This window comes from Cygnus atratus, chromosome 8 (assembly GCF_013377495.2).
Source record: "Cygnus atratus isolate AKBS03 ecotype Queensland, Australia chromosome 8, CAtr_DNAZoo_HiC_assembly, whole genome shotgun sequence".
NCBI classification, from domain to species: domain Eukaryota; kingdom Metazoa; phylum Chordata; class Aves; order Anseriformes; family Anatidae; genus Cygnus; species Cygnus atratus.
Window position 1 is genome coordinate 11,775,098 of NC_066369.1, and position 287,761 is coordinate 12,062,858.

Here is a 287,761-nt window from a genome sequence, read left to right on the forward strand (position 1 = left end):
CAACCCACTCCCTCCCCTGTCACTTGCCCCTCCCCTACCTTTCAGGAGCTTCCAGGCTCTTGGTACCCAGGAAGGAGGGACGTTATGTCTTTAGGAGTTGCTGATCCCCAGCTTTCATATATTATGAACAGAAAGCTATGATCTGGCCTGCTGATTTACAGAAGAGATGTCAGACTACTGTCCTCTCAGTTTCCCATTAAGTAATGCACATCCTTCTTCTTCTTGTCCAGTGGAAAATCCCACAAAGTAGGAAAAAACATTCTGGAGCTTGCATTGATAAATTACTGAAAAGTGCCTCTCCAGTTTGGGTCTGCAAGGCATGTAGAAGGGTCAGAGCCTTCAAATCCTCAGCCTCTCAGGTCTTGGGGGAATTCTGCATCACTTCCATTAAGAGTCAGTGGAGTCCTCTCCCCTCCTCCACCATTTCCTGCTCCCTCCGCTGTCTTTACCACTCCTGCAGCATGGCTCAGTAAGAAACTGTACTGCTGTTAGCTCCCTCCCATATGGCTATGCACTAATCCCCCCTCCTACACATTCATGCAAAGTGGGGAGAAACTATAGATGTAGAAGAAATCCTTCACTGAGCAGCCGCCTGCTATCTAGGTTACATCTGGCAATTAAAAGGTGCAAAAGAATCATGCTAAGCAGCATTACTGCTTTCCTCCCTCTTCCTTGCAACATCTGCAGAGCTTCCAAGTATCCTGAATTTGCAAAGCGAGATTTTGAGGGGAGTATTAAAAATGGGAGAGAGCTTGTAACCACCTTTCTTCTCCATTTACAATCTCAAAGTATTTTCCACAGGATTTTTAATTATTATTTTTGCTCCCTTTGTCTGTTTGGTCAAAGACGAATCAACCCTGGAATTTACTGAAAGATGAAGGGATGGGAAAAAGAAAAAACAGTGAAATTGTATCAGGCAGTAACTTTCTGGAAAAAACCCTCTGCCCCTGTCTATTTACATGGATGCTTTTTTTGCATCCTAAGAAAGCATGTCAAGAAACACGCCATTTGTCAGGAGCTTGCGATAGCAGGCTGTCAGCTCACTGCCTAGCAACTCACACTGCATCGGGATATCCTGGCATTACATACGCTGCCACGTCGCATTGCTTAGTGCTCACTGCCTTGAACCGTCTCACTTGCTGCTCTGTTACATCAGGGTCCTCGCCTGGGAGACACTGAGCTGCCTTTCTGTGTTGGCTGGCCCAATGAACTCAGGTAATGGCATCAGTAGGAAAAACAATATAAGGGTTTATCTAGGTATCAGATTTACTAAACCACCAAAGTCACAATGGGTTTACACAGGATTTCACATTAAATAGAAACTCAGCATCGGCGTAGCATGGACATCAGGCTCCTTGAAATGTCAGCAAGAATTTTGAAACTTACTTCTAACAGACAGTTAGGAAAATAAAGCTATGATCTTCAAAGTAGAAAAAAAAACAAAAAACATATAAATAAAACTTTTTTTACTTTACCCACACAACAGCAGCTTGGTTGTGTGATTTGGTGATTAAGTGAGGTGAATAACATTTAGACTGAAGTGCCTGGGTAGAAAATCTGAGCTTCTAGCCTCAACAGTCAAGTCACATGGGATTTAGGCTGATGGGATGACTGTCTGTCATCTTGCAGGTGATGGCTTCCCCTCCCAGGGCATTCTGTCCTCCAAAACTTCTGTTGTAATACAGAGGAACAGGAGGGACAAAACTGAGGATCACAATCCTATATTATTTAAAAACCTTTAAGAACACATAAAAAACGCCTTGACTTCAACTCACTAAATAACAGCCAGACCTCAGAGGTCACAAGAATGCTGATTTTGCAAGTGAAGGTCTTTGAAAAACTCACTGTGCTGTTTTCAACACAGCTGTGTTAGGGCCTTGGATTCCCACAATACAAGCATTTCAATGAGATTTTTAACTGTGACAAACAGCTAACGCTTTTTTTTTTTTGTGTGTGTGTGTAGGTCAGGGGTTCTGAACCACGGTTTTTAATATAATACCGAAGATATGACAAGTAAAAAGCATAATACGTGATACTACAGAGGTCTTCTCTCAATTGCCTCTTTCACAAGACATGAAAATCAAGAAATACACTCTAAGCTTTTGGCTTTTATGTATGTATACAACTCAGAATTGTCTCAGCTCATGTACCTTTTCAATTGCTTGCACATTCCTATACAAATATACAGAATGTTTCAAAAATGCAAGTCTTAATGCAATCATTGTAGCTAAGGACGTTATTGCGTACCAAAACTGGAAAACAAATCTCCAGTTAGAGGAGTCTGACAGAGGAAAAAACAAAACAAAACAAAAAACCATAGTTAAAACCAATAAATGATTATGGTGTAGAGCAGTCCCAATGCACAGGAGGTGAGTGTTTAGAGCAGAAGAGCCAAGCAGTCACTGAAACCACTCTGCTGATCACCTCAGTCACAAACAGGGATTTTGCTGTTACAGCACAACTGGCTCCACGTACATACTAGACAACCAGATAGAAGAGGCAAACTGATCTAGTTAATGCCCACAAAGGTCTATAAATGACCCTCAGATGTGATCAGTAATTTTTCATCACTAAAAAATTAAAGCTCCTCCCAAAGAACACATGAAATCATTCTCAGTGAGTCTCATTCATGTTTCTGCTAGTGTGTGCATCTGGAGCAGTATCAGTAGTGATCAAGGCATAAAATATCTGAACATGTGGCAAATCCTGTGCATCAGAGCAGAAGATTGTCTGAAATACATTTCTCCGTTGTACCTAACATAGTATACACTGCAATAGGACATGGAAAGCTAGATGATTTTTTTAGGAGCCCAAAGCCCATAGAATCTAAATTAGAAGGAATTCTATTCCCCATTAGTCCTTTTGGGATTACCCAAATATATACAGAAACTCTTACTTATTTTCTCAATAAGCATTTGATATTCTTGGAACATTACCAGCTCTGTAAATTCTACATTTTGCATTACTTTCCTGAAGCCTACTTATCCTAGAGTATGCTAAAAGCATTTGCACAGATGCAGGAAATTATTACTGTAAGTGTGATTCTTATGCTTAACCTTGACTGGAAAATATTGCAAATGTAGTAGTGCATGTTCTTTAGTCTTTGGAGCATGCCACATTTAACACTCCATTACTTACCTGATTTTTTTATTGCAATACTTCTAGACAAAAACTAATGTTAATCGTTGCATTCTCCTCTCAGTACATCGCAAGTACATTCATATAAGCAGCACTTGTATGGTATGTGCTGTGGCACTTCTGGAAGACACACACGGACGTAAACACACACCACCACTTGCAGTTCACTCTATAAGCTGTCACCAACATGTTATTTTTATCAGCTTTATTTGCATCTAGGGATGGCGTGGTACAAATAAGGGAGGCAGATATACTTGAAACACTCAAATAAAAAACAAAGGATTATCCAGGACAATGCATAATCATTTGCCAGAAAATAAATGCAGAGAGTACTTGGACTCTAAACAAAACCGTCTCACAGATCACTCATAATCATTGTGCTGACCCAATTAATTTTCCAGTTCCATAAAAGTTGCTAGTTTTTGAGCTTGTTCGTTAAACGGGTCAACCCAAATTGGTACATCTCAAATTTGACGCAGCATTTCCATGGGCAGCCCATCATGCTGTCCCTCCCTCCAGCCTCCCCCTCCCTGCTCAGAGGAGCAGGCTGGGCACTGAGGAGGGATTTTCTGCCTCAGAACACCTGGGCATCGCAGCGCCTTGCTGCTAAGACCCAAGCACAGCAAAGTCCAGTGGCTGCTTGGTGTGCCTGTTTGGACGCCCCCAGGCTCACCCCACAGGACTGCCACGGTGCCCGGTCCATCCCCCCAGAGGGCGGAGAGGCCTGCCAGCATAACTTGATTCCCTGTGCAGCAGACAGCAGATTGGACCCCAGGAGCAAATCACAGCTGTTTTAGCTGCAGCGGGCCCAGGGGATCTGCAGCAGCACGCCAGCCATGCCCTTTTCTCTGCCTGCCCTTTCCTGTGTTGGGGCAGAAGTAAGGTAATTCCCAGCTTTCTGCACGTCTGTACCCTTTCCAGGGCTCTCTGACACCTGGGAAATCCTTTTACAGCCACACGGCTTTTGAACCGCTTGGTGTTGTCCTGCAGTGCTGGGGGTCTCAGGGCAGGGTTACCCCTGCCAAGCTCCAGTTCCCATCGCTCACCTTTCCAGGTGGCTAGCTGCCAGCCTGGCTGCAAACAGGAAACATCTACACACGATGACAAAGAACCAAGGCTGGGATATCTGCTGCGGTCTGGAAAGCAATGTGACTCTACTTGTGACTGGCACAGGAATGACAGCACCAGCCTGTGCTAAAGTGCTGTGCTAGTGTTTAAGAGATCAGACAAAGCTTTATTCCTGAGCACAGGCTCATGTGTAAACACCAAGCTTTGGAGGCGAGCCTGGGCTTAAATGCATGCCCAGACCTGTGCTTAACAGAGTGCAAGCCCAGCTATGTGACTCCAGCAGGGTCAGGACGCGGCTATTAAGACTACCAAACCTCCCTGTAAAAACAGCCGACAACCTCTGGCTTCTTATTTTAGTGTTACCGAACAGAAAAAGGCAGCATACGCCTTTGACAGCCCCTGCAGCTTTTGTTTTGTGAAGCTACAAAATTTTCCAGGATTGCCACAAAATGTCATCAGGGAAAAGGAATACAAATATCCTTAAGTCATGCAACAGTAAGGACCCATACTCCTTGCTGTTTTACCAAGCAAGCGCACATCTGAAATCTTGTGCCCTTGCTTACTCCAACTGTTAACATGGCTAACAGCTCACATTTAGAAGGAATTCCCTACATTTTTTTCTTCCCGTCTCTGAGTGCTTCATCTAGCTCAGGTTTCAGAGGTAACTGACTCTTAGAGATTTCCCAGGATCTATTCAGTTCTTGAAGAATCCAGACAACTGGGACAACACCACGTTTAACCTAGCGAGAAGGGAACAGAGTGGATTTTATACTATGTGGGTCACTCCTGTGAGTTTCCCAGTTTGGATTAACCCAGATTTCAATGATTGCTTTCTTATTACAGAGAAAAGTAAGTGCAATTCATGAATAATAGTAACAAAAAGTTGCTCTATCTAATTTCTCCTGTATATTTAAATCAAATAAAAGCTTCACAAAGTTTAGGTTCAAATAGTTGGGATCCATAAAGACAGAAAAACAACAAAGCATCACTAAGCCTGATCCAGAAGTAGTCTTCCCTGGAGTTTTGTCCATCATTGCTTGGCTCAAAATCATGGCAGGTGGTGGGTCTGACAGCTTCTGACAGGGGATAATCACTGTTAGAAGCACAAGGATTTCTTAATTGCATAAGTCTTTTCTGAAAAATAAACTATAAATGTTTTAAACAAAAAGTAGATAAAAAAAATTGAAGATGGAAATACAGAATCATAACACAGCAAGATTAGCCCTTAACCCACAGGATCCTATTGGTCCCTTTTTAACTCTGCTATGCAAGTGCAATTACAAATAGCCTCAGAAGATGTGCAGAGGCTCAAGGAACAAAATGGATTTTTGATTTGCAAAAATGGATTTTTGTTTGGCTAGTTCTGTATTTGCTATGCATTCTAATCTGGGCCCATTGCTTATAGGAGATAAATGTAATTTCATATAAAAGCTGCATAAACTAAATAATGTCTGTGTTTGTACAGAGGAATTATCTGTTCACTGATGTGAAGTGAAATGAACAATTTGTCATTAACTACTTGCTGATTTTTTACATTTTTGAACACGTAAACAAAGCGCACTTGTTTATCCAACCTGAGATAATGCCTCAAGTCACCTCCCTCATGTTCGAGGCCTAAACTGCTGGCTGCATGCCCTTTATGTGAGAAAGAGAACAACCCAAAAAATATCGTAGAAGAGATGAGAGAGGAATTTGATGAGATGGGTTATCTAGAAGTGATGAGGCTGTAAGACGGATAATACTTCAGTACTATTTTCTTGTTTACTGGGCATTTCTTAGTATCACTATTTTAAAAGCATAATTTATGTTCCTTACACATTAATATCTTATAACTATTCACTTTTTCACCTTTCTTAACATAAATTAAAGTTGCTAGAGGTGCTTAAAGTACCATGTGTCCTGAAAGACATCATACAATGCTATATTTCTTTTTGACACAGATCCTGCCACACAGACTTGAGGACAAACTGTGACTGCAACTGAGGCAAGGAACACAGGCAAGCTGGGCACTGCTATGAACAGTGCACATTCGGTGGCTGCAGCAATTTCATACAGCAGTATTTAACAAGAACGAAGGGAGCTACGGTGTTTCTAGGTAAAAACACATACCAAGATATGAAGGCAGAATGTATGGGTAGCTAAATAGAGGGAAAAGTTTAACTTGCAGCAGATGTAAAAAAGATCGTAGCACAAGGAGAGGGATCAGGACAAGGGACTCAGTGTCATGCCTGCCAAAAGCAAGCAATTTGCAGTAATGCATTGCACTCACAACAAATTGGAAAGGAATTTAAGACCAAAACAAATGCATGAGCATACAGTCAGAAAATGCTCTATTTATGGTACATAACATTTTTGTAGGGTATTTAAAATGTTTACAAAGTAGAAGAGAAAAAAAAAATTGCTTTTTAGCTATGTAAATAAATGAACAGAAACGAACTGAAATATAGCTACTGAAATGGAATGCGGAGTAATTACATCAAGGATATAAAAATATTACTGGGGGGCCTACTTTAAAATTAAAAAAAAAGGCCTAACGCTCTTTCAAATGTGAGCATGTGGCAAGGCACACTCCTAAGAGCAGATGTACCTCCACAGGATTTGTAACAGCAGAACAAAAAGTCCCATATGTGCTTGGGTTAAAAAGCATTCCCCAGATAAAAACGATCAAACTGGTATACAAACCTGTCTACAAAAGAGGATGCAAGAAGATAATCCTAAGGAATTTGATTAAGTGCTTAATAGTCTGCAATGCATTCAGAAGGTAATTAACACAGGTACCAGTGTATTTATGCAAACCCTGTTAGCACAGAAAATTAATCTAAGGGATGAAGTTGATCAAATGCTAAAATGAGATGTCATTGAGACAATATTGATATTTACTGGATGAATAAACTGTACAGTTCCTGTAATAAAATGTAGTAAAAATGTTCACAGTACCACTACAATAAAGCCACCCAGTACTGAGTGCTAATTCATGGGGCCAATAAAGAATACTGGTGAGAAACTAAAATTTGCACCCCACAACTCCCTTTCTAGAAACTTAAAAAAGGCATTTCAGAAGAATGCTTCCTACTGTTCAGAAAAACTATCAAGAAGCTGCAAAAGCACATGTCAGCCGTGAAATACAGGAGCTTCTAATGGCTTATACTTCCCCATAGTAAAATCCAAAAGCTGCAGGAAAAAGATTTTTTTTTTTTTTTTAGCAATATGACTCAATACTATTGTATCTTTCCAGAACACAAAACAGTATGACAAACTCAAGAATGAAATATAAAATGGCTGAAGCTTATTGGAGTATGGAAAAATAACTCCTGATGGAGCTGTGGATTGTACTGTTATAGGTAATGGAGCAAAGGTAAAAAAAGAACCCTCTGTGATGCGCTCATCTACCCCAGGAAAGATGTCTCCTCCTCTACAAGGAAGAGATGGAACAATAGGAGTTGGCCTACCTGCTTAACATGGTCTGTCTCCACACTCCATTTGTATTTGAGATCTAACTAGTCACAGTCATTGTGCCATCCCCTTTTTATTTAAAGAATAAAAGCTTACTACACTGGTACCACTCCCAACGCCAGGCTTTGTTTGGCTAATTATTCACTCAGTATACATACAAACTTCATATGACTGGGATGTTTTGGAATGAAAAATGTGACTTGTCAACCCCTGATCTCTGTAAAACTGATGCAGATCATCAGAATATGAGTCTACCGTGTCCTGTGAGGTGCTCCCAACTACTTTGCCAGAGATGGATGTGCTGCTCTTGTAGATATGGATGCAGAGTGAGGAAGGCATGCAGCTTCTATTTTGTTAATAAGTGGTTTGGTAATATGTAATTTGATGGCTTATTTTTCAGACCACAACAGTCCCACTGTCCACAAAGCTCAAAAGGAACAGTAACAAAGATCCTCTGGAAAAATCAGGAAAATAAATACCACATAAGGCAGACCAATTAATTTGCCTGCTATACACACATTCTACTGCTATACGCTGAAGAGCATACAGCATACAGCTGAATTGAGCATTTTAAGAACATAGGTGTTCAACTTTAAAAGCAGTCTTTCTTTGGCTAGAATATTAATGACATGTTTTTATAAACAGAAGTTTTGCTTTTTAATGTTATTACTGTCACGAGACACCAAACACATGCACCTGACATCGCAACTCTTCTTTTCAACTTGGCCTCAGGTTTTAAAACAGTATTCTTAAATATAAACAATAATAACGCTCCATCGAAAGCAATTTTTAAGACCTACGGTCCACACGGTCAGCCTAAAGGGAGAGGAGGGAATTAAGAACTGAAAGAGAGAAATATTCCAGTAATAAAAGCTACAGCAGAATAGATGGCAAAGCAAGTGCTGCACTCCAACTCTTTAAAGCTGTGTGTGTCACGATCTATTCAATTGTATATCAGCACAAACTTTCTGTAGAGCTAACAGGCCCTTTGTGTCTCACAAAGTATGAGTATGTATGGGAGTATATGCCTCAAGAAGTTTCTTTTTCTTCAGTACTGAAAGCACAGAAAAATAAATTTTGAGGAAGTGTTTTAGGATGCTTGCTCTGGAAAATTACTATCAGAAACTAAGCAAATCCATGCCAGAACACAGCCCTGAGGAATTACAATATCCCTCGAGCAAATGGAGAAGACAAAGATGACCCTGCATGTCACTGCAGACTACCAACACCAGTACACAGACCAGCGGACACCTCAGCAGCGTGTTTGTGGAAAGTGTCGGCGATCGGTCAGGCCCTGAGCAGTCATGTGTAATAAAGCTCATCTGTTATGGGTACCTACCTGTGTGGCACAGCTAGACACAGACAGCGTTTTCTTCTTGCTAAAAATACTTTCTTCCCCTCTCTAAAATGACAAAAGTATAACTTTGCCTGACCTATTTTTCGTCCTTATTCATTCCGTGGAAATCTTGCAAAGCTGACATCTAATTTCCAGGTGCTGTTGCTTAGCTTCCTAAATTATTAATATGAGTGTAATAATTATCCCTTTTCATCATCACATAGGACAGGCAATAGATGCAAAGACTACAATCACATCACCACCCTCCTATCTGAGGCATGTTTATGATATCAGAAGATCCCTCTACCACTGTCAATCAATAAGCTGTACTACACAGATGCATTTTATGTCATGAGCTAATCAGATGTTATACTGGTCTAGTGTAATTGTACTTGCAGAGACCCAGGGTAGAGCACAAAAATTACAGGGAAAATATGGACCAAAATCCAGAGTGTCTGATAGGGTAGCCACCATAGCTAATTGGTCTCCTTTCTCGAGTGACAAGTGATAGGATGTGAGGAAATGGCCTCAGGGTGTGCCAGGGGAGGTGCAGATCGAACATTAGGAAGAATTTCTTCACACAGAGAGTGGACAAGCACTGGAACAGGCTGCCCAGGGCAGTGGGGGAGCCCCCATCACTGGAAGTATTTAAGAGATGTGTGGACGTGGCAATCAGGGATCTGGCTTAGTGATGGGACTCTACAGGTCAGGTTGATGGTTGGGCTTGATGATCTGGAAGGTCTTTTCCAGCCTAGGTGATTCTATGATGATTCTCTGTTTTGGTTAGTGCATTCAAGAGTGGTGCCAGGTAGAGATAGAAGTCTTCAATGAATGGGGTGCACCATGGGTGCTGGTCCTGACAAGGGTTTAGAAAGAAGGAAGGAATGAGATGAGCACAGATGTAAGACTGGTGATGGAGAGTGCCAGGGAACTACTGAGTAACAGGAAAATTTCAAGCATCTTGTAAATGTTCTGGATGATTTCAAACGAGAAAACAAGGGTTATTTCCATGCCACAGTATCTTCACAGCTATACTTGTACTAGCAAAGCTATGTCAGCAAGGTTTCCTATTAGCAACACAACCAACAGAAAGAGCTTTTCTGCTGACTGAACTGTCCCATCTCTCAAGTCCAATGAAAGACATCCTCATCTAGCTTTTTTGGCTGAGTGGACTGAAGATTTTCTGACTCACCATTGTCCATCAGCGTTTGCCAGCTGTGAGTTACCCAGCTGGGCCCACAAAGGAAATTCTGTGAGTGTTTTCATGTTCTTTGACCAAAGCTGCTAAACATTTTCATCATCACTTTAAATCACTCCACTGGACATTGCCTAAAGTGGGCCAGGGCGCAGTACCTTCTGCTTGCAAATGAAAGGGGCTGCAGCCTCCATGTGAAGAGCAATAACAAGCCTCAAGTGGGCAGTATGTTCTTCCATAGTCATAGCTGTTTGCAATGTAATTGTCTTTTTGTGGCCTGAACAACATGAATAGAGGTAACAAGAGCATGTGCTGGTCAACAGTGGTACATCTACACCTGTAACTTCTTCTGACACAGTTATGCCATCAGACCTTTGTAGTACCAAAGCTTGAAGCCATGGCCCCTGCTGGATTTGGCTGTATCTGCTGAAGAGGTTTTTGCTCTCAGAGCTGTGAGGCATAGAGATGTTCAGCCACCATAAATAAATCCAATAGGGATCATTAAATGGAGCTCCTCACTAGGGGAATTCACATCTCAGGAAGCTCAGCTCACTGGTGTTATAAGCTGCTTGCCCAGGGGGTGATCTGTGGCAGCCACAGGACAGAAAACCCACCAGGCTGCTTTGGCTGTACATCAGCCACCCATGAGAGGGGCAATGAGGGCAAGTGGGGCCAGAAACCTCTTAAATTACCATTGTACACATGGCCAGATTTCAAGAGACTAGGCTCTAGTCCGATCCAGCTGTGGGAAAAGCAGGCGTTTAGCAAAACACTGAGAAGATAAATCAGAATGAGATACAGGGAGCCTGGCTGCAGGTGGAAAACAGGGCGCTGGAGCCCAGCTAAGCGGGACAGGACAAAGACCAACTAATGAGCACCAAGTGATCTGGACAACTGCTTTCACCCTCCTGCTGCTCTGTCCATCTGCTGGGAACTTGGTTTCAAAACAAGTCCTATTTCCCTTATGTCTGATCCAAACTCCCATCTTGTGGATCTGCTGCTGTCACTCAGAATCATTTACAACAGAAAAGCTGAACTGAGAAACAAGGAAAACTTATTATTTAACACACACATTCTTCATCCTGATACATTTCTTTCAGCTATTTTCCCTTCACTCCTTCAGGTTTGAGTTTTATGGCTGGTTTACTGTAGCCATTTAAAGACAACGAAGATTTTATATGACTGCCTAACCACAAATTCATTCCAAGTCCTGGTGGTGTCTGACATTTCAGCCCAAACAACCGCACGCTGTTGGAGAACCCCCACCCCAGCCCCCGTGAAGCACACTCACTGACCTCCCCTTCCAGCAGAACGAGGTCAGCAGGATAACGAGCTCTCCAGATCGATCTGTAAACAGCCTGATTCACAATTTTTCTCTACGAAAGAGGAGGAAGTTATGAAAGGAGCAGCTTGGACAAAAAGGGCTTCAGCTCCACCCAGTGGTAATGAAAAGCTTTTCAAGCCATCCCTCTGGGTACCTGCTCTGGCCTCCCTGAGCTAATGTACTGGAGGGAGAGCTCTGCTCAACCGCCGCTACTACGGCGTCAGCTGCTACAGGCCTGAGCGGTGATCTTGCCTTGCTTGTCTGGCCCTTCAACGATTAACCTCGGGGTTAATCGTTGCTCTGATTCTCTATGTCAGCCATCGCTGTCCTCTTTGGTATCCGCAAATTTTGAACGTTTCACCAGCCATCTCCCAAATCGCCAGCTGGCTGGGCAAGCACCATGACCCCATGTGGGCCTCTTCTCTCACAGCAGTGATTTTAGGAGTGACTATGGCATGAAACTGTTCTTTTCTATCATCTATGCATGCATTTTTACTTCCCCCCCCCCCCCCCCCCCCCCCCCCCCCCCCCCCCCCGATGAGGCACCACCTTCTGACATTAACTCTTGAAACTACTTTCAGAACTGGGGATACTTTTAAGGCAGGTTTTTCTCGTCTGAGTTTTCAAGAACAGAATGGCTTTCTAAAAGAACGCTACATTTCGAATGACAGGGACCTTGAGAAATTTAAAGCCAGCAGCAGCTCTGTTAGTTGGCCAATAATTAAATAGTTTGCATCTGACCTAATTAATGCTCAAATACACATCAGCAACTCTCAGGCACTAGGGCATAAATTTCTGACAATGTGAAGGTCAGGCAGACACCTTCACCTCATCCACCCCCAAAAACCTCAGTACTTCCATCAGTTAGATGCATTATGCTTTTTGGCCAGCATTGAAGCATTAATTTGTGACCTTAGGGAGGAGGTTCTAGACTAGATGGACTATGTATAGTTGTCAAATGTTGAAAATCTTTATCCTATTTCTAATCACTTTTCTTGTTCTTCCTACCTGCCCCAGGTATTCTTTCTGAATCTTTTGAATGGTGCGTGTATTGTGTATTTACCATTTTATTACCCCCATGTAAGTATCATTACTGTGGCTACATTTACATTTCAAAGTATTGAGCCTGTAGCATTTGTCCGTGTGGTTTGAGATCATAATTAGACGCAGTGCCTAATTTTCAGCTAAATAGCTCAAAACGTATGCAAAGTCAGAAATATATTTTAAACCAATGTGCTGTATGTAAGCAAAATTGTCCTTTTTTCCTGTCTGAAAAGCTTCTATTCACATCATATATTCTCTCGTGCTAGTTGTCTCTTACCTATGTACAGGTGCCCATACTTATTTTCATGTTAATAACGTTTTCCACCACAAAACTGGTGTGATATTTTTAGCTATCAAACTATATCACATTCAGCAACTAAGGTTTGAAAATGATATATGAACAACATAAAAAAACAGCCAGCCTTTTTTCTCCCACACAAAATCTAATTCATAAAACCTGTATTTCACATGGCTTTATAGCAGCTATTTTATTTTTCAGCTCATCAGTGACTAAACCAGATAAAGCTAGTTTTATACGCAGTAGCAACTTGTACAATGCATCGAGGAAGGCATTATTATGGTTTTAATTACAGGAGAAAGGGAAGTGGCCAATTCACAGAGGCTGTAGCGCACAGATATGAATGGCAGTCTACCAAGGGGCAGGAACCTGGAGAACAGGGGGGTTGTGCAGCACAGGTGAAATGAGGCTTCCTGAGGAAACCTGGAAGAGAAGGTTGTGCTCTGGCTGCAGCCAAGGAGCCCCTGACTCCACATTGCTTCTGCTACCGGGAACACAACAGGGAAGAGGCAGAATTTCCTTGCTTTGAATTCAGCAGGCATTTTGTCATCAAAATACCTCAAAATTTGACCCCTCGTTAGCACACGTCTGTAACACCAAGGGAGTCTGGGAACCCTGTGCTTTGAAATAACACTCAATCCTCAAAGAAATCTGTCTTCATTGCCTATGCAGCCTGATTTTTTCAGCTCACACTTGAAATCTGAGGCCCTGCTATGCGACACCATGCTGTCAATAGCGTCTTCCACCCTCGCGCAGACAGGACATACTGCTAGGCAAGCGTCTCTCATTTCTCACAGCTACAGTCGTGTATGCATCAAGGCTGAGAGAGTCAGCTTAAAAGTACTGAAAGTACCTTTCGGGGGCAATTCCATACGTCGTCCTTGGAGCCCCTGCCCCTGCTGAATCTGGTCACCACCTGGTGGGGTGCGACGCCCTGCACCTGACGGAGCTGGAGTGGCCAGGCAAGCAGCAACTGGAATATTGCCGGGGGGAATTGGACAGGTTCCTTCTCACCCATCCCTCCCCTCTTCTGCATAATTTAGAGGCAGCATATTTTGAAACAGCCCTAACCCTAACCTTTCTGTGCAGATATAATCAATTGCCCATCAATCTTGGGAGAAAGAAAACCCAAGACCGCGTTCTGCATGTTAATTGAATGTCTGGAGCGTACTGTGAGCAAAGCCAGCAGCATCTCTGATGAAATGTAACCCCATCCTCCTTCAGTCTGTGCTTGTCTCCCTACTTTTTGAGTAGTGGTATTGGCGCGTTAGGAGATTCTCATCAGTTTAGAGTATTTTTATAATGTAGGAATTTTATTTTATTTTATTTTTAAATGAAAGGTGGCTTTTTCCACATTACATAGGGAAAGCAAAAGCCATCAGAGATATGGCATGCAAATTTCTAACAAAAAGGATTCTCTTTACAGCCAGATTTTTTTTTTGCTTGTTTGTTTTTTTCAGTCTTCCTTTTCTATGTCATATAGCAAAGCCAGAAGATAAATATTATCTTTTCTGCTCTTCTGGCACTAGCCCAGGCTCCTTCTTTCTGGCCTTTGATTAGGTCTTTGGCCTAATACAGCCTGATGACACAGCTCCAAATATTCCTTTAAGTCTCAAGAGAGTTTTCAGGGAGAAAAAGAAATTTGTCGCCCCTCACCTCTCAAAGACTACCAAAACCACAGGTCATATATCACTTCAGTTCTTCCAGGTAGATCAAGCCTTGGATAGAAACAAGTGTCAGGCTGCCAAACAGATTACTATTAGACCACAACAAACAAACAAGAAAGAAAACCAGGCTTTTACCAAAGTCAGCAGTAAAGCTGAGGGGCAGAAATGCTTTGATATTTTCATGAAACATTAACCTTCAAATATAATTACTACAGTGCACTGAAATTGCACCTGAAGGCTGCTCTGTTGGGGAGCACTGCGGTAGAACTGGCCTGCAGGGCAAGAACGTGGCAGGTAAACAAAAGTAGTATCTGTGCAGAGATAATGGGATATGGGTCAAAGCATAAAAAGTGTAGCTTTAGGGGATGGAAGTGCTGTTACTGACAGGAGATTTTTGCCACTTTCTACATACCAGCAGAGGTGATGATGACTTGTTTGACATTGCATGAACAGTGATCTTTGAAGACAGACAATACCAAAACATAAGCTGAGCATAAAAACAATGCTGTCCCCATTAAAATCGTTGTAAAGTTGAAATCATTGTAGTGTCTGAAAAAGTAATTAAGCTAGATTTACTCTGGACAGTTGAACGTCTACATTTGGCCTTGGGATCTGAGGTAAAAGGAGAAGATGTCTCAGTCTTTTCAAGATATCCAGCGCTATTTTGCAGATTCATGACTTAGGAGGAGACAAAAGATGATCATCCAAGATCTTCCATGGTTACAGGCTCCCTATATCCTGCCTGAACTATCTGGTACCTGCAGAATACAGAGGCTGAGACGGTGTGCTTTTCTTCTGAACATACGACGGGGAGGAGAAAACAGGACAATGGCGGTGGTTTCTGGACCACGACGTCATTCAGTGTGATACTCATCACAACCAGAGCATCACCTCTGCAAATGAACCTTGGACCAGGCCACTGCTTCTATCACAGAGGGACTTCAGCTTGTAGCTGGGATGTTTGAGGACGTGGATGCAGCACAGGACAAATGAAGGAGTCATGAAATACTGACAGTGTGCAACCTCGAGCAGGTCACATTGCCTCCTGGACTCAGTTTCTCCCACTGCAAAGCAAAAGCAATGAGGCTTGCTAAAGCTCCTTCCCAGATTACCCAGTGAATACTTTGCTGTGGAAACAGGAAGGCCACACAAATACACAGAACTGCTTTCAGTGTTTTAAACAGAACAAGAACAGCTTTCTCCAATGCTCCATTGAACTAAACATAAAAAAACCAAACAACTGTGGCTGAAGCCCTGAGCAAGGCAGTGAGGACAGCGTAGCATCCCTTTGGATTTATCCACATCATCTCAGAAATCTTCGTGCTCTGATGACTGTGATAATTTTATGCTTTAAGGACACTAATGCTTTAGTGAGAACTCAGCTCAGGGGATTTTATAGCACTGTTGCTGTCTGCTTTCAGCTCTGCAGGGGCTCTTCTCATGTCAGATATGTGCATGACAAGAGAGGGGTCAGCAGAAAAGGCTGGGACTCAGGAAAGTGCATGTCTTACCTAATTTCTCATTTCCACAGTTTGTAGAATACAATCATGAACAAAAATTTTGCTTCTGTGTTGATTTTCAGCTCCTGGCAAAGTGGGCACATCAGAAGGGAGGGAAATAATCTAGCAAATTCCTAAGTGGATGTCATTACATTGTAGTTTAGTATAAAGTAAAGGTAAGCCCCACAAATACTCTGCTGGGGACATACTATTACAATCATCAGAGGCAGATAAACTTCATTCAGGATTGTTTTTGACCTGCTTGCCTAGCGCACATTTTGTATGGAGCTGCAGAAGCCAACCTTCACAGGACGCTGCGCTCTGAGTAACTCACTGAAAGGAGCAGATGACTTCCCAGGGCAAGTAGCACCCTCCAGAACATTGCCTGAGGTGGCACAAAAGCAGTCTGCTTTCAAGCCTTGTTTCCAGTGAGCAAATGATCCAGTCCGTGCGACAATGTAGGTCCCATTTTCCTTAGCGGTTCTCTTGATTTTGAGCACATGGGAGAAACTGAAATAGCTGATATGGGTAACAAATTATTTCCATCCCTGCGAAGGAGATGCAAATCGCTGTGTTCCCATGGCTCCAGCATAGTTTGCATGGTTGCATGCAGAACAGCTCTGACTGCTGTTTCTACTGTTTGGCTAGCTGATAGGCCCAAGTGGGCTTCCATCATTTATTAACTCTAACATACAAATCCAACTACAGTTTTCTTTCTATATCTACTTCCAATAGTTCCCCCACCTGAAGCCCTGTTCTTTTCATTCCAGCCTGTAAAGTCATTCAGTTAATTTTGCAAGATGTTCTGGTCCTCCTGTGTTTGAAGATGGCTTCCAAAGTTGAGTCCTAAGCAGTCTCATTAGCACATTTGTGCTGTTCATGCCAAGGTTAAAATAAACGTTGAACAATCTCAGCACTGCAGTTCATGTTTCAGCACGATTTACTACTCTCCTTTTCAGACAGAATCTTACCTTCCAATCTGGTAGCAAACTTCTGATCTCCATTTTAAGCAACAGCATTCCACGTTATCCCATACTTGTCGAAGCTCTGCTAGATAGATCTACTGCATATCCCTTACGTGGAAAGAGCCCAAACCCCTAACGAGATGTTGTCACCCCGTTCACAGAAACTCACAGTTTTTACTCACAGTCTCGATGTTTGATCCCAGACTTGCTTGTTGCGTTATAAATGTGTCACAGAAAAGGAGGTTACATGGTAAAGAACACAGTAAACCTTCAGAAATATGGTGCATGGAGGCTACAGACAAACACTACCATTCCTTTTACCTCTCAATTCCTGAAATTTCTTTCCTGAGTTCCAGAGGAAATGCCCAGTAAAAGGAGGAAGGCTGCACCCCTGGGGACAAATGCTGTTACACTGGTTGGTCAGCTCTGCAGCCCAGCAAGCGTGCCTGGGAGTAGCTGATTCATCCAAGAGACCTTCTAAACAGAAATTTTCAAGCCCACTCAAAATTCCTCCTCAGTGATACGAAGCAGAGATTAAAGATTGCTGATGCTTTCCTTGCTGCCTGCAGCAGTGCAGTGTTTAATTTCACTTGCATTCTGAACTTCAGGACTGGGACTAAGATCTTCTGCGACCGTCACTTTCCCTCATCTCTGAAGAGCAAGAAAATTTTCCTTCTTCATAAGCTACTTACTCTGGCTAGCTCTGTGTACGAGCAGGGATTGAAATGCCCAGCATGGTTTGTCCAACTTAGGGCTCATCTGTGTTGAAATGAAGAAAGCTGGTTATTGTTGCTGTGCATGCACTCCTCATTTTAAGTTATTTACAACATCAATACACTACTGCATAGCTATTAATCACTAGCTAATTTTTCCTAATAAATATCAATTCTGTGAGAGATGAGCTTCTTAGACCAGTCTGAGGGTGGGAGATTTGTTATTTAGCTACTCAGCATCTGCTTTGTCTGCCTTCTGTGTTCCCAGTACTTCAGCAAGACATAAATTAGAGGACAGGTTGTGTGGGAAGTCTATGTGGACTTTATCACAGTGACATATCTTGATGTGGTCTCAGAGAGGATGTGAGTAAATTAGCAGGGATGAGGCTTTCAGGAAAGATGAGCATTACTGACAGCAGTTCGAAGTGTACCAAATTGCAAATGTTATCCCTGAACCAGTGTGCTGATAACACTTGTAATTCTGTAGCATCTACACAAGTGTATTTGCCCAAGATACTCAACGTACCTGTTTTTCATGCTGATAAGGGAGCAGTGGTTAAAGAAACACTTGTAGCAATGAGCATGTTCCTGTCATGCAGGCATAGGGTTTACTTATCAAATTCATTCCAAACTCATTCTAATAGGGGCCCTTCAGATAGTTGTGGCTCTTATGAGCCAAAACTATCTGCACTGGAAACCTGGAGAAATCAGAGAAGAATGGCCATACAGTCTGGTACCAGTGCAGTATATATTCAGATGCTCACTTACTAAACTATTAAGAGACCAAAACTAAATGAAAAACTGGAAGCTGTACGTGAAGTCTTGACAGTGATAACGCCAACCCTCAAGTGGAAGAATCACAGTTCGGCTGAAATCATAGCTCCAAGACTTCTGACTCACCAGATTTTTTCCCTCCAGCTGCTGGGGTGGCCCTTCCCATAAGAAAGGCAGCCAGCTTGCCACAAACTGGACTGGGACCAGTTTTAAGTTGAGCAGATTCAACACTGTTGGACTCCTCCGTGTTCACCATCAGCTGATGCAACACCTCCAGGCTGCCATTCGGACACGTCCACCACAACTGCCCTCATGACCACGCGCATCCTGTCTTTGACCACAGACAACTGCAACTATCTTATTGGAAGGTATAACAACTTCACCATCGATATAGATTTTCTAATGATTTAATTGCATCCTGCTTTGCGTTTGCGGAGTCAGAACCCAAAGTACTGATCTGCTGATACCCTGAAGACTGTGGGGCAACAAGCCCTTTTACCTTTATGCCAACTAGTGTAATGAACATAATTGAAGCAAAAGCCATTTTAATTGTTTAGGACCAGGAAAAGGCGAGGCTAGCATTTCCCCTAAGCAGAAAGGTATGGGAGCACGGTGTATATACCACAGGTTTGTCCCAGTGACAGAGAATAAATCTCTATCAGCAGAGCAACACAAACCTCAGTGTCTCCTATGGGCACAGCCTCATTTCTAAGCTTGTCTTTGAAAACCACGTTCATTACCCACAAGCCAAGCCAAGCCATGCGGGCTGGCTGCAGATGCCAGGGCGCAGGCTGGCAGCTGTGGCTGCCCAGCTTGTTCTCTCGTACATCGAGTCCCACGCTAGGAGGTTTCCAGTCACTTGGCTTTAGCACTGGTCAGGCCCAAGTTGAGGTGGGCTGCAGCCAGGACACACTACAAGCGCTGCACTACAAGAGCTGCTACCTCTCAGCGTGGGAGGCCGGCTCAGAACTGCTGGTGCAGGCAGTGGGAAGGTCTCCAGATGTTCCTGTCAGCTCATTTCTCTTTTAGGAAGCTCCCCTACTCCTCCTCTCAGCATCTCTTTGACTGACTGCAGCTTCTTCCTGCGCTAGGAGGTGGCTGAGGAGCGTGGCTGTGGGATGGGGGCAGCTGGTTGCCACCCGGCTCTGCCACCCAGCTCGTGCCTGACCTGGAACAGCAGCAGTGCCAGCCCCTGAAGCTGGGTGACACGACACAAACATCTATGTAAGGCAGATCTGCGTCTGTCACGAAGCCTCTCCTCGGATGACTGTAATTTACATGCAGGGTCCCAGCAATTACTGGCTAATAAGATAATTTTAGTAGTTTCTAATGACACTTGAAAAGCCACTGTCAGCACTGTAACTGTAAATGGCTTTTTTACCCGGGATTTCTGATCTCTGGGATAACTGATGCTTGCTCTCCACAGACTCCTCTAGTGCTGATACATTTTAGCAGCCAACACAGGAGCTCCTCTAACATTCAGCTTCTGTCCCTAACCAGAGCAGGAAATGCTTTGCATACAGGTGGGAGCATTGATGTTTGTGATATTATGCTAACCCTCTAGGGTACAGTCATCATTGAGGGAAAAAAAAAAAAAAAAAAAAAAAAAAAGTCTAGCCCTTCAGGAAAATTTCCTACCAGCTGTCAGACCACCAACGCATTAGCAGAAGTCTCGTAAAAACATGTCAGCCGTGACTGAACAGAGCATTACTGTGCACGCAATAGGGACCTGCAAGGGGGACCACGCATACTGCCTCCTAGGTCTCTCTCTCTTTCCATTTTAGGAACACAGCTTATTCCAACAGCACAGTTGTCAAGTCAGCAGTTGGGGCAGATGGACTTTCCTTTTTCAGCTCCATATTTTGCCAAAGCCACAATCTGGAATCTGCCTGCAGGGAACTTATTCTTTCAAGAAAAAGAAAAAAATAAAATAAAATTAAAAAAAAAATGAACACAACGCAACACTGACATTACTGAGGGAGTAGCAATTTCTCTGCCCTTCAATCAACCTCAGAGGAGATGCTGTGTACTTTATCAGCTTTTTTAGCTTTGCTGGTTGCTGTGGCAATGCCTTTCTGAATGCAGCCCTGTAAAGCACAGATCACAGAATGGTTTGGGTTGGAAGGGACCTTAAAGATCACCCAGTTCCAACCCCCTGCCATAGGCAGGGACGTCACCCACCACATCAGGTTGCTCAGGGCCTCGTCCAACCTGGGCTTGAACACCTCCAGGGATGGGGCATCCACAACCTCTCTGGGCAACCTGTGCCAATGCCTCACCACCCTCTGAGTGAAATCTCTGAATGAGATCTTAGCATAGCAGGGAGCTACCGCTGAGTTTCCTAATGATGGAGAAAAATCTGAAAGGCAGTCTTCCACTTAAACCCAATTATGAGAGTTTTGATCAGGTCTAGGTTCTTCAGCGATTACTTATCCTGAAAAATATCCAACGACATAAAATGTTTGCAGCGGTTTCTGGTACTAACAAGGAAAAGGAAGTCACTCCTCTTTCACTGCCTTCCCACTGGGGAAATCCTGAAAAGAGTCCTTTGAAAGTGCTAAAGGAACTAGCGCACACTGAGATATTACTGCAGAGCAAAGCTTTGAGCAGTGAAATGCAGACTGTTTAACCACACCTGAGGTAAAGGGAAAAAAGCACACGCATCCTTAGGTACAAGTCTATGGGCTCAGTCCTATGTGGCCAAAGGGGATGCCTGTCCCCGCATATTTCAGCGAAGTTGGAGGCAAAAGTTAATTCCCTGACTGATGAGAATGAAAGTACACCCAGCACCTTTTTAAGGCCTTCACAAAGCAGCTTTTTACTAGACATTCCTCGCTAGTGTCCCCTGTAAGGACAATTCCTCCTTACAGAGACAATGCTGGCTCTGCAAAATGATTTTCTGCACAGAAGTCAGCTGCTGAATGTGCACAGGGTGTCAGTCAGACTACCTGCCAGAGCAGGGGAGCGGTGCCTGTGGTCCTTACAGGGATGGCTTGGCCTCCAAGAAAGAAAGAAAGAAGAAAACAGCAGTCAGCAAATTTCACTTCCCCTCCTTCCCCAAACACTGTGTCGCAGAGTCAGGGGAGGCTCACCCAAACGCCCAGCCAGGCAGCTTCCACACAGACTTTTCCATGGAGACAACACCAGCTTCTCCTGGTGGAAGCTGCTTCTCTGGATGCTGCCCCCCAGGTGGTGAATAGTCAGTGAATAGCTCTCCCCCATCTTGCTGAGGGCTCACAGAAGTGTCTTAATGTTTTTTGAGCTCCTGCCCTTGTGTTATCCATGCCATGCTCTTGTATATGGCATCTTGTTCAACCTCTTCCTTTCTACACCTCCCAAAGAGAAGAACATTTCCTTCTACCTTGGCCGAGACACAGAACAGGTATAACATTCGAGTAGCACTAACATGGACCCTCCAGCTAGGAGCTCTGCACAGGTCGTAGGCTATTTTGAGGCAACCATCTCCCAGGCAGGGATCTACCATAGACTTACTTTCTTCAGCCTTCTGCCCCCAACAGGTTTACTTTGCTCCTATAAACGCAACGGCAACGCATTTGCACAGGCAGCATGCAGCCACCTCTGTGAGCCTTCCAGTGATGAACAGGTTACATGCCGGTATCAGATATACTCCCAGGAAGGACTGTCCCTACGTGACACTGCGTGCCGTGCGATACTCAGCACTTCTTTGGGCATTAGCATAATTTCCTTGTAAATATAGCGGGCCCATAATTCTGAAAACTGATTTTCTCTCATGTGACTCTAAAGACCGGGAGGATATAAAATAGTAGTTAATTTAGGGAGGCAAGATGCAGCTCCCATCAATAAATCAGCCACTCCTACAGTAATAATTCATAAAGTGAGTTTCAGGTGGGGTCCAGGATGGACTCTGCCTGTTGATTGACTTACGTGAGCTAATTGTAGGGAGAGAAGCAACAAAGGGTGAGGTGAATGAATGCAGCTACAACTTAGTTGTAACTCTTCCTCCTTCACTGCATGCAGGACTTCCTCCTTGCCAAGCAAAATAGGAACTGCCCTCAACATCTGTATCCTGCTGCAAACAGAAGCCTAGACAGGGGAGAAAAGGGACGAGAAGCATCATTCATCTCTATGCTGATTATATTTCATTCTGCATTAGCTTTTATCATCACTCTATCGTCCTTCACTTATAGCGTCAACACTAGGTATTTGTACCTCAAAGTCCCCTTCTCCTTATTATTAATGTAATTGCCCTGAGGGTCATATTATAAAGCTGGAATAACCTAAAGGGTGTGGGGAACCTCCATCCTGAGTGCCCTGCTCCTGCCAAGCTACACTGAAGCCTGCAGTATTGATAATAATTCCTCCCGACTTCAGCCAAAGCCGCTCTGCTACTGAGCTGGGCTGACTCAGTATAATGAAAAGTGGGTTCAGCTCCACAGAACTCACATTTCCAGTTTCATCAGCAGGATTGTGTGTTCCCATAGAGCTTAGTAAGGACAAGGACAAGAACTGAGGGGTAGCCACGCTTCACGTCTACAAGCAAGACATTTGATCCACCTCTACCAGCAAAAAGCAGGAATTTAATACATCTTCTGGAGACATGAGGATATTTAATCTGTGAAAGGAGAAAGGTGAAGGACAGCAATGTGAGATGGATTCTAGTATGAACAACGACTCTCTCCTCATGAGACTAATATCTCACTGTAAGCAAATTGGTATTCCACCTGCTAATGGATTTAAGCAGCAGCTGCTGATTACTTAAAGCAGCAGCACACATTCTTACATACAGGAAATCAAAGGCTTTACACTTGCATCCTTTATGCAGGAGGAGTCTTGGAGGGGAGCTTCTCCAAAACAATTTCCCGGCTTTAGCAGGTGAACTACAGGAGTGCTGAGGACAGGCTTCAGAACCCTCCACATTTTATCCAAATGTCTAAAAATGGGAGAAAAATTTACACATTCACATACAACTTCGTACAGTGAAAATAAGGAGCACGTCCAAGGTAAAGCAGAATTTAACATCCTCAGTAGGATACAACACTTCATTATCAGGTGCTTCGGACAGCCACAGAGAAGCCCAAAACACTGAATGTATTTTCCTAGTGCCATCCTAGCCCTCACTTGTGCAGAGCTCCTGCTCCTCTCCCTCAGTTTCCTCCCTGCCTCACTAAGACCACCCTCACGCTGCGCCTCCTTCCTCCCAGCCCTGCCTTTCCCTGCCCATCCCTCTTCCATTTAGATTTTTTGTCCCCTCCCCTCTCCCCATTCCAAAGCCAGGAGGGTAAACTTGATACTGAGACCTCTGTGCCCCACTAGGGCTCCATCATCCTACCCCTTGTCTCACCAACCTCTGCCTTGCCTGGTCACATCCTGGCAGCTGGGCCTGGCCTTCCCCACAGACACTGCCTAGAGCTACCCCAAAAGAGCAGGAAACTCTCCTGGGTGAGTGCTGGCGAAATGGACGGGACATGGGTGTGGGAATTTACAGCTGCATCCATCTTCTTCAGAGATGTTGTTTGTGCTGCCCTTGTGCCCAGAAGCATCAGGCTCCCGCTGTTTTGGGTTCTGTACAAACACGCAGGAAGACAATCCTGGCAAGGAAAACTTACAGCCTAAGCAAGAACAAGGCAGAACACGCAAGGGACTTGAACAGAACAAAGTAGAGGGCCAGGGTGGAGGTGCACAGTAACAACTAGAAGTTTGCTGTGTGTATTTTGCAGGCTTCAAAGCTGTGGAAAAAATAATAGCAGGTAAAATGAAAAAAAAAAATCTTAGCAAGACATCCCTTTTATAGATTTTACATTCAATAAGAAAGGTTTTTTTGACTCACTATATACAAGATTCATTACATATATGAAAGGATAAATAAAAATTACTTAGAATCCAGCATTTTATGTTTTATGAAATAAATATTCCTCTGCATGTCCATACTTCAAACACTGCAGCTTTGGGCTGCTGCGTGAGAACCTGTAAAATAGGAATTGACCGAGCAAGAAAACTGGTCACATTCACTGGTCCAAATATGAGAGGCATAAACACATTAATTAATACCAGGTAGGTTTTTTCCACCACTTACTATTACAAAAAAAAATCCCCTGCCCCAAAGCAGCACCCAGCAATTCTCCATGTCTCCACAGCTTGTCGCTCTCTCCCTCCACAACGCCAGACACCTCCCGGCACTTCAAGCTTCAGAAAGTGAGAGAGGTTGCTGGCACGGGGAGGCAGCGCTCAGGGCTGGCCACCCCATCAGAACATCCACGGAAACATGAGAAATGAATTATTCAGCCACGGACCCCCTCCGAGAACTCCAGGTGTCAAATGCAGTCTGTCCCAAAACATTAAGTTACACCGCGTTTCCCTCCTCCCTCTTAAGTTACACAAAACACAAGAACAACCTGAGAGCAGAAAGAAGAGAATTTTAAATCAGCATAGGTTTACTGAGTCCAAACTGTTTAAAGTTAAAGTTTATTTGTATTCTTTGTAGGAATATCAATAAAAGACCTCAAATGTATCTATATCTGTACATATTACAAGAACCTTCAAAAATTATTCACAGAACAAAAATAAATCTTCTTTAGAACAAACCCAGGCAATGAAATGCAGAAATGGATCTCAGAGACCAAACAGTCCAGTGCTACTAGCATAAAAATACGGCTTGAAAAACAAGTTTGTTACTTTTTAAGGTGTACTTTGTTGAAATAAAAAATAAATTATTTAGAGCTATCATTGCAAAACAGTTCTGTGTAGTAACACTCTTATTAAGGCCCTTGAGACAGAAAATCTATTTTTACAGGTAGGATTCCTGGCAGGCATGATCTGTAATGATATGCTCTTTCTCATGGGAGTTAACTTACTGTGGGGAAGGAAATACCTAAAAGCATTGGCCTAAATTTAACCTTTTTTGCTCTGTCACACTCGGCTGGATACCCCTGGCTGACCATGCTAATCACAGATTTTATTATTATTTACATTTAACGGTTCAACTCGGACAGGGATTGTTCTCCAGAAATGACACAGACATTTTCGCAGAACACAAACAGGATTCACACATACATGGTGACCTCAGCAGATATATATTGCTGGCACACTCCGCAGGTGCTGCTGTAAAATTGATTGACTTCAATCACTGAGTTTTCAGATGAAGTTAAAAGCTGGTGGGTTAAAGCAAGCATTAAAACATGAAATTAATATATGATGTAAAAAAGACAAACCAAAGCGATTGCAAGAACATAAATTAAAATCCATTTCTTTGATGATTTATTAGATGGGTACAGAATTTATTACTGGATACAGCTCAAATTCTCTAACTAGAAAACATACACATCCCTTTCTTTCCATGCTCTTCTGGATCCCCTGCTTAGAGTTATTCCCTTGGGGAGGAATGTTGCAAAATGTGTAGCTGTATGAATCTGTGCTTTTACACGTAGCATTTCCAACACACCAGGGATGTAACAGTTGGTACTTCCTGGATGTGAAATGTGCCTATTCCCCTTAAAAAACAGATGTGAATTCCTTGAGCTGCAAGGAGGGGCATTTACAAGACACCATTCAAGGCTGGGCTTCCTCAGTTACCTATCCCGCAGCACTCTGGTCACCTCTGTTGTGCACACTCCGCAGACACCACACACGACGTGGCAAAAGGCCACAGTGCTACAAAACGCCGCTGCTTCCCTGCCCTGACACACCAGCCCTGAGCTTTTATGGAGAACCTGGAAGGCCGGGTGGCTTTGAGGTCTGGGGAGAGTCATCCTGGAACAGCACTGAGTAACGTGGCCAGCAAGAGCTGAGATGCCAGGAAGGGACAACTTTTCTGTTTCGGACTTAGGAATATACGAGTATTACTCTGACAGGTTATTAATTTGTTTCCTGCACTACTTCAGCTGTTTCTAAATGATAGCAGCAGTTGCTTGCAATAGCATTAGCGCAGCCAGATGCTTTTGCTGAATGTATGAACCAAAACCTAAGGTCTATAATGCTTATCATCCAATTTTTTCCGCTGTTTTCTTTCATTGCTGCAGAAACCCACTGGCATTAGTCTTAATACAGACGAGATCCGGCCCACTTAGGGTTCTTGTTTGAAAACAGACAGACCTTTTGGCTGCCACGTGGCTTAGCACCACTTGAATTTTATCAGACTGGACAGAATAGAAGCTGGCATTTTCACATATTGTCGGCTTGAAGCAGCTTAAAATTTCTCTAGAAGGCTGCTTGGTGACAAACTAGGAGAGACAGCTGCCTGCTGAACTCAGGAGCATAATGTTTTGTACTGCAACTAATCAATTTTAGTCTTGCAGCATTTTCAGTCTGCAGTCTTCACCTCCTTTTGGGTCAACAGGCAGCTTCTCTTCTGCACAAGGAGACAGAGGAGTATATTTTGCACTTGAGGGTAGAAATTGAAATAGAAGAGAAACAACTGGCCTACCAACTAGCTGTGAGGATGATATCAATGGGTCAGACTCTTTCAGAACAGCAACTTTTCCCAGTCTAAATGCTTAAGAAATACATAGGAGTAGGTACATCATTCAGAATGATACAGCCCTGAAGAGCTCACTAAAACATATCAACCTTGGTTAAATTTCCCTCTAAAAAAATCTGCAGTGAAATGTTGCCCTGTTGCATTTCTCTGCAGAAATCAAAGAGGACTTCTTGTAGGCTTCAGCGTTGAGCCACACAGTGCAGCCAGTGGTCTCTGACAGACTACCAGGAAGCTGGGGAGCTCTGGTGAAATGTGTTTCCCAAATTAACGTTACACTAATGCTGCCAGCATGACATACCTGCACCTGCCTTGTTCTAGTCAATGTGTTCCTAGGACTGCTTGCTCTCATGTCTCAGCCGCAGAACACCCATACTATTTGCCCTGTGTACTTAATGACCAATACACGTGGCCATCTGCGAAGGCTACTTCGGGGAACAAATTGCCCAAGATGCAGCTGTGTAGTTAAGAACATAGCAAAGGGGAGATGCAAATCACACAAAAATGCTCAACTAAAAGGGGGGTCGCAAAGGTTTCTTATAAAAGAGAGAGCTACTCACAAGTCTGATTATTACACACCAAGAGTGCCTACGGCTGTGAAGCATGAAGGAGGAAGGAAAGGAGAAACTGAAAGGCACACTTTGAGGAAGAAAACAGAGGTCAGCAGTTACCCAGAGCTGGAAGACAATTTGGAAAGTATCGAGAAGAAACCACTACTGAGCAAATGCAGTGCACCACCCCGGGGGCGTCGAAGACAGTGCTGACCTGGCTACGACACGCCAAGAAGCAGAGCAGGATGCTGCTTGGCCTGTAGCACCAAGTCACGTTCGAGCAGCCAGAGAGAGGCTTTGATCTGAAAGAACCAAGCACTAAAGATAAATCCCAACTCACTGCAGACAAGTCTCTAGATGCAAATACCAGCCTTGTTAAGAGAGATTCATACACATTTTCCTCATCCATCCTACAGTGCAGGAGATGTGGTCTCTGTATTTATGCATAGTTAGTAATGTAACATACTTGTGTGACGATGTTTAACCAAAACATCTTAACTCACAATAATCAAGGTATAACAGTTAACGTAGTGTGCTCTGTCACAAACTGAAATTTGCCCACAGAGGCAAGATTAATTCATTTGCAAACAACAAACCAACTTGACAACTGACACTGAACTTGGGTCCTCAGTATTGCCAATTGTTCATGTTCAAGGCAACATGGGTCCGTTTCAAGCGGTCATGGAATTGGATTAGAAATTGCTACATTTTTAATGTAGTACAATTTTAGAGATTCATAAAAGAAGGCCAGAAAGGATAATGAGATATCAGCTCTGACCTTGTCCCTACCACAGGCTGCACAATTTCAGGCAGGTACCCCCATATTCATCTCATTAACTTGTTCCTAGTTGAAGCCTGAACTGTTTTTGCTAAACATATCCCACCTCAAGGCATCCTTTGGAGGTTTTGTCCCATTTTTGACGTCAACATTTCCGATTTCCAAAACTTGTCTGAACAGTTAACCACATTCACTGTTATTAGTATATTCCTGCAAATTAAAACTTGAATTGCTGTTGCAAAATTTTTATTTCATTTCAGAGTTCGGGGGCTAGAGATGTATACCAACAAGTGAAAGCCAAGAGTGGCACACTACTACTTGCCTCTAGAATCTGGGACTTTAAAAGAACCTCGAACTAAATATTGGGGGCATTTGATAAAATCATGAGAATTGGCAATACTGCGCAACTTATTGTTAATCTTTTACTATTTGTCAATGTCGCTACCTTCCATGAAAAGGGCACTTTGTAATTGCACTGACATACAGCCTGTAAATATGCTTCCGTGAAATGCAACTGAAAGTAATCACAGGTGAAAGTTCAGTCAAAACTCCTTAAGAAAAGATGGTGTGTACAAAACTTAAAAAAAAAAAATCACCCTTAAAAGTATCCAGATAAAAGCAAATTTCAGTGGAAATGGAAGATCTTTTAACAAAAATGTGCAGAAAGCATCTTTCGTTGGAACTCGACAGGTTAAGCTAGTGGCTGAAATAGTGAAATTGAACAAAACAGAGTTAAAATAAAGAAATCTGCTAGGAAAATTGAAATTTTGCATACAGAAGTCTACTTTGCATCGACAAAAAAAGGGGCATCGGCACCCTTTGGTTAGCTCTTTCCTCAGAGCATTAACCTGATTGTTCCTGATGGAGTGCAGAGAATGAATTCAGGATGCCGCTGCATGGTGCATAAAGTGAGGACTGGATAGAAATTAAAAATAATAAAAAAAAGGTATTTACAGGTTTGTAAATTCTCAAAACAGAAAATATAAACTGCATTAGAACTGGGGTAAAAAAAAGACAGAATCCTACCTTGAAAACTGCAGATTCCCTCTGTCTTTTTGATGGGGAGCCTGACTGTGTGCAAATGCAAGGAAACAAGCTCGCTGCTCCGAGTTTTTACCTTGTTTGGAAAGACTGACTTTTTTTTTTCTGGAATCCTACACAAGGTAGGTACAGGATCTGGCAAGAGTCAACTTCCTTGCTAAAATGTTTGCTATTGAGTTGGCATTCAGTTACAGAACAGCTAGAGAAGAGGGGAATAAAACCAGCAGATGAGTTTTCTTACAAAGTTCATTTCACTACTATTTCACTCCACTCATGTACTTGTATCGGTCAGCCTGATATATACAGCTGCTATCTAATGTAACCCACTGCTCAGCTCTCTCTCACCCACAACACGCATGCACTCACACTCCCCTCTTCCCCCTCCAAGGACTGCAGTGCTTTCAACAAGAGAAAAAAAATAATAAAAATAGCAATAATTAAAAAAATCTACAGTATTCACTTCCTTTTGGTATATTACATCGGCATTTTCTGTACATGACCCAAGAGCTCCAGCTATTTACACAGTGATATGGAAGGACTTGTTCTCGGGAGCCCGATTCTCCTGGCCTTGCGTGGGGAATTAAAGCCCACCGTTCAGAGTTCTTTCTCTTTTCCTTTTTATTAGCAGCATTATGTAAACCTGTAAGGGGAAGGAGGCTATTTGGGGAGTTTCTCGAGTCTGCTCCCTCTTGCCCTTCTCCTGGGGAGATGGCCGGCAGCATCTGCCCAGTTAGCAGCTGCTGTTTTTGAATTCACCATTCTCCGTGATGGAAAGCTTGGTGGGGTTGGTGGGGGAGATGCCATTGCGGACTTGCATGCTGTAGCGCTCCTTCACTTGCGTCAGGGCACTCATCAGCCGCGTGTTGGCAGAGTCCAGGGACACGATCCGCTTCTCCTGCAACAAACACCCCACAAAGTCAGAGCTCCTTCACAAATAAAACACCTTTGCCCCACAAGCTTGCTTTATGGGGATTTTCCAGGCCCCGGGGCTGTGACAGTATCTTCAGATGGTTTCTAGGCAGAGGCAGCTTTGCTAACATTCTCTGGTACAATGGGATGTCTGCCTCTTTCTGTTTTCTTGGGGTAACGTGGCCCTGTGCACCGCAGGCTTTCCACGTGCCCATCCAGCCCTCCTGGCCTTTTTGCATGATGGAAGGTGAGGGTGAGTCAAAGTTACATTGGTGAACTGGTGCAGTCACAGTGGCTTTATCCAGACAGCCTCCGACTGAGGCAGATGGGAATGTGATATTTTGCCATGGAAGGGGGAAGAGGGGGGCACGGGTGTTGGCATTAATAACAACAATAGCCAATATTTCTTTTTAATACGTTAGAAAAACAGAAACAGGCAGCAGAAAATAAAAGTGGTGGAGGTTTCATCCGGCAGAGAAAAGTGCAGGTGGTATCTAATGGCCATTGTCTCTCTATTTTGGATGGAAATGTGCTCAGAATAAACTCATGGTACGTCCGAAATTAAAAAATAATAATAAAAAAAGCAAATAATGGCAGCCTGCAGTCACCAGCAGGGGTGAGGGTGCAATAGCAACATAGAGAAGAAGCAGCCAAAAGCTAAAACTAAGGGGTTACTTGAGGTGAAGGAGAAAGAGGGCAGTGTGGGTGGAGGGGAGATGCCATCGACAGAACACAAAGAACAAACACTGAACACACTGCTCCTAGACCCATTCCAGCTCAGAGGGGCTCCCGGGCTCTGCCAAATCCTGGGTTCCCACATTTTGATACTTCCAGCCTCCACTTCTAGCAAAAGTAGTCAGAAAGCTAAAGGATATACACTGAATTTATTTAAAAATAAATAAAATTGAAAACCCACCAACACAACCCAGCCTACTAACAGATAGACCATCTGCATTGGGACTCAGTGCTGGAGGGTCAAGCTGAAGAGTTGGTGGCACAATTAGAAATGGCAATTTTTGTCTTCCCTTTAAAAAAAAATGCACACACTGGCAACAGAGATGGCAGCAGGTAAATACACCCTTCGTGCTGCCAGCTGATTGGCTTTTTTTTCTTTGTGAAGGAAAAACGCCTAATTACTCGACTGGAAAAAGCTGCATGCAGGAACTCTTCTTCCCAGTCCAGCCCACTGAGAAACAAAAGGGAAGAAAAACGATGTACAGAAGGCACAAACATTAAGGGACAGTTCAGGCAAACTGCTGAGGAGACAGAAGTGCTGCACCAGCCCCTTGAGGTTTTGATCCCAGCACATCAGCTGTGTGGTACAGCTGTAATCAAGTAATGCTGGCTTTTCTCAGTGGGCTTCCCCACAGGGGTAAATGTGAGGGTGCAAAAACAAAGCAGAATTTAAGTACTGCTTGTGCTGCAGCCCTGGAGAGACCAAGCTCTGTGTAGCAGAGCAAACGGAGGAGGAGGCAGAAGTCAACAAACAGCGAGGCAGGCTACGGCCTGCCCTAGCACCTTCCCTGATCCAGTCAACATGAGCAAGGAGAATCAACAAGGAAGGAGCTGAAGGCCTTCGCCTTTCCCCTCAAATAAATGGGGGGGGATAAGTGAAATGTGAAATAAATCCCACAAAAAAAAACAAAACAAAAAAAAAACCTGCCTTAGCAGAAATGCATTCTTCAGCAAGTTAAAGCTCCTCCTCCTCGGGCTAAATTTTACCTGGAATATGTATTTTAAAATTATTATTTTTTTCTAAATAATCTGTCTTTACAGCAAGTTAAAAATGAAAGGCTGGTTACGTTTGGGCACCGATGAGTGCTCGCTATACCAGCCTGCACAACAGCTGGGAATCTACACCTGGAAAGTCCATCTTAAAAAGCATAAGCTCAGCAATTAGAGGCATCTTCTCACTCAGAGGAAAATACCATCTGCCCAACACGTCTACCACACGGGAACTGGGCACAGGGAGTGGCAGGAGCTGGAATGGGTAGGAGGGCAGTGCTCTGGGCCAGGACTGGGTGCTGCTCAGCTAGAGAACTGATTGGGTTTACTTGCCTGTTTGAATTATCTCATCCCCATTTATGACCTGTAATTTAACACAGCGGAGATGTCACTTGCAATAGCAGCTGGGCTAATACTCTTTGCAGCTCCAAGGAGAGAGCTCTGCCAGACCTCCCCTGCTTGGCCGGGGACGCTCAGAGGCAGCTTGGAGGCAGCCTCCGGCACTGCTGCGCACACCGGGCACTGCCCAGAGCCAGTGCCAACGGCACATACCCTGAGGACGAGGCTGTGCATTGGTGTAACGTTGGATGCTGCACCTGGACACAAGGCTAAAGAGCAAATGCTGAAAAGCATCTCGTGGTGAGGTAACTAAGCAGAACCAGCCCGGGTTACTGCTGTTTCCTAGCAGCCACTCCTCTCAAACAGGTGTGATAAGCCAGGTTCCAACTCCACTCCATAAATCTCATGTGGAAAAGACCTTTTCTTATCCAGCCACTGCTATATTCCCTTGCTAAATGAATCACAGACTAAGAAAAAAATCTTTCAAGTGTGACTTAGAGGGATTGCTACATAACTCAGAAAACACTAGGGCTCCTCTGGTGTCTGTTCTGAATCTCACTGGTTTCCTCTTCTGTGCAGGTACCCATGAAAGGGCAAATAACTACCTTTCAGCCCTCCCCGTGAGCTGGTTGAGAGTGAAGCAGTCAAGGTTTGCTGACGACCTCACTTGCTCAAGAAACTAACAGCACTTCAGAAGAAAAAAAGCATCAGATTATAAGAGGAATCATTAATGCTACAGTTTCGCTATAGTCTTTGCAACGATTTTCACTGCAAGTGATAAATTAAGCAAGATTTCATCGAGTGGGATCAAGGGGCACACCCCTCCAACCCAGAGGGTTTGAAGCCTTCAGAAGTCAGCAGCTGTCCCTTCCGCCAGCTGGTGACGCTGACAGACCTGGCTGGGCCACCCTCCGGCTTGCTGGTCTGTGACCAAGGCTGAGAGCCCGCTGGCACAGAGACAGAACAAAGGGAAGGGCAAGTTTCTTATTCAAATCACAATCTCTCAAATCCTCCCCTCCAAAATAAATTTTCATGTGTTTGCTCAGCGTCCCTTTCACCTTCTTGAGGTGAATGAAAAAGGCATCGCCTCCTGCAAAAAAGAGGTGGCTGTTTGGATGAGCTGCCATCCATCAGTTCTAACAACGAGGTGTCCTGGCTGTGGGTTCTCCAAAAAGTGGCCTAACACGTTCGATTTCTACTCCAGCTTCCACCTGTGATACTGCCTGATCAGACTGGAGTGTGCTGTACTGTTCCCCTGCTGTGATTAAAAAATGAAGTGACCAGCTACATTCCTGTTCACTCCCCTGCACTGCACTCTCCCCTTTACATTTTGAGTGCAAGTCCTCACAGAAAGGATTTCATGTGGAGTGCATCTTAGGAAGGGCAATTACACCAGCGTCTTTGTGTACAACATCTTGCACAATAGCTAGGAAATATACGTGGTGTAATTCCAGTAGGATTTTCTTTGTATTCTATGAGGTCAGATAACAGAAGTGCAGTGCTATTGTACGCAAGTGACTTATTCAGATTAGATAGTATGGATCTAAAAATCCATCCCTCATCATTTCTGAAGAAAGGACTGTGGGAAAATGAGCAGGGGCAGCAGACAAAATGTAGAACTTTTCAGATTATCAAAAAGAAATCTGCTAAAAAATATGCTTCTAACATCTCCAGGCCTTTAAAAATACATCTTTTTTTTTTTTTTCCACATTGTATTTCCCCTGCAGTTCCATGCAAGCTCAAATGTTTCTATTACTGCTGTCCATTCAGCAGGAAAAAATGGCCAGGGAATGCCCTTCTGTGCTCACTTACTCCTATGTTCAAAAGACACCGGTAGCATCTTTAACAATATTCAGCTGAGGCTTTTATTTCCCCCACTGTACATAAAGGGAAAGAACTTTCTGAAACAACTGGGGTCATTCCTGAAACTGGTAATCTAAAAGATTATCTCTTACTAAAATTTACAGTTGGACCTATTGAAAAGCCCAGAAGCAGGAAAGATGTCCTCCAACTGCAAATATCCCAAATGTAATGTGGCAGGCAGACACCAAACCAGTCTCTGGTTCTGCTGTACAAGCTTTGCTCTCCGGGATCAGCACAGACACAGAAGAAAAGCTGAAATGATCCCACACAATACACCCACATGCATTGCCCACTGGGTCCCAATTCCCCAAGCTAACTTGTGTTGACTGAGACAAGCACCGCGGGTTTGTGGCAAAGGGGGCATTTCTCCAAGACTGACGTGGACAGTCAGATGGGGTGAAATGCCACATACGAGGTTACACTGGGCAATGCTCCACTGCAAGCATTCTCTTTTCTTGACTGGAACGTTCAAAGCCGTGCTTTTAGCTCGCATAGCTGAGATGCATGCACATGGCAATTAAACTATGCTGGTATGAAGCACAGCTTTTCCAGAGTTCCCAGGCCCACACTTGGAACAATGTCTACACAAAGCATCACTATTGACTTGCCCCCCTGGGATCTCATGAAGTAGAAGAAGTTTTGGAGAAGCAGTCAGTCCCGTGATCTGCTGCCAGGCCTTCTCAAAGCCTGGCGTTAGACAGCACAGTCTTTATTAACTAAAAACCCAATTCTCTCCTAGAAGGCAGTAAGTCACATGTGCAACACCACGGGCCAATACTGGCTTGGGAGCTAGATAACAATGCTGGGGCAGGAGGATAGGAGAACATAATGGGTTCTATGCACAGAACACTTGGTTCTTGGAGATCCTAAGGCTCCTTACCTGTGCATCAATAATTTTCTGCTTTGCATCGATGACAGCTTGCATCTCTGCGTGATCCTTCTTCAGCTCCTCTTCAACTGCCATGAGTCTGGTGCACAAAAAGAGGTACAAATTAGGACAGGTCAGTACTACTCCAGAGTGCTGAAGGTTCTCTGGCTTGCTGGATTTGGCTTCTCTGCTTGTCCTGGCTCTGCAGAAGAATTCTGCTGCACTCTGAAAGGCTTATTTCTCCATCTGACACTCCCAATTGGCTAGCCTTATTATTCTCAAAATGGACATTGCCAAAAATGCAACTGCTCTGGAGCATACTGCCTGAAGAACACATTCCAAACAAAGCAAAGAGACCAGTTGTAAGTACAACGAAGACCAGAGTCAAAAATTCCTAATTCTTTTCCTCCATTCTGTTGGCAATCTGAGGTCAGTTTCCACACCTGTATCTCAGTTTTTTCTTTTTCCAAGGAAGGATGATGTCATTCCAGAGACGTCGAGATGCTCACACAACTACCTTACCTTCTTCAGCGTCAAAGACAGCACATGCTTCTTGTCCTAAACAGTGCCAAACTTTCAGAGGCCTTACCTGCTGATAATACTTTTCATCTGGCTGTCCTTCTCCTCCTGTTGCCTGCGCAGTCTCTCCTCACTGTCTTCCAGCCTGGACTTGTACTCCATCAGCAGCTTCTGCATTTGCTGCTCTTGCACTAGAAGTCGCCGCTCATACTCCTCCAGCCGGCGACTCGACACCTTCAGGCGCTCCTTCAGCTTTGCTATCTCTTGTTCATACTGCAGGTGGGAAGGAAGAAGGAAAGAAGGAACAGATCACGTCATTATAATTTTCTGATGTTTAGAGGCAACACTTCTTTCATTAAAATACATTAACAGAAGTAAAGGAAATGACAATCAAGTAGCTGTGACAAAGGACTATGTAGAGCTCTCACTGAGCATTAGGCTGTTCCCACACTGTGAGATGTCATTCTGTAGCACAGTCTAAGCACTCTGATGGCTCTGACGTGGCTCCCCAGTCCTGGCTGGCAACATCCGCAGTTATTGCAGACTCAAGGAGCTCCCAGACAAAAGCTGCTAACAGTAGAAACGTCCTGGGGTGACCAAACATGGAAAAGGGGCCACTACAGCACCACTACAGCACCCAAATGTCTCATTCTTCAGGACCATGCCGTGAAACCACCACCTTCAGCTGGGACATCATTCACTGCACGTTTAGCTGGCTGAGGATTTGTTCTCCCACTTACTGTCTCCACAGACAATCGTTTTTGCAATAGTGGAACGCAACACCTTCCACTTCATTTTGGGTTCATTCACCTTTCCTAAATCCTATGTTCCCGTTTCTTGTCCACCACAGGTTCTCCTCCTCTCTTTCCCTTCCCTCTCAAAATACCAAACCTCTTACTAAATCTCATCACCGTAGCAGCACATACATGTGACTGTATTTGGAAAAATTCTAATTTTCCAAAATCCTGAAAATAAATATGTTTTTAAAAGTCATCTCTCAGATGATCAGGGACATTTCTGTGTAGTCCAGAAACACTGCACCATCTCGATGACTGGCATATGCCTCAGGTGAAGCCCAAGATAAAATCTGAACGCAACTACTGATGAAGACTGAATTGCACTTATAGAGCCATGCGCAATCACTTAGCATATCCTAAACTACACTCAGTTGGGTTTAACAACTGTGATTTTTTTTTTAATGGAGTTTCATCATGACTAAAAAAAACGCAAGCATTAAAAAAACAGCAGTATAATATAGCTATAATGTCATCGTAAAAAATAATGACTTGAGGAGGATCTCATACACTTAGGCAGTGTGACTCATGATGCAAGTAAATGCCAAATATCAGCCTGTCGTCTCTAAGCCCTCAGCTATGTCAGTTTGCATCCACCTGACATGCTACAGCCTGTAAGTGTGTCAATCTACAGTATGGCATGCTGTGCTCCAGCTACACGTGACGGCATGTACAGCAGAAAGCTGTGCCAATGCAACCTGTGTTTGAAAGCACGACTCTGGCACAGCAGCACCTGGAGGCCGTTCTGAACCCAGCCATGGGATGGACAGGACTCGCCAGCAGCCCTCGAGTCTGCTGTATACAGAATAAAATCTACCTTCTCAGCGTGCTTGACTTCATCTGGATTCTGCTCTGCATCCTCCTCGACTTCTTCATACTGCCCGTTGTTGAGAACCCACGCAGCTGTCCTCTCCACTGGTGACATTGTGGCAGAGTCCACAGGTGACTGAACCTGGAACAGAGACATTTATAAGCATTTTTCAAAGAAATTACACACAAATCAGCTCTGAAATAATTCATTTGGAGGAGAAAAATGCCCATGGAACTGTTGGTCTCCAGAGCCCCCCCAAACCTTTCTTGCAGAGAGGCTTCATCCTCCCTTGACTTTAGGCACACAGCACTTACGTGAGTCCCTCTAAAATCACTGCACTCGAGATTTCTTTTTTTCCTCCTTGTCTAAGTGAACATCTATCTGGAAAAAGAACGCTGTTTCCAAATCCCATTCACATCCACCTTCCCCCTTTGCCAGACTTTCAGTAAGGCTTCCTCAACCTGAGGTTTCTCCCTCAGAGAACAGAGCAACGAAGCTTTGCGTGCAGCCGGTTCAGGTGAGACAGATCAGTTGTGCTGGAGAGCTGGGGAGCTCGAGAGCAGCTTTCTCAGCCAGGCTGCAGACAGGAATTTGCCATGGAGCAGGAGGCTGCATGGCTTGGATAGGAGACAACACAGCAGTACTTAAAAAGTGCCAAGAGGTGTAATGTTATCACCATAATGCCTATCACATTGCCATGGTTTATTGTAGCATATGCACCCAGTCAAGGCTGTGAAAGGAAATCAGGGGCAGCAGTGCTTACCAGGAGAACTGTAAAACACAATGAGACGCTATCCTCCTTAAGGGAATCTGAAAAGGAAGCCAAGAAGAGAAACCCGAAACTCTCCACCCGGCTGGGGAAAACATGGCTTGGTACAAATTCCAAGCAGTTCTCATGGACAAAGACAAGTTTATAAGCACAGAAATTAGCATAACAACTCCTGAAAGAGCAATGCTGTCTAAAAGTTTTCAAGAAACGCAAAAGATCAATGTTTTCCTCATCCATGGCTTTGTTTTGCGCTCAGGCAGCTCTTCAGCAGACTGCTTTGTGTCAGCACTGCAGGCAAGTGAAAGGTGCTCCGTGGCAGTGATTTTGAAAGTCAAAGCCTCAGGGAGGGGCTCTTCATCAGGGAGTAACTGCTTCTGAAGAGGAGTCGGTGAGGGATGCTGTCATCCTCCATTTGGGGTGCTTTTGCACATCCTGCAGCAGCTGCAGCGGCTCCCCTGCCCTGAGGCCTCCAGCTCTGGGAAGAGCCTTAGCGAGGAGAGATATGAACGCAAAGGAAAGGAGGAGGAATTGGGGAAAAACGCATGGTTTTAGGCAGAGGCTTTAGCCTGGGAGGGAAGGCTCCACGGCAGCAATGCTAACAGCCCCTTCAGCTGCAGCGTGACAGCTTGGCCAGGCTTCTTTGGTGAGACTTCTCTCGGCAGCTGTGGGAAGGGACACCCCAAACAGTGCAGGGCTCTGCCACCGACAGGCTCTCCTCCGAGGCAAGGACTTCGGCGCTGGGAATTGCCCTGCAACAGACCGCTGGGCACCAGCGAACCTCCCCAAACCACCTTTGAGCTGCAGCACCGAGTGCTTTCAGCAGCCACGCTCAGAAAGCTCACGAAGACCAAGAGGATGGCAAGTACTTAAGATGCCAAAGGTTTATGATTTACTCTAATAGAGAAGAAAAAAGAAACGCCTGCTAGGAACATGTATTAATTCCCCTCTTTGCCTCCCTTCCAGAGGAACACACTGACATTTCTGTTCCCACCTACCTACTAAATGGAAATGGAAGGCAAAAGCTGACCTCTCCCAGCGAACAAAGGGCCTCACTCTACATTCAGAAACAAATGGGACTTGTGGAGAACAGAGTCTAATAATTATAACGCCCACAAAGCATGCCTAGAAAGAACATGCCCAACTTCTCTCTCCTCGCTTTCTTTTTTTTTTAAATAAGAGCAGAATTCCACAACACGATTTGCAATTAAAAGGACGCAATGGAATTTGCTTAAAAAAAAAATTTTTGGCCACTCAATTTGGCACAACTCAAGACATTCTCAAGGGTGTGGGGAAGGAAAGAACAAATTGATTTCTCTACAGTGGGAGCAAGCACTCTAATGAATCCAGTGAAAACAATTAGCATGGGAAGGAGAGTGGAAAAATAAGGAGACGCACGCTGCATACAAGAGAGGGGGAGGAGAGTGCCTTTGAGCCAGTCTCCGCAGGTACCTGATTTACTTGGGCAGCTGCGTAGTCAGCAGTGGAAGGACGAACAGACCGAGAGGGAGGCGTCAAGCAGGGGACGGAGAGTTTCTTGTAAATACGGAGGGCAGAAGCCACCCATGCAAGGTGTATGCGTGAAGGCTGGGGACGACAGCTGTATGTTCTTTCCTGCTCCTTCCTCATCCTGACACCCCCGAGGCAAAGCCTCTCCACGTATCTGTCCAGGCCCTTCCCTCTAACAAGCCCTGAGGAAAGGCCCCAGCTCCCCGGCGCTTTCGGCTAAGACACAGGGCCGTACCATAAACCACAGCAGATCAGCCAATCCAGATGCACGCAGGGGCCCTGAGAGCAGCAAAGGAGGCTGCCTTGTTACCTGCATCCAAAACTCCTACCATCTCTGCACTAGGTTTAGCTGTAATCCAATATGCTTTACCTATCAACCCTTCCATGCCCAAATGCAAAACACATGCTCAAAAGGAGGACGCAAACACACGCACTTCAAATAACATGCAATTACATTTTTGGTATTATTAACTTGGCATAACAGCCTTTGCTTTGTGATTCAGTGCTTCTGATCTCCTTGTGCTGTAATGAACGCCAGGTATCAAAGTAGTTTTGAAGCCCTGATTGCTCCTGGGTTCCTAGGCACCTTCTCGTTTAGACTGTAACATTCAGGAGGGTTTGCCAAGAAAGCTACAAGGATACCTGGAAAGCCTTCAGCAGAGCAGGACCTTATGCTGGCAATTAAGTCCTTCTGCCAGCTTTGCCTTATAAGCCAAATCCTTCCCCTGCGTAACCACATCTCCGGCAGCACCTTTGCCAGCAGGGCTACTCCAGCGAGGAGGATCACAACCTCCTGCTTCTTGCAGATGGAGCTGCACGGGCAGCACGGTGCAGCCTCAGGGGCTGCAACTTTTTGCTGCTGAAGCCCTCACTCATGCCTCTGTGCAGAGCAGCATCCTTCCTTGGTCTTGTGGAAAGCCGCAGCTTAAAAAACGTCCTTCTGAAGCTGTTAAGGTAAATCAAACAGTCCCGTGTTTACCCCTGCAGTGACCACAGAAGAAAACACTTAACCCCAAGGAACAGCACAGGTGTTGCCTTTGAGAGCCTCACCCTGCCCAGCTGTACACACGAACAGGAGATGTCTGAAAACAACCACCTTCCCTCTCACCTGCAGTCAAGACATTTTCTACCTTCGCTGCAGCATCAAGCATTTAAATACTTATTTTCCTCTTTAATAGTGAACATAGCAAATGCTTTTCATACACAGCAAATCACAACGAGATTTTTTTTCAAAGGTTAAGGAATGTTGGTTTTTTGATAGCGAAATCTTGATTTACAGTTGTCTATGAGCAGCTGATAAGGTGTATTAGGAACTGGTACATACAAACACTCCCTTCCAGAAAGTGTTTGCATTACTCATAGTTTGGGATGATTAATGAAAAAACAGTATTTATTTGGGGCCAGAATAGGTTGTTGCATCATGGTGAAATATAGGTCTCTCCATACTTAAGACAACTCTACTTATTTATTATTTTGGCAGCAGTTTAGTCCATGATATTTCATCTTTGTTTATTCTGTGTTTTTAGGTAGCTATGCTTTTAAATTAGCACCACAGGGCAATGCATTCTCCCGTGACAATCTTAACTACCCTTTGGAACAAAGCTGCTTCTACTTTTTTATTCGGGAAAATTTTCAAGTTTTGTTTCTTCTAAGGTGTGCTGCTACCTTAGTAAATATAAAAGTTTTTTATTTTTTTAACTTCAGTACAAAAGGGACCAGAAATAATAGGCACGCTAGGCTTGCCAGGCTTGTAATGGTAACAAGCATGACTACTCATTCACCCTTATTACTGGCCACTTGTTTAAGTGCCACCATCGGCTAGTACTGATTCAGCTCAATTTAGATCAAAAAACCTTGATGGTCAGCGCAGTAACCAGCTAAACATCAAAGCAGAAAATGCCTGGGAAAAGGCTTTCCTTACCTGCTGCGTTTGCTGCCTCTGAATCGCCCTCACCTTGGGGACAGGGCTCTCCCTGGAGGAGGAGGACTGCTGCCGGGACCGGCTCCCGTTCTGGATGGGCTCAGTCACCATGGCCCCCGACACCCCCGACATGCTGCCCGTGCTCCGCAAGGACGCGCTGTGCGGCAAGGACTGCGGTGCCTTGGCCCGGGCGCCCAGCCCTTGGTCCATTTTGCGGATCTGTGCTTGGCTGCTGCTGTTCTGGCGGGGCAAGGCGATGGGGACGTGTTTGTCCGTGACCGTGTGCCGCCTGGAGAAGTCCTCGCTCTGCGTGCTGCGCTTGGTGAAGTCCTCCATGCTGCTGTTACTGGGCCCGCTGAGTTTGAAGTCTTCGCTGTTGCTTCGGCTCCGGGAGCTGGCAGTGCTCAGGTTCTCCAGGCTGGAGTCCACAGAGGCCTTGGGCATCGGCGGAGGAGGGTTGTTGAGGTGGTAAACGGGGTTCTGGAAGGACAGCGGCTGGAGGCTGCCCTGTTGGTTCAAAGCTGGGTGCAGAGGCCTTCGCACCTGGGGCGCGCTCTGGGGTGTGCTCTGAGCTTCCCACAGCTGTTTGATGTTTGCCACCTGGGTGATAGAGAGCTGGCTGCCGGCCAAACGCAAAGGCACGTCGTGCATGATAGAAGCGTGGTCACTGTGAGCCGTGTGAGGATCCTGCAGGTCCATGAGGGAAATGCTACGTCCGTTGGGCAAGATGCTTTCCCTTTCATCTTTATCTGAGTAAGTCATGCTCTGGGTGGATGCCTGCTGAACCAGCAGTAAGGTCTTGCCCCTGAAATATCCATCCACATTTTCCTGGGTTGGAGACTTCAGCTTATGCAAGTCACTGTGGAGAGGAAAGAAATCCAGTTAATTTTTAAGCAGCCAAGACCCTGAGAGACCTGTCCCAGAGAAGCCTCTTTACCTCATTTAACCCTCCCTCCCCTGCTCCGAAAGCTTCAAGGAACTGGATTTCCTTTCATGAGCTCTCTGTGTTCAAGTCAGAACACACTCTTCCTTAATTACTGCTTATCTTTGAAAATTAAGTTTGATTCAAGCAGTGCTTCATCTTTATTTTTCACAGGTGAAATGCAAACCATCCCCACCAAATCCTTCCCCTTCAGACACTTCTATTTCCATCAAGACTTCAGAGCAGTTCAGTTTCCATGTAACCCTTCACCTACGTTTCAAAATTCAGCAGGAGTTGCCTGAAGGCTCCTGTGGGTCTAGAGGACAGACACTTCCACGTGTCAAAACTGGCCCTCGTACGTATCAGCGCAGAAACTGCACAGAGACCACAATATCCAAGCTCTTTGGCAGTTCTGCCACGTGCCAGCTTTTTGCTTCAAATTAACAGCTAGACTGCTTTTTAGCAGCTGAAGTTACTGACTTTCAGCAAGGTGTTTGAGCCCTGGGTAAGTAAAGAGCTTCAGATCTCAAGTTCCACCTTGTGCACCTCGTACTGGCAGCGAGTATTCCCAGGGCACAGAGGCCCAAATTCCCTGCTCCTGCAGCTGGGCTGGGCAGACAACTCAGGCGATGAAGTTCTCAACTCTTAAAGGCTGGTCCTTAACAGGTCCCTTCTCCCTGCACCTCCCCGTGGGCTCTGGCTGTTACATACCCATCAGTGGGGTCCTCAAATATCTTCTGAAGCCCTGAGGAGAGACTGCCACTGACGTTTGGACTAGAGCTGTGCTCAGTGAAACGCCTCAGCTGCTGCTGTATTGGCGTAGGGTTGGTCATTGATTTGGTGATGTCGGCAAGAATACGAGGAAGGGGTCCCAGTTTTGCCACGGTCGCCTGTAGGAAGGAATTTTCACCCTAATTGGACAACAAGCACCGCGACATCCGCCAGTTTTTTGATAACGATGCACAGAGGCGGAGGGGTGGAGGTGGAAGGAAGGAGGGTGGGTGGTTGTGTGCGGGTGTGCCAGGACCGTATGCAGTGTTACGGAGCAGCGTAACCACGGCGACGAGATGGATGGAGGAGACGAAACGGGGTGCAGCAGACATTGAGGAAAGAAAAGGAAATAGAAAAGAAATTAGGATTGACCCCCAAAAATAAAAATCATGCTCAACAAAACAGAACTATGGCCATTCCAATGCAAAACTATCATGCAAAGCAAACTAAGTCCAGGCTGGGTAAGGTCAAAGTGAAAACTACGGTATCTACTCGTGAAAGGGCATTCAAAGACTACAGATTCAGCTAGTGGGGGGAACTTTCCAGGCAAAAGGTGTCATGTGGTAAAGGAAATGCATGCCAACAGACAAGGGGATGCGGCATTCACGGGGATCATGAGAGAATTGCAGGGGTTGAGGGAGATGGGAAAAGGGGAAGATTTCATTTCATAAGCCTTTGTATTTTGGCATCCTGTGTTGATGCCATCTTCTGTAGCAACTTGTTATCAAAAATTAAGGCGTTCTTTCCTACCTAAAAAAAACTTCACGAGAACATCAGTGATCCTCATCCCAACATTATCACATCAGCCTGGGATTAAACACAGCTTTTTGTTCAATTACATATTTGCTCTGTGTTGCCTAGGCCCAGGAGAAGGGCAGCTGACACTCCAGCGAGCAAGGCTGCTCATACACACTCTTTATTTTTCTCCCCCTTTGGGTCACTGCTGGTTATATCATCTACAGGACACCCACAACCTCTTCGGTCTAAAGGAAGAGGGTGAAAGTGCTGGAGGTGTATCATAAGGTAAAACCTCGCTACAAAGACCACTGTCTTTTCAAAGATACCCTTATTTTTGCTGTAGGCAGATACTCAGTCAGTTCGACCCCAGAGAGAGGACTCTTTACATTCACTGTCTTACAGCACTTCTTCTGCACCTATTGAAATCTCTAAGGTTCTCTCATCATTTCCCAGTCATTACCTGCAGTAAAGCGGTATTGCAATGTAACTTTAGCCCTTAATTCTTCTTTTAGCAAGCTACTACACTAGCCCCCAAGGGCTGGTTAGGATAGATCCAAGCATCTAACCTACAGAAAGGGCAAAGCAGATCTGCTTTGATGGCTTAGCCAGGTGTGGCTCCTCCCCTTCCTCACTGCACAAGACATTTACGACTTTTGCACTCAGAAAGCAGCTCCCTAAATGCAAGGGCTAAGTGCAAAAATCCATTTGCAGTTCTAAAGATTGGAGCTGGGTTTCTCTTGACCTGACGCTTGAGCAGCTGGAAGGAGACGGCAGTGTTCCCTACACTGATGGGCTTACCCCGATTTATAGGAGTGGAGGAACTGGTCCTGAGTGCTCACTTTGCTTGTTTTCCTGAGGCTGCTGAACTGTCTCTATAGCAGACTTTACTGCCTGCGACATTTTGAATGTATGCAGTGTGCATGTGTGGGGGAAATGGACAAACAAGACCATAAATTGTTATCAAACAACAATTATCTAATATTAACATATGTTGTCTTTTTGAGTCAAGGACATTTCTATTTACTCTGATGCAGCAAGCTCAGTTTTTTGTTTTCTGCTTTAAATAATGTACAGTGAGAAAACAGAAACCAAACAAATCACTACTTTGGCAAACCTCAGTGCAATAAAAATATGAAGAATGCATTGCAAGTTGCCTCACCTCTTTAGTTTTAAAAGAAAGAGAATAATATAAATGGAATATGGACAAAATAATGCACCTCTAAAAATTATAATATGGAATAGTTCCAAGTACTTGCAAAAAAAATGATGATGCACGGCTCAGCTTTTCTGGGTCTTATCAAGTACCTTTGCTATCAAGGTTTTAATGATTTTGGATCCTGCAAAACCACACAGCTAAGGAAGAAACTAGCATCACTTCTCTTTCTATAGCTAAATGGAAATAATGCTTACTGTTTGCGATGAGCGTCTATTATGATCAACAGAATGGAGTCCGGAAAACGTATCTGACCCCAGCGGTGCAGAAAGCATCTTGCTTTTGTTACAGGATAAAATTGAGAGTGGAACCAGGTTTTTACAAGGCACCCTCTTATATATTAAAACCTAATCCAAAGACTGCAGAAATGAGAACATCTCAGCTGGCTTTGGATCAGGTGTTTAATGAGAACAGTTCTGCCTGGCCAATACATTACTCCACCAGAGGAGTAAGGTAGGGGCTGGTGTGCAGCAAAGTACCTCTATTAGCATCAAAAAGAGCCCTGTAAGATTTCAATTTTCCATCCAAACACCCTCCCTTTTTTCCAGATCACTTATGAGAAAACCGGCTGCACAGGGAATCCCAGGCCTACTTTTAAGTGTTGCCCTTTCCACCATTTAACACCCAACCTCACTTAAGGCTCTGCAAAGTGTTTGCACTACTGCTGAAGCCCAACCACTTCACATGCTCTGCTTTAAGCCTTGAACTGGAATCACAGAAAGAGCACTTGTGAAATACCATTATCAAACATTCCTCTCAAAAGCTGTTGAATAAGTTATCCCCAAAGCAGGCTTCAGCAGCTCCCTTGATGTTTCCTAGTGTTTACAGTTGCTACGATACAACCGCCCAGGCCTCCAGCCTGCTTTACCTTATCAAGTTGGGACACAACCTCCCATAAGAGGGAATGCAAAACTGAGAGCTCTCTGCCCAAGTCGATGTAGCCCTCAAATCCAGGCATGTTTGAGATGGTATCTGGATTAGAGATCTCCAGGAGGAAACGCTTCATTCCCCCCCACTCATGTTCCAAAAAGTCATTCATGAAGGCCATGTACTCTTCCTTATTCCCAAACCTGCAAGAAAGGGGAGTTGGGGAAACCCAGTCAATAACCTCCAGACAAAATACAGAGTATAAGTGCTTGCAGACAACTATGAAATGCTCAACTTTAGACCTCCCTTTCTGAAGAGGGGAGGAAAAAAGAAGAACCATTTAAGAGATTCACTGCTTTTAGACTTGTTTAAATACTAGTAACTCGTTGATTGTATTATGAACCAGGGGCTCAACACATCTTGCCTCCTCACCCTCCCCCCCAGTCATCCTTTCTCCCCTGTCTGCAAGAAACGTGCCCTTCGTATAATTCAGCTAGGAATTTTGGAGGAGGAAAGTGGGAAAGTCAAGTTCCTTGGTGGGAACAGTCTTTTTTTTTTTTTTTCTTTCTTTTGAAATAGCATAAACACTGACATGCTAGTGCACACCACTCTTCTTGGTTTCATATGGAGTCCCTCTACTGAATTCAACATAACCCAAATCTGCATGTGAAAAGGAGAATCTCTCTCTCTCCCAACACTGAGGTGTCCCAATGGGAACAAGGTTCACATCTAAGCAAGAAGTTTCTTCCTTTCTAAAGCTGTCTTCTATTTGCTGCAGACATGACTACAAGCAGGGCTCTCCTTGCTCCGTAGTAACCTACAGTGACCTGCAGCCCTAGCGGCACAGATTTCAGTTTTGTTGTCACCACCTACTTAGCAAAATTGGCGAGATTCTGAATGACTTTAGCAATGAGCGTGAGCGTGCGAGATGTCCGGTCATCAGGATACTCCTGCATGAGGCTAAAGAGGCTGGGGGACATGATAGCGGGGCACAGGAAGCGGAGGAAGAGGGAGGCACTGATCAGCCGTTCACTGATGTCCTGCTTGCCCCTGCTCAGGCACTGCTGCTTCCAAGATGCAAACACCTCCTTCAGCTCACGAGGGAACACGCTGCAAAAAAATAAACCAGGAAATAAAATTGCATGGGCAATGAGATGTAACAAGTTGAACTGATGATCAATCACCTGAAATAATTATCTGTGAGAAATCATAATCGGCTTTTTTTTTTTTCCCTCTAGGCTAGGAAATGTCATTAGGCATCTATTCTTGGATCCCCATTTAATCTGGTGATACTTAAGTACTCTTTAAAGCATCCCTTTTTATATATGTTAAGTGAAGCCTTTCTCAGACACACAGATTTACAAGCTAAGTACTACCTATCCATTGCTACTCAGGAGCAAACAGGGTGTTAGGATATTAAAAACAAACTGAACTCATCTCTATAACTACAATTATTATCCTGCTTGTTAAGCTCCCTCAATGCTTCACATTTGCTTCACCCTGAAGCAGGAAGACCCTTCTTTCAATGATACTCAGAAGCAGAGATTAATAGAAATCTTTCAGCCAATGATTCCTCCCTTTGTTTTCCTCTTCAGTTTTACAGATCTAAAGGGTCTGAACGTTTTCTATAAATATCAAAACTTTCGGCTTTTTATTCCAAGCTCAAACTAAGCTGTTATCTTCTCACTTGATTCCCTCCTTTCTTGTCACACTTCACTATTTGTTTCCTTGGCAGAGTACTTCAGCAGAAGCTCCTGTTGGGTCTGGTGCATTGGACTGCAACACCCTGTTTTGGGCACAAGTTCCACCTGCAATATTGTCTCCCCTGTATTGCTACTCCTAAGGTAGTGAGGGAAAGAAATGAAGGCAGTCTGGGAAGATAGATGGGTCTACGCTACTTCCCTGTACAACTGCTGTTTTCTCATCTGTAGACGAGTGGGCACCTTATAAGCAAATGACCTAATGGGGGAGAAGGGGAGGGGAGATGCCTCACCAGTAAGAATTGATAATCTTGCAGAAGGCCAGCTCACAACACATTTTCAGGTTGCTCTGATGATCTGTTAATTCACTGGATGAGCATTTGCTGGGATCCACTTCACAGTTTTCATCTGACTCATACAAAGCCTTGATAAACTCCCCTGGACAAAGGGAAGAGGATGACAAACCAGGGTAATTACATGAAAAGCCTCCTTGACACACCTTTAAATCCTGTTTATGCCTTCCCTTGGCAACTGCCTCCTCTCCTCTCTGTGTCTGCAGTACAGTCTCCAGACACCAGATGTTGGGGACATGACTCTTCCCAGCTCTTTCAGAACAGTGGTGCCAGATCAGACGACTAGTGCTCTAATGCTTCAGCCTCCGTGCCCTCGCTGCCCCCAGACAGAGGTACAATAACAAGATGGCTTTGCTTATAACCCCTGCGAACACTTCATTTATAGCCTAAAGAACAGGATTTGACTTTGTACTCAAACCGCATTATCAAACGTAAAATTATTCACAGCCTTAAAAATGAAGCTGTGATATTTGTCTTCATAATTTCTGCAGGAAATACACTTGACAATGGTATTTATTTTGCTTATTTTTAAATTTACTTTTTTTTTTAAATTATTTTATTCACCTTGCTTTTGAATAAGAATACCTGAGTACTAGATAAATACTACTAGTATGCTCAACCTCTTTTATCAGCATCTTACAACATTTTTGTTGCCTCTGTCATTCAGAATCCTTTGCATTTCTGTCATCCTCCTCTTACAGCATCACAACAGAAACTGGACACATACAAAACCAGATGAAGTTTCCTTTGTCTGATGAACTGGAATAAGCTACTTACTAGTTCTCCTATCTCTGCTAGCACACCAAGAGCTTTTTAAACCGCAGTTGTTCATTAGGCAAAAACCCTTTATTCGTTCATGATTCAATGTCTTTTAAGTTCATCTCCTCAGAAGATATAGCTGGCTCTGAGCTAATGCCAAAAGGCTTTTTTGTGCAAAGGGTTTTTTTTTTTTTTAATTTTGTTTTCATAAAAACCCTTAGTGGTCCCCCCCAGCCACTGCCATCTTAAGTCAGCAGTGTTCTTGCAAGCAAAGCAAGTGGCACTTTTTCTTAAGCATTTTTGTTGGGATCCAAAAAATTTCTGCTGAGGGCATCTAGATCACTTATTTGCTAAACTTTTGGCATCGTTTCGGTGTGAGCCAATTCTGTTTTGTCTGTTGTTTGCTGGCTGTATTTTCTTCCTTAAACACATTTGAAACATGCTCTCTGTGGTCCACAAGGCCCTGCCTTAATCGGACACCAAAATGCTCTTACAGATGTATTAAACAGCTAACACTAAGCGTAATGTTGTTAATCCTTTCAAAGGACATGGCATCTGAGCAAAATGACTAAAGACAATTTAAAACTTGACAAAGAATCAGACGAGTATATTGTCATGAACAACCTTGCCCTGGGCTACAGACAGGCTAGGTGACCTTAGGGGAATTTTTGATTTCTTACAGTCTTATCACTCAGCACCAATATTCTAAGTGATACATTATAAGTCATTAATTTTAAAATATTTTAACATAATTACTGCACTTTAAAGGGCTTGCAGTCAAATGTAATATACTGGTCTCAAAGCTGATCATTCAGTCTGCTGAAAAGCACAGCACAAAGCAACGTGCTACTTACTTATCCCCAAAGCAATATGCTGCTTACTTATCCCTACCAGCAAGAGCCTAGGTCTGTGACTTGTGCTCAGTGGTTCCACCCATGAGAATAAGACTACCAGAACAGGCTCATTATACTTAAAACATTGCCAAAATGCATATAATCACAGACCCGACTATACTGACCCTTGGAGCACTGACTAATTTAGCCAACTAACGCCTTGATGACTTGCCAGCATCTGAGATTGCTGAGAACAAGTGAGACTGCTGGGAAAGCAAGCTGGTGGTTTTTTTTTTTTTTTTTTTGTGAAAGGATGTGGTATGGCACTTGGCTTTGGCCTGATCTTGTTTCCCTTGTATCAGTTTCCAAGGCTTGCTTCATCCAAGAAGCAACAGGAGGATGGGTGGCTCACTGTGCAATCTTGGATAACAAAGACTATGTGGACTTGGTAAAAGCTAACCATAGAGGGGCAAACATGTTTTAATGCTCTTTATTGCAATATTAGTTGCATGTACAGTAATTCCAGGACAGGGGCTTATTGCTAGAGCAGAATCCTCTGGTGGGGAGAGGACAGTAAGTAGTACAGTCATCAGAACCCATCACAGTAAGTGGACAGTAAGACCCCGCTGGGGGGAATGGAGTAGGACATCGCAGGATGGCCAGGCAGTCTTCAGGATGTGGTGACCGAAGAGCACTCTGGACAAAGTCAGGAGGCTCCCTAGATAGTCTGTGTCTTGGTCTCCTGCTCTGTGCTACTCAGCAGCCCTGAGGCCTCATCCCCTCCTGCCATGTTTGTCTAAGGACTTTTGTTGGGACCACGTAGCAGTTTAGAGAGTTAACACAAACATTTATCAATTAATTGCTCTGTGGCAAAGTTAAGGGCTGAGCAAGTCCAATATTTGCTCTGGAATGTGTCAGCATTACCAACAGCTGCAGCTGAAGCATCTCAAAATGAGTTTTCCTGTTACGTACCCACTGAACCCAAACGCTAGGGTGGGCACCTCAAACCTAATGAATGTTAACACCATAGCTAACATTCTGTTAGCTATAGCTAACCCCCTAGGTGGTTCACTTTGTACTGAAGTGATTGCAGGAGCTTCTTTAACATAAAAGGAGATTAGTGAAATGTTTCATATTCTTAACTGTTCTGAAATCTCTACCTAATTTCATTGCACTCGATTCCATGTTCATTCCTGACGCCGCAATACAAAGTACTGGACTCCGTTTCCACTGTTAAATGAGGTGACAAAATTCCTTTTTTAAGCCTGTTCATAGAACAGATGGAACAATAACCGTTGCTCACTAAGCAATTGCAGTGTTATACCCCCCTCATCACAGCTAGAGACACGAAGGTTACCCAGAAAAACATAATGTGGTGATACAAACGTTCAGAGGGACTCAGCTGTATCAAATCAAGTTAGCTTTTCCTTGGGTGCTACACCCTCCTCTGTAGAGAGGAAAGGCATCAAGAGCAGATGTATGTTTTGCTATCTGGATAGCAGACATCTGGGCTTAGTGCTGAGGCAGTTTCTTCCCATCCCACATTCCTTAACGTACCTAGGTGCACAAGGCTTTAGTTAAGTTGTGGAACTAAAAATCCACGTTGCGACTCTGCCACTTCACCAACCCACGTGGAGAGGGTTCACCACATGCCTCTAGAAAGCACCAGACTCGTGGGGTAATACAGCATGGGTACAAGGGATAACATCTAACAGGAATGCTGGATGTGGAAGATCCATTCCAACTCCATTGCTAGAGTAACAGTTCTTGGATGGATCACCTCCCGCATCCCAGCACAAGTTCCAGCCAGTGACTTGACTGATTCTCTTCAGCAGGATCAGCCCTTTCGATGTGAGCAGCTGTGAGCAGTACTTTCTTACCTAGTGCATCGTGAAGGTACTTCTGCCCTACCAGCTTCAGGTACTCCTCAATAGCTTTGGTAGCAAGTGTGTTCTCCCTGAAGATCAAGACGTCGTGTTCCCCACAACGATCTACCTCAGACATCACCAAATCCGTCAAGAAGTCCTGAAGAAATAGGTCAAATGACAAGAGGTTAGTTTAACCAAGCCCAGTATACCAGGCTAACTGCAGAAGCCAAGAAGTAAAGACAAACGGAGGAGCCAAAAGATTACTGAAATAACTGCCCAGCCTGGGACAAGGGGTGCAGATGCAACCTTAGTATGGGCTGAGGAAATAGCTAGAGCTCCTCAAAAAAAATAAAATATAAATCACAAATGATAAAGGGAGAAGCAAAAGCCTCTAAGATAAAACCTTTATAGCCAAGCTTAGATCCTGAACAGAAACCCTCATTAGGTTGGTTATCGGTGGTTTTGTCTGCTGAAACAAACTGATAATGTACATTTATATTTTAATACCAAATATTACATATAAAATTGGATTTAAAAATTCAAGTTGGAAGTTCTACACAACTTCTCACCGCTTTGAGAAATTTAAGTATGAAGAATTGCTTACAACAGTTAAATTCACAAAAGAAAAGTGCACAACATGCTTGCTGTGGATCTATATGGCTTAACTTGTATTGTTTTCAAAGGCTCACGTAGGAGAGATCAGCAAGTCTTGATACAGTGAAAAATCTCTTGATACAGGGTCTAATTCTACATTAATACCTCTGATTCTACATTAATACTTCTATTACTCCTGAGGTAGTAACTTGAGTCAAGGACACCCAGCATTTCACAAGAAATGCTCAGAGTTTCACTACAGCCAATGGCAGCCACTGCCAAGTTCTCCAGGAGAGGAGCCATAAGCTCACCTCACCCTCACTCTCTTCTAAAACTTAAAACAAAAACCGAAATAAAACACCATCCTGTATTAGGGCTGAGTGACAACTACATGAGTGACAACTGTGACTTTCTGGTTCTGCTGGAAACAGCAGCAGCACAGTTTGAGGAGAGCTATAGCAAGGTTTCACAACCCCATTATGTACACAAACCATAATGCAGTGCTGGCATATGAATGTAAAATACCCAGAACAAATTATACATTATAAAAATACATCAAAAATACATTCAGTACTGTTGTTTTTCAAACCCTTACTACTGCTTCTTTTCAAGACTGGAGAAAAATTATTTTCACCTGGTGCAAACCATGGACACCCAGCTGCATCAGCACTACCACAGCGTGAGGTGGAAACATACCTTCTTTGCAGATTAAGGTTACAGCAGCCTAAGCCACTTAATGCTTCCAGTAAAAACAGACTCAAACACAAAGACACTTGGAGGGCAAAGATATAACAATAATTTATCTATCGAGCACTGCAGGAAAGCAGAGCATGCTTTCCAGGAGGTTTCAACACAGCTCTATAGGAGCTGTCCCAGCTATCAGCTTCCTGAGATCAGCTAAACAAGTTGGTAAGGAACAAACTCCTGTCATGCATTGCCACAGAGCGCCAGCCTTTTAGAAATGTCAAGCAAGGGAGGGAAAGCAGAGTGGCAAATAATGGAATTGTTTTTAGAGCAGTTAATTTTAAGCTGTTTTTTATGGTCATTCTTCAATATCTCCAACTCTCTAACTTGTGCTTGGTGGTGCTTGACTGGCTATAGCTGGCTTTACTGGAAGAAGCTGGCTACAGCTTGGTACTGCTCTCATACACCCACTTGGCAGGCAGCATTTGGATCAGTCAATGCTGATTAACGCTTCTCAAAATTTCTGGAGACCTGCGGGACATTCTCCCACAACCTATTCAAAGAACCCAGGGCTCACTACAATTGCTGCATCACAGAGAACGAGCAGCGCACACCCGAAAGTCCTAATAACATTCTTGGGGCAGACAGGATCACCATTAACTGAGTATGGATTCTCCAAATGGCTGTTCAAATGCTGACCAAATCAATGTTTGCACTGATTAGCTGACTTAGCACTGAATCAACAATGGCATGCTGCTGTTTGCTGTATTAGATATATTTATAGAAGCCATTCTCTGGTTTATTTAACTCTTACTTATCTCTTATCCTGTATCATGACTTTAGAAATACAGAAAACGTTCCTGAGCACAAAAGTGCAGGCCCTCATTTTTCAGAGTAACATGAAATTATACAGTCCTGCCACTTACACTTTATATGTGGTATCTTTAACCTTTTTATCAACTCAGGCACTTAATCTGTGCCAGTATGGTACCTATCTACGTGCCTTCTTGGTAGATGTAATTGACCAAACCTTTAAAAACACTCCCGAGGTCCTCTTCTCAGCCTTATCCCATCAGTTGCTGTGGTTGTGCCAGCCCAGACTGCCAGTCTTGTACAGTGCAGTAGCTGATAAGGTATCACCTATCATCAGCAAGAGGCATTTACGCAGAAGCCACCCATTCTTACCTTTGCTCTCCCAGTGCTCTGAAGAATGTGCACCAAGGCACAAGCCATCTCTTCCTTATTCCTTACGCTGATCACGGGTTCCAGCACAGAGCAGAGCATAGTATAGTTGCTGGTAACAAACTCTGCAAATTCTTTGTATTGCTCCATGGGCAAGATGGTGATGGTTTGGTAACGCGACTTGATCCGAATGGAAGGACCCCCTGATTTCCCTTTGTTGGGTGTAGGGGTGCTGACTGGGTACCATTTTTCCACAAATTGGCGACCAGTTACGCTGGCCATGGGAATGTTGACCAGGCCTACGTAGTTGTTCTTGTCCTTTTTCTTCTTCTTCTCCACATCCTTGTAGATGTGAACTGTGATGCTGTGAAGAGGTGGGAGACCATAGAACTCAAAGTGTTCTCCCCAGAAAATGTTATCTGCTTTTGTTTTGCTGGTGGTGCGGGCAAAGAGAGTGTCATCAAGGCACAGCTCACAGAAGTACTTCTTCTTGGGGGCCAGGTCCTTCGCCTCAATGATCCAGAGACGGAGCACATTTTCAGCTCGACGACAGTTGTCCTGTGCAGAAGAAAGAGCTCAGCTTTTATTCATAATCTCTAAAAAAAACAAACCCCTGAACATTTTGTCTTCTAGAGAAGTGGCAGAGGGCTGCCTTTGTGTCAAAGGTAGGGACAGAATCAGAATTCACATTCAGATTCTTTGATTCTCAGAATCAGAATCTCTAGAAAAGCAGACATTTTCTAAGGTAGAGACAAAGGACTGTTGTTTGCATGTCAAAGGTAGGGAGCAGAACATTCTTCTTCTCAAAAAGCTGTATTTGAAATGGTTTGGAAAACAAACACTCTGCACAGGAGCCACTCAAAAGCCGCTGGTCTGGTGGGGCATGCTGTGTTGTTTACTCTTGTGAATAATTTCAAGAGCACTGTTAGCAAGTCCCTCCCAAGTGGCTGCTAACTATGGAGGTGACTTATCAGATGTTTACCAGCTAATCAATAACTTGACTCCCATTCTCACTCTGGCTCAAATCCCTTTTTCCCCAAACTGTGCCTCCACATTAAACCTTGAAGATCAGTGTCCCTTCTTTCTGAGGTACATGGTATCAGAAAACAAGTCTGAAACATCATAAGTGGGCACCTGAGGATCAGGAAGCAAGGTGGCATGGTATTTATTCATTAAAGGTTTAACCTACCGCACTAAATCGAACAGTGCACAGTAACTTATGATACACTGATGAGTGGACTTCTCTCCAGACTAAATTAATTGAGCATGTATCTGTGGGAAAAACTGGACTAAAATCCAATCATATCACCTCCATTTCCCCGGTAATCTTATTTCCGCAGTTCCTATTACCTTATTCGGCTGTACTGTTCTGCGTAGGTTTTCCATCCACTTATCCCTCTCTGCTGCAGAGGAACAGCTGAAGCATTTACTGCCACTGGAGTAGGTTACCTGGAAGATATAAATGACAGGCTGAGTTCAGGCAAGCTTATAAGACATGTGAGGGGCTGCAAAAAACAAGGAAGAAGATAAGCAATGTTTGAGCAACAAAGTCAATATAATAAAAGATGGAAAACACTATGAGAGCCTAGAATGTGGAAAGGTTAAGAGACCCACAAAATGCAGAGAGAAAAAAAAAGTCAGTTCAAATTAATACGAAGCAGAAAGAAACATAAGGGGAGCACCAACAGCTCTTCTTAAAGACTTTTAAGCAAGGCTTAAATCAACCACTTATTTTTTTAAACACTTGCTAATTGATGTATAATTATTAAACACTTGCAGTTTTCCCTGGTAAATCTCAGAGACAGATGATTTGGTTACCAACAGTGCAAAGACAGAGCAATGTATTAATGTAAGGCAAAGCACAATGGAAATGGTGTCTTCAGGAAATACAAAATGTTTCTGAGGGTCCATATATACAGCAGCAGTCTAAAAGAAACCGAAGGAGTTGTGCTCTGATCCAGTTCCACCCCTTGATGCCATACACAACTCCGCTTTCACGCAGGAGTGATCCACCTTGGTTCTTTCACTTTTACTTGGCCTGACAAACTTCATTTGCTCTTCCCATTCATTTGTGCACACAATTAAAAAGCAGTTTGAGGCAACAGCCTCAGAGCTATGATGTTGCCAGTATTTTCACTGCACTCCCCAAACCTAAGCAAGCTGAAAGGTGCTTCCAAGCAAAAGAATACGAGATTGAAGCAAACAGGAACAGTTCCTGGACCTGTCTCGAGGGAGAAGAGCCTGATTTGCTGGTTTTCTGCCAGAGCAGTTTTCCAGGTTGTAAGCAGATCTTTGTCCCAGAATTTAGACACACCTGACTAACCTTGCTGAAGACAGAGCAGACTGACTGTTCACCGCCCCTGCCACAACGCATTACGATGGCCTTAGACACATCCAAACAGCACATGTGAACGTGCTGGAAGGTAAGGATTGTGCTCGCACCAACAGCCTGTTTCTCAAGCAAAGCTGTGCTGCAGCTTGTGTTGAAACAGCAAGAGGATCCAGCTCTACGGTGCAGCGGACATGTCCCCAGCTACTGAAGCCTCTCCTTTAGCAACCAGCAAATTGGCTGAGCTAAATGGGTTCAGACTGGAAATCACATTTCTCAGTTATGTTGTATTTTCTCAATTTAATTTTAGGTGAATTTGGGGAGAATGAACACACAGCTTAGGAACAATAGTACGTTTCAACCTTACATTTGCATGCAGGCTCCAAATGCTTAGATACTCATCAAATTAACAAGATTTTTCCAATTAGAATACGCAATAACTGAAGAAGATTTCCCTTCACTGAGTGATTGATGCCATTAGCCTCAAGGACTTCAAGACTGCACACTGGTTAGCCAGCCCCCACCCAAACCTCAGTACTGCTCTGGCAGCCGATCTCTTCTCCAATTACAAAGACACAGAACAGCGCACTGCACGGGCTCAGACCGACCCAACAGCATATAATCGGCTCCGTGTTTGGAGAACGTTCCTTACCTCAAAGCAGAAGTCTTGTCCAAGGATACTGCTGTGAAGTGGTTTGACAAAGACTTTTTCTTCTGACCCAAGATCCAGGGCCTCCACCGCGCTGCCGGGGCTCAGCAGGGACTCATGGGAACGGGACTCTTTCAGCTTCGGCAATCCACGTGACCTGCACAACAAGGGAGAAAGGAAATATTATTTTTCTCACCATTACTAACAGGCTTGGCAAGGTCCCAGAGTAAACTGCGAAGTGTTGTTTATTCCTAACTGCTTCTACAATTAGTTTGTGAGCCTCGTGAAAAGTAACATTAGTCAGTAATCCCGGCTCCTAAGGAAGTACCCAGCCAAACAAGGCCATGAAGTCCATTCCCACTGACCTACAAATTGTACCTCTTGAGCCACCAGTGAAAGAACAACAAAACGAGAAGTTCAGAACTTAACTGCTGACATTTAAAGAAAACCCAGAGATCTCCAGCTCTGGGTATATTACTGGGAATATCCGCTACCCGATTACTAGGTAAATGTTGTGTGTAACAGCAAAAAGTGCACAAATCTCTAAACCAATGCAGAGTACCAGTTTTTCTCATCAGAACACATTGCCCCTGCAATATACCTTCTTTTTTTTTTTTTTTTTTTTTTTTTTTAAGATCCGGAGCCTTTTAACTAAAGTCAAATATGCGAACTATTTACCACTTTACAATGCTTGGTTACCTACATTTAAATTTTTCATTTTCTTCTTCAGCTGCTTCTTCCACTTTTAACAGTTTCCATTTTTTTTTTCCCTCCCTTCCCCTCATCCTCTTTTCATTTCCCCTCCCACACACACTGCCGTTCTTTTTCAGTGGACTGGCCTGTAAATCCCTCAGCTTTGCAATACCAACAGGAACATCACAAGGCATGCTCTAAAATTTGTGCATCCTCCCAATTTAATTTAATGCAACGCTCACGTGTAGCAGGGAGCTCTGCAACGCTCCAAAATGTGCTCATTTATAGGTGACTGTAGCTTCACCTGTGCTTCTCCCCCCACACTGCCACCTGGAGCATCTCTTTCTGCAATAAAGTCATAGAATATTTTAGGCACAACTAGGATTTCTGCTTTTAAAGACAAACATGATGTGCATACACAGCTTTCCTCTAGCTGGGACTCAGACAAAGCAGACGATCAACAAAAAGGAGGAGCAGAGAGTCCCAGATCAGCAGAAGAGGAGCTGTTTACCTGGCAGGTCTCGGTTTTGTAAGATGTTCAAGCTTGTGCTGGTCCCTATGCCTGTTCAGTCACCTATGGAAGCATGTCCATAAGTACGGCTGCACAGCTACCAAGTGTGGCTGAGCACAAAGAACAGATGTGAATGTAGAATGGCATCAATTGTCTATAGATCATGCAGAGAAAAGCAATGCTCTGAAATGATGCTTTCTCAACTGTCTTTGTCCTCACAGTGTTTTTTTTCTCTTTTATTTGATTCTCAGTATCAAGGCACAGTAGGAAAAGGAAAATGTTCAAAAAATGTATTCACTGAGTTGGAAAGCACAGCTACCTCTAACAGCGTCCTTGTTTTTTGAAAAATAAGCAAGTACATTTTTTGTACTTTCTGAGTGCATCTTACAAGAGAAATCCTCAGTTTTTGTAACCTTAGCAGAATCAGATTCCTTATACCCTTAAGCAATCTTACAGAAAAACAGGAAGGGAAAAAAAAAACATTCGGAGAAGGTGCGTTCAGTACTTCTAAGACCATTTAACAAAAACTTGCGTATCATGGAGGATTCGTGTAAAGCAACAAGCAGAGTTCACCCGAATGCTCTTTTGTGCAAAATGAAACGCTCAAAGTATTCTAGCAGATTCACGTATGATAAGATTTATTAAACACTGTGGGAGAACTTTGTTCCCATTAAATATATTAAATGACCTAAATGCAGGCAGCAAAAACCTTTTATCAGAGGGATATTACAAAGAGACTGATTTCAAATGCAAAACAGCAGCGCTGGTATGAACGCTTTGGCTGCTCTGTGCATGCTTTGTTATAACAGGTTACAGCAGCAGCTGTACCAATGCAAACCTAAAACCTCAGCCATGTATAATTGAACACTTGCTGCAGTTAAGGTAGGGCAGGTCTAAAATAAACACACCACAATACACCACTTTAATATCATCTCTGCAAAATCCTCTCTAATTTCTCCTCTCAAGAAAGCGCTGCTGAGGTCACTTGGCTCCTGTCCCTATCCCAAACTCTCAGCAATTCCAGTCCTAACAGAGTGCTTTGGTGCGTGATGCAGGGGAGCTGGCTGGGAGCCTGTAGCTAACTCCAGCCAGAGCTCCTTATAACAGAAGAAAAGTGTGGAGCGGTCACAAAGAGGAGAAAAAGGGGAAAAAAATAAACGACCAAATAAAGGAGAAAGAAGAGATTTTACAAATCCCAGTTCAGCATAGGCTGCGCTTGGGAGTAAGACAAACCAAGCACACCTACATGAAACAACTGTACAGCCACTTAGCAGTGCATCCCCAAATCATAGCGGTGCCACATGTCAGAGCCCTTCTTTTCAAACTTCGTGCTCTGGGCTACATCTCAGGCACTAAATCCTGCCGGGAGAGAATGGGAGGCACCAAATCCAGGAGAGTTCTTCCTCAAGCCTTGGGTTACAAATTCCGGATGGGCATCGCACCAAGCAGATACGCTGGGGCCAGCAGAGAAGTCGGAGCTGCACGGGCACAGCAATCTCTCTGCTGGTCGGCTGTGCTCCTCTGCCTGGCCCCGGGGGGACTCGAGGAGGCTCCTGGTGTGTGTTGCCATGGCATGGCCTCCTGGAAGGGGATTAGGGGGAGGCAGCAAGTGCAGGGAGCCTGCTCCGCTGATGCAGAGAAAGTCACCTTTCCAGAAAGAAACAAGTCCCTCCTCTTCCCTTCCTATAAAGAGTTTATTGAGGCCCAGAGGGTCAAAGACGGTGGGAGAGAGCGAGGCATCTTCCAAGAATGCCTCCAAACAGCCTTCGGGGACGGGGTGTGGGCAAAGACACGACATGTACTGAGTACATGACAAATTGTACTCGGTGCCTCTGAATCTCACCTTGCAAAACAAACCTTCTAGCAGCATCTATTCTGCTTTACTGCTGTGTTAGCTTGTGAGCTGTGAATATTTCATTTTGTTGCAGATCAGCTGGAGAAGGTTAGTTTTGTTGTCTCAGGATCCACGACGGAGGAATGTCTATCTGTTCGAGCAATTCCTTGAAGTTACCATATTTAAAATAGCTCATTAAACTGATTAAGTGGCTTAGAATTGCCACTTTATCTTCCACAAACATCACAGCAATGCTGGAAAGTCGCTGGTTAGATGCAACCACATGCATTTACAAACACAAGGAGATGCACTTGTAAACACCATTCTGTATATTTCATCTATCGATAGATCTGCAACACAAGTCATTGACTTGTGCCTAAATCAACAGCATCCCGATCAATAAAGGCAATAATTACATGGAAGTAATAGTTCTCTGCTTCTTTAAAGCCGCATCTGATTTTCTGAGCCTGTAAGTAACAATGAAGAAAAATTGCTTGCTGGCTTCCCTTTCGCACAGAGGCAGAGTTAATAAGCCGAAGTCGCTAACTTATTTCCCAGTGTCTAGCAAAGGGAGAAGATTAACAGGGTCTTTCCTGTACTGGGTCGGAAGCTACTGGCAAGGCGAGTACTGCTTAGAGCCCCTGTTAAGAGAGAGGTAATCCCAGAGAAGCAGATTACTGTAAACAGGAAGATCACCATGCACAAGGCGGGGGAAGGGCTGTTTGCACAAATCTGTTTCTGTTAAACAGCCCCATTAACAAACCAAATCTCCATTTAAATTACAATTAACCTCAGATAACAAACTCTTTTCCTGCTGCTGTTTCTATCCACTGCTGGGTGCAACAAAGAGTTAGGGAGCTGATGTAGGAGTTGAGAGCAAACAGTTACAAGCAGCACCGAACATTTCTCACATAGCTGCTTCCCATAATTTCTTTCCAATAGGAAAAGCAGGTGGAGGAGGTGCCTGTCAGGGAACGTTTTAAACTTCTCACCTCTTTTCACGTGTTTTGGAGTAGTGATCTTCAGGGCTGCGTAACTTCCTCCTAAACCAGAGCCCAGCCAATGCCCCGAGGTCTGACCGGTGGCAGCATCCAGCCGATACGTAAAAGGTCTCTTCACCACCACCACCACCACCCTACAGCCCAGCCCCCAGCCACCCCTTCTCCTTGCACACCGTAATTCTGTAATTTGCTGCTGCAGGAAGGGCTTGCTTGCAAGGAGGGAACACCAGACCTGGAAACCTCTGGCTTCCAGCAGCAGCCCAAGGCGCACAGCAGCCTATTAGCTGACTTGTGTTAGGTTTTACTGTCTATAAGGCATGTAGGATAAAGGGTTAAAGTCCTAATTGCTATCTGGTTATGAAGCTCTCATGCTGATTTTGACCTATTTAAAAGCCAACCAAAATGCACATCGGACTTTCAATTACTGAGCTTACCAGGGAGAGCCGTGTATTGCTTCAAAAACAAGCCTGTGGACATCAACAATCCAAAAGGTAACAATTAAAAAAATATATATATATTTATATAAATGAGCTACCAAGTAACATAATCCCCTAAACTATGTTTCCTTTACCAACAAATTGGTGTGAAGGCAAGGAAATCAGAAAAGAGCTATTTGTTCAGCTCAAGCACCCGGCTAAAGCCTTGTCTCCACTGCTCTTACACAGAACTGGACGCCTGCATGATTCAAACCACTCCGGCACAATACCCGTGTGTTTAGAGACACTCCCCGAGATCAGAAAGCTGAATTCAATACTTAGCCACTCGCAAAGTCCCAGCAGAGAGCTTGGCCTCTAACGCAGTGAACTTTCTGCTCAGCGTTGCTATTCGGAACCCCAGCCCCGCTGGGCCGGACCCCAACGTCGGCAGCATCGTCTGCACCACCAGTGCCGCAGCACCAGCCTTCCCCATGCACGCGTTCGTTTTGTAGACACACCACACCCTGCTTCGTGTCCCAACTGCCTATTAGCAAAACATCCTATTACTTGGTCAACAATTTGGCAAGTCTAACCAGTTTTATTATTATTGGTTGTTTTATTTTTTGTTTTTAATCGGAAATTTAGGGTTGTTTATTTAGATGCAAGTTCCACCCAGTTGCAGCTGAACTCGGAGCTTTTTCCGAGCACCTCTCTTTTGCCTTCCTTTGAGTTTGTGATCCGCCTTCACAAGGCCCTACGCAAAGCCTCGCTGCATGAACCTCCCCTGCTTCCCTCCACAGCACCGCGTGTCCAGCAGGCACCTCTGGCAACACGGCTGCACCCGCTGTGAATTTCACAGGGGTAACATGCTCCCAACCCTCCTGTAACCACGTCTCTGCTGTTAATGTGTGAAATTCTTCTGTTTTGCTGGAGACAAGATGCTTAACCTGCTACGTTTCATGTCACTGCTAAGCGATTTATAGGTGGGTGCTACGTGGAGGAGCGTGGGCTTTGCAGAAAAGCACTGGCCATTAAGGAGCACGTTTTTAAAAGGGGGTCAAAGCAGCCTGCAGTGGGGCCAAGGCAGAGGTTTGCAACAATAGGCTTTACGTTGAGATTTTGTTCAGTTTTCATTGGAAAACAAACAGCTGCACGAGGACCAAGAAAAGTGGCTGAAAGAAATACGTTCACCTCCACCAAAACAGGAGTGAGACATCTCTCTGGAAACAAACCACTCCTCCCTTTTCTCCATACTCCAGTGTGCAGATAGAAACAGATATGCTGAATGAATGCAAGCTCTGACTGAGTCAAGCCTTACCAATGCATTGCATAATACAGATTTTTATCCTCAAGTCTCAAGCAGGATAAAAATCACCCACCTTTTTTTTTTGAAAACTGGGATTAAATTACGATGAACAAATACGAAAACACAGCAAGATCTAGTTCTATTATTTCTACGACGGGTGCTATTTTCACACTGCAAAGAAGCAAGGAGGGAGACGCAGGCACTTACCGAAAGTAGAAAAAGCTGTCGTTGGAGCAGCGATAGCGCTTCACCATGAAGCCCAGAGCCATGGCTACCCGCTTCCTCGCGACCTGCCTGAGCCCATCCTGAGCAAGCACAGAAGGGATCCTGCGCTCGACCACGACTATCTGATAATGCCATAAAATGACTTTTAGTAAATCAGGAGGGCTCCCACGTGGCAGTAAATCCCAACAGGGCAAAACCCTCCCAGCTGTCTGCAGAGCTTTGCTGCAGTCGCTGAGACTGTATGCAGCCAGTCTCAACAATCTTTGCTCCCTCTCCATACACAGAACCAAGGCGAGATCTCTTGGACCACTTGGAAATACTCTTAAATTCCCAGCCCCAAATGAAAATACTCATTTGGTCTCTCTTTACAATTTTAAAAAAATTATTTATTTTTATTTTTTTACATTCTATATGTTATTGAGAAAATGTTACGAGAGAAACGTGTGGGTTGGAGAGCTCAAAGAATGCAGTGGGAATCAGGCTAGGAAAGCTGTGGAAGGTGATTTGGTAACACAGTGCCAGAGAGCCTCATAGTCAGCGCCGCTGATAACCCAATGACATACCGTACTGGCCACAGATCTGAAGAGCTTCGTTCAAATCTGGCACGGGTCACAACCAAGCACAGTTTAAGCATTCCTACTCTGGTGTCTTGTGACGACAAACCACAAGTTTTCAAGTACAACTGACAGAACCTGTAGTGATAAAGGTGGTGTGAACTGCAGAGGCTGTGGATTCATGCAGGACACCTGGATACTGACCACGGTGGGCTCGTTTCCACAGGGGGGCCACAGTTTTCTCTCCTCCCCATCCACTAAGTCAGTTACACTGAAGCAAAGTTTAAAACCCAGAAAAACAAAGCAGGCTGGCCGTGGTTCTTCCTGATGAAACAGAAAATCTGATTACAAAAAATTCTGCAACAATCTCCAGCACTCCCTTCTGACAACATTCCTGAACCCTTTCTATTTTAAATCAACTCCGAACAGACAGCACCCCTCCTCTGTCACCATCCAGAATGGTATGCAGTGTGACAGTATCCCAAACCAGGATAATCAACCTTCCTTATTCCAGAATTTTATAGGTTTTTATCTATGAACATCTCCTTTTTCTTAATAGGACCTGAACACCACAAAAGCACAAGAGAAACAAACACGACAGCAGTCTCCATTCTTTCCCGTCTAACTTTTAAGGGTTTTAATTTATAAAGCTACATAATACTTTCTTTGAAGCTAGTGCTCTCTATTTGTCAGAGCAAGAAAAGGTAGATGCTATCGGTCAATCTGGCCCTGAAAACCAGTACAGCACCATGACATCACCTAGCACCACCTGCTTAAAATGGGAAAGGGCTGACTCACTGAGGCAGAGGCCAGGAAAGTTTTTCCTGCAACAAACTAAACTCATACAGAAAGCAGAGAGAGCAGAAGGTGAGAAAATGTCAATTCCCACTCAGCTGCTGTACGTTACCTTCTTTCACGCACAAACAGTTGTAACTGACTTGGCTCCTTTGGAAAAATCCCAAATAACAGCGTAATTCTGAACAAGAATAATTTTTTTTTTAGCCTCTCTCTTCCCTCCAGCCCGTCTCCTCCCAATACACTCATCTGTTCCTCATCTCAAGTGCTTCATTCCCACGTAGGTCTTGAGCTGTTTTCCTATTAGTCTAGCCACCAAGTGCATTTTTCAGGCACCCTTAGATAACACAGTGAAACATATGGGAAGGAAGGTAGAAATTACTGGCAAGTTTAACTTTACAGTGGAAGTGAATTTCCTTTAAGGCTTTATTCATAAAATTAGAAATACCCTTAGGAAAGTAACAGCTATAACCGGATCTTCCAAGTCGCTGTGTTCAATTGGTGCACTGATTAGATCACAAATGCAAACAGAACTGTATAAAGCCTTCAATCTTTTCAACAAAAGGTAGCTACAAGGTTGAGTAGTGCTGTTACGCTTTCTTTCCTAGAATAACTTATCAGCAACTCATGCACCTGCAGCATGACGCTTCACAAAGAGAGCTAGAGGTGAGGCTCATGCTTTGCAACAGCTACAGCCACGTGTGCAAAGATGAGCTCCAAATAAATTCCATCTCAGCTTGCTTTCTACATAGCTTGGCTGCTCTCAAATGATCTCCCTTGCCTGCACACTGTGCCCTCTGTTCACTTCAGCACATGTAGCTCTGAAAGGCGGAGGCTCGCCTGGACTTGTTATCAGAAAAGATTAGGTCCATTAGCAGCAAGTGATGCTATCAAGTCACAAAACACCCAAACCACTGTCCCATCTCCGGGACTACAGCTGCAAGAGACACTGCTATAAGGCTAGCGTAGGAGGCCAGAGGAGAACTGTGGCAGGATGGAAAGCGCAGCCATTGCCTTGTCCCTGTCCAACATCCTGCACGTCGCTGGCTGTCCTGGGCTCTATCCCCCAAACCTCTGCATGGACTCTGCCACTGGAACTTCTCAGTTCTCATGGATCCTCCTTAAGTCCCTGCCTAGGAGTCCTGAGAGGACTGACAGAACCAGCGATGCCTAACGTCACCTCCACACGTAGTGCATTTTATGCTCTCTGAACAGTCAGAGAAAATCAGGTCTGAATTTGAAATCAGGTCTGAAATGATCAGAATCAGGCCATTCAGGTCTAGCTGACAATTCATGCCCACACAGGTATGGGCAGAGAGAAGGTGGCTTTGCTGCATATAACATCTTAAACCAAAGTTGTAGGGATTAATTATAGCTAAATGTATTGGCTATCCCAAAATAATAGCATTTCCCTTACACGCCAATGGAAGTGTCATCAGTCCGGGTTTAGCGTGAGTACCAAGTTAGGAAAAGACAGATACATTATTTATTGCAAAGATATTTCTGCATTACAAAACTTCAAGCAAAGCTGGTTACAAACAACAGTAAAAATAACAGGTACGTTATTACATGGTGGCATTATTTCACATGCTTTTGCTCACTGAGTTGCTTTTTATAGCAAAGTTCCAACTCCCTGAAAATAGGCATTTAATTAAAAAAAAATAATAATAATAACACCACCACCACAGACTTGACTCTAAACAGACCGGGTGGACATTACCATGACTAAAGAGCAACAACATCCACACCATTAGTCACATTCGGTGAGCAGCAGTCTTTTCTGTAACTCATGAAGTTAACAAGACCTCTAACATCTGAAGCCTTGCTATCTCCATGATTTCATGGTGCTGACTTTCAGATGGAGAAGATAGCACCACTGATTGAAGCAGCACAGCATGACAGATGCAGCTAATGAATTCAACTCAGCTAAAGAGAAGGGAAAACGCACTAAACAATGTAAAATCAGAGAAGCCTGTCATGGCCTTAAGTACAGGGCAACTTATTTTCCACTCAATCTAGTTCTCCTGCTGGGCTGCTGTGGAATATAACACACAGCAATGTTTAATGAAGACAATCAAGACACTTTCCAAATAGAAAAAAAAAGCATATAAGCTCTTGCTTACCTCACATACAATCCACTCAAGCCTGAATCACTAGGCGAAAGCAAAACAAGCAAGACTATACCAAATGGAGCACTAAGATGGACAGAAGTTACCGAGTCTTCCAGTTTTCTGAAAATCAGACCATCTGTTCCTTGTAGGACTCTGCACTGCAGCACTATATGATCTACAGACAAGGACTTTTAACTGCACCACAAACCTTTGGGCTTTGCCAGTGCTAGCTGAACTGATCTGCTTGCACCAGCACAATCCCTCATATCAGACACTGCACTGATCTGCGGATAAGTATTGCATTCATCAAGGCAAGTTCTTGTAAAAGCTGATCAAGCCAGTGGCTTTGTATCATGAAATTTAATGTCTGTACCTTATTTGAAACAGATGCAAAAGAAGGCATTTGAGTCCAGATGCCTAAGCAGAACTTTTTATCAGCTGTTAAGAGCAGTAAAAATTTTCAGTGGTGTGCCAGCGACGCATCGTATAGTAAGAAAAACAACTTATAAGATACAGTCAGCCAAAAACCATCCGTCTGCCAGTTTAACAACAAAACTCCTTCCTTACTTTTATTCTGTGAGCACATATGCATGCAGATTTTGTGAAGTGCCTCTAGATAAGTAGAGATTGCTTTGGGAGATGCACCGAACCTTACCTGTCATCAGCATTGCGGAGAGATGGGAGACGGAAACTTGTGTTCCTGTCCAGCTTGGACTGACTCTTTGTCCTCTTGATGGACCCTTTCAGACGTTTACTGAAGAAGCCCTAAAATGAGAAGTCACAGAAGTGAAATGGGGAAACTGATGCCAGTAATAAATCAATCAATGCACCGCCACTGAGTCCAAACTCAGCAATAATTCCTGCTGACTACAATTATGAGGAATGTGCTGTATTGGGATTCCTCTAGACACAAAGGCAATACTATATAGTTCCAGTTCATGACAGCTTCATATTGCAGTAATTAGCACTTCTCATGTTACAGGTGCACTTCAATGAATAACAACTACTATACAAATGGTTAAAAAAAATAATCATTTAATAAGGATGGTCTTAGATATCAGTATTAGGTCCCACCTTCCCTTTACATGCCATGTTTCCAATTCACGGTCAGATTAAGACTCGAAGAAGTCTTTTTTTATGCACCCACAGTTGCACCTAGGTTCTCCTTTTGCACTTAAATACAGCAGGTCAGTCTCACAAAAATGAGTAATTTCAGTAGCCTTTCTAGCCAAAACTGAGACTCTCAAAATATTTCACACACTAGTGACTTCAGATACTAGTCCTGAAACTGATTTAAAGCAAAGATCAACTCAAAAATTTACCTATGCTCTAAAAATACCAAATCTTCAACTAATCTCTCTTCTGAACTATGGTAGTTCACTGAACAATTGCAGACCAAAGACACGATAGCTGCAGGGAACCTCTGGGGGTCACACAGTCCTCCTGCTCAACGTGGCTGTAATGCCAACGCCAAGTCAGCTTTGCTTTGACTTTGTCCAGCTAAGCCTTGAAAACCTCTGGAGATGGAGATTTCACCACTCCTCTGGGCAACTCAATCCAGTGCCACATTACCTTCCGGTGAAAGTTTTGTGTGTGTTCATCCAAACCTCCTGAGCAGCAATTTGCAGCTGCTGCCTCTGCAGAGCATCTCAATGGAGAAAAGTTTGGCTCCATCGCCTTCGTAACTCCCCTTTACATGGCAGTAGGCTGCCTTCTATCACCCTTCAGCCTCTTCTTTCCCAGATAAACCAGACCTCAGCCTCTCCTTGCAGTCATCCCCCTGCAGACACCAGCAGGAACTACAGATGTTTTACCACCAGTGCGATACGAGTGCAACTCACTACTGATACGCAACGGTGCGTGCATCTGTACGGGTGGGGAAATCACAGAAGTGTTTCAACACCTGCACGTCTGATTTTCTCCTCCAGCCCTTTAAATTACTTTATGCAATATGCAAAACCAAACTGTGTCAAAATATTTCCGGAGCTTGCAGGCATGCATGCACATACATTCTTTGGTATGATCAAAGCAAATATAAAGGTTCTTAATCCATAGGATTAAGCAACGTTTTACTGGCTGAATCTCTTCTGCTCCTTCACGAAACAGCTGCATAGAGCACTGCCGTCAGGAGATTTCCCAAACGCATGCGAGTGAAACCACGTTTGTTAAGAGTATTACAGGCTGGTTGGTAGAATTTGCTCAAAATGAAATGTTCTTTTGGTGTGGACTGAACAGGCAGATCTACAGCCCCGCTTTAGGACAGGTGTAGTGACAGCGATAGCCAGCTGGGGCTAGCCCTCTGTCCCACCATCTATGCTCTGCTAAGAGAGAAGTCAAGTACAGCGACTTTCAAGATGTTTGCAAAGCAAGCCCCTCAAGCTGCCTGTGGGACAGGTGACAGATGTTGCCCACAGCTGCCTCCTGTAACACACAAGTCAGCAAATTGGAGACAACAAGGTCTTCTGTTCTCTCCTACGCAGAACGCCGACAAAGCAAGAGTGTTTTATTGGCTCCAGGTGACTCAACCAGACGGAAGCATTCAACCTGTTCGTTTTACAGACTCCTAAGGATTAGGCCATCAGAGCAAAACAAGAATTATCCATAATCTTTTAGCCTGAAAAATCTCATGTCTTTCACCTCTTGAGGAAGAAAATTAGATTTATCTACTGTAGGGCTATTACCTTCTTCTCATCAAGGGATGCCAGGTTAATTGTTGGAGGACAAAATCCCTTCCAAACATCAAAACCAGCATTTGGTCAGGTTCATCTATAAGCATCTCCAAACCAATTTCCCAATTCTGCTTTTGTCTTTGTCTCCCCATACTTTCAGTGCTCCTTTTGAAACGATATCTACCCTTTTCCTTTTAACAGGAACATCCTTCTTCAACGCCCCTCTACCTTTCTTCATGTTATTCTTGGTCCCTTTACCTTCATTTTGTCCCTCTTCCATATAATCCACTTCTGTAGCTAATCCTTCCCAGAACTGCACACCTGGCCTCTCTGTACAGACTTACAAGTTCTGTGGGTTCTCTCTCTCCAAATACAGTACGATGGAGCATCTCCTCTCTTCCACTGAGACTTGAAGGGTGATACATTACTAAAATCTTAATCTATTACTGAAGCTGGCGGTAGGATCTTTCCAGCACATGCAGATCATCCTCTCCCAAATACTTGTGTAGCAAACAACCTGCTGGCTCACACCAGAGCCCACGAAGTGCCTGTCCGTGGGCAGCACAGAGAGATTAGGGTGCCCTGCGGCCTCTGGGATGGTGCCGTGTGGGACAAAGGAAGAAGGAATCTGATTTTTGCATCTGAAGGTCGTGCTACATTTAAGGCTGCCCTTCAGTTTCTGAGGCTTGCCAGCAGGCTCCTCCGAGATGAAAGCTGCTATTTTCTACTGAAACAAAATAAAGGGCAAAAGAAATGACCTTATACCAAGACAGTACCTCCCAAAACCAATCTACATAGTGTGCTGGGGGAAAAGGTACTGTCAAAAAGGAAGATGTGTTTTTAGCTGTGTATGCCACTCAAACTCTACCCATGTTCCCACACTTTTCTTGGTCCTGGTATTGAAAAAGTGCCTTTGAAAAAACCCCTGTAATCAATAGATGCTCTTGGGCTTCTCTTGGGGCCACTGCTGGAATTCAAGCAGAGGATGTAAAGCGCTTTCAAAGGCACTTTCGTGTATTCTGACCTCTCAGCACAAAAGGTAACAAACCCAACTACAGGGATTCAGATCTGGTGGACCCTGGCTTCATTCCAGTACCTCTCAGGCTACTCAGATTGCAAATGCGAAATAAAATGTTTTTCTCCCCTTAAGGACAAATAAGACAAAGCTGACCCAATTCAGCAAGGGTGAAAAAGTATTTATATTGAATCAATCCAAAACCCACTCAGAGAGGGACCGTGAAGTCATTTCCGTGAGCATACACAATTTTAAATTGTCATTGCTTAAACATCAGTGAAACATACTCTTGGGTTAACTGAACATCATCTATTCCTTCACAGATTGTTCCTTATCTTTGATTGAATGAGGCTATCCAGGACTGACTATAACAAAAAAGGGTAAGAACACAATATTAAGAAATATTCAAACAAAGACTATGCTTACTGGTGATCCTCAAAACACTTGAAAACATTTGTAATATTTGCTCTCTGCACCTTGCTGGCAGCTCATGCAGGGCCAGCGCTTCCAGATGGACAACCTGGGAGCAGAATAAGAAATTCACATGTGCCAGAACTGAGCCGAGCTTTTTGACTTCCGTTTGCCAACAGAAATCCTTTTAAATGCAGATTGCAGATATAAAAAGTATGCAGAGTTGAAAAAATAAACTTCAGTCTGCAACAAACCATCTAACGGAAAAAACAATTCATTTTCCTTCTAAACAGGAAAAAACTCTGCCAATGCTGCTAACTGTAGCTTGCACTGTTAAAAAGACACTAAAAGGCTTTACTTCTTATCTTATTGTGTAGATATTTCTTTTGAATACTTATTTTAACACAAAATACACTGCTGTTTGGTTCTTATGCCTAAATGCAATGCTGATGTATCTGAGCTTTAAGAATCATCATGAAACATTTTTATAAACAGCTGGAATTTTACTCCTTAAAAAAGCACCCACTGACAAAAAATCATGTGAGCTTATTACCCAAACTGCCAGAAATGATGAGACTATCTTAGTAAAAAATACAAAATATGTGGTAGGATAAATTATCTGCGATGTAATTGGGAAAGACAAGTCCCATGTGAATGTGGTATTTTGAAGGGAGTCCAGGGAGAGAGCAACTGTAGGAGAACCATGCCTTAATCCCTCCCGAGACAGACTGGATGGTCCACATCAAACAGGACGCATCTCAGTACAAATCCCTCTCAGCACCATGGGTTTAGGGGAAAAGAGAGACAGAGGGAAAGCAGGAGCAATGCCACATGCTCAATGGGGCACGTGGAGGAGGTTCAGAGTGCACTTGTCATCTCAGCCAAAAGCATCAAACCCAAGGCTAAGAAATCCCAATGATACAACACCTAAAAATAACCCAATTCCACTGAGAATTCAATTCATCTCATTTGGAAGTGAAGCAACCCATCACACTCACAGTCAGATGAAAATGGCCACGGGAGAAGTGTGAAAGCAGAATTTTTTAAATTTATTTTTTATTTATCTACCATACAGAGCTACACTGGCAAAACATGTAAACCCTGACCCCTATGTATATTAAACTCAGGACTGGTTATTGTTAAGGGCTGCTTTGGCTTTGGGAAATCTGTGCTGAAGATGAAAACTGCCTGTCTGTCCTTAATCTCAGCACAGCACCACATGAACTCTTCCACAAATTCAAAGACAGCCCAACTACGGACTGCTCAACTCTTCAACTACTGCTCCCAAAAGACATAATGATTCTTCACTTCGGAGAGAACAGCCCATGCATAATAAATAATGGTTCTCTTTGTTGTTTCAAAAGTCAAAGGTTAATTCACCCATGAACCAATAAAAATATATATAACTACAATATGAATTATCAATCAATAACGTGTAACGTTATTAACGGAAGTTTCAAAGCAAACCAGAGTGAAATGGGTGACAATAAAGGGTCATTTCATACGCCGTGCTGTGGTTTGCAGCACCGTTACCTATATTGTGCGCCTCTGGAGGCAAACACGTTGTTTTTTGCAGGTTTGCAACACGTCTTGAACATTTATGATTCTCGATGAGGAGCACTAATGCATTATTAATAACAGCAGGTGGGCAACTTCATTTACAGAGCAATGAGACTTGTCCTCTTGGAGGGGAAGGACTGGATAGGTTACAAAGATAACACTCAGATGACTACGGACGATGACAGAACTGCCTCCCGACTGCTGCTCATTATAAGTACATGAAGCACCTTATTTCTTAAGTTGCTCAAAAGCAGCTAACAAGAAAAGAAAATGGAGCCAAGTAAAAATTCTCTCAGGTGCCAGTAATGTTGTAAAGCTATGGCAAGGGGGGGAGAGATAGCCAGATCATAAAATGGAACGATATGACTAGCAGGATATTCCAAGAATGAGGAGCAAACATGGTGAAGTTCACTATCCCCTGTAGAACAAAATAAAAACAAACAAAAAACCAACACTATAAGTAGCAAGGAGGTGGAACAGTTTGCTTATGAGCCCAGTAACACTCATTACTAAAATATTAGCAATGACTACCTTTGAAAAGGCTCCGAGCCACTCATGCAGCAGAAAAGCAGACAAAAACCACTATATATCCACCTCTGTGGCAATATAAAGGACAAGACAGTGACTTGAGATGGTCTAAAATTCCACCATCAACTCATCCTAAAAGCCTGGCACTATGTGACTGAAGAGGTGTTTTGTGCACAGGCAGAGGACAATAAGAAACATCCCCAACATACAAACAAAGGATAAAGCACAATCAGAGTGAAGTGGTATTATGGAAATCTGGCATTGCTTTCACATTAATGCACCATTCTTTTCTGATCTTCTCATCTCCTCGTAAGATGAGCAGCAAAACCAGAACAAAACTAAACTCCAGAAGTAAAAACTGATTACAGACGGGCAAAGAGGGGGATTTCCAAAAGATATATTCTAAAAGACTGATTATTTATTTTAGAAATAAAAGCAAGAAGGGATTAGAGATGCATAAAACAAATAGAATGGGAATTAACTAAGCCCAGCACACACCTTGTTACATAACAAAACCAAGGGGCAATTTCACATGAGAGGCAGCAAATTTAAATGATTGTCAGGAGACCTTTTCTAATGCTATCTATAAATCAGCCAGTAGAATTCTCTTCCACAAGATATTATACAGACAAATTTTTCAGCGAGATTAAAAAAGGATTACGTGTTTATATAAGGAAGAACAACATATGTAGCTGCATTAGTCAGGTTTAAAAATAACAAGAGTGAGCAATTATCATGCTTCAGGACACAAGCTGATCAACAGCAAGGATCAGGAAGATATTTTTCCCCTGGTGGGACAGCACTGCAGATTTGGCCAGATTACAATTTTGACTTTCCAATGAAAACTATCTACTGCCACAGAAGGGATGCAGCGTGGAACGAACATGTTTAAGAACAGTAGTAAGAAAACCAGAGGAATGGAAACGATACAACAGGGATACATTGATAATATATCTTTTAATAACATGTATCGGAAGATTGCCTGTACTCTGCATGATATGCAGTCAAAAGTACTAAAGGAATCAAATTTCCAAGTCACTAGGTATCATGCTGAAAAATTCATGAGGAAACAAGAGCTACCAGATAGCTGGGAAGAGCTACAACAGCCTTTCAGATCGCAATTCAGCAAGGCATTTAACACGGTCACGACTGGGAAAAGAACCTGGGAGCTGTTTGCGTAAGGCACTAGCATAAGAAAAGATCACACTTGAAAGCCCATAGCCTGGAATTGGGGAATAAAGGTCAGAAGTCTGTCCAAAATAATGGTGATAAACAATAAATATTATGAGAAAGAAGTCATCTAAGTCTATCAACGTGTTTAATCAAACATCGGCGTTTGTCCACAAATGGGCTGCAGCAGGTGAAGCACGTGGAGAGCAAGCGGTGGCCTTCAGCTTGCCCCAGCAGGATTCAGGCGGCTGCATTTTTGTCCTTCCCTTACGTCAGGAAGGAGGCAATAATTTCTGTGACCCGGGCTCTTCAGTGCCCTGGCACGCTGCCAGTAAGCAGCCCAACACTTCAGAAAACCTTCTGATAACACAACGTACATACTAATTAGAAAAATTAATGGAATTGAGCTTTGACAGAGCTAGTAGCACAAACCTGAGAACCGGCTGCAGGAATATCTAAAAAGAGTAATTATGACAAATGATAAGGTGTCAAGGTAGAAGAAACCATCCAATGGGATGTGGTGGGGATAGAGGCATGACTGCTTCTGTTTAACATCTTTGTTAATGATCTGGAAGAAAAGTTAAACAGCACATTAATTACACTGAGCTATATTAAATTAGGAGGTGAAGCGAGGGCCAGCAAGGACAGAGAAATAACACAAAGGGTTGTGAGCAATTAGAAACTGATAACACACGTTCCCAAACTGATAACACACGTTCCAAGAACTATGTGAGTCAATTAAAGGGAAAGTAAAAAAACAAACAAACAAAAAAAAGGCAAGAAAAGTGATAAAAGGGTGAGAATGACTGATTTGCAGAGCAAGTATTAATGAAACTGCACATAACTTGACTAAGTCGTGATTTAGAGGTGAAGAACAGAATGAACGAGTTGGTACACGCTGAAGTACCACTGAACCAAGCACAGACTGGAACATGACCAGGTGTTTACAGCTATATACGTTCATAGTTTCCCTACACTAATTGCAAGTGAATTAGATAAAGTCAAGTTTACATCAAAAATGAGAAGAATGTTCCTGCAGTTGAGGTCCACCAGCCGGTGTCACAGACTGGATTTACCCATCATTTGACTCAGCTCTGAACAGTTTGACATAACGAACAAATCTGCTTTGGCAGAAAGATGTTGTGAAGGTTACCAAGCCTATGAACAGCCTTTCTGCCAGAATAAAAATGTGGATGAGAGCTGGGTGAGCATCCTGGAGACAACCAATTTTTCCTTAAGACACAAAACCCATGGAGCAATAACCAACAAACCTAAACCACTGTAACAGCAGATGAAAAAGATTGAAGCAGATTTAAACAAATATGCTATTGTGAGAAAAGATGGAGTGGAAAGTGGAAGGAAAAACGTTAATCTTACAACAGGGAGGACAGCTCCAAGCAGTTTTTTTCATGAAGGATGCCGTGATGCCTCACATTAATGTAAATCAACAGCTCCATCTCCGCATTGGCGCTGTTGCAGAATTAAAAATACGTACTTGTAGGCCATCGAGTCACATGGCCAGAAAAGATCAGACTTGTCCTAACCTGGCAGCATGACGGTAGCAGAGCAGCGCTCTGGAGAGGCAACAATCTTGCTGACTGCATAAAAGATGAGGCTGGGCAGCCGTGAGATCTCATCAAGCTTTGACCTTCACTTAGGCTGGCTGCATTGTCTTCTGTTCCATTTAGCCGTACTCTTAAAGAGCAAAGAGGCAGACTGTATTTCTATAGATCCAATTATATTCTCGACTAGAAACAACTCAAGGAAGGCAACCCGTAAGTATCAGTCTTCCCATCACATTCACACAGAGTTCCTATAAAAATCATTTTATTTACTCCAGAGATTATGTTCTGGCTTTCTGTCTCATTTGCACTTGTTTTTTTGCCTCTTTCTTGTCCTTCTTTTCTAATAGCCAGCAGACGTGGATGAATGATATATTGTTTGTGGTAACAATTCACTAAACCCCTATGCCGAAGAAGCAAAATTGGAGAGTGATGCGAGCCTGAAGAGTGGTTTACCAACACCCCTCCAAGCCTGCCACTTCAGGAGGTCTGAAAATGCCAATAGTCTCCTATTTACCCTGGTCCATCAGTTCCAATGGCAGAGAACATGGTGTGTTGCCGCAGTGCTACAGGGGCCCAACAGTGCATCAGTAGGGAACGGGATGCACTGAGACTGAGGCACTGCCAGGACATAGCGTGTGTGGGAAGGGAAAAGCTGGTTTCTCGCCCACCTATGCGTCATGATGCCTGCTTCTAGCCGATTCCGTCTGTCTTCCTATTTGCTCAGGCAAGTAATATTCATTATTAAAAATATGACTTTTCCTATATATGAATCTCTATAAACAGCACACATCTGTCTATATGTGAGAGAGCACATTTACGCATTTCCCCTTCTCAATTTTCCTACCTTTTGTGCCATTCCACCCTCTGTCAGTATGCCTCACAGATACACTTGGAAACTGTCAAATGACAATTAACACAACTGAACCTAGATGGAGACTAATCACAGATGATGATATTTGGGGAAATGGGGAAGAAAAGAAAGGATGAGCAACAAGAGCTCTCACCTCTGCACGTATGGCTTGTACAACGTCAGCATCAGCAGAACCCGCCGTATTCCCCTTGGTGGGACAAAACCAGAACAAGCATGTTCCACATGCTGGTCCACAAGTGGTTAGTCCTGAGAAAGAGTATAACTACTGAAATCGCACTTTTCACGCAATAGGGAGCTTAAATCTCTTTTCCTCCAGTGCACATGCAAGAGGTAAGAAGGCAAATTTCCTGAACTTTACACGTCAGCCCCTTAAAATAAATCCTTCATTGACCGCTGCCACTGAAGAGCCTACTTAAAAAATGTCTCGTCAAGGAAATGTTCGCTTAAAGGCCATTATGCTGTTATGAATCAAAATTCCAGATGCCAAACAAATGCCAATTAGCAGGATTAAAAAAACAGATGCCTTGTTCTGAGTGAGTATCACTGCCTGGTGTTTGAAGGGAAAAAAATGGCACAGAACATGCTGGAAGCCACTGCCCAACTGAGAAGACAGTTTCTAAATAGCTTTTCTAAGAGGCAAACTTAAAAAGCTGTAAAAGCAACTTATTATGGAAGTCTCAGCATAATTTTTCATCAGTATGGAAGAAGGTTAAGCTGTCCCCTGCCTTAAGCTGCTTTCTGTTCGGAAGTTGAAGCAGGGTGTAGAAGAGGTATGGCACAGAGGCAGGTCCACAGAAAGAATAACTGAAACAGCACTTACCCTGCAGCTGCTTTTAGCCCCCCAACTCACAGTGTGGGTGTCAATGTTTGGAAAAACAAAAATATAACTCCTCTGATTATTCATTTCTATTATGTGTACAATAAATCCCTGTCAAATAAAGATGACCTCATAAAAAGATTTTTAAAGCCATCATAGGCACCCCTTACGTCCTTCACTTGGAGCTCTTCTCAGACCAGTAGTCGGAGACTTCCACAAGGTGTCCAGATCATCCACCTCCTCCTGAGAGCTGGTGAATTCTTAATGTAAAAATCAAAGGAAGAAACATGATTCCTCCTCTCCCTGTCTTATCATCCACTCATTAGATCTGCACTAATCCACAAAGTTAGCAGGGTATTTTATTTCAGGAGTTTTGGTTTGAGCTCATCTGTATGCTTAAGAGATCTGACTTCAATTGCAGTTTGCTCTTTTAAACAGATCAGAAGTTGGCCTGTTTTAAAGAAGGGTGATCTCAGCCCCCACCTGCACCACAACCTGCTAAGGAGTACCGGCGTATAAATGGACTATTCAGAACAAAACCTCCAAAGCCAGAAGCCTTGTCCCTGTGAGAAAGACAGGAGGGTGCATTATGCTCCTGGGTATACAGGTGGCCGGACAGACAAAGCAGCATAATACCAGCTACACGTGGCACAAATAGCTTCTAGTTTTTTGCTGGTTTATGCCCAAGAAAGGCAGCTATGTACTGCTTCCTGAGCCTCTTTGCCAGAGTCCTAAAAAGCCCAGTAAACTGCCAGGGGAAATGAGGACCATTCTGCAAAGTTCTTGTTTTGAAGGGGGAAGGAGCTAAGAAGTACTGCAAAACTCTCAGACAAGAATTAGGGAAATGTTAAAACATTACTTAAAGATGGGATCAACAACAACAACAATGTCCAAAAAAGGGGAACAAAGAAAAAAATGAGATAAAATAAACAGTACAGATAGTAAACAAGCACTTCTGATAAGTAGCTTGCAGTTGTTAGATGCAGGCTACCACCGCAACACGTGCGTAGACCTACAGGCTAGGACAATTACTTATAGATGAAGACAAAGAAAACAGAGAATTTCTTATAAATGAAGGTGAGAGCAGCTAGGACTTCTGAAGCCTCTCCGAGTTCAGAAATCCTCCTGGTATTATATGGACCATATAGGGTCAGCATAAAAATCTCAGAACTTGACATAACAGAATATTCTTGTGGTAACTTCACATCTAACTAGACCAAAACCCTTTTTTTCTGACCAGAAAACAGATCATTGAAGTGATGGAAGACAGGAGCACAGAACAGCCGAGGTAGGAAGGCACCTCTGGAGGCCATCTAGTCAAATCCCCTTCTCAAAGCAGAGCCAAGTAGAGCACGGTACTTAGGGCCTTGTGTCCAGCTGGGGTTTGAATACATCTTCAAGGATGGAGACTCCACAACCTCTCTAGACAACCTGTTACAGTGTTTAATCACCCTCACACTAAAAGAGGTTTTTTCTTACATTTAAATGGAATTTCTTGTATTTCAATTTGCACCTATTACCTCTTCTTCAAAGAAGAGAGCCTGGCTCCGTCTTCTTTACTCCCTTCCATTGTGCACTTATACACGTTACTAAGATTTCCCCCAAAGCTCTCTCTCTCCAAGACTAAGCAATATAGTCTATTTCAACTGCTATTTCAGTTATTTTTCTAACTAGATTAAAATAGTATCAATCGACACTATCATTATTGATAATAATCTATTGATACTAGAAGTTCAAAGTATGATCTGACAAGAAAGCCTCTACAAAAGAAATATTCTTCACAATGAGAACAGCCAAACATCAGAGCAGGTTGTCCAGCAAGGCTGCACAACTGCACCCCTGAAGGTTTTCAAAACCTGCCCGGAGAACACCCTCAGCAGCCTGATAGAAGCTGGTCCAGCTTAAAAGAGGAGGGTGGATCAGAGACTTCCAGAGGTCTTTTACAATCTATATTATTCTATGACTCTAAAAAGGAACCAAGGATGGATAGTCAGTATACTCACCCCTGAACGACGGAAGTTAGGAAGCAACCAGGTTGTGAAATAGCCCTTTGCTCTATTCCACTTCTCAATTCCATTAAATCCTGAGTTTACAGGTTGTTTTAGACATCATATATTCTATATACACTCTGGACAGCCTTAACCCTTTTATAATTTAAATAGCTCCTATCAAATCCTTAGCTGTTTCTTTTCAAATTCTTATTTTTTAGAGATGACATAGTGTACAACTTAATCAAAAAAACAACTTTTACATGCGTTTGGATCCAAAGTGAGCTAAGAAGTGTGCTTAAAATGGATGAATGTTATCTAAAACAAGGAAAGAACATTTCTGAGGTACAGAAATGGTATCCATGTCCACAGAGAATTTAAGAAGAGACAACATTCTCTAGATAACTTCCCCCCCCACCCCCGGCTTTAAATGAGACAGATTTCTAGCCAAAAAAAAAAAAAGAGAGGGGTATGAAACGATATGCAATATTCAAGTAAGATATTTTAAATCATGAATAACTATTGTCAAAAGATGATAAAACTGAGCATCTCATTTTAACTTGAAGCATTTGCCCTCGGTCTAATAATAGAAAAGCCTTTGTGTTCTTGGATAAACTGACCAAAGACTGACACGGGCAAGAAAATCCACATTTTAGCCTAAAACATCTGATGCAGACTCACAGCCAGCTGAACTCACAGCAAAAGCTGAAGAGATAAAGAGCAATTAACACACCTGCAGAGGTTTCACCAGCTTCCGAGTAAACTATAAATACATTTCAATTTTCTATGTAGTTTGTTGACTTGAGGGAAAAATAGCATGCTATCACCAACATAAAGGAAGTTTTTGCCTAGTCAAAAATTGAATACGTAATGCAATCCCTGGCGACGACTTCAAAAGTATTTATATAGGTCGCTGCCCATATTTAAACTGATGTTTCATTATTTGCAACTTCAGATCAATCCCATGAAAATAAGCAAGCTATAGATCTACCAGAAATTTCATCTATAATACATGACAGTTGATACCAATACTTCTTGGTCAACTGGAAATATTAAGTAAATACTCATTTTTTTCAGAGCCCTGTTGATATTTTCATCTCCTCCTCTTATTCCATGAGAAAAAATTCCTCCTTTGCAGAAAAGGCACACTTACTGGTACTTTGAAAGGAGAAGTGTTTGCAGCATCCATGGAGTTGGTTTTCTCAGATGTGCTGGTCCCGGAGATGCTCCGTCTGCGAGGAGATCTCTCTGCTGGGACCTCTGAGGAAGAAAAGAAAAACAGGGTGAATGGGTGCAGGGGGGTGGGGAATTTTATGCTGTACAGGACAGACTCCTCAGCCAAGTTTCCAGTGCGTACTAAACTGCTGAATTACACTCACTTTTTTTTTTTTTTTTGGTCTTATTTACTCCCTAAATTACAGCAGCATTTCCACTGACAGATTCAAGGTTGCGAATCTGACTTGATTGGATGCAATAGGCATGAAAAGTGCTGGTAAAGATCAACACCCAAACATATATCACTGTTTGTGAGATACTATTCAGAGAACTTTAAATTATTCTTTTCTACATAAGCAACGCAGTAATTAACTGATAACTAAAATGAAGCCACAGAGAAATTCAATTCTAGTCACAGATGAACACAATTTGACAGAGGTCAAAGTTCAGTCTTTTATGACCACACAACTTGCTCAAACCCTACAACCACCAGAAGACTTGTAACAACCCGGGTATTATGACATATATATCTCTGCAGATAAAAAAAAAAAAAATAGGTCAACTTCTCATTCTGGCAATATGACCTTACTAAGACACGACTCTGGCATCTTAAATCCATGCAGGCTGATCCGATGAGCACAAATATTCATAAAAGATATGCTTCTGTCTGAGTCTATTGACTCACAAGGTATATACAGTATTTTTTAAAAAATCTGGCATACAGACACACGTATACTACACGTACATGCTTTTTTATGCCTAGCCAGATACCCACACACATGCACATACACACAGACACAGATACCTTTATCGCAACTGCTGCCCATCTCCGGCTCAATTGCCAGCCTTAAAGGAATCCAGCTTCACAAAACATCCTAACACAGGGAGGGAAAAAATCACTTCCTAGCAGAAAGTCTATTGTTATCCTCTGAATCCTAAAGAAAAGGAATAAACGGCGACTCCAGCCAGTGACATTCTGACTCCTGCCGTGTTCCTTTCAAAGACAGATGCAGCTTAAACTTCCATTCCTGGCCTCCTGGCCCTGGGGATCCGTGCTACTTCCACTTAGGAGAAAGCTGGGTCTCTGCTCCCCTCCCTTCCCACAGCTTGCGGAGAGCAAGCGAGCGAGCAAGTGAAAAAGAAACACACAGGACTGCAGCTATTCAATCAATCGCTCCGACTGCACATCCTCATTAGTTACTTTCAGGCTATTAACAGACGCCCAACTGCCGGCTTCCCTCCGTGACAGCAAATTTCACTGTATATCCTGATTCACAGCAGCAAAAAGGGTTTACAGAGATATACAGCCAGCTGGTGCCATGAGAACAGCGCTTTTCTCAAAATAACCGAAGAAAAACCGAGAAAAGCCTTCTTCAGGGATAATATTACTTGTGGTGTCTTTGCATTCTGGATTTTCATGTCACCAGAGTTATAATACGTATCTCCCATGGATGCTTGAAGAAAGACAAAATGGAGCATACTGAACGAGAGGCTAAGAAATCTGGACCCTGCAGTATTAGTGTCTCACGCTGTAGATATTTATCTTTTGAAAAACCAGACCGCTAACACTCAGCCTCTCGATCTGCTTGTAACCATCGATGGGGAGAGGACTGCAAGCGGGGAGAAGAGCCTCCTAACCTGGGCTCCGGAGCGAAGTGTAAGGCTCACTGCAGCCACCCCTGGGAAATGGGCAGGGCAGACAGCTTGCTGCTGACCGCGAGGATGATGCATGAGCCCCGCTCGCCCCGAACAAGTAAATCACGGGCTGCCAGAGCTCCCGGTAACGGCGACAGAGCGATGCTGCTTTCGGGGAGCGATGCTGCTTTCCTCTCCTCCGGCTGACGAGCAGCATCGGGCACTTTCCCGTACAGCTCAGGAGGCATCGCCTGCCCGGTGCTGGAGGGTAAGTCCCTGTCAGGGCACCTTTGGAGAACAAAATGCTTGGAGCGGGGCCAGTGCTAGACCAGGGTTTCTGTGTAACGGTCAGCCCTGCTCCCTCAGCAGCCTCTGCAGAGGCAGCTGGTTTCATCCGAAAATGTGCTTTCCTACACCGCCACTAGCAACCCCCTTCCCCTACGAAGAAAAACTTATTTCCTGCAGCTCCTGTAAGCACAGCTCTCCCAAAGAGAGCCATATTACGTCGGATTTAAATGATGGCTTTTGCTGTTCTCATTTTAAATGTAACGAAAACAAACGGGAATGACATATTCACTTGGAACCCGGGAGTAAAGCGAGCACCTTTTATTTTAGATTGAATAGTAATGAGTAACGTAATAGGCTTGACTTTCTCCACTTCTCACACACAGGAAATCACATCAAAGCTGCTTCAGTAATTTAACACAGTCTGTTAACTTTGCTGAGTCATAAATGAAAACAGGAGCCCGAACTCCCCGCGATTTTCAACAATAGGTGGTCGTTCTTCGAGACAGGGAGATCAGGAGAAGTTTCTGATTAAAGCAAACGGAGCTGAAGTTGCACCGAGGAACGTGCCCGGCTCTCCTCGCCTTCCCTCTTCCCACCACATCTGTCCAGGAACGATTCAGGTTCTCGGCAAATAAACCACTGGGGCTCCATCACTGAAATGAGTTTCTCCTGTTCTCAGACCACCACAGAAGCATATCGAATGGGGAAGGGAAAATGGAATATTCACGAGGCGCCTGTAACAAACTAAAAATAAAACTACCTTCTCTTCCCCTTCCAAAAAGCAAGAGCAAATAGACAACTTGCTCAGTCCCCAGGAAACTGAAGGCCCTAGATAGAGCAGAATTGTCAAGAGATGCTAACTCAAAATCAGAAACTAACGGCATTCTGCCACGACATCCTTAGAACAGAATTTTTGCTGAGTTGTGTAAAAAAAAAAATCTATACTGTCATCACTGAGCAAAAAATTAGACAGTTCCCTCTCCGGCTCCACAAGCAATGCTAGAGGCTACTCTTGCATAATCTTCACCTGCTGTAAAAATCAATGCACCTCATATAGGCTCAGTATTAAATTACAATTGCTCTCCGCATTGCTCACTCTCAGGGACCAGGGCTACAATAAATCACATTGCTTCTATGGAGAAACAGTCTGAAACCCCTCTCATCCCCTCTCAATCTCTGGGGGAGAAAAAAAAAAAGACAGATCTTCCCCTTTTCAACCTTAAAAAAATCCATCAAAGAAATGAGTTGTAAACATCCCTACGGGGCACCTTTAATCTATCCCCTCATATATCGATGATATGCAGTAACATTTATGTAAATAAATATTTATGTAAATACATATTTACACACTACATGGTAACATACACCAATTAGCTGAGGCAATTTCTCCGCCATGGCAGATGCCTCTGAAGTGCCCAGGGATACAAGGAAGGGAGCTCTCCCAACCTCTTCTCGTTGCCCCACTCCCTCTCCACTAAAGCACTCGGGCTTGTTTTGTTGGCCAGAAGGTAGCTCTGAGCCAGGGGCGGTTCAGGTTGGAAATTAGGAGAAATTTCTCCTCAGAAAGAGCAGTCAGGCATTGGGACGGGTTGCCCAGGGAGGTGGTGGAGTCACCGTCCCTGGGGGTGTTCAAGGAAAGGTTGGACATGATGCTTAGGGACATGCTTAGGGACATGGTTTAGAGGGTGATATTGGTGGTAGGGTGATGGTTGGACCTGATGATCTTGGAGGGCTTTTCCAACCCTAAAGATTCTGTGATAAGCAGCTGCAGTGACTGCCCTGCTTTGAAGGCAACTGTCTGGGCCGCAGCCTCAATGACCTCCAGTCGGGATGTGGCTCTCAGACTCCTGGATTTCCTACAGCTTAGTGCTCCGGCCACTTGAAATCCAAAACCTCGCTGCTGCGGGAATTTGTATTCTGCTGTGAAGAGCTCTTTCTCAGAATGACAGGAGGAAAGATGAAACAGACTTCCCAGCTTTGCAGGACAGCTCTTGCTACTCTATCTCAATTTTTGTGAATTAGAAATGGATTGGAGAAGGGCAGGAGAAACAATCAGGAACAAAGAAACATCCTCAGGGGTTAGAGTGAAAAGAATGAAGCTACTGAACTTGTAAATAAGGTCACAGAAACAAAGATTGCAGGGGTCTCCCTGACTCTGCGAAGGGCAAGGCACTGGAACGAACACGGCCGCAGCAGGACGCCCTGCCACACGTCTGGACCGCGCTCGTGTCCTCCCAGCACTTGCGAGAGCACCTCCAGGTCTGAGAGCTCCTGCTAACAAAGTCCACAAGGGTGACTTCGAAGCAGTCCCAAGGACCTACCTAGGAATGCAGAAAAGGGGAAAACGCATCAGCAAGTACAGCTCCCATCTGTCGTTACTCACAGGGGCTGGTACTGGCCTCTGTCACAGCAGCCAACAGGCGAGCCCATCCATGCCATGGCAGCAGGTCCAGCATTTCTAAGATAAAGCTCTCGGCCTGGCACTACACCTATGTTCAATTGTGACTTTCAGCAGTTCACAACAGCACATGGCTTAGCGCTGACCTGCTACGACATCCTCAGTTCTGATGATCACGGAAGATTCGGATTTGCGAAAGGCTACCTTGAACAGCCAAAGAGACAATGGACAACAAATTTGTATTTCTTTCCCAAGACATAGGTAGTGCTGAGCAAAAATCCCATCCTCATACTCATTCTCCAAATAATCTTTCTTTGAAATCTGTGTGTCGTCTTTTCTGGGAAGGGGGCAGGCTGCTGGTGTGTATCATCTCCTTGTTAGGACAACAAAAGAAAGATTCAGTAGGATTTCAGAGACTGGGACCTCCATTTTTTTCATCTGTGCACATCCCGATACGACGGTACCTTGGTCTGTGACTAGAGGGGATAGAGAATATGATTCATAAAAAGAATCAACGTATCCTGCCTCTCAAGTCTAGCTTAATTACAAGCATCTGATAAACACAAAACCAATTCAATACTACCAATCACCTACCCAGAGTCAACCATTCCCAAAGACTGCCTCTCAGGTGCAACTGTATTCAAATGTCCCCACTTGACACGAACCAAAACAGCACCCGACCCAAATGTTCACCCCCCTTTTGATAGCTGCCTTGGCACTCCCTGGGAGAACAAGGTTATTGCTGCGGGTTGGAGCATTAGCTTAACAGTCAAACAATCCTGCAATTAGCCTTTTTATGTAAGCAAGGTCCAATGAGCTACACACACTATGCCTTGTTTTCTTCTAAAGCAAAGTTTGTTGTTGTTGCTTTAAATCTTGTACCATTCTCTCAGCAGTAGTTACCCCAGTGGGCAAACCATCTAATTATTTACCTATCAGCCGTGCCATTTTCTAAATTAATCTGCATGGACAGCTTATTATACATTTCAAATACAGTAATGCCTAGAGGTCTATTACCAGGCTGCAGCCTGGCTGGACTAAGTACTGAATAGACACCGTTTCTGCCCCAAATAGCTTACAGCTTTCTTAATTTGAAACAAAGCACTATTAGAGTGTGATAAGCCTTACAAGGCAGGAGGGAAGAAGTGCATTAAGAAAATAAGGCATGCAAATTAAGTAAGTTATCCTTGATGGGCCTCTGGGTGATTATTTATTTGGAAATTAAACTTATGTTGAAGTAATTATCCTCAGATAAAATAATCAAATCCTAGAGGATGAAAACAAAAGAGTATCTTGAGAAAGGTTGTGAAAAAGCACCTTTGTCGTTTAGGATTTGTAAGAAGGGTCTAGACAAGTGCTTCTCACAATGAAGGCAGACAGAAGAAACCCTACTGCAGACGTGGCAATGGATTAGAACGCACTAAAGGATTTCAAGGCCATCTTCAGCACTATTTTCTCCTCTGTCAAAAGGCCAATTAGTCTTACAGATTAGCTACAAGAGAAATACACAAAAACCAGCAACACTTGACTTTTTGTGACTTCGTATTTCTTTTACAAACACACTTCAAGAAATAACGGGCTTAAATCTAAGCTTGGAAGAGTTGGAGCACTTACAGGTTTGCCGCTGGAGCTAGTTTTTGAAGATGTTATTCATTAATGTAACCACCAGTTGAGTGGTTTACTACAGCGACAAACAGTGACATTCAGTGTTTCACAATCAGCAACTACAGTGGTTGTTCCTTACTTTACAAAGACAGTACACTAAAACTTTCGGCTTGCAGGGCAGAAAAACTACAAAGCCAAGTACAGATACTGCCTTTCTGCTCTACTACATTTTTGTTAACTATTTCCATTGTGAGTTGCTGATCACCTACTGCAGCCTGTAAGCAGTGAGGGTGCCTGTTCAGTCCCGATGGTTTGGTTTCCTCATGTACCTCTGTCTATCTACATATCGATGCGCATATGCACACACACACACAGCACCTACAGCATATTAACTGAGTGTAACATTATGGCATTCACGACTTCATCAGGACAGAAGAGGTTATTTTTGTCTCATTGTCCCTTTAGGGTTGTTTCAAAGTGCTCAAGTGACAGCTCTAATGAGAAAGATCTTGGGTGCGGTCAGTATTTACTTACTGTTTCTTCTACGTTGGAGAAAATACCTATGCCAGCTGACAAAATTACAGGGAGTAATAAAAAGCAGGAAGAAAGCAAGTGTTAGGAGAGATATAAGAAGGAATGAGGAAAAAAAAAAGATACATCTAAACCTCATCTGAAAGATGCTTATTACCTAATGAAATAGGAAGCCTCATATAAAAATAAATAAAACTGTTAAATTTTTATCTTGGAGCATTTTTCTCTATCATTTTACTCACTTGGGGAAAATTCAGACTTTGGTGCAATTCACAGACTGTTATAAAAATTAATTAAATGCCTGTGTAAAAAACCTAGACTAAAAGCAAACTCAAAAAATATGATCTGTACTAACTCCTGAAATCTAAACTTGTATTTCAAATACATTATGCAAATTCCACCAGGTGCTACTTACTTAAAGGAGAAAATTGAAATTTGCACTGATAGCTCTTCCACATTTATCTAGATAACTAGACAGGAGGAAAAAAGCCAGAAGAAGATAAGTCTGAGAGAACACAACAGTCACAGCTACAGCACACTACACTGCACAAAAGCTCCCAAGTCTGGAAAGGGAAACACAAAGGAAACCCCACAAAGCTATAGAACTCTATCATCAAACAACTACTAGATACCAATTATGATCAAAACCTCTCTCAGTCCATTAGCAGGGATTTTAAAAGAAGATCCTGTGCTTTACTGAGGACTGAGTCAATCAAACAAGTCTTGCAAGATGATCCAGGTAAATATCAATGATTTTAATTTGCATACAGGTAATTCTGTTGGTTAGACACTTGCATTGTGTTGGCATCTAAAAAATGTAATTGAATTAGTGCCCAATTCAGAAAGTGCATAGAGAGCAACCTACAGTTGAAGTCACTTAAAAGACATTACAGTCATCGATTCTTGAGGAGTTCAGTCTGAAAGACAAGACCTAACAAGCAAAGCAGATGAATGCACAGATGAGGCTGGAAGAAAGGGCAAGAATATCATAGAAGATAAAAAAAAAATTGGCTTTCAAGTACTGACTATCACAGTCCCTTTACGCAGAATGTTCTGAAGAAATTGAACGTGGCATTTAGTGAGTACATCATCAGCTGTTATCAGACTGATGCATTCACTCTGAGGCGGTGGAAAGAATCCTCCAGCTCTGCAAATACAAGTCAGAAATGAAGCATATGTGCATCCCTAGCTGTTCAGTATCTCCTCTGTATGACATGTCCAGCCACATGAAATTTGGAATACTTGCCCTTTTTTACCCTCCTCGTGCATCAGCCTCGAAAATCTCCTGCGTGGGTTGACTCCAGGCACAGCAGTATAAATTGCCGGCCAACACAGAAACAGACACGAGGAGCTACCACCACACTTGACCTGGAGATGCTGATGTCCTCGTTAGTTCCTAATGATCTTGGACTGGCCCTGCTAATTCAAATTACCTTGTGTTTGCTGCAGAGAGATTGCACACAGACAATTAACACAGATCAGCTGATGAATGGAAACTTGTTCCCACAGTGTCATTTTTGAGAGGCTTATGACTTAGACACACAATATTATGATACCAGTATTTATTATCCTCATTATTAAACAACAGCCTCAAGCCACAACTTTCAGAAATCATCTTTTACTCTCTACAAAAAGGCTGTGAATCGGGGCATTCTCTAAAAAGCCATCCTTTGCTCTGGTTATTGGGATATCCTCACTTGTCACTGGCTCTTGGGGAATTGAAGCTCTGCAGCTCTCCGCTGTGCTTCTCAATGGGCCAGAAGCCTGCTCTAAGCTACACTACCTCTTGCTCACTCAGGCAGGATCTTGCCCTTGGGCAATAAAATCTATTGCTATGAACACACAAGAAATAAAAACTCAATGTATAGGAGATAACTGATGGATGCCATCAAACCTTTAGTATGGCTCTGGACTTAGGACAGCATTCTCTAATTCTATGATTTGGAATTGGTGCCTCCTTAAGACAAAAGAGATGATTTTAATTAACACAGGCTTGGAGGCAAAAAATAGCTCAGTTTTGTTACATCCTCCAGACTCCATGCTGAATAAATACTCCCTGACATTTCTGGGGTGAGGTTTAGAAGACATCTTGAGGACCTCTTGGTGTGGAACAAAACCTGAATGCAGGCCTACATGTAAGGGGGAGACAGTCTTGGGAAGAATAGCATTGGAGCCCAGTCCATGCATCCCCTTGTCCCTGCTCCCATTCGATGTGATATTCCCAAAGAAGTCCACGGCACATAGTGATGAAGTAATTAGCAAATAATAACAGATCTGGGAGCACTTCCTTTCCTCCCACATTCCGTACTTCTCCGGACCTGCTAAGCAAGAGAACTGTTTCCCATAGAGGGAACATTGTAAATGCTGTCTACTGGAAAAAGTATAGCAACACCAGGAGCTGCCCTGGGGTCTGGATGGAGAACAAAAGTGGGCAAAACGCACTAGATTGGCTGCTGCCTACTTGACTGACAAAGTTCCACACTGGTGACTACTGCATCTTGGCAAAAATAAAAAAGTGTTATAGCAAACAAATGACTTTAAATAGTCCTTCAAGAGGAAAAGGGGATATGTATCGGGCTTCCTGTCTGAGCAACTTGGAACCTGGAAATTATCAGAAGAGAATGAAAGCATCCCGCGAACAACAAAATGTGAAAGAGTGAGAAGGAATGATTTATGGAGCTGACACTGAAAGAATAAAAACAAATAACAACAGCTTGACATAGCAACAGCTGAAAGGGAGAGACAAAACAATAATCAGCTTCTTTGTGTGAATGCTGTTTAAAACATTTTTCAGGCTTTTACTGGTATTTATGCTGGACTATAAATAAAAGTAGTTTCAATTTTCTACTTGAATACAGTTAAATTTATGTGTAAGTACGCAGAAACAGAGCACGGGATTGTTTGATTGTGCTCCCTAGATTTAATTTCTGGACTAGAGAAGTATCTGATCCCTTGGCTGAAATTTTTATTCCAAATGCATCTAGACATTTCTCTGGAGAAGCAAAACTTTCAGCGAAGTCTCCTCTTTGATTTATCTTACTAGCATCACACGGCTGCAAAATACAGTTGTAGACATGCTGACAGCAATGAGTAGAAGTAGAGTGGGGGTTCTCCCTCTGACATAGTGATCAGCTGGCCAAATGGCACAGAGGAGAAAAACAGGCTAGTAAGAAACACTTTTTAGTCCAGAAACAATTTACTGCCATATTAAGATGGCACATGCCCATTTCTAACTTGACCTTTGCACTTGCAGCTATTTTAAGCAGATTCTAGCCAGGTTTAATTAATAACTACTTATAATTCAAACGCTTTAAAAGACGTAACATCAAGTAACTGAAGGACTGAAGAAATTAAGTGCAGTGAAAGTAGTAAAGGCTTGCCAGTAAAATGTAAACAACAACAAAAAACAACAACAACGAAACAACAATTAGCACCGTACCGTACCAAGAAATGAGAGAAGGCTTTTCTCTTCTTCTGTGCTGCTATCCAGCCATTCGGCCACATCGCCAGGAGAAAGAAGACTCATTCTCCAGCCAGAAAACTTTTCCATACAGAACTCAGTAAGTGAACGAAGCAGGGTAGGAAGGGTGGGGAGGAGTGGATGGTCTTGGGATTCCAGTACTCCAGTTGTTGGCTACACTGACAACACGAGAGCGTGATCCTGCCCTGCTCTCTCAGCCCTACATCTGACAGCCCATCCTGACACAGCAGGCATGGGTGGGAGCAGAAAGTGAGATCTGTACTTGTTGTCCCTTTGTGTCAGGTTTCAGTCCAACCAGGAACAGAAAGAAGGCAAAAAAGGGGAGCAGGGGGAACCAAGGTCTGAAAATCCAAAAGAGGTTGCAGGTTATGACGGAAACGGTTTAAATAAAAAGAAGAAACAGATCTCAGAGCTGAAGAAGCTCAAACAAGTAAGTGAAATAGCTCATCAGCTAAGTGTAATATATCCCTACCATCCCTTAGAGTGTTGGCTTTGTTTGTAGGCTCAGGCTTTATGCTTTATGCCAAAAGAAAAATCAAAGCTTAGAGGCAATTTAAATACCCTCCTCACTCCCGAAGAGCCTGCATTCCCCTGTTTGCAACCCCCTTCGTGCTCCAGCTATTATAACAGCATCCCAGCCTTTCTTACAATGAATTTGTTCATGCAATGGCAGGTTGATCAATCTGTGAATAGGAAGCTCCCACCCCTCCCTCTCCCCTCCTCCTGCATGGCGGCAGCATTGATCGGCAATAATGGAATCTGCCTCTGCCTGCCAGCAGCAGCATTACAAGGACCCGCTCCTCTTCCTCAGCAGCAGGCAGCCCCGCGGCGCTTCAGCCTCGGCTGCAACAGAGCAAATAAGAAAGAGGTAAGGGAGAGCAGCGTTCAGGGGGACTCAAAGAAGTCATCAGTGCTAATGGTCGATTTTTTTTTTTTTGAGCGAGAGAGAAATGGAAAATAATTCTGCTCTGTCTAGACAGCGGGCTTGCTCTGCACAGCTCTGCAACGAGGACTTGTCATTGTGACTTTCTGAGGGGTCACATTTAATTGTACAGGATTTATAGCACTTGATTTATTCTACACAAAAGAGCATTTTACAGGTTTACACATGCAGAAGCAGAGACGGATCGTGTAAGTGAGGGACTCCCGGGCCCCACAAATCAAAATTGCCTTTGTCCTCAGGGGATGGAGCTGATGCTCCGATCAAACTGCACTCTTTAAAGAGACAGCCGCCTTTTGTTCACCATTTTCTGAACCTGTCCTGATTTTAAATAATTTATACAGTTGCCAATCCCTATTACAAACTAGGACGCTTGCTGACCACTGACTAAAAGCCAAGGCAAAACAACAACAAAAAGCCATTAGATCAGCAAAGCGAAGAATTAGATACCAACCAACAAATGAGGGGAAAAAGAGACAGCTATCAAGTCCCAGCAGGGAAGAAAATTCCAATTACTTAAGACAAACTGTAGCAAAGTACTGTTTGTGCAGGAGGGATATTTTCATAAAACACCTGCCAAGCAGGGCAGATGCTCTACAGAATTCACAATTAACGAGGGAACATGGGACAAACCAGCTGAGGAGGGAGACACCCAGCAGCACACAGGACTCAGCTGAGCAGTCCCCCTGTTCCCACTGAAAAAGTACATATCCCACCCTACGAACAGAGGAATTAAAAAAAAATAAAATAAAATATTGTCTACATAATCTAAAAGACAGGTAGAAAGACATCAGATATGCTTTTCCATCTATGCAAACACTAGCTTTTTCCTTTTTTTTTTTGATGAAATGAGCTTTTCCAACAAATTTTCACCGTGTGCAGAGGAGGATTACATTTTGTCCAACTTCTACGAGTAGAATCTTCTTTGAGTTAAGAATATGCAAACTGATGACGTAAATCTACTTGCAATAAGAATGGAATTAAATACAACTTTTCAAGAAGGGATTAGGTAGCTATTTTTCTCTATCCAGTTGGTCAATATGAAACAAAAATTTTTATCTCCTTCCTTTTAGTTTTCTGTGAAACAAATATGGTGCTCCGGAACACCTGACAACCCTTCCATTAAAACTGGTTTAATTCACAACATTATCTATCGATTTCATAAATAACAGGTTCTAGGGAAAACGAGGTTAAGAGTATTGGTATCCCATGAATGCTTCTCATCACCATGAATTTTCTGTCCTTTTTAGGAGTACAGATTGTGTACAAATTCTGCTTGCCTCCACAGCTGCCTCACCTTTTGTATCATGATTCAGCTTTATGAAACCCTTTCAATATATTATAGAGGTCATGTTAACAGGGGAAGTATACTAAATGTTGTAAGAAAACGGAGGCATAAGATTTCAGACAGTAGCATTACCTGGGAACTGAGATGGCATCTAAGTTTTTCACACGCAGAACCCCTGCTCTCCTGTGCACAGTGGCATTCACCTTCCTGGGGCAACACATGGGGATAAAGTAATGATTACAGTCATCTAACCTGACTGGCTTGAAACGCCTCTAGAACATCGCCCAGTGACTCTCCTCCATGTGCTGCATTGTTTCTAGTTGAGCAAAGGCACATCTTCCAGCAAAAAGGGCATCTGATTTTAACAGACACTGCAGAGACGTAACGAGTCAGTCCGTTCCCCTTCCCTAAGCTGTTCCAATGGTTAACTGCACTTGTGGTTAGCAATTTGCTCCGTTTCCAAGAACGAATTTATCTAGCCTCATCTCCTAACCACTGGGCACTGGCTGACATTTGTATGCTTCAGTACTCTCCATTATCAAATTCTGGTATCAGAAATCTCCTCCCTGTTTACATCCTTTGTGAATGTCTGGTTTCAGACAATCACTTCAAAAATATCCTCAAACTCCTTTGTAGCATTGATTTTCATTTTGAAAACTTCTGGGGAAAAAAACAACCAACAAAAACAAACAAACAAACAACAACAACAACAAAAAAACCCACACCACAATCAAAAAAGACCAAACTTGCTCCAGGACTGGAGGAGGGAAGTAGTACTGGTCTCCTATTAAAACCTGCCACAGGCAGAAGAAACACTGTGAATTGCTTCTTAAATTGCTCTTTCTCCACCTTAAAGCAGGTCTTGTACTCTAGAGCTTACCAAAAGCTTTCAGAAAAGTCCCGCTTGAATTTTCCAGGGCAGCCAGGTTTTTAGATAAGCTGCAAATAAGCAGGAGAGGAATATTCAAAACGTACCTAACATTTTCATGCTGTGAGACCTACCCACTCGCTGAACCAATGCAAACACAGATAGAAACTGTCCTATCAACCAGAGCAGAAGTGTCTAAAATGTAAAACTATCCTTTGCAGATGACTGAAGCTACAGAAAGATGGGAGAGATCAGCGAAGTAAAACAAACAAAACAAAACGGGGATAAGCAGCAGCTGCCTTGAGAGACTGCTGTTTTCCAAAATTAGCACTGGTAGCCGTATGGAACGGCATGTTCTACCAGGAAAAAACTCCTTCAAAGTGTTGGGGCTCACCTCCCTCACCCCTGAGGGTCTTAAGGCAGATGAGCCCACAAGGCTGAAAATTAAAGCAAACACTTATGTTTTCAAATGTCTTATATAAATAATTTAAATCTTTTGCACATCCCCGACTAGTAATTCTTTCCATTACCACCAGCAAACGAGCTTCCGCTCCTTTCTGCAGTTTTCAGAAATGTCAGCCTCCTACAGACATGACTTTGAAACCTATGAAACTAAGCAGCTTTGCCATCCTGTGGATTTAAAAATTAGCATTCTTGATAAGTGAAACTAAGCAGAAGCATGAGTACTCATTTTTTTTCTACATGAATTTTAGAAAATGATAATTCATAATCTACGCAAATAACAGAGTACAGTTGCCTTCTGATGCAGATGCTTTGTAAGCACAAAGTAGCGGCACTATTATAAATCATAATGTATTAATGGTCTCTGCATGAGGCACTTACAAGAAAAGGAAAAATGGGTATTACTTGCACTAGGGATGGACTGACGGGCTGATTGATGGATATTGCTACAGTCAGTAGGTGATTTCTTCACAGCAATATACATTAGACATTGTACACCCAAGTCATTCCTAATAAAATGCTTTACGGTTAGTTTAGGAGCAAAGGAAGACAGGATATTTACGCACTTGAAAAATGAAGTTCTCCCTACAGAGCAGGGGCACAACTGACAGGGAGAGGGCAATTTTTTCCCACAAAAAGCAGGCAGGCAGAGATGTATAAAATAGCTTGCCTGAGGTTGCAGCACTTGTTAATCCACAAGACACGATACACACCTGCTCTTCCATTTCCTGGATCAATGTCATATGTACCAGACAACACTACTCACCTCTACCCTTGTCCATTAGGAAATAGGAAAAGTTATGTCAGTCATTTCTCCCAGAAAAATGCCAAGCAGCAGTAACTTTTCTATCCTACTCAATGCCATGGCACAGAACAAGAAAGCTAGCTTTAAAATAAGTTTCCTAGGTATCTAAAAATGTCAGCTCTAGATGCAAAAATATGCTGTTTCCAGCATTAAATTATTTTAAGTGCCCATATATAACGAATACTGTATTGTTTTGAGAAGCAGTATTACAATTTTACAGCCTTCTAACCACACGATAATCTAGTTCAAGAGCATCCGGATGGACAAGGCCAAGTCATTCATTTTGCGTTACAGAATCATGGTGAAAGGATTCACAACTATTTCGTGACACAGATAACTTTTTGGCTTAAGCCACATAAACTACACCAGCCTGTAACGCCATGACACAAGCTGGAGGCAGCTGAGCAGACTCATTCTGTTGCAAAGTAAATCAATAGCAGATTTACGTCAGGCACAAGACGATGTGGACAGCCCTGCTGGAGCACAGCAAAGTACACAGGAAGCCCTTTTTATCAAAACTGATGGACAATCAGGTCTCCCTAAGCCAGTCCATTCTGCTCTGGAAAGTGAAACCACACTGATGAACTACTAGCCCACACGTACACAGTATCATCCAGTATTTTATCTTTTGAGATTGCTTAATGAAGTGATTTTAGTGCAGTCAGGGATCTGTAGCACTCGCTCTCAGCAGCTCTCATCCAGCTGAAGATGACAACCTCTTTGTGCCACAACATTGGTGCCATACCTCATTGTACCAGGGTGATAGCCCCCCTTATTTCCAGAGCAAACATCACTGTCCTTCCAAACCCAGCTGAGATCACAGACGTTAACCTAGTGGCTGTTCAGGAGGGAAGCGAAGCACAACATTTCCTAAATAATAACTGCTGGAGCAGCAAGGCAGTGAGGCCAGTGAGAGCCGTGCCTGCTGACAGCCTCTAAAGATAAATAGGGACAGGAAGGCTCAAAATGAAGGTGAACAACAAAACAAACCTTGAAGTTCTCTAGTATATAATAACACAGTCAAGAGCTCTCTTGTGTAAGTGACATTTTAAGTAATGTCAGGAAGCTATTTCCAGACTTAATTTTGACAAGAAGTTGGAGGCAAACAGGTCAGCAACCATTGAAATGAAAATTTAAAGTGTGAGGGCCTAGCCTTTATAAAGCTCTTCCATGCCCATTTAGCCTTCCAGCAAAATCATCTCCTCTTGGCTGGCTGCTCTTACCTCACCTGGTAGAAACTGAGCAGCAAGCCCCCACCACAAAGATGCAGCAAACAGCTAGGTACCTAAATCTAGCCAGGGGCCCTTCCCAGCCAGCAGCCACTTCAGGCAGGTCACTTGGACACAAAGGATGGCAGCTGCCAGCATGGAAGTTGGCTTGGACTTCCCCTGCAACATAAAGATCTGTTTGGCTGCCTGTATGAACCTAACAATGCTTCAGAATCTTTTCTGTGATAGCGAACTATGTTTTAAGGGATTTCCATTTCATTGTTTCACTGGTGTACAGAAACTATTTTGAGTACACGCAATAGCTTAGCATCACAGACATGCTTTTCAGGTTCAAGAAACAAAGCTGTCAGAAGTCTATGAAGCCACTTGCTAGGGAACTGAATTGTAACCTTCTTTTAAAACACCTCTTAAAGGGATGCTTGAGAACAGCAGGAAGACTGGAGTGAAGCCGTAAGTTGAAGACCAGCGCAGAGCGAGTGAGATACATACCTGCACCTGCATCACAGAGGGCGCCCAGCACTGTGGAAGAAAGGAAACTGGGCTCTGTCTAGAGGCCAAGGAGGTAGGTGTAGAAGGAACCACCATGCTGCTCACGCATAGCGAGACAAGGATGAAGACTTAAATGATCTTAAAATAAAAATTAATTCGAGTAATTGAAGACTAAGCAAATTACTGTGATTTTGGTTGTTGGGCATGTTAACCCTAAACAAGCCAGTTCCCAAAGTCAGAGCTAGCAACAGGACAGTTTTACGACATCAGGGCAAACCATCCCCTTCCTGTTCTCTGCTTTCCATGGAAAAACACTTTGCCTGTGTTACAGAACAGTGACCAACCAGAAGCAATCAACAGCTCCGACACAAGTATCCCTGCCGGGGAGACTGCTGCATTTTCAGAACTTCACTGACGAGGCAACCACAGTTTTTTGGGGCTTTCTTCCCCCCTTCCCTTTCTACACTAACTTAATTACCTTTTTGTACTCCATCCAACTTCAGGTATCTTCAGGATTGCCAAGGATTCGGCGAAGTTACGCTGCTAGCAGTATGGTACTTTGTAAGCGTCTATTAATGACTACTCTAAAAACATTAAGCTAATTTAATTCCAAATTAGGGCGAAGACATTATTTACAGAGTCATCCACTCCACAGTGCTTTTCCAAACTGTGAGCCATATGCCTTATGTAAACAGACATCTTGCATTCAAGCCTGAATACATCCAGCTATGTATTTAACAAGCTGTACGTAGACTACTTAATAGCTGATGCTGGTCTTCATGCGATGACCTTTTCCCCCAAGAATGTGTTTATGAAGAACACCACCTATACACTTTCCCTCCCAACACTGGGTGTTCAAAAGGAAGAACAGACTCAAAATGTTCTGGAAACATGGAGCTGTGTCTTGCGGGGGGGGGGGGGGGGGGGGGGGGGGGGGGGTGAGGTGGGTGGAAACACCACAAAGCAAACCGAAGCAAACCCCACCAAAACACGCACTTCTCCAGAACTGCTGGTAAGTGGATACTGTGAAAGCGACAGCTTGAAATGGATCAAGTCTCAAGCACTTTACAAAGGGATTTCTGAGCTAGCATTGTTGCTAGAAATGATATTTAGCACTTTAACACTAAGGCTATAAGAAAAATTAAGAAGAAAAGAACCTGACAGATGTCAAACCTTCAAAAACGGATGAACAACAAGAAAAAGATCAATATTCAGGGTGTGATTCCCCCCACCCACTGAGACCAGTCGCATCTCCTGCCTCACAAATCTGAAGATCCAGCCCAAGTACAAGAGATCTTCCATTTTTTAAAGCAGTATAAGAGAAAGGTAGTGATTTTTGAACTTTGATACTGGGAGGACTGAAATCCCTACTGTCTCTTGTGGTATCAGCATTACAGCACTTTTGCGAACAACAATTTCCAAGAACTCCTGTCTTCAAAGACAAGCACAGCTTAAACATGATCAAGATGAAAGTTAACAAGGATGAACACGATTTTTGTAGAACTACCGGAAGAAAAATGGTGTTTTGGAGAAAGCTAAAAACAATACACGCTGACAAAACAAACAAACAGAACACCAGCAACACAGCTTCCTTCCTCTCTTATGTCCCTCAGACTTGCATCTCTCAGGTTGTCTACGAAAAATGAACCTTTCCAGGCAATGAAGAGCCAGATGCAGCTCTGCTGGCTGTAATTTCAAGTCTGCCAAGTATTACGAAGAAGGAGGAGGAAATAAAAAAATATTGTGCTTAAACAGTTCAGGTACAGCACCACTGCTATTTTACAGATGATAAAGATTCTTCAGATTTTATCCAGTCTAAATCATTTTAAAGTAGCTGTATCAGAAAGACAGATAAGGAGAAGCATCTATAATATGACTGATTTATCAGAAAATATATTGAAATACCATGGAAAAAGTACCTTTCAAATAACTCCTAGTACTTGTAACGTAATTGACAGGACAGGTATGCTACACAGGGTTAGCAATCTGACAGGTTATTACTATCCTCACAGGCACCTACTTCGTCCTTTGCACTTCAGGAGGCTGACTTCCAATGAATTGTCAAAAGGAGAAAACAAAGAGGAGTTTTCTTGAGGAAAAGGACGCCTTGTATTAAGCTGTCCTCTGAGCTGCTGTATGGACAGCAAAGTACTTCCCCATGAACGCAGCAGTCAAGCATAGAAAATGAAAACAATTTTTCCTACTCACTGTGCAGGCCAAATACTTTGCACAACTTGCATCTTCAAAAGTGCTGAATTTTGCCCAAATTCAAAAAGAAAAGCAGATGAAAATGATTAAGACAGTTTTGTTGGACTACTACCTTAATTGATGCTGGTCTGTACATTACTTTCTGACCTACTGCTTATCCTTGGTCTTATCCTACTGCTTATACCTTCAAACACAGCAGGGAAGCAGCCGGGAGCCATTTTTCCTATTTATAATATAAATTGCTTGGACATCTACAACCACAGCAGAACAAATGAAAAAGCAACACAGTGAGGGTTGAGTCTGGGTGTATTTGTTACTGTTGGGATGTGTGTGCGTGTTACATGATGAGATATGATCAGACAGGTAGAGAACTAGAATTTTGAGAAAAATAAATGGTTTCATGTGAAAGAGAGCTAAATGTGTCTTACCAGTCTGCAAGAGACTGATGCCAGATGGTTTCAAAGTATTTTGAGAAGTAATTTAACACAATCAATATATGATACCCTACCTATCATACAACTTTTTTAACTTCTGCTCAGATCATGTAGGAATTGCCGCACCATCCCACCAGCGTACAGATTGCTTCCTTTCTTCCTGCTAGCTTTAGTACAAGGTAACATCAGTTTTATGTAGCACTCCCACAACAAGTCCAACTTGCTTGTTTTCAGAACAAACTAAATAGCAGCGGTTCTTGCAGAGCAGGGTTGAGGGTGCTGTGCCAATAGGGAACTTTACTCCACCCTGAGGTCACCACTTGCACCTTTTGTATGGTGAGAAACCACAGCTTTGCCAACAGCATCAGGTGGGAGGTGAACTCTGCTTGATTGGCACAGACAAATTCATAACAACCTGCGCCTCTAACACCAGGTCATGAGACAGAAAGCCAACAGCCAAAAGCTTTAAGCATCTAGCAGCCTGAAAGCATGCAGCTTGCACTTACCAAGTATGCAGCAGAGAAGCAGGAGCATTCTGAAGAATGAGGTTATGGCCAGCAATATGATTTCCTACCCTGCCTATGAATCATGTGGTCTCCCTCCCTCTTACTACTCGGTTCCACCTGTGTTTATAGGAATACTGTGTTAATCTGTATGCAAGCATCAAAATAAGGCAACTGCCAAAGCCTAAGGTCTTTCCAAACACTAAAGGTAAGTAGAAGAAAGGCAGTAAAGAGAGTTTGTTTGTATTTTCTTAATCTGCTTCCAAATTAGGGACCAAATTTAGCGGTGAAGGAAGGGAACACAGCAAGGTAAGAAACTCTAGTCTAGGTAACTTTTATGAGGACATACCAAGTCCTCCATCTTGTGGACAAAGGCTTAATTTCCAACTGACAATACCTTAAAAGATTCTTCTTGGACACTGGCAAGAGTTCCACTGGAGAATATATCCAGCATTTTAGACTGACCTCATGACTTACCAGGACATGGCTTTAAGAGAATTAATGCTGTAAAAGCTGGCATGGGAATCATGCTGTATTTTGTAGCATTTGGCATTTTTCCTGTAGCCATTATTCCTGGAATCAAGCAAACGCAGAGACAATTACAGCCTCTATTCCAGAAAAAGGACCTGGCCTTCCTGGTTAGAGTGTGACTGAGCTTGAAAACCTGACTGAAGCCTACTCTCAGAAGCATCAAAATGAACAGGAAAATGAGTACCAAAAAAAAACCACACAAAAACAAACAAACAAACAAACAAACAAAAAAAAACAACCACAACCAACCCACCCTTCATTCTCCTCTTTTCTAAGTCAGACTTGCAATTTTGAATGCTTGTGGCTGGTGATACTCAAAGGTTGCCCAGAGGCCTACTGCGAGCAAACACATCAGTGGAGCTGTCTCACTTCTCTGGCAGGCGCCCATGTCCCGCCATCACCCTGCTAAAGTCCCTGCTGAGCTAGCTGCAGGTGCAAGAGAAGAAAAATGCAATGTTGTGTATCATAACAATAGATCCACTGCGTAAGGAGCAGCACTGTTCAGCTATGTAAGGAAACTCTATGTACACTTGCCATAGCTACTTGTAGATGCCATCATCCGCTCAGATAATCAGCTATTATAGAAGTCCACAACCCAGTTTTTGCAGTTAGGTTTACCATGACAATTCCAGCACCATTTCCCATTAAATCCACAGAGTATATACATATATATATATATAGGAAGACTGCTGACCATTTAACATTTAGAGCCAATACTGCTGAAACTGTATGCGGTGACTGTAGTTGCATCATTTGCTTGCTGAGTTCTTGTGCAGATCTCCCTCTCTCTCCCTGACTAATAGCAGTCACACAAATATGCAGAAAATTAAGTGGAATGGGATCATTAGGTCTCCCTTCTGCCATTGGCCCAGTTTCAAAACCCACCATTATTAGCTCTTGTAAAAAACATTTGTGCTGTCTAATGCCAATTAGCCAACAAATCTAGATAAAAGGAAGTATTCCCTTTGTGGAGAATTAAAGCTTTGAAAAGGTACGTACCTCCACAGGCTAGAGAATGAATCCGTCTCTTGATGCCAACAAGCCATTTACAAATGCCGTCCATACGCTGTATGTTGCTACATCACATAATTCTCTGACTTTCGTGTTATATAGTTGATGTGACACTTTCTCCCAGCTATCAGAAAATAGCAATGAGCCAGTCAAGCCTCAGTATACCAGAACGCCCCTTCCTGTTGCTTATATACAAATGAAGCTGGTTTGTTCCCATGAGCTTTAAATAGCCATGACAGATCTTTCTGACAGAAGTCACTTCAAGTATTCATCAGAATTATGCAGGTTTCCCCTCCCTATAGATTTCTGGAGACAGAAAGAGCAAGAGCACCCACAGAGTATCAGATAAAGTGAGGCACAAGATGAAGAATTTGCACGAAGGTAAGCTGCTGCTCACGTCTGCCTTCCAGAAATCCCCAGTACTGCATTTTTGATTCTGCGTCGCATTAGCATGTAAATTGTATGAGAAAGCCCGCCCAGAAAGGTGGGAAATTCTAAAGGGTATGTCCTGGCAACCACCCCAAAATCATCTAAATGAAACTTGGAAGGGATCAGGACTGTGCTGCCACGAGTTCAACTAATCACTTTGCCGAAAGTTTGCTTGTTTTGGGAAGAAACATGTTTGCCCAGAAAAGGCTAAGGCAGAAGGTTTTCATTTTCTGATCATGTAATTCAAAAGCGGCTGCAGAACAACCTCATTGGTTCAGGCTAACAAAAACAGTCTCTCCAAGTTAGCAAATTAGCATTCTCCCTGGTCTACAGAAGAGGAGGAAAATGACTGAGAAAGACTTCATAATCAGTACCTATTAAAAGCTGTTTCTGAGGTAGAAAAAACTTAACTCAGTAGTTTCCATTCCTGGTTTCCTTAGGTAACACTCACTGCTTGTGTAGCCACTGAAAAATGTCTTAACTATCTCAAAAGGCACAAAATTTAAATGCTCTCCAGCTTGCTATTACTTAACGTCTGAAGACAAAAGCTGCTAGAAAAGTACATTCCATTACTAACGCAACGTGCTTTATACTGAAAACAAATCCTCTTGTTTTTATGAGCAACCTGTAGTATTCCCTGAACTGCTTTGATTTACCATCGCTTGCTGGAGGACAGGAAACAAGGTTGGCAATATCACATGCTGAAAACATCACACAATGCCAGCCACAAGTAAACACTGAAAAATATTCCCACAGTGTGCCCTTGAAGAATGATGCCTGGCCTAACCCAGAAATTCAATATCATATAAAAACGTACACGTACTGACTTACGTTAGGCAAGAGAAGGCTTTCACCGGGAGGGAGAGAAAGTAAACCTAATGATCTAAGTAGCAATAAACTACATGCTAAACTTGGAAAGCCATTACAAAAGCTTCTCTCTCGTCTTTGCATCTCGATGAGGTTTGAATACAAACAAATCTGAATTCTGTACTAGCGAGCAGAAAAGTACCAATAATTCACTTTTCCAATGATCAAATTAAATACGTGTAAATAGGTCTTTAAAAAACACTGTGCATAAACCTGAACTAATGAAGAAAAAGGTGTACATACATGTGCAGCAAGGAAAAGCTCAAAAAAAAAAAAAAAAGCCTTTAAGTTTCTAGTTACTTTAAGCCTAGTCACTTTAAATTTCCAGCAAAACACCTAGGTGCCTCCTACCCAATCCCGCCTCCCCGGAGTACTGCAGCAATACCGTCCCCTATTTGCATGGACAATGTCATGAGGGATCTCACCTGTGAACTGCATTCTGCGGTAATCCCAATGCCTCTACCATGGTCCTGCCACCACGCCAACCAGAAAGTCAGCGCGGCCTCTGCATACTCCTCTCTGCGCTCTGTTTTCCCCGCCGCAGACAGTTTGGAATGCAGAAAAGCCAGAGCTGAAGCCCGTCAAGCGCAAGCCTCTCTATTCAGCTCCTTGGCTCCAGTTGAACAATAGCTGCCCTTGGGTTGCTCGCCTCCCTTTCCAGCGTATGGGATGCACGCCGCTCTCCTTGCAAACAGCGACATAATCTACCCGGGACGGGCAGACACTTCATTTTTCCTGTCCCAAGGGAGGGTGGGGGAGCTGAGCGCCAGCGCAAGCACTCAGGGTGGGGTGGAAGGGGGGTGTGTGGGCAGGAGGAGACTCCTGTTAAGCAAAAACACGCCCGATGCTGAGAAAAGTCAGGGATGTTGAGCAGCTGACTCAAAGTCTAAAAGCAGCAGCAGGGAAACTTAAGAGGCTGATATCACTGCGTAAACTGTCCGGACTACAAGAAGCCAGTCAGGACGAAAACATGGTTTTGTCAGCTGAACAAGGAACTGTGTCTCTGAATGTGCCTGGCAAAATTCCACTTTATTTGCAGATGTAACCCCCCCCTTTATACAGCTTAGGAAATATACAGTACTAAAAAATACCCTGCAGATTCACTTAAAAGAAAACAATGATTTTTTTTCTCTTTGTATCCTGAGTTGCCTTTTTGTTGTTGATGGTGTTGGGTTTTTTTTGTTTGTTTTTTAAATTCATAATGTGATCTCTGGCTTTGAAAATGAAATGGTTAAGTCTGATACTGAAAGCCTTTTTCCTGAGCTCTTGTTTATTTTAGAAGTGCCAAGAGCTGAACTTCTAGGTGTAACATTGCTTTGAATGAAAAGGCAAAAGCTGCACTTCAAGACACAGAAGCAGAAACCTGCACATTTTGGCTACTGCTGCCGTCATAATGTCTCATACATTATAATGCCCCTGCTGCAAATAGCGTGTCAAGTTGGATCAGTTTAAAAGTCCACGGCTTGATTCCCAACAGATCCCACCTGCCAGTCAGGGACCGGAGCAGACAAGCACACACACAAGAGGAATGCAAAGTTGTTGAGCCTGTTGCTAAACAGGCTAGCATTGCTCCTAAGAGAGCTAAGAGGCTGCACGCTTGCTCCTACCTTCTGCACTTTTAGGTGTGCTGGAGGCAGGGGGAAGAGCGATTTGAACTGTTTTGCTCCAACTTTGCCACTTGTTTACAACATGGTATTTTCCTCCGGTTCAGTCTTTTTCTTCCTCTAATGCAACCCACCTCAGTACTCGAGATGAACTTCTGTACTTCTCTTAGGAAACAACCTCCCACACCCTTACAGCCTTTCCCCTGGAAGAAACAGCAGCTTTGGTCACCCTAACCCCTGCCAAAGCTCACATGAGATATCTGTGTGAAGAGCACAGCACAGGCCTTGGGAAAGAAACTTGTTGAATGTGTGCTTAAACAATACTGACTGCAAAATAAATAATACAAAGTTGTAATTGCTCCCTCGCCCTCTAAAGCTAATCACTTAACTACACCCAGGGATCTTGCACAAAGTGCTGGAACAGAACAGCAGCTCAAAATCAGGAGAGAAGAAAAGAAAGGAAAAAAAAGAACAACGCCAAACCCCCAAAACCTGTCACTGACAGCAGTATAACAAAATAAACAGTCCCTCTAAAGACAAATTAGTTTGACCTGCTGCTTAGAAACGTCCAATTACCGGAAACGGTAGGGCAAAACGGTCTCATGATCTCAGCTGATCAAGATTCTGCAAAAAAGCAGTAACCGCTTGTGAACGATTGCCATCTCTTCTCCCTCGCCAGCCCCAATCCGCAAAACAAAGAAATACTACAGTAATTATATAGAACATTTCATTCCAGAGCAATTTACCAACTACATTCACTGCACCACAGAAAAGCATCTCTCTTGAGGGTGGAGCAACATCAGACAATTCATGTATACCACACAGCATGATAGAAGAGATGGAAAAATTAAGGACTGGTATGCTGAAGTTAGCCTGTACGTCTCTTCAAAGAGTTCTAACGCTTTTATGGGTAAACATCTCTTTTCTTTTTTTTTTTAAATAATAATAAACTCTTTTTTTTAAAGAAGTTTCCCTGATTACATTTCCACTTTTTGTTTCCACGTTTTGCTTTTTCATTTCACATCATTCAGGAATTCCCTGTTTTTAAATCAGGTTCAAACACAAGGGTTGAATTTTGGATCCAGCTCCAAAATAAGGCCATAATCTGCCTGCTGGCAAATAGTTTATAAATAAGCCACTTTTAGTGACTTGGGTAGGTCCAGGCTTTGTATTTATTTCTCCTCAACCTTAACACATCTTGTAGCAGCCTCAAAGAAAGATTTCTGAAATGCTGAAGGAGCTACCCAACTCAAGTAAATACATCTTCTGAAGACATAGAAGAGACAGCAAATTAGGAAGATGATTAGAAAAAAAACCTAAGGTGCACAAGTACTTTGAAGTATTCCAGAAATCTACACAGTTTCAGATATTTGAAATACAATTTGTGAAGCCTAGGAATAAAAGTTACTTCCAGAAGACTGCAACACCGGTTAAAGATTATCAGAAAAGACAGCAGTAACATTACCCATGCATCGCCATGTGACTTTTGCTCAAATCACCAAATCTTCTGACAAGAGTAGCGTTCTACTTCTCACAAAAAAAAAGCCCTGTTGAATCGGAAGAAGGGAGGTTGCCACCCAATATCTGAAGAAAAACAGCAATTCAAGCAATTAACTAGTTCCTGGCCAGCTTGCTGCTGCTATTCAAACCTTGTGGAAAGGCAGTGAGGGAACCACACACATTTAAAACTTCTGTCTCCAGAGGCTGCAGCTGAAGAAATGCATTAACAATGACTGAGCAGAAGCACTAGAGCAGAAGAGATAAAAGAAAATAACTGAAAATCGGACTTCTTTTTTTTAATTAACTTTTAAATGTAAATCAATTTCTTTTAATATAAATCATTTGCAATTAAATGCAAGATGTTGCCTTACGGTCTATCTCCCTGTGATCTATCTGAACTACTTAAATTAGAAACATGTATGGGAACACTCAGCAGAAGATTTTTTTAAAATACTGTGTAACATGGGGAGAGATAGGTCAAGTTATCTAAAAAAAACAGTTGTCTGCACTTAGCAAAGTTTCCAATACTTAATCAGTATTTGCACAAAGAACCGAAATTAATTTAAAAATTGAGAAACTTCATTAAGTTTTCTAACATGTTAGAGCCCTGGTAATCTGAATAAATGTGCATTATTGTAATAGGTGCTGATTATAGTTTCTTCATCATCAAAAAGTAGTGAATTCAGCTCACATGATCATCACTGGGCCCACCTCTCGAATGCATTACCTTCAAAAAGCCTGAGAGAGATGCAGCGTAACGTGGCAATGGCACTTCAGTGCAGATCCCCTTCCTCCCACAAACATCCCAAATGGCAGCAGCAGGGGGAAAAGCCGCGTTTTCCCCACATGCCTACATGTTCAGAAATAGCACACGGAGCCCTGGCTCCCTCCCATGCGCACACATTGGGCAGCGGTTGTGAGGCACAGGCAGTGGGGCCGAGGCCCTGTGAGGAGAGGCCGGGGCTGCCCTGCACTGGTCCCAGCTGGTTCCAACCAGTTCCATCCGGTCATGGCTGCTTCTGGATGGTCCTGGCCAGTCATGGCTGGTTCCAGTCTGCTCACTGCAGCTGGTTCCGATAGTCCCTCTGAAGAGAGGGGCTGGGTGGGCTGCCGGCCATGTTCAACCCACCACAGCCTGCTTTACCAATGACAGGAATAAAACACTGCTTCCAAAACTCGCAGCCTCTAAAATGCAACAAAAAACATTCCTGCAATCCTTCCCATCTGCTCACTCCTGGGCAGAACTGTTAACACCTCACCATGGTCAAAGGAGACCGAAGCACTAACCCAATGGTGACCATGACAGAGCAGCCACCTTATGCTTCCTTAGGGTTTTCCCAGCCTTTAGACCAGCAATCCTCACTGTTTAGCCCACGTAAAGTCCTCCCCAGCATCTCCTACAGCCAAGGGGTAATAAAGGTGGCTGGAAAAGCAAAGCACTCATTATTTGCATGGCGCTGATACCTTGGGGTCAGCAAGGTTGGTGACTGCTGCTGGAGACTTTCCTGCTACTGTCTTAGCCAAAGCATACCACATAAGAGTGGGGAAAGTCTGTCTGTGAGGAAAAACCTAAATGACTTGAATTTTTAATGGTCTCACCGGTCAGACCTGCACCAAAACTACATGCAACTCTCTGGAAAAAAGAGGTTGCTTGTCAAGCAAACGTTTGTAGTTGAAATGGAAAAAAAAATCACTGGATAATACACAAGATAAAGCAGTCTCAACTGTGCATCAGGAATTATTAGCTTGTAGCCAAAAGCACTTTACTGGACACTGAGCTGAATCTTAATGGGCACTAATCACCACTAGAACTTACAGTCCTCTCCATCTCCAGGGCTTCTCTGGGGAATCGGGAATTTGCTTGCGACACAGAGGTGCCTGCTAGAAGAGTTTATGATGAACTCCAGTGGAGTTCAATAGCCCACTTTTCCTCTGTGGCTTTATTATTTTTCTTTTAAGTAAATTATCTCTCTGCTGTGCTGCTGAAACATCTTTGGTTTAAAGAGAAAATCATAGTTATAATTCTTTCCTCCCCTTGTGCTATGAAAGGGCAATCAGTTACAACAGGGTTAGCAGGTTAGCAAAATATCCAGCATACACCTGAATAAGTCTAATTTAATACATAAGCCACCTCATATATTATGCACTTTTTTATTTGTGCAGCTATAAAAGTAGTTTGCCCACAGGAGGTATGTCACTGCCCCAGTGAAGTGTAAACATCACAAGATGGCACAGGAAACACCATAAAATTTGCTTCTTTTATTTATTTTTTAAAAACTCTACTTGCCTACTTCCCAGAGGCATTGTGCAGATTAATTAGCTCATCTTCATAGACCATTTTGCAGATGTAAAGTGCTATGTAAGTAAGTACTATTGCTGCCTGATGGAAAAGAAATCTCATGAGGTCTTGCATGGAAAAACCCAATATATAACTGACAATGGATTTCTTGCCCCATTGTAGCTTTCTTCGCAAGCTCTGCCGTCTTCACCCAGAACTAATTATACGAAAGAAAATCCCCCCAAACTTTGCATTCTGGGGCAGCAATAACAAAACTTCAGCGCTGTTTCTGCAGACATACAAACACATCTCAATACCTTCAGGGACACTTCAGCATGGGCAGCTCAGATGTGTAGATGGAGACGTGCCAAAGGCCACAACAGTAACACATAATGCCAAAATAAAAATACATGGATTCACAGTTTCCAGTGCTCTAAAGAGAAGATACAGGACAGTTCACTTATTATTACGGTACATTACCAACCAACACCGCCTGTCCATATTTGTTTGCTACGAGCAACTCCAATGTAGAGTTATGTGGAGACAGTACATTGGGAAGAGAGGGAGGTATGGGAAGAGAAAAGACAGGTTCAGGCCTCCCAGAAACAACACATGAAATAAAAGCAGGGGAAATAGAAACAGAAGTAGCAGTTCCATTTTCCAAGCTCCATTAATATAAAAATGTGATGGTTTTACTAGTATGACTAGTGCACTTACTAAAATCGATCTCTTTCTTTAAGTTCCCTGGAAGAATGACTTGAGTGGTCCTCCATAATAACTCCACATTTTCCCCATCTTTTGTACAGGCTTGTGCATCACATATTTTGCGTTCTGCTTGCTTCAAAATTTGGACTATAAAAAGATTACAGACATGTGAATGCTACAGAAATGGATGAACTTCTAACACAATGGATGCATTAGCTAGAGAAAGATAGGGAACTTAAGGCTGTGCCTAGGACAGAAAAATGTGCAACCCTAATGAAATAGTTGTCACAAGCAAGGCATGAGTGTGCTGTAACTACCAGCCTGAACTGCAATGCGTGAAGACATACCAGAAGTAGTTCAAGTAACAGCAGCTGTAAGAATGTGAGAGCACAGCACTCAGCAGTGGCAGAAGTGGGCTTCACTGTGTGAAGTCGAATTGATTCTCCTGGAGGGCAGATGATAGACAGAACCAACACCAAAGAGGGTGGTAAAGCAGGGATATAAGAGTGTACACACCCCCTGTTCTGTGGGCAGAACTTAGTATATTTAATTTCATACAAACTTAAAGCTAGATGCATATAATCCGAGTTCATAAATATTTGCATTGACAAGTATCGCCATCAGTGCATGCTAAAGCAGTAAACTGATCAGCAACTAGTACTGTAACTAGAAGTCCGAACCAGATTTAATTACGCTAACTTTTTTTTTTTAAATTACTTTAACAGTTCAAACTAACTGTAGAGAAGACTTCAGATAAGGAAATTCAGGTTGTAGGAAGATAGGTTAATTTTCCATTAAGTTTTAAGTTGGTTGTTACTGAAGGAAAAAGGAATGTATACATGGTTGGGTGAAACTTAATTACTTTTTGCCACAAGATCAAACAACTATAAAAGAGAACCTACAAAATTTAACAATGCACAGTAAGTTCATGCATGATTTAAGGTAGATTTCTCTACGGAATTTCATAAATATTTTTCTTACAAAAGCTAAGGAAAATGATAGCTTCCTTTATAACGAACTGAGGTTTGATTAGAACACACTCAACAAACCTGCCAAATGGTCCAAGAGCTACCATTTCGTAGCAATTAATACATTGCACAACATGCTGTATTTATAAAGTGCTCTTTGTGCTCACACAACAAAACTTTAAAATCTTCTAAAGCAATTTCTTGTGTGTGCTGGAAGTAGCGGGCAGGAACATAAGAGATTTCCAAGAAAAAAAACCTTAATGGATTGTGTGTCAATATTAGAGAGTTAAGATTATTTGTTCATACCCCTATTAATTTCTGCTCTAAAAAGGTTTAAGAATTGAACAGATAAAACTTGCTTCATGACAAAACTTGGCTTTCAGCACAGATGATCTGTGTCCAAGGGAATAAAGTTTCAGCAGCACTCAGAACAAAACAAAATCCTCTGGCTTCGCTTGGGTTTGACAAGAAGAAAAAGACAGCAGCTTGGCAATTTTCTGTATACAAATAACTCCAATTGCCCAGAGGGAATGTCACTGAGATCTAGGCATCCTGTTTGTTATATCTAGCCTCCCTGGAGTTGGTTTTAATTTCAAGCAGAGTTGTCTAAATTCTTCATCCTTCCGAGGTAGGCAAATTGCACTGTACATAGTCCAAATTTCAGGTTACTTCAGGGCTTTTCCCAAAGTTTCCTAACCTCTTTTTGTGGATGTTGAAGACAGCAGGCCACTTTCCACATAGTGTGTGCTTCCTCGTGTAGCTCACTGGTTGTTTAACGATGCCCGAAAGCAGCTGTATTTTACAGGAGGTTTTTAAAAATGCAACTTGCAGTTTGCATGTATTTGAATTTTGGGATAGAACATGGTGGGTATACAATGCCTTCTAAAGAGAGTTAAAATTTTAGAATTTCCATTGATATAAGCATAGATCAGTTCCTGCTAAACATACCCAGTAGTGACAGCACTAACAGAGTGATCCAATACATCAGAAAGTAAACCAGGCAAAGGATTAAGGCTTTAGCAAATCCTTGCTTGTGCTATTCCGTGAAGTGAGGGCTGCAGATCTCTGCTCACAAAAGGCTCACACAGGAGTTGTAGCAACGCTGTTGGGCTAGGACTGAGGTGCCATGCAACAGCAGGGCTGTGCAGCTAAATGTGCACAGTACCCGCCTGTGGCATAGGGAAACACAGGCAGCTCTTCGGCCACCAGGGAGCCGCGTCAAACCATGCAAGTGCAGAATGGTGCTCACTGCACTGCTCTCAGCCACCTTTCAGCTGTTAGGAACCTTTCAAGGTAGATTTTTGATACAAAAGACTTAAAGTGCAAAAAAAGAAAAAGAAGCAACGCGGGGTGCTAATTTAAATGAAAAAGCAGACAGTGATCAATCTGATCCTTTAGACTCCTGGATCTGTATACAGGAAGATGTGGATCTCTCTCATATGTGTGTGTATATACAAACATACTCATGTAAGCCCAAATCAGGCAAATCTAAAGAGTTGCAAACAAGTTAGTGCAGCTGAATCTATCTTCCTGCCAGGGATAGTGCTGCGGGTGTGCATACAACATGCACATCCTTCCCCTCAACTTGAGAGCTAAACCCAAAGCCCCTATTCTGCATCCCAGCCATACAAGACAGTTGGCAGGAGATGGTTATTTTGCACATAGCAACACAGTGAAAAAGCAGACAGTGCTATTGGGGAAATTCTTTCATCAAGACAACACAAATCTGTAAGCCTGAGATACTGGAAGCTAGTAAACTGCATTTCTTCAACCTCACTTTCTAACAGATATGCTTTACAGGCAGAGTTGGGTTAGGGAAGGTGAAAGGAAAGCCCTCTTTCCAGCACACAGTTTTGCTAGAAGTCAGAGTAAATCTGTTATTTCAAAACCCCACATACTTCTTAAGTAAATCTTTACTGAACATGTGGGAATTGGTGCATTGCAGATTTTTTTCATTGACCACGTCACAAACAATCTCTGTTCTTCCAAAACAGACCGTCTCCCCCCTTTCCCTCCCAAGCAGTAACACTTTTCAAGTCTTTATCCCACACCTCAGCACACTAGGACTGCACTTATGCAATGTTCACAGAGTAAGTCTATTTATTCTTTCATCACAAAGTATTTGTTCCAGCTGGAATATACAGAAAGCAAGGCTCAGCTTTGACTGCTTTAGTTGCAAAGAACCTTGTGTCTTAGAAGCAGCAGTTACTGAAATAACCCTGGAAATCTTTTCAGCTAACGTCTGTTCTCTCCTGCCAAGTTTTTACCTGAAGGAAGAGCACGGATTGTGTATTTCCTTGGTGCAATGATCCCCACGTAGGAGGACTCAGCAGTTGCTTGCAGAACTATTTATTGTAAAGAGGTGCATGCCAGGCAGCAAGGAAACTAGAAGACACTTAACTGATCTTCTGTCGCTCGCTCCATTTCCAAGTCTCTGGACATAACCTTTTAAAACAGCACTGAGGTGGATTTCCGCACATCTTACAGGTCACCTGATAGCTATGCAGCATGGATCTGGCACCCAAACAGATTGGTGCTTCATTTTCATCACTTCTGCCCTTTTTTGCCTGATCAGAGCTTTCTCTAAATTCAGTGGAATTTTTACTGAAAAAATAAGCTTGAGCAAGTGGAAAGGGGGTGATTATTGAGAAAAATCTATCAACTGCGCAACTAAACCAGAGGATCAAGAAGTGTAATTTTTGAAGCTCAAAATTTCATCTTCACTAAATTTCAGAATTGTACATGTAGCAGTGACAGTACAATAGGGAGGTTGTGACCAATATAATTTCCTTATATGTGTAAATATTTCTGTATATTTTTATATGCATAAAATATTTCTATACATATAAGACATCTCTGAGACATCAGGAGAGTCAGGATGCCTAGTTTCCTAGATACTTGCACTGACCTCCCAACTGAAGTATCCATTGAAACACATTGAAAGCAGTCCAGTCTCCTTCCCTATATTTTTAAGGAATGCTGGACCACCTCCAGGTTCTCAACATCCTTCTTCTACCGGTGGGCCTGAAACTGGACCCACTATTCCTGGCACACCAGCTGTGTCGAGTACAGGAGATCACACAACTGATCTGTTGCCATGTTATTGGTTGTAAAAGCAATTTCTCCAGAGACACTCAGAGAATAGCAACTCACGAGGGCATGGGTGGTTCATCCCAAGGATGAAGAGCAGATGATGACAGTAGGTTGCAAAGGATGGGGAGAAAAGCTGCAGAGCAGCTGAGTGACAGCTATTAACACTCCACAGGCAAGGCTGAGGCATTGAAGGCCTGTTGGTTCCCTGATGAAGAGATGATGACTCCAGCCCAAAAGTGTGGAAGATGAGCCACGGAGCTATGCAAGGACAAGCAGACCCTGGATATACAGAGCTGACTGAACAGAAGCTCCTAGAAGGTATAAGGCTTGCTAACCCAGACTGTCCTCAGTCTTGGTGACTATTCTCTTGCCTACCAGCAAAGAAACTGGAATGCATTCCCAGGGAAAAAAAAAAAAAAAGAAAAAAAACTTTAAATGTGCAGTTCTAGAGACCTGTCAGCAACAAAGCTAGTTGAAGGAGTCCCTGCCTCCTCTCCTCTCCTCTCCCCTTTGGCTGCATGTCTCTACTGCAGAACCATTCCCCCAGTTGTGCTGGCACAGCTGTCCACAAGGCAGTGCAGTGAAGTGGCTTGAAGAATAACTGCAGAAATAAATGATTGCACAGTGCAAGGAGAAAAACGTACTCACTGGCATGGTGAAAGGGAGGTGGAAAAAGCCTAAATCAGTGTTACTGCCAAGGGAAGTTTCCGTCAGTCCAGTGCTCTATGCCAGAGCTCCTAACCTACACTCCAAATTAATATTGTTTACAGCAATTATATCAATCAAGGCAAGAACCAGCACACTAGCATTCATTCTGCATTGAGGGTACAAACGATATTTTCCAATTTTTTAGACCAAGTGACTGGACAGAAAACAAAATTTCTCAATGCTAGTGACTCAAGGTGAGGTCAGAACAAAGATTTGCCTTTGACCTGCTTTCAGCTAGCGCTTGCAATCTTTTCTCAAGAGCCCTCGTGTTCAAGCAGTCAGAGATGTGACTGAGAAAACACAGGGTTAACTTGTTGCAACAAGTGGAAGTCTTCGTTTTCTTCTCAGATGACTTCGTCTCCAAATATAAAAAGAAAATCCATTTGCATCAACATTAGTCCTCTGAATCATTAGCCCTTTGCAATCCATTTGCATAAACATTAGCATCAGAGAATCTCAAAAAACTCTCCCTGATGACACATTTTCCTAATAATTTAAAAACAATTAAAAAAAAATCAATTTCCCCACTTTCAATCTCTCCTAATATTTTCACATATGCAGGCAAAAAATCTCTTACTAATGCCACAAAGATGCACCCAGATGCCAGAATCAAAACTTTCCCTATGTATTCTCCTTAACAACTCTCATTTAGTGTGAGCAGGTGGTGAGAAGGAAGCAGAGTAAGAGAGAAGAGGATTATTTTAGGAAAGGAAGCAATAACTGTGTTACTAGCCTGTCAAATACTATGAATGGTGGAAATCTGAATCATGCTTTTACTGTATGAATGGTTAATTCCAATATGCTATTATCAACAATGATCCTCTACAAAGGATGCAATCTCCCTAACAAAAACACATACACCTGTTAAAAAAGAGGAGGTTCTACACCAGAAATGTTGGCAAGCACAACGGAAGGACTCGCTTTAGTTAGGTACTGGTCTCTAAGGCCCATATCACACCTCCACGCTTCATTTAAAAATTAGTCCATTGAAAGTAATGCTTGAAAGAAGAAAGGGGCTGTCAAACTGGAGTTAGGGATAAATTACAGCTACATTTTTAGCTTCTCTGAAAGGAAGCACTTTTGACAATAAGTGCTGGCAAGACAAAACCCTAGCAAGTAAATGAGGTATTTAAGAACGTACCTACTCACTCTTGGTAAGTATTACTACAGTGATGGAGATTATGTACCAAGGAAATTTCATGGCATACATTTAACAGAGAACTGGATTACACAACGGTATGTACAATGTCCCTTCCAGACAGGAATTAAGAATTTCGGCATTAGAAGCAGCCTCTCTACTGCCCGCAAGCAGAGGGCAAGCTCCTAAGCTGGTAGATGGATAGTGTCCTCTGGAGTATTTTAAATTTATTTTTTTTTAGATGATCTTAGTAGTTTTCCCTATTTAAACAAGTTGCTTTCTATCTTGTGCTTTATCTGTTTGTCCACCCCTCCGGCTCTCATGGAGGGGTGACTACAGTGGTTTCTGCCTGCACAGAAGGGATGGCTCAGCTGCTTGTCTAGCAGCTGCTGACCCATCACAAATTACAGCTTACTGTACTGAAGTATGTGGAAATTGGTGCCTATCTTAGTACACAGGACTGTAAACCATGGTGGTTCAGCAGCTGCCACACAAACAGCTGAGCCAACCCTGCAGCAAGGGTAGAAATGAAAGAGATGGCAAGAATGACTGCAACAGCCCTTGAGTAAAGCACACTTGACTTAATGTTGACCTCTGGTGAGTTACACGTCTCTTGCTTCAACTTCTCCGCTGTAACATGGGTAGTTTCTCTCCCACACACCTCCTAGGAATGGTGCTACAAGGATATGTGCCCAGTGCTATAAAACATGCCACAATTATTTGCAGAATGGGTACTACTGTTAATTAAGCAGAGCCCCAGAAGAACATGCGCTGTTCTAATTGCTCCATTAAAAAAAAGATTGATCTGATATGATACTCTTGAGGTTTTACAAAAGATGTAACTAGTGCTAGAGATGAAAAGGAATTCCATCACCTGATTTTTATTTTTAAAGCACAAGAGGTATGGCAACCTTACTTGGAAAAAAGCCTCAACAAATCATCATAAAATGCACTGTCTGCCATTGCCATGTCATGCACATGCTTCCCAAGGACAAACTAGATATTCTTATCAGCTCTGCGTGGCAATTTATCTACTAGATATTTCATCAGCCTCTGCTGTGCAGAGCTCTCTTGTTTTTCAGCTTTGGTGTCCATTCCAAAGTTATTTCAGTCTTGTTGTTATCTGTACTGCTGGTGATAGGTCCTGGCTGCTACCATCCACTTCTTTCTCTTCATAAAGATGCTCAGTAGTCGCCTGCACTGTTTTGTCCTCTGGTTCAACATTTTGACACAAAACTACTCCCACTGCTCTATCAACTCACCTTCTTCCACTAACAGGGATTCTGTAATCATGATAGGAGACATTTCTAACCAGGAGGTGAAAACAAGGGAACCTTACCAAGGGTGCTGCAATCAGGTTACACACAGCCAGCCCTCCCACTTACTCTCATCCGTCCTCACAGCACAGGCATTGCTCCATTTCTCTGCAGCTCATGCCTTTCTTCCTCCCCACCCACTGCGTGCCCCCTTCCTTTAGCTACAGACTTCGTTGATGTCTGTATTTGCTCCCGTTGCAGATCTCACACGGAGGAGACTGTGTGGATATGGGTTTCCCTTGCACTTTTAGTAGATCCCTGTCAGGCATACATCAAGTAGCACACCACACCGATCTAAAATTGTAGCAAAGTACACAGCAATGCACATACCCAAAGAGCACAGTCATCTATTCCCTGTGGCAATTTAAGAAAAATGAAGAAGGTTACAAGGTCACATTTTAAAATCTAACACTTGGGTTTCCAGCTATTCAGATGCTCACTGAAGTCTATAAATTCTTCCCTACGTTTTTTTGCACATGGTATAGGAAAGGAAGGCACTTGAATCCCCTGGATTGTAAAGGTCTTTCTAGCTTGCAAAGTTGCAAATAACATCCATTGCTGAGCGCAGACTGGCTGCAGTGCGATTCCCCGCTCATCTCACTAGCCTTGCGCCTGAGAGTAGGTGTTTTCCCTTCAACACAGTGTAAATGTGTTTCATGCTGGTTTTATTTCCAAAAAAAGAATGACTATTTGTTCATATGGCAAAACAAGATGATCGTTTAGAGCTGCATTTGAAATGCCACAAACAAATACAGTAAAAGCTATGTTTACATCTTTAATCCTCAAGTATTTTGCAATTTTCCTCCCTAAATCACTGACCTGCCTCCTTTCTTCTCAGACTCCTAATCCATGAGTCAAACAAAAACAAAAAACACAACCCTATCCGCCTCCCCGAATAGGGAAGAGTTAAGTAGTGATATGGGCAAGTATAAACAAGTAAGTGCTACCCCCTTGCATCTGTTAATTAACTATCTAGAAAAGTGGGATTTTCTATGTTTAGCCTCACAGGACTTTCTCTTTAAATGACTTGTGTGCAATATACTTACAGAATAACATTATTTGGCATAAAATGCAGATGAGCCTGTGAAATGAAAAATACCTTACCTGCTCTTCACCTCTGATAACAATGTTATCACGGCTGTTTTACTGTTCAGAGGTGCATAATTGTTTTTTTTGTCATAGCTCCCTCTCTCCCAAGATTAATATTCTACAGCTGAACTAAAGAAGAATTGCTCCTAGACTCTATCAGTAGCTCACAGCCTATGCCTAGGCAAGTTTCCTGCATGAGGTGGGAATGGAAAGAACTCCCTTGTGCATGGCTGCTGCCTCCCCTCACTCCTCCTTGCTTCTGCCAAGAGCTGGAACAATGCGCTTTACGCAGCCACAGGTAGGGTGGAAAAAAGAGGGGAGAAAAACCCTGGAGAATGGGGTCAAAACTAGACTTGGGAAACCACTGCAAGAGAGCTTTTGTCTGTCATTTTAATACCTGCCCTTTCTTTTTTGCTTTCCTTAGATTTCAACGCGTATAATTATAGCCAGCAGCAGCAGGCAGTTGATGGTTCTTTTAGGAACTGTGCCTTGAACAGGCATGAGGTATGTTAGAGAAAAACCTGTTATCTAGTACTTGTTACTAAAATATGAAGCAAAGGAAATTCCAGAGACACTCAAAAGTGAGGTAAACCATAACAACATAAGAGTTCTAAAACAAACTGTGGAACCACCTTAAAACTACCAGTAAATGTTGCGTTCCTATTGACCTGCATTCAGCAGCTCTCAGCCATACACCTCGAGGCTGTCCAGTAGTCCCTCACTCACAGTCACAAACCTCCACGCATGCCACAGCAGCCCAGCTCCTCTGACACCCCATAACAATCTCAGTGACGTTTGGACAAATCCTGCTGCCTAAGTCCCTTTGAAGGCAGGCATTTACAAGCGCCGCCACGACCTCCGCTGACACCTGGCTGCAGCGCGACAGACCTCAGCAGGCTCCTTTGCAAGGTCGCTGCCTGGGAAGCGGCGCTGTGCGATAAAGCGTGCGGCTAGAAATTAAAATCAATCTGCTGCGGTTGAGGTTTCCACTTACCCAGTTTGGCGGCCCCATCTGGTGGGTACTCGGGGAATTGGCCCTCGGAGGGCACGCTCACTGTCCGGCGCAGGCAGCGCCCTTTGGTAGCATCCTGCGGCTCCTGCACCCCATCCATAGGCACCTGCGTGAAAAGGATGCCGACAGCTGTTAACGTGCCATCTTGTCGAGAAGTTAACTTTCTGCTGATCTGGTAATAATGTTCAGGCTCAGCTCGGCGTGGCCGGCCTTACCAGGAAATCCCTGAAAAGAGGTGGGTTTATGGGCGAGCACCAGAGCTTTGAGCAGTGCTGGTGCACAGCCCGCACAGGACTGCACACAGGTGTGCAGCACACTGCAATGCACAGGTATCAAGTAACAACAAACCAACCTATATTAATAACAGGGCAGTGCTGCTTTGCAAAATCTGTTTCCCCATGCCGGACCCATTGCTACCCTGTCTTGCCCACTAAAACACAGGGAAATTCAAGCCGAGGCTGCTGGCTGCATGTGAAACTCAGGTTACAAAAGCAATTTTTCCAATCTCTGCACAGACATACTCACCGATCAGCTGCAGCATGCCAGAGGAGAACAGGCATTCAGCTGGTGATATTGGCCACATCAAGAAAGGGAGTAGCTTCTATTCAAATTAAGTCAAAGTCTTCCTAAACACGGGACCTCAGAAGGGTCTACAAAAGGCTTGGGGTCCCAGCTGCAGAGAGCTCTCTCAGCACCAAATTCTCTTCAAAAATAGTGAATGTCTAAAAATCTTGTTTCTCATCTGAAACGTTGGCAGCACTTGACCCCTCAAGGTTTGCTCCCCCCTTCCCCTCTGCCTTTAAACACCTGCCTGGATGATGACATCTTTCTAGAGAGGTGCTTATGCTGCAAAAACAGAGATAAATTGAGCTACCTATCGCTACAGCTGCAGGGCATTCAGACAACAACCAACTGCTCTAAAAGAGCCCAAGCAATACAGCCTCCTTGTTCAACAGAAAACAAGAGATGAGCCTGACCTACTCCTAACCTAAACAGGAAAATGTAAAACGGTATTTGAGGGGTAAGGAAGAGAACCCAACTGCTTTGCAAATTTATACGCACAGCTTTGTGCATCCTGATTTTGTTTACGCGATCAAGCCGAGCAGCGGTCACTTTGCATACAGGAACACAGACAAAAACTTCAGCAAGCTGCCTGCTCGCTACAGCACGAGCCACACATGCCACTGGAAAACGTTTATCCTTTGCTTTACCCTTCAGAAGAACATACAGATTGTTCTGAACAGGTCCAGAAGACAACAAAGATTATTCAAGTTGGTGAAAGAGAGGACAACAAAGACAGAGACTACACAGAAGAAGTGTGTTTCCAGAAGGGAGCAGAACAAGCTCTTGGCCCATGGTGACCATTCTTGCCTCTGCTGGGTCACTGGCAAGGAACACGTGGGGCCAGCGCTCTGCAGGGCACTTCTGTGTGCCTCAGGACACCCAAGAGGGTGTCCCCAAGAGGGACCAGGGCTGGGACGTGCTGGCTGACAGCAAGTCCAGCTGGTGCTTCCACAACGTGGCACCAGGAGAGGACACTGAGTGGGGAACCGGGAACTTCCTGAGCCTGCCAGTTACCCTCAGTCAGCCATGCCCTGCTTCCTGCTGGCCTGCCTGCTCACCGTGGTTATGCCTGTGGCTATGGAGGTCTCTGCATGCTCACAAATTACTGTTAGCCCCGTGCTGGTGAATTACTGGACCTGCTGTTGTTCTGATCTGGCTAACTGTATGACCAAATGACTGCACTTCTCCTAACAACACGGCTAATCATGCTCCTGATCCGTATTTGTCACAGCGCTGTTATTTAGAGATGACCTGTCTAACCCTAAAGCTGTCTGCCTGAGGTCTTACCACCTCCCGCAATAGCCCGTACCCTGATGGGGCTGCCCCGTAAGCCCAGACATCGCCTGCAGGAAGAAGCCCAGGGGGTGAGGGAGAGATGCAGCAGCCAGGGGCCGGAGGCAGGCACAACCCCTCGGTCCCAGCACGCTTTTAGTGAGGACATTGGCTCTAACGCTACAACCGTGATGCATGTCATGCTGCAATTGTTTTCAGACAGCTCTGGAAAAACACAACTTGCAGTCTGAGGAATAGAAGCCCCTGTCGTATTTCCTGTGCTGCTTATCCTTTCATATCTCCAAGCATCTCTGAAAACAGAGTATTAATAGCAAACAAAAAGATATTATTCATTTGTACAGAAGGTTGCAAAAGATGTATATGATACTGTACTATTTTAGAAACAGGCTGCACTACACTGGCTCTCACAAACTACTTCTGGCATTTCCTGAGTTTCAAGCACTTAGCATTCTCATAAGGTCATTTTTAATGCTATTTGTTACTATGCCAGTCTATTTGTCTCCTTCCAACAGTGCTCATTTTTTAAAACAAGTTTCCCAAATCCCTGGTGGTTACTCTGTGAAAGCTACTTTCTTCACCGGTAGATTTTTACAGCAGGTCCTTTGCTGAATGATAGCTGGGCGAAGCCCATTAGGAAGTTAAGCAGAGACTAATTTTGTTAGTTTATGCTACGCTCATTCAATCAAGATCACATTAGATTTTCAGTTTTCATCTGGAGACGCCACTTAGTCTTATTCCCTTCTACACGCTCTTCTGCTGACTGCCTGGTCTGCCTCTCCCGATTTCCTCCAGAGCGCTTTTTGGGGGGATGCTGCAAGCTGTTATCTCTGGAACGACTCTGAGCAGGCACTTCGGTACCTTTGGGACCTTTCTGACACAGGACAGAAACACTCTTTTAATCCAAAGACATGAAAAAGCTGCTAGTACCATGCTGCTACGGTGTGTATAGGGATGGTGACAACAGCCAGGACACTACGAAGGCAGCTTTTTGCTGCTGGGGCGAGGAGGAGGATGGTGGCTGGGGCTGCGCTGTCCTTTGTGCCCTTGGGAAAAGCAAACAGGCAGCCGGTGTCAAAAACAAACCTACTTCTGCATACCAGAGATAGGATTTATCTTCAAAGAGGACCTAGCCATTAGCAGGAAGAGTGTGTGAGGGCTCCGGTCCTCACTCTGAGTCACGCTGCCTTTTGTACTTACCATTTGCCCAGACCGGGAAAATGTGGTTGGGCTGCACCCTAAAGAAGGTTCATTGGTGTAGCAACATTCACCTGGTGCGACACAGCAAAAGATTGCATTTGTTGGTGTGTTCACAAGGGCTTGAGAAACACCTACTACTGTTTATTTGATTGAAGAATTGTGTAAGCTGCACAAGGAGGAACAACACTTTCGTGCTGCACAGCTCCATCTATGCCTGCACATGTACAAACATCCCACGATTCCATGGATGAGATTAAAGCAGCAAAGGAGCCACAAAACTTAAGTCTGACTTAACACTGCAGTGTTATTTAAAATAACACACCTCCAAAACCATAGTCTCAGCCTGCACTGACCATAAAAACACATAATTCCAAGCCTGCCTTGCTGCTGTTCGTTGCTCAGTGCAAGACCAGCCAGCTCTGAAAAATGCAGCTTCACAAACGTGCAAAGCGAGCTTGGCCAGCAGCGCTGCACCTCTATGGACTGGGTGCGTTTCTAAGCATGTAAATAAACCACTCTGGGGTAGGTCAAAGGGATTCAAAGATCGGGTGGCACTCAAAGGCAAGTGCACAACCAGACGCTGTGCAAACAGCGATACATCAGCATCTGCCCGCCCTCCTCCAGCCCCTGCCTCCCCAACAAGCATCTCAGCCATGGATCAGAGGACAACAAAGTGTTGCAAAGACAGGACTGAACTGCAATTTAGGCTTCCACCTATTTTCTTTGTACAGCTTTGTTACCTTTGGTTTTTGTTGTTTCGCCTGCCAAGACTTCACCAACCTGGGCGTTGCCCAGCCCTGAGCTGACTTGTTGGCAATTCGGACAATCTTCACAATTTTGATCAGTGGCCACATTTCTTGGGTTCTTTGGATTTTCAAATTTTAATGAGGGCAGGTTCACAGCTTGGATTCTCACCTCTTGAACAGCATCACAGCTGACCTGCCACTGAACGTGCTTTTTAAGTATAAACGCTCTATTTGGGATCTCTAGCTTGATGATGAAGAGATTTCAGAAGAAACTGAGTAACAGCTCCACAGGCATTTAATGCCACTTAAAGGTAGCGTAAACTGGTCTCTTTAAAAAAAAAAAGTAGGCAGAAAAGAGTTTCTTCACCGCAGATAGATTTTTTCAGACTAGAAAGACTGATTCAAGACTTAAAAAAAAAAAAAAAAAACACTTGAGAACTTGCAGCCTCTTCTGAAATGATAATCAATAATTTGGGAATCGCATCAACAAACAGATAATGAAAAGCTCTTCACTTCAATTCTTACCTTCCTTGGGGACTTTGGAAAACAAACAATTAAACTCATTTGGGAATTGAAGCAAATCTTTTCTTATGACTGAGTTCAGCTTTGACAAACTTGCACTAACACACCAACCAGACGTGCTGTAAATGCCAATGTGACGAGTTTTGCGGATGGCATGGGGCACTTCTGAAAACCTCCCCTGGGGCACCACTCACCGCTGTCTGCTCTTGCTACAACTCTCTCTCGGGAGCATCGCTGTCACTCCACGACCGGTGTGAGTTGCAGGAGATGGACGAGTGCAGAAAACCCACTGGAGATGTCCCGCTGCTGGCGTCTGCCACCAGCACCAGTAAGGAGCCGACCTTGTCATGGCGAATGGTGAATGCAGATCTTTGCTCTGCTTTGCCCTTGATTAAAAATGCCTCCCGATCCAATAGAAAAATGAGGGAAGTGTGGGAAGGAAAATAAGAGTCTAACACAGCGAAAAGTGATTTTCATCTCCGTTTGCAGCTGAACACAAAATTAAAAGATTCTGCAGGACAGCAGCCAAGTTACAGACAATGACTAACTAAAACGCAGCCCCAAACCAGATGCAGCCATTTGTCACATCCCTCGTGAAAGTGCTGTGCAATGGATTATCTATTTGAAACCACTGATCAGAGCCACTGACTCATTCCCTTTTCCTGTTTAAATGCTGCTGTTTTTTGCATCCACCTTTTCCTGTGTCCTCTTTAAAAGTATGTCCTCACAGCTCTTCCCTATGGTACAGGTTTCAGCAACGATGAAAACATCAACACCTGCCTGACAGTGAGAAATTGTCTTTCTCATAGGAAGAAAAAAAAAAAAGAAAGAAAAAAAGCTGATTTGTAAGTGAATCAGCCCAGACCTGTTCTCCTAGTCTTAGAAGGTGTTGCTAGATATTGCCACACCACGAGATGTTCTAGTAATTGCACTGCTTCTGTCACTCGAGACTCCTTACTTGCTAAGTCGTCCCTCCTGTCCCTACAGGGGTTTGTTTTCTTTCTACTTACTTTTTGGGCCTCGATCTCTTCCCTTCATTAATAGTCTTCATTCTCCAGTCTCACCCACTTTCATTGTATGAAGATGACAAGGTGTCAAGAAATTAGTATTTATCTACGCTACACAAGATGATACTCTCAGACTATTTTTGTCTAAGCAATTACAGATATTTTTGCATCAAGTTTTACCTTGAAATTTCTCTGATTTCCAACCTACTGTTGGGCTTGCACAGTGCAAAATCTGTCTGCACACAGTCCACCCAAACCGCCTTGTCAATAAAGCTGTACAGAGAGGGAGAGGGAGGGTGTTAGAAAAAAAAATTTTCCTTACTACTCGGCTTCCTTCTGTTCTGTTCCCTCCGTCTTAAAATAAAACTGTGCAATTCATAATGCAGTATTTTAACTGAAAGAAACCCATGCTAGTATTTACCTGAAACAACTAAGACACCTTTCATTTACCTGTTTGCATTTTGTATGTTTTCCTACTTTTGGGCTTTGACATTCATCCTTGCATAATAATTCTACAAAGATCATACACATCAAACAGTTCTGTTCCTTTTCAACTTCACATGGTCTAAGCTTCTTGGATTTTTGTTCTGTGAAGTAACAAAGCAGATGCATAGAAAATAAAACGAGGTGCTTCAGACGTGCAGTGTTCAAATTACACCAGCCTTTAGATGATGTAGGTGCTCCCTGTCAGCTGAAAGGGCACTCTGCTGTTAGCATCTCTTCCTCCTTCCCTCACACCCACCCCTTAACGATGCATATCATTCCGTGCCTCGCATTCTTCCTAAGATCCTCATCAACAGTGCAAAGAAAATCCGACCTACCAACTTCTATTGGCAATTTTCACATTCAGAGCAGGAACCTCTCCATCGTCAGCTTCCTGTTGCCCCTCTCACCTCATTTCAGGTTAAAAAGACTTCCTCCAGCGTCACCTTTCACTCTAAACATAATTTTCTGTTTTCCTCTTTTAGTAATCTCCCTTTTCCTTACATATTTAACTCTGTCCTTTGTTTAGGATGCAGGTACCTGTGGTCCCACCAGGGCCCTTTTCCATTCTCCTCCTACATACCTGTTCTCCTCCTACATACCTTTCCATCATTATGCTCCTCGAGCATCTCCCCCAGTGCTGCCTTAGGCCTTTGTTTGCTCCTACCTGGAGATCACATTTCATGGAGCCTTTCACCTCTGAATGACTCGCACCAGGTCGCCTCCCCTTCCCTCTCCCATGAAAGCTACAAGGCATGCTTCTGTTTTGGGGGCATTAAAGGTACAAATCCAGAGCATCAGCTCAGTGTCTCCTGCCAAGCAGTTCTACCAGTGTAGCTGTTCTGTGTTTCTTTAGGAGATCGTAAATACAGTGCCATGCGTACAGACGCAGAAGTAGATTAAAACAACCTTTTATTTTCCTATAAAGTATTTATGACTCCGCAAGGTATTTTCCTATAAAGTACTTATGACTCTGCAAGGAGTTCCCTTTTTCCTTTCACTTACAGTAGGCCCAATTACTTGAAAATCAGAATGGCAAATATGACTCCAGCTACTAGCTTCTGAAGCAAATCCCATTATCAGCATGTGGAGCCACACCTGCACCAGAGCACGTCTGCCTGCTTCATCTGCATGCAGCATTTTCCAAAACAAGTTATTTCTCATAGTGATAGTGCTGGCAGCACTCCTTTGAGAGCACAGTGCAAAGATTTCCTTTACTATACTTAAAGCCCATCCTGTGCACGCCCCAGTACTGAATTTCTCCACCTTCCAGCAGAAAACAGGCAAAACCAGAGTGTATTTAAATGTCATATATAAGGAGTTGACATCAGTGATGCATTAGACTCCCCATATTTACTCCTCAGGATCTAAACAAGAGGCTTATCTGACTCCTGGCAAAATGTTTTTAACTGTATGCGGTAAGAGAAATTAACAACTCATAAGAGCATGGTTACCACCTTCAGATAATTATTTCTGATATGAGCCGGTGTTTTTTTTTTCCAATTACATTTCTTTAATGAGATGCATCCTTTTAGCCCAGCTGTGCTGTTATAGTACGGCTTTAGGATTAATTCTTGTGTCTTTAAGTTTCTTCAGGATATACTTTAATTCCCTAGGTGACATTCCTGCCAGACTAGAAAAAGAATGATGTAGTAAACAAACATTATGATATGGGTCTTCCCTTTTCCCCGCATTTGATCGCCTCTCCTATAAATTAGCATTGATGCTGTTCCCTTCTAATAACTAAAGTCCTTCTCTAAGCCTTTTCCTCCCGCTCTCCCTATGAAGGGAAATATTTCAACCTTTGTAAACACACCTGATCATAGCTCAAGACGGATAACATTCAGTGCTATGCCAGCAACAGGTATAATGAGCTCAGCCTGGGCCCAGCCATATACAGAAGATTCCAAAGAATACAGGAAAAAGCAAAAATTCAGATTATGTCCAATAGGTAGGAAGCCATGGTATTAGACTCAAACTCATGGACATTTATATAAAATAAAATCTACTTCAGTAACATGAAATCATTCCTGCTTTATAGTTTATCTTGAAATATTTAAACAGGGTAAATCTATAGCAAAGTAATTGAGCAAACAAACCCAGGAATATTATCAACTTCTAACGCCAACGTATGTGTGAGAGTCCATAGACATCAAATATAACAAGAAAAAACATATCGAGGTGTAACCTGCGAGACGGAACTTATCAGCATTTATTTGTTCAAAACGTTTCAATCAACTAAAATGTGCCTATTCTTTAACCACATGGACATTACCTTCATGCCAAGGCACAACGCCCAGTCCTACATGCTATATATATACACACACACAGAGCACACACAGTAATTTTATAATTAAAGCAAAGATGGTTGCAATAGCTTTGCGTATTCCATGCCAAGGGCCACCCAATCCTGTTTGCTACATTTAGCCAGAGAAAGGGCAAACCTCTGCCTCAAACAATTTGCCTTCTGACTGCAGCAAGGATGACTGTATGGCGTGAAGGCTGCACGCTGCAGCTTAGTGCTCTAACGCAGCCACCACCAATGTCCTCTTTCCCCTACCTTTCCCAAGCTCATCTCCGCACTGATGTGAGGAGGTAGGTCTACAAAGCCGTGGTGGCTTTACTTACTATTAAAAGCAGCAATAATGCAGAAAGATGGAGTGGCAGAGTTAAATGCAGGGCAAAGAACTCCAGCAAGGAGTGGTGGATGCACAGTTTCCTGTCACCTCTTCCATGCAACTGACATCTGGGCCAGCTGGATTATGACTGTGCGTGCTACTGCTATCCCTACATGCAGAATAGGTTAGCTTCCTCCTTTCAGGGTCTTCACTAAACTCATGAGCAACAACAAAAAGGAGGAGATGAAGAAATGGCCTTCCCATTTCACCAATGAAGGCCAACAGGCACGGGCTGAGCGGCCCACGTGTGTTCCTCTCACCTCTTTCTCCCTGTTGAGCAGCACCAGCTGGCTGTCGGTCAGGATGCAGTATTTCCTCTCCCATGTTGTCGTATCGGTGTAGGGGGACTGGCCGCAGGACAGCCTGTGCGTAGGTGGTCCTTTCACATCTGTGAACAGAAAACCGGGATCCCGGAGTCATTAGCGTGTCATTAACCGCCCTCCTTCGCTTTTGTGGTTCTGCAGCAAGCTGCACACCAGAACTGCAATCTGTACTTAGCAGCGCCTGGCTCAGCATATTAAAAGACAAACTGCTAATCCTGGGAGGCACCTGTGGGGAACACAACATGAGGTACACCGTGAGTACTTAGTTATCTAGAGCATGACTTAAGAAAATGGCAATGCCCGAGAAGAATATAAATGCTGTTGCTTAAGACTGAAATATAACCAAAAGCAAAGACCGAGAGCCTCATGCAAGCTCCATCTTCCCTCTGTTTCCTTCGCAAAAGCGTGGGCCCTGAGTGTACCCAAACTCTTAACAAACTGGATTATTTGAGACTTAGGGCAGAGAGACACAGGAAGAGAGAATGGGAGGAAAGCAGGCAGGCTTGAAGAAGGGAGGGAAAGTTCAAAGGGACGGGCATTTCATTGAGAAGGGCTTAGTAGCATTCCTATGGCAGGAAGCTGTTTGGTAAAGCTGTGGCAGATAGGAGTCTTCCAGCATTTCCATTCAGTCACAGCCATCACAGTGACAAACAAACAAACAAACAAAAAAACTAAAAAGTCAATTTGCTTCAAGTCTTTCAGGCTGGAGCTCCATACCTCGTTGTGCAAGGCGAGAAGGCTGGGTGCAAAGAAGGCAGCCCGAGGAATTCAACTGCGCAGGCAATTTACTGTAAAAACCACTTTACAGGAGACCGAAATGCCACGAGTGTAATACAAAGGGGATGTATGCAACAGAGCCATTGGTAGCATCACGTATACAACTTCAGAAAACAGTTTGAAGTCAACCTCTAAAGTTTCATGTTCTGCATGATCTGTAACATCGAGCTTCACTTTTATCTTGCACTCAAGTTTAACACCCCTTTCCTTGCCCCGACCTAGGTGAGCACCAGTCGCTCTCAGGCCGTGCTCTGCAGCCTCCTGAAGCCCCCGAACCACAAAAAGCAAGCCCACTGCCAGCGGCTTGCACTTGCTGTGCAGGAGCCCAGGATCCCCTCCCATCTGAGGAGCCCAGCAGGCAAAAGGAAAGTTGAAAACCCGCTTGAGGTGTTCTGCAGAGTTTGTAGGTAAACCTGCACTAGCACATGGCTAAGATGCTTGTTGTGACTGCTGCGTGCATTCACCGCTAGAGGCCAGTGAATCCTCAGGCACCCAGCGCCCGCCCGGCTGCAGGGAGCCCTTGAAGCCCAACCAGGAGCCGAGAGCTGACCCTCGGTGCTCGGCCAGCTGCAGCCCTGGTGCCCCCCGATCCCACCTCATGGCTCCCAAAGCCGCAGCTTCTCCCCGCTCTCCTCCTCCACACGACAGCTTTGCCTCAGTGCCGAAAGGCACGCGTCCGCTTCTAAAGCTGGGGAATCAACTTGGAAACCCAGTTACACCCCGCGTTGTGTTACGAGTTTTGTGGTCGTTCTGAGGAATACCTGTGACGTGCAATCTGATACGGGTAAGAAAGAAAAAGCAAAGGAATGCATTGCTCCTGCTGCTCTGCACAATACTGAAATTCACCTTTGTTTCCTTGATTTCGGATGAGATAATTCAGACAAAAACCTGAGGTTCAGAGCCAGGCCCCACACCGTGCTGCCTCGCCTAACAGGCGCTGGCATTCTGGGCAGCTCTGCACCTCTCCCAGCTGCCCCAAAGCCTGCTTGGTACGGGCACAGCTCACAGAAACCACCACGGCCGCTGTGAAGCAAAAGCACGTCTGTGCAAGCTCCTGGGGCACAAGAGACTCTCACTCAGGAGTTACCCACGGCTTTGGCCACCTCAGAGACACTCGCTCCCGAGGCAGGCTTTTGGCGCACCTGCAACTCACATTTATCGCGGCTTACAGCCCCAAACCGAACCAGATGCAAAATGTAAACGCTGCTGCTCCTGCTTAGCCCTTGGTTTCCCCAGCAGCAGCAGAGGAACCCAACCCATCCCTGAACAAGCCCAAGCGAGGTCTGCAGGCTCCAGACCTGCAAGCAGGCTGCAGGGCAAGGATGAAGCCACGGATCGCAGCTGTGAGCATGCACCAAAAGTGAAGCCCAGAGCTCGGGGGATCCAGCCCCTCAGATAGGAAAGCCAACTTTCTCCCGACACAAGGAAGCCCTTCTGAACCCCCAGCAGAACCTACAGTCACGACTTGCCCAGCCCCAAAAGGCTTTTGCGTTATAATTTCTACCAACTACAGGCCTTGGCAGCACACCACCCAATTGATCTACGGGGCTGCGCAAAAGGATTAAAGAACAGAACGGCTCCTTCCACTGCAATAACAACTTCGGGACGTAACTGAGTCATCAGGCGCTGCGGGCCAGCCACAGCTCTGCTGCCAAGTGGGCTGGCTACGTCAGAAGAGCTTTCCGCAGACTGCTGGCAGCGCATCGTGCCATCGCGGTGCCTGGAGCTGTCAGTCACGGCCCGGCGTTAATATCTGGTGTGTTGGCATCCTTCTGATCGCACGGCAGAACACAGCCCCGCCGCCCCCGCAGGCTGACCGAGCGCTGTCTTCCACCCGGAGGAGTGGTGCAAGGTGGGTTTCCGAGGTACCGGGTACCCCCGGTCCTCTCCCCAGGGCTGATGCTACAAAAGCACGTCTCACACACCAGAGGGGAGCTCACAAGGAAGCCGCCCGCAACAGAAATCACAGCGTAAGCTCCGGTGTGTCCATGCCTAGCAACTTCTCTCCCTGTTTAAACCAATTCTCAGCTAGCCTGCCCGAGCAGACCTCTTCAGAGCCCCTTGCTGTAACCCCAAAACTCACTCCAAAGGGTTTTACAGGTTTAGACTGAAGACTCTCTGGGACTGAACACAGTATCATGTATACACCCGGTTGCTTCACAAACCCTGTTTTGTTTTCCGGTGCTCTTCACCTTTAGTTTTCATTTTACATTCTTGGCCCCAAGTTTTCATGCGAATGCAATAAAACCTACCAATCCCTTCCACTAATGCCCTATAAACCTGATTTAGCACCGCTGATCAGATCACTGAGGAAGGGAACGCCAAGGTCCGCTAGTGTGTAGGACCACTTAGCTTCACAGAAAGGCTGCAAGTCAGGGCTGCCATTTCTCACCTCGGGGCTATCCTCTATCAGCTCATACAGCGCTATCTATCGGTTCATACAAAGCCTTTGCTCGGGGGTAACTCACCGACGAAAGCAAATACTTCATTTTGGACAGGGGCTGGAGAAGAAATGAGGCAGGCACACCCAAAAGCTCCGAGCCTGCAGACGTTGTGTGAGGGACAGGCTCAGGCAGCCCTGCACCTGAGCACACAGCGCTGGCGAGAAGACGTCCTTACTTCCCTGGTCTGCTGCAACCCGCTCCCTTCGGCCCTACTACAATGAGGCATTCAAGAAAGCAGATCAGTTAGCCTATACACGGCATTAGAGGTCATGCCTTATGTGCCTACAAATGCTAATGGCAGTTAAGTAACAGCTTGGAAAAAATCCCCTCCTCTGTGCATCCTCCCCTGACGCCCCGAGAGGAGCAGCGCTGCCCGCCTGGCACGGCCGAAGGTTTGAAGCTGCGCTGTTTTTCCTCGGGGCACTGAAATGCCATCAGGCACTTTATAAATATCCACAAAGCTCCCTTTCTCTCAGCCAAATGACAACTTGTACCTTATTATCAACTACAGAGCTTATAAAGGAAAAAAAAAAAAAACAGGAGGAAAAAAGGAAAAAAAAAAAAGGAACAGTCATGCTGCAACGGCGTTTCAGATAAAGTTGTTGGTTGGTACAGGGAGAAGGAACACGGAAAGAAGGAGCCAGTGCCAAGCCCATCCCCACGGAAAGGGCTCAGACATTTTCTGAAAGCTGATGGCAGTTGAGGGAGCAGTAAGAGCGCTATCAGATGGGAACGTTTCTGAATCTTCCATTGCAACTATGCAACAATTAAAAAAAAAACAAAAAACACAAATAACAGCAACTTCCAAATGCATTCACAAGCGGAGAATACTTTCCAGTCAGTGGGCAGAATCAGAAAATTATTTCCAAGCGATGTCAAGTGTTCCAGCAACACTTACTCCCCAACAGCTCTGCTGAAACAGAAGGGGGGCATCAACTCAAGAAAACTACAGAATTTGCAGAAATCAGGCCAACAAAACTACATTAAAGGTAAATCCATGTCTCCAGCTCCTTCTGCCAACAAGCACTCTACCTACCATCAATAACCACACAAAAGCAAACCTCCATCCCAGTGATGACAAGAGCAACCCTGGCATGTGCCAAAGCCCCTTTCCTGAACCACGCTCTTCCTGGGGCGAAACTGAGGGCTTACTGAAGCCCTTGCCAAATTTTCATTGACTTTATTAGGGTCCATATTCTGTTCCTCATGTTTCCAATGAGGAGCTGCCAAGCAGCTGAGTAACTAATGGAGTGGCCAAGTTTGTGTGCTTTCCCCTCAAGAGAAAGATTAGAAGGAGCCCTAACACCTTCTGACAACAGGTCTGTCAATGTTTCCGTGCTGGTTTATGTACTTGCCATAGAGACAAGACTTGGAGAGCTTTAGGTAAATGCTGTCGTCTGAGAGCTTGTCAGTACCCCAACCTACACAAATGTGCACGAGCAGGCAGCTCGGGTTGAATAATCATCAGCTCGAAGCTTTATCAAGCCGCTGAACAGAAGCTGAGACTTCAAGCCTGACTATTGACGTGAAGCTTCACGACAGACAAGCGGCAATTAAAAGGCCTTCGCTGAACTTGCACCACCTCTAAAAGCTGATGAAGGCAGTGATTCAAGGGAAAGATATGGCAGAAGTGGAGACGCACTGTCTCAACATGTTCCGTTCCCTCAAACCTGCATCTTGCAATAGGGCAGGATTTCTGCACAAGGCACCGACGCAGATGAACATACCCGGCACAGTTCGGTGGCACGTGGCTGCGTGTAAGTGGCTATTTCAGAGCACTGTGCTGTGCTCAGACTGAGGTCTGCGGGGTCAGGATTTAACACGGAGCAGAGATTTGGAGAGCCTCTGCCCTGAGCACGGGCACAGGCATCAGAGCAGCCCTGCTCAGCTGCGAGGGGACCGCTGACCTCTCGGCACATACCAGGGGTCTGCTTGGGAAAGCACGACCAAGACGACTTCTACTTTCTCTCATGCAGATATATATTTAGATTTTGTTTTCATTTTCTGTTTCTCAAAGTTCAGCTCCCAACTTGAAGCAATGGTTTCTGGCCATGCTTCTGACCCAGGCGTGATCCCACCACAAGATGCACAGGCTGACCTGGGGGAAGGAAGGGACGCTCATTCTCCAAGGACGGACAACCACCATGTCCCGACAGGGAACACACGATGCTCATGACTGATCAGGTAACTCTGAAGAGGAAATTCAGCACATGCTATGTGGGGTAACTTGTACGTGCGGACTCACATACTACCGAGCCAGCGAAAACAACGCTCTCAGGGGTGATTAATTCTTCTCTGAATCACAACACACCTAGAGATACGGCCAGTGCACATTGCAGAAATGAACCTATTAATTCTGTCATTTTATTTGAAATCACAGCCCAGGCAGTGAAGTGGCTGCAGGTTTTCTAGGAACTGCCTTGTAGCTACGGTGAGACAGAGCACGGCTCACTCTCCATCTTGATCAGTGTGGCATGGCTGCACACCATTTAGGAGGTACCTGCATCTTCACAGCTGGAAAAAGACCTCTGTGGTGAAGTAGCTGTGTTGTCTTACGCATAGAAAGCATGAGCAGACCCTTTGGGATGACAGGCACGTCATTTACATAGGATTTATGACGGAGGTAAGCATCTAGTGTGGATTCTTCCTGATATCTTTAACAGCCACACTCAACAACCTTCGGCACACATGCACCGATGAGCCCTCGGTTCAGCAGAACCCAGTTGCTCTCCTCCAGCAGCTGCGTGCAACGACAACCGAATCCTCGCATGGAAACCTAAGAGCAAGGGCAGGAGGTCAGAAAGCTTAGCCAAACCATCAAATTTCAGTGATTGCAAGAGCTCTCACACCAACCGGTTACAGCCCAAACGCTACCTGGAAAACCCATTCTATGGGTTTAAATAGGTGAAAACGGTATTTTAGAAGCTGGCAGAGCCTGTGAGCAGCACCATGACTTTCTCAGATTCCAACACATTTGGCACCGCGACACAAATTCTTTACAAGATCTTTAATTCTTCTAGTGTTGGCCAACCTTGCAGTAGTAACCTATTAACTTTCCACTGCTGTTTTATTGAGTGGTAGTGATCAAGCACAGTCTAAAAAAATTGGTTTTCCATCAGCCCGCTGGAGAATCTCATCAGCCACGCATTCATAAAAAAGTTGTTCAATCAGATGCAGTCTCCATGCCCCGTACCCTCTTGGAAACCACCATAATGATAATTTGTGCACTTGGTGCATGCTTCCCATCCCTACCATCAGTGTGCTGTCTGTGGCAAATGAAATCTCAACATTTAGAGATGAGAAGCCTGAAGGTATCTGCTGCTCACTGTCCAGAAACTGGGTTTTGAGCTTTCTCCCTTCTAAATGAGGACCATGCATCTCTTCTGCAAACAGGTGAGGGCACAGCTTTACTCAACCAGCTACCAAAAAGCTCTGCTGAGACCTGAGGAGGGGCAGTGGAAGGCTCGCCTTCCTGCTCCCAATTCCCTGGGCACAGCAGTCTCACCTCAATACAGAGAAAGCAAGAGTAACCCTTCAAGTCTGTAGAGTGAGCACCAAAATTTTCTCCAGCAGGCCGGATTCTTATCTTCCTACACATTTTCTGCATAAAAGATGTAAGTACTGATTTTTATGTGGGAAGGGGTAAGCCATCAGATCAGTGAACACCTGATAAATGCCAACAGCCAGACAAAGGGCTGTGTCCTTTGCAACAAGGAGCAAAAAACCAGAACGGTACCGTTTAATGAACCTGGCATCATCCAGAAGGATGAACTCTTGCTGCCTCTTCTCGTGGTGACGTCGCTCCCGTCCCTCCATTCCTGCACTAGGAGAAATGTGACTTGTTTGCACGGAGATGGTTGCAGCAAGCTTGTTCACCCAGCTGAGCTCCCAGATGGCTCCGCCAATTTAACTCGGTCTGCCCTAAAACATCTGCCCTGAACTTGCAATATCACCACTTTGCCTATCAAAAGCTAAGTAGTTTTCACACCAAGGCTGAGACTGTGTTAGAGACGCGCCAAGATTTCCACCCTCGTTTCCCCGTAACACACACGACTCAAAACCAAGCCTTCCCAAGACCTCCTAGCACATTTACCACCCTCGGCCCCTAACGTCTGTGTGCTCCCCAGTACCCAAGCACAAGCCAGAGGACCCAAATTCAGTCAGGCCACAAGGATGCAACCCTGAGAGCTGAGATTTCTTTTTCAAAAGGGAAAAGTGTGGAGTCATTCCAGAAGAGAAACCGCAAGTCTTAAAATCTTATGAGGAGCTCAGCTAGCAGATGCTGAGCGAGCCAACAGTTTGGAGCTTTCCTGTAAGTCCTAAAAATGAGCTAAGGAGCGAGCAGCAGAAGCAAAATTAAGCGAAAAGCTAAAATTGGTCTGGGAGGGTAATTCTGATTAGAGAGCAGCAAGCTGCACCAGCTCACTGTCACCACGCAGCTTCTTTGAGCAAAAGGTGTGGAATCTCTTAATAGCAGTTCAAAGCTGCCAATTAGCTTGAACACTGCTGAGCTCCTCTAAGCTTCTTACACACCGCCTAGCCGATCGCTGAATGTACGGAGGGGTAATTGAGCCTTGCCTCTCTCCCTCTGCTCCTTTTCTCATCGTCTGTTCGCAGCCAGGTTTGGGAGACGCGGCGCGAAGGACGAGCGCGCCAGGAGAAATCAGCACCTCCCCGGGTGGACCCGTGCCAGGAGCACCACATCGCGCCGCCATCGGCGCGCCTCGACGAGAGGAAGCAGACAACAAAACCCAGCCACGGTGGGAACCTTACGGAGCACGCAGGTGTGCTGCAGGTTGAGCCCGGCCCGCAGACAAGCAGCTCGTTGTAGGGCTTTGTCACTCCCATGACATCACCCCGAGAGAAGCTGCTAGCCAGGGAAAAAACAGCTCGGTTCCCAGGGTACGGAGGATTTCAAGCCGCCCGCACACAGTTGCTCAAAGCCACTGCTACGACCCTGCCGACAATACCGAGCAGGTTTTCCCTTCCTTCTTATTCAGTTCCCATTCTTCACCCAGGACCACTCGTCTTTGCTCCTGAATATTAAGCATGCGTTTCTCTCCGCTAAATTCCCACTTGCCCTACAAAACACTTTGGAAGCTCAAAACAGAAATGGATATTACAAACCTGAAGAGAGGATTATAAAAGATTACATGCCCTTATTGCCAAGCTGCCAAGTTCAGAGAAGATTCTCAAGTGACACTTCTCCCTAAAGCAAGGAGAGGCTTTCGTGAGAGGTTTAAGGAACTGGAAAATGAAGAATAGCAAAAAAGTTAATTATTCTTGGGAGAAAAAGCTGCAGTTTTCCCTCTTAATTTATGCACGCTCCTTTTCTCACCCAGCTCTGTGCCCTTCCCCCTGCTCTGTTCTCTGTAACGCTCACTCTCACCCGGCCTCAGCTCCATCCCACAGCCCCTCCAGCAGCGAGCACCCAGCCTGCTCTGCTCCCTCTTAAATCTTTGGTCTTCGAAGCCGGCCGGCAGCAGTGCAGGAAGGAGACTGAGGAAAAGCATCCTCAACTTAAAAAGGAGGACCTCAGCCCAAGGCAGCTGTGGAGAAAAAAAAAAAAAAAAAAAACAGTTGGGTGAAAGCTGTTTCTAAACTTTCTGCCCCCAACACGTGGCTCTGCTCACCACCCTTGCCAGCAGGGCACCTCCGGCAGATGCTCCTCTGAGGCTGATTTCTTTCAAGACCCTTTTGCCTCCTTCTGGCAGGTGAAGGGAGTGAGGCACTGGACTAGCCAAGGTAGAGGAGCATTTCTGGGAAAAGAACAAGCCACAGCCATACCCGAGGTGGTAGGAGAGTGACCACAACACGTTCAAGGTGAGCAACCAGAAAACAAAGACGGTCTTTAAGGCAGCCTGCGTTACACCACGCAGGATTTTTCTTTTAGAAGCCTTTGCCTTCAGCTTTCCTTCAAGAAAACCAATGCATTCGGTGCCACTGATCTCGGCCCAAAAACTAACTTCTCGAACCAGTGCCAGGATTGCTGAATTCCCCTCCCCTAAATCATACCTCTACAGAAGCACAGGCCCTGTGGTCTGAAAACCAAACCTCTGCATGGCTGTGGTTTTTGTGATGGGAGAGAGGAGTTCAGGGGGTGGAACAATCACAAACCTGCGTGGGGTGCTCTCCCAGACCTGGGAGCCTTCGGTGCTCGCTCCTTCTGCCAGCACTGCTGCTGCTCTTCTCCTTTAGCTATTTGCAACCTCCCAGCGTGCCACCTGAAAATTTCTCGAAGTCTGAGCACACAAGTGCTTTTTTTTTCTTTTGGTTGGAGGGGGTTGGCTCAGAAGATTTTTGCCCACAGCTGGCATTTCATAGACATCGGAGTGTAGTTTCCCCGTAGAAGGAAGAGTTCCCGGGACACTCAATTCCAATACAGCAATGTGCTTTTTGTGTGTGTGTATCCAGGTTGCTCAGGCACAGAGGCTATGCTTAGCTTCCTTAGCTTAACGACTTGAAGCCTATGACTTTGTAAGGGACCATCCCAAAGGACTCAAATGTAACAGAAGCCTTCCAGTAACCCCTCATGCTATCTGAACAGACCCACTCCCCTTCCTTCTGGCACCTGCAGAGTGTTTTCAGAACCTAGAACCAGCCATTAGACATTGATTAATTGATTGGACCTACTTAAACACACACCCCCAAAAAAAGCACCAGCACACTCCTCATTCCATTTCTACCCACGTCTGAGGAGTCTTCATGCGTTTTAGCACTGTGCTGCTACTATACAAAGGACTGAACTTCTTCATCCTTTAAAGATGCTTCAAGCACAAAACACTCGGTAGAGGAAGGAGACTGGATCATACATGGATGTGATGGCAATTCTGAGCCATATCCAGATTTATACAAAGAGATGCCGTGTTGCAAATAACCTGAACCCCACACTCAACCCAGTGCCCAGAGGTAATGACCTTTTTCCAGTTCTACGTTCAAACCCCCAGCTGAAGGTTGCACGAGGCTAGCTTCCCCTTGTAAATTCACCCTGCTCTTGTATCTCTTCCTAGGGAGGGAAAGCTGACTTTGGGAGGAAAAAAAACACTTTGGTTACGCATCAGGAGGTCACAGCCAGTTTGGTCGAGGCAGGAGATGGAGCTGCTGGCTCCCACGAGGGCTTGGGAGCCTCCTGACTCAGGGAGCATTGCTCTCAGTGCTGCCGCAAGGCCTGAACATTTGCAAATCAAAGTTCAATTTTCAATTTTCTTCTGAATTTCCAGAACGCAGCAGGTGATTTCTTCCTTCTCGTCTACTCCGTGGGATGTTGAAGCAAAGTAACTGTGCAGGAAAGAGGCAACAGGAGGAGAAATAACAGTGCCAGGACAGAGAACCTGCATGTGCTGGGATAAGCCAGTGTCAGGGAAAAGACTTGTGCAGGCCAGCTCGGCGGGGCCCTCTTGGCAGTGCGGAGATCCAGGCTCCCAGGTCCCACCAGAACAGGAGGAGCAGGTTTCCTCTGCTTTTGCCAAACACAAATGAGCGTGATTAATGTCTCCTTTGATGAAGGTCTAGTTAATTAAAGGGGATCTGTAGCTAGGGTGCAGTATTTCAGGTATTCTTAGACCCGCTGGGTTCTCCCTCTATGTAATAAGTTTCCTCCTCTCTCGGGCAGGCGAGGCTGCCCCAGATAAAGGCAACCCCACATCCCCTCTACCCCGGAGCCCATGCCACTCCTGCTCCATTCCAAAGCCTGCAAAATATCAAGCATGCAAGGAGAAACCTCCCACTATTCCCTCTGTAGTGATGATTTCTCTGATGCTTACTGCTAATGCCGCCAATCCCCTAAGCACCAACGTGCACCCGTTCCCAAACGTTTCCGTGCTGTGTGTTTTGCAAATGGGCATCACGAAGCCCCCCAGCAGATCCCAAATCCCCTTTTATCAGGGTAAAATCACAGGTGCTCATCTCCAAAATCCTCGAAGGAGACCAAGTGAGGGAACAAACAAGTCAAGAGAAAATTTCTTTCCTACAGCAGTAGGAAACAGAAATGTATAGGTCACAACCTTGCAGAAGCAGTCCTGATAACATCTAATTAGCAATCCTGCTGTGCTACTGCATTTTGTAACAGTAAATCCGACCAGACTAGGAGGGCAGAGGGAATCTTTACATCAACGTGATCATTTTCAGCCAGTTTGGAAAGGGTTGTTGTACTTCGCTGCTTCGTGGGACTCCCCCCATCTCCAGAGGGGATTACCAACACAAGCGGTTTCTGAGCTGCTCCTGAAACCCATGTCACTGCTTTTGGGAAACGATTTACGGGGGCAGCGCGGATTTATTTTATGTATTAATTTTTAAGTCTCAATACTAAGAATTGTTTGCTGCCAGAAGATGGGTGGAGAAGGTAAGGAAAGTTCACGTACCCAAGAGACTTAACTCGAACCAACTTGGACAATATGTTTGAGAAGCATTTCCTTCCAGCTACTGTAGATAGCTGTCCTTAACGTGCCTTTACTGAAGCAGCCAATTTTCCACCTCTGAGCACAATGAGATTTCAAAGCACACACGAAACCAGAGTATAAACAGACACAAACATCCACTTAGCGATACAACAAAAGAAAATACGGGGCAAAATTTGAGCTTCTCTATTTTCTGCCCATTATATAAAATATCTTGGCATTTTAAACACCCTCCACTCCACCCTGCCTTTTTTTCTTTTTTTTTTTTTTTTTAATAAATGACTGCATTATCCCAAAACACCCCGCTTAGCTGGTCTCTGCACCGTGCTCTGGACCAAAACCCGTGTCCGGGGATGGAGGGATGAGTGTGCCTGGTGCTACGGACAGGACGAGCAGCAGGAGGGAGCGCTGGCCTGGGCAGACCCGGGCTATGCCAGCAGAACGAAGCAAGAGCCTTCAAAACGCGCCTGAGGATCCCGTCACGATCAGCAGAAGCGACCGACAGATGAGAGGCAGCCCCGAAGAGCAAGGGATTAAGGCAGAGCTGCCTGTTTCGGGAGTTTGAGTCCGTCGAAGGCAGACCGTGCTGCCTCCACGCTGCTGGAGCCGGATGGTACCCTACCCCCAGCCCCTGACAGATGTCAAACTTATTTTTGTAAATCTCTGGTGATAAAAACCATGCATGGCATCTTGCTCATTTCCTCCTTACTACTTAGTTTGCCAAAAACTTGCAGCTCTGCTTTCCCTGCCACATCTACAGACCAGTACTGTTTGTTCTGCTCTTGGTGACTAATGATGATAATGCACATCCCTTTTCTTTGTAAAATCCTCCTTAACAACAGTACAAGAACCAAAAATGATATTTTGTTACCCAGTTTTGCTAGGCCTGAAGCAATTAGACAAATGATGAACAGGAAAAAAAATCTGTTTTTTTCTTTCCTGAACTCTCATGTGATTAAAGTCCATTAAAATGCAAACAGGCTTGAATTTTATTTTATCCGTCAGTGGCCACACTCCACTGTCCTTGGGCTACGACTGTCTCCTTGGGAATCCTCTGCGCTTAAGAAGAGTCAAGTTCTAGGTTTAGGAGCAATCAGTCTAGTAAACCTTGCTAAGCATATATAAAATATATATGGACACAGATAAAGACCTACATTTTTTATGTTGATTCCCCCCGATCATTGAAAAGTACACTCAGCTTCATGTTTGCTCATCTTTGAATAAACAAAGCGAAGGCTGCTGGGCATCCACAGACAAATGAGACATTACAGATGTAGACAAAACCTATCATCACCCTGAAAGCATTTCTCTTTTAAATTATATATCCATGCAGGAGTTATTCAGAGCGCAGATTGCTATGTGTGTGTTTAATTCAGCCAGGGCCTGCTGGGGGCCAGCTCTACGCTGTCACGTTTTTTTCCTCCACGTACTTGACAGCTCAGAAACGCGTGACTTGGTCAGGGCAAGTCCTTTCTATGTAGGGACAATAAAACTTTCTTCTTCCTCCTACATTTTGTAGTGTTCATTTCTCTCTGAATCCACGTGTCTGTTCCCACGTAGCTCTCCTACCTGGAGTCCTGCTGTTAAAATAAATCCACCTGCGTCCAAACGAGCACGTGATTCCCCATCGAGCATGTTCAAATCAGATACCACCAGCGCACGCTGCACACGAGTATTTCCTCCTCATCTGCAGACTTTGTCCCCTACTGCTTCGGCAGAAAAAACCACCCATTTTGGAGACAGACGGGCTGGCGTTAGAAGCAAGAGCACAGAGCCCGGGAGGTCTGGGGGCAGAGGCCCAGTTCACAGCCTCACACATGTGCACAGCCAATTTGTTTCAGTCACAGCCCAAACACCAATTTCTCAATTAGTGCATTGCAGCCATTCACTTCTTTTGTTAAAGTAACTCAAAACTCCTGCTGTACACAAATAATTTCCCTCAGACAAACCCAATGGCATCTTACAACCACATGTACAGGCCTTCACTTTTGTTTGTAGGCACGCAGCATTCACAGAAAGCTCCGAAGAAACCCTACAGCAAAGAAGAAAAAATAAATATGTATTTCCTGGAAAGATTTTCTTCCCTTCTGCAGCTATTGGAGTCTATCTAAACATGAGCTAGCAACCTTTCACCATAACCAGGTTGTGCGGCAGCCTGCACAGAGCTCCCTGCTGCTGGATAAACCAGCTGAGAACCACCTTGTTAGCACAGCTCGACAGCGGCTGCAGCCATCACATCTCCCTGGGAAGAGGAGAAAAGTAAGTGACGAGCTCTGTGGTGGTTAGGGGGGACCCTGATCTGGAGGCAGCGCGGGGCAGGGACGCAGCGATGCCCGCCAGGCCCCACTCACGCTCGCCGGCACCTACTGGGCACCACGGAGTCGTAGGGAGGCACCCACCTGGTGTTGGACACGTACAGGACTCGTCTCTACAGCACCAAGAGAAAGATAATTCTGCAAAGTGCTTTACTGGGGCTCTCTGGTTTACTCGTGCCTTACGAGTCATACACAGCGCCTTCCCACTTGGTTCTCTGAAGCACCGGGGTGAATAGCCCAGCCAGTTCCTTTCAATGAAGTTTTAATAGTGCAAGATAAATGAACCTGTTAATGCCTACCACCGCAGAGCCTCCAGGGCCTCACCTCCTGCCCTAACCCGCACCAGAGGAGCACTCAGTACTTCCCCACGTGCCGCATGCCTTCTGCGAGCCCTCCGGGTTAATTAAAAGCCTTTAGTGACCCAGGTCACCTCCGACACCGAGAAACGGGAAACAGGAGTCAACCCTGCACATGACAGTGAGACATGGACGTCGTGGTCAGCAGCCATGAAAACCAGGAGACAAACATCTCGGTTCCTTCACAGCAGACTCAGGAAGGCTATTCATTTCTTTTCTATTTCTTTCCAAAACTTCACCCTGTTTTGATTAAATGAAGTCTCGGTGTCGTTCAAGAAGGTGCATAGGAAGCTGCATAAAGGCAAGGACCGTCATTTCAAGACTCTGGTGGCCGAAACCATACTTGTGTGTGTATCAGACAGCAGCCGGGCTGACAGGAAGCCTGTGGCCACAGCAGTGCAGCCAGAAGCCAGCCCTCGCCAGACAGCCCAAAACACTCACAGCAGTGTTGCGACAAAGCCATTCCTCATGTACCGGTGCAGCCAGGGCCAGCAGGAGCCAAGAGGTAGGTGGAGATGCGGAGCAAGTATCAGAAGCTTGGCAGATTTTTCAGCGGTAATTCATCAAAACCCCATGCCAAAGCATCTGTGTCAGTCAGCAACTGGCCGAGGAGAATCGCTCCAGAAGCGACTGCATTAAAAAGGGGCTTTCGCTTTTCCTGGGGAAACGCGCTGAGCTCCTAGGTGCAGCTGGAAGAGAACTGCAACCCGCAGTCACCGAGCTGGGAGAGATGCAGCGAGCAGCCGGCCCTCAACAGCATCACCACCAACACCTGCGATGGTCTCAGACAATTATACTCAGGAGTATTTTGAGAATGGGGTGTAGGAAAGCACTTCTGTTCCTATAAGACACGCAGAAAAAGTTAGACATAAACTGAACGAGCAGGTCTGCTTACAGCCTCCCGCCGGACTTGGCAGCGTAGCTCCTTGCATTTCACCTAGAAACAGGGATTTGGCCGTGACAAGGGGAGAGGGATCTGAGAGCTCTGCAAATAAACGATCTCAGGAGTGAAAACTCAGATCTCACTGAAGGGAGGAGCCATAAAACCACAACACAGCTGATCCCCGAGGTCTCAAACCTACAGACAGCACTGACAGCGAAGCATGGTGATAGCTGACAACACTGCTCTGGAGCTGGAAAAACGCCCTTGCTCGCTCCCTGCCCTCACATGCCACTGGCAGGGACTTCGCCCCTTTCTGCACCACTTTCCCCGCGAGCAGTTTTGGGAGGGATGCCCCTACACCAGACGCACACACTACAATGACCAGCATGCCCCCATAAGGAACAGAGGCAGAGAACATCTGCTCTCCGAAACCTAAGCCTCTTCAAAAACTCTCTTTCAGTCATTTTCTTCACCTCCTCTGTACACAATGTTTTCTGACTCCATTCAAACGAGCAGCCCTGTAACTAGTACAGCATTCTCCTGCCCACAGAGGACCAGATGTCTGGCTTCAGCTTCCCTCGTAGGAAGAACAAAACCACGCAGGGGACAGTTGGTTTCAATGCTAACATGTCAAGAGGTTCATGCATTAGCTTGTTATTTATGTAAACAGCTTCCTTTAAAACAAGTGATGTTTTACAGGATTATGAAGTATTTATTTCAGAAGAGCCTAGAGAGTCTTTTGAATAACTACCCCAAAGTATCAGCACAGAAAGCATAAGGCTAAATAAAACAAGTTAATTAGTTGAAGCAAGCGATCAAGTAACGCTATAAATAAGAGCACGGAGATAATCTTGTGCACGTTTGTTTACTTCTAACATGCCATTGCTTTGAGTCCTAAATCAAGTACTGTTAGCATTACAGATGTACACCATTCGTTATTTGGAAAAATGAAACAAAGACCTAAAACGAATACTTTTCTCTGGGTTTGTTATTTCAAGAAAAAAGGGTCAATGTGCCTAAGAAGTGCTGGTTGTGTAAGCACGCCGGCAATTCTCAGCTTGCACCAAGCTCCATTACGGGCAGCGCTGGGGAAACGCAAAGCAAGGAGCTCTGCCTGAAGACAGCTTCACCGTGGCAGAACTTGCCCTCCGGCCACAGGCTCTAAATGCCTCCAAGAGTTAAGGTTCCCATCTCCGGAGCGGCAGAACCTCAGAGTTTTCCAGGAGAGCCGAGCTGCTGTGCGAAGCTCCCCTTTCTGCACGCTTCGACAGCTGTGTTTTACGTCTACCTTTAAGACAAATACAGCGTTTTGAGAGAAGTCTAACACCATTTCTTTCCGCTGTCTTCTGCACGCCTCCCACGCCTGCACTCACTGCTCCATGGGGCAAAGGGCGAGGACAGGCTGCTGGGGCTGCCCCCAGACCGCGAGCTGCTCCTGCCCCGTGGGCACTCGCGCCGGAGCTCCTCTTTCCAGGGACGCAGCAGGCAAGACGTGAAACTTGGCCAAAGACTCCCAGTCCAACTGCTCGCCAGACATAGCTCCTCCTCTGCAAAGCAAAGGCTGTTCTTCCTCCTCCGGCTGCTTCCTCTCGGCCCTGTCTGGCCTGTTGTCAAAGGAAAAGCTTCTCCCACCACAACCCGCAATCTCTAGTTTGCTGAGAGCCCTTTCTCCTAATCCCCATACTTCCACTCCTTAGCTGCTTCTGTGAAAGCTGCATCTCTTCAAACCCTGCCGCCCTGCAAAGAACATCCAGGGGACATCTCTAGGACACACCTACCCTCCCGGTAATTCCCATGCACTAATTTCTCAAGACCAATGTAACCACAGGTAACAGTATTGCAAGCACAGGTTATCAGCATGCTCCACACAAGGAGCAAAAACACAGACACAGACCGCAAGAGCGGCAAAAAGCAACCTGGAATGCAAGACTCTGCCGTTCCCTCATCATGATTTCACGAGTCAGGAAAGTCCTCACAAATAAAAATGTCCTCATTCATCCCGGTGGATGTTAATTTTTGGCTTCAGACAAAATGGTCTGGGATTAAGGAGGAGGAAAATCAACAGTCACAGCTGAAATGAGCACAACTACCTGCTCAGAGACACCCTTTGTTAAGCATAATTAGCACCGGATGACTGCAATTTTATTAGCCTCAGATATTGTCGCTAATTGTTTTCTGTTGTGATCATAAACATTCATCTGCATGGCATTAGCCTATTACCCACAGTAAACGACACGGCGCTCGTGATGAACATGACACATGGGTCAAGATCCAAAGGAAATACTCAGGGGGGAGAAGTAGGATCCGTATCCGAAGCTGTGAAATGCCAGGAATGCTCCCCGGTGCGTCCCACCCCTCTGCAACTTTCAGTACACCACGTACCACAACATTTAGCCCCACGAAGACACACTACAGCTTGAAAAACAGACCGACACTTGACTGCAGACTGCTGCTCCCACAGCTGTAACTCTCCGAAAAACTTGGGTCATTTTGATGTAGCCTAGGTATAAACAGCTCTCCTGAAGCTGTTCTGGCAATTAAAGGTTAATGACTGCAAACACCGAGCCTGCACCTTGCAATGAAACGTAGGAACACAGCAGAGTGCAGATAAAGTGGCATTTACACAGCACGTCAATGGGCGTGTGAGTTACAGGGTGAGCTCAATTGTGTAGAGGTTCCCTAACAAAAATCCCACCAAAAATAAACTGCTCAACAGAAAAAGCGATCCGGGGGTGCGGGGGAACATGAGTCAGTAGGAGCACTTCTAAAATGAGAAAGCACTTTTGAAAACATGAAAAATTGAAAAGCTGCCTCAATGAGTAATAAATGCTGAATTCCCATTTCAGACAGAAGAAATAGTTTTGTGTTTGGGGAATCGCTGAAGAAACCAAAATGCCTTGGCTTTGAGTTCTAAGTGTGAAAATGCAGATTCTCTCTATACAAGTTTATATGGAAAGATACAAAACTTAGAATTTAATCAATCTAGATTGTATTAAAAAGAGCACCACATTTGAGTAACTTCAGTGAACTGTAAAAAAAGAAAAAAAAAAAAAAAAGAACAATTCCAGAAAAGCAAGGATAGAAACTACACTCTCTCAGCCTAGGTACAAAAAACCTCTAAAATGATTTAGAGCATAAAATTAAAATACTGAAGAAACAGATCTTCACCCAGGTGAAGAAAATGAAGGAAACAATCCTGTGGGAAGCGTCACTATAAAAATCTCAAGTATAGAGTGAGTGTGGAAGACAAATGCATGCCAAATGCAAGAAATCAGTGTTTACCTTTTCCCTCCCCCAAGAGATACCCACTGAAGATACAGATAATTGATTCTACTGAAGAGTTATTTTGTCATCAATCTCCAATTAAACTTGCATTGCCCTGAGATCTAGATAAGACGGAGCAGTGAAATACATGTTATCTGGGTAGTCTCTCACAAATCTACTCTTAACAGAGTTGAAGGGTCACTGGCAATACTCAGAAATAAAAACAGAATAAAACAGAGTGCAGCAGCTCACCCACGACCCTTGGATCCAAGGCTCTGAGTTGTCTGCACAGCTCCTTCCTTATCTCGTTCCTAAAGAGATCTCAGTGTGTTCGCAACCATTAAGCTTATCAGAGTGCTACTTCTCTTTCCTCGAGCTGGTACATCTGCTAGAAATTAAAGTGCTCTTTAATTAATGATGGTATAAATAACACCTTAATACTGAGCCCAAGTCCTTCTCACTCGGGGCTTTGCACATATCAATTTAACCGCTTGTACGAAACACCTGGGTGTGAGAGTGGTCAGAAGCCACGGCATGTGCACCAAAAGTTGCTCCCAAGCAGCACAGAGGGGAGAAGCTGCAGCGTCCCGGGGGAGCGAGTACACGCGGCAGGAGACAGCTCTCCGCAGGTTCGGCATCCCTCCTCGCCCAAGAGGATGCCTGCATCGATCCAGGAGGGATTTCTGCAGCCAAGGAGCGATGAAGCAGCGTCTGAACATGCTTCCTAGACTGTGAGACCAACTGGAAAATATTTATCCAGATTTTTTTATTATTATTATTTTTTTTTAAATCCCACTTCCCTCTGCAAGCTGCCAAAAGAAACAACCAGCCCTCTTTTGGGAGGTAACCGTTTCTTGAAGAAGGGAACTGCTGTGCCCCTGCTTTCCAAAGGTCAGCAGCAAACTCCACCGGCCGCTCCTCAAACCCATGCCGAGGTCCCACCGCCACGACCCCAGCCCAGAGGTAAGGCCGAGCACACCAGGGCAGGCACGCTCCAGGAGGAAGACTTTCTTTTTTTCTTTTTCCGCTGATAATCTGCAACTATTTCAGAGGAAGTGGAAAGGGTTTTAATGAAGAGAGTGAGTAAGGAAAGGGCTTGGTTGCTTGGACAGAAGGCAGGCAGCATGCCTCCAGGTTCTCTTGGTTAAACTCCAAAGCATGCCTCTCCTCTCAGACTGTGTATTTAACACCCCAGGCAAGGTCCTCCTTGGTTCTGGGTCACAGCGACAAGAAATTCTGTCCAACCAGATGTTTCCCGGGAGACTTTCACTGCAGCCCTTCCAAGTTAAAGCATCTGCATGCTTTGGAGAAACCCCATGGCTCACACTACCTCTGGGCACGTCGGAAGTCTGGGCAGACCACGGGGTTTGACAGCCCAAGGATTCCCAAATCCTGCCTCTCGGACAGGAAAACAACCCATTTCCTTGGATTTCTTCCTGAACAGGAGACACGACAGACGAGTTACATTTCTCTCCCTTTCTGTCGTCCAGCTCCCGGCAGTGCCGCCAGCTCTCGGGCCCGCTGGGGCAGGGGTGACCCAGCAGGGCCAACTGCTCCGGCAAGAGCTGCTCCTCCTTAGGGAACGATACATCCCGAGGCCAGCAACTAGCTGTCCTGTGCCTATAAATCCCACAAGGCAGCACATCTCTGGGGGCAAACGACTTCTCTTAGAGCCCGACTGTTGTCTGCTCGAGGAGCAGAGGGCAAGCCTTCAAGAAGCAGGGCCCGGCTGGTTCAGGAGATGTTGTAGGTGACTGCACTCCCTCGCTTCCCCAGGCACCTTCCCAGCTATGACTTCCTCCCTCAAGAGAGTTTGGCTTTTACACCTTGAGTCCCATTGTTTATTCTCAGTTCCTGAACTGCAAGGCTCTTTGTGAAACCAGCTTTGGCTGGCTCGGGCAGAGGTTTCAGGGTCCAAGAGCCAGAAGGCTCCGTACTTCTCCCAAAACCGACATACAGCATTTACAGCGCAGTGGCGTCTCACAAATAATCCTTTTCCACTGTTCACTTTTCATGCTACTAAAAGCAGAGACCCCAGCAACCTAGCTGACTGACAACTCGTATGAATTATTAGAGAACCGTTCGGTATCAAAGTGCGCCAGGACCAAGAAAAAAGCAACCACGGCATGCTCTGCCCTTCAAAGATTGCACGATTTTAATGCAAAATGCTCGTGTCCTACAGAATACCTTCCCAATATAGCTTGCTGACGTATACTGGTGGGCGGAAAGGACCAAACAAACCATCCCAGGCAGCTCGCAATAACAACTCTGCCTCCCAGGAGCTCTCAACAACAGTGGAAGCCTGCAGTGGAAATCCTTGTTTCTAATATCAAACCAACCCCTTAACAAAGCTGTCTTCAAGAACAGCAATAAAGCAATCCTCTGTCTTCATTTTTTCCATGTATGCCACGAGATTCAACAAGCATCATCAAGCCAAATTCAACCGAGCAAGGTTGTGGAGGAATACAAATCACAGACTGTATGTAGGTGGTTTGAACAAACCCTGGGATGCTGGGGGAGATGGTCCTTCTTAGTTATTCCTCCTCTTTGTCCACTTGTTCTTGTTTTAGAGCAGTGTGACTGCTCCCAGCACCGAACATAAGCCTGTAAGAGACAATCCACTGTGGCTGAGACCCAGTACCCACGTGGACAGCGTTTCCTAGTAATAACAGCAAGATGAATTTATTTATTTTTTAATATGGATGACCTGTCCAGCAGTTCTAACTAGTTCCAGATGTTATCAGGTTTTAATATGATAATCTGGAGGACTCTGGAAAGCACTGAGGTTTTGGGGAGAAGGGAGGTTTATTTTTGTTTTTATTCTAAATTTAACCTTTGCGGTTTTTTTCCCCAATGCCTCTTCAGTCACTCAGTTCAGACTGGGTAGCCCACGAAAAAGTTACATAAAAGACCCGAGAGAACAGAAGGTAAATTCCACCCACCCCCCGCCCCACTTTATGAGCATTGTTAACAGCAGGGCAGATTTAAACGGAATCTCGGCCTGGCATCCTGCTGACCTCAATCCCGGCTGGCTAAACCTTCCTAACACTGCCGTCCTTGGCATCTAACATAGAGCAGACATCAATTTAGCTGATTGATTACAAAACTCTGAATCTGGTACGAGGAAGTAGATCCGTTCCACTGCCTTGAGCACTGGTTAAAAGACAGCTTTATTTCTCTTTCTGTCTCCCCCTAGTACTCCATTTACAGTAGCAGGCTTGATATATCCATCAGTGCACGACAGCTCCTCCGAGGCTGCTGCGCTCACAGGACTGCACACACCACACACACAGTTCATTTTGGAGAGCAATGCTTCTGCTTCCTCCAAGACATCTGTTTTAAAGGGACCTTCAGGTTTTTAAGCACATGCCAAAACATCACACCACTTCCCTAATCAGGAAAGGCCTTTTTTTTTCCCTAGTCATTTTTTTAAAATTAAGGTAGAACAGCAAAAAGTTGCACATCTCATGTTAATAAACACCAAGTTCAAAACCAGTTTAAACAAATGCGGTGTATCCCAAAGAATAACTATAGACACCTGTATCACAAGGAGAACAAAACAAAACAGAGCCCATTACCTGTGATCGGATCAATTTGATTATCACCTGCCTTCCACTCGCCTAGTGACTCACTGACAGGCTCCCCTCTTCGATTTATTATCCTTGAAAAGCCACTTGAGAGAGTAGAGAAGATGCCACGGACGAAATAGCCCTGCTGCTCGCAGTCCACCGAGCGCACGGCTTGCAGAAAGGGCTTCGTGCTCCTGGCCGCAGAGTGCGGCATGGGTTCGGACAGAGAGCGGTTGAAGGGAACCCGCAGCGACCTGGTCCTTGCCTGGAAAAGCATCTCTGCTGAATCTTTGTGGAGATCCTCAGTGCTGGTAGCATCCACGCTTGCAGAACTTTTGACAAGGCTCGGATCGTTACCTTCCCCTCTAAGGCTGCAGGAGCGCGCTCTTTTGCTTATCCTCCAGGGAAGCCGCGGATGTGTCTGCCACCTGTACGCTCCGAGTGCCTTCTCAGGATCCGAAGCCGTTTGTTTATTCATCTTCTTGCTTTTCATTTGGTGGTACCAGTGATACTCCTTCAGGGTAGCTGTGCCAGCATCTTGTTCCGACAAGGATCTTCTAAAGGTCCTGGGAGAGAGACTATAGTACTTTTTAAAAGCACTCATTTTCCTACTCTTGAATTTCAGCTTTTAATGCCCAAATCATCCTCTTCACCGCTGTGAAGGACAGCAGAGGCTCTCACTGAGGAGCATCAACCCCAGCGCCAGGTACTTCTACATGTCAGCAAGAGGGACAAGCCCTCACCTACAGCAAGCCGCCCTCCAACGCCACGCGCAGCCTCGCCGAGCCTGCTGCCGCTTCCTGCATTGTCGCCCTTCTGCACCAAGCTCTCAGGAAATGACTAAAAGAGCCCAGCCATGAAAAGCCACAGTGGCGTTCTGCACCAATCACACTTCACTTTTCTTCAGTCGACATCAAAGATTTGGTTAAAAAAAAAAAAAAAAAAAAGAAGACCGTGAAAGTCCTTCACTCAAAGTCACACCAAAGTCTCAGAAAAGCGGTAAAATTGCAATAGTCAAACTGAGAGTAATGCACACGTCCTTCAGTTAAGTAGTAATGTACACCAAATAGAGCAACACACAACATAAAGACAATTCCTAGAGTTGATATTTACCACGGGTACGTTGGATCACTTAGGAACACCCCAGAGTTTCCTTTTAGAGAGAAGTAAAATACCCAGATTGCTCAGAACTGGGTGCTGGAAGCTTCATGGAGCAAGGCAAAGGGGGGAGAAGAAATGCTGCAACTTAATATAGTGAGAGTGTAAATACACCAAAGGGAGAGAAGTAAAGGGGAGGAGAAAAAGGGCAGAGAGGGTGGGTGGGACTTCATCAACCACACACCGAAGCAGAGATTGGGAAAGCTTTGAGGCATGATCCGCTGGCAAACAGAACTTGACAGTGGACATATTTGTCTTTTTTCTTTTCTTTCTTTCTTTAAACAAGAGAATAGGGTTTTGTTTTGATAAATCTAGTTGGAATAAGCAGGGTGGAAAAAATAATCCTATCTGTTTAACCAAGAGGAAAAAAAAAAAAACCCTTGCCTTCTCTACAATTTAAGAAACAGCTGACTATTTTAAAATCTCATAAAGAAAATATCTGCTGGTGAACTCAGACCATGCTTGCCAAGTTTCAGAGCAGAACACTTAAATCTCAAGTCTACTCAAATCCCTGAAAATAGGGGGTTTATAATGGAAATGCTGACAGACCCTTGGCAATCAAGTGACAATGAAAACTACCTCTCTGGTTAAATAAAATGATAATCTGGTCTGGCAGACCAATAAAGCTTAATCGGCCCGCTATGGGATCTCGCCTTTAAGCTTCGATGGCATTCATCAGCCAAAGCACATTCCTGACAGTTGCAGATGCAAAACTTCCTTGCTTCTGTATGCACAGGGAAAAGGGTGTCACTGCTCCCTAAAACAAGGACGCAGTTACCCAAGACCTCCATCACGTAGAGAAATAAGTTCTCTATTCAGCAGCAAGCTGCGTTCTTCACTTTGAAGCAAGAGAAGTGGCTGTGTAAAGCTGCCATGCTCAAGAAGTTACACCCACCTCAGACACTTGAACAGCTCGGACACTGCAATACAAACTCAGCATCGAAAACACCGAAGCTGACTCTCCTGCTTTGTAGGGAGTCGTGCTGCTCAGCGCACATGTCCTCAATGGCAAAATGCACCTGAACAAAACGCTGATGGAGAATTCACCGGGAAAGAAGCGAGCTGGCTCTTCTCCAGGCAGACCAGGAAAGACTTCTCTGTTTCTCGACCCCAGGGGCTGCTGATCCCCCCTTGAGGCAGCCCACCTGGTCCCATGGACTTGTATGGCTTGAGGTCTTGTAAATAATTCCCGACGTGATGCTTACCCACTGCCGGCAGTATTTCTCCTTCCTTCCTCGATCCCTTTCACCAAGCACGGAGGCCTGTGGGGCCTTGCCTCTGAGGCAAGCACGGCGCTGAGGAGCTTGACCTCAGCCGTGGCCGCTGGTGCTCGGTCACCCACCCCTTCCAGCAACAGGTCCTGGTTTTCCTTGGTGAGCCTTTGAGCCCTCAAGAGGCAGCAGTGCCTTGAACAAATGCTTTGAATTAGTCAGTCTGGTAAAACAGGCCTTATGGAACTTCAGAAATAAGTACAAATAAACCCGACAGACGACAGTGTGGTTTGCTCTAATGGCACAGGCCATAATAAGCCGAGAAAACTGAGAACGTGAGGTAGGTTTCTGGTCAGCTCTGCAAGCCTCGCTTGTGTGAGTTTCCACTAGCACATCTATATGGACTTCTGGGAGCGCTGAAGGGCAGGAGAGGACAGAAAACAGAGACAGGCACTGCAGTAGCTCAACTCCTCCCGGGATTTGCTTGCTGGAGATTTTCAGCGTGCTTTCTAGCTGCTGCTGAAACACAGCTACCAAGCTGAGAGCTGATACAAAGCACCTTTTTGGCAACAGGGTTCGGAAGCACTTAGGTGCTCCACCAGGGGACTGGGTATGACCAAGAGGAGCGGCTCGACTCAGGTAACTTGCCCCCAGCTTTGGCAACATTACTCTGGCACGTGGATTTAGCCCAGAATGAAAGCTCGGGTGGGATGTTGGCCTCTGCATGAAGACAGAGAGGATCAGAGGGTCACCAGGACTGCTCTCATCCTGTGCCCCCTCTCCATCACTACCCTGTGGACTCCCGAGGAGCGCTTGTTTCACTCAACAAAAAGCCCAAGCACATCAAAGGCACGGTTTAAGTTCAAGTAATGTCAGAAGGGTCTTCACTTTTGATTTCACTTTTGCTTTCTTGTTGCCACCGCTCAGACGAACGCACTTCTTGCTCCAAGAAAACAGTCATCCAGCTGCCTCACTTAGCAGGGATTTCACTGCGTACTGCACGGGGCAAAATGGTCCTTCTCAAAGCGATTCTAAAAAGGGCACACAAGGCTTACATGTTTATTGACATAAAATCACCGATACACAAGTTTGCTTAGTCTACAAAGAAGACAATCCTTTTAAACTGCTAGCTCAAAAATTATAGCCTGGGCTTCGAGTCAAACTGGACCCTCTCCTCCTCCTACACATCATCCACAGCAAAGGCGATGCCCAAACAAATCTGTTCTCCTCCAACGTCATCGAGTTAGAATCAGCTTCAGTTGGCTTCAGCATTTCTTGTGTGAGATGCAAGAAGGCAATTCACGTAGCTGAACGCTCTCCTTGATCCGCAGTCCACGTGTGGGAGCCCAAGTCGTTTCAGAGCAGCAGTTTTTCTTGGGAAGCGTTTGCACGGTCGTCTGTCACAAAGAAATCAACTCGAACAGTGACTGCTAGCGCGTTGCTAAATCACTAACCAGAGAGAGCCACCCACTCAGCTGTCAGCAGGTAAAATAATTGCAGTGGAAGAAAGGAGCTTGTCAATTCACTTGAAAAAATCAGGAATATTTTCACTCATGCCTCCCGTCTTTATTACCTACTGCATAAAAACGTGATCCTCGGCTGGCAAATTTTCTCAGAAGGTTTTTTTTTTTTTTTCTGGTGTGTTTGTAGTTCATTGTGCCAGACCATTCATTAAGCTTTTTCAGAAAATTACTATTTTCTTCCTAACAATCCAGTCATTTAATCATCTGATTTGACATGTTTAACAGCATATATTTCACTGCACCTAAATATTTAAGTAATTTATGCAAAAAATGCAGATTTGCTACCCTGAAATATAACTGTACTCCAGCTTTAGCATTATATTGGGAAAACAATCTTTCTTAAATGTATAACAACATTTCACAGAAAATTTACACAAGCAGCATTACATTTTCACCGAGCATATGAAGATAATTCTTTGGCAGCGGCCTCCTGCGTGGGAAGTCCTCCCTCCACCATTCAGCCTTCCAAAAAAACTACCCAGCTCTGCTGCAAGAAGCTTCAGAAATTCCTCGCAATATCAGTTGTTTAATAAACACCATCAGCCAATTACAAAAATAACAATAACAATGTGAAAAACAAAAGCATCGCTGCCAAGCAGCTGGAGGGAGAACGTGTCTCTGACGATAAAAATTAATTTTTAATGCTGTCTCGCTCTCGTCTTGTGCTCGAGTAAAGGCACACGCAAAGTATAACATTTAAGTTCATCTTTATTACAGCTTATACTGAGAAAAACTTGAATTGAAACCTCCCGTGACTGAACCACTCCATTTTAAATTTAGTTTTGGACCAAGCATAAACTTGCCAGCAATTTTTTAAAAGATTTTCCAAGGTGGGGATGGGGTGGTGGGGGCAGAGGAGTGCACTAACAAAAGGAGAGAGGGCACCAGAGCCCCCAGCCAGCCCTGCAGCTTTATTCACCACACGTGGGCCTTCAGCTACGTCCCCTCCTCGAAATCATAAACACAGCAGGTTCAGAAATCAACGTTTCTGAGAAGACACCAGGCTAAGTCCCCAGCTACCAGCCATGAAATGAGTTCTCTACCAGGCAGAAAAGTGAATCCAATCGCACCCAGCATCGTCCCTGGATAAACCAGAAGTGATTCAGCTGGTCAGGGATCCCCGACCTTGCAGACTAGATCCCCCTACCTCCTTTCCCCCTTCAAAACTAGTCCAAGGCTCACTGCGCTGGCAATGTTCAAGAAAAAGTAATCAATATATAAAGCAGAAATCATCACAAAACTCTTCCAATTGACCCAACTTGACATTTAGCTGAATAGCACAGCAGCAGATGAAAGATTTTTCCTCCCCTTTAAATTACAGACTTTTCAAACTATTACGTTTTGTTTATGCAAGGCTAACTAATTAATGACCTAACATCCCCTTCCCATCCCCTATCGCCGAGATGCATCTGTTTCCCCCGCAACACTTCCTGCAGGTGAACATCACTTCTTGGAGCAGCACGCACCCGTGTACCTGACCGCTTCGTGTTTAGTGCGCCAAGCTATGCAGAGGACAAATCAAACAGTACCTTAAAAATTGTTGCATTTGGGGTTACAGGGACTCGAAGAGCAAGGCTTGCTGGAGATTGGAATCCCCATGGTTGGAACACAGATAATTTACCGAGCCCAAATTAAGAGTCCCTGGGACCAAAGCTTTGAGTTGGAAAAACGTAGCTGTGACCACACAGCAAGCTCACCTGTCCCAGGTAAATAAAAAAGGCAGGCTGTTCTCACTATCACTATGCTGAGAATAGAGTGCATCTATGAATAAGCTAAACAGTGACACCGCCATACCTACATGCCCAAGAGCACCTAGTTTTCATGATCTACCATTTCCGTGGCAAGGCACACTGCAACTGCTGGACCACCATTGTGTTGAATTTCCACGTCCCTTACCCTTCAGTTTAGCAAAAGATGGAGTGATATCCACTGACACAAGTCTGCATTTTGGGAAGTCTAGTTTCTGAAGGAAGGCAGTGAAAACCTCTTGAAGATTTCTGCCCCCTAATTCCATGGCAAATTTCTTCTGCCATTGCTCTGCTGATACAAACTCCTCATTTGAAAGTTTCCTGGCTTCAGTTTTCCATGTTGTTCCCGTGATCTACATGAGAAGCTGATGCAGCCCTGACAACTGAGCAGAGTGATAATACAGATTTATGAGATGCTGCGTTCTGGATCGACGCCAAGAAAAGTTTGCAAGAAAATCTCATTTCAATACACTGAGAGCAAACCTGTAGGAACAGCGATGCCAGATTTTAATTTCACCAGCAATCTTCTTTGTTGTTGTTGTCGACAAAACACAACTCATGCCAAGTTTCAAGGGCCATAAAAACGTACATCTAGAAGCCAGCCAAGCGCACACAGCGGCTAAGCGAGCCCACACACAGCTGTGAGCAACACCAGCCCAAGCCAGCCAAGTATTTTGGAAACATGCGCTGGTGCAAATAAACAAACCTATAACCTGAAGGTAAACACTCTGGCAACTGCTCTGCAGCACAGAAAGTCAGAAGAGCAAAAAGACCCGTTCCTACTGACTGGCAGCACTTGCCTCGAACTTGCAGAGCTGCAGGTACAGGTTTCTGCAAGGCGGAGAAGCCTGCAGCTCTGCCCAGTGGGTGACACAGCTGCTCCTGCAACGCTGGCTCCTCCGCAGGCTTACCCATGTGCTGCACTGTGAAGCCACCGATGCAGACAGGGGCTGTGTCTGCACAGGAGGAAGGGGAGAGGAAACCCTTCGGAGCTGCAGATCACAAATTTCAGCCCCTGAAGGGAGACAGGAGCATTAACCTCCTTCACTGACAATTTCTGCAAGGCCACAGAATCATAGAATGGCTTGGGTTGGAAGGGACCTCGAAGATTATCTAATTCCAACCCATTCCAACCATCTTTCAAACTGTACAAATAGTTCCTATCCCCACTCTGACATCCGCTTCTTCATGCCTACAGGTGGGGCTTGGTACCACCTTAAATATCACAAGCAGCTTACTGATTCACCTTTTTAATGATATTGCTTTCCAGCAGGCAAAATTACCTTCCCATCTCCCCACTCCTTTTCAGACTTAAGTGTTTGGGATTTTTGTGGAGAGAGAAAAAAACTTTATTCCTGCAACCTTAAAGCAGAACACAGCGCTGCTCGAGGCCATCACAGCTTGCATCAAACCAAAGGCAGCCTTAACATTGCTAAGAGAAAAACAGTCATAACATTTAGGCACGCTAATGGATAAACATCTCAAGAATGGTCTTGGTAACAGTGCTCAAATAGCAGGTGTATATATTCAAACTTTCCACCCTTTATTTTTATGTAGCTGTCAAGGACCACATCCTCAGTGCAGACTGTTGCAAAAATACGACTTATTAACTCTACGACCTATATTAACTCTAGCGTCCACCACGTTAAATGCAAGTTGGCAGGGGACCAGAAGAGGAAAAGAGATGCAGAAAAGCTGGTGAGAATATCACTTCTCAGATGCGAGAGAGCTCAGCCTGTTGCTCGCAGGATAGGCAGCCTGCAGCCCCAGCCACCCAGGCATCTGTGCAATCCTCTTCAACTGGGTGCCCAGGAAGGGCAGACTGCATGTAAATTTTCATACATATCTGTAATTACACTTAGAAAGAAATAATTCAAAAGGCTTTTTTTTTTTTTATGATGATTAATAAGGTATTTGGTGCAGGATTTCATTCTATACATTTTTTCCTTAATTGCCCTAACTCTGTTGGCTTTATTTTGTCCTCTTTCCCACAACAGACAGCCTCAGAGCAAATAAACAACCTGTATTTCACCAATTCCTTCATGCAAAGCTAGCTTTGTAAACTTTAAAACGTGGCTTCTCAAACACTGGAAATCCTGCAGTAAAGCCAACTGTCGGCACAAAGATAGCCACCACCTAATTCACAGTACTCCCCAGTATCGTTACCATTGCATATCAGTGCACTGTTACGGTACAAGTAAGGAACAAACTGGAGCAACATCCATAATCACAATGTTTGCATTCACAATATAAATGCCCCAAGTTTTTAATACAAATGCTGTCTCCTCTCACGACTGCTGCCCTGCACTGGAGCTAAGCAGCACAACTGGCAGTTCAGGTGGGAGGAAGGGCAGCGGCAGGACATCAGCTCATCCGCAGAGTGGTTTTTCCAATTCCCTGTGCCAAGCACTTACACATGCTGAAGTCTGGTTTGCTGCTGGAAAAAGCCAACAGGCTTGGGGTTTCCATGGCCAAACTAGCAAGACTTTTTAAAAGCCCGGTTAGTAACAAGAAGGCAAACAAACAATTAGCTCACACAACCTGAAACATGCTTCTGCAGTATTTAACACCCAAGATGTTTGACATTTATAGAATCGGTGCATGAAGAAACATAACCACACAAACCTAATTTTTAAAATCACCAAAGACACACGTGAGTTGCCGGTCAGCTTTGTATCCTGTTTGCACGGGGGTTCATGACAGCCTTCATATTCAGTGGTGTTTCTATCTGTTAGAGGAGACTGCCACAGACGACAGCTCTGAAGTGTTTGCCGAGACAAGGCGGTGGGAGCCGGGAATACAACCAACCAGCAGCAGGAGGAATGCACAAATTACTTCAGGCTCCAAATTTAGGCAGTGAAATTCCCTGAGCTGTAGGAGAATTAGCGTAACACCTACCTCATGACCCCTGCAGAATGATGTATTAACATTAGCAAATTGCGTGCGACAATTGACAATAAATCGGTGATGTGTAGGAGTTTAACTTGAAGCCTTCATCTAAAGGGAGAAATGGATCACGGAGAGGAAAGATGAAAACATGCCAGTTTTTCAAAATGCCAGAAGTTTAGAATGAAAAAAACATTTAGTATCAGCTGGGGAAGTGAGCCTGCTTAAAATTCCAGCTGCTGTAGTGCTAGGTACCACACACTGCATGAAGGAAGTAGTAGAAGAAACAAACAGAAGGGAAGAGAACGGAGAAAAAAGATAAAAAGAGCAGTTATGAAATGCAAATGACCTTCTAACCAGAAGAGCCCTTTCTCCACAGGTTGTCTGTAGGGAGCAGAGGTGAATCGGTGCAAAAGCCAGGGGCTGGGCAGTGATAAAGCGCCGACACAAAGATGTGCCCGGCGCCAGTGCTGGGGATCTGGCAACCAGCAGCGGTGCGCTGAGCCAAAAGGTGGAGAAAGATGACCTACGGGCATGGACCTGCACAAGCTGGGGGGAAAGAAAGGAGCACACCCGATTAAAAATGTGTTTTATGGCAGCACGTGCAAAAGAGGCTATCCCCCAAAAAGAGAAATACACAGAATAACATCAAGCTGTGAGGAGAGAGGAAGGAAGGAAGGAAGGGAATTTCTCGCTCAGACTATTTATGGAACAGATTTGCAACAGATGCACACGCCTTCTCGCTGAAGGACAAAAGAAAAGAACTGGATGTTGTGAGAAGGGAGCTGCACAAGGCACGTGTCATCACATCCCGGGCAAAGTCTCCAAGCATTCAAACCGCTTTTTGAGGTGGCTTTCTACGTGCCGGCTGGGCAGGGCCCTCAGCCCGGCCCTCAGCTGTGCAGGACACAAACTCTCCCTTCTCCTGCGTGTGTCCTCACCCATTATTACTGTATCACAGGCTACCGTTCCTTCAGGTTCCAAAATGACTTTGGCTTGGTTTCACCAGGTGCAAACATTGGGTTACTGGATGACAAACCTGCCCATTTCTGTGGCCAGTCCTTTCCAGACCGAGCCCGGTGTGCAGGGGACAGGCAGAGCTCAGCAATCTCTCTAGAAATATTCTCAATTATTCCTATGGCAAAAATTTTAACCAAAAGCTCTAACAAGAAAAGGAAAATCTGTACCTTATGCTCTTGCTCAGAACAAAATCCACTCCAGCTATTTCTTAAACGCTTTTTATTTAAACCCTCAGATAGTTTTGTACTGGCCTCTTTGGGGTGCTACTCTCACAGCCATCGCACCAACAAAGAAACCAGCTTTCAGAAAGAAGCCACTAATTGTCCACAAAGCAAATTACTGCCAGGCTGGTAAAATTACCTACCATTACCCAGCGGTGACCAAGTTCGTATGAGAGAACAGTCTTAATAAATACACTTTCATCCCACCCACTCCTGATGTCCAAAACAAAAAGCTGATTAAAACATCCCTGCACAAACTACTCCGTGAGCATATTTCAGGGCCTTGTATTTACTCACTTCATCAGTAAAAAAGAACAATGAGCTATTATTTACTATGCTTACTGTGACCACACACGTACTATTAGTAAACTATGCTCCATCCTTACCAAGTGGTTCAGAACCTCTGCCAACAACAAAGTCCAATGCTGAAATTGTATCCCAAAGTTTCAAACATTCATTGCACAAACCAACCTGCAAACAGGCCAGAAGTATTTGCTGTAAATACAAAACACAAAGCTTCGCTGGTTTTTATAAATACACAAGTAACCACCGAAGCTAGACCAAGTTAATGAACATGTGTATCCCAATTCACATCGACTGGACGGCATTTGTATGGCTCCACTTAGTAACATATTATAATCCATACTTTAAAAAAGATTTTACACATATGAAACACTCCTATAGCAGTCAGATATAAAATCCGGATGTAATCAAACCTCTATTGTTTTTATGTACAAATCCCTCAGGACTTTAATCTGCAAAATTGAATAATTGCATCTATTTTCTAATAAAGACCATGTGCTGCAGGAGTCGAGCGCGCAAGTTTCCAACAGCTCTGCATAATGTTTTTGGAGGTATTTCTATTTCAAATAAGCAATCCAGTTAAACAGAGATAAACACACACACACCAGTGACCTTGTTTACACAGTGCTCCGATTATTGTGATAAATCTCGCTGCCAAATCTATAAATAGAGACTTTTAGAAGACAAAAAAATGACATTTTAGAATGAGACAGACTTCTCTCTCATCTTTACTGTTTACCTAATTATCTGAATGCATGTGCAACTTGGATTCTCTCCCCCCCGGCAGGGTGCATGACCACTTTGGCCCCGCAAGCTCTGGCTGCTGCCGGATGCACGGGGTGATCCTGCGCGTTTGATGCTCTGAGTGCACTTGGGGCAATTTCAAAACTTGCATCACAGTTCGGGTATGTGTGTATTCTGCTTCCCACAGACAGCTTGAGTCCTGACACAAGGCAGATAGGCATCATAGGACTGAGTCACATTTACAGAAACAGGGATTTTATTTTTTTTTTAAATCAAGGCATGGGAAAAAAAAAATCCCATTCAAAAACCCTTCTGAGTTTCAGACTTTGGGTGTCCAAGCAGGAAATGAGGTGAGGAGGGGGAATAAGGAGAAAAGGAGAAAGTTCTTTGAGTCACAGTTATATTTTTGGAGTATTACTAGTTTTGTTTTGTCATTGTGCTACAAAAATTAAACCTGCATGAATTAATGCAGCATTATCTTTTCTAATATATATTTTTAAGCCTATGCTGCAGCATTAAGCTAATCTCATGCCTGGAGCACACTCCCCATCCCCACCGTAGCAGATATTTTTCCACCACAGATATTCCTGGCTGTAGCACAAATCCAGCCGTATATTCCTCTTTTACCCTCTTTCCCCAAACACATGGGAACAGAGGTGTAAACAAGCAGAACTGACCTCTTTTTTGCTGGGAAAGAAAATCTACAAATTGAAGACATGGAACCTGAAATCTTGATTTTTTTGAAGCCTACTGATGCAATGCAGTTTATAATAATAATGTATGGGAAGAAACACCACTGAAGTGCTTTTCTTCCTTACTAAAAATACTCATGACTTAAAGTGCCTTTGCCCTTCTTGATCTATTGACATTTATAAAAATAAAGCTCGATTTTGCAGGGCAGAATGAGGCTTAAGGAGAGAAATCTGCTAGCTGTTCCCCAGTCTATTTTAGTTCATAAAAGTTATGTAGCACATTCATCCTTATTGTTTCAGAACAAGTTAAAATGAACTTGCATTATTATTTACTTATTTTTACAAGTTTCTCTCCCCAGTTGTCATTGTTTGGGTTACTGTCAAGCTATTCTTTCATTTCCTTTCTCCATACTTGCACAGTGCAGGCCAAAAACTTTTGCGACTTCCCTCCCTGGATGCAAGTCGCCATGCATGGATCAATTATGCAGCACTACAATGACTTACAGTAAAGAAGTCATTTGGGGAAGCAACAACAACAACAACAACAACAACAGCAGCATATGGAGCTCAACTTATTTATAAATATCTTCAAAAAGAAGCCTGGAAACATCCCGCCTGGGCTGGCGATGCGCGCGGCAGACATGGTGAGGAGCACCAAGGGAAGAGGCCAAGAGAACAAGGGTTTTTTGTTGTCAGGTTTTGTTTTCTTCTTTCCAAAAAAAGAAGAACAGCCAGGAAATCCTCCCAATTTGGTATTCCCACCACTGCCACATTAGATTAAATACAAGGCCTTCGCTTCCTGTCGCCTCCTCATTTCACAGCGAGCGGGGCTGGAACAGGACAATGCCAACATCAGATCTCACAGGAATGCCACAAATAGAGATAAAGCTCTGGGTCAGCTCGGCACAAGCTTGGTTGTACTGCTTGGATAGCATGCAACTTCCTATCCCAGTTTAATGCATCCTTTTTTGTTCTTTAAAAATCCCAGCTCAGGCCTCAGGGTCAGTGAGGGGCCTCCTCACAGGGCTCCTGCGTCCACCACCATGTCCTCAGGCATGAGGCGAGCGGTGCCCCGGCTCTGGGAGCTTCATAAAATGCAACTTAGCAGATCACAAGTGACTCGTGGAGGACACAGAGTGGAGGAGGAAAGAAAACACACACAGACCTTAATCTCTGCTCTGTAAATGAGCAATCTTCACCTCACTGAAAGTGCAGCTGGCCCTGATGCCACCGTCCTCATCTCACCACAGGAGTGCAGGGCAGTGCTGGTCTCTTACAGACCTCCATCCGAGCACCAGCTAGACCAAAGGAAAGCATCCCCAGATTGCCTACACTTCTTGTCTCTCAAACACAGACTGTGTCAGGAATAGCATGGCCAGCAGGGCAGGGAAGCTATTGCCTCTCTGTGCTCAGCGCCAGTGAGCCGGCACCTCGAGTGCCACGTGCAATTTTGGTCCCCTTGCTACCAGAAGGACACGGAGCTGCTCCCGCATACGTGGAGAAGAAACGAAGCTGGTGGAGGGATGAGAAAACAAGGGTTTTTTAGAAGGACTGAGGGAACTGGGGCTTCTTAGCAAGGGAGGCTGAGGGAAGACCCCATTGCACTCTGCAGCTCCCTGACAGGGGGCTGCAGTGAGGAGCGTGGATGTCTAAAAAAGCAAAAAAGTCTGACAGAAGAAAAATGAGTATTACTCTAGAGTAAACTGTGGAACAGAGGAGGAAAAAAGATCAGGGATAAATCAGAGCTTATCTTCTTAAAATATAAACCCCTCAAGGAACATAATTTCCTGCAATTAAAAATAAAAAGACAATCCTCAAGATAATCCTTAACAAATCACCTTAAGAGTTTAATAAGGCTTGAGGGTTTTTTGTTTGTTTTGTTTGTTTTTAAATGTATGTATTAGTGTTTTAAGCTGACGTGTCCCACCTCCTTCTCAACTTCTCCCTTACAACAGATGCACACAGGAGCCGGAATAGGAAGTGTTCGAGACCAGTTTGCTTCTAGCACCACTGAGATAGCTTTTCTGAAGAGAGCTTTAGCACATTTACTTCTTTCACTCGCACGAAGTTGCAGGTCTCCGCTTGTTCCTTTCATAACTTCACTGAACTTCTGCAAAGAGCAATGTATTCACCCACCAGACACAACAACAGCACCAAGTGAAGCCAAAGGTCTCGCCATCCAAGTTTGGGTCTCAGGCTCTACCAGACTTCCTTCACCCCGCTAGCCCAAAGGTGCAGCTGACATTATCACAAAGCAGCAAGAAACTCTTGATACCAAAGTGCCCGAAAATAGCTGATTATGCTATAGATATTCACAGTCCTGCAGTAAACACACCATCAATTCTGTGCTTAAGACATTTATTTTTGAAATTTGAATTAACCTTTGCACACTCTTTAGATATAAGAAGTTACATTAACAAGGTCTCTTTTGAGCTTCTTTACCTTTCCATTCTGGCATAATATTTCCCATGCACAGAAGGTCAGAGCTCTGTTTCTGTATTTTCTTGTTTGCTTTGTTCCATGCACAGGAGGATGCTCACCACCCAGCCAAGAAGTGCAGTGTTCCCACAGGCATATACCAGGGTTCACTGTGTACTCACAAAATATCCCACACTTTCACCCCAAATCCAAACAGCTTTGCAAGCTTTCATCATGCCTGAATGAAGCGTGATTTTAACAAGTGAACAAAAATTCACATTTCCTACCAAACTACCAAGACATGTTCGGATCTTAGCATGTACATCCCATTTAGCGTGCCTTGGTGGTTTGAGTGGAAATTCAGGTACACGTTTGAAAAGCTGCAATGGGCAGCTTGACAGAAGAAGGATCACTAAGGCTGCCCACTCCAGGGAAAGTCAACTTTACATTTATTTTTGCATCCTGATTTGCAACACAAGCAAATCCAGAATTCATTATTCACAGCGGACCATTGTACCCTGCAGAAGCTCTGGCTGTAAGGCCATCTTGCGGGAGGATTTTGGTGCTCTGAGTTTTTTAAACCTTTCAGTTCAGTGACTGTGGGCTTACAACTCCACCATTTATGAAGGCTCTTCTGCAGAACCTGTACCAAAGGCAGGAGAACAAAGACAAATACCTCTTAAACTGACTTTGTTACTGAAATCAGTCTACAATGGAATTTCAAGTCTACAAAAGGCTTTCCAGAAATAGAACAAGTTTTATACGGAGATGATTGCACATAAATTCCTTATTCAGAATCTCATTATCACATTCACTGGAAAAAAGTTAGTTTTACGTCTGTTCTCCATTCCCCTACCTACTGATTTTTTTTCTTTTACTTTTTCTGTTCCCTCTCTCCTCTGCTCAGCCATCAAACACAATCAATAGATGGATTAAATCATACAGCCTTTCCTGTTGTATTCACTGTGTTTTTCACAGCTGAACAGCTCATATCTATTCCATTCCAATCCACAGGGAATTTAAGAGATCATATATCACTGAAATTCACAGGAGAGTTCACCCCTGTGCATCTTTGATTTCAGTCCATTTTTTAAAGTGCATTTTAAAATTACAGCTGCAGACTACAAAATGAACTACAATTCAACAGTTTTCACAAAGCAAAAAATGCAACGAATCTAGTCTAACGCTAATTTACATTTTCTCTTTTTAACACCTTCTAAAGCTAGCAATGAAAGTACCATTAAAGTGAGAGCTTCAGCTCCTTTACCATTAAGACCTCTAATTTTTGCACTACATAGTTAAGGGCATTTTCAAATGAACCAAAAGGTGGCAACTTCTGCGTAATTCCAACAAGGAAAAAAAAATCCCTTTTCTATATCCTTTCTCTATTATTAAAGGTAATACAAAAGGATTCCCACTAAAACAACTGAAGCCAATTGCCACAAACTATACTACTGGGAAAATTAAGCAGAATTGCCTACCAATTAGGCAATACAAAAGAGATTAGTGGCACATAACACAATTTCTCACAAAAGAAAATGAAAGAATAAACTTGTATTTAAAGCTCGGAAATTTAGAGTCATGAAACATGACACGTAGTAGCGAGAAAGCAGAAGAGAAGAGAAAAGAAGGAAGACACAGATGTATTTATTATCTTTGCATCCTAATTGCAGCGATTCCAGGAGCAATAAAGCATCAAGGAAATTCAACTGCAGCTTCTTCTGACATAGACATGTCTAACGCCACCATTACCTGGCCATGCGAATTGGACAATTTCTGCAGAGCTCTTGAAATCTGACAGCTAGAAAGCTGTAATTTAGCACGGGCAGTTATTTTTGAGCCCTCACTGAGGAAAAAGCTGAATTTAGCTCAGGGAAGAGTTAGCCACTGCCTGTGATTGTCCCAGAAAGTAACTGGCAATATCCAAAGATTCATACCAGCACTTGTAAGCTTTAAAAAACTTGAGACACAAGCAGGAAATTAATCACTTACGTATGTTTGTGCTTTTTTGACTAGCCTAATTATAACTTTCCGCCCCAAAGCAACTTTCAGTATTAACTGAACTCACAGTTCAGATTTCCTCTTCCCTCAACCTCAACTATCATCTCATTTGCTATCTCCTCTCAGGCCCTACTAAACGGGAAATCTCATTTTCAAAACTAATTCCCTCCGTTACTGTTATCTGATAACAACCCTCAGGACTGCAAATTTAATCACGATAATAGCTGAAAATACTGACGGGGGGGGGGGGGGGGGGGGGGAACCTGAATGCTCTAAGTGTTTACACCGTCAGCAATAGGTGGTGTTTATTTACACAGTGGTAGGAGTGGAGAGCTGGTTAGGAGAAGGGACAATAACTGCACGACACACTTGATGTAATAAACACCCTCTGAACTTCCAGTGGATAACACTGGCATATTTGGAAAACTGAGCACCTTCAGCAGTTATTTAACATGGATAACGAAACTTTTAAGAAACCTTACTGAGATGCAGCCATTAAAGTGGCTTTCCCCTGGTACAGCTTAAATCACTTCGGAATTAAATCAGGAAAAATTGTGTTGATTGCCAAAAAAGCTTGTCCTCAAACAGTCAGGGCACCCACAGCATGGGATGGAAGGGAACGGACAGATCTCTGAAGTGGAGAGAGCCCCTTCAGAGTGCTCTATCGAACTCTGCAAGCAATATCACAGCAAGGATACTAAGAATTATTTTTAGTCCTGTTTTTGAGGATAGAAAGGATATGACGTGGAACTCTTTATTCACTTATGGAGGATCTAAGCACAAACGTATTGCAGAGATAGAAAGGCAAGTCTGGTCTGCAGAGCTGTCAGAGAATACTACTTGCACTCCAAGAATAAAGAAATACCTATTTTGTCATGTCAGAACACAACTGCAAGTTTACTTTCACAAAGAAAAGCAACTATGGAACAAAAGTAGTAGTCTTGGTAGCGTCCTTTTGTGTTTTTAGTAAAGAGCAGATATGGAGATACAAAGAACAGAAGAGGTTTACTTTTAATAGAAGGTACCTTCAGAAACAAAGGATCTTAAAAATGAAAAAGGAGGTTTCCTAATGACAACTTTCCTTTTTAGAAGCTAAAAAAATTTCAGTATTTCAAACAATTTAAAACAATCTATTGTTTCCAATAAACATAAATATGATTTTATACACACCACTTAAAATTCTGTACTTAACACTGCTCCATTTCCTCTCCCTGCAATTATCTGTCTGCAGAGGAAATAATACTCAAAATTTCTGTGCTAAGCTAGAAGGTATGCAAGAAAAATGAATATGCAACATCATGCCACAATATTATTATTTTATTTTTTTTAAAGAATATTAAAAGAGTTGCTGAAGCTGGGTTTTGGAAGGCTGCATGATGGAATAATACAGCGTTACTAAATTTAAACCAGGCTTGGAATAGTTCTGACACCTGAATTGCAGGATTTCAATGACACAAGATGCTTTTGTTGGTAAATATGCTCCAAAGCACACTCAATTGAACTGGCAGCATAAATGTCACTGCACTCAGGTGATGAAATTAATGCTGAATTTCACTTGGTTATGGAGGTCTGATACGACAACTTTGTTCATATTACCTTTAAAAGCTGTACTGTTTCACGTATGGCTGTTTACTGTAAAGGTCCCCAGTGTATTATCTTTGGCATTCTCTGTTATAAGATATTCCTTGCGACTTAGAAATCCTCTGAGGTACTGGAGATTCCTGTTAGACTATCATTATTCACCTGCCAAAGAAAGTACCATTAAGATGGTGCAGCCATTAAGGCTATTGCTTTTTGTTATTTGAGAGCTTTGATGTGACAACTACAGCCTCTTGCACCCAACATCATCTTGCACAATCTTCAGATGATAGGGCAGCATCTTTTGTGGTGATGCAGCTGAAATAATGGGTGTCATTTCACACATTAACTAAAAGGAAATACAGAATGTAGTTAGAAAACAAAGGATACTGCTTAGCTAAGTGCTTCTCTATAAGTCTTTGTTATTTTGCTGTTCTTAAATGTTTTAGGTTTTCCATACCGTTTATCTTTGTTATTTCACAGGACAAACAATGATTTTAACGAAGAGCCAATTTTAGTTGACTTAAATGCCTCTTCGGCTAAGGCATGGCTCAAGCTGTTCACAGTTTACCTCAAATCCCCCCAAAATGATTTGCGTTTTCTCCTACAGTTGTAGATGACTAGCAGTCAGCCGAATTAAACAGCATTTTAAAAGTAACAGGGATCTCAGCAGAGGAGAGAAACACAATAGCAGTTGCTAAACTGGCAATATGCCATTTGTCTCCTTTGACCTTCACTTTTTATAACCTTTTTGTTTTAAATAAAGATCTAAATCCTAAGATGTTCAGCTCCAGCACCACTTGGTGAAGTGTTCACGAGTTCTCTTATACAACCAACCTTAAACGTATTTATACAGATGGGTCATTTAAAAAAGAACTCTCAAAGTAAGTAGAATATAACTGCAGCTGAAATAACCTGTGCCCAACATGTATTCTTATAAAGAAGTCACCACTTAAAAGTCCCTCCTAAAGATTGATGCTCTTCATTTGGTTCATTAATCCTGAGATCTCTGAAAGAGCGCTGCTGCCAGTTGTCAGTGCTAAAACCATGCATAAATTTGGAACATGCAAACCCAGGAAAACATCCAGATATCCTGTATAAGTAAATCTATCACTAGGAATTAAGAATTAAGTAAAAGATATTTTTAATGGCATGAGAAGAGTTAAATAAAGACAAGTGGTAATGAGAAACAGACCCTACACAGGCACAGCAAAATGTTTATGAGCCTATCTTGCTGCAGACGTTTCTTCAGCCAGAGTTACACATGGTAACACAGCGTAAGGAGTAGATAAATGTTCTTACTGCTCCCCATACCTTAAACACAGCAAAGTACGTACTGGAAGTGTCCTTTACGCTTCCTTATAATGTTTCATTACTGTGTCACTCCTTTTCCCACCTGAAGCCATCGCAACAATCCCTGCACACAGGCAGCAGCTTCAGACACAAAGCTGGGACTACAGAACCAAGGTCTTTAGCACCCACTGTCCCCCCAGATAAAGAAACCCAAGCGGCTTCACGCACGCACACACCTTCGTGCAGGGCAGAATGAGTGCTTGGAGGCATGTGCCCTACCCGAGGGTTTTTTCATCAGGTGTGCCGCCTCTGGAATCGTGCTCCAAACAGCTGTATTTTGTGTCATTCCCCCAGCATCCTGAAATTCCTAACGTCCTGCACGTACTTAAAAAATAAAAATAAAAAAATGCATTTAACACACATCCCCACAGTGTAAATAGCAAGATAAGACCAAAGAGCCTCTCCAGGGACTCCAAAATTATGCAGAAAGTTATCAAGCTGATGTTTATTGCATGTTTCCCTATTGGCTATGTTTCTTTCATCAAAGAATTGTTCTTTTAAACATTGATGGGCTAAAACTTCTCTGAAGAAATCTATGCAAGGTAAATGTTTGTTCTAGTCATTTAATACCTGCTAGACTTTTGTATAGAAAAAAAAACCAACAAAACTCTAGTTCTCAGACTGCCTTTTTTTCAAGTGAAATTTCAACTACAATCATTCCAGTCTCCTTATCCCTAAAACAGGGAAATATAGCTGTATTCACTTATTTTCATTCTGCTTCTTTTCGCAAAGATTGGTTAATTTATTCCAAGTCCCAGGTTATGCACTGTGAGATTAGAGAGTTATCCTCTTTAATTCTCTGTATTTGTGATGCCATGTCTGTCACAATGTAATCAAGGAGATTACTCAACTTCAAATGACGTCTCTGCTTTTCCTAGAGGCAGAAAATTCATCGTTTCTAAAAAGCCTTGAGTAAATGAAGAGAGACAAGTAAATTTGGGCTAGAAGGGAATACCAGTTTCCAATAAGACATTCTTGCTAGCAAGGGCCAAAGCAATGCGTTGAGCATCCAGCCCATAACTTCTATGGAAGAGACGCTGCTTACACCTGTGTCTGAATTTTCTCCCCCGCAAATACAGACCAAATTGCTGCTTTGTGAGAGAATAATAGCATCAAGTAATTCACATAAAAAGTCCTATTTTCCAGAAATAACCTTTCATTGAGGCTCGTACATTGAGAAAACGGGCACTCGCGCAAACCTTATGGCACTCTGCTCAGACCGTGACCTCCTGTCCTCAGCAGAGGGGTCTCCTGCTTGGGGAGGGTTCTTCCAGTCTCCGATAACTCACCCCAACAGACCTAATTCACCCGAGATACTGAACAGATTTCTGTCCTATTAAAGATTGATTTACTTGGATATGAGGGTGCAAAAATCGTTCCCTGCTGTGGCAGTTTATGATGTTTGCTTTGCAGAGCAGCAGCATGAAGCAAGGACACCTACACCAGAGAAGAGACACAGCTAACGATAAATTCCTAAATAAATAAATAAAATAAATTTGAGCGAGCTTTTTAAAAACATTCACCAGCTCCACATATAATCACACTCCACAATTATTCTAATTTGCACAATTAAGAGTTGAATAAACACCACAAATTTAAATGAAAAACCCCAGGCACAGGCTGCTGCTACTATTGGAATATTTTAAAACCCAAAATACACAACGCTGCCGACGATGATTTCTGTAACCAACGCAACAGCAGAGAACCTTACTGAAACCCAGTTAGCACCAAATCAAAGGAATAAAAATAAAGCGACTAAATTATTTCTCCTACAGCTTATTAGCATCACTTTCTTCTCAGTGCCATCTATTTGTCAAAACTGCCACAACAGTTCGTGTGCTCCCAAGGTGGATGTCTTTTGCAAGCTCCCCGCTCCCCCCAGCACCTCCCAGACAAAAAGCCATGTCCATGGGCAGCTGCTGTCGTTGAGCCAAGCGAAGGCAGAAATCCTGGGGCAGGCTGAGGAGGGGACTTCAGAAGTGACTGCCCAGCGACTGGCACGTCCCTCTGGATACCCTTATCCTCCACGGATAAAGTTCTTGATATTTCCAGGTAGCCTTCTCACACTGGAAATGGAAGACAAAAATAACAACAAAGCCCCAAAGCTCTCTGCCCGCTACTTTCTTCTACCACAATGCTTTCTGATCAGTTATCTTTTCCATCAGGCAAGACGTTTCTCCTACTCACCGCTCCACGGCTTTGTCTGCACTAGCATCTTCCTCACCAGGCTTGCCATACCGGAATTTTTAACCGTGTTGTCTAAACCTGCTCTGAACCAAACTGGGTGGAAGAGCTCAAAATAAAAAAACCTGCCAGCATCTAGCCTCTGTGTCCGTCTGCGCTGCTCCCGCTGCTTTTCCTACTGAGGCTGCACAGGTCTGGATGAACAAGGCTGAAAGCTCCCTGCACACACACACACACGTGTGTGCACACGCACAGGAAGCTTGGAACTGAATCACTAGGAACCGTACCGACTTCCTTCTTCATGCTCCAGTATCTCTGCTGTAAACAAGCAGCGCACATTAGCTAAGCGAAGCTGAAAAGTCCGGCAGAGAAGGACAAAAGCAGGGAGTGGCCCCGGCGAGGAACAACTATTTTAAATACACAAACATCTTCCCATCAGATTAAACCCAACTTTTACATTAGGTCAATTCTGAAGCCATTGTTGTGACAGAATAACTCAAGACAAACAGGAGACACCGCTTCCTCCTCTGGAGAGCCTCCTGGATTTCCAGCACCAAGTGTCTTGCAAGCCGAGTGCCTGTACGAAAGACTTCAGAGAGCTCCCGTCCCTCCGGGGAGGGAAGGCAAAGAGGGGGGGCGATGCCCAGCGAGCCCCAGAAGAGGCACCAGGGGCCCCAGCTGCTGCAGGTGCCAGCAGCGAGCAGGGCATCAACGCCTGGCTCCAGAATGACAGGAGGCACCTTCTGAAAAAGCTGCCGCCTTTTCAGACAGCTGCGTGCTGGTTTTGTTTCTCTATCAGAGACCACTGTAATAAAAAGCTTTCTTCCCTCCATGCTGGAACTCCGAAAGGTCTGGGACTATTCAGCAAGCGTCCTTCTTGTTGTCGCCCTAGTTGGCTACTAGAAGACCCCACAGCCCACCTCTTCCCCTCCTGTTTTTCATGACAAACCAAATTCTCGAATCATGCCATAGGAGTAAAGTAAAACTAAATTGCTGCTATCCCTGAAGGCGTGGAAATGTGAGATTGAGGGGACAGGGCCCGAAGAGGCTGGCTCTCCCCTGCCAACCAGTTAAGCGGGCCCTGTGGCCAACCCCCACCTATACCGGGACAACTCAGAAACAGTTAGCCACCTCCAACAAACCACGAGTCCACATCCACTTGGACTTGGGGCTCCTAGCCACGTAGATGGAAATATATACCATGCACGAGGGCTGTGCGCCTGGTCACACACGTGCACGTGGGTGTGCACATCCTGGGGACCATCCGCAGTCTCCTGGGGAGCCCTTGAGAGGGTCGGGACGCTCACCTTGTGTCCAGCACTGACATCAGGCGAGGAAAGCAGCACTTGGGTATTAAGAAATTCAGTCAACAGCCTGTCTCGCTTGGGAAACTGATCCGTACAGAAGATAACACGACGTTCATGCAGTCCAATACGTCAACGAACTGCCTGAACACCAGTGTTTGTGTGTGCATCCACACCGGGACATCCAGAATCTCGTTCTTCAGATGTAATGAAATCGCTGCTACAGTACAAAACACAAATCATTTCTTTAACATGCGCCAGCCGAAGAAGGCTTCACATTAACACCCTCTTCCCTGCCAAGTGCTGAAACAATTACCACATGAATATTACCAGGGATTCCTCGGCAGAACGATGCTGTTATCACGGGGAATCTCAGGAGGCGCAAGGCTCTACACAGCGCCTCAAATTTGTGTTCGTCTAAAGAGCAATTAGTTGGGGTGCCCAGGCAGCAGGGACTCCTCAGCCTGGTTGTGAAGGGTGTCCCAGGTAATAAAATTAACAAGCCCCAGGATGAAACAGCTTGGCAGCAAGGGAAAGAAAACGCTTGCTTCCAGCAGCTGCACTCTGACAAGTCAAATTCCTTCATGTCTGTATACAGGAAGAAGTGCAATAGCTGCTCTGCTGCTTCTCACACTCGGTAAGGAACAGAAAAATGGTCTTGAATGTGGTATTTATCTAAGGTCACCTACAAAGAACAGTCTGGTCAGTTGACCCCTTGAAGAGGTCTTTGGGGTAAACTAACACCATCACATCCAGAGACAGGAATGAGGAGAACGAAGAGCAGCACACGGCCTTCAGCTCTGCTCTCAGCTTCTTGCACTCACTTCGATTTTCAACCCTGCTTCCCCAGTATTAGGGACTTCCACCTGACACACATCACATTTATTTGTATGGTTTATGCTTTGGTGATGAGAGCTGATTACAGCTCCTCGCCCCGTCCCAGAAACACAAGGAGTCATGCAGTTTCTTGTCCCGAGCATGCCCGGGTTTACAGCTCTTTTGCCATCTAGGACTGCCCAAAGATCTTTGAAGGTTTAATGCTTCAGGCTGAAGCTTCGCAAGCAGCCCCTTGAATCTGGGCATCCCTCCCTTGCTTGAAAATAATTATGGAAAGAAGTAGTAAAAACTTGCTCCTAACAAAAGCCATTAGATCATGGAGGTGTTCCCGCTCCGGTAGGGTGACTGGACTAGACGATCTTTCAAGGTCCCTTCCAATCCCTAACATTCTGTGATTTTGTTAAAAACCTTAAGGTCAATCATATTTTTTGATTCAATTACAAATTCCCTTGAAACCTCAGAACTATCCATTTTCGTGGCTAGGATCCCAGCACATACTTTAAGTACAGGATCCCGTATTTATGATACCCAGTTCTGATTCAAGAAACAAAGAGGGTGTTGTGACTGCAGGTCACATCTGAACTGAAGATCCATGAGCACCTCCAATTTTACAGGCTTCACCAAAACGGAAGGACATCCTCTCCCCACCCTCAAATACTCCTCCTCCTACATGCTCTTTAAAACAAACAAAAAAAAAAAAAAGCTGACATCCAGCACACTGACCTGATGTTTTCCATGCATTTGCCCTCTGATAAGCACACAAATGCCTTCTGCTGGGCGTTTTCCCTCTTAACCTTCCTGAACAGAAACATTAATGCTCAGAAGAAAAAGGAACCTAATGCAGTAGGTAATGATACTAAATATAAGCCATGAGTCAAATCACTTTGTTTCTCAGGCCTTCCACTTAACAAGTTGCTTCACAAGTTCAAAAACACCTTCCCTATGCAGCTCCCAGAACAGCTGATCATTTCTCATTTTTATCTAATATTTTTCTGAAAGTGACACATAACCTTAAAACCAGAACTATTACAAACCGTGTGGAAGAGACCCAATTCAGGCAATGCTTTTAATAGCCACTACTGTTAAAAATCTTACCAGCGGCGAGCAAGCCACAGAAGCGTATTGCCACTGACGTAGCGAGGAGAAAGGAGGTGCAGAAGGAAGCTTGCAGGACAGAGACTAGCAGGGGACAGCCGCGATTCCTCTCGGGAAGCTCCGCGACGGGCTGGGCGATGAAGCTATCTGATCACAGCACGCACCGTCCCGGCGAGGCAGATTTAATTGGCTCATGTGGCCGCTGACCGAAGCTGTGGGTACAGCAGGGGAGTCTGCTCCCCGACCCCAACACAGCGACGGGAAAGAGTCCAAAGTGTTCAGCCATCCTTGAAAGAGCAGCGTCAAGGCTGGCAAAGTGACAAAAAGCCAGCGGGAGACGCTTCCCGCTAGGCGACGGACGGCGGGAGGCTGCTTTTGAAATAGAAAAATGCACACTTTTTAAAAAGAGGAGATTAAATATCTAACAGACGGGTCAATGGAGGAAATCAATGATGCATTAATAGTTTTGATCATTCTCAGAGTATTTACACAGTCTGTATTCAAAGGCTTTCTTTTAAAAAAAAGATGAAAGACCTGCTGGATTATTAAAAATATATATATTCACATTAACATGTTCATTTCTAAAGCTTATCTCCACAGATATGCACCAATTCCTCACCTCCCATCCCTGCAAAACGGGTCCAATCCGGAAAAAGTCATCTAACTGAAAAATGCATCTTCTGTACCTCTCTTCAGTACCCAGCCTCTCTGTGCAATAATGTGGCATCAATATCGCCAAGGAAAAGAGCACTGAGGCTGCCTGTGAGGTTGCTGTAAGTCTGTTTCCAGAGATGGGCTTCATTTGGGAGCAGAAGCATATTTACTTTCAATGCCTAAACAACAGTTACAGCTCCGGGTCTCCGCTTTGCTTCATCAGATCTGAAACACAGGCATGTTATCAGTATCTGTAGGCATTATTAACGTTGCTGTGTTTGATAGAATGATTATGCTTTACAAGACAGCTGTAGCAAGGGAGGGGGAGACCACATACAGCTCCAGAAACATGCTGGTGAAGTGACACATTGTCTTCTTGAATCCAAGATATCAAAACCAAATGTCTCTAATAACTCAGGAAAGGACAAGAAACACACTGCAAAAAAGTTGCCAAAAATAAACCAAAACAAAACACCACCACCAACAATAAAAAAACAAACAACGGAGGCCAGGAAGCAGAGGCCAGGTCCTCTGTCAGAGGGAAGAGGTCAAGAACAGTGAGGCTAGAGGAGGGGGCATCACATCTGTCCTTGGAGAAGCAGCTGCTGGGATCTGCAGCACCTCGGCTGCTACAGGTTGTCACATAAGGCTAAGGCAAAATGCTGCCCCCAGAATACAGCTGCGCTGTGCCAAGTGTTTCTCGCCTCAAGCACGACATACCCAACGAACAAATCACCTTTGCTGGAGTTTAGCCGGTATTCTAAGACTACATAAAATGTCTATAAAGAAGGATAAGGCTTTCTATTCTGCCAAAAAAAGGTTTGGATAAGGAAGAATTTGCAGATTGCTCTCTCCTTTTCCCACTGCCCTCCCGGCCCCAGGAGGCAGACAATTTTCTGTGTAAACATGCAAGGAAAGGCACGCTAAAGATTGCTTCTGAGTTGCAATTTGAGCCAGACACACACACACACACAAAAGACAAGAAGCTAAATTCAGAAGATAGGAAGCCTGAAATGCGAGTAAATGCCTTTGCAACCTGCACAAATTACGCCGCTGCCAGTAAAGGGGAAAGGCTTTGTGGCTGACCCAGGGCCAGGAGTGCCAGCCTGGCAGCCCTCAGCTGCAAGGAGTTTTCAGCAGCCTAATTGCCTCCGTTAACTGTTGAGTGAATAACCCAGAATCCAGGCAAACAGGAAATTTATTGCAAACTGACTGAGAAACAGCCCGTGGTTCACTAGGCCGGTTAAGGTGCTTTTAAGTGAAATGAACAATAAAGAGATTACAGCTTCTTAATCAAACTGCACTTTTTTAAAAGCAAGGGAGGGAAGAAGGGAAGGGGGAAATCAGGGAGAGGGAGGATGGGAAGCTAAAACAGGGCCAAGTTTCTACAACAGATTAAAAAACGGGGAGAAAATGGAAGAAATGTGTACTTGGATTTTGTCTTTACACTTTCCTGGTCCTCATGCAGGATTTTGCAGTCGCTAGCCCCGTGTAAACAGATGCACATAAGCTGGAAATGGGACTTGGCATCTCTCTAGAAAAACAATTTTAGGGTCCATATAGGAGAGAGACATGTATTTTCACAACCCTGTACTGTCTGCACCTGCATCACACGCATCTCCCTTCTGATCACTGCTACCACAGGGCCGTTCCCAGTCGCTGCCACTGGCTCTGCTCAGGCGAGATGAACAATTTTGTTGTCAGCACCCGAGCAGAGAAAAACGCATCAGGCCTTGCCTCACCCTACACCCTTGTTTTGAAGGAGGACCTCCAGCTGAAGGATGCTAAAGAGACAAAAGAACAAGTGAGTGCTTCCTCACGTACTTTACAGTGCTCTGCATAAAGAGAACATAACCCCCAGAATGCTATTACCTGTTTATTATAGGATACTGCCAGGGTAAAATAACAACGTAGAGCTATTACTCTGTTAATAAACAGGGCAACCTGGAGCCCACCTCCCCGGGTGGAAGGGAGCCCAGCACCCTGTTCCTGGAGCACCCCTCTCAGCTGGGATCTGGCAGATTAAGAAGAGCCAGGCTGCTTGGTTCCCCTCCCAGGACAGCAGGGGAAACGGGCCTGGCTCTCCTACCTGCTCCAGCACCTCTCTCCCCATCGCGCTTCCTCCGGCAAACGCTTTTTCCATCGCTGTAACTCCAGACCAGACCGCGCGCTCTTACAGCTGGCAGACAGCTGCCGCAAAACCCACACGTAATCCCTAAACTTGAGCACGTTTGCTACAAAAACAGAAGAGTTCAGAACCGCACAAGAATCTTGTAATTTGCTCTCCGAAATAACCCCTGAAACCCGTGGCAATCCAAGCGCACCAGGATTTTTTTTTCCTCAGAAAACCTCAAACGAGCATTTCAGTCCCATGTCATCATGCAAATCACAACTACCGTTTTTGAGAAATCAGGGAATTTTAAATTGGCTCTGCTAAAGTCCGAATGCACAGTTTTATGAAGCAATTGCTTTTCCCTTAGCGAAACAGAAAAGCAGTTGTTTCCAATCGTTTTGTACCACTCCTCCTAATCCACTTTCCTTTAAGTCAGCATATGCACACACTGCCACAGTGCAGACACTTGTGCTTTGGAAAAGATGGGATGAGAAAAACTTCAAGATATCATAGCCCAAAGAAGTAAATCCCACCTTGCCACCAGATTCCAGCTCTGTTGATTAAAGTTGGTGAATTTTCCCCTCTTCTGTGATTGACGTCCTGGGCTTTTTTTTTTTAAAGCTACAACTAGCAAGAAGAAATCAACCCCACCTACCTTCCTCTCTTCCCTCCTCTTCAAAAGTCTGTCTGGAGAGGGCGAAAGAAAGAAGCAGGGGCAGCATTTATGAAAGAGATTCTTCCTTTACAGGAGGAATCAGGAGTATCCTTACGCACGAGCAACAATTCCCCTGCCTACCGAAGCAGAGCGTGCGACTGCGATCCAGCAGCCGGCTGGAAAACCTGGTGGTGCAGCTGAGCATCATGCCCACATAGCTTTATTTGACAATAAGCAGCCAAAAACTTACTTAATGAGAGCGAAGCCTTCCTCGCAAGGGTAAAACTGAGATACTGGTTTTAAATGGGGTACCACTTTCGTGAAAGGCACTCTGGAGCCCCAGAGCAGGATTTCAAACGCTAATTCACCACCACCACGTCAATAACCTGAGAAGTGTAATTTGTGCAAAATGGTTTTGCGTAAAATGATCATAGTAAGGGAGTAGGGGCAGGGTGAGTGAAAAACCACAAATCCCCTCACATTTATTTCCCCGAATAAAGCACAAATTTGGAGGCTGAGTAGGGGACAGCAAAGATTGTCCTGGTGGCACAGAGACGAGAGAAAGATTTGCCTTCTGTTGGCAGCTGCTGAAAACATCTCTAATTCTCCAATGGACTGAGAAAGAGCACAGGTAGAAGCAAACCTAGGGAACATCCTCATCCAAAGGATATTTATTTTGATGGGAAAGCAGCAAGATGGCACGCTGCCCCACATGGGGCAGCTGCAAGGAAAGGAAGCCCATAGACAAAAGAGACAGGATGAGATATACCATGAGCTATGTAAGAAGGAAATGAGAGAGGAGGAAGAGGAGAGAGAATAAAGCCAGCGTGGTTGCTCTGGGGGCGGAGGGAAGAGATGAAACACAGGAATTGCAATAAATGAAGTGTATGCAACTGTTTCTTTCCTATAGAAACGGTAGAGGACAAGATCATACAGGTATTTTTCACCTCAGCTAACAAGCATGTATCCTCAGGCTAGTGAGGTGTCAGGCATATTTTTCCGAAGACTTGAAGAAATATTTATATTAGAATTAAAAATAAAAGGGAATGCTAACTTCATCTGATACGCAACCTGAATCCAATCCCTGCTTATAAATGGCAGTGGCTGGAGATAATGCAACACGGCAGGATTACAGAGGCCTCTGCAATGCAGTCAGCAACAGCTGAGGGGTAAAGTTGGAAAAACACCAACGGACTTAAGAATGCCAAAGTAAGTTTGCTTGCACAGTTGCTGCTAGCAAAAATACAAAGCCTTCCTCTCTGTCTCTGCACCACCTCCTTCAGAGCAAAGCCAGGGATGCTGAAAAAAAAAAAAGCTAGGAAAATTTTTCTACACTAAAATAATAGAAAAATGCCATCTCCTGCACTGTCCCACCTCCCTGCCCTCTCTGCAGCCAGGTGAGTGACCAGGACGACTGCACAACCGGGTACAGCCCCGCAGATAACCCTGCACCGAGGTTTTTGGTGGAGCCCACTCAGGAGCGGCCGCATTATTCCCACTCCGTCTCGTGGCAAAACGTGCCATTTTGAGTCAACGAGGTCACGATGGAATCGGGAAGCGTTTTCCCACCGTCTCGCGGATAAATGGACCTTGCCAGAGCTTACTGCCATGCCGGCTGGGCGCCGCAAAACGCCTCCTGCACCTCCTGGTGCCGCCAACTCCTCGCCAAGCACCAAGGGCTAGGCTGCAACCGGAGCGAGGGTGAAGCGGCGACAGGCAGCGAGCTGCAGGGGCGGCTCTCAGGGCCCTGTAATTACAGGAGTGAGCCGATTCATTAATAGAAGGCCTAAATGCGGCCCCCCCAGGGGCTGCAGCTCCGCCAGTGGCATTTGGAAAGGAAATGTCGCTACTGCCAGGGAGCTGCGGCGACAGAAGGGACGAGCGGCCGGGCGGTTATCAGCAGAGAGGAATCACCTACTTAGGGAATAACGAATGGCTCTGTTTAGAAAAAAATTACGCTGCAAAGAACTTCATTTCACACAGGCCACATTTAGACGCAGAACAGCTAAGTCTCATTTGCCTTTCTGCGGCAGATCAGCAATAGAAATCCTCAGCCTGCATCAAAATCAAAGGATTTCCTCGCCGCTAGCAAAGTAAAAGTCACAGTGCTGCAATTCTTAATGACCTTATTGCTGTGGAAATGCTCCTGCTTCCAGAACACAGCTGCTGGCACAGTAAGGAGGGTGCCAGGGAATCGTTTGGCCCCCCAACAGGAGCAGAGTAGGTGACTCTCCTCTGCAAGGCTCTGCTTACCACCAGAGCGCGATCGATGCGTTTGATCAGTCCTGAGGGCCCCCAGTAAATTCTGCCATCGCCTACACGTCATCCTTCAAAGAAATATGGTCCTGGACGTTTTCTTGGGTAAACAGCATTGTAAAACAAATGTAGCTTCTCTGGTCAAGCTTATGAAAATGAGTCACAAAGTATTTGCAAATTTTCTACAACTTCAGATTAATTCAACTTTATCTTGGTCCCATACCTACAGACCATGATTCTGGAGAACTGAAAATGCGTGGGAAGATATTTAACTTTTCCAAGGAACATGACAAATTCTGCCTCTTATGAGTAGATGGTATGTAGATATTGTCAAATTTGTGCATGGTTATCACCCCTGCTTAAATCCCCTATGACACAACATACCGATCTTTTACAGACAGCAGCGCTATTTGCATCCTGGACACGTTATAGATTGCTGTTTTCCTGACTGGTTAGAAAAAAGGAAAACACCATTACTCACCTCTACCCATTACAACAGGAAAAAGGAATCACCTATTGGGAGCTGCTATATCTATATTACATGCGATTCAGCAGGCAGGAAGAGCCCTTGGAAAAGGAGCCTGATTATTCACGTGTACAAGAAAGCAAAAAGTCAAAGAACAAGCATGAGGAAAGCTGCCCCGTCAGCGGCGTGACGCCACGTTCCTTGAAAATGCTGCCACTTCATTACCCCTCTTCTCTATGAATTTGGCAAAGCTGCAGCACTCATGAAGATGAACGAAAGGAAAACGGGGTAAGGAAGTGAAGGTGAGGCAAGCAATCCTCAGAAACAGGATTACTCACAAAGTAACCCTGATAAACACACTGCATTGCCTGCCCTTTGCTTTCTATCTTGCACAGCTCTTTCGCATACCCCTTTGCTAATGTTTGTGCTTATTTTATTTTTTTATATAACAGAAAAGGAAGTTGCACACAGCTTGGAGCATGTCTGCAGAAACACAATACTGTATCAGCAGCAAACAGCCACAGGCGAACAGTCAGCAACTCTGAACACAGGCAGTATGAGGGATTGCACTCACTATGGTCCTTTTGTTACCAGGGCTGAAGGACATCAAATATTTATCTCATTTGACTAGCACATGTTGCTCCAGCGCACTTACAGCTTACACAGTCTAAGCTTTTGGTCTGAAAAAGAGAAGTTTTTAAAATTTGAATTTTACATTTCCAAAGGAGACTGAAAGACCAAGCATTGGTCCACAGCGGCCGAAATGCAAATGGCCTGACACAATTGTTCTGATGAGCCATTAATTCTCAAGTTTTTATCAGGTTTGTAGTGAAACAGGATATTTGACTCATAAATGTCCCTCCCCAAGTCATTCTATCAGATTTGCTCCAAAAGAAGGGAGAGAGAAGAGGCACACAAGAATACATTTAAAAGAACAGGTATCGGAGGAGTAACAACAGGTCTTAAAGGGAAACCTTTTCACCTCCCACGTGGACAAATGCTGATGGTAAATAAAAGCAAAGGCTTTAAAAAGGAAAAGTGTTGCTGTACAATGGCCTGTATTACGTTATGTGGGCTGACCTCAGCGAGAGACCTGCTGAAAGCTGGACTTTGGGCTGTGGTCACGTACCTTGATGCAACATGGAAGTAGTAGCTTGCAAGGGAAGAAGCTAGCATTCCAATTCCTTGTATTTTAAGGGAAAACAAAACAAAACAAAACAAAAAACTCAACACCCTAAAATCACTTCCTCTCAGGCACTTTCAGTCTCAGCGAGTGTTCTGAGCAAACAGAATGACAGACCCAAAGACACTCCCTGCATTACTGAGAATGCCCCTCTCCACACGTGGTTGTCTCCACGAGGAAGCCACCATCCTGACTTCTGCTTTCATTGCGTGGGATTTTCCTTTCATCTTGGGTTACGCTGCGCCACCATCCTGGGCTCCTTGGGAGACAAGCAGCTTGAGATCAGAGGGACTACATGACCTCCAGTTTGCCTTCCTCGTGCCAAGCCCAGTTATTTTATTCATGCCCAGCACCTCTCCAAGACCAAGGTGCCCGTCACGCTTATACCAGGCACTCTTTGGACCCCACGCAGGGGCACAGGTCCCAAAGCAGGGCACAGACACGCACGAGCATACTGGCTACAAACCTTCCAGGACTCCTATCAGTAAAGAAACAATATAATAAGTTTTATTCAGCAAGGAAAACGGAATCAGGTACCCAGGAGGCCTTCTCATCCTCCAGTCGTTCCTGTTTGCTATTTAGGCACTGAATCTATTCTAGCTTCAACGTACAAGACAGAGCCCTGTATGGCATCGCATTCATAATGTCAAAACCCTAGCTGAAAAACTGGCATCAAATGCAAGATAGATGTAAGCACGAGCGTGTAACAATGGAGAAGAGGCAGAGAAAGGAACAGGAACATCGCTCTGAGGCGAGGTATCACGGCAACTGTCTAGGGAGTTTCTGCTTCAATGAAATCCCTCTTTAACAAGATCTCCTCGGTGCAAAGGAACACTTCAAAGCTAAGCTACCGCTCGCTGAAATTCTTCAATTAAATTGGAGCAGATAGTTCGAAACGAGCTTCAAATTACAGAAATTGGCCCTGAAGGCTCCTTGCAGGATTACTTTATTTAGATAATCAACAAAATAATAAGACTGGAGGAAAAGTGACAAGAGCAGCACAAATATCCTACTTAAAAAAAATAAAAAAAATAAAAATAAAACCACACTTTAGCTTTGAGAAGTCATCTTTCTGCCTGCCCCGAAACAATGGGACTCTGTTCTCTTTGTACTCCTGACATGTTTTATTTCAGCCACCACACCCAGTTCTGGGAAGGGCACTTCGATAGCCACTGATTTGTTTGCAAGATGGTGCAAGGTGAAGTCAAAGTTAATGATACCATATCCTGCTTGATTTGTTTAAAAAATAAAAAACTTCACACTACTAAACACGGAGACAAAATTCAGCTGCACATGCGCAAGAAGGAATTGAGTGAAAGGGCTGAAAAGTTTGCAAGATCTACAGTTGACGGGGGAGTTTGGTTCAGCAGGGAACAGGTCATGATCAGATTTGCTTTACGTAGCTCGGGCAGCTCTTGGATGGCTGGTGGTCGTAATACCCTGAGCTTATTTCCACCGGTGACCTAGATATGATAGACAAATTGCACTGATGCTAATCCAGATGAAATCAAAGTGAACCAGCGCGTGCACTGGAGAGGGAGGGTTGATTTTTCTTTCCACTTGTACATCACAAGGTACATAAGGTCCCTTACCTAGGCTGAGGAACTGAAGAGGGCAAACAGATAATTTTTTAAAAGTCAGTTTTGTGTATGATCACCAAGCTGGCCACTCAGCTGGAACAATAAAAGGATTTCAGCCAAATGAGCATTACTTCCTCCAGACCGTCTTTTAAAAATTAAACTCTATAAAGATAACAACAGACATATTCAGAGCTAATTATAACAGAAACGTTGTAGTGGCTAAAAATGCTAAAAAGAGGTGGTGGGAAAGGAAGGAAGGTAGCTTAGGAAAAAAAAAAAACAGGGCATGGCAAACCTGTCACGCTCAGCCCTCACGCAGCTCCCACAGCGAGATGGAAGGCGGGATGTGCATCAGCTGTCCCAGGCCTCAAGAAACAGCCACGGGCATGCTGAAGCCCCACAAATATCTCAACGTGCAAGAAACCAAAGAAGTCTGAGTAATGTGCAAAGCGGAAAAAATCAGCAAAGCTTCTCACCCTGCTTTCTATCCCACAGAGAGCAACAAGGGGAGAGCAGCCCTGCTGCCACACCTGCACCCAGCTTCCCAAAGCCCAAGCTCACTCCGTGAAGCCAGCGTGAACCGAGGACACATGCTAGGCTGTTTTATTTTTGGCTGAAGGAGAAAGTTGCTCTCAGCAGTGACTGCAGCAGTAGAAAAAAGTAAATTACAACTGGGAGAAACCCCGAGGCCAGCGAGCCCTGCGGGGCGCAGAGAGCCATGCTGCCAGCAGCCGACGTGGGAAGCTGCTGGGGAGGAATCGCGTGTTCAGCTGTAACCTGGGCTCTTGTTTTCCCATCTTAGGACTTTGTTTCTAACCCTGTAATCAAACTTTCAGCTGCTGCCTTGACAGCACATACACTAACAGCTTTTTCCGTTGTTGATCCATCCAGGACAGAGTGCTCACCTCTCTCGGAGTGGCAAATCGATGAGTGGAGTAAAATTTACAACCTCCTTCACCCAGCACAGGCTCTGTGGCTTGGTACAACCAAGATAAGCACCTTTCCTTCCAGCAGGACCGGTGTACTTCGGGCCGTAGCTTTGGGGAACCATCCCCTCCTTCCACAAGCGATGGGGAAACAGCCCACGACTCCCAGAGCACCCTTCGAGGCAGCTGCCTGCACCACATACATACCTACATGCAGCTGCATCTCCTTGTCCAGAGAAAAACAGAGGTCTCTAACTGAGCTTTCCAGGGCGGCAGGGCACACGTGTAAGCTCTGACTTACAACAGGGACCTACAATCTTCTCAAACCGATCGGAGGAGCCGATACGGGCTGTGCTGCTCAGGATTAGAGTGCCAACCTGGAGGATGCAGAGGAATCCAGAGTGGGAAATGACTATGGAAGTGACCGATGGCCAAAAAAAAACACAAATTATTTTTTCCCTTCACAAGCAAGTGGATATGAATTAATAACTTTTCAATGCCCCAGCCCCCCAACAACTCTTCTTATCTAAAAGATTCTGCACAGCTTCAACAAGCCAGTTACAAAGTAGACAAAGTAGACTGCACAAGTCACTATAACAAGAAAAAAATGTCAGCAGAAAAGATACTGGAAAGCTACACAAAAAGTCACATAATTATTCATGCTAGTTACATAGCAGGATGATTTTTCCCCTACCATTTGCAAAATCATCTTGTAAAACAGGAAAATAAAGTTTCATCACCTGTGAAACCAGCACAAGTGTCAATGACATAGTGGCCAGGTTACAAAAGCAGCAGGTTTGGTCCATCAAGGATGCCCAATTGAATGGTACAGCACTCAGATAAATGTGTATCCCCCAGCTGAATCATGTTATCATTTCTTATGTCCTTGCCCAAGAAAAAAAAAAATGCTCGAGAAAGGCAGATATAGGGAGTCGGGATAAGCATTTGATCTCAAAAATAAAACCCCAAATTGAAACAGACGCTTCATGTTAAAAAAAATCACTTTTAAACATGCCCTTTTGAGAGCTAGAGCAGCGCTGTCTCTCCTCGGAGCCTGCAAGGCAACATGTTCGTTTGTTCCCCACGCGCTGCCTCCAACAGCAGGTGCAGCCAGGGGGACTGCTGGTAAAAGCCAAGATAAAATGCAGTTTATCTTTGCAAACACTAATATTAATCAATTCCTTCTGCAGATAAAACAATAAATGTTTGTTCCCACAGATGGAGGGAGCATTATTCAAACCGCGATACTATTCTAGTAAATCCAAGACAGATGGGCCAGGATTCAGGGACAAGTGAAGTTGCTGTGTTTATGATAAGGGAATTAGAATGACAGAAAGCCTCTTGCTGGGAAATGTGGGATCTGGTAGATTTGCATTTGCTTCATAAAGAAGGAGAACGCTCTACAAACACACTATTCAGGGTCACTGAGCCAGAACAGAGTGGGGCAGTGCCTAGGAAGAGAGCGCACAGATTTCCAGGTAATTGTCCTCAAGAGCCATCCACAGAGCCCTGCGGGTCACCACAATCAAACCAGAAATAGGTTTCTGACTTACTTCACCATGCTTCTCTCTGTGTCCAAAAACAACGCGAGCTCTCTGGGGAGAGGGAAGAACGAAAGAAGGTGGGGGAGAAAATGCCCCAACCTCTTGGATCACAATTATAAGAGAGAGAGGAAAGAAGTATCCAAAGTCAGCTGGAAGAATATAGCATATTAAGAGTGCTACAGAGGATTTGTAGCCCACCCATTCCAAGCATATGGAGCCAGTGAAGCTTCTTCATCTCAGATGTTTGAAATGGTGTTCAAATGAAGACAGGATTCAAACACATTTTATCTCCGTTTGTAGCTTAGCCACATGTTACTGAAGATGGACTTCCTTTTTAATTTAGCCTGCAAAGAAAGAGTCAAAGGTATTAACAGAAGGTATTAACAAAGGTATTAACAGACCTGAAGCCCTGCGACCGATAACGCAAAATCACAGAATCACAGAATCATCTAGGTTGGAAGAGACCTCCAAGATCACCGAGTCCAACCTCTGACCTAACACTAACAAGTCCTCCACTAAGCCATATCACTAAGCTCTACATCTAAACGTCTCTTAAAGACCTCCAGGGACGGTGACTCAACCACTTCCCTGGGCAGCCCATTCCAATGCCTAACAACCCTTTTGGTAAAGAAGTTCTTCCTGATATCCAACCTAAACGTATTCCCTTCAGCGAGTGCTGACTGAGCCTTACTCAGGCCAGACTTCAGAGATGTCACTGCAAAAGTCTTGAGCCCCAACAGCGAACTGCTGGGGTCCCTGCCGCTGCTGCCTTCGCCTACCACTGCAAGTAATACACTGGGGAAAAAGAAAAAAAAAAAAGACAAGTGTGCATATACTGTTACGACAGAAAGTAGATGCACACAGGCTATATTAACAAGACTTCTCAAAACTAGCATTTTTCTAATGATCCTGTGCATTTTAAGGATGCTGTCTGAAAGAAGGATCAGATTAACAAGGCTGTAGAGAGAAAAAAAAAGACAAAGTAACCAATCATATGTATATTAACTCAGGCAGCTGCCAAAACTTATTTAAAATGTTTAACCGGACAAGTAAAGTATGGTAACATTTAACCAAAATAACTAAGTTTATTGAACAGAATCTGTAGGATTTCAGGCGTGTCGGCAGATACCATCCATCTTCTTTATATCCCACTGTCAAGCTGCTGTTAGTTTGCTCTCTGATTACACAGTTTTAAAAGCGGGCACCGGCGATAGCATGCTTAATGAACTTCTAACAAGGCTTTTTATTTTCCCACTCGAGACAAAGCTTTAAGCACACTAACAAAGTAATTCCTTTACACCTAACACAGCCATTCCTTTGCACTCTGCCTATTTCTTGCTCCTCGATTAAGCTCCAGCCTGGTGACAAGAGCAGCACCAGGGTTACCAAAGGCTTATGGTTTGCAAGAGGAGAGTCTCGCAGCAAACTATTTTCTCCTAACTGGATGCGTGTGGAGCAAATGGGAAAGAAGATGAAATATTACAACTTGGTACTGTAAGAAGAGAAAAAAAAAATGGAATAATGTGTGCTACATGACTTAATATAAGCAAAAACATTGCTGCCCGAAGGTCATTTTCAAAGCCAAGCAGCTTTTGCCTTCATTGGCCACTGTTATTTCTCCACATTAGAACGTTTCCAACAGGAAACAAGGGTCAAAACCACTGAAAGTATCAACAGCTTAATGTTTGAGATAGGAAAAAAAAACACAACAAAACCCAACTAATTGGTATTCCAGAAAGTGACTTTTTAAAGCACATTCCTCAGCTACAGGCGGGAGCCACCCAGGCACGTAGCACGGACTGGAGGGACGGGGTCGATGGGCAGCGGCCACCTCCTGCGCCCACCATCAGGGAGCAGGACAACCCCACAAGGGCCGTGCCATTTCCCCACGAGGACGAGTGCACCCTGTACGCTGCAGCCAGCACAACTGCCTGGAGAGATTACCTGATTTTTCTGGGGTTGTATTCTCAGGTGCTCGTAGCATTCTCTTTTGCACTGCTCCTTCGTTCCAGGACATACCTTGACACAGAGCCTGTTTCAGACTGGTACAAAAATGCCCTTAGAAGTACTCTTTTTTTGAAAAGCAGTATATATTTATGCCTTGGTTGGTTGCATAAGACAAAATTACAACTAAACTAAAATGGAAAAAAAAGGATGATAACCAGAGTTTAGCAAAACAGCCTTCTAAACCTGATTTCATCACATCTCCTGACTGTTGTTGGCATGACGTGCTGGCAGTAAAGGAGCTGCTTTGTGTAATCTTTGTGTGATTGTCTTCCTCTGAAACAATTTTAAAAAAACATAAGGCTGATTAAAATGCAAGTGCAAGAAGCATCTCATCTCTACAGCAAAACCTGTTTCTTCTGGTCTTATCAGTATTTTCACTAGAAGTGCTTTTAACTCCTATCTTCCATCTTTATTGCTTGTATCCATGTTGATGTTGAAACACTTTTAAAGTGTGTATCAGGTCACAGGCTTAAGGGTTGCTATTTTTGTTGTTTTTTTTTTTTTTTTTTTCAAAAGTTTCTTAGAACTTAGAAACAATTTCTTCCTGCAACAATGAACCTGTTCCTCTTTGCAGCAGACTAAAATTCCAAAGGCTCTTTGTTTACTTCCTCATTTGCCACAACCCTCCAACCCCCCCGTTTTTAAAACAGTACGGTTCTGGGAATACAAGATTTCTTAACAAGCTGCCGCCGAAAAGCCTGAAGATAGCAGAGTTATTGTCACTTACCAGCAGCCATCTATGAGCTTTAAAAAAAATGGAAAAAAAGAAAAATAGAAGAAAAGAAAAATAGAAAAACAAAAACATATCTAGATTTCACTGTCTAACTTCAGTACTAACGGATGTAATCACTGAGGAAATGTCATACATCTTATCTATGCCTTAATTCTACCACGGAGGTTCTGAGAGAAGACTTTTACAATTATTAAATCCTTTTTTGCGGTTATCTTGGATGTCTACATTTAACTACTGCACTTGCTGCATCTTATTTAGAAAAGGTCCCCTGGTCTCCCAAATAAGCCCAACCAGCAAGTGACAGAAGGGCCAAAGAAGGAAGGGAGGAACCGAGGGTAGAGAAGAGACAAGTACCACCAGCTTTACATGCCACAACTCACAATTAATCTAGTATTTTGCTGGGAGATTTTAATTTGATTTCAAATGCTCATCTAGCCTTCACACAGACAGCTTTCAGATCTCTTCTACTCGCTGACCATTAGCGTGGTACAGCACAAGACATTAAAGACACCCAAGGGTAGGTGGCAAATATTCAAAGCTACTGATGGCAAAGAAACTCAAGAAGCACAAGTGTTGAAAGGGATGGGGTAATCGTGGACAACATACTGAACATGAGATTGTTGTGGAAAACCGAGCCAGTAACTAAGAGGGTTTCTAGATGCAAATGACTGATCCCAGAGGATGTGTTATGACCATCCGGGCTTGCTGTGGCATTTTTTGGACACTTTATTTCTAGGAAGTTGCTGACGAACGATGAGAGTGAAGAACAGCAGCAACAGCAGAGCGAGCTGCAGGACCAAATGGGTGACAAACTGGAAGTTAGGGAGCTTCTAGGGAGCTGCAAGTAGTTTTGGGTTCTGCACAGCTCCCTGGCCCCTACCAGTTTCTGTCATCTAACAGTGTCCTACTTCTGCTTTCTAAATTTCCCCAACCCTTCATCCACAGCAGCAGCAAACACTCAGCTCCACTTCTCTTTACAGGCAAACGATGAGCACGCCAAACAAAACCCTGCAAGTGCAAGCCTTGTTTTCTAAGGTGTTGGATGCTACCTACAAGAAGTTACTTCCCAGCCACTTGAGAGATTTAAACGAAGCTGTGATTTCTTTAAACTTACTACCAAATAAAATCAGGGTTAAAAAGGAAGGCTTAATATTCCCCAAGTATTTTCTGGAAACATCCTGAACGCTAGCTGAAACGCACCAAGAGAAGCAGCTGAAGCAGCATAACCCGGGACGTTGAATTAAGCTGGAAATACCTATAAGCATTCTTGTGAGCAGATCCGCATGGGCTGCTATGAAGGACTCTAACTCTGCTGCTGAGGATATGAGGGAAGGAAAGGATATTATTAAAATGTTTATTATGGTAATACATAGAAATTAATTTGAAAAAATCAGCTCCCACTACACAAGGCTTATAATGAGCTTACAGCCTAAACACTGATGCTTTGTCAGATTAAGCGTACTTTGCTTCCTTCGCGTTTTACAGCGCAATGTAGCTACACGCTTTTTTCTCCTTCTTTAGAAGGCATCTCCTTCAATATTCTATTAGGAGGGAAATAGGACTAAGGGACAGAAATGTCATCCTTTGAAAGACAACAGGATTAAAAAATGAACTGAGGGGGGAAAATATCCAGTTATCTGTTAATACTGGACTGTTTTTTTCGAGAAAGTTAATGTCATTTTACAGTTCAGAGCTTGCTAACGTTGGGTTACAGAGATAACAGGATTTACATGATCATGACAATTTTTAAAATACCCCATCACTATTACTAAATTTTACTTGTCCTGCAGACAAGTCAAAGCAATTTTCTACTTGTCAGAGATGATAAATCAGTCGTCTGGTGACACTGACAGGTGGATTTGTCAAATCTCCCTCGAAATACTTCAGTCTCTGCTTTCAGGCTGCTGTGAGCTCCAAGCGCGGAGTAACACAAGGGAGTAAGGCAGGGATTACGAAGAGATTTTTAGATTTTTAGGGCTGCTGTCCATTTGCCTGGCTTTCTGGGTATTTTTCTCTCTGAAGTGCAAGAACAGCATCCGGCTGCTGGGTTCGATTCTGGCACCTCACCCACAGAAATCCAGTTAAAAGCAGAACAGTTAAAAAACACGGTGCACTTTACAAAAATACATCTTGTTCATAAATACCAACTTCTCTTTTCTTCAAAGCACAGCTAAGGCAAGATAAAATTAAACCCTTTTTCTTCTAGCCGCTGTGTTTGCCCCTACAAGCTCCCCAAAGGAAAAAAGCAGTCTTTGAAGGAAAAAACCTGCCACGAAGATGCGTGGACAGAGGTGGGTACCTCATGCCCAGCAGCCAGGAAAGCGCCTGCTTCATCACAGCGAAGGTGCGAACGTCCCAGAGGTGGGATTTCAGAGCAGAGCCTCCTCACCAGCCCGCCAGGCCTCTCCAGGGAGGAGGAAGGGGACATTTGCAGCATTCCTCTAGGTTTCCGCGTTAAATCCTCCAGCTAGAAGCGTGGCATGAGGGCATTTTTGCATCATTTTGACAGCGGGGTGGTTCAGACTGATTCCGGAGCTGCTGGGGAGCACATCCTTCCTTCTGCACACCTCGCTCAACACACAAGCAGGGGGAGAAAGGCACGAGCACTTCTGGTCCCTGACAGAGGCCATGCAAATCCCCACAGCCTTCCCTCCTGGCCAGAGGCTGAGCCAGGGCTGCCCTGCCGCTCCCCACGGCAAGCAAGCAGGGTGGAAACAGCAGCAGCCTGGTTTAGAAGCTACCCGCTGAATGCAGCCATTTGGTCTGGGTGTAACACAGACACAGCTCTAATTCTAATAAAGCCATTTATTGGAGCGGCGAAGCACAGCTGTTCTCCCCGTCCTGCCACCCACACCGTGCTGCGAGCACCAAGACTGAGACCCGGGGGTGAGGCAAGGAAGCCAAGTGGGAAAATGAAATAAATCACTTGGAAAACAGCTGGATGGTAAAAATGGTCGGCCCTTACTTAGGCTGGGAAACTACTCTAGATCCTGCTGTTTTACATTACCATTAACTTGAATCTAATTGCCATCTGGGTAAGCAAGCTACTTTTTAAAAGAGACACACGTAAATTAATCTGCACTTATTTCCAAAGATAAGCTGCCACTGTTGCCAGAGAACCGGGAGCAGAATTGCTCCAAGTTTTAGGAAGCAAAAAGACTTTTTCCTAGGATGTATTGCGATTTCTTAACGAAAGTTTCTTGCCAATTTAACTTCTTCCTGATAGGAAGAATTCCTATGTGTCGTAATACTCTTAAGAGAGAAACACAATTACAAACAGAACCGGAGAAAACTCTTCAATTTTCCAAGTCACTTCTAATTCAGGCTGCATTGGCACTATCAATAGGAGGGAAAAAGAGGAATCATACTATCCTCTCTCCCCTTCTGTTGTCAAAGGAAAACTGAGCAAAGCATAGAGGCAGCCAATATCTCTTTCAATCCTAAAAACCAACGGCATTCAGATTAGAACACGGGTTTGAAGAGGACAAAGGGGGAAAAATGAAGAGGAATAATACCCGTGATGGCTCGTCAGAATTTTAAGGAGATGGCAGATTGTCAGAGCTCTGGAAAAGGGTGCTGGTAACTCATCACAGCTCCTGTTCAGCTTCCAAGCAACAAAATGTGTCCGCATGTGTTGGAGAACAGATTTGCATTCGTTGCTTCCTATCCTCTGATGAAGGGTAATACTGAATAAAAAACGGGATAAAAATTGATAGCTTTCCCTCATGAGTGCCAACATTTCGCCCACCTTACTGGATATTTCAACCAGAGAAAAAGAACATCCTAAAAATTCTACAAACCACTAGAAGCTTTCACATGCCTTGCCTCTGTACAAGCACGGCCTCTGTACTGAGCTCGCCTCCAACAAAAACAGCTTCCCCCCCTTCACCCCATACCGTGCTGGCAAGAAATGTGGAGAAAGATCTGTTCTGTCCAGCAATCCACTGGGTAACACAGCTTGACACCACACTGCAGCTGGCATCCACATCTTTTGCTGAATTCTTCATTTTCTGTCCATCATATCCAGTTCATTCAACCTCAAAGTCCTACTGAGGCTCAGCCCATAGCCCTAAGCTCAGCTTTTGAGGCAAGTGACTCAAAACCAGTTACTTTTAGCCTTGTTACTGGCAATTTGAACTCTTCCAGCTCTCCACATACAATCATACCCACACCTCATGTTGATACCAGCATGCACGCTGTGTCCAGTCAAATATGCCCCAGGGCAACAAGACAGGGAGTGCAGAATATTATTTGTAACAGTGGGTGACAAGAAGAACTTTCTCCTCAAATGCCTTGCAACTTGCACCACTGCTGAGCGGCTCTTGCTGGTTGAAGTTCTTCATTCATCCTCTGCTAAGGGTTTTCCTAACGCAGTTAGCATGCCCCACACCAAGGGAGCGAAGACAAGCTTGTGTCCAAACTGTAACGAAAGCTAGACATCAACTCTGTTGAAGTTCCTTTGACACATACAAAAAAAACCTACTTTCCTCACGGCTGTCTTTGCTGTTCCAAGCCAAAACTGCACAGTTACAATTAGTAGCATGTCCATTTTGTAACAAACAAACAAAAGATCTGGCTACTCTCTGGATCCAAAGCCATTTAAGCAAGAAGCCATTAAGGTTCCAGGCGAAGGACTGGTGTGGATTTTTTCTCTAGGGTAACCTGTGTTTATACCAACATGACACCCAAGTGAAATGGGGTGGGGAGAAGCCTCAAATCTTATGAGATGATGAGTACAAATACTAAGCTATGTCCACTTTGCGAAATTACAGAAGTGAATTACTCTTTTCCAATGATATGTAATACCTTGAGGTATTAATTCCTCCATAAGACTTAGCTAAATGCCATGCAGCTGCTGGGAACTGCACATCTGCATCACATTAACTGGTTTTTAAGTGTCCCCACAAATAAGCAAGCACATACCTCATGCCCCAGATAAAAAGCAAAAGCACCACTAATTGACGGGAGATACAGCTAAGCCTTGAACTGAATCACCACTAGTGGAAATTACAGAAAGAAACCGCAAGGAGGAATGCAAAAGGAGAATACCCCAGAATGAGTAAAAGGAGCAAGAATTGGGATGATCCTTCCTCAAGCCGTGCAAGTAATAAGCACATGACATACTGCTGCCCCCCTGCAAGGACAAGAGGCAAATGCAATGTCCTTACAGTCACAGTTCGCAGCAATGAGTAACGAGAGCTCCACGGAAACACAGGCATTTCCTTCCCTAATTCTCCAAACACCCCCTCTCCAGGATCTCAGAATGATTAGCAACAGAGCTTAGGAAGGAAAGCACCTAAGAGTCTCATCATCCATCCTAGGTGTAGTCGAAGGCCACCCAGTCTGTCGGGTCCAAGTTTCCATCCACCAGTATAAAACTGGCTAGCGAGCTTCCAACATTTCTCATGGAAGGCACTTCCTTTTGGAACGAAATGAAAAAAAAAAGCAACCTTTAAGTGGTGAACACAAAGTAGGTCACTAAGAAGCCACATCAATAAAGTCTGGAAACAAAACTGGGAGGGATACTGTGTCAGCCATAGAATTGAGTGGTTATTATAAATGGGCTTCAGAAGTACGGCTAGAACATCTCAGCCGGTAAGCCGTTCCACGGATGAAATACAAGTACCCAGTAAGTGATGTACTACGGCTCTTCCTTTAAGTCTCTTCTAAAGCTACCGTATTTTTAAACATAATTGCATGGTTTTTAGACTGAAACAATAACCCTTCTAAACTCCATCAATAACACAAACAATCTTGACAATGATGATTTATCATATTGGATCTCAACCCCTCCACACCCCTCTCTCATCATAGTTTTAACTCAAGATGCATCTCAAAATCACCTGACAGCCGGTTAGGTACAAGACAGACGTGTAAATGGATTTGGTGCTTATATTCTCCAACAGGATGGACGTGCCAACCAAGGGACCTCACGGCCTGGACAGCGTCTGTTAATGAAGCCTTGGCTACTGCCGGCTGGCTTGCAACCCAAAGCTGTCGTCCTGAGCACACAGAAAGCTAGGCTCTATCAGTCCACTCTCACTTTTTTCTAAGCTGTTAGTGAAATGTCCAAGTTAGTGTAACCCACGGGGTAAGCAGTTTCTCAGCAAGGAAAAAGTAGGTCAATTTAATCCTTGGCACATGTTTATAGGAACACCTAACTACTCACATGGGAAACTACCTTATCTCTCATCAGAGTACCTTCTATGTCCTGAGCTGATCTTGTTTCAAAACCATTCTGAGAACAGAGTCAGAAGACTACAAGGAAAACAGTTACTATCTCTTTACTATCTCTTGATATTAACAGCTATTGCACTTCAAATTCTTCATATAGACAGGGCTTATAGAATCACAGAATTATTAATTATATGTTTATAAAAAATTTTGAAGTCAGAACACAGGACTAAGGAGATCAGGATAACTCACAGTTGCTTAGTGGCTCATCTATATAAAAATTATCTATGACTGGCTGCCTTCTCCTTCCAAGGACCAGGTCAAAGGTGCCGAGAGCCACTAAACCCAAACCACCTAAAACATATGATATGGGATAATTGGTCTAACGCTCTGATGAAGGCAGGATCCAGATAACTTTAGGACACACAGCTCCAGGTGAACAGTGCTCTTACACTAAACAGAGGTTTACCGATGACAGCCACACTACATTTTCAGAGAACTTTCCAGCTGCACCCTATTCTATTTTCTGACAAAGAAAAAACAAATGCATTCTGACAAAGAAATAGCAGAAAGTAAGTTTTGCCAGTATAGGGAAGAATAATGCCTCTTCAAAGCACCTAGCTGTTTAACTATTAGTACTGCATTCCTCTCTATTTTTTTTTTCTTTCCACCACTATTTCAGACATATTTTCATTTTTACAGCACACAAACTCCCTTTCCAGCACTGGGCATGAACCAGGAGTATTTGTTTTACTTTTTATCATCCTTCCTTTCTCCTACACATCCATCATTTGGTGAACAGAGGCTGTTTACATCACATTCTTGACTTTCCTACTAGCTAAGAAAAAAAGAAATTAGAGCAGAAAATGCATAACTTCTTTCTGTAAAGTTTGTCTATGATGACCAAAAATAAAAAGGAGAGAGAGAAAGGATTTCTTCCTTAATTTGATGTAATGGTTATAAAAGTGGGAAGTTAGTAACCCCTAGGATCGAGGCCAGGAAAGCTGCCTTTCGCACAGCTGTGGCTTGCTGTGCTCTGCCACTACTTACAAATCTTGACGTGAACGACCACTTTCTGCAACGCTGGGCTTCTTTGAGCAGAGGAGTCACCAGCTGAGGGCACGTGAAAGAAAACTGACATTAATATTTATGGCAAGACCATAAAGCTTTTTTGCTACCTTCCTACATGGGATATAAAACTCATTACCTCCACAGAGCTTAGGCTGTTTGAAAACTTCACCGAGCAAGACCTTAGCTTATGGAAGGAGGAGTTAAGGAAGAACCCCATGAAATCCATTCAGCGAGGTAATCAGTCACACCATACCTCACTGACATCCCACGTAAGTGCTGCCAGAGAGCAAGAAAGAGACCCCACGAGCCTATGTCATCTCAAAGATAAATCTCCTCAAAGCAGGATTACAAGCGTGTTGAATTTTTACACCATATCCTTTTGCCATAGCTCTCAATTTCTGCTTTGGTGATACTACTCCGTTTTTCCAGATTTCACGTTTTCCAAGAGAACTATCAACTACTCACCATCCTGAGCAAAAAGATGGAAAATAATTACGGAAACATACCTCAAAATAGCAAGTTCTCAGTATTATTTGATGAAGAAGTCTAATGGTTTCCTAGCAAGTGTTAGCACATGGTGCTTTTGTTGCAGCAGCTTGGCTGCCTGAGGTATAACCCCATAACATAAATAAAACATCTTTTTCGGGAACCTTTTTGTCTCCTCTTCTTTCATAATGCCCATACTGTACTGTACTCCTGCATATCAAGATAAAATAGCTAACTAATTTGGAAAATCTGGATCGGTTAGCTCTCCTCACACAGCCAACAAAACAAAGACGTATTACACAGGGGCCCAGGATTTCACATGCCATGGAAAGTATGTTGGAGCTTCAGGTGGTATAATCTTTGCTCTGTAGTTTTCCAGTCTCCATCTGTGATGCATTTTCCTCTACAGTGAAGAGTTACCTTCTTGGAAGCAACGATTTAGTCAAACACCTGGCCCTGTCCACAAACGAAGAGAAGTTAATCAGTGCCAGCTCTCCAAACTCATTCGTGCCAGCAGGTCAGGCTGCTATCACTGTAAGGAGATAAGTTTATTACATTCTGAAGGTCAGCAAAACTTCACCTTTGTCGTTTCCAAAAAAGGGAGCAAGCAGACATAAACACTTGAATGAGAGAGTTTCCCCCGAGAGCATCTTGCCCCGCTGACCTGCAGCTCTGACAGCTAATAGGGTATTTGAGAGGATTATTAATAGTCACAAGAGGATCCAAGTAAAGCAGCAGGCTTAAAGGTAGCCCAAACGCAAGGCAATGCAACTCAGGCTATGCAAGCAAAGCACCGCAGAGGTCTCAGGAGATCTGACTTCTGATGCCAAGTTTCTTGCATGTCCTTGGGCGAGCTATCTGACCTAGCGGTGCCCTGTTTCTTCATCTTCCTACGTCTGAGCAGCACTCAAATAAAACCATTGATGCACTCACTCACACCACTCATTGCCTTGCTATGTAAGTAAAAACATTTCTTTTTTTAAAAGCCCCAACGGGCAGCACGGGAATTGCTAATAAAGCTGTCACGGTTTGCCATGACAAACCCATGCACAAAACTGAAGCTACATGATTATTTCAGTCCTCAAAGAGACTGAAGTGCTCGCTTCAGCCCTCCCAGCCACTGCTGCTTTCCACACATTTCCTAGAATCGGAAATCCCTGCTACTACACGTTGCGCTGACGAGAGCAGCATCTGTACCCTATCTTGTTGAGATGGCATTCATGCACTAAAGAGTCAGCTAAATTAAGGTGTGAATTACCTCCGCTTATCTCAAGCCAATCCACTGACTCAAGGGATGAGAAACCAAAGAAAGCAAGCAAGTTTTTAACTCCCTCTGCCATACAGCTACCAACCCTGGAAAAAAGATCCCTCCAGAGGCATCAGCTCCATCTGCACTTCCTCCAAACCTTCGCTGGCAAAAGGGGATGGGCAAGTCACGCTTCCTAGCAGGAAAAATGCACTTACACTGTTGGGCAGCCACTCCGAGCTCTTCTGTGAAGTGCATTCCCCTAAAAAAGGGGTAAGAAGTGAGCTTCTAGGCTTTCAAACTTGGAAGCTGGTAAGGCTGCAAGCTGGGAGCTGCCATCCAGTGCCAGCTCACAGCCTCCCCGCATCCCAGGGAGAACATCTCCCTCCTTTCCTTCTCACCCCCCTGCCACCAAAACGATGCCCCAAGAGACGTGCGGCTTGCTCCCTCCGGCGCTCGCCAGCCCCAAAGCTGGCTCCCAGGCCGACACAAAACCATCGCTAGCAGGAGAGATGGGGCAGTGCAGTTCCAGAGCCGCATTCCTTGAGCATTAAGCTTCATCTAGAACACTGCTAAATTGTCTTTTGTTCCTTCATGCCAGAAATCCCCTGAAAGCAGTCCTGACACAAAACCTCTTCCCCCAAAGCCCTGGATCACGGCAGAGGGCACCCAGCATTTGTTGTACAAGGGTAAAGCCTACGCAAAACGTTGCTTTCGAGTTAGTTTCTCTCTCTTTGCCAGAAACTTCATACCAAAATCCGAGTTGCCATCCTCTTTTCCAATATCCAGTCTCTGCTATGTCAAAGCACTTGTTCAAAGTCACTGCTACCCAGAACGTGGCGAGCTCTCTCAGAATTGATGCTACGGTGTCTGTGGTCTACCCAAAATAACTTTCTCTGCTTTTTTCATGCCATCCAGCTTGGGAAAAGGCGTGAGGTGAAGAGGTTCTGCTGAATCCTTTGGGCAGTGACACGAAAGCCTATTGCTGGGAGGGATCTGGCGGTTGGACTCGGCAATCTTGAAGGCCTTTTCCAGCCCGGATGCTTCTGTGGAGCCTGACTGAGGGGTGATCATTTTCAGTCACACACTTCTTCCCTCGTCATCGCAATGCTGATTCCCAGTCCCACCCCTCCTTGGAAGCAAGGACTCAATGCACTCAGCCCCCTCCCCTCCCACGATACGCTACCGTGTAATTCTCCATCCACTTCCACACTCATTTGCCATTTTTCATTGTAGCTATTTCCTTTCTTCTCCGGTCCAGACGACAAATTCCAAAAGGCAGGCAAAGCAGCCTCCGTCTGTAAAACACCACCTGCATCTACAGCATAGCACCGTGTAAATAAAATAAATTATCTTCACAAAGAAGAAAACAGTGCATTCACAATTAAACCACTAACGTCCGAGAATGTAGACACGGCCCTACAGGAAGGGAAAAGGTGCCTGCAAGTTTTAATCAAGCCAGAACGGACGGGAGAAGCATACGCATTCTTATGCAAATCCACCCCAGACACTGCACATCTGCTGAACTGGGTGTCGTTTTCCCACAGTTTGCAGAATTAATGTGTTGAACTAAGTGCCTGCCAGTGCTTGCAGTGTAAGAGCTAATTTTTAATGGGGCATTCCCAGCTGTAACAAAAAATAATAATAATTCTTTAGATAATAAAGGATCTAAAGCCAGGACGTGGTTTTACATTTACTTAAGTGCAAAGACCCCCCCCCTCACCTCCAAGAGCTCATTACCCGCACTACTTGACTTGTTTTGTAATTAAAAATAATCCAGATTCTTAGAGAAGAGCCCTTCTACAGTATTGTGACCTTCTGAAATCCCATTAAAGAGAATTAACAAATGTTATCATCTCCTGATGATTTCTGTAATGGCTTTCAGAGAGGGGGGTGGTGGTGGCATCAAAACACACAAAGGACGGTTAGAAGTTTACAAACCAAAATGCAGTGATTTTTCTCTTCCCTTGGTTCCTTTTCTTGCAGACAAATTATATTTCCATGATTGCTATGACTCTTTACAGAGGATTTCAAAGGAATCCAGATGAGAGCTCGACTCAGTGACCTTGGGGCTAAGAAAGCATATACACCAGAAAATGCTGAAATCCCAACTATTTTTTTAAAATCTATAAATATCAGTTGAAAGGAACTCATGATCTCATAATAAGTCAATGGGTCACAGTTATGCTCTTCTTATCTTCCCTTTTTTTCCCTATTGTTTAAAAATAGGAAACAGCACCACATGAAAATGTTCGGCCAGAGATAAATCGTGTGACTGAAATACAGGAGTCAGGAAGCTGGTGTTTTAAAATAATGTCATCCTCATTTTCCCCAACACACACTAGCATTGTTGATGCCTCCAAATATTTAAGTGACTTTTAATAAATTAGTAACCTAGGCAACATTTGGCGCAACACAGGCAGCTGGAAGAGCACAGCTAAAAACTCTTCACAAAAGTGAAAAAAAACAACACAACCATTTATGTACAAATTAATGTCAGCATTCCTTAAAAAAGATGATGGGCAAATGGTTTTAATGTCAACAGGCTAATACTGCAATAAAGTTTGGGAATAAAGCAAAGGAGAAAACAGCCTACATCCAGCCCCCAGCTGTGCTCCCGGTCACAGCCACAAACACAGGAGGCAGCGAGCAGAGACCGAATAGCGGCGGCAGCATGGAGGATCTGTAATTACCCCCTGCACTACAACTCCTTGGAGTCCAGAGGAGTTACCAGCGAAGCTGGCACACAGCAGGTATGAGCAGCTCACCTGCGTGAGAGCTTCAGTTGCATCCTTCGATGTCCCCTTGCTGGCTGGCAAGGGAAGGCAGTACCCCTGCCCAAAGCACGCTCGTCTGTTTTCAGTCTGTAGCAAACGCAGTTACTTAAAAGCTTGGTTCTGATTAAATTCCGTCCTTTACGGCGGACAACCGACTGCAAGTGATTGCTTTTTACCACCCTAACGAGACGCAAAAGCGCTTTGTGCCGTCGTTACCTAACGTTTGTAAGCAACATGCCTCTTTGGTACCTGAAGGCCACGGTAAGGTCAGACGCCCTGACAGCAGGCATTGCCCAAACGCACAGGAAACGGCATTGCCCGGCCCAGCGAGGTTTGCCTCCTGAGCCTGCTGTTGCACCGGGTTGCTAGGTGAGTTAAAAATAAGCCTACTGATCCGAAGGAAAAGCAATACTCGGGAACACCGACCTTCTTTGCTTTCCAACACAAGACCACCTCTGCGGACACGCCATACACCTCGTAAGCTCCCCTTCAGCAAGTTCCCACCCGTCCCTTCAGCTTGTCCCACGCAGTAACTCCTCTGTAACAGCAGACGATCTCCTGCAACTAATCACAGCCCCGGGCGCGCACACAGTGCAGCTTTATGCAGAATGCAGCCCAGCCACACTACCTGCACGCATCTCTAGGAGAAAACCCTCTGCAGCTAGAACAGCCGTCCCTCAACCACCAGATCGCCTTGCCACTTCAATTTGTTACGAATTTTTGTTTGGTTTTACGATAAGCACACCCTCCCTACCTACTCCTTGTTAGGCAGCCTTTAGGTGACTTTTTAATTGAGCTTCTGGAGACAGGCGATAAGCTTTGGAAGCGGAGAGGACACCACTCCCCGGAGTGTTTCGGGCTGCCCCGGGCAACCTCAGCAGCTCCGGCACCACCGTAAAGAAAATGCCGCCACCTGCTGGGATCTCCTCCGGGTCCCTGGGTTTGGGGAGCTCGTGACCCCCCGGGGAGGGTCGCTGACCTCGCACGGGCATCTCGTAGCAATCTCGCCATGAGCATGGAAGGAGAGGATCTGCTGACACCAACAAGATGCTATTTGTTACTGGTGCTCACCCAAAGAGAGATGGTTTGGAAAAGGATAACCTTTGCAGCAGAAATTAGGAAAAAAAAAAAAAAAAAAAAAGGTATCAAGCTACCTACAAAGCCACAGCGAGGCAGGCTGTAAAGAAACAGAAAACCCCGGCACAGAGTCAGAGTCATTTATAAAATACAGTTAAGCAAGGTAGGTGATGGATTGCTGGAACGGGTAACTCACAGAAATTGGGTTTTTGGACTGAGTTTCACATGATTAGAGATGCTTCTGGACAGCGCTTGAGTCTCAGCTATTTTTTAATCTCCACATGACACTATGTGGATTAGCAGAGCTTCAGTCCCGAGCCCAAGCCTAATATTTTCAGGCAGCCAATACTTAAAAGCCTCAAAGTCGAGTTTCAGGCAGCTGAGAGACATTTATGTCTGGTTACACGGGGTCTAGTGCTTTTATTTGGAGTCAGAGCCAGCGAAGCTCTGCCTGGAGATCAATATCCACGAGAAAGCGTGGAGCCCTTCAAGCCTCGGTCTGCAGAGCAGGCTCTTGCTGCTGGGAGAGGGGAGTGAGAGGTTTATTCTGGCTGTAAGGAATGTCTCCAGGCTGCTGGCCGGATTAGAGGACAAGGTGATGAAAACATCCACGTCCGATCTGCACTAGAGGCTGTACAACCACTATCGTCTTTTAGCACCAGTGCTAAAAGGGACAGACATTTCCTAGCCCTGATAAGGCCCCAGAGCAGCGCTGCCCACTCCCAAGATGAACACTCAGGAAGGAACAGACTCTTCCACGTGCTGTTTTCAATGTATTTCAGCAACTCCTAGCTCACAGTTCATCATTCTGGTGCACGGGTGCTTACGGTGAGCTTGGAACAGGCGCTCCAGAAACGGATTTGACAACCGCCGTTGCAGAAGTTTACAGTCTGTATCTAAACAGGTTGTAAGTCTGACAAAATCTGATTCTGCCCCCATCACATGCAACATTTAACACCAATGCTGCAACGCTAGCTTTATAATTCATTGTTACAAAATCCATGGATGTGCAGTCAGCCATACCAAGCGATATAATTGTTCTGTTTTCACTGTTAGCACCGAGAAAGCTGTAAATTCAGTCCTTCTCCTGTCTTCCACCAAATCAGTTCCAAAGAACAGAGAAAGAGACCTTGAAACTTTGACTTAAAACACTGGTGGATGCTTTCAAAAGTCAGTTATCCCTATTACAGAGAAAAAACCCATAGTATTAACCCAAGCAAGACAATCTCTTCCCTCTTACCCATTCCACACGTGCCGTGAGGCCAAAGGAAGCCATCAACCACAACACACACTGATACATATTTTACAGAAACATCGGTTGTGTGTCAAAACTAGTGCTTGGAAACACCATCTGACGACATTCACATGATTTGTGTTTCACAAGCAATTAAACCTATCACTCTGACAAGCAAATGGGCTGTTCCCATTCACTGTTCAAACATGAGGTTAGAGGACGCTGCTTGCGGTACAAGCTCTGTCCTTCAGCAAGGAAACGGTTTTCATGGTTTGATAAGGTCCTTGTTAATTCACCTAACCAGAAGGTGCCGAAACTCCAGAAAACAGAATGAAAAAGTTACTACTGCAGGAACGCAGGAAATGCAAAAATAGCCAGGCTGTGATTCGGATCTGGTAGTGAGGTCAGACGAGACCTCAGTGTCACACTGAAATCACATCGCAGGCATTGCAAAGTCCTACTGTACTCACATCGCTGTCATGCTGCTGGCAAGCCACAGAGACCAGTAATGAGGGTACTTTACGACTAAACTCTTTTCTCTCTGCTTACAGATGAAGTTTTACAGGCTCTGCAACTGGACCAGCTCCCCTCATGCTAGTAATTGTCTCCTTGGACAGAGGCGAGCTGGGTGGCACGCCGCTGCAGAACAGAGATGCACAGAAATAAGCACTCGTCTCCAAGCAGGTACCCAACTCCTGTACTCTAAAAGAAGCGCTTCCACAGCTTTTCAGACTATTATTTTCCGTTTGGAACAACTCCACAGCACAGTTGTCCACGTCTCATGCAGAAAAGAAACGCTGTGACATCAAAAGCTGCATTTCTTGATACGCTAGAAAGAAAATGGTTCTCATCTTTTCATGTTAGATATTCCTTCCCTCCCCCAGCCATTCATGGTGAAATAATCAGTGTTAGTGTTCGCATTGTTTATCAGACAATGCAGACAATAAGACTAAGCTTTCTGCTCCTGTTTTCTTTAGCTGTGCTGCTGTGGTTCCTCGAACAACTGTGCAAGGCTTTACTTTTAATCCTATAAATAACACTTGTCACTCATAGATTTGTAACCCATATTTAGTTGTGCACAAACATGGCACAGCTTCAGTTCGATTCATCGTCCGCAAACTTATCCAGATGTGTTCACACAAGAAAAAAAGCTAGGAAGCAGGAGGAAATAAACAAATTCTAGCTAACCCAACTGCAATTTCATAGGGAAGACACCACCACATCAGATTCTTCACGAGGGAAAGAGATAATGAGTTGTTTTTAAACTAAGAATAATTAGTTATTGTCCTTGGGCTACACGATGTATTTTTACACGCTTGAAGTCTGCCTTGATTTTTATAGCCTATCGGTTAGCTGCTCCGTCGCATGGAGTTTTTTTCCATTTATCTACATGTTAGTGTCAGACTACAAACACATCACAACACATGACGCGACTTTATCAACAAGCAGGGTTTCTCACTGTGGCTAATTTTGAAACCACATTCCTGCTTCCACTTATACGAGATATAACCTTGGGTAACAATCAGATAGGCTGGTGCCAGACATCCTCTTCATAAGCACGTTCTCATTTTACCTTCGGAAAGTATTCTAAACAAACAAACAAACAATCTGAAGGCACTCTGCTTTCTTCTGAGCTCCCCCCGCCAGCAGCAGAGGTGTTTGTTTTTTTCAAAAAAGGTGTTTTTTTTTTTTCAAAAAAGGCTGCATTTTACAGTCTCAGCATCAGGCTGAGAGTGACAAAAGAAAGCCACGCAAGAAGCTGCAAGTTAGACAAGTGGAAACTACTGAAAATCCCAAACTCCTACGACAATTAATTGCACTAAGTATAACTCTGCTCCTTGAAGCGCCAGACAGAAAGCAGACAGACAACCTCGTCCCACCGCACCAGCTTTTCAAGCTCCCAGAATAAACACAAAGCTCTTTGAACAGACCGTGTTCCCCTGAAAACCTGCAGCCTGATCCTCCTCGCTGGAGGTGGCAAAGGCTAACTGACCGTGGTGGTGCTCACCATAACCAACTGTGCTCAGCCAGCAGAGCTCCTGGAGGTGACTTACTTGTGCCACCCGTACCTTTTGGGCATAACGCAACCGGTAGCGTGTCAATAACGACACTGATAGCGGGGCGTGTTGGCTTCCAGTCTTACAGACCAGGAAGAGCCTGGAGAACCTCGCCGGGATGCTGGGCAGGGCAGGACGGAGAGCGGGGCAGCAGGGCAGGACCTGCTGTGGGAAGACACCGGCGACACGAGGCGTTTTGGGGGGTTCTGCGAAGCGCCCCGCGTGCGGGGCCTGCCCGAGGAGGGACCCCCAGCTTGGTGCCGGAGGGGCGGTGAGGCGATGCCGGCGCCGTCGGGGCTTCGTTCGCTCTGCGAGCGGCGTGAGGGCGGCGGGGTGTGCGAGGGAACGACACAGCAGCTCAGGTGTCTGACTGGGGGTGTGTAACGACGGGCTTGGATCACCCCCCCGGAAAAAATATTAATTAATTAATTAAAAAAAAAAAAAAACTGAAGGAAAAGTTGGGCCCGCCGGGAAGTTCCCTCCGCTCCCGACCCGCCGTGCGCCCAGGCAGCCGCCCAGGCCGGCCGCCGGCACGTCCCGTCCCCCCCCCCCCGGCTCCCCCTTACCGTAGACGCGCAGCCAGCCCTGCTGCTGGCACACCGACTCCAGCAGGACGCGGTCCAGCGCGCCGCCCGCCGCCGCCTCCAGCTCGTCCGAGCCCAGCTCCGGCTCCGCCAGCGCCTCGGCCGCCCAGGCCGCCGGCTCGCCCGCCGCGGGGGGCGCCTCCATGCTGGGGAGCGGGGGGGGGGACGAGGCGCCGCCGCCCTCCCGCCCGCGCTGCGCCCCGGCCGCGCCTCGCCTCAGCGCGGCTCCATCCCCGCCTCCCCCGGCCCCGCCGCCCCCCGCCCCCTGCGTCACGGCGGCGGGCGGAGGCCGAGCCCGCGGCCGCCCCGCTCTGGGCGCCCGCCGGCGGCGGCCACGCACCGGTTCCTGAGGGGGGCCCCGCCCCGCTCCCCCCTCCCCGAGCCTCCGGCCTAGGCCTGGAGCTGGGCGCCGGGGGGCGTGAGGGCGGCCGGGGGGCGCAGCCCTCAAGGAGGTTCTGCTCCCACACCCCCCTTCAGAGCAGGGGGTGAGCCCGCTGTGCCGCAAGGGTCTCACGACAGCACTGCCTCCGTCCCTCGCAGGGACCTCAAAGGGGCGGTTTCAGGGTCAAAAATGGGTGTGAGACGGCGCTCCCGGGGTTCCGGTGCTCCCCAACTACACCAGGCTTTAACTTTCCATTTGGTTTTTGGTCAAGTTCCCATTGATCAAGGTGCATGTTCTTAAAAATCCTGAATAAAATACCTGCGAGGGTAGCGTGTGTGTGTCCCATCGTGTTTTAAATGAACACTGAAGCGTGGGTTCGCAGGGAGGGCGGGCAGGGGTCGGCTCGTTTTGGGCACCTTCCCTTGTTCTGGGTTTGAGCCTGTCCCTGATCAATATGAGCTGGGCAAATTCATCCAAGCACAAAGATTCAGTGATTATCTCCATGGTGCATAGGTGATTTAGCAAATCAGCCATTTCTTCCACGTTTCTCCGAAACAACGTACTGAAACCTAAAGCTTAGCGCAGGCTGTCTCTAAAGGCACATCTCAGTACACAACTTCTGCAGTAGTAGAAAGAGCCTAACAACTTTTTCTTTATTCAAACAGCTAAACAACGCCGTCCTTGGCATGGCCGCAGAGCCGTTACACAGCCATAAAGCTGCTTTAAGCCAGATACAGCTCCCCCACTTCTAACCGTGCTGCATGCCATCCTGTTTTATTTGGCACTACAACAGAGTACGAGCATTCGCGTGGTGAGTTACAGCACCTCGGCCGAAGAGCCGTAACTTCCCTCTGAAGGGGCCATTACTCTCTAAGCTCTGCAGTGTAACAAAATCAGCTGCCTGAACCCCAAAGTTTGTCTCCGGTGCTGTCTCACAGCTGTAGGACTTGCACAGCAGCACTGAACCGACTGGATTCGAGTACACTCACGCTGGTGTAGTTGTGTTCGCAATGGAAGATGCACAAACTATTTCAATAGAGAAAAAAGTCCTGCCAGCCCTATGATTAATTGATGAAACCTTGTTTCCTGGGGGTTTCGGTCTCATGCTTGACTAAGAGCTTGACCTGAATCTTGCCCTACAACTGGGTCATTCTCTATCCAGTCAGGAGCTCTGTTTTCTGAAATGGGATGAGTTTGCATCACAGTTTTTCCATTGTAGGGTGGGAATACGCACCCTGCTGCAATTTCCAGGCTGACTTTGAAAACAAAGAAACCTCCTTCCTCAAAATGTTGGCTTGTTTCATGATCGGCAGAACCGGTGCAGCCTGGTTTCCCACTGATTCACATCCCAAGGCAGACTCCCTGGGATCTAGCAAGGGGTGGACACCTGCAGTCAAGAGTCTCATAGGATCTCTCTGCTTTACCTTGCTGCCGGTGTTCATTATTCCTGCTGGCATTTAATTAGCTCTTGGACCTTTATGACTCTTTCTTTTGTTTGAAACAGATCAGCAGGTTCAATGCTTACTGAGGTTTTATGAGGTGAGACACAGGACCACGAGAAAAGAGATATCCTGAGTTTGGTGGTGTCAGCCTCAATTCTCTGGGAAGTAAAGATGAAAAACTTACCCCCCCAAACAAGAAGAGTTAGACCAGGCAGAAACCTGGTGAGGATTCATCCTTTCACCCCTGTGACAGGCGCAAGGCAATTCCTCCGGCCTCTTGCATAAAGATGCAGCCCCTCGCCATCTGAGCAGGCCATGTGGGCTGTGCATCCCTGGGGAGCCAGGACACCCAGTAACATATCCTGGCTCCTTTCCACCCCAGAACATGCTCTGCGTCATGGTTTCCAAAGGACTGGGAGCTGAGGGTGTGCAGGGCTACTCCTTCCAGAGAGGACATCTGCATAAATTGCCATAATGATACCATAAAGCAGCATGGCAGCCAATTCCTCCCTCCTACATACTCTACCCTTGCTCATTCCCACTGCTGCTAATATAACATATTCTCCAAGCTTATCACTTAGTGGCCATAATCCAATAAACTCGTCAAGGTTTTCCCTCCTAGGCTCTCTGCAGCCCTCTCCTCTCTTTTTTCCTGTCCTAAGCCTGTCCCTCAGCCGTGTCCCTGTGTCTACCTGCCACAGCTGCGGCAAGCTTGCACGGGCAGCTGCAGGGGAAGGGGGGATGGAGCTGCTTGGAGAACGTGAACAGGAGCTGGCGTATTGCGAGGGAAGGATGTGGCTGTTGAGCTGCTGCCAAAAGAGGAGTTGTGGAGTTTGAAAAAGCTGCCACATAGTGCCGGGACGACAATTACACAGGACCGGCGCGGGACACTGACAACTGGTTCCCATCAAGTGGGGACTGGTTGTGTCTGCCAGTATCGTCGGCCCGTTCCCAACACGAGGTCTGGAGCAACCAGAAAGTGAAGTTTCTGAAATTTGCACTGCAGCAGAAAACAAAATCCATTCTTCTGCCTTCACTTGTGGGTTTGGGTGCAATATAAACAATAATAAATAGCAGAGATGACTAAAATAGGAAGGCTGATTTTGCAGGCATGGCAGTAGCAAAAATAGACATATTTTGTAAATAAAGATGTCCTGGAAATAAGAGATGCCTGAGTTTCATGCACATCAGTTCAGCTGTTCTGGCTTGGGGACTTCTCGGCCAGTAGTGCAGAGGGGATTTGTGCAGGCGTAAATGATCAGTAACCAAGTGCATGCACGGAATTCCCTTTGTGAGAAGCAGGGCCGGGAGCTAATCTGCTTGTGGCCGTCACGTTAACCCACAGGCTCTGGTTAAATTGGGATTGGAGCTTTACTCAAACAGAACAGGTTAAAGCAAAGCGTGTGAGGGGAGCTGCAGCTGTATTTCCATTCATCCAAAGCCTGCGCGTGTTGTAGAAGAAATTGAGCTACATCAGCACGACTTGGGAGAACAAAGCTTTCGCGCTGACCTTCTTCCAGAACACATCCACGTCTTCAGGAGCAAACAGGTCTCAGTTCGATGATCTTATCTCAAAAAGGGAAAAATAAAATGAGAAGATACACAGAGGAGGGGATCAGGACAGTGGAAGCGATGGAGTAGATACGGCATGAGGAAAGGCTACAGAAAGGAAGGGGCTGCAGCACGGAAGAGCAGCACCTCGGGGCAAGCAAAGGCGGAAAAATCTGAAGGAAGCCACGGACCTGGAGTTTTATGCCTTGCAATGCAAGAGCTAAGGAGCGTGGAGAGAAACTATCAGGTCCAAAGCAGACAAAAGGAAGCACTTTTTCACACAACACATAATTACGCTGTGGAACTTACTGCCACAGGATGTCACGGAGGCCAAAAGTATAAATGAATTCAAAAAAAAGGATTAGACGGATTCGTGCAGCCTCCAGCTCAGGAAGTCTCCCCGCTGCTGATTGCCGGAAGCCGGCAGGGTACGCCGGAGGAAGGATTGCTTTATTCGTTCCCTCTTCCGAAATCCCTTCCTAAGCATCTGCAGCTGGCCATGGCCAGGCACTGGTCATACTCGTGTCTGTATCCTCCTGCTAATTCCCTGTAGATGGAGCCTGATGGACCACAGCCACCACCCAGATGGGGCTGACCCCAGTTTTGCTCTCTTGGACCTGCTGCAGTCGGCAGTGACCGGTCTTTGCTGCTGCACTGGGTGATGGAGCCCTGAGGGCTCCAGAGCCAGCCTTCCGCTCCTCCTGCCCCTGGGATTAAGCACCAAAATCTCCACTGCAAAGCCCCCTTTGAACATGGCCAGCAGATAATGCGCACGCTGATTAAAAAAAGAGAAAAACCAGCACAGGGGAAAGTTAAATATTAAAGAACTGCAGCCCAGCTTTAACGGCTGCCGCCATCCCTCCTTCATCTTGTGCCAGCTGCCCCCAGGATACGTGTGCTGACGCTGGGTTTCTACCTTGCAAAAGCGGCTGCTATTTTAATGAAACTCTAATTTTTCACTAAGGGACAAGAGGAACATCTGGTCTCGCTTCAGCAGGACAACATCCCCTCTCTATTTACACATGTGGTGAGATTGGTGCGGCTCTCGGCTGTTCACTCCCCGTCCCGTACACGCGATGCAGGGCAGCACAGGGGCGAGGCTGGTGTGAAACACCAAAGATGTGGGCTGGCAAGATCCCATCCTGCCAACAACCAGTGATTGCTGCCCGCTGCGCTGCTGCCAGCGTGGCCGTGGAAGGTGCTGTCCCTATCCATCCATCCCCGCGGAGAGAAAATGCAGCTGGAAAGCTACCAGCTATGCTGCCTGCCCCTGACATTTGGGCAGCATCCCTTATTTCAGGAGAGCTGTGCTGCTGTTAAGCAGTCTCATAAGCAGATCTGTAAAACCCTCCTGCTGGTTCTAATGAGCATGGGACTGGCATTTAAAAATGTAGTCTTTTAATGGGTCTTTTTAGGAAATGGAGCTGATCCCCTGGCCACTGGGAGCTGATGGCAGCAGATACTGTGATGATGGCTACATGGGTTGAGTTTTATCTTTGGGCAACAAGGAAGGAATGATGGATTTATCCCTATTTTTCTTGCTAAAGCCCAGGTTAGGTGACTTGGATTGAACTTTGTGTAGCACATAACCCCTGGATTTATCTGCATCTATAGGAACACGAGCTTCTTTCTCTGGGCCACCTATCTTACTACTTTATCCAGCCTATCTCTGCTTTGTTTTTGCGCTGTGTTGCCTAAACAGATGGGTTCCCTGTCCTTGCTATTGTAAGCAGAGACAGATGCAAATACATAGGAACTCATGGTCTGTTGTGTGGTTACGTAGAGAGGCCGTTGTCTGCAAACAAAGGGTGTGCAAAGACACAGACAGCCTCGCTTGGGGTAGCCTGGAGATGCATGGCCCCAAAATACTGCTGCCCTTACACGTCTGTCATTGGAGCTGAGCGCAGCGGTGGCACCTTCCAAACAGAACCGGTCGAGAGCTGCGAGATGATGACATGTCGGAAGAAAGGAGGAGCAAAATGTATATGCCTCCCCTCCCCATCCTCCAACCTATTGTTCCTTTAGGCGTCCGAATAAACAAAGGAAAGCACACTGGTCTGGAGCACAAGGCAGCTGTGTCAGCAGCTCACCTATGTGCCAACACAGACCCCGTCCTTCCCTACCCCCAGAGGGTTCTGGCTCAAGCTGTATTTAAAATGAAATGCCAGAACCCCAGAGTTGGGTGTGACAGAAGAAAGCAGGGTCTTCGATCAAGAATTGCGCTGTGGCGAGCCATGGCTGTGTGCGCTGGTCACACAAGGCCATCAGCCTGAAGCACACAACCTGGATTTAGGGTTGGCAAAGAGGAGATTTAGGACGTCGGAGAAATACAGAAACACCTTAGGCATTTCAGGAGCACACAGGGGTGTAACTGTGCAAGGGTACTATCAGCAGCCACAGCAAGAGCAGTGGTGCAGCGTTGCATATCCAAACCCCGTTCCCTCCTTGGGAGGAGGTCTGGGCTCCCTTAGCCACCGTGTCAGCCTCAGCTCTTGGTCCCTCAGCCTTCGTGGTGCCTGACATGGTCTCTGCAAGGCTTCTGGTGCTTTTTTTTGTCTGGGAGTCAGTGGTGGGGCATTTAAGGGATGGGCAGCGGCATCCCTGCTGGAGCGCAGCGGTCAGGCCTTCCTCAGGCGAGGCAGAGGCGCGCAGCCCGGGCTGCAACACGGCCGCCTCCCTCCTGCTTCGCCGGAGCCGGGCCCCAGCACAGGAGCAGGCGAGGAGCTGGTGCCATCCCTGCAGTCCCCATCCTGCCCTTAATTACGACTTTAAGTGCTGGCTAATAAAGACGATATAAGGCAAATAAATTGAGCTGCCGCTCTAATTAAGCGGCTCTCGCTGAACGCAACGAGGCAGGCCCATCTGTGTCACGGCCCAGCCAACAGTGCTCCGCGCAGGGTTACTCCGGGCTGGAGCGCAATGGCTGCGGGCAGCAAGACGGAGCGGCGGCCACCTCAGAGCCGCCGCCGCCACGCCGGGCCCCTCGCCGCCATCGCTCGCCCTCGACGCCCGCAGACCCGGCCCCGGCCCGCCCAAGGCCCGGCCCCGGCCCCGGCCCCGGCCCGCCCCGGCCCGGCGGCAGCGCGGGGGGGGCCCGGAAGGCGGCGCGGGGCGCGGAATGGCGGCGGCAGCGGCGGCGGCGCGGCGGTGCGGAGCGGCTGCCTCCTGCCCTCACGGGCCCCCTTCCCGCTCCCCTCCTGCTGAACCTGCCCCTTCCCATTTCCCGTAACCCGCCTTCCGCCCCCCGGGCCCCCATTCCCTACCTCATTCCCCCCCCACTTCCACTCCCGACCCCATTCCCCCGTGCCCCCCTTCCCTCCCTTCTAAACTCCCCCTCCCTCCCCATCCCCTTTTCCCTGTACCCTCCTCCATTCCCCATCCCACTAACCAGCCCCAGCTTTCCATCCCCCCTCTCTCTGCCCCCAATATCCCTCCTCGTCCCCCTTTCCCCATCCCTTTCTCCCCCTTCTGCCCTTACTGCCCCCCCCCCCAGCTCAGCCCCAGGACCCCCCCTTCCATCACCCTTCCTGAGGTGTCCCCATGCTCCTGTGTTTCAGGATCAGCACCCTGGGCCTGGCCACGCTGCGTGGTGCCCGGGGCTACCGAGCGGCCCTGTGCACCGAGCTGGCCAAGCCCCTGCTCCTGCAGGACCTCCCGGCCCCCCCGCTGCAGCCCCACCAGGTAGGGCCACGGGGGCTCGCAGGAGCATGGCAGCAGCCCTTCAACATGTGCTGTCCGCTGCCACCAGGACAACCTCTCGGGGACAGCCCGCGCGGCCACAGCAAAACCAAGCTGCTGACCCCGGGACTCGTGCTCCAGGGTTTAATGTTTGTCCCCTTCTCCTGCAGGTCCGCGTGGGTGTCCATTACTGCGGGTTAAATTTTGCCGATATCTTGGCCTGCCAGGGTCTGTACCAGGACAAACACACTCCTCCGTTCACCCCCGGTGAGTAGGTGACCGAGCTGTGCAGAAGGGGCAGTGCCAAATGTGCTCAAGTGTCACATCCTAGGGGGATGAGCAGCCCTGCAAGGTGAAGGCCGCTGCCGAGAAAGCATCAGCTAACTTGAGGAGTCTTTTAGGGTCTGTAGGATCACATTTTAACATCCTCTGATAATACTCGACGTAAAATAATTTTGCATTTTGAAGGTGGCATGCAAAGAGCTCTTGCTAGTTTGGGGAGAGCAACAGAAAATACTGTTTGCCTGGAAGCTAAGAACACCAAAGCACAGAGTGGTTTTGGGCAGGGCTGGGTCCTTCTGTCCAGAGCTGCAATAACCGCCATAAGCGCATGTGGCTGAAGGCACCTCCTCTCCCTCTGCAAAATCCCTCTGACCCAGCGCCTTCCAGCAGCACCGTGCACAGGCAGCATGTGTATGGTGCTCCTTTGGGCTGACAGCTCCTTTGGCTCCGCCAGCCCAGGAACTGCTGTCTTGCGGCAAAAAAAATGTGCAAAAAAAGCACATTTCTGAAGTCTCACGGTGTGGAAGTGCCTTCCTTCCTCTGCAAAAATATATTGGTATTCCAAGCTAAGAGAGTCTTGCCTTAACTAGCAAGCACTTGCTGTCTCCTGGGCTGATGCTGCCATCTTCTGCCCAACTGGTGCTCTGCTGCTGAAAACTTCATGGCTTGGCCTGGGGTCCTGCTCCATGCGCAGCGTGGGGGTGCAACCTGGCACGGATGCTCGGCAGCCTTGGAAGCAGAGCCCGGTGGTTATTTCTTTGCATTGCAGTGTTATAAGTAATGGTGAGAGGGCTGAGGAGCACAGAAGTGCCTGTTGCTGGGTGATCTCTGCAGCTTCACGGTACTGGAAACGAGACCTCATCTGCAGGTCCGTCAGCTGAGGATGCTGCTAATTGCATACACAAAAATGGGTTGTGTCAACACGTGCATGTCCTTGTCCTCCTGCAGGGATGGAGTTTTCGGGGACTGTAATGGAGACGGGAGAAAACGTTAGTGCCGTGAAGGAGGTAAGAACAACACAGGGATGTAAGGACGCAGGGAACTCAGAAGAGGAAAGGGGTAAATACCTGCAGTTAATGCAGCCGCTACGTGGGCTGTTGTTAGACACAGCTTGAGCTGTTCACGGTTGTTCCTGCAAATGCAGGGAAATGAAATGCTTAATTCGGAGGGAACAGCAGGACTGAGCTATTTCTCTCCCAACACCCATCCAATCACTATTTTTGGCAGGGATACAGAGTAATCGGTGTGACTGGCACTAAAGCTATGGCAGCGGAGTGTGTCGTTGATGAGAAGGTAAGGACGGAACATTTCTCCCCCCAGACTGCGGGAGACCTTTGCCTCTGTTCAGCTCTTTAGCCTTGCTGGAGCTGCTGCTTCACCACCCTTTAGGATTGCCTTCTGCCCTTTCCTTTCCTCTGTGGGACCGCATGCCTGGGGGAGCTTTTTCAAACAGCAGCAAATAAATGTTTAATAGAAAAACACCTTAAAACAAGCCTTTTTGCACAGCAAGCCCCCCCGACGCTGTGCAGTGGGTCTGCTTCAGCAGGGCTCAGATGCAGAAGCCTCATCCCATCCCTTCCCACATCACATCTCTATCTGCAGATGCTGTGGCAGATCCCTGACAGTGTCTCCCACGAGGACGCAGCGGTGCTGCCCATCGCCTACGGCACAGCCTGGCTGGCCCTGTGCCGCCGGGCACGGCTGCAGCCAGGGTAAGCAGCAGCTCAGGGTGGCACGGGAACTGTAGCCTGGCCCCAGGCATCTCTGCGGGCAAAACCATCGGGGCACTGAGCTCCCAGGGTGTGCTGCTTAATGCTGCTTGGAGCAGAGGCCCGTACCGTGCGGGAGCAGCATTTTCTCCCCAGCCTGCAGTTAACGTACCTCTGCCTGATGCTCTGGTAGAAAAAGCAGCGTGGATCTGGCCAAGCTCGGGGATGCCACAGACACCCCAGTGGCCGTGGTACCCAGTGCATCCCGATGGCAGGGTGATCCTTGTGCCACTGAAATACTGCTTCATTCAGGAATTAGGGATGTTTTTCTGTTGTGCCATAGACCTTTGCTTTTTCATTCTTCTTCTCTCTCCCAGGGAAACAGTGCTGGTGACGGCAGCAGCTGGGGCCACTGGGCTTGCCATCATTGATCTGGCTGTCAACGTGTTCCAGGCAAAGGTATCCAGGTATTTTCCTTTTCACCAGAGCCTGTCCTTCTGTGTGTGTACTCTAGTGCCACATCTTGACAAGCAGGTGGCCTAGCATTGTGGTGACAGAGGCAGAGAATCGAGGCCAGGCCTTTGCTGGGTCCGACACCAGCCTCTTTTCCCCTAGCTATCACAGCCCACCCTCTCCCCTCCACCTCCCTCGGGCTCTGCTATAAGACTCCATCGCTCCCCTGGGCAGCGTGAGGATTTCCTGCACCTCCCCTATGGGTCATCATTTTTGGAAGGGGGTTAGACACACCTTTTCCCAGCCCCAGGCTCCTAAAGTCATTCAGGCACTTGAGCACATTTTAACCTAGTGATTCTTTTGATGCACATCTGAGAAAACATTTGAATATAGAAGGAGAAAGAGTGGGGTTTCCAACTCCATGTTCCCATTTCCCATAAATGAAATAAGAAATGCACCTGGAGGCTAAGGTGCTCGGTGCTTCCTGAGCAGAGCAGCTTTTGCACCGGGTGTTGGTTTTCCGTTTGGTCTCAGGTGATAGCAGCAGCTGGCAGCGACCCCAAATGCAAGCTGGCCCTGACGAGAGGCGCGAGCCACGGGGTGAACTACAGCCAGGGCAGCCTGAGAGAGGAGGTAAAGGCGCTCACAGGCGGCAGAGGGGTCGACGTGGCCATTGAGGCTGTCGGTGGCGACGTCTTCAAGGCAGCTCTGCAAAGGTGAGCCAAAATCAGAGCATGACAAAGCTGTGCCAGCAGAGGTGATGCTGCTGGCACACCAGAAGGCTTTGCTGCCCACTGGGGGAAGGTGAAGCAACCCCTCTGGGCTGTTTGCCCTGGACTGGTTGAGGAGATGGTGGCTTTGTAAGACGCATTCTCGTGGCTTGATTAACGCATGTCAGGGCTGATTAACACAGCCCTAGGGGCTGCTGTAGGGTCCAGGCGCCCACCAGCCCCCAGGGACAAAACCTCTGCCCGAGCCCCCTGTGCACATCAAGTATGTTTTCTAACACGTGGCACAGCCCAGAGCGCCGATGCAGTTGTGCCTGAAAGCTCATCATCCACAGCTGTCCGCTCTCCTTGGCGTGTGAGCGTTGCCTTGGGATGAGCTTCGAGGTACCCATCGCATGTCTTCTTCCTCCCTTTGCGCAGTTTGGCTTGGGAGGGCAGGATTGTGGTGATGGGCTTTGCCGGAGGAAAAATCCCCTCGATTCCTGCCAACCTGCTGCTTCTGAAGAATGTGTCTGCCATGGGAGTGTACTGCAGTCGGTACCAGCAGGAGGATTTTCCTCTTTTTTCCTCTGCCATCTCCTCTGTTCTTCAGTATTGCCAGGAGGGAAAAATCCATCCCCACATTGGAGCGGTCTTCAAGCTGGAAGAGGTATTTGCTGAGCTGATGCCTGAGGATTGTTAGCAAAGTCTTTTTTATGTGGGTAGAAACAGGTTTGTGTGTGCAGTTAGACCCCTGGCATAGAAGCCTCTAGAGTCCTAAGAAAAATATTAAATCAAGAAATCCCATTTTCCCTCACCTTTTTTAATCTTCTTCCACTGGGTTTCAGCCAGGGAGTCGTTAACTCCTGGTTTGGTACTGCAGGGCTAAAATTGCAACATGCTCAATGGGGAAGTCATAAAAACGCACACTCCCATACCAAAGAGTTTGGTCTTGGAAAATAATGTGCTGGGATATTTTAGAAATGGATTAGTGGATTGTGATGTGCCTTCATTTGCATTTTCCCCTGAGCACCTCTGAAGGTGTTCAAAACAGGTTTCCCCCCTGTTTTGATGGCGTTGTAAGCCTTAGGTAACGGCTCAGCTACTCAGAAGTATTGATGTAGGCACCATCCAGCTGATTCAGGGATGTAAGGTGGAGGAATACCCAGGAGCTTATTGGCTCCTGAGTTATTTCGATCCCAGCAGTCGATTCCAGGGACTCAGATGCAAAGTGAGAGCTATTTGTTTATGCCAGTCTGTATTACAGCCTGTTGTACAATCCACATAAATACAACCAGATCTTTGTTTTATCTTGACACTTTTTTTGGCATGTAACAGCACAGACATCACAACACAGCAATTGCCTTCTCCGACATGTTCTCGTTCTGCCCCTTCCTGCCCTGATGACCATCGCCATAAACACTTTGGGCTTTGTGTTTGCAGGTAAATGAAGCCTTCAACCATGTGCTCCAGCGCAAGTCCACAGGCAAGGTCATCATCTCCATGAAGTAAGAGGGCTGTTTCCCCAGACTCAGCCTCCTGCTCTGCCCCTGCCCTGAAGAGGAGACTCTCCAAGCTCCGAGCCCAGCAGTGGACAAGCCACATGAGGCAGGGACACGAGTTATGGTGGCTTTTCAAGTTACTGCATGCCAGCAGAACAGGGGTGGCTGCTGATGCGTGCGAGCTTTTAGTTGACCCCTTTCTTTGCTTCACCATCATCTGGAAAGGCTCCTGCCAAGGCTCAGATCTCCACAGCCCAAGCAAATTGGACAACTTCTGCAGCCACTGCTCAGTTACATGGCCAAGTGCTTTGCTCTACACCTTTCACACAGCCCAGGGACCCCATGGCACTGTCAGGGATTTCTTATGTGATGGGACGTGTGCAATATGGTAAATCTCAGCATCAAGCTTACCTTGCAGATGTCCTGTTACTGCAGGAGCAGTAACTTTGACAAGGCTGTCTGGCCTCCCAAAATCTTCAATAAATTTACACAACACTCAAAATCTGACCCAATAACATTTCTTGGGGCAAAGAGTCACGTATATAGCGTAGGCATAAACTGAGTTCTTGCACAGCTCACCCATCAGTAGGCTATGGGGCACTTTTCCCTTATTGACAACAGCCCTGTGTCCTATGTTGGCTGTGGTTGTTGGTTATGGGAGAAGGAAAGTAGCTCAGTTGCAGCTTTTTTTTTTTCTTTAAACATAGTTTGAGCTGGACAAAAAGGAAATGTGACTAACAGGGTTCCTGCTGATGCTCATTTGGGAGTTACAGGGTTAAGACATCAGAGCAGTGCCCAGCCAGGCATCTGATGAGCATCCTGATGAAATGGCTGGGTCTGAAGGAAAGCACAAAGTGAAGATGATGTGGTTGGAGGGATGAAGGTAGGCACATGTGTTCTGAACAGGGAATGAAGCCAGTGACCTGTCCTGCAGTGACCAGCCAGGAAGGGTGACTGCTCCCCTGCCCGCCCTCCCCATTGCCTCCCATGCTCCCAGGCAGTTGTGCCTGGGGAAGGAGTGTGCTTCTTGACCTGGCGTTGCTTCAGCTCAGCCGCAAGAGAGTGATCATGGGTGGGGTTACCTTCACATCACTGCAAACAAAAGGAGCCCAAAGCTCCAGTAACGAGCAGGTTACACTCTTTGAGGCTTAACGAGAGAGACCTAAGCTGTAATGGACTGTAGAGACACAATAACTGAGCCATTTGATCTGACGACACTTAACTTTGTCTGTGCTGTGCCCTGCTGTTCCAGCTCCTAGCATTGTATAGACTCTGGCTCTGCAAGCTGCTTCAGCGTTGCCTCCAATTACGAAGTGCTGCCTTTGCTGCAATAGCCCTCCTGGCTTTCTTAGCACACCTCTACTGCGGCAGCAGCTCCAGCCCTGCTTTGCTCCCATCTTCGCTGCCGTGCCTCAGACCCTGGAGGAAGTTATTTAACTCCCATCCATCCTTTAAAAGCCTTGCAAATCCATCATGGTATGCACAGCTTCTCCTTTCAGGAGAAAAGTAGTGGTTTTTTTAGCTTATTCCACAGGTAATAGCAGAAAATGGTCTATTGCAGGGAAGAATTCATCCAAATAAGCTGTGAGCCGTAGCTTTGCTATAGATAATGCCTGGTTCATTTCAGTACCCTGGAAGCACTTGATGAGCACCCACTCTTAGGGTATCATTGTGTTTTAGGTAAATGGGCTGCCTAAAATAAAATCTCTGGCTTCAAAGCCTGCTGAACAGTAGCTTCATTTTGTATGTTCAAGCTGTCTCCTCAAAGTCACTGATAATATTTACAAGTAGCAGTGGCCAGTGATGGAGCAGGACCCTTGCCCTGTTGCACCCAGCCACATGCAAGGACTTCAAGTCCTACGCTGCACCCAGGTCAGTGTGGTCATTAGCCTTCAATGCTCATTAGGCTATAACTACCATCATTCCATCAATTTGCTTAGCTAAAATAATATCTTTGGTTTCTTCAAGTCACATCACAGCAGTTCCACAGCTTAGTTATATGGAAAAATCTAAAAAAACTGATTTCAAAAATAGTTAATATTTTTGAAATTACTTTTATTACAAGAAGTCCTGAAAAAGGTCACAGTAGTCCCTTGCAGCTGAGTAGTGCTTACCTCTGCTATGCCTCATCTTGAGATCCATCCACCCAAGGAGAAAGGTCTGCAGGCACTCAGAGACCCCATACCTTACCTCTTCAGTAACAGAGAAGCTTTTAAAGACCTATTGCTATCTGCTTACAAAAAATTATTTTAGCCATAGTAAGAAGTTTGTTTATTTCATGGCTTTGAAGCATTCTTCAGGCTTTAACAACCACTTCTGAGCCTGATGCACAGCATCTGCAACTATTTCTTGCTAGCACTGACTTTAGCAGCCAGCACTAGAGCACCAACCCATCCTTTCCTTCTCTGTGCATGAGCCCCTAGAGGCCCTCTGTGCACCTTAATAAGGTTAATGGCCATGATGGGCCCCCCTGACTGTCCCCACCTGTGGGGCTGGGGTCCCACGTAAGCTCTGCTTAGGGTCTCCTTCCCTGAGCTGTGCTGTAGGACCACGTGTCTCCAGCTCAGCCCTTGCCTGGTGGCACCATGAAGGGAAACTGCAGCTCCTAGGTGCTGTGAGAAGGTTGGACATCACAGCAGCCTTCACCCAGCTGCTCTGAGATGGGTCTACAGGTCTCAGCAAGCCAGTCAGGGCATTGGTGGGTGTCTGATGGCTCTGGCTGGATGCCTGCTATCGCCTTCCCCTGAATAAACACTTATTGGCGTCATGGGGGGGGCAGCAGAACAGCTTGGGAGAGGAGCGTGCTGCGGTGTATTGCATCCCTGCTAGCTGGAGTTAAGTGAGGGGGAAACAACTGTGACTACCCACGGGGTGTTGCCTTTCTCAGGAGCCAGGAAGGATTTCTTCAGCTCTTCCAAGTGGCTGGAGTTGTACCACTTGAAATCAGCAAAAATTGGAGTGGAATATCACTGGAGCACAGCTTTCAAAACCTCATTTTCATTTTCCTTTCAAGCTGACAATAAGATTTTAAGAAAAACTTTGAATAATGGATACACTTTTGAATAATGGATGCTTTGCAGCCAAAGTCCCTTGCCTTCCCTCTCTGTGCTTGAATGAGAAGCCTTTTAATTGCCAAACACGTGGAGAGGAGGTACAAAGCGCTCCGTCCCCCGCGCCGCTGATTAACCGATGTGTACACGCACATTAAAGATTCAGGGGTGGGGAAGCAGATCCCAGCCCCAAGCTGTATGCTGTGTGCGGCGGTTTTTATCAGCCAAGGATCTGGAACGAGATGTTTTGCATCTTTTTGTGTCTCTCCGTTATGGCTGCTTGTAATCCTCTGTTCTCTAGGGTTGGATTTTTCCTGTGTCCGTGGAGGAGCTCCTTTGGGGGTCAGCATGTGGTTTGTGTGCCGGATCCTCAGCTTCTCCCTACCTGGTGCAGTGCCCAGGTGGCTTCAGCTGCATGAAACCCTGCCATGTTAGTGCTCAGCCAGCTTCTCCGTCTGCCCAGAAACCTGGCTGGCTGGGAACACTTAACCTTAGACCACAGAAATACCTCCAGAGGTGCCTTGGGGTGAAGTGGAGGGTCCCCTGGGCTCCCTTGTGTCAGGTGTTTCTCTTCCGCGTCGAGGTTTTCAGTGACCCTTGCCCCCACGGACCGCAGGAAGCCGCCGGCGAGGTTTTTGCCTTCAAACACCTCATTCCCTGTCAATTCTGCAGCTTCTTGCCTCAGAGGACAGCTGCAATTTAGTTTTATTTCACGAAATTTGACATGACTTGAGCCTGTGATTTACTGGCCTTGAAGGATATGGTGTATGTAACCGTGGAGGGCATAAGTGGCTTTTCATGGTAGAGGAGTCATAAATTGAGATGAAAAAAAATGAGGGAAACATTACTGTCCAACTTTACAAGGTAGCACTGAGAACAGGACACACCGAAGCCATCTGTAACTGTCAGGGGTCTTTATTGTCCCTGATTGTGTGTAATAAAGCTCCGGAACGAGCCCCGTGGTCTCTGATACAAAGGCAACCAACACTCAAGCGCCGGAGGAGACACAAGATGGCAATCTTTCCAAAAGGACGCTCTGGAATGTGGTAGGGCTGAGTATCTCTGAGCTATCAGCTTTCCTCGGGAGTTGCTGCTGCTGCTGCTTCTTCAATATTTGTTTGCCCTGCGAATATTTCCAGGCCTATTTCCAGGTGATCTCTGTAAGGCAGTTAGCAGGGAGATAAACACCGATTTTATGGCTTAGAAAACATGAGGGAGCTGTGCAGAAAGACAAGGGGACCTGAGTACCGACCGCCCTCCTCGGTATGGCGGGGTTTGGCTGCTGCGTCCCCATTACCTCGTGGGCACCCCGATCCCCAGGGGGCAGAGCACACCCCGCTGGGATGCCTGGCGGCACGGCCTTGGTTTGGGGCTGGGAGATGGACGTGGCATTCACAGCGAGGAGCTGCAGGTCCTGCTGGGGCAGGGATGGAGGAAGGGGAAGGCTTCAAAGTTTTTTTGGGTTTCTTTGTAATGGCAGGCTGGCATTGTCCACGTGGTGTGGCACTTTGCACAGGCACACTTTGATTTCTGCAAATAATAGCTTTTCGTAGCTCTGCTTCTTCTCTGGGTACAACTCCGGGTGTAAAGTGCTGTTTCTTAATTTGCTTTATGCTGAATGCTTCCGGAATGCGATTAATATTCGTACCCTAAAGTCACAAAAAAAAGTTAATAGGCATGTTTTGGTGCTGCTAAGTGTGTGTTTGTAGGAATGGTGAAGTCCCTCGAGGCTGGGGACAACCCAACGTGAGGAGGAAAGGTGTAAAACCACCAGTGAGAGCTGAAGCACACAGACAGGAGGGTTTTGGGAAATGCTGTGCCATGGATCAGATCCACACGATGGTGCTAACACAGCGGCTCTTATCTCTGCTGCTTCAGGAGCCACCACCTTCCCCACCCTGGGAAGGCCAAAATGCCCCCACGAGACCCAGCCGGAGCAGGGCTCCCACCTGGCAGGAGTGCTCAGGCTAATTAATGAGCTGCCACTGAGGCTGATTGAGGCTGAGGGCTCTGCCAATACATGGGAAGATCCTGGGGGGGTTTGGTGGTCTCGGTCTTCATGTGACGCGAGATGCTGTTGGATGTCCCGAGTGCTGGTGTCTTCCCTCTGAAGAACCTGCGGATCAGTCCTCCTGTTTCTGCAGCCCGTTTGCTACCCACATTTCTGCCCCGCAGATGGGATGAGGCTTTTTGGTGTTCCCTCCAGATGCCGCCAGCCCTCGCAAACCCGCTGTGCTGGGGCGTGATGCTCCCACAGCCCTGCCGGCAGACAGCCTGCGTCACCTCTGGGGGGCTGCAGCTCAGAGGTGGGCAAAGCTTCCTACTGATGCCATTTAAAATAATGATCTCATCTCAGAGCTTATTAGAAACAACATAAAACGCCTAAAAATAGCTTCAGGTGCTGCGGCCACCTTGGTTTCTCCTTTGGTTGCAAGGACGTCTGCTGAGGCTTCGCTGATTTTTTCCCCAGCTGGGCTTGGTGGCCCAGCCCGGGCTGGCTGCAGGCAATGCGACGCACACCCCAGGGCATGGAGAAAAATGTTTTCCACCTAATCTCGTTACTGTGACAACAGCAGGGAAACCTTTTAAAGTGAAAAATACAATTTTTTTTAAGAGATAGCTGTGCCCCAACAAATGCCATTTATAGTGCGTGCTGCCTGCCTTGCAGTGGACTTGTGCGCTTGGTGGCAGTCCTGTGGCACAGGTTTGGGGTTTCCAGGACATCTCTGGATCCTTCTCAAATAGAAATGTATTGGCTAGGAGAGATGCAGTTCAAGGGCTACCTTTTTTTTTTTTTTTTTTTTCCTTCCCCTCTTTCTTTCCAGCCCACCTGCTCCTTTTGTCTGTTTCTCTTCCTTTCACTTCTCATTTCCCAGCTCCTTCCCCTGGCTCTCCTCTTCTAACACGCTTTTCTGCTTGTTTTTCCTTAGAAATTGGTGTTCCCCAGCTGTCCATTTCAAGCTGCTTTTGCTCACAGCTTGATGTTGCTGGCAGTGGTTCTTCCACCTCCTTCCCCAGCGCACACCCAGGCAGCATTTCCCACATCCCAGATCCCAGCAGCACAAGCTGCTGCTGCTTTCTTGCAGGTCGAGCATCTCCCCTGCAGCCCGGACCCCGAGGTCTTGCTGGCAGCAGCAGCCTGAGAAGCCACGGATGCTCCGAGCGGCACTGCTTGCCCCTCACAAGTCCCACATATAAATCCTCGTGGTTGCTAGAAAATGGGCTGGAAACAGCCAGTAGTCACCTCTTGGCCAGAAATCTGGAATTATTAGTCAGTGGAGATAGGAGGAGGAGAAATCTATGTGTATATACACTAAAATATATATTAAATGTATTAAAGTGGCATCCTTGTGGTCTCTAGGGCTCCTTTCTTGCTGTCCCAGGAGACCTGCCCTTTCCATATCAGACATTTCACTTTGCTCCCAGCCACCCAAAATGATGAAGAGCAGCTGTGGAACTGAAAGGAGAGCCTTCATTCTGCCCTGCCCAAGCAGCTTGTTGGCCTGGGCGCGACGCTTCCCTGGTTTGCATTTCCTCCAGGCTGGTGGCACGGCTGAGCGATGCAGATGTTGGTTTTTATTTGAAACCTTCAATTCTGCAGAGGCTGAGCGCTTATTTCTTGGGATCACCAGGGAACAGTTCTATTGTCCCGGTGGGGTGGAAATTTCAAACTCTGAAGTTGTAACACTGTAATCTTCCAGCATCCTTAAAATGGGATTTCTCCTGGTGGTGCAGGTGGGATCAGGACACATTTGGGAGTGAGAGGCCCTGGTCTTTTTCTAGGGCCACCCTGCAATTTTGGGAGAAGATGGCGTGTCACTGTGCTGTTGGGCAGAAGACAGTTTTACATTTAGCTTTTGCTGTGTTTCTCTGTGATGCAGCTTGATTTAATTCCCTCAATTTTTCAGTGTTTTAGGGTGCCCAAGGGGTTGCAGGAGGCTCTGTAGGAAGGAATCCCCAGTCCCTTACAGAGTAAGGACTTAGAGACATTGCTGGGGTGCTTCCTGGGTCTGTTCTGCCCAAATTGTGTCCCGGCCAGCACCCAGCGGGATGGATGTTGTTTGTTTGAGCCGTACGCATCTGTGGTCGGGTCCGGATCAGCTGAGCTTAATCAGCAGGTTTTATTTCTAATTTCTTAGGGAGTACAGCAGTGGGAGCAACATGAAGCTGGGCAAGGGAGGATGCGTGAACCATGGCTTAAAAATAATAATAAAAAAGAACGCAGGAAAAAATACGCTTTTTTGGGGGCTCAGAGGCTCGTGTGCTTCCTCTCAGGTGGGAGGGGATCCCTGGGGGCCTGGCGTCAGCAGCAGCAGCAGCACCGACCTGGCTGGACCCGGGCGGAGGAGCTGCTGCCCTTTGTCCCCTGTGGTGGCAGTGGACTTTGGCAGCGGCGCCTGGGGAGCGGAAGAAGGGCCCCAGCGGCCTCCCAGCAGGTGTGTGCAGCTGTGGGGGGTCCAAAAATGGGGGAGAACCCGAGTGATGGGCACCTGCATGTTTGCAGCAGGGCAGGGGGAGGTTAGTTAGGTTGAACCCTTGTTTCACCTCTGTTCAGACGTGAAATGACCCCAAAAAGCCTTAAATTTTGAGCGTGAGGGGCACTGCTCATAGCATGGCATGTACAACACGGGGCTTTACCCTCTTGTTGTGGAGGGGAGAGGGTTTTCCCCCTGCGTGGGGAAGCGGTGACCCAGGGCGTTTTCCAGGCTGGCCAGGAGGATGCTACCTGGCTGCAGACCACTCGCAGCGATGGCTACTTTCATCCCAAGGTTTTACGGGAAGCTTCATGGGGAGCCAAAAGGGGAAATCAATGTTTTATCTTGCCTCTGCTGTGGGTGTTTTGGAAACAGAGGATGGCAGGCTTGCAGGAGGGTGGGCAGAAGGTGGCAACAGGCTTCAGAGGAGGCTTTGGTGTGGGTAGAAAGCCCTTGTTGAAGCCCTTTGTCATCTATCTCGTTGCTCCCAGGCCTCCGAAGCCCCTCGGATCTTCCGGATGGAGCCCTGGGCCCCCCTGAGGCCGCCCCTGCCTCGGCAGGGTCATGCAGCCCGGGGTGAGAAGTGGGCTGTGTGGGCAGAGGGCCACCACGGGCCACCTCCCTGGTGGCCTGTCCTCCACGTGGGTCCCCCGCCTCGTCCCGGCTCCTGGGAGCAGGGCCACCCCCCCGGCAGGGACACGCGCCGCCCGGCATCCCGGGCAGAGAGCTACGAGAGCAGCCACCCCCTCAGGCCCTACTCCAGGTAGGAGGCATGTGGCTTTTAGCATGGCTCATGCTGAGCCCCTCCTCATCCCTCCACCTCATTAATGATTTTTCTGGAAGGTTCGATGAAATCTTCTTGGCAGAGAAGCTGCTTTTTGTCTCCATCATCCCTGCTGCCCCTAAAGGTCCCATCCCTGGATGGGGCCCGGGGGCTGGCGTGGTGTCCTTTCACAGCTCCACGCGTTGTGTTGTTCCAGGCAAGGACATGAAGACCCCCACTGGCAGTACCCAGCAGCCACCTATGGGGACAACCACGCTTACCAAAGCCACCAGCGGCAGCCTGTGGCCTGGCAGGGTGACAGAGGTACCCTCTCCTCCTCTGGATCTGGGGACAGACCTCTGGCTCGCAGAAGAGGCGAGGTCTTCTCTGGAATGGGATGTCCTGGGGCTTGCACACCTCCAGGGCTTTCTCCTGGCCATGCTTACAGGCCACCAGTGCTGTCCTCCCTGGGCTGTGCTGCCCTAAATTTGCATTTGGGAGCTGGGCACATTTAATGTGTCCCAAGGGAGCATTTAATATTGACCTGCATGGCTCAAAATCTGCATTGTGCCCGGGTGCAGGCTGAGCATGGGGATGCTGATGTGGTCGGGGTGGCTGGGACCTCGTTTTTGCTGTATTTCTGGGCTGAAGAAAAGGGGAGGCAGGAAAGAAGGAAGGGTGGTGTTGGCAGACGTGTGCAAGGCTACCTCGGACCTCTGACTTGCCGGGCTAATTGGAAGCAAATGGAGTGTGTGTGGCAAATTGTCTGGCTCGTTGCTTTGTTTTTGTAACTCCACAATGGCTCGCTGCTCCAGAGGGGCAACGCGAAATCTTGGTTCCCTCTCTAGACGTGAGACAGAGCGAGCCCTACGGCAAGAGCAGGGCCTACCGGGACCAGCACTACCACAGGGGCTACCATCCCAACCTGGCCACCAGCCCACCTGGGCAGGACAGGTGAGGGGGTGCTCGGGCTGCGGCTCATCCCTTCCCACAAACCAGTGGGTTTGTGGCCAGTCCCCAAATCTCCAGCACCAAGAGTGTCTCCTTTTGCTCCCTCCTGCAGGTCCCAGAGCTACGACGTGTACAAGGAGGGCTCCAGGCGGTCATGGGCAGGGGGGGAGGCCAGTGGCCAGCCCCGAGAGGTAACCCCAGGATGGGCAGGGATGGGGGGAAAGGCTCGGGGCTCCCCCAGGGATTTAGGGAGCCATCCTATGCCCCTCCTCCAGCTGGGAGACGATGAGGAGAAAAGGGCTGCTTTGCTACGTTAGGCTTGTTGCTAAACGTTTTATTCGGGGGTTATTAGGATTTATGAAATCTGTCTGCTGGACTAATGAATCTAGGATGCTGAAGGGCTTGAGCTGTTAGGACAGCAATCAGCAATCAGTGGGTCCTGCCGCCCCGGGTGAGCGGTGGAGCCCCTAGTTTCTCAGCCAGGTTCGTGTCTTCTCCCCTCCTCACCATGCCGCGGGCCAGCCCAGCCTGCTCCTGCAGTACCGCGAGTCGGGGCTCAGCTCCAGTGGCTACGAGCTCAGCCAGTACATCCGCGACGGAGCCGACCACTGCGACACCGCGTTTTCGGAGAGCTGGAGCCCAGCGCAGGGAGGTGAGGACAAGTAAATAAACGGCTGCTGTTAGGAGGTTTGCTGTCCTGTGGCGTGGATGTTTGCTGGAGGTGATCCTGCTGGGTGCGAGGAGCTGCCTCCCATTTGTCTTCTGCTTTAGGGGACGGTCCCTGTGTGTGGGGCCACCAGAGCGTTGCTCGTGTTGAGGGGCCAGGATGGGAGCTGGTCATCTCACCATGGAGGTGGTGGTGTGGGGTCAGGGTGGGGGACTCACGCTGGCCTGTGTCGTTGCAGGGGGGCCCTCGGTGTCCGGCCTGCTGGCACCCCCCAAGTTCTCGCTGCCGCACAGGGCGGTGTGCTTTGGGGCTGGAGGGCAGCTGGTGCTGGTGTGTCCCCACAGCCCTGCTGAGGGGCAGAGGCCCCTGGTCGAGCTGCACAGCCTGGAGGTACGCCCCAGCTCCCGAATCCACCCGTGGTTCCGTCACTGGAGCTGTCCCTTCCACCCCAACGTCAGACACCCTTCCTCACCCAAGTGGCCTCCTCAGCAGCCTTCCCGACCCCCTGCTACCATCTTGTCTCCAGCCCTCATGGCCTCCTAGGCCTCATTGTGCCAGCCCCTACCTGGGCATCGCTCTCAGCCTTTGGACCCCATCTCCTGCTCCTTTGGCTCCACAACCCTCATGTTGTCCATGGCCTGCTCACAGCGATCCCCTTCTGTTGGGGTGGACATGGTCCATACCCCTCTGAGGGGCAAATCTGCTTACCTTCCCGAGGTGCTCCTATACGGAGGCCATACCCATCCCTTGAGTCCACCACAACACTTCTCTCTCCTTTCTTGCCTCCCAGAGGAGGCAGGTGCCATCTCAAGGACCATCCTGGCCATGGGGCCTCACATGATGGTTTAATTTTGATGCTGTGGGGTTACCTTAACAAGGCAGAGAATGGGTTCGCCAGCACTGTTAAACCCTGGGCCAAGGTGCTGACTTTCAGCTAGTCCAGTGGGAGCTGTCCTCCTTACTGGAGTCCAGCTGCTGAATTTGTTGCTGTTTTTTAGGTAATCCTTCAAGGCACAAAAGAGCAGGAGGAGCTGCAGGCCTTCCCAGGGCCACTGGCCAGGTATGGACCTGGTGGGTCTCAGAGCCACGTCCTGTGCTGGCACAAGCCCAAGGCAGGCTTCAAAGGCCCCCCTGGTTTTGGGAGGTGAATGTGTGCAAGGGCCGAGTCTGGGTTCGGACGGGGAGCCTGTCCCCTCCATGCGGTGTTGATTGGTTTGTGTCGTGGCAAGTGGCTTTTCTGAATGTCCATGGGGTGGGGGTTTGGTGCGCTTTGTACGTCTGATCTTATTTTGTGTTCATACCCCAACAAACTGAGTTTTGGGACATTCTTTGGACTTCTGTGGTTTACCCTTCCCTAAGCTTTTTCCCTCTCAGGCTATTGATATTCAACCTAATACTCAACTTCTTGCAGTGTGAGCCTGGGGATGAATCATAGCGTGTTGCACCAGGCAATTCTCCTGGTCACACCAGAATGCAAAAGGAGAAAAAACTTTTACTGAGCAAAAGCTGCAGGTGCTCAGAAACTGGGTAGAAGATCTGGAGGTCCCTCTCCTCTGGCTGACATTCCCCGTGTCTCTCAGCCACCCCTTCTGTATAATTGTCAGATTTTTCTCATTATAAGACAGAGTAGTACTGCCTGGTTTGCACACAGCTTAAAGGTTCTGCCTCTGTGTCAGACCCTAAGGGTTTATATGGTCATAAATGTGTCTTTTGCCCTGCATGGTGGCAGTTAATCAAATAAAAGATACTGCCTCTATGTGTGCCTGCTCCTACAGCCCTGGACATCCACGTCTGTGACAGCACTGCACCTAGGCAAAGTGGGGGATCTTTGCAGGTAGATTGGGGAACAGGTTAGTAGGGCAGAGGGTGTGAGAGGCCTTCAGCACCCCCGAAATACAGAAATCTGCAAAGAGTCATCAAAATGACCAAATTTCTTAAGCATTTTTGAGCTTAGTGGGGTCAATGCAGTATGTGTCTTTGACTGCTTAGGATCTTCTCTTTTCTGTCTCTTTCTTCTTTGAATCTTCGGCATCCCTGTCAGTGAACCTGGGGGCGCTTTGATTCTTAATGATGTCCTAGATTGCTTTCCCTTGGGTTTCTTTTGATGCCTTTGTTTGCTGCCGTAGGGAAGATCTGCACAAGGTGGATGTGATGACATTTTGCCAGCAGAAGATAGCCACAAGCTGTGATCTCTCAACACAAAGAGGCAGAGATTCAGCTCTTCTCTGGAAACTCCTGGTCCTCCTCTGCCGGCAGAACGGGGTAGGTTCTGACCCTTTTGATCTTTGTGGTGAGACAAGAGAGGCCCCTTATGTGCCTCTTGATCCAGTGGCTGCTTTAGGGGAAGTTTAAAACCATCCCATTCCCACGTTGCTGTCAATCACTTTGGTACTGCCTGGGTATTTGTAGCAAAACCCTTCTTCTGCATTGCTTCTCGTCCTTGTGAACCACCAGCAGCCCAATGCAATGGCAGCTCTGTTGCAAGGAGATGAATCCCTTAATCCGATGAAATCTACCACATCTAGTCTGTGGCTGCTTGTTGGAAGTGGGTGAACAATATCTTCAGAGCTGTGACAGTCTTGGGAGTGGTGCTGGCTCCTTTACCCCCCCAGTTGCATGCTGGTGGCCAAGGCTGGTCTTGCTGGGAAGAGTGTATGGGCGTTGGGCTGGAAGTGCCGTTGGGCAGCCTCCACAGGCCTTGTTCCTCCCTTCCCCACCTCCCCTTCCACAGTCCATGGTGGGCTCAGACGTGGCCGAGCTGCTGATGCAAGACCGCAGGCACCAGGAGAAGTACAAGAGGCAAAACCCCATGGAGAACCCAACCAGCCTGGCGGAGGATGAGTGGCGCCAGCCGGGGACGCTGGACCTCATTACAGGAGAAGTCCCTCCCGTCGTGGAGACGCAGGCGCAGATAGTGGAGAAGTTCACCAAGCTCCTCTACTACGGCAGAAGGAAAGTAAGTTGTGAGCAGGACCCGGGATGTAGGGCTGACTTTTTTTGTTGGTCTTGTTGGCCTCTCCAGGCAGGTTTTAAAGGCGGTCAAGAAGTATCTTGCGGTTGCAGGATCAACTCTTCAAGTTGTGTTTGTACAATAGTTGTCATCGTTGTGGAAGTCAGAAAGCTAAATAGGCCTTTGTGAATGTTTTTTGGAGGGTATTAGTTAAACCCAACGTAGTCCCTGAGGTTCTTCTCCGAGCTGGGTGAGCGGAGGAGAGCAGTGAGCGCGGACCCCTTACCCCTCTGCCTTGGCTGCAGGACGCCCTGCTCTGGGCCATGAGAAACCAGCTGTGGGGCCATGCTCTCTTCCTCTCCAGCAAGATGGACCCGCGGACCTACAGCTGGGTGCTCACTGGGTAAGTGGGGGAGTTCAAGCAAGGTGAGCTGCTGGTGATCGGCTTTGCCGAGCAGGTACTCCCCTGGGTATCCCCCTGGGTGCCCTCAGCCCCGAGGCACTGAAACAGAGCCCCGATTTCAGCTGGACCTTTCAGAGGAGCCAAAGGGGAGAGGGGAGCACCTGTCCAGGTGGGCCGGAGTCCTTCAGGCTTCCTGAGGGACAGCAGAAACCAAATGAGGGGCCGGGAAGCAGAAGAAAAGCTGTTCCCCAGTGATGTGGGGTGGATTTATTCCAAGTGCTTGGCTTTGCTCTAGCTGCAGGTGGGCAAAGGCTGGGGTAGGGGTAGCTGAGCCATCTTTGCCGGGATCTAGCTCAGGCTGAGCTGTTCATCCTACTCGTGTGAGCATTTTCTAGTGGAATTAATATACTTAGTCTGGATTGGGTTGATCCCTTCAGGGAGGGTTAAGCAAAAATTTTCTCTCACGCATCCCGAATCCTTTTAAGAAGGTTTTATGCAGCATTGTCCTTGAGACTCGCCTGCTCCGGAGGCAGCACAGCTCACCAGCCTGGTGGGGCTTGCTCTCCTTTCTGCCTTACCTTCAGCAGCAAAACAAAGCCCCCCAGGACACTGCTTTGCTGGGGCTTCTGGGACGTGCCCTAGGAGGCGTGTGAGAATTTTGGGGTCCCAACACAGCATCCCCATCTCTGCTGTCTCCTCGCAGGTTCACCAGCACACTGGCCACCAATGACCCGCTGCAGACCCTCTTCCAGCTCATGTCGGGAAGGATCCCACAGGTGGCACAGGTCCGTAAGCCTGTCCTGGCCTGTGCTGTCACCCACTGGTGACACCTGCCTGGTGGTGACCACCTCATCTCACGTTGGCTTTCCTCTCCCTCCAGAGCTGCGGGGATGCCAAGTGGGGAGACTGGAGGCCCCACCTGGCCGTGCTGCTGTCCAACAAGGTGGGAGACATGGAGCTGAACCACCGGGCCATCATCACCATGGGGGACAGCTTGGGTGAGCTGAGGCCACGATGCTACGTGCACCCCTTTTGTGGAGCTGCTCAGTTAGCTGCTCTTCTGGAGATGCCTGGGATTTTCATGAGAGCTTGAAGGCCTTCAAAGCAGCGCCGAGCTGGTGTTGCTTGCTTGTCAGGGCTGAGTATCTGTGTCTGCCTTCCCCCAGCTGGCCGGGGAGCCGTGGAAGCAGCTCACTTCTGCTACCTGATGGCAGATATTCCTTTCAGTTACTTCGGGGCGAAAGCAGACCGCATGGCGCTGCTGGGCAGCAGCCACCGGTGAGTCAGCCCAGTCCCACCATAGCTTCATCTCCCCCTCTTCCTCATCCCCGGGATCTCTCCCACAAAACCAAAGCCTGTTTGGGGGGATTTTATTGCTCTTAATGCCAGCTGAGCTCCGGGCCCCTCCAGCTGCAGGATGGCACCGCTGCGGAGCTGCGGCCCGTTGGGATGGAGAACCTTGCTCCTATGCCCTGAGCACCCCTCTCCCCTCTGCCCCGCAGGCAGGCATTTGCCCAGTTCGCCAGCACGGAGGCCATCCAGCGCATGGAAATCTTCGAGTATTGCCAGCAGCTGCGGCGGCCCAAATCCTTCCTGCTCCCCTTCCAGGTAGTGAGGGCAAGCAAACACGGATGCTGCTCAGACTAGCCGTAAGGCATCCCATAAGCATTCCCCAGCCCTGTTGGAGCTGAGGGCAGGGGCTGCTCTCCAAAACTTGGTCTCTTGCTGCTTTTTGGGGTTGATGGTGGGGCTGCGGTGGCCAAGGGGCTGCTCCAAGGCAGGGCTTTGGGTTTTGGGGACCGGCGGGTGTGAGCATCCCCTTGCTCCTGTCCTACGACCACTGCTCTCCCAAGGTGTACAAGCTCCTCTATGCCTCTCGCCTGGCCGACCACGGGCTCCCAGCCCACGCCCTGAACTACTGCGAGCACATCGCCACCGTGCTCCTGGGACAGGATCCGGCCAGCCACCCCGTCCTGGCCCAGCAGCTGGTGAAGGTGAGTCTTGTGCCCCTGCTGCACACATCCCGGTTGGGGACATCACTGGGGTCCTGTCGAATCTGGGACTTCACCTGGGTGCCTGCACACATCGATGGTATCACCTGCCAAACAGGGATGGAGTTGTTTAGAGGCCAAGGATGCTTTCTATTGTGGAGGAGTTTTTGAACTTTTAAATAGCACAGACTGTTAGATTCACTTTTGAGAAGCCAAAATCCACAGGGCGCTTGATGTTTCCTCCCCAGCACATCATCTCACGGTTGAGTTTTCTGGTTGGGGACTCTTCTGGGCTGGCAGTGAATGGGAGCATGTCCCTGCTTGCAGCTCGGAGCTTCTTCCTTGCAAAACTATGGTCTCATGCTCATGGTGAGCTGGGAGGTACCTATGGCAGGTATGAGGTGCTGGTGTTTGCACATCACCCCTTTTTGGTGACAGTGTTGCAGCTTGAACTGGAAATCTCACATCCCACGCTGGGGCACGGTGGGCATCAGTGTCCCATGTCCCCAGGGGCAGGTCGCACATCTTCCCATGGCAGTACCTTCCCCCGCAGGGTGCAGGGTGAGATGGGGGGAGCAGGGGTGCGGGATGCTGCAGGAATGACATTCAGCCCCAAAACTCGGCATTGTGCATCACACCCCCATCCACACACCGTTGCCGAAACCTATTTACCGTCTAACAGCCTCTCAGATCTGCGGTTCTGCTGGGGATAATGCTTCTCCTGGGAGAAAACACTTTCATCTGAAAAACCATTGCATTCGTAGACACTCTTGTCTTTGATGTTTTAGACTGTGTTACAAATTATGATACACATTAGTGTTTGATTAAGACTTCCCCTCTTTTGAAGCTGGGGACGGTATACAACCAGGTGCTGGTTCATTAATATTGGATCAAAGTGCACATTAGCTTTTGGATTAAACATTCCCCCCGTTTAGGAGTAATCATGCTTATAATTTCCTCTTTCCTGCAATTGATTTAGGATGAGCACACGTGTGTTTGCACAAAGCTGGGACGGTGGGGTCTGGCCGGCCGCGCTGGGCGGCTCCACAGCTGGTCCCTGTCCCCAGGACAGGTCCCATCTCGCTGTCACCTGCTGGTGGTGGGAGCTGGGTTTATGCTGGTTTAGGCTCCATTTGTAACATCTTCGGGATACGGAAGAAGCGGACGATGTGGACTTGGTGCAGAGGGGGAATGCTGAGGTCTGCAGGGTGGCCCTTGGGGTGGCAGCCTTCGAAGGAGCGTAAATCAGTGCCAGGCGGGGAAATGGAGCTGGGAGGGAGCTTGACAAGTCCCCAGACAGAGGATCGATAACAGAAAGAACAGACTGGACGAAGATCTGTGCTTTGGGTGTTGTTTCCCCTCTACCTTCTGTCTTGAAACTGGACCCAGGTCTAAGCAGGAGTCCCAGGTCATTCAGATGGCTTTGGCTGGAGCGGCATGGACCCTTCTCGTGCTGGAGAAATGAAACGTGCAGCAGCAATGCTGCAGAGAGGGACCTGGGGGAGACAGTGGAGCACGGAAAAAATATTGAGCAGTAAAATGATAACAGGATGCTGCTGGAAAAAAAAAAAAAAGCCAATGTTATCATGTTATTCTGGGCTGTGAGAGCAAGAATGGCATGTGTGAGACAAGGAGGTGATAATCCCCTGTGCTCAGGGGTCTCAGCTGGGGCACTGTGCCCCATTTTGGATGCTGTGCTCAGGGACAGTGCCAGATTGGAGCCAGTGATGAAGAGAAGAGCTCAGGTGATAAGAGGTGGAGGGGAAAATGACCTCGGGGTTATTTTCTGCAGGCAAGATAAGCTGGGGGAGGAAGGGGGCACGGGGGGATGTGATAAGGGTTCTCCAGTGTGCAGGAGGTTGATTTTAGGGGCTGGCGCCTGGCCATCCCTGCAGCATTTGCAGAGCAAGAATCAAGAGGCTTAACTTGCAGCAAGGCAGATTTCACCTAGATATCAGGAAAATCCCCGTTGTCCCCGTCCCTGCAGCTGGCCGAGCGGCTGAAGCTCTGTGACCCGCTGCTGCTGGAGATGCCTGAACAGGACCAGGCGCTGGAGCCAGAGTGGCTGCTGCAGCTCCGAGCCCACTGCCAGCACTGGGAGGTGAGGAGCAGCCCTGGGGTGCTCCAGGTCTCATCTCTTCTGGTGGTTTTGTGTCCCTCTGACTTCCCCTACTGCCCGCTCGCAGCGGGGCAGAGAGCCACGGGGGTGTTGGTATGGGGGGTCTCCTTTAATTGAGCTTGTGCTTTCCTTCACACTGTCTGCGTGGTGTACTTGGGCTTTGCCCTGTGCCACCCTGTCCTCCTCTTTGTCACGTTTGTCCTCTGGCTCCCTGCAGACGGAGGACGACCTCACTCCAGAAGTAGCACTGACCCAGCCGGAGCTCTCCTGGGCTGCTGTGTCCACCCCAGGTACGGAAGGGGAACAGCGGCTGCTGGGGTTGCATCTCAAAGGTTGCCTGCCTAATTACCTCACTGGGCATAATTATCTCTGTGGGTGGGGAGGGTGCCGGTGGCACACATCTGTTGGGCATCCCATCGAGGAGAAGCCCAGCCGGGTGGCTCCCTGGTGGTGCCCCATGGCCACCTCCATCAGGAGGATGTTCGCTGGGCACGGCTGTTTGCTCCTGGCTACCTGCTCGTACCCAGTTTTCTGGCGCTGAGGACTGGCAGCGGAGACGCCAGCACCGATGGGTAGAGGACGAAGCCTGGAGCAGACAGGATAAAACAAGACAGATTTCTCCGAGCCATTTCTTCCTATCAGCTTTCCCTGCTGCTGCCAAATTCCCCTTCAAGGAGCTCTCCCAGGCAGTTAAAAGGATCATCAATCCTGATTGCCTCCTGCTGCTATCAGGGCTGAGGCTATGATCGTCCCTCTCTGAAAAAAACACATCGCAGGTATGATGGGATGACTTCTCCGAGCCCGTGGCTGCCGCAGCTCGCTTGCTTTCCCTGTGCCCAGCACTTTGCTTCACTGAGAAGGCTGTTCAGAGCCAACCTCAGGACGGGAGGCTGCCTTGTTGTTCCTCATCAGTGGACTTGTGTGCAGGGAAAGCTGGCTTGATGCTGAATTCATCTATCCTGCAAAGAAAAAGCCTGGATGAAGCCTGCTTGGGTGCAGAGGATTTGGCCCAGAGACCCAGCTCTAGGGCTGATCGCAAAGTGTCCTCCCAAGTGCCATGCTGGGATGGGCATGGGCACAGCAGCCTCCCTGTGGTTTCCTCCTGGGCTTTCTCCAGCTGAACGTGGAGTCAAGCATCGGTGGTGCACTGGTCCCTTCTCCTTTCTGCAAGCATCTCCAGGCGGGTACAGAGACCTGAGCAGGCTGGGAGCGATGCCAACAGGCCAAGCGAAGGGCTTGGTAGAGCCTCAGCCAAGAAGAAGTGTGGTCCTTCCCCTGGTGGGGTCTGGCTCCTGCCTGGTGGCATCCGAGGGTGATGGGAGAGAAGATGCTCCATGAAGAGCACGTTTCTGCCCAGAGACCCAGAGCTGGAGCAAGCGGTGTGCAGGAGGGACACGTGCCTTGGAGCATCCCTGGGACACGTGTCTAACATCAGGCAGAGCATCGCATGCATGTGCTAAATAAAACCAACCCTCGCCACCTACTCAGCCTGCCCTTCAAACAGAAACCCAGCCTTGAACAAGTCTGCCTGAAGCAAGAGAGGGCTCATGTGTGAGGCTGCAGCTGCAGAGCTGTGGGTCTTCTCTCCCACTCGGGTTTGCAGCAAGAGGGGAAAAAAAAGTCTCAGGGCCCCAGACTGCTTTCAGTTGCTTTCAACTGCTTTCAACTGCTGGGCACGTGTTGCTTGCTCCTGGCCTCTACTTCGACAGTGTTCTTCTGGGCTTGTTTGCAACCTCAGGCAGGTTCCCAGGAGGTTTTCCACCATCAGTCACAGCCCACCTTCCTTGGAGCCTCTTGCTCCATGCCCTGCCTCCTTCCTCGCCCACGTGTGGTCCCTGGGGTCCCTCCTCACCCTCGCAGCTCCCACTGATGTATAATGGAGAAGAAGAAAACCCAGTGCAACAGCCTGATGGAATTGCAAACACTGGTGTGAGCTCTTGGATGTGTTTTGCAGGCGGAGAGCCCAACCATGAGCTACCCCCGAGCGATGGCTACCAGCAGGAGCTGTGGCACCAGCCTGTCCCCCCTATGCCACCACAGGGACCCAGTCCCCACCAGGATGTGTCCATCCAGCCCCTGGCACCTGCTGAAGTTGCAGCACTGGGCATGGGACCGGCCACCTCTCCAGGAGGACTTTCCTCTGAGCCCTCTCCACAGGTGGTGCCACCAGCAGGTAGGCACCAGCCTGGCTTTTCTGCAGAAATGCCTGTCTGCAAGTTGTGGCAGTTGAGTGGGGTGTCCCTTGGGAAGACACGGCCTCCCTAAGGCATGTGTCGCTCTGAACGCCACTGCCTTTGCCCCAGCACCTTGCTTATCAGGAAGGTGCTCCAGCCTTGTCCCAGACATGGTGTCATGGTCACCATGCACCCAAGCAGTTTCCACCAGGACCATCACCTTGGTCATGTGGGTTGTCTTTCCTACGAGGCATTGCCCAAAGCAGCAAGGGACTTAAATGACCTTCAACAGATGGGGCAGGAGCTTCCTGGGCTGAACCCTGACCATGTCTTCTCCTCTACTCCTTAGGAGATGCTGGAGAGCCCCAAGACGCCCATGAGGTGCAGCAGCAGCCGTCCCTGCCAGCAGAGCCAGTGAGTTGGGGTGAGCGGTCAAACCGCAGTGCTTCGTGTTCAGATGGGGACGTGGGACTCACTGATTCCTCTCCTTCCATGCCTTGGTTTCCATACCACACATCACGGTGCCACCTGTCCCCCTGGGGAGAGCTGAGGGATCATGGTGGCCCTCTCCAGCATCCTCCTTCCCATCTCTGGGGCACCTGCCAGCACCTTCGCACCTGCCATAAGGGACACAATGGGTGCCTGTGGACATTAACCATCAAGCCTGCTGTGGTGGTGGCCCCAGGCTGCTCTGGTCACACTCAGTGCTCCACAAGCACCATGTTACAGACCTGGTCTCCAATGCCAGCAGGGGTTAAGCACAAGAGCTCGCTCGGTCTCGGAGAGCTCGACCATCTCCCAGGAGGAAGGCAGCCAGCCATCCTCGGACAGCGCACTCGAGGAGCCAGCAGCGGAGGTGACGCCGGGTGAGGACAAGGTAAGCATGCTGTAGCAGACGGGAAGCGTGGCTGTCCCTGATGCTGGGCTGTCCTGTGCCTGGCCACCCTCTCCCAGCCGTGCCTTGGACAAAATGGACAAAATGTCTGTCTGGGTGTCGGCAGTACAAGGGGGAGCTGCAGGCACTGTCCTGCTCCCATCCTGTGGGCTTGTAGCAGCCTCACCCGCTTGCCGCTTTGACCGTGAAACCTGTGCTTGCTAGAGCTCTGGATTCAGGTGGTTTGGCTGGTTTCGGTCGAAGCCCACTATGGAAGCCTCTCCCAAAGCCACGTCTGCTGCAGACTGCCCCACACCAGAACCACAGGTAGGAGGGACACAGGTGCAGCTATGAGGATGGGTGGTGCATTGCTCCCTTCATCCCTCCCCTCCATCCTTCAATCCTAGAAGTGAATCCTTTATTGATAATAACTGTAAATACATGAAGCGTTGTTGCTCTGGGAGGAGCCCCAAGCTCTAGGCAATCTCCCCAGGGATTGCTCACCCCAGCCAGCTGCCTTATAGCCCCCATAGTGGCTCTTCAGGGGGTGCAGGCTGGCACCCCAAACCGGAGTGTGCAGGGCAAAGGTCTTCTCCACACACAGAGCCCTGAATGGGTGGATGTGTTTCAGGAACGGATGTCGCCATCCCCACCTGACACTGCTCCTGCGGCTGGGATGAGTCCTTCAGCCTCCCCATTGCCTACCTCCAGAAACCCCGGTAAGTGTGGCATGGGGCACCTCTGCCCCCTCCCTTTGGGAAGCTGCTCCTTTTATTTTTTTAAGGTTGTTTTTGAGTTGCATGCCCCAGAATCACCAAAAAGTGAAATCTCTTTGTTGCTACTGCAGTGTCCATTGACATGAAGGGCCCGTGGGCTATGGACAGTCACAAGGCTGGAGATCAGGTGAGGGGAGGTGGGCGTGGTGGTGTCCAGCCACCCCTCTGCTTAGGACAGCTCTGAAATCGGGGTTGACAGTATGGCGTCTCTCCCTTCACCCATTGCAGCCCGGCTCCAACCAACCACCGCTGGGGACAATCCCGCTTTTCAACCCTGCCGAGATCTCCCAGGTGAGAGCCTTCTCCTGGGCTGCTGCTGGACTGGGAGGGGGGCCAGCACCCTGACTTTTGGGAATGATAGAGACAAGATTGTGGCCAGGCATCACGCCTGTTTTGGGAGGCAGTGGGAACAAACCATGAACGTCTCTTCCTGTGCTTCCCCAGCTCACCGCCGCCCGACCCAGCCAACCCAGGCTGCTCTCCCAGCGCCGCTACCCCAACCCTTTGTGAGTGGAGGGGGCAATGCACGTGTATCGCTGCGAGAAACCAACAGCAGTTTGTGGAAAGCTTTGATATAAAACGGTGTTTGTGGTTTCTTTTTTGGGGGGAGGAGAGGTTGGGGTGGGGGCAGACAGCGCAAAGTGTCATCTGGCTCCCCCCAGCCTCTGCCTCTAGGTTCTGAGGGTGTTGGGGGGTGTTTCTGTCATAAAATGGTGGGGTTGTTGGGGGTGATTTTGTCATCTGGGGGTGATAAAATGGTGTGTGTGTGGGTTTTGGGGGGTGTTTCTGTCATAAAATGTTGGGGGTGCGGGTGTTGGGGGCGTTTCTGTCATAAAATGTTAGGTGTGGGGGTTTTGGGGGGTGTTTCTGTCACAAAATGTTAGGTGTGGGGGTTTTGGGGGCGTTTCTGTCATAAAATGTTAGGTGTGGGGTTTTTGGGGGGTGTTTCTGTCATAAAATGTTAGGTGTGGGGGTTTTGGGGGGTGTTTCTGTCACAAAATGTTAGGTGTGGGGGTTTTGGGGGCGTTTCTGTCATAAAACGTTAGGTGTGGGGTTTTTGGGGGGCGTTTCTGTCATAAAATGTTAGGTGTGGGGGTTTTGGGGGGTGTTTCTGTCACAAAATGTTAGGTGTGTGGGTTTTGGGGGGTGTTTCTGTCATAAAATGTTGGGGGTGCGGGTGTTGGGGGTGTTTCTGTCATAAAATGTTAGGTGTGGGGGTTTTGGGGGGTGTTTCTGTCATAAAATGTTAGGGGTGCGGGTGTTGGGGGTGTTTCTGTCATAAAATGTTAGGTGTGGGGGTTTTGGGGGTGTTTCTGTCATAAAATGTTGGGGGTGCGGGTGTTGGGGGTGTTTCTGTCACAAAATGTTAGGTGTGGGGGTTTTGGGGGGTGTTTCTGTCATAAAATGTTAGGGGTGCGGGTGTTGGGGGTGTTTCTGTCATAAAATGTTAGGTGTGGGGTTTTTGGGGGGCGTTTCTGTCACAAAATGTTAGGTGTGGGGGTTTTGGGGGCGTTTCTGTCATAAAACGTTAGGTGTGGGGTTTTTGGGGGGCGTTTCTGTCACAAAATGTTAGGTGTGTGGGTTTTGGGGGGTGTTTCTGTCATAAAATGTTGGGGGTGCGGGTGTTGGGGGTGTTTCTGTCATAAAATGTTAGGTGTGGGGGTTTTGGGGGGTGTTTCTGTCATAAAATGTTGGGGGTGCGGGTGTTGGGGGTGTTTCTGTCATAAAATGTTAGGTGTGGGGGTTTTGGGGGGTGTTTCTGTCATAAAATGTTAGGGGTGCGGGTGTTGGGGGTGTTTCTGTCATAAAATGTTAGGTGTGGGGGTTTTGGGGGGTGTTTCTGTCATAAAATGTTAGGGGTGCGGGTGTTGGGGGTGTTTCTGTCATAAAATGTTAGGTGTGGGGGTTTTGGGGGTGTTTCTGTCATAAAATGTTGGGGGTGCGGGTGTTGGGGGTGTTTCTGTCATAAAATGTTAGGTGTGGGGGTTTTGGGGGTGTTTCTGTCATAAAATGTTGGGGGTGCGGGTGTTGGGGGTGTTTCTGTCATAAAATGTTAGGTGTGGAGGTTTTGGGGGTGTTTCTGTCATAAAATGTTGGGGGTGCGGGTGTTGGGGGTGTTTCTGTCATAAAATGTTAGGTGTGGGGGTTTTGGGGGGTGTTTCTGTCATAAAATGTTAGGGGTGCGGGTGTTGGGGGTGTTTCTGTCATAAAATGTTAGGTGTGGGGGTTTTGGGGGGTGTTTCTGTCATAAAATGTTAGGTGTGGGGGTTTTGGGGGTGTTTCTGTCATAAAATGTTGGGGGTGCGGGTGTTGGGGGTGTTTCTGTCATAAAATGTTAGGTGTGGGGGTTTTGGGGGTGTTTCTGTCATAAAATGTTAGGGGTGCGGGTGTTGGGGGTGTTTCTGTCATAAAATGTTAGGTGTGGGGGTTTTGGGGGGTGTTTCTGTCATAAAATGTTGGGGGTGCGGGTGTTGGGGGTGTTTCTGTCATAAAATGTTAGGTGTGGGGGTTTTGGGGGGTGTTTCTGTCATAAAATGTTAGGGGTGCGGGTGTTGGGGGTGTTTCTGTCATAAAATGTTAGGTGTGGGGGTTTTGGGGGTGTTTCTGTCATAAAATGTTGGGGGTGCGGGTGTTGGGGGTGTTTCTGTCATAAAATGTTAGGTGTGGGGGTTTTGGGGGGTGTTTCTGTCATAAAATGTTGGGGGTGCGGGTGTTGGGGGTGTTTCTGTCATAAAATGTTAGGTGTGGGGGTTTTGGGGGGTGTTTCTGTCATAAAATGTTAGGGGTGCGGGTGTTGGGGGTGTTTCTGTCATAAAATGTTAGGGGTGCGGGTGTTGGGGGTGTTTCTGTCACAAAATGTTAGGTGTGGGGGTTTTGGGGGCGTTTCTGTCATAAAACGTTAGGTGTGGGGTTTTTGGGGGGCGTTTCTGTCACAAAATGTTAGGTGTGGGGGTTTTGGGGGCGTTTCTGTCATAAAACGTTAGGTGTGGGGTTTTTGGGGGGCGTTTCTGTCACAAAATGTTAGGTGTGTGGGTTTTGGGGGGTGTTTCTGTCATAAAATGTTGGGGGTGCGGGTGTTGGGGGTGTTTCTGTCATAAAATGTTACTTGTGGGGGTTTTGGGGGGTGTTTCTGTCATAAAATGTTGGGGGTGCGGGTGTTGGGGGTGTTTCTGTCATAAAATGTTAGGGGTGCGGGTGTTGGGGGTGTTTCTGTCATAAAATGTTAGGTGTGGGGGTTTTGGGGGGTGTTTGTCACAAAATGTTAGGTGTGGGGGTTTTGGGGGCGTTTCTGTCATAAAACGTTAGGTGTGGGGTTTTTGGGGGGCGTTTCTGTCATAAAATGTTAGGTGTGGGGGTTTTGGGGGGTGTTTCTGTCACAAAATGTTAGGTGTGTGGGTTTTGGGGGGTGTTTCTGTCATAAAATGTTGGGGGTGCGGGTGTTGGGGGTGTTTCTGTCATAAAATGTTAGATGTGTGGGTTTTGGGGGGTGTTTCTGTCACAAAATGCTGGGGTATTTCTCCTAAGTGGTGGGCAGAGGGGCCCCCACACAAAATGGCGCCCGGGGGAGAGTAGTCTGAATTGGGTTGTGGGGCCGTGCCCCACCTCACCCATTGGACTCAGCGCGCCGGCCGTGAGTCTGTCTCAAAGCACCGCGGGGCCACGAGCATCCGCTGGGGCGGGGGGAGCTGGGGGGAACAGCGCCCCCCCGCGCCCCGCTCCCGGCTTCTCCTGCCCAGGCCGGCCCAGCGCGGCGCCCCCCCTTGCTGGTGGCTCACCCGCCCGCGCGGGCGGGGCCCTGCTGGGGCCGCGGGCGGCCCTTCCCTCAGACCTTCCCCGAGGCGTGGCCGGCGGGTGACGGGCACCCCGTGGGTGGCCTCGGCGGTGAGCTTCCCCCGGACAGCCCACTCGGTGTCTCGGGCGGCATATAAAGCCTCGCTCCGCGACTGCTTTTAGGTCAGGGCGAGGTACCCAGCATGCACCGCGCCGCATGCTAATAAGGGGCCGCCCCCTTCCCGCCAAGCGGCCGTCGAGGGGGGATGGGGGGGTCTTGGGGTCCCGCAGGGCGCCGCATGCCCGTGGGCAGCGCCAGCGAGCTCTGTGGGGCTGGGCTGTGGGGCCGGCACCTGCTCGGGGCGGGCTGTGGGGCCGGCACCTGCTCGGGGCAGGCTGTGGGGCAGGGGCCCGCTTGTGTGACAAGCTGTGGGGTTGTTCTGCACCCGTGATGGGCTGTGAGGCCGCAGACCCCCTCCCACCCGTGGCTGCAGACCCCCTGAGGGCTGGTTCCCTCCTGTGCCTGGCCCGTGTCAGGCTGTGGGGCCGGCACCCACCCGTGACTGGCCGTGGGGTATCTGCTGTTCTCTTAAAACCCACAACACCCCCCAGGAGTGACACAAACCCAAGCACAGTGCCGCTCACCTGGCTCTGCCTCCGCCAGGGCCCCGCACCTCCAGGTCTGCCTTCCAGGGCAGAAGCAACCCAATGCTGGGATGGACCCAGCGCGTGTGGGTTTAGTGTGGGGCTGGGGCTCCTTGTCCTCAGGTGGCTCTGCCCCTCTTGGCACAAGGAGAGAGGTCCTTAGGGCCGGTTGTCACCAGGCTCCCACGCTGTGCTGGCTATCCTCACAGCTCTGTGTGCTGCGGCCCTGCATGTAGGACACCTCTGCAGGGTGCCCTGGGCACTGGTGCTTGTAGGGCAGCCCTGCTGTGAGGTCCCTATATCGCCTGCTTTGTGTCACTAAGCACTTTTTGCTGCCTTCCACCCTTTTGGGCTGGTTTAAATGGGCAGCACTCACCTGGAGCCTTAAACATCCTAGCTTTTTGGGATTGTATGTCCTAGTCCTCAGGCTACCTCTTTTTTGGAGAAAAGTGATCTTGTGTAAGATTGCACAGGTGGAAATATCTGGTATTTCTGCAAGGCGGAGATGCTAAAATAATCCACTGGGTTTGCAGTGGCAGGCAGGGAGCAGGCAGCACGGGGGCAAGCAAGCTGCGGGCAGCCTGAGCGGAGGAGAAACGAGGGTGGTGGTGGAGGGGGAATGAATGGCAGATCTCTTCCCCGCCGAGGGATGAGGGTGGCAAGCAGTTTCTGCCTGAGCAGACACGGAGACTCCTGCGTGTTGGCAGAGGAACAGAATGAAATTTGAAATGTCGGGGGAAATATTTTTAGAAAGAAGTTGTATGGTCTTGAGCTCGCTCCTCGGGTTTTTAGTTTCAAACTCCTTTCTCGATACCCCTGAGGTTGCAAGGAGTCGGGCAGCGAGGTGTTTCTGAGGCAGGGCATGCTGCAGGTCCCCACAGGAGAGGCATCTCAGTGCTCAGCCACACGTGGGGAGGGGCAGCAGGAATTTGCTTGCTTGCTTCTAGCTTGGTGTGCTGTTCGGTTTCAATATCACAGGGGAATGGAGATCAGGAGTCACAAAAAAGTTCAGAGGGTGAATCTGCCTTGTCTAGTACACACCTGGTGCATGTGAACCGGGGGTCAGGCTTCAGTCAAAGGGCCTAAAAAATGTCGAGGCTGTGGCTGGGGTTGGTGGCTCCTTGCAGCAGGGAGGGCTGGGCTCTGGGTGAGACGTGATTTCCCATTAGCATCTTGCTGTGGAAATGGAGAGGCAGGCCAGCTGTCTGCTTGGACTAGGAGGCCGGGGGAGTTTTTCTTCTGTGCTTCTTTGGGCGCTTCAGAGGTAGCGAGAACATCTCCGTGCTGTGGGCAAAGCCCCCTGGCCTGCAGGACCACACTGCTTAGCTCAGCAAGGCTGGAGACAGAGGATCCGGTTGTCCCATGTCGTGGCACGCAGTGGTTCTCTGAGGTGCTGGCCCAGCCTTTGAGAGGAAATAAGGGGTTCCCCAGGCCTTGCAGCTACACTAAATGTCCTGGGGAAATGGGGCATCCAAGTGTCTACAGACAGGCACCTCAATTTGGAAGTTTGCCTGTGAGTTGCTTGCTTATGGCCTCCTGATGAACCTGAGGTAAACTGGGACTAAGGCTCTCTTTTTCTTCCCCATCCTCTCCTAGGAGCACTGGAAATGCATTAACCTGACGCTAAGTGTTACTCTGACTGATAACAGCAATTAGGGCCTGTAATCTGAGATCTGCTATGTGCAGTGCTGTAATTGCTGCCTGGGGGAGCTCCCCGTTAAATGTCCTGAGCTGGGATGCCCTGGGAGCCCTGGGATGCTCCTCGATGCCGCTGGCTTGCAGAGGGAGGTGCGTGTGTGCCAGGCTCCGAGGATGCGGGGCTCTGTCACTGCCTGCTTCCCCTCAGCCTTGCTGTGTCTCCACACTGGCTGCCTGCTTAAGAGGACCCTTGGGGACAAAACCCTCTTTTCTGACAAAACCTCAGCTGAAAATGTCTCTCATCGAGGCTGTGCTCAGAAACGGATCCACATCTCTGTTGTTGCCATAGGACCTGTCCGGGGGAATTGTTTCCTGACAGCATTGTGCTGCACAGCATGGCAGTAGGTGCAGGCACAACACTGCTAGAGAGACGAGCAGGGCTGGTGATGTCTCCCACTACTGTTTTACAGACCCGAAGGTCTTTAAATTTCTCAGTGAAAATGGCAGGAAGCGGAACCAGGCTGCAGATGCTTTCTGCTGGCAGTAAGGTGACTGGCTGCATGGCTGCAGCCACAACTTGAGTCTTCAGGAGGTATTGGTGCAGTCTGGAGGTGCTGGAAACCTGTCAGCAACCTGTGATGGGGTGCGAGAGCTCTCAAATGGGTCACTGGCATACGGAGTTCCTTGAAGGTTAGCGAGGGCACGTACTCTCTGTGCCTGTGACAGGTGAGTATGGATGGACTGCTTTTGGGGCAGCTCCAGTTCCCGCTGAGCAGGAGCTAACTGTGCCCAAAACACTGATTTATTTAGGGATTCGACTGGTGAGATGTTGCTTCCTCGCTTTCCCCGCTGCACAGAGGAGGCACCGTGGTGCCCAGCTTGTGCTTCTGTCATCTTCTTCCCAGCTGCTTTTAGTCTCACGTGTGTCCTGCTGGGTATAGCAAGGCCACACTCATTTAGAACTGTTATTTATTAAAAGAAGTGCTGGGTGGTGACCCTGTCTCTGTCCCTTCAGCTCCTGGTGACATCTGTGACGCAGCTGGTCTTAAGAGGTCACTCATTTTCCCCCATTTAACGATCTGCTGTAGAAAGCAAGCTTTCATTGCTTGCTCGGATGTCAATGGGACATGAATATTAATGAAACCTCGGTTGTCCTGTGGTGCTGGCTGTCACGGCTGCAGAGGGCTCATTTGGAGCTGCTGGGCAGTGCGGGGAACTCCATGATGGAGCTATAATAAAGTGTTCATGAACTCTGCTCCAAGGTGCTGCTCAGGACTTTGAACTTGCAGGCTCCTGGCACAGTGCAATGAGGTGGCTTGGCTTCTTCTCCAGGCTCTTGCGTAGCAGTGTGAACATTAACAGGAAGGGGACTCACCGGGACACTTCTGATACTGCTGGTAGGGCAGAGCTTGTTGTTGCAACTTCAGGTGCCGCATGCGCTGGTTAATGAAAGGTCCTCCAGGGCCCTGAGATGGGAGCAGGGGGAGGGCAGACAGGACACAATATCTATTGCAATGGCCCCTTTTTGCTGGGATCACCGCAAGGAACAGGATGACTGCCTGGTGCCTGTGATGTGCATGAGGGAAGAATGCAATTTTGAGTCTGGGAAATGGGATTTTGCTGTATTACTGCGGGAAAGTCCCTTCCAGCATCTGTTACCCTACGTGGAAAAGTTGGATGCCACCTGAGATTTCATAGATAAAATAGTTCTCTTTGGAAAAAGTTAAGCATTTTACATACTAATCTGGCAAATGTTATATTGGCAGTGCACTGTGCCTTTCAACAGTGCATATTTAATATATGCCTTGAATGGCTCCAAAATTGCTTGTCAAAAGATTACCTTGCAGAGATGACCCCAAATCAAGGTCTCTTGCTCTGAACCCTTATTTCTTATCCGTGGAAGAGCTTCAACCTGCTGCACTCCTGGAGAAAGGAGACCGCGGGGAGCAAAGCAGCACTTGCTTGCCCTGCTTTCAGGTAGAGCAATCTTCTTCCCCTTTTGGCCGGGGTGTTCCCTGCCCACAGCGATCACAGGAGCCCCTCTGCAGGGGTTTTTGGCGGATCAGGACCTTGGGATCTTGCTGGAATCTGGTCACAGTAATGGACATCCTCCTTCAACACCTTCATATGCCTGCACCTGTAGAAATTTCGCCTTTGTTGACCAGGTTTATGCACCATGCTGCACAGAGGGATTGTTCCAAACTCCTCTGATCTAAAGGAACATCACCTTCCCTTCTGTGTCCTGTCAGCTGTGGCACAGCTGTGCTCATTCATGTTTAAAAACGGTGCGTGTTGGCCACCAAGCTGTGGCTGTTGCGGGCTGTCATGTTGTAATAGCACAGAAAGCCTTTGGTGCCCAAATCTGCCTGCATTCACTGTGAAATGCGGGACATTCACTATGGTAGGAAGACTAATGGGTTGCCTTGGGGAGGACTGCAGGATGGTTTCATACCTGCTCATCTTTGCTCAGAAACACTGGAGATCCCCAGCCCTCTAATGAGGGCGGGAAAGACCGACCTACAAAATCCTCTGTGAGCCTATGTCCATGCAGCAGTGTTTCCATGGAGTATAATCCATGTGAGTAGGGAGCAGGAGGGCTTCCTGCACCTGCAAGACCTGAGGGACCTATGCCACTGCTCTTGGAGATCTTAAGTACTGAATATTGTCTTGAGGCTGTGAATTATCTTCACAGAGGGAGGAAAAAAGGCCAAAAAAAAAAAAAAAGTTTGGTAGGAGCCGTTGACAGCGGAGAGTAGAAGCATCACCTTTCTTGACATGTTTGTCGTGAGAGGAGATTGTATCTGGTGATAAGATGAAGAGAAGTTGCATACTGTCTGGTGTTAATTACAAAGGGAAAAACACATGAAAATCAAGCGAAATTGAATCCCACTGCGTTTGATATTCCCAGAGTTGAAGGCCTCAGTGCGTCTCATTAGTTTAAAATCCCTGATGGAGAGAGCTCAGCTTCGAACAGGAAATTGATATGACATTGAAACCTGGGAGAGGATTAGCCGCCTGCCTGTGAACTTGTCCAAAGGAGTTTAACATGTAAATGTTCCAACAGAGCAGCTCCCTGTGAGAAGGCATGCCAGTTAATTAAGGCCCCCGGGACTGCATGGTTGCAATGAGGGAGGGATGAGGTCTGTGCATGCGGAAAGACCTGCTGCTGTTTTCTCTCTGTGGTAAAAACACTCCATGGGTTATACAGACAGACCCGGAGCTTTGTGTCTGAGGGCTCTCCCGGTGGAAGAGATGCTTTGATGTAGTTCTCAGAGGACTTTGTGGGCACTGGGTTAGGATTGCACCCAGCAGGATGTGGTGTTCTGTGACTTCCGGGGCTAATGTGGTGGCCCTTCTGAAGGAGGTGTCTGCAGGGGGTTTGTTGCGGGGAGCAGAACCTAGATGTTGCCTACAGGTGACTTGGGGACTGGCTTGTGTGCCAAAGACACTGGTTCCATTTCTGGACTTCTCAGAGATGCTGAGGGCCTAGAGGTCTGTGAATCTGATGTTTGTGTGCCGAAACATCCCATTGCTGTGACCCACCATCATTCCTCTGAAGGTATGAAAGCTGCAACCACACCAAAGCAACGTCCTCACTACTTGCAGAAAGCTCCAGCTCTTTTTTCATTGCTTGAGCTGATGAGAGAGATTTGCCAGGGAATGAAGACCATCAGATACACCACGCTTCTCAATTTATACCTGTGATCAATCCGCTTTGGGCCCTGCTGGGTTTGCCCTTCTGATGCAGCGTTTTGTAACCACCGTGTGTGGAGAGAGGGCCATTTCCCATTTTCTCTTGTGATCACCAGCCGTGCTGCATGCAGTCTTAAGGCAAGGTGCTAATGGTGAAGAATCCAAGGCTCAGTGGCACACCAGGCTTTTCAGCGGCACTTTGCTCTTTTTGAAAACAAAATGTGTTCTTGGGCTGACTGCGACCTGGGCCAGGTGCCGTTTGGAGGCCATACGAACATATTTGTGCTTCTCTTGTGTTTGGAGGGCAATTTTGAGTTGAAACATTGCCGTCACTCAGGCAGGATTTCTGGAAAGAGGGCTGGGGGTGATGCGGGCTCTGAAAACCTGCAGGAATCTGGCCGTCAGCACGACGCCTCTCTTGGACAGAGCCCCCTGCCCAGGTGGCCAGGGGCTGCCAACCTGTGCACCCCTCCAGCACGAGCCCGCTCAGGGGAAAATCTTGTCTCTGGTGAAGAAGTAGTGGCCTGTGGCAGGTTGTACCACCATGTAAGAGGCAGAGATCCTCAACCAGCCTCTGCCTGTGCCTCTCGCTGTTCTGCCTGCCCACTCTCAAGCCCTGCTTAAAATAAGCAGACCTTCAGGTTCTCTGTGGGAAGAAGGCCCCAGTGAGGAGCCCCAGAGGAGAGCCCATGTCCCAGCACAACGCGTTGCTCGTGCTCACGCCGCTGCTGGAGATGTGAGCTGGAGCGGGGAGCTGGGCTTTGAGTGACTTAATAGCATTGCAGCTTCCATGTGTGGAGACACTAGGTCAGGACTCACTAGCCTGGAAAAGACAGGAGTGATGATAAAGACTTGTGAGGGACCAGTACAGGGCTAAGAAGTGCCAAGAAGGGGTTTAGGAAGCAATTTTGTTGTTTCCTGCAGTGCAAGAAGCTGGGGCTTCCTGCTGAAAGCATCAGGCTTTATGAAGGTTTAAAACAATGTGGGGTTAAACCAAACAGCACTATGTGCTATGTCTTTTTGGGGCAAGTAATTCAGCTGAGGAAGCTTTGTTGTCCTGAAATGTTGAGGAGTCCCAAAATAACATGAGCCTTTAAAAAGGGATTTGACAATTTCATGGCAAATAACCCTTGTCAATGGACCTGAACACAGCCCTGGAGCAACTTACAGCCTGGGGGTTTATAAACCCTGGCTGCTGGAAGCTGGAGAAGTGTACTGGGAGAAGACCTCTGTGTTCCACCTTCTGTTAAGCTCCTTCCATCAGCACCATGCTCGGCTGCTGTTGGAGATGGGATGCTGAATTAGAGGGACCTGTGGTCTCTTGGCTCACGGCTGTGGTGAGTAGCCAGAGGGGTGGGTGGCCGCAGCTGCTGTCCGAAGGAAGACTCTCCTTTTGGGAGGCTGTGATCACATGAGCCAGTTCGGTTCTAACTGAAGGCCTGTTCCTGCTTGAGGGACTTTGATAACCACGCATGCCTGTGCAGGGCAAGGGCAGGGAATTAAACAGTAAGTAGGATTAACAAAAGCGTATCAAAATATGTAAACATATGTATCTCATCTCTTTGATAATGAAGGAGCAGTTAATATGTATTTGCAATCAACGTTCCTACGTGAAAGCGTTCTCTGAAAGCAGCTCTGAGACTCTCAAGCAACCCATTTATTTCCATCACTTCAACAGCCTGTTTCCTCGAGGCAGTTGAAATGACTTGCCTGAAGAGCTGTCTCCCCGTCTTGCCTCCTCCCCACCTACGACAGCCTCCATTTTCTAAGCCTCAGCTTGGCCTCTGCCTCCTGGTTCTGAGGTGCTGGGATGGATCCTGAGCCTTGTGTTGGCTGGGCTCCTGCTCTGCTGGGGTGTCAGCAGGGCAGGTGGGCAGCCAGGGGTGACGGAGAGTGCCTGGTTCATAATTACTCATGGGGAGATCCCTACCCCACAGACTTCTCACGGGGGTTTTGGTGCTCACTGTGCTGCTGCATTTCCCTAAGGCCACCCACAAGAGCCACTCAGCTTGTGGTGTTCCCCTGGTCCCTGGGGTTGTTCCCCGTCCCTTTCTCTGAGGATGTGTTTGGGCTTTGCTTTGTGGCATAACTGATGGGATTGTCAGGCCTGTTGTCCCAACAACCTGAGAAGATAAATGGTCCAACACGTGCAGCAGCCTTCGCCAGTCCTGCAGGCCCAGAAGGAACCAGCACCGTGACAGATGGGCTGACGAGCAGCGCTGACACAACTGGGGCAGCATGAATGTCAGAGGGTGAGAACCGCATCCCTTTCCCTTCCTCTTGGCAACCCAGCGTCTCTGGGCCAGACAGCCACTGCTTATCAGCACCTCCTCGCGTTATTGATGTAAGCTGGCAGCACGAGAGCCTCATCTAGAAGAAAGACACTAGTCATGGTCCTAACATTGCTCCGTGGAGTTGCCATCTGTCCTCTCCTCGGATGCTGCTGCCAGGGCGGTGTGGGAACATATCCGATAGTGTCAGTTACGTTTCTGGTTGGACTCTGCTCTGCTCCCTTCTCAGCATACTGTGGTGCTCCTTTTCCTCCTCCTCCTCCAAAAAAAAGCGAGCTTCATATATCTGCACACGTATATGCATATTTTTAGAGAATTCTAACTTTGTGCTCTGCGTCTTGGCACCTCTGCCCGTGCCCTACCTCGTGCAGCCTCAGCACTGCTTGCTTCTCCTCTCTGTGACATGGGACAGGTTAGTTGTTCCTGCCTGGGGCCCTGGAGCCACCGCAAGCGGTGCAGGGTAAGGTCTCTGAGCATGCTCCAGGCTCAAAGCACCTGCCCCAGGCAAGGCCATGTCACAAACTGCTCTGGGAGACAGTTGTGGTGGTGGCTGCGGCCCACCAGGCCTACGTCACCTGTGAGCCTTCTTGCAGGGAGAAAGACATGAGGGGTTCTGGTGACCTCTGATGATAAATGTTGACGGGAGAGGTGGGGAAAGGAGGCAAAGCAATGGATTGGACCACACAAAATGGCTGCTTTGTGTGAGTGATGGGGTTGCTATATGAGAAATGCTTGCCCAAACCGGTGTGGCTGAAGCGGCCTGTCTGTGTCTCTCCCTTCTCTCCTCAGTCAGCCCAGGTGCCGTCCTTGGGTAGCTGTTACACAAAGCTGGTGGCCACCACACAGGGAGCTCCCAAAGAACAGAAGCTTTGCACGTCTAAGTTTTACGAAATAGCCATGGTCTGGGGGTTTTGGGGAGGTAAGAATCTTGGTTCTGAATGGAAAAATGTGGGAAAGCCTTGAACTACAAGTAACGGTGTGAGTCTGTGATGTTGGCTGCTTTGTGGAGGGCTGGCAGAGAAAACGCAACTCACTTCCTATTGAGCTTGCTCAAAAACATTTGCACAAAGCAGTCTTGGAGACTGTTCACACCAACGCATTAATGCAAGTGTGACTTGCTCTCCAGCACAGCAGCCTTTGGGTGCCAGCTGTACTCCTTATTAAAAGAACCTTGTTGTTCCCCCTAATGAGGAGCAAAGCCTCCAGGAGTCATGTGAGATTCCAGACTGGCTCTTCGGGATCCCGTTCCTGAGCTGTCCGTGTGCCACCACGTGCTCACCACCTGTCCTGCTGATGAGCAGGTAATGCTGGCAGTGCTGGTGCCGCAGCAGCGTGTTGCTCGCCTTGGGGCATTTGGAGTGGCTGGGCAGAGAGGAGGCTTGCAAAATGCTACGGCTAAAGCTGTTTGTTGGGAATCGTGCTAGTGTAACCACATGACTTTCTCCTTTTGTGAATGGGTGAGGAAAATTTGGCAAGGCTGCTGCAGATGAATCTTTTGAGCATCCTGGAGCTGGGCGCCTCGAGCCACGAGCCAGCTTTACTGTGAAAAATCCATTAGCCACGAGCAAAACTGCTTCTGGCCTCAGCATTCAGTACTTGTTACAGGCTGAATTAGTCCTTAATTTCTGTCTTTGACAGGTAAAATGACTCAGACGTTTTTTCGTGAGACTGGGTATTGCTTCTGACTACATACCCTGTAGCCATGGCTCTACTGCCTATTAAATTGGTCTCAGAAACCCAGTGACCGTCTTGTCTGCAGGTCAGGGTAGGCTGGTGCTGTCACCTGCATGTTGCTACGTGGCTAGAAGAGCTGCTTTGCTATAGGAAAGCAAATGCCGAGGCACATTTTAGGACTCAATGGCTGCAGGTTTAACAAGATCAATACCACCTCTGCAAAAGATTACATGGTATACTAGGCAGCAAATAGACCACTTCTGCTGGATTTGGAAGCCATTTATAGAGTCTATTAGGGATGGTAAGGTAGAAGGGATGTATCCAGAGTGAATTGCAGAGATGCAGTAACTCACTCCCACGTTAAGGGTTTTGCAGTCTATTAAATAATAGAACTAAAGGCAAAATAAATGAGAATTTCTGTAAGAAGCTTTACCTGCAGCCTCAGCAGCAGCAATGGCGGAGCTGGGCTGTTGCAGCCGTCTGGCTCCTGCTGCTCCCTCTAGAAGGGCTAAAAACCTCCTACGGCCAAGTCAGTGGCCTGATTCTGCTCAGAGGCTGAAGCTTCACCCTTACAGAAAGAACAGGGAAGAAAAGCAGCTGCCCAGGAGACAAGAAGGTGGCACCTACAAGCTGCCTGACACAGCAGGGAAGAGCCAGACAAGGGGTAGGACCTGGGCCAGCTTGGATGGAGGTCCTTGCTGCTCCCACCCAGCGACTTGTTGTCTCTCACACCCCACGGATGGTAGGTCAGAGTGCGTCCCCTGCTGTGGAGTGTCCCCTTTCCCCTGCTCCACCCCTCGTCCCACGCAGCATGCTCTGCAGCTGGTGTTGATGCTGGCCCATGGTGGGCAGGCTGGAGCTGGGGATTGCTGCTGGGAGCAGCCTCTCTGTGCCCAGGCTGCTCTGTCGGCTGTGTTTGAGCTGCCCTTGTGCTGCCATCGCCTCCTGCGGTGTGCCCTCAGAATAATTAACTCTAATAACACATGAGCAATAGCCTGCCTGGTCACCCTGCCCGCACAGCAGGGCTCTCGGCTCCTGTCATTTCTCCCGTGCTCTGTCCGGTCTCGTTTGAAATGTCTCGCAGGATGAATTACAGTGCTCTGAGGGAATCTGCAAAATAGGATCACAGGCCAATTGAATCCATCTGCAAAGTATGGGAGCACGATATATCACCCTACAGATGGATTTTTTTTTCCCCCTCCCTTCTTTATTTTAAAAGACTCTCGGACCTAGGAAGAACAAATGTTTAGGAAACAAGCTCTGTGGTGTAATTTGCTGAGGAGCTGGGTCAGGCCGTGCTGACTGGAGGTGTGATGCAGAAGGGGAGGTGATGCTGAGGATGTACGTGGGCAGCAACAAGGCAGAGATCCACACCGTGGCATTGCCCAGCCTGGTCCCTCCTGAAGCAGGACGATGTTCTGGGATCATGGCACGGGGTGAAGTGCCTGCGTGCTGGGAGAGACGGGAGCTGAAAACATTTACTGGCAGTGGGAGGCTTTAGAGATCAAAAGCTGCCCCAAGCTGGTCAGGAGCTTCACTAGGAGGCACGCAGTGCCACGGGGAGGTGCTGCGACCTGTGCAGAGGTCTTGGGTACATGAGTCCCGCGTGCTGACAGCGGGGCAGCTGAATGGAGCCCTCTGGGTCGGGGGGCAGCTGCTTGTCCTGGCACGGGGGGTTGACCTGGCCTCCCCTCGGCTCCCCAGCCTGGCGCAGGTGGGCTGCTGTGGAAGGAGCATAACCCCCTGCCCTTCGGGTGGCTGGAGGTTGGCCTCGGCCCGTTCCCAAACCTCCTTTCTCCTAGGGCTGGGATGCTCCAGTCATTGCCCGAGGGGGAAGGGAAATGAGTTAAACCCATCTTCAGACACGTTTGTATTGATTCTGTCACTTTCTTGCTGCTTGCTGACAGGTGATGGATGGCTCATAATGCGACCGGCACAGTACATTACGTTTCCCATCCAGGGACTCTTAAATCATTTCAAATTTTCAAATTCCCTAATCAATATTTTATCAGTAGCAGAAGAAAGCGGAACGGGCCCATTTCTCAAGAGGCAGAGGAGTGAGTGTGTGTGTATGTGTGCCTGCACATATATTTTGTATAGGCATGTGAGTTTTTGTATTTATAATAGTAACTAAAGCACTGCTAGTACAACAATTATAATACCTGCAACCATAAAAATAAATACAGAAGTAGGGCTGGGAGTGATGCTTACATTTCGGTGACTATGGGATGAAGCAAATGAAGGACTCGAGTTTCTGATGTGAGCATGCAGGGTTCGTGCAGGTGGGGCCTGAGCTGATCTCAGCCAGTTGGTCCAGCCTTGGGCAGGGTGCAGGAGGGCCGGAGGCAGATGGGAACGTGCCTAGGATCTAGCAGGGAGGAAATGCGATGTGCAAGCTCCCGTGCTGCAGTGGGGCTGGGGTCTGTCGCTCGCTGCTGAAGCAGTGGCAGGGCAGCGTCCCTGCAGGGCCTGCCTGGGTTTGGTTTACTGCTGCCACCACGTGCAGCTCCTGGTGGGCACTAGAGCACTGGGTGGTCCTGGGCACGCACCATGGGCTCTTCTGCTGGCACTGGATCTTGCAGTAGGGTTTGCTCCAGGCGCTTTGGGATGGAGGGAGGCTACAGAAAGAAGTACCGGTGCTTTTTGGAGGAGGTGCGGGAGGGCTCTGCGATGTTTGTCGCCGCTCTGCAGCAGCTAGTTCTGCTCTGAGGCTCAGGTTCACAGACTTGGCGTGTCCTCCACACTGGGCTACCTTCAGCAGAGGGTCCCAGCTCCTGCCCAGCATCTGGCTTCCTGCCTGGCTTTGGGGTGCGGGAGCTCAGGGAAGAACGGAGCTAGTTGATAAAGGAGGGAAGGTCATGAGGAGTGGAAGAAGCACAGGGCTTCAACCCTGCCCCTACAAGACCATGAAGCAGGCAGAGCAGGAGTGTGCCTGCCCACCCCACAGGTCCTGTCCTGTGCCGGTGGTCTTGCATGCTTGCTCTCCACATCCTCTGGCCTCTTCTCCGTTGAACTGTTCTTAGACTGCTTTTTTATTCCCAGGCTGGATTTTTTTATTCTTTTCAAGTAAAAGATTTATTCTTGAGATGTTCCCACCACCGACCCCCCTGAAGAGAGCCTCCAAACAGCACAGATGTGAGGCTAAACATAACCCTCCTTGTTACTGTCACCTCTCCTCAGCGTTTGCTTGGGTGCCCTGGTGTCGTCCTCACTTCCGAGCGCTGTTTCACAGCTCGCTCGTAGCTTGCCGCGGGAGCAGGCGGCGCAGCGTGGCACGGCTGGGTGGCACTCGCAAAACTGCTGCTGATGTCCTGGCTCTGTCCCAGGCTGTGCGGGGGACACCAGCCCTTTCGGCCCGCGGGTTGGTGAGGTGTGCTGCCGTCCCCCTTTCTGTCAGCACACGCAGAGAGCTGCTGCTCTGTTTGGCAGGGATGGGAGGGCCTGTGGGATGTGCTGTCCAAGCTGCTCCCTTCCCCGGAGGCACCAGTCCTTGGGTCCCTGCTTGGCCATCACAATGAGGCATGTGGGAATAACCCACCTCCCTCTTCTCAAAGCCTGGGTGGATCCAGGCTGATCCAGGAATCCCGAGGAAGGACTCCTGTCAACATGCAGGGAGGTTGCTCCAGACCAGCAGAGCCCACGAGCGTTCATCCTCTGGAAGGTAAATGGCACCTCCTTCGTGCCCAGCGGTGTACCTGAGGCAGGCCGTAAAAGACTGCTTTTTCTTTTTCCTGAAGAAGAAAGACTCAGTTGAACCAGGGACGGGTGTCATTTAATGGTCTGGTGGCTGCTTGGGGTTGGGTGTGAAAGGACTGCAGTAAAATGGGGCTCATCCAGCCATGTGCTGCACTGGACAGCATGCGTCTGAGTCTCGGAGCGGAGAGGAGAGAAGTACCGAGCTGCCTCCCGGAGAGATGTTTGTCAGTTGCTTATCGCCAGCCTCTCTTCAAAGCAAACTTGGTCACCCAGACAACCTGCTGCCTTCTCTTTAATATGCACTGGCACGAGTTGTCTTTCTCCTGGCTCTCTTTGACGTTAACCTCTGCTTGTTCTGGGGCTTTTTGAGGACATGCCATGTGTTTTGCTGCGAGTGGGGTGAGAGGCAGATGCAGACCTTGGTGCTTCATGCTGGCACCCTCGCCACGCACACCTGAGTGCCTGTCAATACTTGATCTTGACAACTACTGCACTCGCCTGATAAACTCAGTCCTTCATCAGAAGAGGTGAAGCCCATTGTTTGCATGTGGATGGCCCTAAATACTCTCTGCCGGGGTGAGAGATGTTCTGAGAAGGTCTGTACTGCAGAGGAAAGACCCTTACTGCCTGCAGAAGTTGCTATGGTTCTGTAATTCGGTTCTTGTCTTCATGGTTGCTGTGGGAAGGAGAAGCTGGGGACTCTGCAGGCAGTACTGCGAGGGGCAGCTCGAGCAGGAGGGGATGGGATGAGCTGGCTCCCCAAGGGACGGTGCTTACCCCCGATTTGCTCTTGGGACAAGGAATGTGTCTAACCCCGAAGCTCCAGGACACGGGTCCACATGGTACCCTGCATGCTGTAAAACATCCTGGGACAGGGGCTGGAGAAATCTCAGGTTGGGAGAGGGATTTACATCCCTGAGGATGAAACCTGGTGGCAAGAAGGAGATCTCAGCTTTGCTGGCTGTCTGCCTAGGGTGGCAGCAGGGCCAGGCGATCTCGGCCCTGGCACAGGGGGACAGGGATGCTCGTGGTGCTGCCTCTGCTCTGGGGACGGAGCTCTCTGCGTCTCTGAGCTAGCCCCGTACTTTGCTATGCTGTATTGACTTGAGGGAAGTCCCTCTGCTCATTTTGTCTTTGTTCAGAGTGGTCTGGGGAGGTCGGATTTGCCTGCTTCGTCCGGGTCTAAGCTAGATGCTGATAAGCGAAGAGCTGTTTTTCCCTGCCAGCCACTTCTGCCAAGCCAGAAATAGCCTGCCTGAGTTAGCTCACCATAGCAGCATTTCTCATTCAAAAGTTAATAAGCTTTGAAATTGGATTTTAATCAACTAATCTTTGATCTTAGGCACTAGAGCTCCGTCAGGAGGGTCCAGTAAACCAAGTTTCATCTTTCTCTCTCATGGTGTCTTTTTTTTTTTGCCGCGGTTTTGCAAATAAAGGGCTGGGATGTTTTGCCATATGAGCCCTTGTGTGTTGTAGGATTTCTGTTGCCCCTGCTCTTGTGATCTGATCCTTCCCGTAGATGAATGGAAAAGCTCATCTCTGGCAGATATCTGCTTTCCCAAGGTTGAAGCCTGGAAGTGTTTGACGACTCCTTTTGGGGAAAGTGCCAGAGCTCTTTGAATCCAGCCCTTTGCTAGAAAGCAGGCAAGGTGGGACAAGAGATGGAAGATCTGTGGTGGCCCTAGCCACATTCCTCCTATTTCCAGCATCAAGATAGGGTGCCATGAATCCCATGTCCAACAGAATTGCAGAATAGCTGATGTTGGAGGGACCTCTAGGGATCATTTAGACCAACCTGCCTGCGCAAAGCAGGGTCAGCTGGAGCTGCAGCACTTGAGTACCTCCAGGGAAGCAGACTTGGAGAACTTCCAAGGGTGGGTGCCTCTCTGGCAACCTGGTCAGCTCTTTCATTGCCCTTACGGTAAAGAAGGTCTTGTGTTTAAACAAAATTTCCTGTATTTCTGTTCATGCCTGTTACCACTGAGAGGACGCTGGCTCCCTCGTCTTTGCTCCTTCTTCTCGGTGCACGGGGTTGTGCCTGCCCACGCATGGGGCTTTATCCTTCTGTGGTTCCTGCTGAGGTTCTCCAGCCTGTCGAGGTCCCCCTGAATGGCAGCGCAGCCATCTGGGCTGCTGACCATTTCTCCCCGCTTTGTCTCATCCACAGACTTGCAGGCAGTGCACTGTCCTGTCATCTGAGTCACTGATGAAGGTCATTAAGGGACCTTTTGTCCCCTCTTTGTGGATTTTGGCAGGCAGCAAAGGACATTATAGCTAGACTTTCAGGGTTATGTAGTTGCACTTCCACCGAGGGGATGGATTTGGTTCAGATCTCTCCAAGTTGTTATTCAGACTCCCCATAAATCTGAGCAAACACTCCTGTCTTGGTTTACCCTCTGAAGACTTCTCTCTTGCTCCGATGGAGTAGAGCCTGATTTTATTTTTTCAAGCTATATTTAGGTTCTGGTGCACAGGCACCCGTCTCATGCAGAAGTACTAGCTTAGTGAGCTCTCCAAGGACCAAACACAGCTCCTGTGCCGTTCAGGGCCAGGGCTACGCTTGCTGTAATGAGCATCTCAGCCCCTGGGCTGCGGGGGGATGCTGCGAAGGACCCGCACTGGGCTTGCCGGAGGTGGTTTGGGTTTGATGGCACATTGGCAGGGCGAGCCAGGTGCGTGAGCAGTCCCTGCCTGTGCCCGAGCTCTGCTCTCCGGTACTTTTGTTAGCTGTCACTTAGGGTGCTGTGCTTCCCTTGCCCTGGGCTATGAACACCTGACCAGACACTTGTCTCCTTTCCTCTAAGGAAGGAGGAGGGAAGGAGTGTAACAGTCCTTCCAAACACACTTTAGAGGGTAGAATATCTCTATCCAACATAAAGCTGCCCCGGTGGCCAGCTTTTACTACTTTTCGGGGATGTTGAGCCCCGTGCTGGCACTTGGCAGGAATGTGAACTGCCCGATGCTGGCTTTAGGGGGCTGGCAGGCACCTCGGGGGGAAGCTGGTGTGCTGCACAGGGCTTAGGGTGAGCCAGCTTCACCCAGAGGGGTGCTGCCAGCCAGCCTGTCCGCACAAGGAATTAGAAGTGACGTTAATCAAGCAAGCCCCAGGCCAGCGCAGTTGGCAGGGCTGATCATACGAGGGTAAGGAAAGGGATGCCCGTCCCTTCTTGTGTCAGCAGTGATCTCTCTCTTGTGGCATTTGGTGGCTGATTACTTTGCAAGGCTTTTTGGAGAGAAGCAGCCCAACGCCATAACAGAGCAGCAAGACGTTTAGTGTGGCTAAACAGCATCGTCCAGCCCAACTTGTCCAGCCGTGGCCTCAGGTGCTAAGGCTGGAGCCTGCTGCCCGCTTTGGGTCTGCGAATGTTGTTTTAACCTGCCTGGGGCTTTCTGGTGTGGTGCTTTAGGGCCTCGTCTCTGGCAGGGCTCTGGGTCTCCCAGCGTGTGTCCAACTTTCTTGGCCCCATCACTGATGGCTGAGCACGGAGCCAGGTTTCCAAAATCACTTTTGGAAACTATTCCGTGCGCTGTGGGAATTTTCGTTTTGGGTCAAAAGCAGACGTAGCTTGAACTACTTGGGAGGGTTTGCCACAGAGTGCCTCTTCCTATCCCTTCCTCTACATCCCCTTCTCCAGACTCTCAGGATCCTTCCTCCTTGCTGCTACCAGCCACTGGAAGGACTGGAACCACTCGAGATGCCCCTTGCTGTGTGTGTGTGCATTGAAGAGACTCTGGCTATGGGAAAGGCTGTGAGAGCTGGAATATGAGACATGAGTTCAGAACACAGGAGACACAGTTTTGAGTCCTTGCTCTGCTTGATTCAGAGCAAACAGCTTTTTCGCCCCCCTCACAGGCTAGGGAATCTCTGATCTGATCTGTGCTGTCGTTCCCCTAACCTTCCTCACCAAACTTTACCGATATATCTCCCTGAGGAAGGTTGCCAGTATTGAAATAGCATTTTAACTGTCTTTTTCATGGTCGTGTTGTATTGTGACAGGTTTGGAAATGATTATGGGAACTGGTAGGAGGATGCTATAGAAATGCTATATGCTGTGCATGTACGGGCCCGGGCAGGGGGAGGAGAAGGATGGAGAGCTGTTGTAAAACCATTGCTCCAAGGGGAGAGGAGAGCGTTTGCCTGGAGCTATTCCCGAGGGCTGGCGCTCAGCGCTCTGACGTACGTCAGTCTGTCCTCTGCTGCAGTGAGGGGTGGGCTCCAGGGCTCCTTCTGTGATGAACCACTGCGAAGACTTGATTGTACTTGGAATATTAGAGCAGGGGCCCACCAGGGACGGGCAGTGTTGTCCTTTCCAGATTCTGTACAGTTCCTTTTAATGAGGGCAGAACTTGTCTGTAAGCTGATGGACAAGGATCTGCCTGTGCAGCGGTGGCATCCCCCAGCTCTTCCATGCAGCAGCACCCAGGGCTGATGTGGACCTGACAAACCCAGCCTCTGGCACAGCCCAGCCAGAGTGTTGCCATGTGTTAGCACAGTCCTGTTGCTCTCACTGATGTTACCCTTGCGTGGAAACTGCGCTCAAACCGCTTACCTCTGCGTATTGCTCAGGATCTAGGTGAGCTACAGAGTTTTCTTGTCTGCCTTCTTCCCATCCCTGCACAGAGCGCGGGGCTCATCCCTGCTGAAGGACGCAAACAGCCTCACCAGAAGGAAATCGTCTGCAGGTGACAGTCCCCAGGGACTGCTTTGCAAAGGCCTGCCAGAGCTGCAGGGGCCACAGAATCGCTTAAATTCCAACACGGAGCTCGTCGGTGCCAAATCCCATTTGCATCGCTGTGAAAAATGGTAAAATCATCGTTAGGTGTTCACTAAAATACTCTAAATTTTGCGGAACACGAGGCATGAGTCAGGCATTGAAACCAGCATCCAGAGGAGGGAGGGAGTGGGGGGAGATGACAGGAGTGCTTATGAAATATTTTGTTTCACTGGCAAGAGGACAAGAAATAATTGGGCCCTAAATCAAGGAAATGGGAGAAAAGGAACAGCAAATCAAGGGAAATGGTGGAAAATTAGGTCTTAGAGTAGAGAAATGTGTACACATGATCACCTGGTGGTTCTGGCAAAGATATATGTCTATAAATCTCCTCCTTTAACCTGTTCCCTGCTGCTTTAAGGGGAGTAGTGTCAGATGCGCTGCTCCTATCCACCTTTTCCAGCCAGATACGACTGGGTTTGGCCTCAGCCTGTGTGGTGCTGAGCTCCCCCTGAGTGGCCTGAGCCTCTTCCAGAGCTGGCGTGGGTGCTCCAAGGGTGCCTGACAGCCTGGAGACCCCTAACCCCGTCATGCAGACCCACCCTGTGCACGGGGAGGGCAGCAGAGGCTGCCCCCCTAGGTTTGCAGCGTGTCTGTGTGAATACCTTGGCTGTCCCGGGGCAGGAATACAGGATGTCCCAGCTGGCTCTTCCAGCCGCAAACCTGCAATTCTGCTGTTAAACAATCCCCTTTATGCCCCCCTACATAAAGTCCCCGGCTTGTCTTTCTTACAAAAATAACGAAATGTAAAAATAAAGCTTTCTGTGTTTGCTTTCCCCCGGCCCTCCCTCCCGCCGCACAGCGCTCATTAACTCCCCGAACGCTCGAGTCAGACGCGGCCCCTGGTTAAAAACAGCATCCGCCCTCGTGCCTCGCCTGTTTCCCGGGAGCTGGCAGCCAGACAATAACACCGATGGGATCGTCTTCATCAGAACATGTCAGCCCCTCTGCGAAATTTAAGTAACTTGGAGGCTGAAAAAGATTAAAAAAAAAATGCTAGCAAAAGAAGCGGAGAGATCAGAGGAGAGCGGCTGCTGGAGAAACCTCCTCCATCAGGGCAGAGGATTTGGGGCAGGTAGGGGCTTCTGCTCCTGGTATCACAGGTGGTGTGGGTTATGTTGCTGCCTTATTTATTTTTTTTATTTTTATTTATTTTTTTCTTTCCTGGAATAGCTGACCCTGCCTTTCTGAACTGCTCTGATATCTGGAGGCAAAAGTACTCTGCGAGAGAGGGGTGTTAAATTATTCTGCTGAAAACAAAAGTCTCAGCTGAACATTGTTCTAAAATAGCCGGCCTCGGCCACGTGACTGCGTGTGGCTTGAAGAGCTCTATTAGGCGGATGAAAATGTTGTCTCCTGCCTCGATATTTAAGCAACGTGGGAGTTTCCAGAGGTGTCTAACATGAAGGCTGCTCCGGCAAAGCCTTTTCCCTGATGTCATTTGGCCGTGAGCCCATCCCGGCGGGAAGCTCGTGTCTGCGTGGTGTTAAGGGCACAACCCGCCCCTGGCTCCCCCGGGACAGCCCATGCCCAGCATGGAAGGACTGTGAGCTTGAGCTAGGGTGATGGTGGTGATCCCCAATTCCTGCTGGTGTCCCCAGAAGGGAGGAGCGGCTGGCACCAGCCGCTTGGGTGAGGGAGGAGAAGTGCCCTGAGCTGCCTGGAGGAAACTCCTTCACCCTGTTAGGTGTGACATGGCCCCGGAGCTCAGAGTGGTTAATGCTATCGTGGATCTCTTTTCAAGGTCTGTCCATTGGGCTTTTTTAGTTATCAGAGCTCCAGAGATGGCAATGGAGCTAATACCCGTGCCGGCAGCCGATGAGAGCAGCAGCAGCCGAGTCCATTAAGCACAAGTTCAGGTCCTGGCCAGCGTGCTGTGTCGTGACCATCCCCGGCTGAAGACGTGTCCAGGAGATGTCAGGCAAAGCTTGTCATCTTCATTTAGTTTTCTGCCTTTTTAAACGTGGAAGGTGCTGGAAGATGCTGCAGTTTGGGGTGCGTGCAGGCACAGCAGCGTTGCTTTTCCATAAGAGCGTGCTGTTATGCTGCTGCAGCCTCTGCTTGTTTGCTTGCTGTTGTTGTGACTGTATTTTTTGCTCCCCCCCTACTTCATTTCTAACATAAAAAGTTATTTAGCCTGGAAGTGTGCGGGAGCTCATTGTGCAGAGCGCCGCAGCACAAAGGGTTCCAGAAACAATCTCGTTTCCTCTCACCAGCCCAAGCCGTGCGGGCAGATGATTCAGGAACATAACATCTGTGAGTCTGAAAAGGAGTTCTGCTCTGCCGGGCTGCAGCTTCGGGCGAGGGGACGGGGGAGCCTGCTGGTGGTGGCGAGACTGCTTCCCTGCGTTGCAGCCCAGCCCCTGGGGCTGTGTGAGTGGTGCCTGGCTTCGCAGCAGGGTCTGCAGGGCCAGCAGAGCTTCCCCTGGGCAACCCCGGCAGGAGCCCTGGCCTTGATGTTCAGCAGGGCTTGTGAGTCTGGCTGCTGAAAGCCTTTATGGTTTGTCATTCCCATGGTAGCATCTCTGAAGGGCACCGTGTGTAGGTTATGGACCCGCTTTCTTGGCAGTAGCTTCAGGTTATTGAATGCTCACGGAACGAGGTCCCATGTCTTCCAGGTAAGCCCGCTTGGGTGCTGTCCTCACCCTGCCTGTTCCCCACCTTCAGAGCAGGGATGGGATAAGCTCTGAGCCTGGGCCCAGCACAGCAGTTTGGTTTTGGGGTGTCGGGTTATGCTCTGGGGCTGCACCACCTTCCAGCTCCCTGCAGCTCTGGTCCTACTGGGCATAATGGGGTGTTTCGGATGTGTAGGGACACCCTTTTTCCCACCTAGGGGCTGCAGTGTGCCCTCATCTCCAGGTCTGCCCCCACCCCGCTGACCGTTCCCTCGAACAAAGGGTTTTCCACGGACCAACCTCCCAGCTAAGGCACTCTCCGCGATGCCTCGGGGTTTGGGTGGGCTCTTCGTCACTCCTTGGGTGCTGTTTGGATTCAGCGCTGCACCAAGTGGGAGAGGAGGAGGCGTTCCAGAAAATGGCAGGGACAAGCGGCTTTAAAAAAAGCCTATTTTCAGAGTGCTGTTTCTCTTAACCTTTAGTGTCTCTGCTTTGCTTCCCTTCAAAGCCTCCTGCTTTGATTTCCCGTTCACAGTTGTCATTCTGGCAGCCCCTGGAAGAAAGGAGAAGTGTACGAGGGTTAAAGAACAGCTGCGGGAACATAATTAATGCTTTGCAACATTTCTGAAGGCCTTTAGCACCTTGCCGTGACCCAGCCTGTAACATCTGCGCGATGGCAGCAGCCAAGCTGTAAAACTTCCCCCCTCCAAGTCCTGCACAAAGCAACTGTCGCCTGCCTGAGGCGTGCAATCAGGGCAAAAAACTTAACAAATCAGTGCAGAAGGCAGGCTGCCGCGCAGATGGCGGGTCCTTCGGCGCTGGGATTGGCAGTGGGAAGGGGCTTCCAGCTGCTGGTCCTCGTAGGTGTCCAAGGGGGGAGGTGGAAAAGCTCTGCTTTGGTAGGGATTTGATGGTAGAAATGGGATATGGCCAAATCTGGGAGCAACAGCAGCCCTCCTGCTTGCTTTTACCCGCTGAAGGGCTCTGGGCAGAAGGCAGTGCCCAAGCCCTGCCCGGAGCCGTCGGGTGGCTGCAAGCTGTCACGGACCCCGAGGGATGCTGTGTGCATCCTGTTTGGATCGTGTTTTACCAAGGTCTGTCTTTCATGGTACGTTTCCTGTTACATGGCTAAAGGGCACCTCCAGGGCTTGTCACCCTCATTTTTATGGAAGCTGTAATTCGGTGTAAAGAAGACACAGAAGTGGCTCCAGTTCTCGAGAGCTCCAGCTGGAGTTTTCCTTTCAGTCCCAGCGCACAAGTCACAGCTGGCGCCACCCTGGTGACCAAAGGGAAGATGAACAAAAACACTTCCCGTTTTTAAGGATTAACCTCTCCTGCCATATGCCCATTTTCCTTCCCCTTTCGCTGCGGCCAGCCCTGCCGAGCTCCCAACCTTCAAAGTCCATCAAATGCAGCTGGAGGGGAGCAAGCCTGCCAAGGGGAGGTGTTCGTCCTTTGCTCATTTTGGATTTCTGAGAGGCCTGTGACTGCACTGAATGCCAAGCAGCCCTGACCTTCACCTGACTGGGGCTCCCAGCTGCTGCCGTGTTGTTACAGCATCTCTGCCTGATACGGATTCAGCCTGGCTCCTCGGACCTGGGTATTTTATCTGACAAATGGGCCTCATTTCTGATTCTAGCCTCCGTTTGATGGGCCAGACTGTCTGCTACCTGGGAGAGGTTCATAGATCTGCAAGGCCGGAAGGAAGCATTCCATTCCTCTCCTTTGCCTTCTGTTAAGAATGTGCCAGAGACACTAATCCAGCATTTGAATTTCAGCCAGGTAGCTGGAAGGGACTGTAGCTCAGCACCCTGCTCTGATGGACTATCCAGCATCGCTTCTCTTCACGCCTTCCTCTACTTCTCTCGCCTTGGGCAGGAGGGAGGTGTCACGGGAGAGAAGAGCTTTCTTGAAAGAAATCTCTTTCTTCACAAGTCAGGTGAGGATGGCTTTCTGCGTGCCGACGAAATTTCTCCCCTTCAGAAGAAAATGTGGTTGGCTTTGCAATCGGCTCCCTCCTGGTAATGAAAGCGAGGGGTTACTTTGGTGACAGCAGCAGGGGAATTAGGGCTTACGCTCTGAGTGACAGCGTTTTGGTACATCTCAGACACCTTTGTGTAAGCAATGCATCAGCCACCACGTCCACATAGGCTAGCTGCCCCCCCACAAGCTGTACGGCCTTTCCCCACCTCAGGCACCTTTGGGACCGATCTGTGGTTTTGCAGTGAGGTGTGTGTGACTCCACGTCTGCTGCCACGCACTTACCCTCCTCTGCGGAGAGGAACATGGATTACTGGCTCGTTGGGATGCAGCTTGGCTCTGCTTACATTTCTGGTGCTGTATTATTTTTCCTTTGGTTGGCATTTGCAGGTAGGCATTTTTATTTTTTTTTTCTGATAGTAGTACGTTAGGGTCATAATTCATGACCAGCTCCTCTTGCTGGATGCTATACAGTCACTTCCTTGTCTCGCCCTGCAGACAGTATATTTAAGAGGACTGGAGGAAGCTATACAGCATTATTTTAGTCTGGGAGTTGCAGCTGCAATAGAAATTGCCTTGCACTGACATTCAGTCCAGTCTCAGGCACATCCAAGCCACTCTGGCTGGGAAATAGCAGGTTGCTGCAGGCTGCATGATGGTGAGAAGAAGAAGACATAACCATGGAGGAAGGAAAGCTGAAGCTTGGCCAGGAGCTTGGGGAGAACCCTTTAGGCCCTGCAGCCATGCCAGAGCTGAATGGGAGAGGAGGGCCAGGTGTGTCACCACCATCAGATACATCACCTAAGACCCCGAGAGCAGTTTATCCAGAAGCAACCTCCTCCAGAAGCAAGCACGTGCCCAGGGAGTCACCCAGGCTGGGGCTGCAGCATCCCAGCAAGAAAGAGTCTGGAATGGGGAAAGACAAGGGATGCGGGAGGGAAAGGGCAGTGGATTAATAAGTTATGCACAGCAGATTGCCATGGCTCCTTTTCTTGGTCTTATCCCCCTCAACTCCAACACAGTGATTTTAAAAAGAAAACGAGTGCCAAGATTATATGCGGAACGTACACAAACCCCCGAGCGTTCTGTGAGGAAACTGCTCTTTTCTCCCAGGAATATTCTTTCTCCCTGTGCAAATGCATATGTTCTGGGCAAATTCCATTACAGATATTTTGTGGTGAAGGTCCTCAAATATCACCATCTGAAGGAGAACCTATTTCATATTTGCACCAGAATTTCTTCTCGTATGGATAAAACAACACCACGTTTCCAGCCAATTCTCCCGAAGCGAGGAAGCGTTACATTCCTCTCCTTTGCCTCCTATTAGCAGAGTTTCCAGAGGCTCTGCAGCTCCCACTGACGTGAGCAGGGCAGAGCAACTCTGAAAATTAGATGTGAGAGCTCTCCGAAGAGCGCAGCCCTCTGTTTGCTTTGCTGCTCTTCCAGGGCACAGTGCGAGGCCCCAGACACGAGACCCAGAGTGTTTGCTATGTGCGGTGGAGCTTTAGAGCTTCCCGTCTGTTTTATAGCCCTCTGCGGTGGGATTCTCAAACCAGTGGTTCACTGGTCGATGGGATGATGAGGACCTGACCTGGGCACTTGTGCTTTTGGGTGGTGGTCGCCCCCTTGGATTGCTAGGCATAAATCTCCCCGGGGTTACAGGTGGAGATGAATACATCAGCGAGGCCCTGGCCATGGAGTCGGAGCAAGCGTCAGGGGAATTGCTTGCATGTTTGCTCGTGGTCCTGGTGCTGTGGCAGGGTGCAAAGGACCAGTTAATCAAGCTGGAGAAGTGAGGTGCCCCCCGGCTGTTCTGCAGTTGTCACCTGGCACTCAGACAAGCGGTGCTCTGACAGCCCCGAGCACACGGACGGGGTTGTTGGCGGTGGATTAAACAGCAGGGCCTCGTTCTCTGCTCTGCGCCCTTACGAACTGGGACCGAGTCCTCAAAATCACCGTTTACCTACATGTGGCAGGAGGGAAAACCAGGGTTGTAGAATAAAATGGAACACACCAGTCAAGTAATTTAATTCTTAAATCTTGTCTCCCTCAGGCTAATCTCCAAGCCGCTCTTTGCTCAGGTCAACTGCTTTTAATTAGCAAGCTTCATTGATCAGGGCAGGAGTGGGAGCTGGTGGGTTGCTGTCCAGACCTTTTTAATTTAGAGGCTTTTCTCTCTTGCTGGAGGGATGGTGGTACCCGGAGAGGGACCTGGCAGGAAGACCCCAGAATTGTTTGAAGGAGGCTGACCTGCGGCTGCCTTTACCGCATCTCTGCTGGCAGTGTCAGGTGTTGGCTAATTGTCAAGTGGGGAAAGGGGAATAAAAAAAAATAGATAATCCTGAAAGCAGGCTGTGGTGACACCGGGAATTACTGCGTGCCTGTGTGTGTTATTGCTGTATGACTGCTGCCCGCCCCGGGGAAAGGGGAGACCTCCAGCTCCGGGAGCTGCTCTTCTCCTTTCTGCCCAGCAGCACGGGGGGACCTTTGGGACAGAGGGTGCACGATCCCTGTTCCCTGCCTTGTGGAGGGGCTCCTGCAGCCTGGCAGGCTCCTACCATGGCTTGTCAGCCTCTTGCAGTGGCTCTCTCCGAGTTGGTGCCACGGAGGATGGTGCTCACCATGTGAACGTGCCTTTGGGCAGGGGCGGTGGGAGTGCTCATTGGCTTCTCTGGCTGCTGCTTCCTTAGGAAACAAGGTTAAAACAGTTCGACAGCTAAAAAGAGGCACCTCCCGAAGGAAGACACTTCATTACTCCTTCTTCCTATAAATGGAAACAACTATAAACGTGACAGCAGTCCTTTTTCACCAGAGGTGGCTGGACCCCATGTTGGATGTGGGACACGAACCTCCAGAAGAGGTGGAACACGAGGACGTGGGTGCACCAGCACCTCCCTTCTCTGCTGGCTTCGCTCCTGGTACGTCTGCCCCACAGCCCGGGAAACATCCTGCATTTGGGATGAACCTCTAGATGGTTGTGTGATGACTGTAGGTGGGAATCTCGGGGCCGTGCTGCATGGTTGCAGGGTCATTGCTCGCTCTGCCTCTCCTGCAATTTGCAGTTAAAGAAAATCCATCTGAGTAACACGTTTTCTGTTTTATGTATTCGATCAACTAAGCTATGAAAATTCTGAAATGAAGTTCTCTCAGGTAAATCAAACAGAAAGGAAGTGGCTTTGTATCAAACTATTGAATTAATAGAATTATCGTATTGATTAAATCATCAAATTAGCCTGCAGCTCCTTTATCTGTTTTACTTTGCCATTTGGGAAGGCAGCCGCCTTGTTGAGCTTGCAGTCCCTGAAGCACCGATCTCAATGCCAGCTGCTCCCTTTGTATTCCAGGCAGAGAGCTGGGCCTCGCGAAGGTTGCAGTGATCTCTGGCTGAATCTCGCACGGAGAGCAAGGCTCCGATGCCCATTACAGCTGTCAGCCAAAATTATACCTATTTGGGTAAGAGGCGATCTCTCACATATCCACTCCAATGTGAATCACTGAGCCTGAGCTGGCATTACGCAGCCTGTTACAGTCCAAATTACGGAAGGGAAACGCCGGTGAGTCACGGCTTCTCGGGGTTAAGTGTGCCCCAGGAGCACGCTCGCCTCTCCTGCGGGCAAAGGGCTGCAGCACGAGCTGCCTTCGGAGCTGGGAGGTGCCCCTGAAATGTCTTCTCCAATACGTCGGGTGGCTCTTTCTTTGTGACAGGCTTCTCCTTCTTGCACCTTGAGAGGGAGGCGTGTGAGGGAATAGGTGTCATTAATAAATGCTAACATGGGAGGACTTGGGGAAACCTCAGCGGACTGAGATTTATGTGGAGCAGTTGAGGCATGGTTCTGCTGCAAGTAATTGTAACCAATGGTTTCAGTTGCTCAGCTGCTTCACGTCTTGGACTTGTTAGCTGGCCTGTCAACTGTGAGACCCTGCTGGCTGGCTGCTTTTTGGTTGCTGGCCAAAACAGGGAGAAGAAACAGCTATGTGGGAAAGGTGGCAGTGCCTAAGGTGGAGCCAGGCTGCTGCAATGGCAGCGAGGGCAGAGGCGCTGGTTTATAAAAGGGGTCAAACTATAATGTCCGATTTTCAGTCAGTCCATCAGAAACACGGATGTTGCCCTGTGATCCATCATCTCTCCCCAAATGACCATCCTTGAGTGTTCATCCTCCCCATGCTCGTCCCCATTTCTGCTCTTAGTGCTCTGCAGCTTTGGGGTAGGGAGTATTTTCCATCCTAAAAAATGAAGCTGTAAAATGTTGGCTTGGCTTTAGAGCAGGGTCAGAGTAATACAGATCTTTAACCAGACAGCCAGACAAGAGCTGGGTGTGATCATTCAGAGACATTATGATCAGTGAGTCCATGTCCATTGACCCTGCAGGGCTCCCAGCTTGAAAACATTAAGAACTTGTCACAATTTGGTGCTAAAATTGTCATCGAACCCCCAACGAGTTTTCTCCTCTGTAGGCAGATTGCTGTCTCTGCAAGCAGATGTTTAGCTTGTTTTTAGGTTTTGAAGCAACGCTGAGCGTGTGTAGGAATTGAGCAAAAGGTTGAGGCTTTTGGGAACATCCCTATTTTGGGCTCAGCCTGGCTCACAGGTCCTGCAGCCACCTCCCCTGCTGGCTCGTGGCTGATAAGCGATGTAATTTCATCCTTCTTCCAGCTGACAACAGTGAAGACTGACTCATCCCCAGCACTGCTATTTGAGTGTGCGTTTGGCCTCCCATTGTACTGTAAAAAGAGAAAAAAAAAAAAAAAAGCAGGACCAGTTCACGAAGAGGGCTGTATTGTTCCTTCCAGCCTTGGCTTGCTGTCTGTGGCTCAGACGCTAACAGGATCACCAGTCTCTCCGAAAACTCCCTCCTGGTGTGCCTCAGTGGGGGAGAAGCAGTAAAACAAGAGGCATGATCCCGGCTTGGCTTTCTGCTGTGCTCAAACTTTTCCATGGTCCCTCCTTCTTCAGGAAACAGTCGGTCTGCAGGTGAGGCGTGAAATGCTTCCACTGAACAAATTGAAAGAGACTGCCTCGGCAGGGGAGGGATTTGAATAACCTTGTGCTTATATCACTTTTTGGGGGGAGGTTTTCAGACTTCCTTGGATGCAGATTTCCCAGGGGTGATGCTTTTCGCCCTGCATGTGATTTTGTGTGTGTGTGTGTGCGTGTGTTGGCAAGCTGCCCTTCACGCTGCGTGTTGCTTGAGATGAAAAGCCGGAGTGGAGCACGTTCTTAACACTTAGGAAAGCAGCTGCATCGTCAGATTCACCTTGAAGTGCTGGCAAACAGCTCGCAGGGGCCAGCACCCTCGTTACCCTGCCTTGTCAGCGCTGCAATCTGCATAGGTGAGGGAGGCCACAGCCTCCCTTGCCGGTGGAGGCAGCAGCAGAAGGAGGCAGAGAGGGCTGAAGACACAAAGGAAGAATGATTTGGCCCCGGCCTCAAATTTGGGAAGTCCTGAGGCTGAGATTGCACCCTGTGCTCATGTCCCCTCTGAGACGTGGCAGTCAGCTGGCCCAGAGCAGCACCATTTCTCTGGGTTCCCTCCTGGAGAGCTGTCATGGTCCTGTTGGTGGCAGCCCCCGGCTGATGGGACCTTGCTGTTGTCCACAAGGATTTGCCTTCCCCCGTTGTTTCTGTGCTGTGCTGGTGCCTCCCTGGGCCCCTCACCGTGGGGAGGTACCCTCATGTGGAGTGCCTAATCTCTAGAGACAAGTGGATGGCAATGGCTGAAGGGACATCTGCTTGAAAATGTGTGCACGTCGGGGACTGTCAGAGCATCCGTGACCTGTGTAGCCAGCAGTAGGGTCAAACTTTCTGGCTGTGCACCAGCAAAGTGATGACGGGTTGTTTATGCAAGCACCTGCAGGGTGAGGGAGACCTTTCTGCTGGAGGTCTCTCTGCGGCAGGAGCGTGGAGCTCTGCTGGTGCTGGGAGCAGTCAATGCGGTCTGCGCGGTGCCAGCACCCCAATTTATAGCCCTGATGGTGCTGCTTGGCCGTGCTGCAGCGTGTGGGACCTCAGAGTGCAGAGCACCTCCCCTCCTCCTCCAGTGCCTCACTCAGCGCCGGCTGCGGGTTTGCATAAGGTCAGATTCCTCTTCCTCCTCGTGTCCTCTCACAGCGTGCCTGCACGGCATGCCTCCGACAGGCCAATCCGCCCCGAGAAGACCTCCTGTCTGTCCCCTACCTGCCTTCACTGCTCGTATCCGCTGCTCAAGGTAGGAGAGAGGGCAGCGCTCTGAGCACCGGGCTGCATTGGCGCTCGACGCCGCAGTGCCGTGCAGGAGCCGCGGGCAGGACTGTCTGCGCGTGCCACCTCCGGAGGACACCATGGGACTTCGTTCCCCTCCCTCACCTGTATCCTCCCACCCAAAAGCAGACGTTCCAGCCCAGCATTTGCATTCAGTGCCGGCACTGGCACCCCTTGCCGTATCAATTCTCCCAGCTGCCGGGTGTTCACGAGCCTCCAGCCGCCCACTGCACATGGTGAAGGCTTGGGACTGCCTCAGCCCTGCAGCTTCTCCCTGCGTCTCTCTCCTCCCAGCCTCCCCTCGAGCTGCACACCTGCCCGGCCAGCGCCGTGGCCCTTTGTCCTGCAGAGGATGCTGAGGCTGGGCTGCTATTTTTTCCACAGAATGAGGGTCTCTGCTTAGCTCAGCTGTAATTTAATCAAGCGGTACAAAGGATTTAGTGCACCTTGCTGATGGAAATTGCCTTGGGCTGGACAAAAGAAATATGCATGCCTTTCCCTTCCTCTCCTCCTGCAACAGCTTAGTCTGTGGTTGTGTTTGTGTTTTTGTTTTTTTTTTTCCCCTTCCCCTCCCTGCTCCATGACATGTAACTCGGAGGTAGTTTGCATCTCACTATCTGCCTCAAAGCGTTACGAGGCTTCTTCCCTAGCAATGACGAATTCAGCATATAAAGCCCACAGCCATGATTTCCCTCAGGGTCCCTTGTAATAATAATTTCTGTAAATAAAGGCTGGAATCAGGATCTCTGTTGTAATAGGATTTTGTTTGTGCAAGGGCTGGGAGCTGCGTCCCCCTGGCACCGCCCTGTAATAGGATTTGGGGCTGTATGGCAGCGCTGCTCACGGGCTCGGGGGTGGCTCTTCCCGGGCATCGGCAGGAAAACCCTGCGGGGGGGGCGCAGAGGGATGCAGATTTGGGGAGCAGGCCATGAACACAGAGCTGACGGGCACCTCTGCTCGCGTTTGACATCTCTGACTCTTGAATTTCTGCAGGGGTGGCAGGCTGCAGGGCTCTCTGCAAAGACCTGGCGGCCCAAAAGCCTTCTGTACCCCTTCGGGGGATGAAGCCGGTGTGCCTGGGAGTAGAGGGAACAGCCAGGGAGGATGGGGGCTGCTGCTGTAGATGAATTGATCTGCACGTAGAGATGCTGCAACCTCTTAGTCTCTGGGCTATGCTGCGTGCTGGCCGCTGCGGTGACCCGCACCCAAAGCAGCCGCCTCGCTGCTAAGCTCATGTCTGCAAAGCGCTTACATCCACCGAGAGAGCAACTCGGCAGCCTCCTGGATGCAGGGTGCAAGGAGACGGTGTGCTTAATTACAGCTGCTTGGGAGAGAAGCGGGTGAGGGAGGCATGTGTGATCGCAAGCCTTTGGGGCTGCTAACGCTTTTTTCTCACCTGTTCTCGCAGCACGAAGCACACGGGTGTAGGGGAAGCACACGTGTGTTCGCACCTTCACGCCGCTACCCCTGCTGGCTGCAAGAAGCCTTCCTCTGTGAGGGCATGGATGGCAATGGGAGCTTTTCGTGGAGGGTGGGATGTGCTGGAAGCGATGGGGGTCTTGGTTTGCTGGCTGCTGGAGCAGTGCAGAGCATCGCAGCCACAGCCCCCTGTACAGTGGTGGGTGAAGGCAGTGTGTTTTGAACACATGCTCCTCGGACACGTTGGTAACTGAAGATTTCTGGTCTCGCGTTGGCTATGTCTCATCCCAAAAGGCTTGCAGCCTGGATTGGTCCTGCACCCTGGTACAAGTAGGCCCAGCACCATCTGGCGACATGGAGAGGAGCCCTGCAATTTCAGGTGATGCAGTGGTGAGAGGCTTCTCCCCAAGCAAGGGTGATGGCAAAGGGCTGGTGCAGAGTTTGGGATGGGCTGAGTGGGCCCTGGCAGCAGCAAGCTGTGTTCTCAAAAATAACCAGCTGCCAAAACCGTTTGTCACTGCTGGTTTGTGCAAGGTGTGCTGGCACCTCGCGTACCTCGATAGCATCGTGGGTAAGGCTCAAGTTAGCTCTGATAAAGCCTGCACACCATTCACAGTGTAATTAGCACCACAAGTCTAGCTAATTGCTGAGTTTTTCCCCTCCATCTATCTCTCCCCCTCCTTTCCTCCAGCACAAAATTTCTCTAGTTATCTTGGGTTATCATCATGGTAGACAGCGTGCTAAGCCCGGATGCCCCTTCAGAGGGCTGGTGTCAGGAATAATTACTGCCGTAGTAAGCTGATCAGCCTTTCATTATTAGCTGCTGTTGTTGTTACCCGACATTGATTAGTAATTTGTAGCTGCCAGTGCTTTCCCCTGCTCTCAAAGCTGCGTGTTTGCTGGAGCCTCGGCGCTGGTCTGCCAAGGACAAATGAGCATCTCTCCTCTTGCCCCCCCTCTGCCATTTCCCTAGCTGCACTTTGTTTTTTAAACACGATGTTCCTTGCAGGGAGAGCAGCACCAGCCCCATCTGAATGCTGACTTTGCAGCTGAAAATCACCCAGGGTCCCAGTTGGCCGCGATGATGGAAGACCCTGCGATGAGCCAACCGGTGGCGGGACGATATTTGTGATTTCAGATTGAGTGCTTCGCAGTGCTGCCCTGAAAGCCCCACCGTCCCTGGCCCTGCCAGATAGAGGCAGCAGCAGAAACAGAAACACCGCCGTAAATGTTAACTGCAGGCTCCAGAGCCCTCCCGGGTGCTTGCAGGTGGCTGCTCATGTGCGTTCCTGTCTGGGCTGGTGAGCAGTGGTGAAGGGAGAGGTGGATGTGGGGGGGGGGGGAGGAGAAAACACAGCACAGGTCCTGTCCTGGTGTGAGATGTTCAGAGTTGTTTTAATAAAACCATTTAGTAACTTGAAATTGAAAATGCTGGGAAGAGGGGGAGCTTCGTAGCCAGGTTCTGGGCTGGCTGGGTGTCCGTGCTCTGCAAAGCCTCCCCGTTTTGTGGTGCCGTCTCCCCCTGCTCTCCCTGCGGCTGGGTCTGTCTCTTCTGTGTTTTGGCTGTTCCTTGCTCCGTGAGCTGCCTGCCATCGCTTGTTTGCCTGATCTGTGAACCAGCTGTGCCTGGCAAAGTAGGGTCAGGGAGCAGCAGAAAGGCTTGCAGGTCCGTGCTGTAGCTGGAAGGGGACTTTGGGAAAGGGATGTTGGGAGGCAAATGTTCTGTGATGTGCATCCCCTTGTGCCAGCATGTGAGCCCTCCACCAGCCACCGGGTAGGGTCCGTTCCCAAGTGCCATTGCAGGGGATGCCCTGGTGTTACACGCGTCCCCTGCATGCAAGCAGGCTGTCTGTGCCCCATGCACGAGCAGGTAATGGGGCTCTGCTCTCCCTCTCTGCAGCAGGATATGGGGGCAGCAAGCAGCCTCCTCACCAACTCCAGCGCTTTCCTCCAGCCCTGCTCCCTGGGGACGCAGGCTCGCTGAGGGCAAGCCCCGCTGCAGCTGCGGGGAGGTGGCGTGTGCAGCCATGCCAGTGTATGTAAATGTCTGTCTGACACAGCAGGTATAAATCATGCATGGGCAGCCAGAGACGGCAGGGAATGTGCCTCTTCGAACCCCCGCGCTGACTGGCGTCCTCGCTGTGCCAAGGGGGTGGCAGGGGGCAAAGCTTGATGTCACTTCTTGGCGCTCTATGAGGATGTTATTCAAAGAGACGGTGACCTCTCCTGGCACGCCGAGCGCTGCCGGAGACCTCCAGCCCCGCGTCTGCGGCAAATCGAATGATGTGTTGTGGGAGAGGAGGGCTGGGACTCAGGCATCCATCACGAATCTCACCGCAGAGGAGAGGGAGAAGAAGCTACCAGGAAGCTTCCCCTCCGTCAGTCCTCAGAGGCGCCGGGGGCTTTCATCCCGGGGTGTCTTCTTACTCAGCCATTAGCAAGCACTAACCGTGGCTCCATGCACAAGCACAGTAATGGTTGCCTGGTCTGGACCAGCCCTAATTAAGACCGAATAGTGGTTTCTTTATAAAACCCTTGCTCTATTTTTTTTTTAATGGACTCTCGCCTTCCCCACTCAGGTGTTGTTTTTTTCCCTACTCTTTAGCAAATTCACCAGTGTAAAAATGTGACATTATTGTAGGACACCCAACCAGACTTTCTTTCTGATCAACGCATTCAGAGGATTTTATTATCTTTCCTTTTCCTCCCCAGACAGCTCAAGCTCCAAGGTAGCTCAGGTAGAAAGCTGCAAACTGCAGAAATTAATCTTTGCTGACAAAGGCTTCCCTACTAAGCGCTGATCTGGATTTGAGGATGTGCCTGAAGTTGCAGACCGTGTGTGAGCAGGGTGCTTCCCAGGTGAGCTTGAGAAGGTGCAGATTGCACCAGGATGCGCACTTCCAGATACAGAGAGGTTGGTGCGAGGTGTGTGCCCACCACGGGGCACAGTGAAGGCTGTGCAGTCCATTTGCTGGGCATCTCAATGGCTGCTTGGTGGCACAGCCCTTGCAAGAGACTTTGGAGGGTGAGAGCAGAAGCTAAAATGCCAGCCTGCAGAAGAGGGCTGCATCTCACTTGCAGGCTTCTCTGTAGGGCTGAGAGGTTTCTTCAGCTTGGAGGCTACATGCTGTCCTCCAGCCACCTCCTCTGCCCCTCTGGTTTCCTGCAGCCAGGGCTGGGATTCCCAGGACGTTCAGGGTGATCCCTGCAGCACTGAACGTACCGGGGGAGGACACCATGGGCAGCCCAAAGGGGACATTTGTCTGCTGCCTGAATCGTGCTCCTTTCTGGTGGGCCCGACCCTCTCTGTTGGTCAGGGGTCCCAACCACTGCTGTTGCCTCTAGGCCCTGCTGCACCACAGAGGGCAAAGAAGCAGCAGCCAGGAGCTGGGGCTCTTTAAAATGGCGAGTTGAGAGGCCTTGCTGAGAGGAATTACTTATTTTGGTTTCTTATTTTCTTTTTGGGAGGTTGGTAACTGTGGCAATCAGGACTGAGTATCAGTTCGATGAGCCATGCTCCGCAAAAAGTCTGACAGATATTGCCTAGATCCTTAAGACTGTCCTTGAGAGCCCCATGCAGCACAAAAATCATAGTTTGGCTGCAGAATTGCCCGAAGCTGGATATTTACTGACTGAACCTGGCAGCAAAGGGCTCAGAGCACCCACCACCAGCATGGGTGCTGAGCTCCCAAGCGTCACAGCACAGTTCTGAGGCTGAGGCCACCTCTCCGGGACCACATGGTGCCCTCCATTGCAGGAGCTGGGCAGGAGGGGGCTGTGGTACTCGGGGAGCAGCCCAGATGGCCGTGTGAGAGGGGACTCATGCTAATGAGCAATTAGTGTCCAAGCTGCAGCTGATGCTGCTCAAGGAGTGATTTAGCAGTTGCTGGGCCCTCACTCGAGTGGCTGCTGCTGGGGCTGGGCCTGCTAAGTGTTAAATGGGAAGGGGGGGGGCTGCTGGCCCCTTGTCCTGGTGGTATGGGGGAGGGTGTAGAACTGCTACTGGGCTTTCTCTCTTCCAACTCCTGGGCCACTGGCTTCATCTCTGATGAAAAAGAGCCCTCAGAAAGAATGTGTGTGGCTGGATAACCCCTGACTGAAGGTACAAAGAAGCTGGGTGTGAGCGCGGAGGGCTGCACGTGGCTGAGACCTTCGCAGTGTACGTAACTAGGCCGAGCTCTGCTATTTGAGAAGCTGTGTGCTAGGAAGCTCAGACATCAGTCTGTGACATGTTGACAGGTTAGGCACAGTCCTTTACTGCCTCTGGGGGTTACTCTGGTTCCACAACCTTAGAGCTGTGGGGAGGTGGCTGATTAGGGCTTAGGTCTGCATTGTGCTCCACAAAATTGTTGGGTTTTGGGGCTGAATTCTCCTGGCTCGAGCTTCCTGGCAGCTGCTAGCCAAGCACACCTGTCCTGCTGGATTGCACAGCATTTGTTGTCCTGCAGCTCTCCATAGGACCATATTTGCAGTTGCTTTTTGTCTGGTTGGCTGTGAAAGCCTGAGTCTCTCAGCTGGCATCTCCAAAAATTGTCCTTTCCTCCTGCTCACTGGCTATTTCTGCATGGACTGATCAGTGATGGATTTAATTGGGTTTCCAGATCTTCCGTTCAGACCTATTTGGTTCCAGATGTTGCCTCCAACCATTGGCTTGGAGACCTGGAAGGTTGGGTGCAGGCCTGGCTTCCTCACCTGGGGGGGGAGAATTTTCTGACCTGCTTTCCCCCCTTGCGTGGCTGGGACCTGGGACCCTGCTCTTCCTTCTGAGCCTTAGATAGAGCCATGCGGAGAGCATCCCTGCTCTGGCTGAGCCTCGGTCTGTCCAAGTTCTCCCAAGGAAGTAAGACAGCTGAGTATTGCAGTATCCCTTAAAATTCCCTATCTGGTATTAATTGAAATTTCCTGGAGTGTGACACATAGTGCTCTTCTAACCCTCATAACCCCCTGGCCCTGCTAACACCTCTCTTATTCCATGCAGGAGCCTGGGGAGGGTGGAAATGCCTCCCAAGTTTTCCCAGGCCCTTCCACAAGCAAGCCAAGAGGGCCTCTAGATGGCAGTGTTACTGTTCAAGAGGCCAGGAGCTGCTTTTCAGGCAAGCTGTGCCATTCTTCTCTGTGCCTAGCTTTGGGGAAGCTCTGAGATTTACTCGGAGCTGAAGTGGACAGCTTAACACCCTGCTGCCTCTTATCACTTCCTGAAAGTGGCTGGGATTTTGTGACCTCAGGGGACCAGTGGTTTCAGCAGGCTGGACAATAGTTTTCTGGCTTTCCTTTCTTCCACGTGATAAACCTGGCTCTGGCTCGATTGCTCCGAGGACTGCTGTCGGTCTGGGAGGTACCAGGTTTTTTGGAGTGATGGGAATGCCATGCTGTGACTGGGAGCTGCTGGCAAAGTGCTTGGCATTTTTGATGTGCAGCTTGCTTCCCGTATGTGCTCGAGGAGGGCATGCAGGGATGCTTGAGGAGGGCAGCTCCATTCACTGCAGTCAGCCTGCCTGGAGGGAGCGCATGTGGAAACAGGGCCTTGCTGTTCAGTGGGAGAAAAGCTGGGAGGTTAGGGAAGGGAAATGTCACTGGAAACAGGACTGTAATTACTTCTTCACACTTAGAGCTGTCACTTGCTACTTCTTTCCTGCACCTAGCTCTGCTCTGCTCAGTGCCTGAGTGATGGGATGCTGGGATAAATGCCCTCTGCCTTTCCCAGAGCTCCTGCCATGATGCTGGATGGAGACCACAGCTTGGAGGCTGTGCCCGTGTTCATTATCTCTCCTGGGTGCCAGTGCAACAGGTACTTTCTTTGGCCATCATCGGCAAGGGAGGGAGGCTTGGAGGCCTACCAGAAATCTGCTGTCCTTCGCTGGCCCCACAGACAGCATTAGATCAAGCAAAATCTGTCTTGCCTGCACTACAAATCCTTCTTCAGGGCCCTCCAAAAGCAGGTCTGAATGACAGGCTTCCCTAGGAGCCAGCTGCCATGTGCTTTTAGCATCTCCCTGATGTCCTTGCAGCTCCCAGGGGTATTGAGCTCACTGGGCTTTTCCTGGCTGTACTTTTTCATGGGCTCAACCCACATGCAGTCAAAAAGAGGAGAGGAAGATTCATAGAGCTGGGGATGTCTTCCTGCCTCTGAGCGCTGTGAAATGCAGCACGTGTAGACTGGGATCCTGTAACCCTTCCCTCTACTGTCCTCCTAGGAGCTGGCAAGAAAATACAGCCCCTCTCTGAAGTCCCTAGCTGGGCAGGGTGGAAAGCAAGCACCGTATTCAACAAAGATCAGACAAGCAGTTCATCCATGTTATGGCTGCTCAAAGCTTTATGAATCCAATTATACCCTCATCCTGGGAGGACTCTCTGTTTTGTGGACCAGAAATAGAGGCTAGACCAAGATCTTGCTTGGACTTGTAGTCTGGCGTCGTGATAACAGCTGACCTGGGATCTGGGTCTTCCTCTTTGGCTTTCAGTCATGGTCACCAGCCTGGACTTCAGCTGTTAATGCCTCTGCCTCAAGCCTGCCCTTGTGTGCAAGTGTTTCGAATGTGCTCTGAAAGGGCCATCTCCCTGAGGCTGAGGTGTTGGAATATTTACAGTCAGGGTGTCAGGGGCTGGGTGTAGATACAGGTGAATGAAGCGGCAGCTCCAGGGCTTATGGTGGTGATTGGAGGGCCTGGGAAGCATTTTCCTGGCCTGTCTCTGCCAGTCCCAGCTCCTCACTTGGGCTGTGTGCTCCCCCAGCACTGCAGAGGAGCCTGGATCTGGCCCTGGGCAGGGGAATGATACTGTGGTCGGGTGGCGTGGGAGGGATGCGGGGTGCAGTGCGACACCCATCCTGTCCCAGCATTGCAGCAAGAGAAAGCCTTCCTGCCTCCCTCTGCGTCGTTCCCTCTGCGTAAAACAGGCTGTGATCCTGTCCTTGCCGTGCTGAATTAACACCAAAGGGGAGAGACTGGCTTCCCCCCGCGAGGATAACAGTAAATGCGGGGCTGGCTTGCTCACGTCAGGGCTCTCCAGTCCACCGAGCGCCCTTGAACCCTGGCCTGAAATGAGCCCAGCAGCTGCGGGCTGGGCTTCCTCGCTGCCTCTCCAGGTATTCAAGGCTGTGCTAAGCTATCTCTTGTCTCCAGCCCACGCAGAGCTTTTTCAGCTAGTCCTGCACCTGCAGCACTGAAGACGGCTATAGTCATGCTGCAGTGGGCATGGACAATTGATTATAACTGGTCGTAGATTACCTGGAGCAATGCTATTAAATTTAATACAGTTCTCCACTGGCTCTTTGGGCACAGCCTTGGGTTGTGTAACTGACATCTTGTTGCAAAGCATTTTGGGGACATTGCTAGGAGTGTGAGGCAAAGAGATTCAGCTGCAAAGCGGGAGAAGAAGATGAGTTTCTGTTGAGATTTATTTCCTACCCAATAATTGCCCAGAAAAGCTGTGTAAACCTTCTCTGTTTGTGGAACAAATACTGCAAGAGTTACTGCTCTGACCTTTTTTTTCTTTTCCACTGGACAATTGTCTGTGCCCTTGCTATTCAGAAGCCTTGATATGCCGCTGGCAGATTTATGCCTCGTTGAAACCCACCTCTTATTGCCTCTGAGTTGATTGGAAGAAAGGAAACTTGTTTGCTGAAAAATAAACCCACTGCCATGTGCCACGCATGCCAAGTCAGGGGGGAAGTTTAGAAGAGCAGTTTGGAGCCCTGACCTCATTTCCTTGTCAGCTGCTTGTTTTCTGTCACTGTGTCACCCGAGAAAGGTGGGTGACTGGCTCCAAGTGGGATCACTGCTGCATTTAGGCAGGAGCAGGGCACCTGACGAGCAGCCCAGGCTGTGGTGGAGTGAGCGAGGGCGCTGCCAGCCGTGGGCCTGATGCATCTCGAGGGAAGGGCTGTTCAGTGTGAAAATCCTGCCCTGGCTTAACAAAAGCTTGTGGCAAATCCCCATGTGAGCACTCTCGCATTGATTTGGCAGCTGCTAAATTTGGGAATAAATCCACCTTCCTTGGCAGCAATAGTAAATCAGATGAGGCATGTCCAGCAGGGTTTTGGAGTCCGACGCAAAATGCACTTAGTTCGTGTGTGGTTCAGGGTTGGCCCATGCTGAAGAGGAGCTGGCACTGAAGCTCTCTGGAACGAACCTCTGAGTTGAAATCCTGTTCTCGGTGAGATCCCAGCAGTTTTAGTGCTTTTTGGAGGCCTTCATTGCTCCGTGAACCTCAGGTGGTAAGAAGTGTCCCTCTTACCTCTCTATCAGCGCAGACCTGATAAGCCAACAGGGCTTCACAGTAGCCAAAGAGGCTGTACAAAGGCCACTTAGGGTCATTGATCCCTCCCTTGGATGCTGCACGAGAGCAGATGCCACAAGCAAAACCAGGCTGGGCTCCTTATCCGTGCCGAGCCACTGCTTGGAGCCTGCGCCCACCTCCACCCACGGTGCCAGGGAGCAGCTCTGTCCAAGCAGAGCTGGTTCTGCCTGTAAGTTTTATTCCTTGCAATTTGGGATCTCTGGTAGCTGGTAAATGTCAGTCCTCATTAGGAAATGTATCTCGTGGGTGTGTTTCTCCTTGCGCACAAACCTGTTGGAGGCTGCTGATATTTCGCCGCGTGGCTGAGCAGGGAATCGGGCCCCGTGTGTGTGTGCATGCACTTCCTGCAGGTGACGGGAGAGAGGAGGGTGTGGGTTTTAATCCGTGTGTGTGGGCAGCTCTGCTGATGCTGTTTGTCAGCTGGAATCCCAGCACAGGGCTCTGCAGCAACAGTCGCGGCTTCTTCTTTGCCTCTTTGCCTTCTGTCACATTTGGAGGGAGGGAAGATGTAGCTGAGTCTTGCAGTAGTAGGTCAAAACACACTGCAGCACTAAAGATCAGAGCAAAAGCTTTCTTGTACAAACGCATGGTTTTATTCATCCTGTTATTTTCTTTATCAAATGCTTACTTGCTTTCACAGAGGAGCTTTCAGCCCCGGGGAAAGTAAGCGTCTCACTGGAAGGGAAGCTGGTGTAGTGGTTAGAGTGGGTCACGGTTGGGGAAGGCAGGAGAGCTGGGCTTTATTCCCGGCTCTGTGCTGCCCTGGAGTATGGCTTTGAAAGTGGTCTGCTCAATATCCCTGGCCTCTCATCCTCCAGATCTCCATCAAGACCTTAGGAGACGAAGAGCAGGAACTGTCGCTGCGTGTGTGTGCAGCACGTAGAGTGATGGCACCCCAGGAGCATCCCTGGCACAGCGAGAGATGCTGGAGATGACAGTTGTGCAATGAACAAGGACTGCTATGCCGCAGAAGTGCGGCTGCTGCTGGGCGGGGAGCAGGCTGGCTAGGGTATAACCTGGTTAGGGTGCTGGAGCAAGCTGGCTTAGCCAGACAAAGCTCTGCTCGGGATTCTTCAGTGCCCAGACGTGCAGACAGCTTATTTTTAAGGTCTCATTTGAAAGATGTCAGCTCCCCCTCCCTACTCTTCCCCAGGCAGCGAGAGCAGAAAACTAAATTTATCTGCATCGGGACAGAGCGAGCTGGAGTAAACCAGCCAGGCGCTGCTCCAGATCTGCTGGGGAGAGCAAACAGCACGAGGCTCTGTCTGTCTGTCTGTCCGTGGCTCGGGAGGTGCTCGGGGTGCTGCTGATGCTGCAGCGTCAGTGAGAACCGCACAGTTTTTTCCATCCCAGTCCCTGGGTTTCAGAATTTACTAGACAGTTTGCCTGGCGGGGGTGATGTTTTATCTGCCTTGGCCCCTAGGGTGATTTTATTTAATGTGCGAGGCAAAGCAGTCCCTCTGCTTTGTGAGGGGAAGATAAGGAGCTGCACGCCTTGCCTTGCCTCTCAGGACCTCGGGAGTACCTGTTACTCTGGGACTTCTGAATATCCTGAGAGCAGTGCATAGCGGAGGGCTCGATGTTTTCAATTTAGCCTAGCTGTTTTCTGGCTCTGGCCCACAGCTCCCTGTTTTGGGGACATTGTGGGGGGACACGGGGCAGGTGTTTGAATGGGTGCAAGCTACGCTGGCTGCTGCGTGCCCGAATTAAAGAGGAGGCTCTTCAGTGCGAGCCCCTGTCTGGGAGACGTGCTGTGTCTGAGGCTGTGGGCAGGTGGGGATGGGGTGGGATCTGTTTTTCCTTTTCACCTCCTCTTAAAACTGGAGCATTCGTCTCTGTCAGGCTGCTGCTAATGAGTTAGTTAAACAGCGTCTCCTTACTGGAAGCTCTTTTCAGTCCAATTAAGATCTTGCAACATGTCAGTTGTGACAATAAAAGTGAATTAAGTCTCATTTCTCCTATTTTTATGATGTTTATTAGAAGATGGGGATGCTCACTTAGAGTACCTAATCGTGGTTAGTTATATGGCAGCGGTACCACGAAGGCCCAGGCTCGGGACCGCCGTGCCGGGTGCTGTGCACACCCGCAGAAGGCAGCGGAGCCCGCCCCAGGGGAAGGACTGACCACGCAGGAGAGGCACCCGCGGCAGCTCAGGACTCGCTGCTGCCTGGAGACACTGCGGGAGTCACCGGAGCCAGCAGATCCCTGGGGATCCTCCTCCGTCACTCAGCAGAGGTTGCTCTGAGCAGCAGGATCGTTCCTCTGCCCGCTTGTCCTCATTGTGATACCTCTGCCCTCGTTTGCTCGTCTCGGAGTTGCCAGGGAGCATGTGCTGGGGGAGATGGATGGGCAGGCACATCGCACGGCTCCATAAACCTCTTTTCCAGGGGAAGCCAGAGTGAAAGTAAAAAATGAAAGCTTTAAGTCTGGAGTGCAGCTCGACAGGAAGGCTAAATTGTGGCAAGAGGCATATCTGACAGTCCTCCAGGTCCCTTCTGTTTTCGAGGGCCTCTATTCCTCACCCCTGGGCCTTTGTTTGCAGGCGAAGAGGAGAGTGCTTAATTCATCTCTCCTCTCAAGCTGCTGTGATTCAGTAGCTTGGCCAAGACTTAGAGCAAGCTCTGCCAGGGCCTTGGGCTGCTAGTTGGTGTGCTTTCTGACACATCTGAAGGGGCAAAAGAGTAGTGGGGTTTTTTATTATTTTATTGCTGTGAGGAACCCAGGCAGGAGGATGCAATATAGGAGGCCTGTAGGAAGGGTCAGCGCACCAGCTTGTTTTCAAGAAGAGTTTGTGCTTCTCAGACCTTAACTTAACAGACCTTCCATCCTTAACTGATATGCTTAAAAGACCCCACAGCTAGGAGTGGAAACCCAAGAATATGGAGGCCCAGGGGCTGAGAAGCAGGCCAGGAAGGAGAAAGCCATGCGTCAAGCTGCTGACTGTCCCCTCGGGTCTGTCCTATGGAGAGCCAAGACCAGAGACAGCCCTGAGCCCCTCTCTCTGCACCTTACTGATGGTGAGGATCTGGGCTCCCCTCGGCCTGATGTTTGGCGAGGTGATGTGGGAGCAGTGTGCCAAGACTTTTGAAGGCAGATGTAGGGAACGATGTTGAGGACAGCGAACCAAATTGTCCTGGGGGTCACTGCAGTCCTATCTGCTGTTTGTGACTGTGCTGGGCGCTGGGCTCTGCCCCTTGCACAGTCCGTAGCAGCCGCCCAGAGGGAGTCAGCAAAGGCTCTCCAGGTCTTCACGGGTTTTTGTAGGCAGCCTCTGTGCTCTACTTACTGCAGCCAGTCCCATCCCTGAGATAGGACTCGGCTCAGCTCCAGCCTCATCCTCACGGTCCTGGATGTGGTTCTGCTTCCTCCCACCCTGCGCTGCACGAGCTGCCGCTTTGGGCACGGTCTTTTCACTAGCCTGTACTTTGGACTTCGGGTGTCTGACTTCCAGCCTTGTCCTGCCCCTTTGCTGGGACTCTTTGCTTTGTAACGTTGATGCTTTTGAGTGTGGTCCCATCTCAGGATCCGCCCATGAGATTTGTGTGAACATAGGTTTGGGCTGCCCGTGAAGGTCATCGCACGGAGGTCCCATTGGAGTTGAGAATGGGAGAGCTGGGGGAGGAGAGGCTGCAGCAGGAGGTGCTGGCTGGTGCCCCAGCACCCTGGGCAAGCTCATTTTCTCTTTTTTCTGGCTGGGCTGGTGTGTGGGTATCCACGGGTGGATGTCAGCCGGTCAGCACCTCGCTTAGAGCCGCGCGAGCACCGCACGAGCACCGCGCGCCATGGCTCTGTATCCAGCAAGCCGCCTTACAGCGGGCTGAGCCTCCGTCTGCATGGAAGGGAAAGTGTCATCGCTGCTCTTCTTTCAGTCCCGCAGCTGTTGATGTTTTGAAGTTAAGAAAACATTTAAATGATTAAAAAAAAAAAGCCAGCGTTGCTTTATCAAGGGAGCTTCTAATGAGCAGAAGGGGAGGGGGAGCAGACATGGGAAGGGCAGCAGAGACTAACAGCCTGGCAGAGCACTTGTCATCTTGACAACACAATAAGTTTCAAACTGGGCTCACTCCTGACGCTTGCCTGAAGGTATATTTAACTAGCGCGGGAGATGCTGGAACAGAATTGTGCACCTTTCAGCCCAAGGAAGCCTCAGTGGGGGCTGGCTGGCTTTTGGAAAGGGGGAGATCAGCTCCGTATGGAAAATGTGCATCCTTCCCTCCCTGTCTGTCTGTGTGTAGCCAGACTGAAAGGCTGTGCTCGCAGCTTGGTGAGGGGGTGCTAATGAAGCATGAACTGGCTGCGCTCAGTGGCAGCTCCCGTGCTATCTGCCACCAGCTCGCCTGCCTGCTCGCTCCTTTCTTTCCTTCTTTTGGTATTTGCATGTTGTCTGCCTGGCTCTGGATGACTATGGGCTTCTCTTTGAAGCAGAGGGATTGCAAACAAGCAGGGCGGGGACTGAAATTTTGCTTTCCCTGGGCTAGGCTAAGATGTACGAGGAGACATCTAGGGGGGATTGACAGGGACCCTGGGGCTGACTGCAGACCCCGGCTTATGCAGGTCCAGTGGGATGCGGAGAAGGGGTCTCTGGGTGGCTCCTAACTCTGCCCAGAAATCCTCTGCCCCTTCCTGGCGGGGTTTGGCTTTCCCCATCATTTGCTCTGTTGGCTGGGGTGATGCTGTTACGTGCTTCTCTCATCTCTGCTCAGGAGGAGAGGCGTTAGCCCTGTGTGGCCCGTGCCCTGTTGGCAGCAGGGGAAGGTGGGCAGAGCTGGCTGGAGGCTGGGAGGCTGTGCTCGGCTACCCCAAACTGCTTCACCCTCTCTGTAGGGTCCTGAGCCCCCAGCCCTGCTTACCCCATTGCTGCCAAAACACGCCTCCCACCTCCCTCATATCCTCCCCAGCTCTCCTTGCTGGAGCAAGCTCGCTCCCCCCAGGTACCCCTGCCCTCCTGCCCCGATGCTCCTCTCCCCCGCTCCTCCCAGCACGGAGCGTTTCAACTAAGTCCTTGTTTGCTTTCTGTCACCAGACCCAGTGCTGTGGGATTTCAGAAACCTGGATACAGCTGTTTCCCTAAATCCCAAGGTGGTGCCTGAAGACTGCAGGCTTGTGTGCTGTGTACACATTATGTGCGCACAGGGGTGGAAGGCATCCTGTCTGCAAGCTTGCCTGCTGCAAAACAGGCCGTGCAGGCACAGGAGTGGGATGCTTTGTTCCTTCCTGCTTGCAAGGGTGGTGGTGTGAGGAGGCAAAGGGGGCTGTTCCTGTGTCACCAGAGCTTCAGGGGGTCCCACTGATGTTGGATGCTGCTGAAAATAGACGAGTTTGGTGTCTTCTGTTGACTTCTTGGCATTTCTGAGAAGCCAGCCCCAGACTAGGAGGCAGAAGAATTTTGTACAAGACGGAGGGTGAAGCTTGTTTTGTGTTTGTGCCCATGCTTGAGAGCTGGACAGATGCTGTGGAAAGAAAGGCCAAGAGAAGTGTGGCTGACCCCAGGCAGATATCCGGCAGCCAGAGTCTTCTCAGGCCTTGAGCTTGAGTGTGCAAAGGTGGTGCAAATGCAAAAAGTGCGTTTGTGCTGGCACTGCAGAACAAAGCCAGATGACTAATGCTGAAATGCAGCGTTAGAAACTGTGCTGGGGGCCCTGCCCATGAGTCCTGCCTGGAAATGGGTGTCTGGTGGTATGGGGAATGGGCTGAGGGTCAGGGATATTAGTACAGGCTTGTCCCTGGCGGCAGCAGGGTTTTATCTTCCTTTCCAGGTTCATTTTAAGATATGGGAAAATGTTGACGTTCTTCCCACAGGAGAAATTTGCTGAGGTCCTTGGCTGGTACAGATCAATCAAGCTGTAACTCAGAAAGCACCCTTTGGGGACGCAGCTTCGATAGGAGCCTTCCCTCTGAAGTTTGATGCGATTTCCTTTTCTTCCAGCCACATATTTGCCCCTTTCTATCATGAAAATAAAAGCTGTGACAAAACCTGACACAGCCCAGGAGCTGGTTCCCACCTCCCTTGTCCCAGCCCTCATGCCCTCCATCAGAAAAACACGAGTCATCACCTCTTGGCTCCACCAGTCTTGCAATTTTTTTCTCCTCCCCATCCCTCTCCACCCCACCCCAGGTGGGGTGAAGAAGCGAGAAAGCAAATAGGAATAAATACCTCCAGCCATAAAAGTGAAATAAATCAATACCTCTTCTCTGAAGCCAGAGATGCTTAATAGGCAAGGATCACTGCCAGATTGTAAAAAATGTGTTTAGTGTGCGGCTGGGGCAAGTTTAACCCTTGGACATAAACAGCTGAGCAGCTTCTCTCACCTCTGAATTAAATAACTTTAACTGCAGAGGGGTATGATTAATAGGGGTGCCTCTCGATGGGATGCACCAGGCATTTTGTGCCTGTGCATCATCTGGGCAATTGCCTGGGAGGGAGCTGTTGTTGCCAGCTCCCTTCTGTGTGCACAGTGGTGCTTTTTTTATGAAGGCACAGCTGTTTGCTGGTAAGGTAGCTCCTGGGCACTGTGCTGAGCTGGTGGGACTTCAGATGCCCTTCCCGAACATTAAGGACTTTTCCAGATCACCTCCTGCCTTTCTGTGGTGGGAATGCAGAGGAGCAAAGGGGAGTGAGGTGACCTCGTCTAAACAAACTTGGTGGTGTCCATGCTGGGGAAGAGCTAAGGGAAGTTCGTGTCCCCAGTGTCCTGGGCTTTCTGAGCACACAGATGAGCATGCATGAGTGTCACCATGCCAAGGGAGTGAGAAGAACTGTCCCAGAGGGATAATCCCTTCTGGGGGATATGGGAAACTAAGTCTCTTATTTTCAGGGTTGCTCCAAGGTTCTGCTCTGGATAGGGTTTGGTTATCCTGCCCAGCTCTCGACGTGTGCTTCATCTTTTTGCCTGGCCAACAGAGCTAGAAGACAGTAAATCTCCTGCCTCTCAAAGCTGTCATGAGGGTGGGCTGGGTCTCCAGTCCCAGTCTATAGATTTATCGTTTTGTTTTTCTTAAATCTTTTTTTTCTTTCCAGGGAAATTTGTCTTAGGACCTCCGTAGCTTTCTGGTCACTTAAAGTCATGGAATCATTTAGGTTGGAAAAGACCTCTAAGTTCATCTAGTCCAACCTTTAACCTAACGAGTCCAACCTTTAACCTAGCTAACTTGGTTTCCCCGGTGAGTATGAGGCACCAGGATGATGAGCTGCGGCCGAGGCTGGAGCAGATGGAATTGTAGGAAGCCCCCGTGAGGTATTTGTGGTAGGCTGGGTGACATGGTAGCACCGTCATTGGCTGGTTTGGCGAGACCCCATCAGGAGCAGTGAGGATGCTCTGGTCACCTTTTCTGAAGTCAAAAGGGAGCAGGCATGTAGGAGACCAGAAAGAAATTCAGGGGCACAAAGATCAGACACTTAGAGTTTGGCTTCACAAAAACAAGGCTGAGAGGTAACGTGCTGCGTGTATGCTGGGGCAGGAACTGTTGGCAGGGGGAAGACGTGCTTAGATTAAGCAGCTGTTAGCACGCAGACAGCTAGTTACGTGCTGACAGTGAACCTGGCGGCGAGCTGAAGGCTCCTGCACGTCAGAGCAGAAAGGTGCTGGTCACAGAGCTGGGAAGCACGTCCCTGTTCTTTAAGGTGAAGCTGAGCTGGAGTGATTATGTGATGGGACTCCAGCACTGCTCAGAGGTTGGATGCAGGGACGTGGGGCTTCTTGCTCATCTTGTTTATGACAGTCCGCGTGCCTTTTGTGGGTCTGGGAGCTCAAAGGTAGCCAGGACGTTTCAGGAGAGGACTGGGGTCGCTTTCCTGCAAAGCCTTCCTGCCCCTCTGTTAGTTGTTTGTTCTCCTGGCACACGCTTGCTCTCGATTAAGTGCTGCCTGGCATGCGAATGTTTTCCTGAACTATGGCAGAAGCGTTTTGCTGCAAAGATCCCTGTGATGGAAGTTAACTTTGTACTGAAGAGCAGCAGTGCCAGCGGCATCTGGCACAGCTCTTACAAAGCCAGCTGGTTCCGTGCTAGAGGAAAGTAGGCTGCACTGGGAAGGGTGGTTCTGGAAGCACTTTGTATAGGTTTTGTTTTTTTCTCATGCTTAGAGGAAATTAAATCTTGCTAACATACCTGTGATAAGCAGAGGTCATGGGAATTATTGAAGTAGCAAAGGAAAAACTCAAACATCCTCACTAGATGAAGGACATGGAGGCCCTGGAGCGTGTCCAGAGCATGGCTATGAAGCTGGTGAAGGGCCTGGAGCACAAGTCCTGTGGGGAGTGGCTGAGGGAACTGGGGTGGTTTGGTCTGGAGTAGAGGAGGCTCAGGGGAGACCTCATTGCTCTCTACAACTACCCGAAAGGAAGGTGTGGTGAGCTGGGGGTCGGCATCTTCTCACAGGTAACTAGTGATAGGACTAGAGGGAATGGCCTCAAGTTGCACCAGGGGAAGTTCAGGTTGGAAATGAGGAGACATTTCTTCTCAGGAAGAGCAGTCAGGCATTGGGTTGGGTTGCCCAGGGAGGTGGTGGAGTCACTGTCCCTGGGGGTGTTGAAGGAGTGGTTGGACGTGGTGCTTAGGGACATGGTTTACTGGGTGACATTGGTTATAAAATGATGGTTAGACCAGGTGGTCTCGGAGGGCTTTTCCAACCTCAATGACTCTATGAAAAGGCTATTCTGAATGAGCATGATTTTGCTCTCTCCCTGTGGAGCGCATTGATCTTGATTGGGACAGGACAAAAAGATTGAGGTTGTGGTTGGTATAAAATAGGCAGGATCTGTCCCATCA

The 287,761-nt window shown here is 47.1% G+C and overlaps 3 protein-coding genes across 12 annotated transcripts; 2 read left to right on the forward strand and 1 right to left on the reverse strand.

The window, feature by feature from the left end:
• Positions 1 to 24,899: 24,899 nt before the first annotated feature.
• On the reverse strand, positions 24,900 to 203,589 carry RASAL2 (RAS protein activator like 2). Of its 10 annotated transcripts, none has more exons than XM_035538107.2 (19): positions 203,349 to 203,589; positions 126,201 to 126,328; positions 117,433 to 117,556; positions 79,976 to 80,082; positions 66,884 to 66,993; positions 56,786 to 56,939; positions 55,155 to 55,253; positions 53,808 to 54,362; positions 51,357 to 51,501; positions 47,825 to 47,969; positions 46,705 to 46,941; positions 45,833 to 46,034; positions 42,954 to 43,132; positions 41,321 to 42,179; positions 37,131 to 37,265; positions 35,590 to 35,792; positions 35,013 to 35,100; positions 32,264 to 32,294; positions 24,900 to 30,191 (listed from the first exon to the last, which is right to left on the reverse strand). In XM_035538107.2, the coding sequence occupies exons 1-19, from the start codon at positions 203,509 to 203,511 to the stop codon at positions 30,049 to 30,051; spliced, it is 3,807 nt and encodes a 1,268-aa protein (XP_035394000.2). In that variant the 5' UTR covers positions 203,512 to 203,589; the 3' UTR covers positions 24,900 to 30,048. The 10 variants fall into 10 exon arrangements, with proteins under 10 accessions (XP_035394000.2, XP_050568381.1, XP_035393997.1 ...); XM_050712424.1 differs by having other exon boundaries at positions 42,954 to 43,153; XM_035538104.2 differs by lacking the exon at positions 203,349 to 203,589 and adding an exon at positions 194,972 to 195,188 and having other exon boundaries at positions 42,954 to 43,153.
• A 6,227-nt stretch (positions 203,590 to 209,816) lies between these two features.
• On the forward strand, positions 209,817 to 215,574 carry LOC118243741 (quinone oxidoreductase-like protein 2). Its single transcript, XM_035538108.2, has 10 exons — positions 209,817 to 209,888; positions 210,299 to 210,422; positions 210,590 to 210,686; positions 211,650 to 211,708; positions 211,929 to 211,994; positions 212,304 to 212,413; positions 212,788 to 212,869; positions 213,398 to 213,579; positions 214,012 to 214,240; positions 215,014 to 215,574. The coding sequence occupies exons 1-10, from the start codon at positions 209,860 to 209,862 to the stop codon at positions 215,080 to 215,082; spliced, it is 1,047 nt and encodes a 348-aa protein (XP_035394001.1). The 5' UTR covers positions 209,817 to 209,859; the 3' UTR covers positions 215,083 to 215,574.
• A 5,983-nt stretch (positions 215,575 to 221,557) lies between these two features.
• Positions 221,558 to 236,775, forward strand: SEC16B (SEC16 homolog B, endoplasmic reticulum export factor). The gene is made up of 27 exons (XM_050712348.1): positions 221,558 to 221,774; positions 222,398 to 222,558; positions 223,089 to 223,360; positions 223,578 to 223,684; positions 224,209 to 224,314; positions 224,424 to 224,502; positions 224,834 to 224,963; positions 225,217 to 225,368; positions 225,977 to 226,038; positions 227,105 to 227,240; positions 227,710 to 227,934; positions 228,234 to 228,331; positions 229,035 to 229,116; positions 229,212 to 229,329; positions 229,498 to 229,609; positions 229,834 to 229,939; positions 230,185 to 230,325; positions 232,310 to 232,423; positions 232,659 to 232,731; positions 234,396 to 234,614; positions 234,965 to 235,004; positions 235,345 to 235,492; positions 235,715 to 235,816; positions 236,121 to 236,208; positions 236,337 to 236,392; positions 236,494 to 236,556; positions 236,710 to 236,775. The coding sequence occupies exons 1-27, from the start codon at positions 221,558 to 221,560 to the stop codon at positions 236,773 to 236,775; spliced, it is 3,273 nt and encodes a 1,090-aa protein (XP_050568305.1).
• The last annotated feature ends 50,986 nt before the right edge of the window (positions 236,776 to 287,761 follow it).

What these genes read in the sequence shown, in the direction of transcription:
- RASAL2 (XM_035538098.1), bottom strand. Translation starts at nt 148,871, where the DNA reads ATGAGTGCTTTTAAAAAGTACTATAGTCTCTCTCCCAGGACCTTTAGA. An exon ending in TGCTCAACAGGGAGAAAGAG is followed by an intron (nt 117,557 to 126,200) that starts GTGAGAGGAACA and finishes CTTTTCACGCAG; the next exon opens with GTGCCTATGGATGGGGTGCA. An exon ending in AGAGGCAGCAAACGCAGCAG is followed by an intron (nt 37,266 to 41,320) that starts GTAAGGAAAGCC and finishes TCTCTGTTCCAG; the next exon opens with GTTCAGTCACCTGTGGACTC.
- LOC118243741 (XM_035538108.2), top strand. Translation starts at nt 209,860, where the DNA reads ATGGCGGCGGCAGCGGCGGCGGCGCGGCG. An exon ending in ACGTTAGTGCCGTGAAGGAG is followed by an intron (nt 211,709 to 211,928) that starts GTAAGAACAACA and finishes TATTTTTGGCAG; the next exon opens with GGATACAGAGTAATCGGTGT. An exon ending in CGGTCTTCAAGCTGGAAGAG is followed by an intron (nt 214,241 to 215,013) that starts GTATTTGCTGAG and finishes TTGTGTTTGCAG; the next exon opens with GTAAATGAAGCCTTCAACCA.
- SEC16B (XM_050712348.1), top strand. Translation starts at nt 221,558, where the DNA reads ATGATGAAGAGCAGCTGTGGAACTGAAAGGAGAGCCTTCATTCTGCCC. An exon ending in CACCATGGGGGACAGCTTGG is followed by an intron (nt 229,330 to 229,497) that starts GTGAGCTGAGGC and finishes GCCTTCCCCCAG; the next exon opens with CTGGCCGGGGAGCCGTGGAA. An exon ending in TGACGCCGGGTGAGGACAAG is followed by an intron (nt 235,493 to 235,714) that starts GTAAGCATGCTG and finishes TGTGCTTGCTAG; the next exon opens with AGCTCTGGATTCAGGTGGTT.